This window comes from Stenella coeruleoalba, assembly GCF_951394435.1.
Source record: "Stenella coeruleoalba genome assembly, chromosome: 4".
In the NCBI taxonomy this organism is placed as follows: domain Eukaryota; kingdom Metazoa; phylum Chordata; class Mammalia; order Artiodactyla; family Delphinidae; genus Stenella; species Stenella coeruleoalba.
This window is the reverse complement of record NC_137149.1, coordinates 107,021,117-107,309,474: the sequence shown is the minus strand read 5'-3', so window position 1 is coordinate 107,309,474 and position 288,358 is coordinate 107,021,117. Positions and strand designations below refer to the sequence as shown.

The 288,358-nt window shown below is 36.8% G+C and overlaps 1 protein-coding gene across 3 annotated transcripts; it reads left to right on the top strand.

The window, feature by feature from the left end:
• Window positions 1-62,536: 62,536 nt before the first annotated feature.
• ANTXR2 (ANTXR cell adhesion molecule 2) lies at window positions 62,537-228,154 on the top strand. Of its 3 annotated transcripts, XR_013827924.1 has the most exons (18): window positions 62,537-63,328; window positions 63,982-64,053; window positions 66,085-66,156; window positions 80,639-80,720; window positions 81,212-81,319; window positions 81,453-81,521; window positions 82,309-82,389; window positions 99,113-99,173; window positions 101,014-101,112; window positions 103,141-103,210; window positions 118,805-118,883; window positions 136,189-136,284; window positions 157,180-157,224; window positions 158,063-158,155; window positions 163,492-163,659; window positions 163,976-164,056; window positions 224,128-226,827; window positions 226,889-228,154. XR_013827924.1 is itself a non-coding variant. In XM_079919182.1 (17 exons), exons 1-17 carry the CDS (start codon window positions 63,177-63,179, stop codon window positions 224,164-224,166), a joined length of 1,467 nt encoding a protein of 488 aa, XP_079775308.1. In that variant the 5' UTR covers window positions 62,537-63,176; the 3' UTR covers window positions 224,167-228,154. The 3 variants fall into 3 exon arrangements, 2 of the variants coding, with proteins under 2 accessions (XP_079775308.1, XP_079775307.1); XM_079919182.1 differs by having other exon boundaries at window positions 224,128-228,154; XM_079919181.1 differs by lacking the exons at window positions 224,128-226,827; window positions 226,889-228,154 and having other exon boundaries at window positions 163,976-164,272.
• Window positions 228,155-288,358: the final 60,204 nt, after the last annotated feature.

Below are 288,358 nucleotides of genomic sequence, written 5' to 3'. Positions count from 1 at the left end.
GAATTTTTTTAATTTCTTTTTTTCCCAACATGAGTGACTTTTAAAATTATTATTATTATTATTTTGCCTTGTTTCACTGACTAGGATTTTCAGGGAAATGTTAAATAAAAGTGCTGAGAGTGATCATCCTTGCCTTATTCCAAAATTACAGGTAAAGTAGCCAGTCATTCATCACTGAGTATTCTATTGGTGATAGAATTTTTTTTTTTTTGTGGGGGGGAGCGGTACGCGGGCCTCTCACTGTTGTGGCCTCTCCCGTTGCAGAGCACAGACTCCGGACGCGCAGGCTCAGTGGCCATGGCTCACGGGCCCAGCCACTCCGTGGCACATGGGATCTTCCCAGACCGGGGCACGACCCCGTGTCCCCTGCATCGGCAGGCAGACTCTCAACCACTGCACCACCAGGGAAGCCTGGTGATAGATTTTTTTATAGATTATCTTTTAGGTTGAAGAAATTCATTTCTATCTACAGTTTATGGAGAGTTCTATCTCAAGTGGATGTTGAATTTAATAAACCATTCTTTTTTGGCATTTATTGAATTGATCATTTCAGCAGTTTGATTATTATGTGCCTTTGCATGTTTTTCTTCAAGTTTCTCCTGCTTGGGATTCATTGAGTTAGATTTGCCAGTTTAGTACTTTAATCACATTTGGAAAATTTTCATCCATTATTTTTTCAAATATTGTGTTCTGTCACTACTTCATTCTCGCCTTTTGGGGTTCTAATCATGTAAGTTTGACTAGATTACTGATGCTCTGCCCACTTATTTTTCCATATTTTTTTCCCTTTTGTCTTTCACTTTGGAAAGTTAATATTTTTATGTCTTCAAATTCACTGATATTTTCTTCTCTAATGTCTAATTTGCTGTTGACCCCATTCCATGTCTTTTTTTTTTCTTTTCAGATATAGTATTTTACATCTCTATATGTACAATTTTTTATATAGCTCCATTTATTTCCTTATCATGATCATGTTTTCTGTTACCTTCTTAAATATAGAGAGCTTATTTATATTAACTGTTTTAATATTCCTGTCTGCTAGTTTCATCATTTATGTAATGATGTTTCTGTTTCTCTATACTTTGAATTTTATTCTCGTTATGAGTCATATTTTCTTGTTTATGTGCATGTCTTGCAATTTGTCATCGGGTACCTGGCATTGTGAATTTATGTTGTTGGTTGATAGATTTTGATTATTCTTTTAAGTAATGTTAGATTTTGTTCAGGTCTATAGTTAATCAATTGTACTTTTTCAAGGGTTAATCTTTATCAGTATAGAGAACACTTTAGTCTGAGACTAATTTAACTCCATTACTAAGACAATGCCCTTCTATGAATTCCATCTGAGGACCATGTATTATGATATCTTCCCACTCTGATAGGAAGAGAAACCATTTCAAGCCTTGTGTGAGCTCCAGAATTGTTGTCTATTCCTCTTTGGTATTTTCCCCCTGACCCTGCATATTTTTTTCTTGACTATGTGCAGACCAATACTCAGCTAAAGGCTCAGTGGGATCCCTCTGCAGAGCTACAGAGCTCTTTCTATATAGAGCTCCCTCTTTTTCACTACTTTGAATGCTATCTCTGTCTTCTCAACTAGGCAATACTGATGATCTTTGTTTGAGTTCTTCCTTCCTGTTCCGTGGACTGGAAACTGTCTCCAAGCAGTAAGCTGGTGAAACTGTAGGGCTCAACTTGTTTGTTTCTGATCTCTCAGGGATCACAGTCCTATGCTTCTTGTTGTCCCATGTCTGAAAATTGTTTCTTCATATATTTATCCATGTTTTTAGTTGTTAAAATTGGGAAAGTAAATCTGGTCTCTGTTATTTCATCTTGTAAGAATTTGAAGTCTACAATATTATATTTAATGTATACATAGTATTCCATTTGATGGATACCATAATTTAACTAGTTGCCTGTTGTTGGATATTTACATTTTTCCAATCATAAAAATCTTATGCATAAACATTAGAAAAGTATTATGCATATATATTTCTACATTTGTTTAATTTATTTTAGTTGAAATTTCTGGGTCGAAGAATGTAAAAACCAAGACTTTTGGGATAAATTGTATGGCTCTCACTTATCCCATTTAAAATAAGTGCTGGGATTCTTTAGGAACTTACTAAATAGCAGTCTTCTTCAATATTCAATTTTCAAATAAACTGATATATAATATAAAGGAATGCAGTAGGCCACAATAGATCCTTGTTGCCCAGAGAAAGTAAGTTAAATCATGTGAAAGCTAAATGAGCCTGCTAACTGAGCCCAGGGTTAGTAGAATTGCACAGGTACAGATAATGCTGGACCTGGGGGCGGGGGTGGGGAGGCTTCACTATAGGACAGAGTCTGTCTCTGAATGAGTAATAGGTGGCATGTTCCCAGTAGAGGACCATTGGCAACAGGTTCCCAGGAAGAAGCAGGAAGGAGCTGAGCTAATGATGTTCCAGTTCATTCTTCCCAAATCTATCAAACCGATAAGTCATTCCACTTCCTGGGGCAGTTAAAGTTGTGTAAAAAACACCAGCAGTTACACTAATTAAGGTCTCTCAGTATAGAAGAAAATATCAGGAGGTAGTAAGGCATGTTTCTCTGCTAATAAGTCAGTAGTTATCAGTAACTTACTATACACCAAGTAACATGTATTGTCTCATTAAATCCTTACCTTAACCCTACAAAGTAGGTACCATATTACAAGAGAGGCTGAAGATCTGTATGGAGGAGGACCTAGACTTACTCAGTAGAGTTCACAGTATTTCTGTGATTTGCAGCCCACCTGAATCAGAAGAACTTAGGTAGCTTTTTAAACTGCAGGAGTACAATTTTCAAAATATGTGGAAAAGTTTAACTTTTATAAGATTTTCATATAACTGAATCTAATTTCTGCCTAGAGCCAATGTTTCCAATGATGACAGAAACATTAATCTACTGACCTTCAGTTAAACCCAGGAATTCATTGATTATTCTGTCACTGTAAGTTTAAATTTATTCAAATTCAGAGTTCGGCTCTACCCCCTTTTCCTGAGATTGTATCTAAGTTCCATAGTTAGTTTTTAATGGTTTCGTGGCATCAGAGGTTTGGTCTAAATTGTCCTTCAAGCTCCTTGATCTTTGCTGACCAGGAATTTCATGTTCACACCTAATTCTATTCTCTGTCTTCAGGGTTCCTTTTCCTCTAGTTGGGTAAGCTCCATCTTTTCTTGGGCTCAGGGTGGGTGGGAAAATGGGGTGTTATCTGACTCTTCCCCATATCCATTGTCTATGGTATGATCCTTGAATTTTGCCATTCACCATAAACCTTTTTTCCCCCTTTCAAAGTCTTAGGCTCTGTGGAATTAAAATTTCTTTTGAAAAATAGTAATTAGATTCTTGTTTTTATTATTTTTTTGTCCTGAGGTAATGCTGCTTCTGACTGAATAGGAGAAGAGCAACAAGAAAATTTAGTAATGGGGTGAAAAATGGGGAGAGAAACCTCAGCTGTTATCTCAAAATATTAGCCTCTTTTGTGAAAATGCAGAAGAATATTTTGAATCAAAACCTCTGGGTCTGGGGCCTTGGAATCATCATTTTAACAGGTTCCCCAGTCTGACACTGAACTCAGATGGATTCCAGAGGATTTCGAGGAGACTGGAGATGATCTAGTAGGTGTCATAATGACATGAAAACTTGGCTGCTCACACTAGACATAAAAATTTTAATTTATTATAACGCCTGTGCTAGAAAATCAAGGAGCCTTCCATAAAGTATTATGTTTTTCCCTCTTATTTCTGCACTTTTCTCTGGAACTTTGCTTTCTTCCTCTGTATATTCAGTCTCATTTACCCAAGACTCCACTCCTTCCCTGTCCTAGATGTGGGGAGTGGGTGTGAATGGGTGGGAAGAGTAATAGTTATTGGGCATCTATGATGTTCTTGAAACCTTATATGATCTCAGTTAATCTGCACAACATTCAGTTAATTCTCAGAAAGGTTAAATAAGTTGCTCAAGATTGCACAGGTAGCAGGTGGCAGATCTGGGATTAAAATCCAAGCCCATCTGTTATCAAAACTGGGCTTTAATTACTTCACTTTGCTGCTTTCCTTGATTAGAGGCGTTAGTGATGCCCCCGATTCCCTCATCATCAACATCTCTCCTACTTCCCAGCCATATGGAAGGCCTAATCCTCACTTTTTCTTTTTCCCATATTAATTATCAGACTGAGTCTGTAAAAGAAATTTTATATGTTGTATTGCCTTTTCTGTTTTAGATTTCCAATGATAGTACTCTTGTTTATATGGCAATTTACAAAGTGCACTATAAAGTCATGATTTAAGGCATCTTGATTAATCCTGATGTGGATTTGAAGCTCAGGCTAACACTTGTGTGGACAGGTTAACCTCAGAAATCCCTACAGTTCTCTTTTTTTCAATTTCTGTGTTAGGATCCATTTCACAGAGTTTAAAAAAACAGCACAATATTTCTTCATCTGAATGAACTTCTTCAGGTCTAAGGTGTCTAAAGCTTCCCTTTGTGTGAGGTTATCTTTCTTAATGGCATTTTGGTTCAGAGTGGTTGAATTGCAAATTGTTAAGAGAAGACGTAGGACAGGGACATGAGAAGTGAGGGGAGAAATTTCCAGAGGGAAGAACGGATGGGAACAGTTGTTAATTGCCTTTTGGCCCGTTGGCTCTTTCAGATGCCCCAAGGCCCAGCATCCTTTAATACACAGCCTCACCTCTTTCTTGGTCTCAGGTGGATGTGACTGGCTACATACAAGGACTCTCCTCTTTGTGCAGCCTGCTGTGCTGATGCACTTGCCTTTCTGTCTTTTTACATCTCTGGAAAGTGTTAAGTGTATTCATATACTTCTTGATGTGCTCCAGGGTATTATATTATTATAATATATTTAAAACATATATATCAAAAGCATTTTCTCCTTAATAAATGAAGGAAAGTGTGAATTCAGTTATTCTTTGAAGACATTAAATCTATATACCGGGGGTGCCATTAGCATAAAAATCGTCCTCTTGAGCCCATCTTAGCTGGATAGTGTGGACTGTGCCATGGCAGCATTTAAACTTGTCAGTTAAAACGATCTCAGTCTCTTGGTTTTAAACAGCCCCATGTTATATAACTCTTCAGACAGTCCCAAGTTCAGCTTTCTATGACTCCTCCTCTCCTATCCTACTTGAAAGATATCTGGATTCAAGAGGACTTATGTGTCCTTATGGTTGTGTTCTCCCGGGGTTCCGGGCAACACCCCTTGTCCCTCTTCATCGTAGGGACTCTTATGGAATCACTTGCAGAAGTTTGAGGCTAGTGAAACTTGTTGTCTAGACTCTTGGTGTGGCCAAGGCACTGTGATCTTCCACTTATAGAAATGCCTCCACCTGAACTCTTGGTGGCGTTGGTGGTCCTCAGCAGCCTCAACAATTATGTCACCTCATTTCTCATCTCACCCTAGTAGGTCTTCTGGGTCTCAACTCAGTTATATCACATCAGAATTTCTAAATGTCTGACAAGCTTCACAGAGGAAGACTCAAAAGGTACTATTTCTTGCCCCTTTTTTGTGCCTAAGTGTCACATCAGTTTCTAATCTCTACCAGACATCCTGTGTTGATGATGGGCAACTTAAGTGATGATGCCCCAGAATTCCAAATGAAAAAGGGAAGAAACTTTTTTTTAATAAATTTTTTAAAAAATTTATTTGTTTATTTAGGCTGTGCCAGGTCTTAGTTGCGTCATGCAGTATCTTCAAGGAGGCATGTGGGCTTCTTAGTTGCAACATGTGAACTCTTATTTGCGGCATGCATGCGGGATCTAGTTTCCCGACCAAGGATCGAACTCGGGCCCCCTGCATTGGGAGTGCAGAGTCTTACCCGCTGGACCACCAGGGAAGCCCCGGGAAGAAACTTTTTACTTCCCGCTCTGTTTACTAGTATATCTTAATATGCATTCCTCCCCAGAAGCAGCACTAGAAACAAATATTTGAGTGCACATATTTGGGAGAGGATCTATGGAGATGCTGGTAGGGGATTAAGGAAGTGAGACCAGGAAGGGAATAAAACCAATAAAGAGTGCATTATTAAGCAACTTAAGATGTGATTTGAGACAGAGTAGAACATAAGCCTCAGAGTTATCTGTTCCAAGGTAGCAGGGAGTTGGAAGACTTATATACCACGTCCACCAGTCATTAATTGAGGGTTGATCTTATGGGGTATTCGTTTTCAAGATCTCTGTCTGCTGTGTGTGGAGGCAGAGCAGGCTTTGATGGCCAGAGAAAGCCATCAGGCAAAGAGATGAAGGTGCTGTAGTTGGAAGTCAGGCTGGCGTGCACAGATGGTAAGGGCTGAGGGGATATGGCTGGGGCATCAACAGCATCTGCTTCAGTCTACTCCTGACACCGCTTAGATACACTCATGACCCATGATGAGTTTACTTGCTTCTCTCACTGATTCTTCAAATTTGTGGCTGGTCACAGCTTAAAAAACCCCCACAAAACAATACTAAAACCCCCAATAGTAAAAGTTGCTATACTACCTGATTATCATTATCAATCACTATACTGGTTGATATCAAATAGAGAGAAGAATACCTGGAATTCTCTGAAGCACCTCTTCATGCCTGATGGCAACCACAAATGGAGACAGTAGAAAATTACAGCAACTACAGCAGACAAAGGCATAGTAACTACGGGCTCTGGCTGCTCGGGGTTGAAGGTTTGGGATACTTGAGTGAGCAACGAGCAGAAGTGCTGTCCGTGGGTGGGGAGAGTCTACAGTATATAATAGAGGAAGGAAATAAATGAATTCCAGTTACAATCACAGTGTTCACTACAGAGCAGGGTCTGTAATTTGTCCCACTAATCCTGTTATGTTTTCTTCCTCTATTATACACTGTAGATTCTTCCCACCCACGGACAGCACTTCTGCTCGTTGCTCACTCAAGTATCCCAAACCTTCAACCCCGAGCAGCCAGAGCCCGTAGTTACTATGCCTTTGTCTGCTGTAGTTGCTGTAATTTTCTACTGTCTCCATTTGTGGTTGCCATCAGGCATGAAGAGGTGCTTCAGAGAATTCCCTGAATTCCAGGTATTCTTCTCTCTATTTGATATCAACCAGTATAGTGATTGATAATGATAGTCAGGTAGTATAGTAACTTTTCTCTGTCTGAAACAACATAGGTGGCAGCTGCAGCTTTAAGTTTATAGGAAAACTTAACCATGTCTCCTGGTAGAAGGATTCGCCCTCCACTCCCCCACCCAGGATATAAGGCGTCTCGTTCTATAGAGTTTAAAAGTGTGGAATGGGCAGCACAACTTCCCTCAAATGAGTCACTAGGAATAATGGTGTGAGAGGCCATTCCTACTTCACTTTTTGGTAGTGAATTCAGCACCATTTAATGGCCATCGTTTCAAAGTATATAGCCCATCCTGAAGGACAGCACCTAGTGTTGCAGGGTGTCAACCCTAGTTAGCAACTGGCTTTACCTTTAAGAGGTCATTCCGATGGTCTGTCAGGCTTGCAGCTTTCTGGCTGATGCTGTATAGGATAGGATAGGGGATCCAGTGATCACGTATTTACTTCTTTCATTATAAAATGTTTACATTGTACTAGTATTATCTCAGTCTTTGTATCCAACAGCCATGCAAATATTTGGGTATTCTACTTTTTACGTGTAAAATTTCTCGTAAGTTGTTATAGGTCACTCTGGGGAAGTGTAAAGGGGATCACTATTGTATATACTTGTGTGAAGGTCCTTCCTCAAGGAGATTGAATTCCCTTTTGATCAATGGCCTCTGGGTCTGAGAACTGGCCAAGATCTTAGAACTGGATGAAGAATCTTGACATTTAACTGTAGTAACTGACACCAATCTTCTGCTTTCTTGCTCTTGATCTTTTTCCGTTATACAGGTGAAGCAATACCCTGTCAAGTTTGTCTCTTGGAATTCCAAGGTCTACTAGCTGTTGCCATATGGTCTCCGTGGGAAAGGTCCCCTCACTGTCATGCCATCTTTGCTGCCTATGTCCATCTTACTTCAGGAAGTTAAGTGCTACCACCTGGCCTCTCCTATTTTGGAATTCTGTCTTCCCCATTGAAAGTAGAGAACCCAGTGACTAAAAGAGGATAGCCATTCTACTCTATGACACTGGTGACTTCCTCATTGCATTAACAACGGGAGTATCCTTTGGGTCCTCCTGAGGAACAGAGCTGATGATCTCTGGTCATACATAAAAAAATCCATTGTAACATGTTCATTTCTCTGAGCCTTTTGCCTCCATCATAAATACTTTGCCAAGGCAATTCTGTTTCATTTACTACAGGCCACCATCATCTCCACATTTCAAAGAGCTATCCCAGCAACATGCTAGGATTGGCTCAAAGCATCTTTGTTCCCAGTGTCCTGAGTCATGAGAGAGTGACTGTAGATCAAAACTCAAGACTCAAAGCTGCTTTATATCTGCTTTATATCCTATACTCTCAGATCCATTCTTGGGCATGTTTTCTTGGTTCCTATGGTAATGAATTATTCAGGTTCTGTGGCTTTTTTGGTAAATAACCTCTTTCTTTCCAGCAGAGACAGTACTTCCCTAATTTAAGCTGGACTGAAAGTTGTTCCTGATTATTGTTCTAAAATAGTGGTTCTGAGAGTGTGGTGTCCAGACCAGCAGCATTAGCATCACCTAGGAATTTGTTAGAAATACAAACTCCCAAGTCCCATTCCACACCTACTAAATCAGAAACTCTGGGGGGTGGTAACTCAATAATCTGTGATTTAACATGTACTCCAGGTGATACTGATGCATGTTGAAATTTGAGAACCACTCATCTAAAAGCAGTGAGCAGCAGTGGGGGCAGATCTTGAGGAATGTAGACATCATCTTGTGAGTCATCTGCCTTAGGTAAAGACTCTTCATAGTCTCCAGGCAAGGAGAGGCAGTGATCCTCTAACAAGGAGGAGAGAGTTGCTTTTGCTACCAAGTTTTAGAGAATTTAGTGGTTCAAAATTCTTATGTGTATAAACCCAGGTGTTCTTTTTCCAGATTTTAAGTCCCCTTCTTCCCCATCAGGGCAATACATTTAGCACAGGGACTTGCCAGCGGATTGTCAATTCAGCTTTTATTTGTAATGGCTACTGTCCTAATAAGATCCATAGCCTGATTTTCAGCACAGTCTGCCTTCTGGCTGCTTAAGAGGAGTCTCTCTCTCTCTCTCTCTCCCGTTTTTTAATATTTATTTATTTATTTGGCTGTGCTGGGTCTTAGTTGTGACCCATGGGATCTTTTAGTTGTGACATGGGGGATCTTTAGTTGAGGCATGTTGACTTCTGGTTGCGGCATGCGGGATCTAGTTCCCTGACCAGGGATCGAATCCGGGCTGCCTGCATTGGGAGCACGGAGTCTTAGCTACTGGACCACCAGGGAAGTCTGAGGAGAGTCTCTTTAAATACTGCCATAACAGACCAGTGGCTTTCACACTGTTTTGAGTTGAGAGCCCCCTGGTATGACTGTGATTTTCTTCCTCCATCACTTGGATGACACAGCAACACACAAGTCCACAGGTATTATCATTACCCCTGTCCCTTTACCTCTCAAAACCCAGAGATGTTGCATAAGCCAGTGCTCCTCTTCCACATGAATCCCATCCTAGTTCACCATCGCTATGACTCTAATTGTGTTGTTACAGTACTCTTGGAGTTACCACCATCTCATTGCTTAGGCTTAGTTTGAGTTCCTCCAGAAGAGAATTCTAAGACAAAGATTCAATTTCATGCAGATTTAACAACTCCCATCTCATTGCCCAGAATTGTGGCACATGGCCTAATTGTACTGATGACTATTCATTGAATGTTTGTTTTCCTACCCACTATAATGGGAAACAGTAAGAGAGAAAGGGAATAGAAGTGGATATTGACTCAGCCAAACAGCAATGTTTGCCCCAGAAAGTATATAAAAAACATTACATACAAACATGCACACTCATACATGTCTGAAAATGCATATGTATTTTGTTCTAGCTTCTGTTCATATAACAATGTACATCTTTTCTTTTTTTCTTTTCTTTTTTTTTTTTTTTTTTTTTTATGTGGGCCTCTCACTGTTGCGGTGGGCCTCTCACTGTTGCGGCCTCTCCCGTTGCGGAGCACAGGCTCCGGACACGCAGGCTCAGCGGCCATGGCTCATGGGCCCAGCCGCTCCGCGGCATGTGGGATCTTCCCGGACCAGGGCACGAACCGGTGTCTCTTGCATCGGCAGGCGGACTCTCAACCACTGCACCACCCGGGGAGCCCTCTAATGACTTTTAATGTTACACTTTCATTTCTTTGTAACCCAGATTCATATCTAAGGTAATTTCTGAATTATCTTTTAATGGTCATTATTGAAACTAGATAATATTAACTGTTGGTCAAAATCAAATATGAGTTTCTTGGATATTGGGTATATTATTGAACTGGTTATTGCTGGGTGCCTAAGGCCCAATCCTACTGGAGATCCTCTGCAGAATCATGTAAAATATACATAAACTTTTCTCTCCAAAATACAGGAAGCCAAGACTTTTATCCAATGACTGTCTGCATTTGGTTGAGGGTTAATCCTTGGGGATCCTTGCACTTCTGGCTGCCCAGGAGGTCTAATTCAAATGAAAGAACTCAGAATAACTCATTCTTGAGCTAATAGTGGCCTGTAATTACATTGTAATCTCCCACGTTATACTCAAATTCACTTTATCAAATAGTTTCTTTTTCTGACAGAAACAAGAAGTAGACAATGGCAAGGGTTGTAGGAGATTGTATGATATTTCAGAGTGACAGATCCAGAGAAACAGCTTCCCAATCTGTTGGGTGTGGATATTTTGCCTTCTCCCCATTCCTGAAGTCTCATTCTATGTGGAAGGTATTTAATTAGTGTGGCATTCATGCCTTCTGCCCGTGCCCTTACTCTTCCCTTAGAGAGGAAAGAGTGACTTATCTGATAGTTGAGTTTGGGAGGAGAAGCTAGGCAAACATCATTTACCTCTCAACCCTCTTTTCTCTTGGGATCCTGCTGTACAGAAACACACACACACACACACACACACACACACACACACACACACACACACACACACAAGCAGTTTAACTCCTCCTGGGGTAAGTTGTACAGGGCAGGCCTCTCCACTCAGGGATACCTGTGCTGGTGATTTCCCCTGTGGTTGAATGGGTGAACATAAGGAAAGCCCCTGGCCTGTAAACTGTGCTATTTTGACTTCTGGCTGCTTGATTCCCATTGGCTTTCGTCTTAATTAGCCCAAAATATGGTTATGGAAACAAGGGTATTATCTATTATTCCCACCCCAATATTGTCCTACCTTCAAATCAGAGACAGTTTGAAATTTCCTGACAGACTTTCCTTTTTGTACGGAGCAACTTACCTACGACAACAGATGTAATGTTCCGTAACTGCTTGCGGTGAATGTAGTTAGATTTGCATTTTTTTTCCTACGTCTACAGTTAGATTTGCATTTTTTTTATGAAATCAGGCATATATTTCACAACCTTGTTAGAACTGTGGTATACTTTTAGTCATTCTATGATTTCATTTCCTTACAAAATCCATTCTTTTGGACATTCTTAATGGACAAAAGTTATTTTTCTTTTGTTAGTAACATTCATGCTGCCCGTGGTTAACATTGCTAATTGTTACCATAATAAATTGCCTTTTTTTCCAGGTATTAAACTGGACTGCTCAATGACAAGTGTTTGATAAATCTGATATACAGATACTATGCTAATTTGGGTTCCCTTAAAGCAGAGACCGAGACAAGGATGCCGCTACTTTATTTGACTGGGGGTAGGGAGGGGATCTGGTTAGAAGTTAGGAGGATGAAGCAGGGAAGCGGGGAGAGTCTACAAAGGGTGTCAGTATTCAAGTTGCTTTCTGCTTTGTGTAACTAGAGCTCAGTCCTATTGGGGATCCTCTGAGGAACCAAGTAGAATGCACTCAGAATTGTTTCTCCAGAGAATGGGAGATCAAGAGGCCAGGTCATCTGTCTAGTGACTCTCCTTCTCAGCTGATTGAGGGTTGTCCTTGGGAGAATTAACTCCCCCCAACTTCTGGGCTGCCCCTTGTGCAGGCAGAATGAAGAAAGGTGGAGTGATACAGCAGGGACTTGAGGGGGCTGGGAAAATTGCGGCCGGCACAGGATCTGTCCAGCACAGTGTCATCTGACACCCAGGATGAACTGAAGGGATGTGGCACAGGGTTCTGCTTCAAGTATTACCCAGAAAATATCCAAAAGAGAGCAACCATTTGCTAAATTCATCCCATCAATCAGTACCTTAACTGTTGACCTGGTATGGCTAAATAACTCTTTGCTTTGAGTCCTTCCAAATTTCAGAGCAGTTGGAATTAAGTTGCTTTGAGTCCTTCCAAACTCCAGTCCTTCCAAATTCCAGTCAGATATATCTATATCTTTATCTATATCTATCTCTCCATTGATAGAGTCAAGATTTTCTTTATGTTGTACTGATTTTGAGTTAATGACATGTGTTACTGAAGTAATAATTGTGTATTGATATTAATTCTTAAATAACATAATTGACAGTTCATCAACTTCATCCTTGTAAGGAAATTGCTTCTCTTTACTCATGTATGTGTGTATCTCTGGTACAGAAGTTGGGATTGTCTTGTGATTTCAAGATGATGATTATCCTGTTGATTTACTTTACAAGAGTGAAGTCAGGGCTTCATAGGTCACAAAGTACATTCCCTCTTGAATGGTGCTATTGACAGGGAAAGAGAACTGAATTTGAAAGGGAATTGAATTTGAAAGCTTAGGTTATTGAGTGCTGGGTGCTGAAGAGAATATCTCTCAGGAAACCAGCCAGAATCTGGATAGGATGAGCAACTTAAGCACCAGAAAAAAAATTCAAAATTCATAGTCCAGGTTCTCTAGATTCAATTTCTTTCTGTGTATTTTTGTTGTTGCTGTTGCCCTCCAGCGTTAAATAAAATCTTGTCGAAATGTTTTAGTCCATTTTCTGTCATTCTCATGGATACTAAGTAAAAGATTTGGCGTTCACAACTGGCTCTTAATGTTAAGGGATAATAGCATCCATATCTTATGTCCTGGTGATGGTTTAGGAGTAAGCAATTATCCAGTTCACACTGGGCAGACCTTCTCTTCTTTGTCTTTTGTTAAAGAAGGTAGTAGTTTCCCACAGGGTCTGACTATGAATAGTTAAGGGTGTCCTTAACAATTGCTTCACCTTCTATAGAGTTGATTTAATTCATTTGTCTTCTGAATCACATAGATTCAAAACCATCTCTTGCACTGAAATAACAATTATAGGGTTTAATTCTTCTCCATATATTTAGTTTTAGTTTTGTGATCTATTCAACCACTTAAAGTTAGGGATTAGCTCAGAGGCCAGTCTTAGTAACATCTTTATAAACGATGTGGAAAAGGAAGTGTTCACGATGAAATTACCAAGCTTGCCAATAACCCTAAGCTCTTCTCATTAATAAAATTCCAAGCTGATGGGGATAAACTGCAGGAGGACCTCATGAAGCTGTCTTAGTGGACAGAAAATTGACATATGAATCTTAGAGAGCACAAGGATGAGATAATGAGCCAATGCGTTTAGGAAGAAAATAATCCAAACTATGCCTGCCGAGTGATGGGCTTGTGTCTATTCACTACAACTCAGGGATCATTGTAGACTCTTCTTGGAGGACAGTGACAAGTCCATTAGAGGCAGATAAAGTTCTGACAATCACCGGGAAGGGAAGGGAAACAAAATAAAACACAGTATCCTCCTCTTACAGAAAATCATGTTGCAGATGTGCCTGTCACTTAAAGGTCTGATCACTATATTCAAGAATATAATGAAAAAGGAAGCACTAAAGGGTAAGACTTCTGAAACAACGAAGAAGAATGGCAATGCTGCCACATAAATGCAGACTAAAAAGATACAAACTCCAACATAGAATGGCAAAGTTTGATAGAAAGTGGAGCCAAAATTTTCAAAATCCTGAAGGATTCTATTTTGTATATGAAAACTAGGTAACTCTCTTAAAGGAGGCAAAACAAAGACAAAAACCAAAGGACATATACACACTACTGTATATAAAATAGATAACTAATAAGGACCTACTGTATAGCACAGGGAACTCTACTCAATACTCTGTAATGGCCTGTATCAGAAAAGAATCTAAAAAAAGAGTGGTTATATGTGTATGTACAGCTGATTTACTTCACTGTACACCTGAAACTAACACAACATTGTAAATCAACTATACTCCAATAAAAATTTTTTTAAAAAAAGGAATTTTAAATTGATAGATTCAACAGAAAGTGAATTTATGAAACTCATTTCCTGTAGAGAAGTTCTTGATCAAAGTAGAATTTCCAAAAAGAATTTAATAAACTCTTGTGGTATACATTTAAGTTATTATTTAAGGGGGAAATAATGATTGTGGATTTATTTCTAGCTTTTTAAACTGAATATTCTTATTACTTATCCTTTGGTGTCCATCAGAGACCAAAAAAAGCAGGTTCTCAGGACCAATAGTTTCATGAGTTGAGAAGTTAAAAATGGAGATGTATAATACATAAGTTTTGCAAACATCTGTCACATCATATTGTTTAGTTACTATTGGGACAAGGCAGTGAGCATCTAACAGATTTCATCTTTGTAAAACAGAAACATTTTTCTTTCTTAAGCAAATCAATGAATTCTCATCTGGGGAAGATTAGCCAGTATTAGAAAAATCCCTGCTGAAACAACCTGGAAACACAAGAATATTTTATGATTTGAGTTTACGTGTCTAAAATAACTGGACCACAACCTTAATTATTTCAGTACTGTTGATTTTCAATAACTAAGAGTAGCCTGGGGTAGAATCAGTCAACTGTAGTGTGACTTGCCCTTGATGTTATTCAAAAACGACTTTAGAATGGTTAATTTGATAGCTGTGCATAGACACAGTCTACTTCTAAGGAAATTATACTTTGTTGGCTACAATCTATTCTCATTTATCTAAAGATTTTAAAGGATTGAACAGTAGTAAGAAAGCTAAGACGGAAGTCAACAAACATTTTTTGAAAAGGTCCAGATAATAAACATTTTAGGCTTTCTGGACCACATGGTCCCTGCTGCAATTATTCAACTCTGCCATTGTAGCACAAAGACAGCCCTAGACAATATACAAATAGGTGAGGCTATTTCTTCCAATAAAACTTTGTTTCCAAAGACAGAAACCAGGCCTGATTTGACTTGTAGGTCAGCTAACATCTAAAATAAAGGTGAGCTGAAGTTAATGAAACATAATTCATGCAAGTAGAGGCATTAAATTAAAGCATATATTTTATAGAAATCCTCTATAAAGTTTAACTTGTGTATAGAGTAGGCCTTTACTTTTAAGATCTGTGCTGCTCTTCCCAAGGTTTTCTGTTGAAAAAGAGTATGGGATTTGCAGACAGAGGGCCTGGGCTCAGGTCCTGCTCTTCCACTTTCTACCTGTGTGACCTTGAGCAAGGGGCTTTAAGTCGTGGTTCTTTCTTTATAAAATGAAAATTTCTTTATAACAATATTTATTCTGGCTCTCTTTTTTTTTTTTGCGGTACACGGGCCTCTCACTGCTGTGGCCTCTCCCATTGCAGAGCACAGGCTCCGGACGCGCAGGCTCAGCGGTCATGGCTCACGGGCCTGGCCGCTCTGCGGCATGTGGGATCTTCCCAGACCGGGACATAAACCCGTGTCCCCTGCATCAGCAGGCGGACTCTCAACCACTGCGCCACCAGGGAAGCCCTATAACAATATTTAGTTGTGAGAATTAAATGAGATAATGAGAAGAATTTTGTAAAATATCACCTACCAATACTTAAATTTATAAGCATCACTTACCCTGGGCTGTTGGTTAACAAGAGCCATTTTCCTCTCTGTGAGTAGTTTTACAGGCTAATTAGCTTCATTTACTTCCCCTAAATGAGAAGTAGGTTAATCCAAGGAGAATCTGGCAATATAATTTACTTCACTAAAATAATTAAATTACCCATTAATCTTTAGATTTTAAGAAATGTACATTTATAGAGAAAAAGAAACCTTAGAGTTTGTAAAAAGAAAAATTAAGAAAAGTTGTAGTAGCTGATATAAATGATAATACGAATTTAAGAAGAAAAAATGTAAGGGGGCAAGAAATTAGAGAAAATAAAATAAGTAGGAGATGGAACATAAACCAAGGGGCAAACCAAAATAGGACCAACAATGGTAGTTTTGGGGGGAAAAGCATTAAAAAAGCAAAGTTAATAAAAGTAGGTCTAGTTCAAGGTAAGTATCAGAGTGTGCTGGCAAAGCACTGAATAGGGAGTTTGCAGCTCTGGGTTCTGTCCCTATGACCAGTGTGACCATTTTGCCTTCTTTACTTTGTTTTAGTTTCTACACTTGAGACCTTCCCATGTGTATCTGTGTTTCCTGCAGGCATCCAAAAACAAAGACCAGGGAAGCATTTCAAATAATAGACCACAGTTCTATTGGTTCTGCATTTCTAATCAGGGAAAGCTTCCTTGAGAAAAATGACGCCCATGTGCCCTGACTACAAAATGAGTTAAGATAAATGAAGATTAAATAACAGACTTGTTAATCAGAATTTGGGGTAGACTTAAATTTTCACAGTCCATTTTCTCGCTTTCACTTTCTCGCGCTCTCAAGCCTGTACTCCTGCTTATACATTCTCACAACACACATCCACACCCACGCACGCCTGTCATACTTTCTCTACCCAGATGGATAAAATGGACTGAAGTTGGGTGCACCAATGTGTCTTTTATAATCAGTATTCACTGTGTCAGAGTCAGACAAATGAGGAGAAAATAAAAAGCATACTTCTTTTTGAAAGCATAGGGAAATGACATTCCTGTTTTTCTTCATGTTATGGCTTAATCCAACCTATCTAGGTACTGCGTTCATATTAAGTGGATATTCAGTTCCACCATCTGGCAAACAGAAGGTTAAAAGTAAGACTGTTTAAAGAAAAACACACAATTCAAGAGGGTTTTATTTTCATCTCAGTAAAGAAGTATTTGAAATATGTCTCCTCATTCCCAAACATAGTTATTTCAGTCATTGGATTATATGTAGTCTTGGCTATACCAGCAAAAAGATGTAAAAACTCTGAAGCATTGTATCTTTTGTTATCTTGGAGTTGTGAAGATTTGGAATTTTGGGCTTAATGGCAAAGGGGGAACAATTAAATGTTGGGAACAAGGAGAATGGGAGTGGTTTGATATGCAGGAGAAAGGAATTCATTGCTTTGAGGAGAGACACTGAAAATTCTGTGAAACATTATCGAGGGTTCCCAAAGATGAAAATCCTCTTAGAAAAAAAAATGTAAGGTCAAAATATTAATGACATTTCCATATTTTTTTCTGAGTTTAAGAGCGAAGGAGAATGTATTTTGGATACTTTCTAAATATCCAGTGGGAAAATACAAGTTCTGGCAGTAGGACCACCTCTCTCTGTTTCCTTTTCCGTGATGTAGGTAGCATTCTATAATGAAAAGCAGAATTTAATAGGGCTTTCCTCCAGGCCCCAAACCCCCCATATTAATAAGATAAATCATTCTATATTCTTCTTTTACAGAACTTCTTTTTTTCCTGATTGCAAACTTACTTAGTCCCCTTTCAGCCAAAGGAAAAAGATTCCTAGGACTATGCTTTCAGTATATGTTCTTCCAAAAGGATTGAAATAGTCCATCTAAATTCTTTTATTTTTAACCCAGTTGACAGAGAAAGCCAGGAGACATAAGCATTACAGGTTTCCCCCAGAACTCTCCTCACTCCAGGTCAGTTATGGCTGCTACCACCAAGTAGAAGTAGATAGCACATGTATATGCTCTGAGTTTTAAATTCTATTTTTTAAATATGTTCTCATCTTATCTCTATCACCCCAACTCACTCCTAGGACAGTAGTTTCCAAACATAACAAAGCCATTATTTTAGTCAGTAACTAAAGCCATGAAGACTTGAAGGAAGGACCTGAATTGGGTTGAAACTTATTTCTAGATTGCTTTTAGGTAGTTATAGATACCTGAAGTAATCAAAAGCATGCACTTAAGTAAGCTTTGCAGAGCAGCTTGTCAAAGTCTGTTTGCTTAAGAATACCCTGTTTTTGCTCTTTTTTTTTTAATGCATTACAGAAGAAACACTCCACTATGGTAACATGATGAAAGTGACACTGATTTGGAATGTAAATATACGCAGGGTGTTTTAAACCGACAGCATTTCGTATGTAAAAATACTTTAAAAATATATATACTATATTTGAAACAATTGTCAGAGAATAAAACAATCATTGTATTCTAATTTTTAAAGTGTGCATTGGAAGAGGATATTCACTCAGGGTATAATTTTTACTTTGGAAGAAAACAGACAATATCTTAGTTATTTTTTAATACTTGGCTATGAAATGGAACGGGTTGAAAAATTAGCTTTTCATTAGGTTGAATCATATGAAATTGCTGATATTCAAAAATTTTTAACCAACGCAGAGGGTAATTTCACATGGTTCAACCTAAAATATAGGGCTAAAATAAAATATAGAGCCTCCTCAAAGAAAATATCTTTTCCAAAAAAGGGATACTTTTTAAAACAGCAACTCTTTGTTATACTTTGAATAACATCCTAAGTTTTATAATTATACTACTTGTAATTTATCAGGTAAATATTTGTTCATACAGTTTCCCAGTACTATTTTCTGGAAATCAGGTGGAAACATTTAGAGGCCACATTAATTTGGGGCTCTAGTGTACAGCCCCAAAAAATGTTCCTCACATTTTTAAAGTCTTGAATAATAGCCATTGGTTTGTCAGCATCAATTTGATGAATTATGGTACATTTTCACACCCATGTATCCACCACAACAATCAAAATGTAAAACATTTTCTTCACCCCACATTATGCTCCTATACAGGCAATGCCCCCATATCCCTAAGCGACCATGATCTGATTTCTATCACTATAGATTAATTTTCCTTTCATAAAACTTATAAAAGAAGAACTGTATAGTATGTACATTTTGTTCCTAGCTTCAGCCTGCATAATGTTTTAGAGATTCATGCATGTTGCTGTGAGTATTGGTATTCATTTCCATTTATTGCTGGGTTGTGGAATTCCATTATATGACTATATCGTAATTTTGCCTATCCATTCACCTGTTGATGGACATATGGCCATTATCAGTTTTTGGCTACTATGAATAAAGATGCATACTAGTGTATAAGACTCTACATTTTCATTTCTTTTGGACAAGTACCTAAGAATGGAATTGCTGGGCCATAGAGTAAATATACGTTTAACTTTATAAGAAATTGCCAAGTTGTTTTTCAAAGTGGTAATACCTTGATTTTTGTTTCATAGCCTTTGTGTTAATTTTCTTGTCCCTGCTGTAATAAATTACCATAAATTTAGTGACTTAAAACAACACATATTTATGATTTTACAGTCTTGGAGGTCAGAAGTACAAAATGAGTCTTCAGGGTAAAGTGAAGGTGTTGGTGGGGCTGATTTCTTATGGAGGCTCTGAGAGGAGAATCCATTTCCTTGCCTTTTTCAGCTTCACATGGTTGCCTACATGCCTTGACTCACGATCATTGTCTTGCTTCTGCCTTTACATCTCCTACTGTCTCTTTGATCTCCTGCCTCCTTCTTATAAGGACTCCTATGATTACACCAGATTTACCTGGATAATCCATGATACTGTCTCATCTCCAGATTCTTAATTTAATCAACCTGTGTAAAGTCGCTTTCGACATGTAAGGTACAGACTCTGGGAATTAGGACCTAGACATCTTGGTGGGCCATTATTCAGTCTACCACATCCTCTAGCCTTATAATCAAGTAATTTCAAATAAAATTACTCATTTACCCAAAACTTTAAGGTGCACGCACATTTTTTTGCATACCTTCCCCAGACTCAGTAACCACTAGTATTTGGTGGTTACCATTTGCCAAATACTGCAGCATTGAGTTGACAAAAATGTAGCATGATGTAGGATTATGGTCTTTTTTTGTCACTTAAAGGACAAAAAAAGGCAAAAGAAAGTTCAGTCAAGTGTGTGGGGATCTCAGAGCAGATGGGACCATTGTGTTGCTCCACAGGGTATAGCCACCAGACTGCAAAGTATGGAGAAGCCCACAGTCCAACATCGTGCCTGAGTGGTAGATTCACCATGGCTGAAGACGTCTGATTGGTGAGTCCAAGGACAGCCTCTCAGAGACCCGTGCACCCTAGTGGGAGAGGCAAGAGCTATGTGTAGACCAGGAATCCCTAAGGGAAATAGGGGTTTATTCACTGATGACTAGAGGCTATGATAGGACAGACTTGGCTTCCAAGTTAGGACAGGCATCAAGTGACAAAGCAGTACTCAAAGACAGAATGAACAAAACACTCAGCATTGGCTAGTGAGGATGGAGGATAGCATACTTTGTAGGCATTCCTGGCCTGATACTGGAAACATAATATGAGCTTCATAGAACTTAGATTATCTGGGGGGAGAGGTAAAAAGAAAAAGCATGAAATAATAGATTTTAAACCCAAAGAGATTGAGGCATGTCTGGAAGTCACTGAGCCAACTTGAATTAGGAAAATTAGTTTCACATTAGAGTGAACTTGAGAGCTAAGTGAAAATCATCTATAGAAAAATTAAAAAGTATACTTCAGCAAACCTGACTGTTGTCACCTGAGAGCTTCACGCTCCCTATATAGAAGAAGGTATATAAAAATACTATAACAAAGGTCATGCAAGTAGGCTTGCTGAAGACTACTTGGCCATAAATATTTGTTCCTCAAGATTTCAGATTTTTTGTTCTTAGGCTTATCAGGAGTATCAGCCCTAGAAATTTTCTTACAGATTAATCTTAGAGGTTAACTTTGCTTACAATCATTGAGAAGATTATAAGAGGTGTGTGAAAAGTTAAGGGAAAGTCCTACCAACATGTGAAAGAACATAGTTTTCATTTTTTAAACGACAGAACCATGGTCTGTGGCAAAACCGAGGTCTCTTAACTGCAGTTCATTTCCTTTTCTATAATATCATATACATTGTCTTCCATTTCATGAATTCTTTCCTGCCCCAACTACTCTAAGATGATGGTATCAGATGATGGTGAAAAGGAAGGCACTCAGGTTAGTCAATCTTCAAGTCACACAAAGCAAGGCAATATTAGCTGTCTGTTGCTAATTAAAGCTTGAAAATGTGTCACTGGGCTGTGAATATTTTCTAAAGTTCATCATTTTGGCAACTTAATGTGAGATATTTTATAGGAGAGGGTTGAGTAGGAGAAAAAGCTGATCTAACTGTGTTTCCTGCTGGTTGTAATCATGTTTGTCACTCACCTGCTTGAACTGCTAAAACCCTTCAGGAGTCTGATTGTAGAAGCCTCCTGTTAGTGGAGAAAAGTCTTCCCTGCCTCTTAGCAAATCATGGTAAACATGTCAACACATTATGGGATGTGGTAAACTTTTGAATATGTGAACATCTGATGAGGAGAACTTTTTGATCGGAACTTTTATGTTGGTTCAATAGGCAGGACTAGTTATCTGATTTGTTTACTTTCAGGTATCTGAGACAGTTATACACACATGCTGGGATTTGGGGTCAGCTCTCTGTGAAATGAATGGAAACACATTTAACGCATGGGCTTTTGAGTCTCTCCCACCCCTCCTAGTATTTTTAAATGGGAGGTCCTGCCTTTAGGATAGCGCCTAGATTTTCTAAAATAGATACACTAAATCCAGTACAAAATGTGGTTAGTTTTTTTTTTTTCCGCGTGTTTGCAGCACATTTGTACAAGTTGTGAAAAGACTTGTTTTGCTGAATTTTCATTAGCACATTCTTAGTGAGATAGTAACATTCAATATCACTGACAAATGTATTGGGCATCTCTAGTAAGAGTTTTTCTAATTATCGGATTTGTAGATATTCAGATGTTGGCAGACATTCTAAATACTGAAAATTTAAAGACTCTATTACTGTGATGACCCTAATATTCCAACTAATAATAACTAACGCTACACTTTTTTAGCACTTCTTATGTTCCAGGAATTGTCCACAGTGCTTTCCATATGTTACCTTATTAATCACAACAACCCTATGAGATAGGTACTACTATTATCCCCATTTAAAAGATGAGAAACTGAGAGGTTCACTACTTTTCTCTATGTTACATAGCTTGTGAGTGGTAAAGCTGGAATGTGAATGGAGTCAGTCAAGCTCTATAGCCAATATTCTTAATCTCCATGTTAACTGTATCCCACTTTCTTTAGTCTTTATTTCTTAATTTTATTTTTTATTAAGACTTTATTTTTTAGAGCAGTTTTAGGTTCACAGCAAAATTGACAGGCAAGTGCAGAGATTTTCCATATACCTCTGCCCCCACATGTGCACAGCCTTCCCCTTTATCAATATCCTTCACCAGATGGCACATTTGTTATAATTGATGAGCCTATATTGATACATCATAATCACCCAAAGTCCATAGTTTACATTAGGGTTCACTCTTGCTGTTTTACATTTTATGGGTTTGGATAAATGTATAATAACATGCATCCATCATAATCGTATCATTCAGAGTTATCTTCACTGTGCTAAAAATCCTCTGTACTCCACCTATTCATCCCTTTACCCCCAACTCCTAGCCACTGATTACTTTTATTGTCTTCATAGTGTTGCCTTTTCGAGAATGTCATATAGTTGTCATATAGTTGGAATTATACAGTATGTAGCCTTTCCAGATTGTCTTCTTTCACTTGGTAATATGCATTTAAAGTTTCCCCATGTCTTTTCATGGCTTGATAGCTCATTTCCTTTTTAGCACTGAATAACAGTCCATTGTCTGGATGTACGACAGTTTATTTACCCATTTATCTACTGAAAGACAACTTAGTTGCTTCCAAGTTTTAGCAGTTATGAATAGAGCTTCTGTAAACATACATGTTCAGGTTTTGTGTGAACACAGTTTCAGCTCTTGGGTAAATACCAAGAGGCACTATTAGCTTTGTGAGAAATCACAAAACTGTCTTCTAAAGTGTCTCTACCATTTTGCATTTCCATCAGTGATGAGTTCCTTTTGCTCCACATCGTTGTCAGCATTTGGTGTTGTCTGTTTTCCAGATTTTGGCCATTCTAATAAGTGCGTACTGTTATCTCATTTTCATTTGTATTTCCTTGATAACATGTATGTGGAGCATGTTTTTATATGCTTATTTGCCATTTGTATATCTTCTTTGGTGCGGTGTCTGTTAAGATCTTTGGCCCATTTTTAAAAATTGGGTTGTTTGTTTTCTTATTGTTGAATTTTAAGAGTTCTTTGTATATTTTTGGATGACAGTCTCACTGTGTGGCTTGTCTTCTCTTTCCCTTGACACTGTCTTTTGCAGAGCAGAAGTTTTTAATTATAATGTAGTCCAGCTTATCAATTATTTCTTTTATGTATCATGCCTTTGGTGTTGAATTTAAAAAGTCATAACCCTACCTAGGGTCATCTAGGTTTTCTCCTATGTTATCTTCTAGGATTTTTATAGTTTTGCTTTTTACATTTAGGTCTGTGATCCCCTTTGACTTTGTGAAGGGTGTAAGCTGTGTCTAGATTCCTTTTTTTTTTCATGTGGATGGCCAATTATTTCAGCACCATTTGTTGAAGAGACTATCTTTGCTCCATTATACTGCCTTTTCTCTTGTGTCAAAGATCAGTTGACTCTATTAATATGGGTCTATTTCTGGGCTCTCTAATCTGTTCCATTGATCTGTTTGTCTGTTGTTTCACAAATACCACAGTCTTGATTAGTGTAGCCTTGTGCTAAGTCTTTTTTTCTCAGTGCTATGTGAAAGGGGGAAATTTGAACCTGATAAAAGTTAGAATGTGAAGCTAATATGACCCTCCCTTTTTTTCCTGCAATATTTCTAAGTCTTCTGCTTGAATGGACTTCAGAACACTGTGGATGTCTAATGAGAAAACTGTCCTGAGGTTTTCCTACTAAAACTTACAGTTTTTACAAACTACCCTGCCAAATTGTTCCCAACCCTTTGAAAGTAGTTTTTTCACCAATATCTTCCCATCAGTGGGGTACTTAGGTTCTGAATCCCAGTCAGTGGCTGGGCCATTGATGCTCCCAGAGTTACAAAAGCCCTTTCTGCAAAGTTTTAACAGGGTTAAACATGGGGTTAAACTCCATCTGGTTTTCACCACCTCATATCAAATGAACATCTTGGTGATAATCTAGTCTTCGCCTGATGCTGAGAACTGATGCTATCTAGAACTTATATGTACTCAAATAGAAAAAAATCCTGAATTTTTCCTGTCTCAGCAGTTAACATACTGTTTTCTTGCTTAACTCTTCATCTAGATTATAAACTCTTTGTGGTTAGAAATAGTGTCTTCTTTACTATTGTATATCTAGTACCTAGTGGTATTCATTGCCTAAAATGAAGGCTTATATCAAGTAAGATTCCTTCAGTTGAAAACCCAACTCAAACAAGTTTAAGAAAAAACAAACCCAAAAAACTCATCACATTATTAGTTCATGTACCTGCAAAGTCCAAGCCTCAAGTAATGTTATCAGGAACTTGTTTTTTTCCACTTTTTACTTTCCTCTCTGCTGTATTTGGCTTCATGCTTAGACAGGACTTCTTTAGATGGAGGCCCTTGATACAGCAAATGCAGGTTTTTAGTTCTGATTGGGCCCAATTGAAGTCAGGTAGTGTTAGTCCTCCAGCTTTATTCTCCTCTTTCAGTATTGCATTGGCTGTTCTGGATCTTTATCTTCTCCAAATAAATTTTAGAAATTGTTTCTTGATATCCCCAAAATAACTTGTGGAGATTTTAAGATTGTATTGAATCTAGACTGGGAAGAGCTGAATATTGACTGTGTTGAGTCTTCCTATCGATGAACATGGACTATCTCTCCATTTCTTTAGTTCTTTGATTTCATTCATCAGAGTTTTTTTTTTTTTTAACATCTTTATTGGGGTATAATTGCTTTACAATGGTGTGTTAGTTTCTGCTTTATAACAAAGTGAATCAGTCATACATAAACATATGTTCCCATATGTCTTCCCTCTTGCATCTCCCTCCCTCCCACCCTCCCTATCCCACCCCTCCAGGCTGTCACAAAGCACCGAGCCAATATCCCTATGCCATGCGGCTGCTTCCCACTAGCTATCTACCTTACTACATTTGTTAGTGTGTATATGGCCATGACTCTCTCTCGCCCTGTCACAGCTCACCCTTCCCCCTCCCCATAACCTCAAGTCCGTTCTCTAGGAGGTCTGCATCTTTATTCCTGCTTTACCCCTAGGTTCTTCATGACATTTTTTTTCTTAAATTCCGTATATATGTGTTAGCATATGGTGTTTGTCTTTTTCTTTCTGACTTACTTCACTCTGTATGACAGACTCTAGGTCTATCCACCTCATTACAAATAGCTCAATTTCGTTTCTTTTTATGGCTGAGTAATATTCCATTGTATATATGTGCCACATCTTCTTTATCCATTCATCCGATGATGGGCACTTAGGTTGTTTCCATCTCCGGGCTATTGTAAATAGAGCTGCAATGAACATTTTGGTACATGACTTTTTTTGAATTTTGGTTTTCTCAGGGTATATGCCCAGTAGTGGGATTGCTGGGTCATATGGTAGTTCTATTTGTAGTTTTTTAAGGAACCTCCATACTGTTCTCCATAGTGACTGAACCAATTCACATTCCCACCAGCAGTGCAAGAGTGTTTCCTTTTCTCCACACCCTCTCCAGCATTTATTGTTTCTAGATTTTTTGATCATGGCCATTCTGACTGGTGTGAGATGATATCTCATTGTAGTTTTGATTTGCATTTCTCTAATGATTAATGATGTTGAGCATTCTTTCATGTGTTTGTTGGCAGTCTGTATATCTCCTTTGGAGAAATGTCTATTTAGGTCTTCTGCCCGTTTTTGGATTGGGTTGTTTGTTTTCTTGTTATTGAGCTGCATGAGCTGCTTGTAAATTTTGGAGATTAATCCTTTGTCGGTTGCTTCATTTGCAAATATTTTCTCCCATTCTGAGGGTTGTCTTTTGGTCTTGTTTATGGTTTCCTTTGCTGTGCAAAAGCTTTGAAGTTTCATTAGGTCCCATTTCCATCAGAGTTTTGTAGGTTTCTTCATATAGATCTTGTACATATTTTATAAGATTATACCTAAGTATTTCATGTTTTGGGGTGCTAATGTGAATGGTATTGTGTTTTTAACTTCAAATTCCACTTGTACCTTGCTGGTATATAGGAAAGCAATTGACTTTCACCTTGTATCCTGAAACCTTGCTATAATCACGTATTAGTTCCAATAGAGGTATCTTTTGTTGATCCTTTCAGATTTTCTACATAGACAATTATGTCATTTGTGGATGAAGACAGTTTTATGTCTTCCTTTCCAATCTGTATTCCTTTAATTTTCATTTCTTGTCTTGTCGCATTAACTAAAACTTCCAGTATGATGTTGAGAAAGAATGGTGAGAAGGAACATCCCTGTCTTGTATATGTTCTTAGTGAGAAATCTTCAAGTTCCTCACCAGTAAGTATGATGTTAGTTATGGGTTTTTATAGATGTTTTAAATTAATTTGAGGAAGTTTCCCTCTATTCCTATTTTACTGAGAAGTTCTATCATGAATTAATGCTGAGTTTTGTCAAATACATTTTCTGCATCTATTGATATGATCATGTGATTTTTATTTTTTATACTGTTGATATTATGTACATTAATTGATTTTAGAATATTGAACCAGACTTGCCTACCTGGGGTAAATCATACTTGGTTGTGGTGTATAATTCTTTTCATACATTGTTGTATTCAATTGGCTAATATTTTATTGAGAACTTTTGTATATGTGTTCATGAGAGATATGGTCTGTAGTTTTCTTTCCTTGTTGTGTTTTTGTCTAGTTTTGGTATTAGAGTAATGCCACCTCATAGAATGAATTAAGAAGTATTCCCTCTGTTTCTATTGTTTGGAAGTGATTATAGAGAAGTAGTATAATTTAAATGTTTGATAGAATTTACACATGAGCCCCCCTGGGCCTGGTGATTTATGTTTTGGAAGATTATTAATTATTGATTCAATTTCTTTAATTGATATAGGATTATTCATATTGTCTATTTCTTCTTCTGTGAGTTTTAGCAAATTGTGTCTTTCAAAGAATTAGTCTGTTTCACCTAGGTTATGAAATTTGTGTGCACAGAGTTGTTTATATTATTCATTTATTATCTTTCTAATGTCTATAGGGTCTGTAGTGATTTCCCTTATTTTATTCCTGATATTAGTAATTTATGTCCACTCTCTTTTTTCCTTAGCCCAGCTAGAGGCTTATCGATTTTATTTATATTTAAACAGAACCAGCTTTTGGTTTTGTTGATTTTCTCTATTGATTTCCTATTAACAATTTCATTGATTTATCTTCTACTTCTTATTTCTTTTCTTCTACTTACTTTAGATTTAATTTGTTCTTCTTTTTCTAGTTTCCTTGGTGGAAACTTAGAATATTGATTTTATATTTCACTTCTGTTCTAATATATCAATTCAATGCTATAAATTTCCATCTAAGCAATGCGTTTTTTGCATCCCACAAATTTTTATAAGTTCTATTTTTATTGTCCTTTAATTCAAAATATTTAGGTACTTAATCCATCTTTACTTTATTTTGTATATGGTGTGAGAAAATGTTATAATTTCATTCTCTTACATGTAGCTGTCCAGTTTTCCAAGCACCACTTATTGAAGAGACTGTCTTTTCCCCATTGTATATTTTTGCCTATTTTGTAGTAGATTAATTGACCATAAGTGCATGGTTTTATTTCTGGGTTAGTAATTCTTTTCCATTGATCTACGTGTCTGTTTTTGTGCCAGTACCATACTGTGTTGATACTGTAGTTTCACAGTATAGTCTTAAGTCAGAATGAATGATACCTCTAGATTTGTACTTTTTTATCAAAATTGCTTTGGCTATTCAGGGTATTTTGTGGTTCCATACAAATTTTAGGATTACTCTACTTTTGTGAAAAATTTCATGGGTATTTTGATAGGGATTGCATTGAATTTATAGATTGCTTTGGGTAGCATGGACATTTTTTAAAAATTGAAGTATACTTGATTTACAATATTGTGTTAGTTTCAGGTGTACAGCAAAATGACTCACATATATATATATATAAAATTTCAGATTATTTTCCATTATAGGTTATTACAAGACATTGAATATCATTCACTGTGCTATACAGTAAATCCTTTTTGCCTATCTATTTTATGTATAGTAGTTTGTATCTGTTAATCTCATACTCCTAATTTGTCCCCCTCTCCTGCCTTTCCCCTTTGGTAACCATAAATTTGTTTTCTATGTCTATGAGTCTATTTCTGTTTTGTATATAGATTCATTTGTATTATCTTTTTAGATATCACATATAAGTGATACCATATAATATTTGTCTTTGACTTAACTTCACTTAGTATGGTATTCTCCAGGTCCATCAATATTGCTGCAAATGGCAATATTTCATTCTTTTTATGTCTGAGTAATATTCCATTGTGTGTATATCGTAGTATAGTTTGAAATCAGGGATTGTGATACCTCCAGCTTTGTCCTTCTTTCTCAAGATTGTTTTGGCCATTTGGGGTCTTTTGTGGTTCCATACAAATTTTGGGATTATTTGTTCTAGTTCTGTGAAAAATGCCATGGGTATTTTGATAGGGATTGCATTGAAACTGTAGATTCCCTTGGGTGGTATGGATATTTTAATGTTTCAAATCCATGAGCATGGTATATCTTTCCATTGTTTGTGTCATTTTCAATTTCTTTCATCAGTGTCTTAGAGTTTTCTGAGTGCAGTTCTTTAACCTCCTTAGTTAGATTTATTCCTAGGTATTTTATTCTCTTTGATGCAACTGTAAATTGGATTGGTTTCTAAATTTCTCCTTCTGATAATACATTATTAGTGTATAGAAATTCAACAGATTTGTATACATTAATTTTATGTCTTGTAACTTTACTGAATTCGGTTATTACTTCTAATAGTTTTTTGGTGGTGTCTTTAGGATTTTCTGTATATAGTGTCATGTCATCTGCAAACAGTGACAGTTTTATTTCTTCCTTTTCAACCTGGGTTTCTTTTTTTTCTTTTTCTTGTCTGATTGATGTGGCTAAGTCTTCCAATACTATGTTGAATAAAAGTAGTGAGAGTGGGCTTGCTTGTCTTATTCCTGATTTTAGAAGAAATGCTTTCAGCTTTTCACCACTGAGTGTGATATTAGCAAGTTTGTCATATGTGACCTTTGTTATGTTGATGTAAGTTTACCTCTATACCCACTTTGTTGAGAGTTTTTTCTTACTATCATAAATGCATTTTGAATTTTGGAAAAAGGTTTTCTACATCTATTGAGATAATGATATAATTTTTATTCATAAATTTGTTAATGTGGTTTATCACATTGACCGATTTGTGAATATTGAATCACCCTTTCATCCCTGGATAATCCTACTTGATCATGGTGTATTATCCTTTTAATGTATCATTGAATTTGGGTTGCTAATTTTTCACTGAGGATTTTTGCATCTATGGTCATCAGTGACATTAGCTTGTAATTTTCTTTTTTTCTGATGTGCTTGTATGGATTTGGTTTCAACATGATGCCTTCTAGAATGAATTCAGAAGTGCTCCTTCCTCTTCAAATTTTGGAGTAGTTTGAGAAGGACAGGTATTAACTCTTACTTAAATGTTTGGTAGAATTTACCTGTGAAGCTGTCTGGTCCTGGGTTTTTGCTTATTGGAAGTTTATTATTATTATTACTTATTCAAGTTTATTCCTGGTAATCAGTCTGTTCATATTTCCTAGTTCCTCTTGTTTCAGTCTTGGGAGATTTCATGTTTCTGGGAATGTATCCATTTTTTTTCTAGATTGCCCATTTTACTGGTATATAATTGTTTGTAGTAATCTCTTATGATCTTTTGTATTTTTGTGGAGTCCATTGTAACTTCCCCTTTTTCATTTCTCATTTTATTTATTTGGGATCTCTCTCACTGTTTCTTGCTGAGTCTGGCAAAATGCTTATCAATTTAGTTCATCTTTTCAAAGAACCAGCTCTTTGTTTCATTGAACTTTTCTATTTATTTTTAGTCTCTATTCATTTATTTCTGCTCTGATCTTTGTTTTTACTTTCCTTCTACTAACTCTGGGTTTTGTTTGTTCTTCTTTTCCTACTTACTTTAGGTGTAAGGTTAAGTTGTTTATCTGGGATTTTTCTTGTTTCCTGAGGTTATCTTGTATAGCTATATACTTCCCTGTTAGAACTGCTTTGTTGCCTCCCACAGGTTTTGGATTGTTGTGTTTCCATCTTCATTTATCTCTAGGTATTTTTTGATTTTCTCTTTAATTTCTTCACGGGCTCATTGGTTGTTTAGTAGCATACTGTTTAGTTTCTACGTGTTTACATTTTTTGTAGTTGTTGTTGTTGTTGTTTTTTGTGGTACGTGGGCCTCTCACCACTGTGGCCTCTCCCACTGTGGAGCACAGGCTCCAGATGTGCAGGCTCAGTGGCCATGGCTTACGGGCCCAGCCGCTCCACGGCATGTGGGATCCTCCCAGACTGGGACACGAACTTGTGCCCCCTGCATCGGCAGGCAGACTCTCAACCACTGCACCACTAGGGAAGCCTGTTTCTTTTTCTTTCTTGTAGTTGATTTCTAGGCTCATGGCATTGTGATTTGAAAAGACGTTTGATATGATTTCAGTCTTCCTAAATTTATTGAAACCTGTTTTGTGGCATGTGATCAATCCTGTAGAATGTTCCATGTGCACTTGAAAAGAAAGTGTATTCTGCTGCTTTTGGATGGAATGCTATATAAATATATAGTCCCTCTGATCTCATGTGTCACTTAAGGCCAATCTTTCCTTATTGATTTTCTGTCTGGATGATCTGTCCATTGATGTAAGTGAGGTGTTAAAGCTCCCTTGTATTACTGTGATACTGTGAATTTCTCCTTTTATGTCTTTTAATATTTGCTTTGTGTATCTAGGTGTTCCTATGTTGGGTGCATATATATTTACAATTGTTGTATGTTCTTATTGGCCTGATCCCTTTATCATTATGTATTGTCTTTCTTTGTCTCTTGTCCCACTCTTTGTTTTAAATCTAGTTTGTCTGATATAAGTACTGCTACCCCAGATTTCTTTTCATTTCTATTTACATGGAACACCTTTTTCCATCTCCTCTCTTTCAGTCTATGTATGTCTTATCGCTGAAGTGAGTTTCTTGTAGGCCGCATATATATGAATCTGTGTTTTGTATCCAATCAGCTACTCTGTGTCTTTTGACTGGAGCATTTAGTCCATTTACATTTAAAGTAATTATTTATAGGTGTGTACTTATTGCCATTTTGTTAATTGGTTCTTGTTTTTATACTTCTTTTTTCCCCTTTTTTCTTCTTTTGCTCCTGGTGATTTGATGACTATCTTTAGTGTTATATTTGGATTTCTTTTTCTTTGTGTACCTATTATAGATTTTTGGTTTGTGGTTACCATGACATTTATATACAGCAATCTATATATATACAAGGTCTTTTTAAGTTGATGATTTCTTGAATTCAAACGCAATTTAACAACCGTTTGTTTTAACTCCCCCACCCAAAGTTTATTGTTTTTAACATCATATTTTACATCTTTCTGTTTTGTATATTCCTTAACTGCTTATTGTGGATATTGATGATTTTACTACTTTTTTTTTTTTTCCATTACACGGGCCTCTCACTGTTGTGGCCTCTCCCGTTGTGGAGCACAGGCTCCAGACGCACATGCTCAGCGGCCATGGCTTAAAGGCCCAGCCGCTCCGCAGCATGTGGGATCTTCCCGGACCAGGGCATGAACCCATGTGCCCTGCATCGGCAGGCGGACTCTCAACCACTGTGCCACCAGGGAAGCCCTGATTTTACTACTTTTATATTTTAACCTTCCTACTTTATAAGTAAGTGGTTCATCTACTACCTTTACTGTTTATTTTTACCAATGAGATTTTTCCTTTTGTAAATTTCAAATTTTTGTTGTGTTCTTTTCTTTTCCACTTAGAAAAGTCTCTTTAATATTTCTTATGAAGCTGGCTTAGTAGTGCTGAAATCTTTTTAGCTTTTGCTTGTCTGTAAAACTCTGTCTCCTTCAAATCTGAATGATAACCTTACCAGGTAGAATATTCTTGGTTGTAGGCTTTTTCCTTTCATCACTTCAAATATAACATGCCACTCCCTCCTGGCCTGCAGTGTTTCTGATGAAAAGTCACCTGGTCATCTTAAGATAGCTCTCTTGTACATAACTCGTTGCTTTTCCCTTGCTGTTTTTAAGATTCTCTTTTTATCTTTAATTTTTGCCATTTTAATTACCATGTATCCTAGTGTGGATCTTATTGGGTTCATCTTGTTTGGGACTCTGTGTGCTCCTGGACCTGGATACCTGTTCCTTTCCCACATTAGGAAGTTTTCAGTTATTAGTTATTCAAATAAGTTCTTTGTTCCTTTCTCTCTTTCTTTTCCTTCTGGATCTCCTATAATGGGAATGCTAGTATGCTTGATGTTATTCCAGAGGCCTGTTAAATTTTCCTCAGTTTTTAAAAGTCTTTTTTCTTTTTTCTGTTAGCTTAGGTGATTTCTACTACTCTGTTTTCCAGTTTACTGATCTGTTCCTCTGTATCATCTAATCCACTTTTGATTCATTCTGGTGTATAGTTTTTAAATTTCAATTATTGTATTCTTTAACTCTCATTTTTTTTTCTTTATATTTTCTAACTCTTTGTTAAAATTCTTCTCCCAAGGTTATTGAGCATCTTTATTATCTTTACCTTTAACTCTTTTTTTTTTTTTTTTTTGTGGTACGCGGGCCTCTCACTGCTGCGGTCCCTCCCACTGTGGAGCACAGGCTCTGGACGTGCAGGCCCAGCGGCCACAGCCCACGGGCCCAGCCACTCCACGGCATGTGGGATCCTCCCAGACCGGGGCACAAACCCACGTCCCCTGCGTCGGCAGGCAGATTCCCAACCACTGCGCCACCAGGGAAGCCCACCTTGAACTCTTTATCAGGTAGGTTGCCTATCACCTTTTCACTTAGTTCTTCTTCTGGGGTTTTAGCATATTTCTCCTTCACCTAATTTTGCTTAATTCTCTGCTTTTATTTCTATCTATTAGTTAGGTCTGTTACATTTCCTAATCTTGGAGAAGGGGCCTTATGTATGTGATTTTCAGTGGGGCCCAGCAGCACATCCCACTCTGGCCACCAGAACAGTATGCTCTTGGGGGTGCCCCTTACGTGGGCTGTTTGAGCCCTTCTGTTGTGGCAAGGCTGAGTATTGTGGGTACCCTGGTAGGTGTGGCTTGCCTATGGCCTGTTTGTCACCAGGTCTTGCCTCATGCAGAGGTTGCCAGCCCACTGATGGGTGGGGCTGAATCCCCACATGCCTGGCTGCTTGGCTTTGGGGGTTCTGGAAGTGGTACCAACCAGTTGGTGGGTGTGCAAGACCATGGTGCTAATAGGCTGAAGGGAGGACTCCAAAATTGTGTTTTGCTGGCACCAGTGTCCTCATGGTAGCACAGGCTCCCCAGAATAGCTGCTGCCAGCTTCTGTGCCCCTAGGAGGAGTTCCCATTGCTTCCTACCTCTCTGGAAGGCTCTCTAAGATCAACAAGTGGGTTTGATCCAGGGTCCTTTCAAATTACCACCTCTGTGTTGGGTCTCAGAGCATGTAAGATTTTGTGTGTGCCCTTTTCCTGTGTCTCTCCAGCTCTCCCATAAGCAAACCCTGTTGGCTTTCAATGACATTCATTCTGGGGCCTCACCTTCCTGGTGTAGGACCCCTGGGCTGGGGAGCCTGACATGGGGCTTGGACCCCTAACTCCTTGGGGAGAACCTCTGCACTTGATTGTCCTCTCATTTGTGGTTCACCTTCTGGGGCTGTAGGTCTTGAATATAGCCCACATCCTCCCCTCCTACCTATCTTGTTGTGGTTCCTTCTTTATATCTTTAGTTGTGGAAAATCTTCTCTGCTAGTCTTCAGTTGTTCTCATTGATAAATAGTAAATAGTTTTAATTATGGTGTCCCTGTGGGATGAGGTTAGCTCAAAGTCTTCCTATTCAGCTATCTTGGTGCCTCCCCCTTTGCTTTTTATTTCCGGTGATTCTATTGATATATCCTCTAGACCAGAGATTCTTTACTCAGCCATGTCAAATCTACTAATAAGCTAATCAAAAGCATTCTTCATCAAAGCCTTCTTCAAAGGCTACAGTGTTTTTTATCTCTAGAATTTTTTTTTTAGGATTTCATCTCCTCTCTGTTTACATTGCTCATCTGTTCTTGCATGCTGTCTACTTTATATATTAGAGTCTTTAGCATGATAATCATAGTTGTTTTAAATTCTTGATCTGATAATTCCAATATCCCTGTCATGTCTGGTTCTGATGGTTGGTCTGTCTTCTCAGATTGTGTTTCTTGCCTTTTTATATGCCTTGTCATTTTTTCTTGATAACTAGACGTTTTGTACTGGGTAAAATAACTGCTGTAAGTAAGACTTGAGTAATGAGTGAGGAGTTGGTTGAGGGGAAGTGTTCTATAGTTTTATGATTAGGTCTCAGTCTTTTAGTGAGCCTACGCCTCTGGACTGTGAACTTCACAAGTGTTTCTCAGTTTTTCTTCCCTCCTTAGTTGGGACAAAGTGGCCAGAGTGGGCTGGATTTGGGTATTTCCCTTCCACCAGGCCAATTAGGCTCTGATTATACCCCAGCAGGTTACGCTCTAGTTAACTAGTTTCTCCTGAAGGAACAGAGTGCTCCGGCATATTTCAAAATGGTTCCTTTTTCCCTCCCTTTGTCAGAAGCACAAGAAGATTTTTCTCTGATATTTACTATGGGAACCTGGTCACCTTCTGTAGATAACTGTCACAATATTTTGGGGCCTCTCCCTGTGACTGGGTCCCTCTGGAGTTTTAGCTGCCCTCACTGAGACTCCAGCAACTCATCAATTACAGCTCAATCTTTCCTACTCCAGCACGGGTTCTCATGGTGGTTTCTACTTGTGAGTCTCTGCTCTGGTTAAGCCATGAGTCCTTGTGTTCACCTGTCTCTCCAGTCTTGGGAGAAGTAGTTTTCCCTGTATCCTCCTCTCTCTTAGGGATCCAAGAAGAGTTGTTGATTTTTCAGTCTTTAACATTTTACTTGTTGTTAGAACAGAGTGGTGACTTCCAAGCTCCTTATACATGGAAACAGACACCAGAAGTCTAGTCTTCATTTTTTGTTTTCCATTTTCCACTAATCTTCCCTAATTTTCTTTCTTATTCTACTTCTCTTTTACTATACCCTCATCATCCCCTTTTTTCCTTTTTACTGGCTTCCCTTTCTTCTCATCCTCCCCTTGTTTCCCTTCCTTTATTTTCTTCACCCCACTTCTTCTGTTTAAGGTTACTCTTCCAAACTATTCTCAATGTAGGCAGTGTATCACTAAACAAACATAAGTGTTTGAACAGGTTTTAATTAGAGACTTTAAAGAAGAGTATAGGTTAGAACTGTGAGATGTAACATTGGGAGAAGTAGGGAAGGAGCTATTTTACCATTTGGGTTGAGACTCCATTCATTTAAGGCATTGAATTTCCATGGGTGTCCAATTTTATGGTCCTAAATGGCTTTTTTCTTCCCTGTTTTTTTTTTCCTCTGGGGAATTATGAGGGGAAAAAAGTAAACGATAAGGCAGGATATAGAGGTGATTCATTAACCGTAGGGTGGTTTAACATATGAACAAGACTGGGAGTGGTAAATGACTCAGTGAGAAGCAACCCAGGGAAAATCTCCCATGAGAGAAAGCAAAAAATTACTTGAAAGCTAGGTGTCCTTTGGGAAAGTTGTTAAATAAGATCTTTAACAGACAGAATACCTGGGAGGTTTGAAGAATTGCTCTCTTGTTCATGTCTGAAGTTTTTTTTATAAGTAATTCTCTTCCCTATTTTAAGATACAAAAAGAAACTATAAGAAATAAACAGGTAATAGGTAATATTCATCCAGAATATCTTACTTTGACTTATCTTCAAGTTCATTAATCCTCTCTTTACCTTATCTAAGATGCTCATAAACCCCTATATTAAGTTCCTAATTTTGGTTATTGCATTTTTCTTTTCTAAAATGTGTTTTGTTTAAAACTAAATTTTAGTTCTCTGTCAAAATTCTTTTATTTCCTTTCACATATCAAGCATAGTTATTTTAAAGTTATTGCTGATATCTCTGTGGCTCTCTTTTTATTTTCTCATGTTTTTCTTTTTTTTTTTTAAATCAGATTCTTATTTATTCTTCTCTTATTCTCCTTTAATTTGGATTGCATGTCTGACCTTGTATATGAAACATTGTTGAGATAATTTGAGGCCGAAGAGATGGTATGTTTCTCCAAGAGATTTTATATTGGCTTCTTTGATTTAAGGCCACTCTTCTATGGCTTTAGTTCATACAGGGGTTAGGATAATTTGAAGCTGAGCTACAAAAAGACCTGTTTTTTCTTCAGCCATCACTGACATTGTTCTAGTATTCTGAAAATAATACTTCAATCCTTGTCCCATCCCCTGCCCCAAATTTTCTGGCTATCTATTGTCTAGAGCTTAAAATTTCAAACTGCAGTGTTGGTATTCACAGTTCTCTTAACTACGACCCCTATTTTCCTTTCCTATCTTACCTTCCATTATTCTTCAAAATGTAGTTCCATTTTATGGAATAATTTATCTAGCACTCCAGCGATATACTCTTCCACTTTCTCATTTTTGTGCCAGCATTCTGTCTGGAAAGCTTTTCTCTGTTTTCCAAATCCTCATCCTTTTCACCTTCTAGGCCTTCTCCAAATTTCATCTTGTTTATGAAGCACCTTTTCACACCCAAGCTCATGTCACTGTCTGCCTTTTATAGGTTTTGTCCTCACCTTTTATTTAGCAAGTATAATGTACTTACTGCCATGCTAATTAAGACAACAGTGATTTATTTTTCCAGCTAGGCACTAGTTTCTTTATAGCAGTGCTTTGACTCCCTCTCTTCATTATTTCTGCAGCACGCAAAATTTTATATATAATAGTTTAGTATACAGTAGTTGCTTGAACAATACAAATCTATTTTAACTCACTGAGATTTTTATAAAGTCTTATCGAGCCATTGCTCCTGGGTACACATTACAGCCCGAGTCAACCTTTCTCAGATTTAAGTAATGTGGGGCTTCCTTCTAAAAGGGCCCTGATGGGCTCTGAGAGATGAATTAAACAGGAAAGGGTGGAGAAAAGATATATTAAACATCATGTTTTCAGTAAAAAAAAAAAGAAATTTCTTATAGTGGTTCTTAAGTAATTAAAACAAAAGTTTGGGGAATAAATTCTCTATACTTATTGTCCTTATATTAATAAAAGCACATTTACCAATCAAATAACAAAATCAGAAAGCCAATAACATTAATTTAATGTAACAAGTGACATTGTTTTGCTAAGACTGAATCACTCTTTGGTACAGATTTCTGTGGAGCAGGTTTTTTGTAGTTGAGAATGCTTATACTACACTATATTTGTGATGACTCAATTTTCTATCACTTTTTTCTGCTCAAATGCCACAAACACTTTTTAGAGTATGCCATAACATAACATGACTTTCATTTGTCAGAAATATTAAGGTTCTCAATTTTTTTTACTTGTTAACTTAATACTTGTCATTCAAATAGAATTTGAATTTTTAAATTTTAAATATGAAAGACAATTCTATGTTTTGGGCATCTCTATCATAAGGTGGTCATCAAGATGATCCAGAATGCATTTACTATATATATATAACATATATGTATATTATATATGTATGTATATAATATATATATATTCTTCAATCTGTGAATCCCCCAAATCATATATGTGTGTATTATATATATAGTACATGTACATATATATATGTGTGTGTATATATATATATACACACATATATATACATGTGTGTATATATATTCTTCAACCCATGAATCACCCCAAATCATGTCATCAGACTTTGTCTGATTCAGCTAAAACTTACTTAATCTAAGTCTACAGATTCAGCTCAAGAAACACTTGCTTGTTCCTTTTGTATCAAAATGTCACAGATTCTCAATCCTTTATAAAAAGCTATACCTGATTGCATTCCCACAAATTACTATTTTAGATTCAAAAACTTAATTATTCCTAAATTCCTATTTCAAGCCTTCAGGTGGAAGTTAATTTAACAATATACTGTGGGTTTCTCTTTTCTATTTGAGCATATGGTTCAAGAATCTTATCATTCAGCTTGTGGCATCTCTGTATTTGAACTCATGTTCAGGTGTCTTTTGACTTTGTTGCATAACTGAAAGAAGTTGCAGTGCTTGAGACATTTGATTCTTTCAGTCAACAGAAGATGATCTCTTTCCTAAATTTCCAAAATTCCAAAATTTCTTCTAGTTTTAGAAATTAGAAGAACAAACATCACGAGCGTCTCTTTCCTTTCTTTTGTGTTGGTGGGGCAGATGCTTTGGCTGTTTCACATCCTCTCTGCCCACATCTAATTTTAGCTGCTGCTGTCATGTTCTGTTTCCTGTAAACTGAGATTCACCTCATGCTGATAGCATCCACTATCTTGTATCTTTCTACTTTCTTGCTCAATGCCTACTCCAAAGCTGTGTGAACCTACTTGTGTTTTTTGGAAGTGTAGGGATATTAACACTCCCAGGGTGGCCCTCTATCAACAGAGCCCACAGATAAATGCTCCAGTACTATCCTGTTTCTCAGGTGGACAGTTCTGTGAGCATTCTAGGGAAGTTGAGCTCCTATCACCTAGAAAGCAAACTTGATTATTAAACCTTATATTGGTTCTTCTCCCCTAATTTATTCCTCCTACTCCTTCATGCCTGTTCCAGAGATCATCTTCCATATAAATGACCTCAGATTAAGTTCTTGTCTGATGTTCTGCTTTTGGGGAACCCAAATTAAGACAGATTGTTCCTTTATGAGTTTAAGGATGGACTACAACTATAATCATTTAACAGATATTTACTGAGGCCTACAGTGTTTCAGGCACCACTCAATATTCTGCTGGAAATGCAGAATGAAGAAAACGGACTAAGAATCCTCCTTTTTTTGGAAGATTACACTGTAGGGCAAATCAGTTAAGGCTCAAAGTTTTTCCATAGTGAGTGAATTTAGATTAGGATTGTAAAGAGGCAGATTGGGTGGGATTTGAGAAAAGATTGGACAGAAAGATCCAGAATCTATGGTAGTGGAGCCTAAGTCTGTTCTTCATACAGAGAGAGACAGGAAGCCACTAGTTTCCTGGAGGGAGAGAGAGACAGTTACAATTTGTTAAAAGTTTGAGATGGGCAGGGGCCAAACTCAAGCTTTGCCTCTGTCACTATTTTTCATAAGGATTAAGTCTAGTTAATAAATAGGTACTTAATAAATAATTTTTGATTTACATACAAGTTGGCATTTAAGTCCTTGTTCTACAACTTACTTTGAACATATAATTTAACTTCTCTGTACTTATTTCTACATCTACAAATAAGGATAATGACATTGACCTCATAGGATTGTTGTGCAGTGTAGATAAAGGATTATAAGTGAAAAGCACATTTTAAACTGTAAAGCAAATATGAAAATCAGTTGTGGGGTCAAAGTGTAAAAGACTGTACCTGCTAAAGTCCAGGCTAGCAAATACTCCTTTAGGTGTGCCGGAGAAGTTCAAGGCCTCGTATGGAAGGCTCTGTGACTATTGAATTGGTCATATCTTGCTCTTTCCCCTACAACTATCAATGCAACTAAGCACCTCAATGGGTCAAGCTCTTTGTTAATTTTGACTTGGTACTATCAGGTGTTATCAGCTTGCTATGACTTATAATCCATGCCTAATCATAAGTGGTGCTGAGGTTTTTGTTGACTGGAAATGTAAACACAAAGCAAGAAAATTGCCCTTACAAGAAAAACGATATAAGGGTATTCTTTTCATTTGTAGACCGTGGCAGAAAAGTCTCATTGATGTCAAACAGCATGGCTCTACCATGATGCATATTTTCTTTCTTTTTTCCCCTGCGTGCTTGAGAATGCCAAATTAAAAAAGAAAACAGCATCCTTGTGAGCCATTGTCCTCAGAACTATTAGGCAAACGAATGAGTATTTCATAGACTTAACGTGACAATGAATTACACGTCCAAAGCAGGTTGTGTGTGTGGTTTAGCAAAACAAAATTAACAGTCATTCTAGGGAAGGACATTGCCACAGCTTTGGCATAATTAGGAATCATCATAATCAAATATAGGAAATTGGCACATCTGCTTTTCAGGCTGTTGATCCAACTGTGAGGCTGCCTGTGCGCACTGGCACAAGTGGTTCTGATGCAGCTTGATGTGTTCTGCAAAGCTGTATTTGCATAAATATTTACATAATTTTCTCCAAACACCACTATAAGCAGTTGTTTTTTTATCACTTTTTCTCCCTTGGGTTATTATTTCTTCCCATCCCTACTCCTGATGAAAGAGTGATCACTTGTTATTCTGAAGATTTCTCTTTCTTCAGGGGAATTTTAGAGAAAAACCTTGGAACCTGAGAATTTTATAAAATAACCGTGAGATGGAGCAGTACCTTTTACTTGGTATATTTTTCTAAGAACACAAAAAGAAAAACTACACTTCACCCAGCTGTGGGAGCACAAAGCAGAGGGTAGTTGGGGAGAGAATCCGCTCGGGGTTTGAGATTGATCAAAAACAGAAAGTCAGATGAGGTGAAGTGGAATAGCATGGCCTTAAAGAAGTCATGTCTCCACCCTACCCTCTATTTCCTTCAGTTATTAAAGGTTAAAAACGTCTCCTACAGAAGCATTGGTTGAGCTCTTTAACTTTTAGTTACTTAATAATTTTGATAGTTTCCTTTTCCTTCAAAAGAGCTAAAAGATCTCTCGTCTCCTCCAGTTTTGATTTTCTATTCTGCATTTTTGAAACTACAATGTATTTTAAAACAAAACATCTTTAATCCTTTAAAAACATCCAGTTTAAAAAAATCTACCATCTTCTTTATTTTCCAAGCATTGTTTTGCTTACCGATAGGCACAAGTGTCCTATTTTTATTAATAACATCTAAATTGCAACAGTGAAAATACTTTATAACGTTCTAAATATTTATAAAAATATTCCTCCAATGTGTAAGGCCTGTTTTTTCTATTTTAATATGAACCCTTTTCTTTTGATGCAGACTTTTGCTGACATATCCCAGTGAGTGTGGGATTTGTACATTGGAGGGTGGTGTAGGATATATTTTTATATCAAAATAATTGGGAGGTTTACACAGGGAAATATATGTTCATTTTTCTTTACAAAATCATTAGACAGAGGCTACTTTTCAACAATTTGCAAATAGGAAAAGACAAAAAATCCTAAGTAGGAACAGGCAAGAAAATTCCCTCAATCATATCCCCAAATACAACTTACATTGATATATAAATTATGAGATATTGGTAATTATCAGTTGTGTGGTTAGTTATGTGTATATATGAATGCTAGATTGTGAATGGGGTGCTTGTGTTAGGTGCTTATTTTAAACTTTTTACTGAGCTTTACATAGTTTAATTACAGAGTATAAATCACTTCTTTTCAATGAATCATTCTGTTATATTAAACCATATTGAATCATAAAAACCTTTTCAAGTAATATTAAAAGGCATTTTAGGGCTTCCCTGGTGGCACAGTGGTTGAGAGTCCGCCTGCCGATGCAGGGGACACGGGTTCGTGCCCTGGTCCGGGAAAATCCCGCATGCCGCGGAGCGGCTGGCCCGTGAGCCGTGGTCACTGGGCCTGCGTGTCCGGAGCCTGTGCTCCGCAGCGGGAGAGGCCACAACAGTGAGAGGCCTGCGTACCGCAAAAAAAAAAAAAAAAAAAAAAAGGGCATTTTCCCCTTCTCCTCTGTCATTCTTAGAGCATTGTTTTTTATTCCCATGCTTGTTTCCCCATGGACCCCAGGTAACTGCTGCAGCATCAAAAAACACAAGGAAGACAAAGGGTGAGACCTGGGCTGTTGGATATCCTCCCTCCCCTGCCACTGAGAACCCATTTCTTCTCTTTTACTCTCTTTTCTCCTAGTATCGTCTTACCCTTATCTTGTCACTCCTCACCCCATACTTTTTCTCCCTTAAGTTTTCCAGATGAGCTGACAAATCCATGTCAATAAATGGGACCACTGGTTGCTTTCATTTTGCCTGTGGAGGATTCTAGAAGTTTAAGTACTCGAAATGATCCAATGAGTCAAAGTCAGATTTAGGAATAAAATCAAGTGTCTACCATTTGATTCATAGTTGTCTTGTACTAATAACTCATTAACTTTTTTATTACTTTATAATTTAAGTAGAATGTTTTTCTGTGATGCACATATACACCTCTGGATATTTTAAAACCTTAAAAAACCTGACATATGAATGGTGGTGGCGGTGGTGTGTGTGGACAAATCATTCTTGTCCATCTATTAACAAGATATTAAGAGTTTTAAACTTTCTCTTTCCTTCTAAATCTGATAACTCTGGATTTTTCCTTGTTTAGTCCTGGGATTAAATACCTATGTTATGTCTTTAGTTAGTCATGGTTGTGGTCTGCTTTAACAGCTGAGGAATTGTCAACAACTTCTTTGATCATATCTAATCTCACTATCAGCTAGCAATTTAAAATTTATTTCTGCTTGCATTTACCTATGACAAGACTTTTTTAAACTCCACGTATGTCTTATAATATTTGTGTTTTATAATATAGTTATTATCATTCCTATCTCTACTTAAAGTTACTCTGAAAATATATAATACATACTTCAAAGTTTGAGTGTTCATGTCCAGGAGTTCCAGTTTCTTATCTGTAAAGTGAGGAAATTGGACTAGAGAAAATTTTAGTCGGCATTTATTGAGCACCTATCATGTGCCAGCAACTGTTGTAGGTGCTGGTGAGAAAAAGAGATTCTCAGTTCAAGCTTACTATACTGTTTGGAGAAGAATCAATTCAAAATATCATAAAAAGTCTCTATCAGGAAATGCATAGAGTACTAAGGAACACACAGGGTGCATTTATCTTCCTCCAGAGGGAGTCAGGGAGAACTTCTTGGTGTAAATTCTGTTTAAGATGAGAACAGAGGGGAGGGATAAATTGGGAGATTGGGACTGACATATATGCACTACTATGTATGAAATAGATAACTAATAAGGAACTACTGTGTAAACAAGGAACTCTACTTAATACTCTGTAAAGGCCTATATGGGAAAAGAATCTAAAAAAGAGTGGAGATATACTTATGTATAACTGATTCACTTTGCTGTACACCTGAAACTAACACAACATTGTAAATCAACTATACTCCAATAAAAATTTTAAAAAAATAAAAAAGATGAGAACAGAGAATAATAAGTAGCAGTAAGACAAAGAGAAGTATTTAAGATAGAAGTCCCCAGTGGTAAAAATGCTATTTTGGGGTAATTTCAACTGCATTTATATAATAGTTGAGAGGACAGAATTATTTACCTTGTAGAAATATGGAACTTCGGGCTTGATCTGTAATGAGAGATCCTTAATTATTTTTAATTTCCTGTTATATTTTTCTTCTTTAAGACCTCCCTCTGGGCCTGCTAGTTCAGAAGAGAAATATTTGTAACATGAGCTACATAACTGATATAATAGGATGTTCAATCTGGAAATAATCTGCAAGTTTAATCAGCCCAGACCCCTTACTCTGCAGAATGTGTCTTTAAGGCAAAAAGATTAAGCAACACATCTACTAAATTTTCATAGCTGATGAGTGGTTGAGTTTGCATTAAATGTAGTCTCTTTCCTGGTTTAGTGGTGGTTCTCCTATCTCAGGCTGTCTTTTCATAACATGATGATAAATAAATGGACATTTCCATAGTATTTTATATTCAGGTACCAGTAGAAGAAAATTATAAAAAGGAAAAGAGGTGGAAATGGAATGATACATTTTCTGTTTGTTTGGTTTTGTTTTGGTTCTCTGGTTAGTGGTTTCACTATTGTGATAGTTACAAATGTGTCTCTAAAGTTTAAAAAATGGACCTATCCACTCTTGTTTTCTTCAGGACACATTTTATTGTTAATTATATATCTATATATCTGTGCTAGTATTTTAATTGAGAAATAAATATTTTAACCTAGAACAGTTAATATAAGTCTAAATTTCTCTTTTCATAATGCTGCCTGATTTTCTGGTACTATCTGTATCTGTAGTTACAGATTACTTATAAATTCTTACGTCAATTTGGTTGGTCAAATATGACAGTGGTTAAGAGTTTGGGTTCTGATAAAATTATTCATTAATTCTGGACTGAGTATTTATATTAGATGACTTTAGGCAAGTAGTGTAACTATTCTCTATGATTCTATTTCTTTATCTGTAAAATGGAGATGAGATTGTGATGAGGATTTAGTGAGATAGTTTGTGTAAAACATTTAGCCTAAGCTTAGAACTGTTACGTCGGTTGCTATTATTGTTGTTTTCATAAAAGTCAAGGTCTCAGTATAAATCACGGTTGGAGGTGGTCTCCAGAAACACTGCTTACAGAAGTACTTGACAAAGCATATAAAAAACAAAGTTTTACATTTGTGGAATGGATCAAACTAATTTTGATATTGATGTTACCACTACTGTTGCTGGAAACCAGATTTAGTTTATGGGTCTTGGCTGCCAGATGAATGAAGCAGAGAGCCAATTTTGTATAAGTGGGCCCCACATGACTCCTGGGAGTGTCCCTAATGTGAAGAAGGCATAGTGTGTTACAGCTGCCAGGAGTGACATTATCCAGATAGCTTGGCTCGACCTGGTCATCCCACCCTATTGGCAGCAGGACAACTGTGAGACACAAACAGCCTGGGCCAGGCGAAATAAGCCACTGGGGAATGTGGGAAGGGGATGCAGAGAGCTTGTGGAAGGACAAGAACAAGGAAGAAGTTTGGGCAATGATGTGATAAAGTAAAAACTAAAGTAGATCAACCCCATGGGATTCCAACTGGGAAAGGTAGAATAATATTTTTGAGATAGTAATCAAGTTTTTGTTGGCATTTCCCATTCCCACTGTCCTTCCTCTTAAGCTCATCTTCCACCCTCTTCCTCTTTGCAGACTGAAGCTGGTTGGCACATGCCCTGTGGACATGACACTGAGGACCAGATTCTATCTGCCCATCCTCCACTCTTTCTGCTTGTATAAATACCTTGGTACTGAAGAAATCCCTCTGATTGTAGATGCATCTTGAAAAAGGGAGTGGGTAGTCACAAGGATTGACTGAAATTGTTTACTTTTTACCCCAGTAGAAATTTAGTAGTTAGAACAACAGAAATAATATTAAATTCTTGAACATCTTGATTTTGAGCATGAGATTCAAATGTGAAACATATACATTATATATAGTTTTCCTCTTAAATTTCCAGTTTCTATCCAAAGTAGGCATTAGGTAAAATATCTTAAGAAAGATTCATATTTTTGCAATACTTGTGAATAAGGAAGTACAAGGAAGTTTCTCATGAGGATTTCACTGCTGTTCTTTTTTTTTTTTTTTTTAAAGAAGATGTTGGGGGTAGGAGTTTTTAGTAATTAATTTATTTATTTTTACTGTGTTAGGTCTTCGTTTCTGTGCGAGGGCTTTCTGTAGTTGTGGCAAGTGGGGGCCACTCTTCATCACAGTGCGCGGGCCTCTCACTATCGCGGCCTCTCTTGTTGCGGAGCACAGGCTCCAGACGCGCAGGCTCAGTAGTTGTGGCTAACGGGCCTAGTTGCTCCGCGGCATGTGGGATCCTCCCAGACCCGGGCTCGAACCCGTGTCCCCTGCATTAGCAGGCAGATTCTCAACCACTGCGCCACCAGGGAAGCCCTCACTGCTGTTCTGTGTAATCATGAAGCCAATATTGATGCGATATAATTCCATTTGAAAATAACAACGACAATAAGACCTGAAACTTTCTTGCTGAACTGAACTAAACCTCTGTCTGAGGGATAGGTCTTTGTGTTCATTCTTTCAACAAACATTTACTGAGCACCAGTTTTCGATCAGGCACATGCTTGGTACTGGGGATTTACTGACAAGAAGCATAGATTTACAGAGAAGCTAAGAGTCTACGTGAAATCGTGATGGGAGTATGTTCTTACAAGCAATTTTCACATAAGGTTATTTAATCATAGACTTAAGTGGAAATTGGATAATCTATAATTTCCTCTCTTAATCAACATTCTCATTCCCTAAATAGATTTGGAGAAGGCCAGGATACTGAGAACACTGTGGGCAAGTGTGTTCTCATTGGTTCATCTGGATTGCTAATTCAAAGTGTAAGACCTCACCTCTCAATTACTCACTTAACATTCCAGTACATTTTTGGAACAACGGATAATTTTGGAGGCTGCCAAGCAGATGGATAAGTGGTAACTGACTTAGCAGATCTAGGAAAGCTGAAACCTAAGCTTACCAATAGGCTAATTAAAACTGCTGAACCCTGGAATTGCTCCTGAATTGAAACCACAGGCGCTTCTGAAGGTGAGAATGCAGGGTGGGGCTGAAAGCAAGAGAATAGTTGACAGTGTTGTGTTATAAGGAGGAGCTCCCATTCCCCCTATTCTATCTCCTCCCCAAGCAGAAGCCTGCAGGTTAACTGGTTGAACCAAAGATGTTTTGCTCATAGAGATTCCAGATACAGTTAAGAGTGGAGAGGAGATACCATAATAAAGTGGTATGTGAAAATGTGAAAGTCTGCATTATGAAAAATGAGACTCTCAGAACCCTTTTCCATGGGGTTCTTAACATACAGAATACTGGAGGCCAAATTTATATTCTTCAGGCAGGAGATTGTAGGATTCTTCTCTGGGAAAACACAGCCCATGGGGAAAAAAGAAAAAAAAAAAAAAACCCTATAGATATTACAGCTCTTTTGGAAAAATAAGGGGAGAGAAATATCTACATACAAGGCAGTGATATAAGGGAGTTAAATCTCTCTCTTATAGCATGTTTTCATTAGTGAAAAATCAGGGTATATCACAATAAGCATGTTATTTGTTATTACATAGTATTAGAAATATAAAGATAACACCAGAAGATGCTGTTAAAGTATTTGAAAGTGGATTTAACTATTTTCCTCTTCTTATCAAGGATTAGGAGTGGGGTAAGAAAATGAGAAAGAAACAGTGCTAATTCTAGTTAGGAAGAAGAGAAATATCTTTCCTAACTAATCTTTTGTTGACTTAACTCCTTTGTGGAACAAGGTGGCATATAAATAATTCCAAATTATTTGCTAAGTACCTACAAGGTGCAAGGTACTAATTTCAATTATAAAATTACATAGTTGTTATATTTAATAAAAGTACTTTAACTTATATTCTTTCACTTTATTTTCACAATTACCCTGTAGAATAGGTAGGACAACACTTTACAGCTGGTTTTGTTAGGAGGTAAGAAATAGGGTGGTAAAAAAAAAAGGAAACTAAAGGAGTTGCTTAAACACTAGCATAGCTATGGAAGCAAGATAGAGACGATAGGGCTTCCCTGGTGGCACAGTGGTTGAGAGTCTGCCTGCCGATGCAGGGGACATGGGTTCGTGCCCCGGTCCAGGAAGATCCCACATGCTGCGGAGTGGCTGGGCCCGTGAGCCGTGGCCACTGAGCCTGCGCGTCTGGAGCCTGTGCTCTGCAACGGGAGAGGCCACAACAGTGAGAGGCCCGCGTACCACAAAAAAAAAAAAAAAAAGGGACAATAATTTTGTTATAGGTACCTCAGTGTGACCATTTATTAATTTTCAGTGAAAAGTACAACTGCCAAATGAGTTTTAAAATACTGATATCACCTGGTATGCACATCCTCTCCCCTGTAAAAAAATGTTTCCATGGAAATTCAAATTGGTTGGTAGAAATGCAATCAGAGCATAGCTATGGGATGATTTTCATGGCTGATATCATCAAATTTTGACATGTGATGTCCCTCAACACATGGTCAGGCGATATTTGCCAAGCAACTGGAAAGTCCATGTCAGATGGCCAAGTCACCTTCATCTCTGGGTGGTGCTGAAACTACACTGACAGAACTGTGTTATTTGACTTCATGCAGACCATCTGGTGACACTTATTCTTCAGTGATCTTTCAGTACAGTTGTTTAGGTTAAAGCCTTCCCTTATATCAAGCCACATTCCAGTCATGCCTTCTTAATGAGTATCACATATTTTAAATAATTGTAAAACTCAGTTTGTGCAGAGATTTAGAATGAGTAATGTGTCCAGAAGGTTTTCTGATATACTTATAAGTGCATTACAAGAAAACCCAATAATTAATGAGAATGAACTTGAGTTCATTTTGATAAGATGAAGCTAAAGATGATTACTGGATTAAACAAATATAGTGTTAGAATCATAGGTGCTAGTGTCAGAATATAGAATGCACAATCTGTGCTGTTCTTTATATTATGTGTACACTTAAGATGCTATCAAACTCTTTTAATCACTACCCTATGTTAGAAGCTTTGTTTGTCTTAGCTAGTGAAATGTCACTTCAACAAAACCAAAAGAATTTAAAAAAATACCCACATGCTTGGAAAGCAGAAAATAGCAAAATGTGGGAAAAAAGTCATCTTTGTAAGGAAAGGTCGGCAGAAACATATGGATCCCAAGTGAAATTAAAATAAGGTTTCTGTACAGGCTAGATACTCTGGCAGATAACGGTGCCATAGGCCAGACAGAAGGTTCCCAAGGCCCCAGGCTGCTTTCTTACTTCTGCTCCACTGAAGACTTTATCCAACATTATTTTGGTGATAACACTTGTTATACATCCTCTGGATCCTCAGATGCTAAATCATCCTATAATAGACTTTATCCAGGAAACCTAAAGGCCAGCCATATTTCATCATTTTTAAAGTTTCAGTGATTATAAAACAGCCATCTGTACATGTCTGGAAGCATATTTTTATTTGGGTTATTATTTGATAAGGTACAGACAACCCAATCTTCAATCCTCTCTGATGTGTCTATTTTTTTTCAAGTCCATAGGAAATTTTGTTATATATTTTTAATTTATATTTTATTTAGTTGAAATGCACAAGACTTCTTAAAGTCTTTTAACACTTTAAATATTTCCTATTTAAATATTAAATAGGAAAAGAATAAGTAATTACACAAAATAACAAAGAATACGTTCACTGAAAACTATTTGACAGTATTATTTCATTGAAAAAAAATTTTTTGATTAAGCAAACTGCCCATATGATTAGAATTGGAGACGATACATAATCGTCCTATACAGAAAGCCCTCCTGGAACTTTCCATCTAAAGCACAGTCTTTTACTCTTGTTTAATATTAATGTATTACTAATTAATTTTTATCTATTAGATGCTTTTATCACCAACCAGATTCAACATAGGGAGAGAGTGAGTTAGATGCTACAAAAGTAGCTTTGAAACTCAGCCCTAGCCAATAATCCCTCCCCTGAACCATAGACCTTTGAGCCTACGTAGTTAAAAAGATCTGACCCTAAGCCATCTGCAACAGATGGCTGGCATTCTGCCGTTAGATATTTATTCTTTGAGATTAATGCAAATATGCAAATATCATTGGTCAGCTTGGAGATGCGTAGAAGGAAAGTTAACGCATTAAATATTTATTAGTGTTGCATATATTAGTGTGAATTTTTTCATCAGATTGTTTTGTCTTTATGAGGAACACTTGAAGAACTTGTTTGTTTTGAACAAGAATTGCAGGAATGGGTACTTTAATGGGAGCAAGTGAGAGAGTAGTTGAGATGGACCTGGTAGAAATGGGAGGGGGGATGGAAGTTAGGAGAGCTGCTTAGGGGTGAGCCATACTAATCACGTTCCCAGCAGGAAACAGATGAAAAACATTCAAACTGGATCATCTAATGGAGAGGTGATTTATAAAGGATGAGGTAGGAATAAGTCAGGAGCTGTGCAGAGAAATTTGCCTGACAGAAGCTGTGCCCTTTGTTGGGGAGACCCTGCAGAACAAGGGCAAGGCATCATGGAAAGAAAACTACACAGGGCATCCATCAAAAGACTTGCCCTTAAGTCTCTGTTCTTCAGTGTACCAGCTAAGTCTTGACTCTCTATGCATCAGTATTCTCAACCAGAAGATATAGTACCTTTTCCAGAAATTCATTGTCAGATGGTATCATTTATATAAAAGCTCCAAATACAGAGCCCTACAGAGAAGGAAGGTTGGAAGAAATGAATGTTTAATCTCAAGGATGTAGACATTAAAGGCACAGGTAAAAGGAAAGGAAGACCTTCTTTAACTGAGGCAGGTTTTAAGGCTAATATATGGAAGGTGATTAATCTATATATATGTGCTCACAGACAAATGTTTCAGAGATTTCTTTGTATAAATACGGATCAATAAGTCAGCCAGTTAGAAATAGTTAGAAATAAATTAGAAAGAGGTGGGTGGACAAATAGGGAAAGGGAAAATACCAAAAGAAGTCCAGAACTTTTTCCTGAATCATTAGGATCAAGAATATTAAATACGTATTTTGCTAGTAGAGGTCTTACTAAAGAGAGAGCCAATAATGCAGACACAATCACAAGGTTCATCCCCACGTGCACTGGAAACGGAATAACCCATAGCTTTTAGCAAAAGGGTGATTGCAAACGTTTTGTCATATTTCTTCAGAAATTTATTTTACACTCAGATACACACTTTTAGCCTGCACTGTTAACTCTCTTAGTAAGCCACAGCAAGGAGACTTAGAAATGTTTTTTTTTTCTTGTTTCCCTGTGGAACTAGCTTTCAGTTTTAAATCCCTGCATAAAGTAATATATGAAGAATGTCAATGCACTTTACCTCTTACAAGATACTCTTGTAAGAAAAATGACTAGTTAAAAGGGATGATACAGTTCTTAAGTCAACATCAGGGAAAAGAGAAATTTTTTGTTTGATCCCATGAGTTTGGTATTGTGTTGTGTTACCATATAACACGAATGCAGTTTAAAATTCTTTGTGAAGTCTCTCCGTTTTGACTGTCAATTCAGGGTGGAAAACCGTTTTGTTAGAAGTGTCAAGGATATGATGAATGGTGAAGATATCAACTTTGTTAGCATATTTTTTTGACTGCCACATGATTCTTCTTGTACTATATCATGTATGAACAAAAGAGCATTAATGCAAAGACTAGAAATTCAATGAGTTTTAAACTAATCACCTCAAGGTGCAATGAATTTATCTGCGATATCCTTTACATATTGATGTTTGTGCCTACTCGGGCTCCCTTGGTTTATATTCAGTATTTGTGCCACAGAAGGGAAATCATTAATGAGTGTCTTTAAAATGCAAATTTGTCAAGGTCAGAGTTTCAAAAACAGAAGCTTGTTGGTTGAACCATGCACTGAATTTTACTTCTTTTTAGTAGTTGGTTAGATTATCAATCAAAATGTTGACTGTAATTGTTTAAAAATTAATTTATAAAAGTCATTTTCAGCCTTTTCTTTGTCTAGTTGAGCTTCATGTGAGAGAAAAATCTTTTAGACAGAAAAGAGATGATCGGTATAAACAATACACATATTGTACTCTGTGGAACTGACGTCTCCCAAAGAATTTTGCTGTGAGCAGAATTTTTGTAAAGTGAATCTTGCTCCCTCCATGAATCTCCTTATAAAAGAGAGGCTACTCTTCTTGTGGGGGACACCTTCTAAGGTATCTTCCTGGTATGCCATCTCTAGGAAATGTCCTCTCACCACCAGGGTGAGGCCCTGTCTGTCGTGTGTCGGTTACATGTTCCTGCCTCTGAACTTGAGTTTCAGTCAAGGATGGACATCTGATCCAAACTAGACCAATACAACAAAACCTTCTTTTTTGGAAATTAGAAATTGGAGCCTGCATCTTCCAGATTAGACTCTAATCCCATCTATAAGTGCCATTACACTCTGCTCTGGAGTTTCTATGGGACACTTTGTAGCTTAATGCTATTTCCTTTTGTCTTTCCTTAGTTCACCTTGGGATCTGTTACTATAACCAAACTTACTTCTTCCTTGGGGTGAACCCTATGAATGGAATTGAAGACTTTGGTTTAGAAATGTCAGGCTTGGGATTTCCCTGGTGGTCCAGTGGTAAAGAATCCACCTTACAATGCAGGGAACGCGGGTTCAATCCCTGATCAGCGAAGTAAGATCCCACATGCAGCGGGGCCACTAAGCCCGCGCACCACAACTGCTGAGCTTGCACACCACAACTAGAGCCCACGTGCCGAACTACAGAGCCCACGTGCTCTGGAGCCCGTGCTACAACTAGAGAGAGAAAACCGGCACGCCACAACTAGGGAGAAGACTGCGTGCCGCAATGAAAGATCCCGCGTGCTGCAACGAAGACCCAATGCAGCCAAAAATAAATTAAATAAATAAATTAAAAAAAATAAATCTTAAAAAAAGAAAGAAAGAAATGGCAGGCTTACTACCTACTTTCAAGACCTTCTGGGACCCTATTCCACCAATGAGATTTCCCATGTGCTGTTTCCTCCAAGCCTTCTCACCCAGTCTTCTGCACAGCTGCCAGTCTCCAGCTTTTTTCCCAGGCAGAACTTTGTTCTCGACTACATGTGTTGACTATTTCTCTGAGGCAAAGAAATTCCTTTCCCTTCCCATTCCTAAAAGTGTCATTCTTCTAATATTACTGTTAACTTTGCAGTTTTGAATCAACCTAGGCTTTAGTATTTCATTAAACACAAGATAAAAAGCAAGAAAAGAATACCAAATTTTATCTATTTTGAAAATAGTTTTAAGTGTTCTCAGCTCCCCAGTGTCTTTCTTCTCTAATTTGTCTCACTAAAGCAACCTGGTTATCCTTCTTAAAGCAAAGCTCTGTTTGAACTCCTCTGGTGTTTAAAATTTATTATTGTCTCCACAAAAATGTCCATAACATGAAAAGGTTTTTATTGAAGGCCTAGGTTGGCTAACTTTTTCATTAAAGTTCAGATAGTAAATATTTTAGGCTTGTGGGACATATGGTTTCTGTCTCAGCTACTCAGCTCTGCTGCTGTTGTAGCACAAAAGTAGCCACAGATAATGTGTAAGCCAATGGGCATGACTGTGTCCAGTAAAACTTTATTTACCAAAACAGGTGGTGGGCAGTATTGACCTAAAGCCTTCTATGTATTGGATCTTATCCAGCTGGATTAGTTTTACTTTCTACTCTCTCCCTTCACACACTCAGGGCCCCAGTGACATTAAGTTTTTTCCGTGCCTATTAGGTACTCTGTACATTCACTGCTCTGTGCTTCGGTTCCCTTGGATGGAGGCTGGAGTGGAGCTCAGGGAGACTGTTGTTTCTCCAAGCACATTTTCCGTAAGAGGTGACTTAACATTAACTTTACGGTATCATGTAGTCATACTACTTGTTAAGAGTATGACGACAATACTCTAGAGAAAGCATAATAAAATACATGATTAAAACACAATACTAATCCTATGAAACAGGTAAAGAATGTAATCACAGGGTTGTGCCCTTAAAAAACATATGCTTGCTCTTCTACACATCTTAATTGATGATGCCATCTTTTCACCATCCCCCATCTTCAGACAGAAGCTGTTTATGCCTTTTCTTTCTGCAGACTTTTCTTCCCTTCATCTGGGCTAATCTTAAAAGCACTACCCATCTTTCAAAATGCAGACTAAACGCTCTGCCCTCCATTGATCCGGATCTTTCCAGCTATGAGTAATTTCTCACTCTTCGGAATTCCTGTTATACTCCATCACATCATTTTAATCTTGGTATTATAGTTATTTAATTATCTTAGTTCAATAACTAGAATATCTCACTAGAGTATCTCTTAATAGACTGTCTTCCAAAGAGCACAGATCAGTGTTTTGCAAAGAGTGGGCATTACCTATTTGTTTGATTAATAAATTTAAAAAATTTGTAAAAATGAATTTCTTCAAACTGAGACTCCCTTTATCTGATGAACAAGTGTTAACTCTGTAAAAAGATCAGGGTCAAAAGCAAACCTCTGGTTTACTAAACTTTTAAAAATATCCTCAGGCACTTGTGGTCCAGTGTTGGTGAACTTAAGCTGGTATTTTTGCTAGCCAGATTTGCTACATATGAAACCCATTGGCCATTTGGGGATTGACAACTTTCCTACTGCTCCTTTCAAAGAACCTCCCAAGAAAACTGGGATAGATAATCTAGGTGCCATATGTGCTGTTAAAATAAAGTTGGATATGCACTAATCAAGCGGTTTCCATGAGAAACGCAAGGACTCCAAAATATGAAAAATCTTTTAAATTGTAGTACTTATGGTAGGCACTCCAAATAGAAAAATTACATTTCAAACTTTTTTTTATCTTAAAAAATAGTTTATACCACAGCTTAAATATCTTGGAGCAGAAACAATGTGGCTGTTTAAAATGTTATATAAACAAGTTTGGAAGAAGCAAAAAAAAAAAAAGTTTCTTTTTCATGTTGCCTACAAAGTCTTTAAATATAGTGCTTAGCTTAAAAGAGAGATTTTTTTTTTTCACTTTTTGAAAATGGTGGAGACATAGGTATGGGGAGCCCTTCTCACACAACGGATTGCAGGCAAGGGAACAAGGATAGCCAAAATTGAATTGCCTCAGCTGAATGGATGGGCTAAGAACATCTTCATTTAGGTATCATCCCCAGGATAATTGTCTTTTTTATTTGTTTGTTTCTTTTGAGGAAGGTGTCATTCTTAGCTAAAACTTGTTTTGTCTCCCTTCCGAGTTGTCTGTTTCTATCTATAGCCACTTCCATTCTTTGAACTTTGTTATTTAAAATTCTTACTTCTGTGTTCTTAGGAAAACTAAAAAGATTTGTGTTTGTCTTACAATATCCTCCAAGAAGTCGATTGGATCTTCTTATTTTTTTAAAAAAAATTCCGTTATGTAAAAATCTATTGATTTGCTTACTGTGAAGGTCACTTTTTTAGTTGAATGATTCTTTAAATTCTGTTGTGCTTTACAATTTTCAATTTTATGCTAAGTGAAATAAGTCAGACAGAGAAAGACAAACACTGTATGATATCGTTTATATGTGGAATCTAAAAAATACAACAAGCTAGTGAATAAAACAGAAAAGAAGCAGACTCACAGATATAGAGAACAAACTAGTGGCTACCATTGGGGAGAAGGAAGGTGGGAGGGGCAATATAGGGGTAGGGGATTTTAAAAAAAGGATTATTGTGGGATTATATGAAATCATGTGTGTGAAACTTTTGAAAACTGTAAAGCACTTTTGAAAACTTTTTTTTTCAAGTCTAATTTCCCTTTTTCCTTCAGAATATCTGAGTTTACCAAGGAGAAGAATAATATCAAATGAGTGCAATGGATAATTTAAAGATTCACAATTTCTTCTCTTTTTTTCCGTTTATAACCTTTTATCATAATTATAAATGTCAGCAAAATGACTAATGTAAAGTTCACAGGGATTATAGAATATTAGGACTTAAAGTACTTGAGAACAGAATTTGGTCTAGCTAATCTAAATGAAAGGGATTTATTAAGAAGTATAAATAGCTCACAGAGTCATCCGGGTTGTTGAAGAAGGAGAGGGAAGCCTGGGCATTCATGAACAATTCCCCAAATACACTCCAGCACTGGGCTGGAAAGGAGCTGCTCACCCTGCTGAGATTAGGGAGGTGAACCCTGAAGCCACTGAATGAGCCTCACATGCTCCCTTCTGCACACAGCCTCTGTCATGACCTGCATGCGCTGCCTGTCTCCTCAGGGAACTTGGTTCTGACCCAAAGTCTGGCATGAGCATATATGGGTGGATTCTAAACCATGAGGAAAACCTGTAAGGGAGTTTAGGAAATGTCCATTTTTTAAACTCTTTCTAACAGGCAGAAAGACATGCTAGAGGGGAGCTGGATCAGTGTTGAGTGAGCTTATTCAGTGTCCGCTATTTCAGGCAACTTTTCTCTTTTCTTTGATTCCCACCACTTCCCCAGCTGGGATGCTGATAAACGGCAAAATGACTAGAATTTGAAAACTGGCTTATGACTCAAGTTGTGTCAAGATGCATCATAGACCTACGAGAAGAATAACTATTTTCTCATTTCCTTATGTGTAACTTCCTTTTCTAGTGGTGAAAAGTGTGTTATTTATGTTTACTTAATTTATCTATCCCTCTGTATGTAACCACCTTCTCATCACCACTGTTACCCTCCCCCAATACTGATACCCTCATGCTTTAGGAGTTCTGACACTGTCACCACCTGTCACCCCCACTCAGACACTGACACTCTGTACTGGTTGCCACCCTGCCCTGGGGTGGCACTTTCTATAACCCATCTGGTCTCTGATACCCTATGCAGGTGACCCCTGATAAAAAGCCCTCCATGTGTTACATGGGTTTCAATATCCCCTGCCACGTGTTCCCCATTCTGAAACTTTCCTTGCCCTGCTTGGGTCCAGTCCCATCCCAGGCTGATTCCCTTGTGCAAAATGTCTTTTCACACTGCTCAGGCTCTTATACCCGGCACTGTGCTGCCCCACCCTCGACTCATCCCCTTCATGCTCCAATATTCTGGACAGCTTGTCTTCCAGTGTAGACTCTCTTCTTGCTCTGTTCATGCTCTGACACCCTGCACTGGGGTGACCTCCCTACGTGGAAGTCTGTGCTCAGGCTCCAGCTACTCCACAGTGGACTTCCTCCCCTGTACAGAAGTCTTCCTCCCCTCATTTAGGCTCAGAAACCTCACACTGGGCAACACCTGCTCTACACACACACATGCACAGGTAACCTCCTCACCTGGCTGGTTCTTTGACTCTTCATGCTGGGCCACTGCCCTCCCACGTGGATATCCCCCTCACCCTTTTTTGGCGCAATATTCCATGGCAGGCTGCCCTTCCCCGCAACAGGGGAACACTCCTCACTCCGGTTGGCCTCTGACACCCTGCCCTCAACTACTATAGCTTCTCTCCACTAGAAGGCCATTTGCTTGGCATTTCAATGGCTTTTGACCTGAACTGTTCAGTAACAGAATGCAAGGGAAGAGAAAGAGGAGATAGAATCTGGCACCTGGAACATGGTGTCAGGGAAATGTGGTACAAAATGAGGCAAGTCCGAAAGGTATAATTGTGTATATGGGGGGCCCAGTGACTATCATGGTTTCTCTGGAGCATAGAGTACATTAGGGGGCTTAACTTGTTATAGGGGAAGATACAGAGCTAATTTGTAATGCTATCGTGGAGGGCCTTAAATGGTTAGGAGATGGTATCTCATTGGCGGCTATTAGTTAGGCGATGAGTATGATTGGTTTTGCACTTCAGAAAAATAAATCACAGCAAAGTGTGTAGGAGGCGTGGGACGACAGAATATTATTAGAATAATTTCACTAAGAATTGAGAAACTGACCTGGACCAGGTCTGCTCTAGAGGGCATGAGAGGAAGAGATGCCCTCACAGGACTTTATCATTCCAGGATGCCAGTCTGAGCCTGCACTGGTTTGTGAAGGTCTGAGGTTGCACGTGAGATAAGACGTTCAGCAAACAAGCTGCCAGGTGTTTGACTTTTTGTGGATGTTCTGGTTGCTGGAATTTGACTGCTGGCAGCTCACTGCTGAGTCCCTCCTTATAATTGTCCTAAGCCAGAGGAAGCTGCCTTGCCCAATGTTATACTTTCTCTAAAGGGCAGCCCCATTTAATGACTGGTCCACGAGGAGATACAAAACTCTGGCCCCATTGCCCCATTCGATTCAGGACAACTGTGAAAGGCCATTACGGGGGTTGGCTGAGGCTTCCTTTGCAACTGTTTCATGTTTCAACTTTCTCTCTGACCATTTCTGCTTCCCTCACCCCTCACGGGTTTTCTCCTGAGAGCATGACCCGATATACCTCCTGCAGGCAAATCCCGGAGTCTCAGGTCTGTTTCTGGGAAACTGGATTTAAAATACACCCAATCTGGGCTTCCCTGTTGGAGCAGTGGTTGAGAGTCCGCCTGCCGATGCAGGGGACACGGGTTCGTGCCCCGGTCCGGGAGGATCCCGCATGCCGCGGAGTGGCTGGGCCCGTGAGCCATGGCCGCTGAGCCTGCGCGTCCGGAGCCTGTGCTCTGCAAAGGGAGAGGCCACAACAGTGAGAGGACCACATACTGCAAAAAAAAAAAAAAAAAAAAAAAAAAAAATACACCCAATCCCAAATGCAGATGTTAGTAACCATTCTCTGTCGTTGGCTACATTCCCTGTTGGTCATACATAGAGATATTAACTTAGAAGTAATTGCCCCTTCCTAGAGCATTTTGTTGACTCTCAGGAACTAGTTCAGACATTGGGGAAATCTAATTCTTTAATGACTATACTGACAGAGTTTAAAGAAGCTTTGTCATCTATAGGTAGATTTATTATCTTCCTGTGAATCACGGTAGTTATCATATAATGAATCACTCTACACATAACGTGAATATGAATCACTTCCAGTGTGGTACTGTACTTCCAGGAGAGTCATGGATGGAGAGCCATGGAGTCACTGTGGGTGTCATACAAAGTTATCTACTTGTAAATAATATAGATTATATGATTTTTTACACATAAAGAATACGTTTATTTTTATTTTCCTATGTCTATTATTGTTGCTTATTTGCCTCTTTTGTTTGTTCATTGTTGGGGTCAGGGGAGATAGAAATAAATTAATGACAGGTTATTGGAAAGATGAACCCCTGAAAACAGGGGTATAAATTTTATTCTTAGAATATTACCAGATACATAGTAGATATCAATAAATACTTGTTAAATAAAAATCAGTAAATAAATAACTAAATAAAATTTAACATGAAATCCATAGGAGCTTTGTGCGTACAAGAGATGGGCAATGATAGAGGGCCTAGTGGACACTTTTAATCATCAGGTTAATGATGATTAATGATTAATCAATGTCAAGCTATTTTAACTGCATTAAACTGAGTTTAAAGTGTTTTTGAATTTATTAGCATATTTTATGTAGTAAGGTGATAAATTCTAATGTTGAACTAGAAGTTTGGTTTGATACAAAGAATAACTTTCAAAGAGTAGGGGCTTGCACAGATTATGAAGCAAAATACTTCAGCAGAAGTGCAGATAATTTGATAAAATACAAATATTTTAGGTTTATTTATCTAAATAATTCAGTGTAACCATCCTCCTCTGTTTAAAAATCGGCATTCCCTATCCCATCCTATCTTGATTTAAAATAGAAAGTTAAACAGTGTTCCAGCATGTCTGTAATGGTACAAAAGTCAGTTGGAAGGCTTACCTGGCCGGTGTCCAGCTGACACAATGCCCGAGTCCTCTCACCTGAGAGAGGGGAAGAGAAAGTGTTGTTGTTGTGACTGCTCCTTCTTCATGGCTTGTGGAGATTCCTAAGTCTGCCCTTGCTTTCACCTTCCCTCATTATTGCTTAGAAATAGTGTGGCCAAAAGCGTCCTTCAGGACAGGGGTCCCCAACTCCGGGGCCATGGACTGGTACCGGTCTGTGGCCTGTTAGGAACCGGGTCGGACAGCAGGAGGTGAGCGGCGGGCATATGAGGGAAGCTTCATCTGCCGCTCCCTGTCGCTCTCCATCACTTGCATTACCTCCTGAACCTCTCCCCCTGTCCCCCCAACCCCGTCCCGCCACCCGTGGAAAAATCGTCTTCCAGGAAACTGGTCCCTGGTGCCAAAAAAGGTTGAGGACCGCTGCTTTAGGGACCATCCCAGGGACTGCCCCAGTTTTAGCGCTGAAAGTCCCATGTCACTGGACACCCCTCAGTCTGGAACAAATTGGGACAGTTTGTTGCCCAAGTAATTAATGACCTTCCCACTAATTTATATTAGATGAAAGTGATTTGATTAATTATTGGTCCATGCTAGGTGAGGCCACATCCCTGCTTTGCTGTAGATCTTATATGAGCAAATGAGTGAAATGATAGAAGTTCCAGAACTGGGCAGAATTAATTACCCAAACAAACAAACAAAAGAAAGGTAATACACTTTGGTATGCCAATCACCTCTGCTGGCCTGGGTCAGGAAAGAAGAACTGAATGAGAGGAGTCTAGGAGGGCCTAGGGATTATGAGAAAGAACAAGTTTTAAGTCCAAAGTATTTTGTTTTAGTTTGGGCCTAGCACAAGATAGATCCTTAGACTAGTGTGTGGAGTCCCAGAAGCTGAGCAGAAAATGAGTCAGGAAGCTGGGGGAAGAGGAAGCCAACGTGAGTTTAAAATACTTCCTCCTGAGGATAGAGTACATGGTTAGCATTGTGTCTCATATTTCTTTACCTTCTATCCCCTCTTAACTTGAAACCATTTGTCATTACTCTTTGGCAGATTTTTCCCCCTAGATTTTATTCAGTCAGGTACTGATATGATATTAATTGGTAAAAGTATATGCTATCTTGGATTCTGTCTTCATTAAAACTAAAGCTGAAAATGAAGACCAGTTTTAACCAACAGTAAATAATAAAAACCTTGAAAAAAAAAAACTTTAACAGCTGTTAACACAAGTTTCCTGAAAATGTCAGCCTGTTCCAGTTTTGCTGTGGGAAGTCAAAGAAATTAATGTATCTACAGTTGGCCCTAAATTTGAAATGAGAGGTGGCACCATATCCCTGGAGGCCTGATGGCTGCAGAAGAATCAGAGTTTCAGAACCTTAAGAAGATATGAGACCAAGGAGCACAGAATTAGGATGCTTATAATACAGCCATCCCTCTCATTGGACTTTATTTCTGGAGCTCAGTTACTTGAAAACAATGGAGGATTTGCATTTCTTTTTAACAAAAGTGTAAGTTATCTTCCACTCAATCAGCCACTTGCCCCATCAGAACCCTCCCTACCCCCCTATCAGGTAAAAAGTGGTGGATCCAGTAGATGATAGTGGAGTTTCCATCCCTAAGTGGCAGACATTTCCAAACTGGGGATCTACCTGTATTTATTGAAGCTCTCATCCATTCATATCTCTCAGTTCAGCCACTATAGGGGTGATGGTCCAAGGTACCATTTTATTGTGTCCTGATCCTGCAGTAGCCTCCTGACCGGTTTTCCTGCTTTCATTCTTGCTGTCTCCAAATTCAGTGTGTCATATCAGCTAGAATGATCTTTGAAAAACATAGATCATATCACTTTATCCTATTCTCCACCCCTGGAACGCCTTTAATGGGCTCCAGTCTCACAATAGAAAATATCTGAATTCTTTACAACAGTTTACAAAGCACATATACTAGTCCCTGCCTAGTTCTCTTACTTCCTCTTTCACACAGAACTCTAGCCATACTGTTTTTCTTTCTGTTTCTTGAATGTTCTAAGCTAATACTTATGGAAAGTTGGAGCAGCTGGGAATGTTTCCCCCTCTAGTTCTTGGAATGGCTACCTTCTTTGTGTTAGTCATCTAGCTGGTCATTCTCTATCATATTACCATATATTAAATCTCTGCAAACTACCTTCTAATACAGACATTTACTTACGTATTTTTGTCTGTTTTTCCTCCTCAACCAGACTGCAAGTTTCATGGAAACTGGGGCTTGTCATCTTTTTTGGAGCCTTAACTCTAGGTCCTAGAACAGTGCCTAGCACATAGTAGGTACTTAATAAATCTTTGTTAAAGTGGCAGGTTTCTATCCTCAGAGAGCTTGCAAATCTGGTTGTATGTCAAAGATTATGTAAATGAAAAGTTAAATACTCAAGACAACCAATAGAATTGCTAAGACAGTATGTGATTAGGTAGTATATGAACTTTTGATCGTAAAGCCTTGATTTAATTCAAATGAAAAGGAGGAGGTGACACTTCACATTACTGTCAGTTATTGGTGTTTATACCAGTGAGATTGGTAGCTTCTAAAAGCCAGTTTCTGTCAGGGGAAGGCAGGTGTCACAGGTGTGGTGGGGGAGGAGGGAGGGAATGCAAAATGAGTAAGCAGAGAATCCGAACGCCTGCAAACTTTTGCTCCTGCACAGTTTGGCAAGGGTGGCCTAGCTTGCTGCAAGATGCAACGCTTAATATCTGGAGCTTGAGATAAATGACAGTGGGATGAAATATTTTGAGGTACAACTGTCCACTGCTGAAGAGTTCAGTTCCCACCCCCGACCCCACCCCCATTCCCACCACCATGCTGGTTTCTAGGCTTGGTGAGATGAAACAACCAAGTAGGTTTATAGAAAAAGAGGAAATTGCCTTTCTTAGGTAGCGGTGCAGCAAGTGTGCTTGTGGTCATAGGGGTGGGGCAGAGTGCAGGTGGGGGGGCATCGCCTCTCTTGGGATGGCTGGACTTCAGTTTCCCAAACCATGGCGAGGGCTGCTCTGCACAGCTGCTGAAATAGGCCGAGGCTGCAGGATACATGGAGATGTTTAGTTTCTAGAGGACATCTGTTTTTCTAAACTACTTATCCCCTTTCCAAAAACTGACAAGCGTTAGTCATCTTCAGCTCGGCACGAACCCACAAGCGTGCGTGTGTGTGGCTCGGCGGCCTTCGGATCAGGCCCCGCCCTCGGGCGCACACTGACACTGCGGGCACCCGGCCAGATCGCGCTTTTGGCCTGCTGTGAGTGGCTTCTCCGGAGCCACCAGTCCCGGGGCCAGTTCAGCCTCCTCCCCTAAAGGGGACCGCCCGGCTGCGCTGTGCCGGAGTGGAGTACGAGGAAGAAAGTTTGGAGTGCAGAGCGGAGTTGGGCCGCCGGAGGAAGGGAACCAGAAGAGGGGTTTCCAGTCCAAGTTTGCGCGGCGGCGGCCGCGTCCCGGGGGTGCCTGTCCCGCTTCGCGCTGCAGCAGCCGGAATCGAGCCCTCCCGGCGGACTGGAACTCTCGGTCCGGGTTCCAGACGGGCGCTAGAGGCTCGACCAGAGGCCGGGGAGGAACTTCTCTTGCAAGCTGTCGCCGAGGGCCCTTATTGTCTGCAGGAACTCTCCGGAATCGGGAGGGGGAGGACTGGATCGCTCTTCCACTGGGATTCGTCAAGAGTTCCGGCGGCAGCTGCGGCGGTTGCGGAGTCTCCCTTTGTCCTCCTAGGACCTCCCTCCTTCCCGGTCTCCCTCCTTCTGTCAGTTAGTAGGTCCTGCTGACCCAGGCGCCGGCGCCCTAGCTGCTCGCAACCCCCCACCCCAGGGTGCGTCCCTGGTAACTCCTACCACCCTAGCGTCGCCACCGAGTCGAGCAGAGGGGCCTGTGAGCAGGAGGGAGTCGCAGACCCCTGGCCGCAGGATGGTGGCGGGGCTCTCCCCGGCGCGCAGTCCCGGGAGCTGGCTGGTCCCCGGGCTGTGGCTGTTAGCTCTCAGCGGTCCTGGGGGGCTGGTGAGCGCCCAGGAGCAGCCCTCCTGCCGTGGAGCCTTTGATCTCTACTTCGTCCTGGACAAGTGAGTGCGGGAGGGAGATGCAGGGTCTTCTGGTGAGAGTGGCACTGGGTAGTGAGCTGTGGCTGGGGAGGCTGAGATGTATGTGCGACCTGGGGAGGGGTGTGGGTAACCCGGTGATGGGTGCCCTGTTGCTATCTCTGTCCGAAAAGCTAGCGCTTTCGGATCTTTGCGGGCTGCGGGGTGATAGGAGGATCCCTGAGCTGCTAGGCTCGCTGGGAGATGGGTAGTCACTGCTGGCCAGTTGTGGAGTTTCTTGGGAAATGGGAGTGCGGCCACTTGGGATAGCCTTCTGCGACCCTGTAACCCAGACAAGACTCTTTCTCGGCCCCTCTGTCCTCAGCGCCTCACGCTGGCTAGAGTTTGCCTGGTTTTATCCTGATCGCAGCGCTTTCATTGTAGCTAGGCAAAGTCTAAGGTTAACATACCCAGTGTGGTTTACGTTTCCTTCTAAGGAAAGCTGTGTTTATTTTGAAGAGCTGGGATCCTACTCCAAACAATTAGCAGGCAGGTGGTCCCTGAAGATGGGTTGACTTCCTAGATTCTCGTAGCACCTAAGTTTCAGATGCTGACGCTGTTACTTTGCTTGAAGAAGAGATCAGATTAGGCCCCAGTAAATGTGTTGCTTTTATGATCAGTTCAATTTCCTTTTTCAGGTCTGGGAGTGTGGCAAATAACTGGATTGAAATTTACAATTTTGTCCAGCAACTCACAGAGAGATTTGTGAGGTATTTCTCCCACTTTCCATTTCTAAGCAGGGGAGTTTAATGTGGAGGGAAGTTGGAAACCATTTGCAGGGAAAGCCTTTACTGAAATGTTGATTTTTAAGTGCCTCAAGGTCTTATCACACACATGCTGTTATTAGGACAGCCCTTCAGTTGTTGAGGGCTTTTTTCATCTGGATCCCAGAAACTTGGCTCAGGCTCTGGGGAAGTATCTTCAGATACAATTACAAATGTCTTTTCCTTTCTGAATTTTCATCTGTTCTGAATTTCAGTTATGCTTTCTCATAATTTACCACATTAAAAATTTTATGCTAATAGTATCCATAACATAGTTTCCTTTCCATACAATTCTTAGCATTGTTGAGGTCCTCATTAAAAAAATAATAAGTGTTGGTAAACTTCAAATGAACACATGTTAATAACTCACTACCAGGAAAGACACTTGTGTGTGTTTAAAGAAACGACTTGTGTTTACGCAATATGTGGGCGTGTGGCTGGTTTAAAATTTAACTGTTCTATATATGCAATAAGCCTTACTAGGAAAGATTGGTTTCTCTCCTATAAAAAGCATAACTGCTATGAAATCCAGCTTACTCTCTTATTTAGAGGTAACCAGGAATTAGTGGCATCCCTATTTAAAAATAACCTTAGGACACTAGTCTTTTGAGGCTTTTTTTTTTTCTCCTTTTTTTTTTTTCAGAAGAAAAAATGCAATGAGCAAATGCAAGTTTATCAAGATAATGGAAAGGACATGAAAAGGAGCTGTATCATTAAATATTGCTTCTTTCAGTCTTGTTAGCCCAAATGTTTTCTGTAAAACAGGCTTGGATGATCAAAACATTTTGAAAGTCATGTTGCAAGTAACTTCAAACAATCTGTAGAGGCCTAGGCAATCCTTGCTTTTAGTTATTGGCAGCAGTAAGTTTATCCCTATAAAAATGTATGCTTGTCCATGTTTAATCATCAGTCTCCTGCTTAAGAAGCCAAGTATAACACTCATTTCTGGACAAGGTCTGAGGTAAACTTGTCTAGGAGAGAAAAATAAACAAGGCCCTATATCCTTAAATGTCAAAGGCAGAAGAAAGAGTTGTTTATAAATTTTCTGATTTAATCCAAGAGTGTGCAGAGTCCCATAAATTTTGATCAAAAGCAGTGGGTCATTTCAGTATATTTCCAAGAAGTGGGGCTCTTATTTGGTCTGGTTTACAAATTGGAATTCTATAATACACAGTTCTCTGGTTCAAGTTTAGTTGCTCAGTTACTAACCAACAGTGCATTGTAGAAAGTAAATAAAGGGTGACTGCTGAAGAGAATGACTTTTCAAATATGTATAACCTTTTGATACCATTCTGCTCTTCAGTTTGTAGGTCTTACTTTCACATCTTCAGTTTCAGATCTTAGTAAGAGTTGCACAGAGTGTCTTCGAAACTAGAACCATTCTGTGAGCTCAAGGCTTAAAGCTTAGAAGGTGTAGCTAACCAGGGCAGTTGTTGCCAACTGGAGTGTGATATTTGAGACTTGGAAAATTGAAAATGTGATTTGTTCTTCTGTTCCACATTGCCCATGACACTCTTTAAGTAATCTTACTTCAGGATAACTTCTGTATGAACTCCTTTTCATAGCTGTGGTAATTAAATCAAACAGACTGCTCTCCAGCCCTAAAATTGCTAATGATAATCACTCTGAAGGGATTGGCCTCCTAGAAGGAGATGAGATAGAACATCAAAGGAAGAAGCACTTTCTACCAAAAAATTTTCCATTGGCCTACAATTCATCTTTCTAGTTAGCCTCTACCTAAACAGTCCTATGGGTCAGGGAGGAGTGCTTGAGTGCTGAGAAGCACTGACTAAATCCAAAATGACCTATGCAGTAATGTTGAGCAGAGTTAAGTGTATCTGCTTAGGGAGTTCCATTTAAAAGAAGCCTGAACCATTCAGTGAGACTGATTTTAAATGAGACTCCCTAGCTATACATCTGTATTATATCAATATTTCTTTTAAAAATGTTTTAACTGCCTCTTTTCTTATTTTGCAGCCCTCAAATGAGATTATCTTTCATTGTGTTTTCTTCTCAAGCAACCATTATTTTGCCATTAACTGGAGACAGGTTAGTGCATTATCGTTTCACTGCAGGCTTTTAGTAGAGACTAATCTTAAAGGAATGATTGATATTTCCAAGTGGTGATTCAGGCCTCTCAGTGGAATCAAGCAAGTGCACAGACAATTTCGTTCTCTTCACTAATAGAGGGAAAAGGAAGTATGAATAATATAAAAGAGCAGGTAATCTGAAAATCGATATCATTCATATTGGCTGTGGAATGTACAATGAAACCCATATCTCTGCCTTAGTTGTGTATTTACTACCTCCCACTTTCCCCCTCTCTGTTCCCCTCTCTGTTCTACATCTTTCATGTTTAGATGTAATATATTAATCAACCAGGAATTGGAAGAATTTTAGAGAGGAGAAAGATATGGATCCATTTGGATAATCTACTAGATTGAGCAGACGTCCTGAATCTCCAGTCTTACTCTGAGGTCCACTGATGCTGAATATGTTTACCTTTATAAAGGAACTTGCTTTCATTTTTGTGTGTGTGTGTGTGTGTGTGTATGTATTTTTTTTCCCAAACCAATATCATAGTATTTTATATGACCATTTCTGTGTCATTTGGACCCATCACTGTGGCAAGTTAGAAATAGTCTTTGACATATTTTAAAGAGTGGTTCTTTCCATAGTGGGAAGGGAGATTTTCTACTTCATTTTTATATCTACTTCATTTAACACAAAGTATGCAAGATAGTTCTTGCTCAATTCTTGTTGAATAAATGAATGGGTTAGTGTTATTTTGAAATCAAATTTCTCCAAACTGTAGTTTTAGCAAGGGAGGCTGTTGTATCTTTTTTCACATATGTGGATTTCTGAAAAGTTTTGTCTTTAAAGTTTTTTTTTTTTTTTTTTCCTTTAAAAATGTCAAGAGGGCTTCCCTGGTGGTGCAGTGGTTGAGAGTCTGCCTACCGATGCAGGGGACACGGGTTCGTGAGCCGGTCCGGGAAGATCCCACATGCCGCGGAGCGGCTGGGCCCGTGAGCCATGGCCGCTGAGCCTGCGCGTCCGGAGCCTGTGCTCTGCAACGGGAGAGGCCACAACAGTGAGAGGCCTGCATACCGCAAAAAAAAAGAAGTGTCGAGAAAGCATAATATTTAAAGGAACTCAGGGAGATAACATTTAAAATTCACATAATTGATTTGGAAAATCAATCAAACTTCTAATTTCTTTGTGCTTTAAGTTTTACTTTTCCTGGAGAGGAAATCTCTCTGTAGGTGGGGAGTCCATCTTATGACCTCAGTCTCCTCATTTATATTTCCTCTCATACATTTTTATGTGCATCTGGGTCTCATCAAGGGCCAGAGCAACAGTAGTCCCTAACAACCCATATACAACAGCTTTTTATACCATTGATATAACAGTCCTTGCCTTCATGAAAAGTTTTCTCTATTGCCCAGCTTAATTTCCAAAGAAACAACTTTTGATTCAGCCTATCCATTAGGACAAAAAAAGAAACAAGTTAACATTTATGGAGTATGTATAGAGAAAAGGATTTAGAATAATGCCAGACACACAGTAGACTCTCAGTAATTGTCAGCTGCATACATTGTGCCAGGTTCTCTGTTAGGTACTTTACATGTGAATCCTTCAGCACTTTGATAAAGTACAGTCACAGGTCGGCAAGATTGGTATTGCATAAACATGCATGGAAAGGGCTTAAATCATGTTCATCTCAACTAGAGATTCTTCCCTTATCATTGGTTGAATCTGATAGGGGAGAGGTTAGAATGGGATAAAGAAGCTTCTATTTCAAAAGGCAGCGTAATGTTGCACCTAAAATTTGCTGAACCCATTTACTTGCCAAATGGTCATGGACAAGTTACTTAACCTCTTTATGCCTCAGTTTTTTCCATTTATATAATGATGATGATGGTGGTGGTGATAATAATAATACCTACTTCATAAGATTGCTGTAAGAATTAAAGTCAATGAATGTGGAGAATGTAGGACAGAGTCTGGCATATGTGTATTCAAGAGATGAGGGCTTTTATGTTGCTATTATTATTATCTGCAGCTAGGGAGTATGTAGTATTTTAATGATCAGGAGGAATTATGCTTATATTAAGGGATTATTATCCTGCTTGAAAGGATTTATAATAAAATTCCAGGAGGAATTTTAATAATGCTACTTGCACTTTTTTTTTTTCCCCAATATAGTTGGCTCCTCTGGTTCTTTTTAAATAGAAATAAGTTCAGTTTTAACAAATTGCACGATTTGGCACGTTGCATTACTTTGGGGTGGCAGGATGTACACTGAGAAGGCCTGGGTTAGAGCTCCAGTTTTGCTACTTACTGATTAGAGACTTGGGGTAAATCATCTACTCAATGTGTCAGTTTTTATGTTTATAAACTGCAGACATAATCTACCATGTTTTCTTAAGAGATTTGTGAGGATCAAAAATAAGACAATGCATAGAAAAGTTTTTTGTATATCACAGAACAGTCTGCCCTAAAGGATTATTTTCTAAACCTAGTTTTTCTTTTACTAATTTTATTTAATTAAATCAATGACTTTTCAAATTTCTATGGTCCTCTATATTTGGATATAATGTCACTTTTCGTCCATTATACAATTTTAAGTGTGTAGAAACCATTCACATATTTAGATGCAAGATCACTGAACAGATGTTTCCACAACTATTGGGGATCCTTGTTTCAAGAGCCTAGAAAGGGGAATTCTATGTATAAACTTTCTCGATGTCACACTAAGAGATCTGAGTGCATGGAAAATGCAAAGGTCAAATATAGCAGGTTTCACAATTTTGGTTCTATTACTTATAATTCGTCAGTACCTTGGTAAATATGAGAAGTACCTCTTTCATGTTTCTCAGAGTGTTGCTAAATATTTTCAGTAGAGATGAAGCAAGATTGGAAGACAGTAAGTCCTTACAGTAGGGCTGTGTCTTCTGTTAGGGTTTCAGCATGAATTCGGTACTATGTAAATGCATGAATAGAATAATACACATGGCAGGAAATGATCAGTTATGCATTTTATATACTCATGATTTAAAAATATTATTATTTTGAATAATTCAATTTGAAGCACTCTCTTTTTTTCTTTTGCCCCCATGATTTTTATCTTCCATATATCTGTTAGTCCATCCACCTACCTACCTACCTACCTGCTTTGCCTGCCCTATCTGTATATGATGTATTGAGCATTGTAGACTCTGGAGGTAACACAAGGATGAATAATCTATGTGACAGTAGGGGGCTGTTTGTGTACACAAACACATACACAAACACATATAGCTCAGGGCTGTATTATAGGATCAGGTAAGAGGAAAGTGCTGACTGTTGATTCAATATGGAAATATCCAACCTCTCAATATTAGAGAATTTGAATCAGGACTAATTTTAAAGGATATTCTTAGCTATTGTGTTGGGGGTAGTGAATTATGCTTAGTTCTGCTTAATGTAATCTTAATGATGTAAAAGTGAGTTAATCAAAAACATTTAGTGAACAATTATTATGTGCTAGATATTGTGCAAAATGCTTTCCATTAACCCTTATATCAACTCCATGTAACAGATACTGTTATCTCAACTTTATAAATGAGGAAACTGAAGCTGAGAAAGGTAATGTAACTTGTCCAAAACACACAATTAATCAGTGGTGGGCAGTATATTAGCCAGAATGGTCCCTTAAAGCGTAAAGTAGATCATGCCCCTCTTGTGCTTAAGACAATCTAACGGCTTAGAATAGAAAGCACACATTTCCCAATGGCCTAAAAGCCCTACCTGCTTGCTCACCCAAACCTTTCCTACAACATTGTATGCCATAGCTTTGTATACTGGCCCTCTTTCCATTCCCTGAACAGACCAACCTTCTCTCTGCACTAGCAGCTTTGCTCTTTGTCTGCCCCAGATCATCCCCTGACCAGCTCATGCTTGTTATTGAGGCCTCATCCCACGCATCACCTCCTTTGAGAAGCCTTGCCTCACCATCAGGTGTAAAGAAATCCTGCCTCACCTCCCTGGTAACGTCTCACAATACTCTATTTAGTTATCACTTTTTGAAATTGTTCTGTTAATCAAATTATTTTATCTCCATAACCCTAATGTAAACTGCATGAGAGCAGAGGGGTCCTCTTTGTCTTGTTTACCTTCACCCATATATCTAACACCTAGAACAGGGCTTGGCCCATAGTAGATGCTTGTAAGTATTTGTTGAATGAATGATTGAGTTGGTCTGACTCTAGAACCTGAGTTATTAACTGCTATCATATATTTTCTCTCCTTGAGAGGTGATAAATGATGACTTATATTTGCTAATTTTCTCATTTTTGTTATAGATCAGTTACAAACATTTCCAACTCTCTTTTTGATATAATTGTCCCCAAATTGAAAAAGTCATATAATTGTTTGACCTGAGAATAATAATCAATTACTTAGGAAAAAATATTCCTTAGGCAAACTTGTGGGAAATTAAAGAGAAGTCGTTTGATTAAATTTATATGAAAATTTAAATAATATACACATTTCTATTATTTGAAAGGATTTCTTCTAATTCCTTTAAATCTGAATTAAAAATTTACTTGTGATAAAATAGTCTTTTATAAGAGTTGGTAATTTATAAATTGGTTCATTCATTTTGCAGTGAAATTTGTCAGTATCTGTAAAAGTTTAGAAGTCTGTTATCAGCAATTCTACTTTTTAGGACTATACCCTACTGAAATACTAACACCAGTGTGCAAAGATAGGTATGTGCAAAATTAAATACTGCAGCATTGTTCATTATAGTGAAAATTGTAGTAAATCTAAATGCTCGTCAATTGATGATACTATAATAAATTTAGACATAGAATGGGATACGATACAGTCATTCAAAGAATTGGAAAATCCATATATATCACCATGAAAATATATCTAAGATATACTAATTGAGAAAAGCAAGGTGCAGAATACTCTGTTAAAGATGATAAATCAAAACAACCCAAAAATTTACCTGTTTTTATGGTGTGTGTGTGTGTATAATAATGAATGCATGGAAAAAAGTCTGGAAGTTGAGCAACAAGTTGCTAACAACAATATTGTCTTAGCAGTGAGATTCAGGGTGGGGAGAGCCTTCATGTTTTTAATTTCCATACATCTAGGTTATTCAATTTTATTTCAATGACAATGTAATACTATTATTAAACAAATATTTAAATTAAAAATAAATGTTATTGACTTCTGTAGCCAGAGACAGCTATTTTGGAATCAAAATGGAACTCAAGGGTTGGAAAGAGTAAGCATTAGGAATAGAGCATATTCAGCTGTTAACTTGGAGGATCCTGAAGGCTCCTTGTTAAAATGAAAACACCAGCATTGGACTTTGGGTCAGAAAGACATAGGAGCTGTATACTAGCTGTGTGACTTTGGACAAGTTATTTCACCTCTTGCTGCCCAATTCGCTTGTCTGCTAAAAGGAGCTAATCATTCCTACCATATAGAAATGTTGGGGTGATAAAATGCATGCAATGCATGAGAAGGCCTAATTGATGACTGGTTGGAAAGGAGACTGAGGTTGAAATGGGATTTGGAGGTTATCATCGTACCGCACCATCACCATCATGTGCCAGGATTCTGGCAGAAGTTTGGAGAAGTCAAGTGACTGCTCAAAGTGACACAGCTAGGGAGTCAGAGCCAGAATTTACACCTGGGTGTGGCTCGTGAGCGTGACTACCTAACCACTGCACTGCCTCAGACTCTCTCTGTTCCCCCCTTCTCCAGTTTTCACAATTAGTCAGAATTGTCATAATTCAAAGACATATTCATCCTCTAGGTGTATTCTGTTCTCTTACAAACCAGTGACTCAGTGAGAGGAAGTGACTCTATTGTTTTTGTTTTGATTCTATTGGGGAACTAATTATTCCTGTTTAGAAAAGTCAGTTTGGGCCACACGTTTGGTAATCCTGAGAGGTCTGGGCATGGCAGCATCTTGGATTCTGGTTGTGCATATGTGAACAGTTACTTTCAGTGAAGTCCCATATCTGCTTAATGAGTGTGTTCTAGAAAATTAAATACATTGTTGCTTGTGCCTGGAAGACAGACCTGGCACACTGAGGTGGTAAAATGCAGAGGTTGGTTTCTCATGGCCCAGCAAGGCATTGAATGGGGACATGGAGTGTAAGCATTCAAGATACAGCAGATGTGAACTTTAGATGTGATCTGTGTACCACACTTTGGTAAGCGTAGACTAAATTGGAGAAAAAAATTTCACGAACCCAGATTGTGTGGGGCATTTTTTAAGCAGATATTTTTGAATCTAGGACTTTACCTTGGATTCATCGGTCTGGAATCTGGACCACAGAGACCTTGGCATATATTGGCTTTAGAGTGACATGTTAAATAAAGAATAAGCAAGTTTTTATATAAAGTACAAGTTACTAAGATGTAACTTGGGATGTATTAGAAATGTTTGTGTCTGGAAAAATCATCTTTTACTCTTTTGAAAACTTTAAAAAATTTTTAAGTTGAGGAGCTAGTAGGGAATAATTTTTTTTTTTTTTTTGGCAATTTGTCCTTCCTACATACGTTGTATAGCAGTATATAATGACACAGTTAAATAGATAGCTAGGATGGGTATAGTATTTGAATGAATGAACAAATTTTCCCACATGTAATTTTTCTAATTTTGTCAGACTGATTAATATTGTGGTTTATTAATGGAAGGAGACAAAAGTAGTAGATAAATTTCATTGAGCACTTACTATGTATCAGACATTTTGCTAAATGCTTTATACGTAATAGCTCAGGTAAAGTACAATGCTAAGCAGATTCTAAATCATTTCTATAGACATGAATAACATCTTGAGAACATTGTTATGTTTCATATTTTACTCAATCAACTAAGTTTTGCCTTCCAAGAGAAATTTAATTATGTTATGTAACTGACTAATTATAAAATTCTTGTGTATGCCTACATTTTGTTTGCAGTTTTGTTCATTTCAAGGACTAATATCTCTGGCTAATATTCTCTTGAGGATAAAGAACAGAATTGACCTATGATATAAATACCTATAGCATTTATGATTATGCAGTTATCTAAATTGGCATTTGATAGCGTAGCCGCATGAAGCTTTTAGCTTTTGTGATAGATTGCTCTTCTGTGACCTCCAATGAAACACAGAATACATACAACATATATGCATACATGTGTATACATGATTATATATGTAATATGTATAATATATATAATATATGTGTATGTAAGTATTTTTTATTTAAATATTTAATTTAAAAAATCTGGGTTGGGCCTATGGCTTACTAAATTTAACCAATGGAATGCAGCAGACATGAACATGAAACTGAGCCTCCAATAACAATTTGCTCACTGCTCTTCCAGTCTTTACTGTCAGTCTTCTCAAGGTCATTTATCTTTTACCTTAGTCACAATTTCTATTTTGGTTATCTATTACTGCATAATAAACTACCCTAAAATTAGTGGTATAAATACAATTTATTGTTTCTCATGATATTGTGCATTGAATGTGCAGTTCTCATGCTTCACATGTTGTCAGCTGTGAAGCTGGAATGGCTAGAAGAGTTGAAATGACCTCACCCAGGTGGCTCGCAAGTTGGTGCTGGTGCTGGCTGTTGTCTAGGAGCTCAGCTAGGACTGTGGACTGGAGTCTTCATTCTCCTCCATGTGGCTTCTGCACATGGCTAGGTTGGGTTTCTTCCTCTGCATGGTGGTCTCAGGATAGTTAAAGTTTTTATATGGCAGCTAACTACCAAGGGTACAAAAAGGAAACTCCCATGCCTTATTAAGGCTTAGGCCTGGAGTTGGCACAGTAATCATAGAAAAGCACCCCAAAACTTAGTGGCTTAAACAACAATTTTGTTATCTCTCACAATTCTGTGAGTTGATGGCTCAAATGGAAGGTTTCTCTGTCCCATATGATGTTATCTGGTGTGCTATAGTCATAGAGGGTGGTTGTTGATTCTGAAGCACACCTAGAGCTGGAATAATTTGGTTCTCCTCCATGTGACCTCTGCATGTGGCATGGACTTCTCACAGCATGATAACTGGGTTCTGAAAGAGCATTCCAAGAGCAAGTATTATAAGATGAAGGAAGCAAAGTCTCTAGTTCTCTTAAGGGTTGGACTCAGCTGTCTAAGAATATCATTGTTCTATTGCCAAGCAGTAACAGGGCTGGGCCAGATTCAAAGGGATGGGGTATAAATTCCATCTCTTGATGGGAGAGTGGGCACATATAGAATGGGAAGGAATTGATGGAGGTCATATTTGGAGATTATCTACCATAGTTTATCAGGAAAGTAATAATGAAATTCCAAAGATGAATCTCTTTCAGAAATAAACAAGCCAGCTTGGAGAAAAATAAAATAAACCTTGTGTGTAACCAAAATAACAAAGTAGATTGGTAATTTTGGCACTGGTCTTTAGATTTTGGTGTAACCCATAACCTATGTCAGCAAATTTTGACTGACAGATTTTATTTACTTTTATTATTTATTATTAGCCTCTCACTCTCATTTCTCTTATTCTTTTATATAAATTAAAACTGTTTATTAGTAACATTAATACTTTCTCTTTTGTTTTTATTATTTTACTATTAACATTATTTCCTTCTTGAGTTAGTTTAGAATAGATGGGCACGTTTCCTTTTACCTTTGTGATTTTGAATAGTATTATTAAATTCAAACTCTCAAAGTCTTAAGAATTAATATGTAAAAATGTGAGAATTGAAGTTTTATTCATTAGAAATGACAATTTTCCTAAAATATTTTAAAATTATGCTATAAAAGGAATACATTTTAGGATTGTTGGTACTCAACTGTTCAAGAGCAATACTGAATACTTATGCATATGATTTGGAGTTTGTATAACTTAATATGAAGTAAAAATTCTATGTGTTTTATGAGGGACTAGTGAAGGGAAGTTCTCAAATGAGGCTCCCAACTGTGACAAGCAAAGCCGATAATTCCTACTTACATTCCCTTCTATGGGTAAGAGACAGGGGTACCGTGAATTGATATAGACAGTTGGTATTGATTATTGAACACCTAGGTGCCATTCAGTGTACCAACTATTTACATGTAATAGTCTCTTTAATTTTTATAACAACTCCACTACATAAGTACTATCAATATCCCCATTTTCAGATGGGAGAAATGCACTCCCAGAGAAGGTACTTAACTTACCAAAGTCACAAAGTTACTAAGGCTAGTAAGTGTTAGAGCTGGGAATTAAGGTGGCCAAGGCCCCATGCTTGACCTGTGGGTTGTGTTCATGGTTTGATATGTAATGAAAGAACTGAGGGTGAGCTGGCAGATGACCTTGCTCAGTCCCTGACATGTTATGTGTTAAAAGAACAATAACTAATATCTATGTGACACTCACTTTGTACCAGACACTTTATATGCATTAACTCCTTTGATTTTCACAGTAGCCCTGTGGAGTTAGTGTTGGTGTTACCTTTGCTTAACATGAAACAACTGAAGGATGCAAAGGTTAGATAATTGGCTGGAGCTCTCTGGCTCCAGAGCCTGGAGTCTTATCTATTGTGCCATCTGTTACCTCAAATCCAGCCTGCCACCATTTATAGGTTTTCTAGAAGAGCAACATAGCAGTGCAGAGGACAAACTGTAATGAAGAGGGTTTGTTTTGGGTACTATTCACTTCCTTTCTCCTGTCTATCTCCTCTAACAGCCCTTCTGTACAGGTGCCCACTACCTTCTGAATGCTCAAAGCTGCCAAATAACATTATATTATAAACATGATAGTAGGCATCTAATAAATCTCTATGGAATGAGTGAATGAAAACTCCATTGGGACAGCCATTCTTATTTACATTTTATGGCTATGGAAAGTGAACTCCAGGAAGTTAAATAAGTGCAGATGGTTACATGGTTTGTTTGTTGCAGAACCAAAGTTTCAGTTCATCTCTGATTTACTCCAATCCCTGAGTCTTCCCACCTCATTCTGTAGCTTTCCATGTAATTCCTTTCTAAGACCTTCTCCTTATTAAAACTTCAGTATAACACTTTCTTCCCTCTTTTCTCTTTTCCTTTCCCCTCCTCCTTTCTGGATCTATATCAAATATTTTCAACCCTCAGTTTACTGAGCTTGCTCGCCTTGGAATCAAGAAGAAAGTAAACTGAGTGAACAAAATCCTACTAACAGGGGAGTGATGAATATCAACGATAACCACCATAGTAGCTGCAGCTAACTCAGTACTTATTATGTGCTGTTTAATCATCACAATGACCCCATGGCGTGGGTATTTTCATCCTTATCTTATAGATGAGGAAATGAGATTAGGCTTGGAAATAATCCATGTTCTCTTTGGCTATAAACCATATCATTCCAGAAACTGTATTTTACAGTTTAAAAGATTATCCTAGTTACCCCAAAACTCCTTTGATTGAAGAACTGACTGGAAAAATAGGTAAGGAAAAGAGAATTCCAACAAAATGGAAAGGTTTTAAAATTAGATTAGATCAGAGGTTCCTAATTCTGGCTGCACATTAGAATACTATGGGGAATTTCCAAAAAATACCCTGACCCCAGCACACACCAAGTGGATTAGAATTTCTTCCATTAGAGTCCAGAAGAGATTTTTTTTAAAAGCCCTTCAGATGATCCCTGCATCCAGCTCGAGGGAGAACGACACTACATCTGTAGAGATGGGTGTAAAGGTAGCTGTGGACTAAGCATGAGTCATTCTCATATCACCGTGTAGGATCACAGCATTCACATGTGGTAGGTGCTCAGCAAATGTGTGTAGACTGATTGACTGAAACCTGGAAAGAGCTTTAAAATCTGGAAAGTTAAGATGATGCTCATTGAAAAGTTCAAGTTAAATATACAGATATATTTATAAATGTATATCTTTAGTCACAAGTAGAAGGTACTTAAAATTATGCCTTAATTGTGCTAGTTGGGCAAGTCATTGGGCAAGTCAGAATTTTCTGCCAACCATTTTATTATGCCACTATTTATAAAATACATCTTTATTTTAGTTATGACATCATGCACACCTTCCGCAGTCCCAAGGGTTCTATGGATCGAGAAAAGCCCTTGATGTGGCACAGTGCATGGCAGTTGTGGTTTCCTTCCCTTCCCTTCTCTTGTCTTCTTGTCCTGCCTCTTCCCTTTTATCTCTTCTTTTCCCTACTCAGCAGAGAAACTTGAGAGACACTAACAGAGCTGAAAGTGTTAATTTTATAGATTAAAAAAATGAGTCACTGTGTTTTTGTCTCCACCTCCCACCCCCTGCCTCATTCTCTCTTTTCAATCAACATAGTTATAAAGTCAAGAAGAGAGTTGATTAGTCCCCTGATGTTCAGCAACAACAAACAACAACTGCAAAACAGTAGTTTCATATCCTATTTTATTTGTTTAAATTCTGCCTCTTTCCAAAAAGTATTTGAAGCTACACAGAATATAATAACATTGCAGAAAATTAATAACATATAAAAAGAAAATTTAAGATCTTGGAAAAGAGGGTGTAGCAATATGATAACCATATGAACTTAGCAGAATTTTCTGAATGAGTAAGAAATTTATCATGGGGTTCCTGATAGGGCAAGAAACAGTTTACATAGCTGTAGTTAGCAGAAAGGAGGAAGTATATAGTGATCACTCAGGGGTGGCAAAGAAACTTCTGCTGTGTGACCTCATCGGGGACTTTGTGTGTCTTGAGCAGCACCCTTAACGACAGCTTCACAACAAACACCAAAGTAGTTTCGATATTGCTCTTCCTCGTAGCTGAAGACATAACCCTGAAGCCATAAGACTCAGTGAAGCTGATCTTCTAAGATGATGTTGGATTGGAGCTGATCTCCTTAACATACCCATTTTTTTTCTTCTTTTATTTTTTATCATTTTCTCCCTTGCTTTCCCTTAGAGTTTTCTTTAAGTCACAGTATAGATGGATGAGTTGTGTTTTTCACCTGCTACATAATTTTGTTTCCCCCTTAGTTTACCATTTACTAATAGAGAAATTTAGAACTTATTTTTAGTTTCTTGGGATCCTTCAAAGACCCTATCTTGTTTTGGTTTCCATTTCCCATTTGGTGACACTTGTTGATGGAGGAGAGGCTGACAGATTATGTAGTTACTCTGGAAAGTGACAGACCAGGACTCAATGTATGTTGATGTTATTGGCTATGGGCAAGGAACACTTTTCCTCTTATGACTCTGCAGCTGTAAAAGTAATGATGCAATTCAGAGCAGCTTAGAATATTATGGTGGCAGGTATGGGTACACATAGAAAAGCAAGAGGTGCTCTGCTTCCTCCGGTGAAATGAGCCAGCAGAGACCTACCTTCCCAAACACTCTGAATCCCACATTTGTCAAGTTCTTTCAGCTTAGAGTCTTCTGCTGGTGTTGTCTGGTCCTCAGAAGTAATGATGAGCTGAATCTGAACTGAATGGAGAAGGTGATTTTCACCATGCAAAATTTGTTTGCGTAAACTTGGATTTCAGTTGTCTTTTTCATTTCTCTTTTGGCAGCAAACGTTAATGCTTGAGGACATGCTGCCACTCAGTTTTGTGAAGTACCAAATATTTGGTTTTTATCTGCATTCAGACAGAATCAGTTTCAAGTTGTTTCTGTAGATATTAAAACATAAATATTTAGATAAAACAAGTTTATAAATTATGTAATTTACTCCATCATCTGTGGAATTATGAATTTTTTTCCTATGGTAGATTGAAAAATTTATTGAACACTTACTTTGTAAAAGGCATCATAATAAGTAGTTAGCGCAGAGTTAGGGGATACATTAAAAATAATAGACATGGTGATAGTCCACTGTAAACTTCCAGTCTAGTTAAGAAGTAAAAAAATTAAATTAAATTCATTAAATTATTTTTAAGTAGAATGTTTTTAAGAAACAGAATTATTCAATGTAGTAAAAGTTGAACGTGAATATGTTTGCGGCACCTTAGAAAAAAGAGTACATTGAAGTTAGAGATAGGTTCAGAGTAGGTAGATTTTAAACCAAGGATTAAGAGACAATCAACATGGGTTGGTAGAGACGACTGAATTAGGAAGGAGGAAGATTAGGATTATACTTTGAAAGTTGTCTTGTGTTATCTGGAAACTTCTTGAGATGGAGAACTTGTCTGATAATAATTTTCATTACAATATTAAAATAGAATCAATAAGTTACTTTAAAAATGTGAATGTGGCTCTGGTGAATGACTCATTTATTTCAAGTATTGGAAACACAACATTGCAGATGACAGAATAATTTTTTTTTACTATTTTTGACATTTGTTTTAATAGTGTATGATGTATACATATCATACACATATGTGTATGATATACTTATGTATGTATATACACACACAAATATATATATGTATATAAAATTTTGTATGTGACCCCAGTAAGTTCCTTGATGTTCAGATAATATACTTTTTACAGTTAATTTTTTAATCTATCATCCTCAGGAGTGTGGATGCTCTTCATGTTTTATTTAAAGCATTATACTTCAGTTTACCATATCATGACTTTTTTATTTAGAAAGATATTTTTTTTGCTTCTATTTAAAGGCTAAAATTCTGAAAATAATATCTTTCAGATCTCTCCAGATCTTTTAATTTTAAAAAGAAAATTTGACTTTGTTTTGGATTGTTTTTGCAACACTTGTATTTGTGTCTTAAGATTCTTGTGATTTATTTTCAAAGGGGTGTCTGGAATCTATATTTAAAAAACCTGAAAAATGAGTCTTTTACTTATACACACAAAATAGCTGTTAATATTGTAGTCATACTTTGTTTATACATACTCCATTGAGACAGCTAATTAGTCATGATGAGAAAGATTATTCTATGATTTTTCCTCTTTTTCATTTATATTGTCTCTGTCAAGAACCATTATCATCCATCCATTCATCCATCCAATCATTTATTCTTTCATTTGTTCATCGAATATGTATTAAGTACCTACAATATTCAAGAGAATGAGCTGGTGTCTGGATGGGTGAGAAGAAGCCACAGAAGTGACTAGATCATGAGACTTTGGGAGACAAATATAGGAAATGTTAATTTCCATAAGTAAGGGTTAAGTAACGTGCCTTAGGAATTTGCAGATAACACAAGAAGATTTCTGACTTGTAGGGGGGTGGGGTGAGTGCTGCAGAAATACTTTTTCACTTAAGTTGACCTACTCCATCCTTGTTTTTTTTGAATGCAGGAAAATGTTTACTCCTCAGCATTTAGTAAAACAAATGTGATAGAAGGTATCTGTTCTCAGCTCAAAATGCCTAGAATATGCCTGGCTTTTTCAAGACATTTCCCATTGTTAGTACTTTTATTTTTTATGGTTACAATACAGATATTGTTAAATACTCATTAAAATGACAAAAAGTATGAGGAGCTATCTGCCCTCAAAGCCCATGTTCTTTCCTTTCCTTCTTACTAAAGAAACTTTAGTTGCAAAACTGCCGTGCTTTTTGAGAGGTGCTTATGATGGTCTTTCTTCATTTTTCTTTTGTTTAATTTGATATTATATTATTTTCAGAGGCAAAATCAGTGAAGGCTTGGACAATTTAAAACGTGTTAGTCCCGTAGGAGAGACATACATCCATGAAGGACTAAAGCTAGTAAGTTCTTTTACATTTATGAGTATGGGAGAGAATGTTTTCTTACTCTGTAATGAAATAAATTATAACTCTCTAGTAAAATTGAAAGACCCCATTACATGTTTACCTTAAAATTAAAAAAAAAATGCTTTTAGTTGTTCTAGGGATAAGACAGATAGAAAACATTTACCATGGTGATAAGAAAAGTTTGGTTGGCATTTTGCCTTTTATGGAATTTTCCATTTTCTCTATGGCTATATTCAGAGAACCACATTTTCTTTGTGGTTATAGTCAGCCAAGGCTAAAATCTTTATCATTTAAACCCTATACTAACTACTCTATAATGTGAATATATGTATATTTCAAATTAAAATAGTTAACACAAAATACCCTGTTTTAAAAGCCAGTTCATAATATTTTGATTTTGTCAGACTTAAAATTCAGCTTGATGGAACATGCTGGTTAAAAGTTAAGATTAACTTATGAGTTGGACAATTATTCTTCATTTTCAGGCAAATGAACAAATTGAGAAAGCAGGAGGCTTAAAAACCTCCAGTATCATAATTGCTCTGACAGATGGGAAGTTGGATGGTCTGGTGCCATCATATGCAGAGAAAGAGGTGAGTATTGAACTGAAACTGTTCTTTACACCCCAGTGTACTTTGCTGTATGTCTCTGCATGTATTAGCCTGACATTTGAATAATTCACCTCTCTGTCTTCCTCTCTCTGTCCCTCTCTCATTCTCTCAACAGGCAAAAATATCCAGGTCCCTTGGGGCTAGAGTTTATTGTGTTGGTGTCCTTGACTTTGAACAAGCTCAAGTAAGTCCAGCAGATCTGCAGCCTTTAATCTAAATCACATAACTGTCTTAAGGAGAGTTTATCAGATTTTTCTCACTGATGACTTATTATGACTCAAATCAGTCATTAAAGATTTTCTATAAAAATGGCCCCATGTCTTGAGCTCTGGGTTAATAATGTCTGAATTTGACAGGCTTCATTACCTAAGCAAGCTGAAGACAAAGCTCTAATTTTCTTGAACATTTATTCCATTTGAAGGAACTAATATTGGAAAAGCTGTCGGGTTAAAACAATATGCATACTCCTCTTCTTTAACTCAACTGACAAGATTATCATGACAAGTCTTGTTCAAATGTTTTAGTTTGAAAACTCAACTCAGGAGTTCAGGGATTTGGGAAGTCTGTGTAGGAGAAATCTTTAATAATTTTCCCTAAAGAACCAATTTTTTTTCATGAATCTTTGAGGGTTTATGTATTAAATTTATTTCCCACTCACAAAATGATTTTACATTTAAATATTTGGTTGAGTGTGACTGAGGCTCCTGTGTCTCATGACATTTACAGCTAGTAAAACTCTGAGCTGTTTGGAAATTGAAACTTGATGCCAGTGTAAAGGGGCTGTGCCTGATCTCAGTTTATTTTTTTGTGATGCATTTAGAGTAACACTAGTCCCATCACCTTCAGTTCCTGACAGTGAATTAATCCTCTGGTGTAATTTTTCAGGTGAATGTAATTGACATGTAATGAAGTGTATAAAATGTTGTATGTCTCAACCACCTCTCAATTAAAATGTCCTCCTTTTTCTAAAGCTCGAAAGAATTGCTGATTCTAAGGAACAAGTTTTCCCTGTCAAAGGTGGATTTCAAGCTCTTAAAGGAATAATTAATTCTGTGAGTATTTCTCTGGGGTCAGGAAAGGCTCGTAATTTTAGATATATTTTAAACTATAGGAAGTAATCTTGATATACAGTTCAGTGGGTCATTATCTTGAAGAAAGAAGTTAAGAAGGAAGTTTGTTGGGTATTGCAAATGCAGGGAAATTGTAAAAGATCTGGATTTTGTTTGTTAAGTGAGATTTGGTATTAATTCTTGCAAATTGAGCTCTGTGAGCCTGGGTTTGTGATTTCAAGTTTAAGATTTTCATAAGCAGTCTCAGAGCACGCTTTGAGCATGGAGTTCCTCACTGTCTTGATATCTTGAAAGTTTTATGGGCTTTATAGAAGAGTAAAATAAAAATTTGGATTGGAATGTGTGATTGCTTCCTCCTCCAAATATGGTATTTCTTAGCTATCAGTCAGGCAACTCGAACGGGTGGCAGAGTATTTGACTGCGATTGTTGTTCTTTCCATTTTAATGATTAATAGTTTCACTGGAGCTCATAATATTTCTGTCTGGAATTCAGTTGAGCTGCCTCTGGTGATCATTAGAATCCGGGCCATCCTAAACAGGGTATGGGGAAGTGGAGTGATGAAATGCAAAGCAAAACTCTTGGGCTTTCACAGCTGAGGTTTATGTTTCGTTTTACTGCCTTTTGCTAGAAGCACCAGGAGCAGTTGCTATTAAATATTTATGATATTTTGGTAAACAACATCCTAAAATAGAAGTATTAGAATTATTAGAATTAAAAACCTAGAATTAGAATATATTCTCTAAGCCAAAGCTTTTTCTTTAATCTTTGGGTATTTCTTGAAGGAAAAAAAATCTCAGGTTTTTTCTGACATTTGGTTCTGGAATTTAAAATTTGTTTTTAAAAATCATGTTTTTCAGAAACTGAGATTTATTGAATTTGCTTTTGGTAGTATGTAGGCTTTTTTCCTCTTAATAAGTGGATCTTTTCAGGAAAAATATACAATTTGATTCTAAAACATATCAGTACGACTAGTGGACAGGCCAAATATAAGTGCAGAATGGAACAGAGATTCAATTATTTTAGGAGTTTACGTATGTGTTTAGTTTCAGGAAAAAAATTCAATGTAAAAAAGTAATAAATACTTTTGTAGGTAGATTCAAGGTACATACTCTACAACTGTGATTTGTTTTACAATATAGGAAAATGTATTGACAATGCAAAAGGGAGGATAATTTGACCCTGTAAAAAACAAATCAGTGTATTGTATTTTAAATAGAATTTTATTGTACTTGGGAATTTGTAATTATTTTTATATTTATACTGGGAAGGAGAAAAGACCTCTGTAGGTTTTCCCCTTTGCAATTTTTTTTTCTCTATATAAAAGGATTAATTCAAAATTCTCCAGGTGACTAACTGGCTTTTGAAAACTCTGTTTTTGTGGGTTATGACTACAAATATCTCCTTCAAAGAATTAGTAGTTGACTACTGGAGGAGATAAAGTTGTTATTGTTTTATTATATTTATTTGTTCAATTTCACTTTTTAAATTTGTATAAGAAAAATTTAGAATGGAATTTCGAACTACAGTGTTTCTCGCCTGAAGTTCTTGATGGACTTTAGCTCAAGTATGTTATGTCGAAAGATTTAGCATGAACTTAGACAAATTTGCGTTATTTTAGCTACACATTATGAACAAAGCCTCTTGAATTTCATCTGGAGGGGGCTGATGGGTATAGCTATCATCTCATTATAGTTAAACTGCAGCTATTTTGTCACAAAAGGAGTTGTAAGTGATCCTGAGCGAAGCCAGACTCTGGGGAAACCCTAGCAGTAACTTGGGAGAGTAGGCAGGTAGACAAATGGAGCATTACAATCAAAGTTGATCTCACTAATGGTTGAGATTTCTATCAACATGATAATAGCTTGGGATTTCTGCCCACTTTGTAGAAATTTAAGGCACTAAATCAAGCACTTTATCTCTCTTCAAGGCAGAGATTGTACCACCTCTGGTAATAGACAAAAGCTGTACTTCTGCCTCAAATTTGAATTACCCTTTATATTTACAAAGTACCATCATATCTTTAAAAATTATATATGGTATTTAAACACATATAGTGTATTTCAGGGTAAGAGCTGAGAGAAGAGAATCTCTCTCTGTTCTTTATGGTTTACCAAACTAATGGGTAACATGGTACTGTGGAATGTATTTACACAAAGCTAAGCAAATGGAAGAAATCAGAAAATTTAAATCTTTCAGATGTTTGGTACTCTGAAGGCAAAATATTTGCTAAATTGATTGATAATTTATTTTTCCTGCTAGAAGTTATTTAAATACATCTGGCCTTATTGTCAGTGCATTAATTTCCCTGAAGTTAATCTTTAATTGAGAAAAAGTGATAAATGGTTTTCTTGTTTTCTTTGTCCTCCCTTCCCCTGCCCACTAAAATCCAGTGACCTAGATGGTCTGGTCCCCTTATTGTAAAAGACATCATATTTTGTTAAGGCATAGTTTGTTTAGAATCAACTTTTTAATCAGCAAGGATAAGAGTTTAATTTTGGAGCCTTTCTTCATTATAGTTTTTTGGAAAAAGAAGAAACACTATAGTAGTTCTAACTTTTATAACTTCAAAACAAGGGACTGTAAAAGGCCTTTGTTATGAACATATTAACAACTTAATACCTTTTCTAAAATTTATTTGATTCGGAAAATCATTTTAATGCTCTATTTTAATTTGGAGGGAAATGTATCATTTCAAAATTTTTAGATTTCTATCCCAGCAAACATGATACGTACATAACATTTTTTGTACTGTTGGTTTAACCTCTACTCTTAATTAGCATATATGAGGGTTTAGAATTCATTATCTCAAGGAGGTACTGGTGAAAACCTTTTCCTCTTTTTTACCCTCCTTTTCCTGTTGTATAATGTATTCTTTCATTTCCTCATTTATTGAGCTCTTACTATGTTAGGGCATGGTATTAAGCTTGGAAGAGGGGACACAAACTTATATAAGACAAATTCTTTATTCTAAAGAGGCTGGAAAATGACGATTCGAGGTTTGGAATATGGTGGCGCCCTGCGAGAATTACAAAGTGTGGGAATTTGGAAAAGGGAAATTTCAGTGAGTCACCCTATGTGATAAAAAGGAATCCTGTCATGCAGTTTGTGTTAAAATACCAATATGGCTAGAGTAACGTTGGCAGAGAGGTGGAATGAGTTTGGTTATATGAAGTCATGGGAGGCTTTTTGTGGTGGGATCTGAACTGTGCTCTGACAATTGGAGTAGATTTAATTAGAAACAAGGAACACAGAACTTCAGAAACAGCCTGGGCTGAATGGCTAAGGCACAGGAGGGTTTGGCTTGGATGGTGGAATGATGTGGGGGATAAACATTGGTAGGTAGGTTGGATCCAGATTATGGAGACCCTCAAATGTTTGAGTGGTGAAATGGCTCTTTTTGCATAAGTAGTCGAGGAACCATGGAAGATTAATTTAGAGCATGAAATTTATAACAGTGAAAGTTTAGGTGGAATATGCTTATGGTAATGTATGGGATGATTTGAAAGATGAAAAGCTGTGTTATGTCTCTTTCAATAGTGCTTGTGAAACATGGTGAAAGGAAACCTAACATAGTGAAGACGATATGAGATGGGAAAATACGAAGACCTGAGTGTGGGTTCCAACTCTGCCACTGCCTAGCCATGTGACCTTGTGTACCTCCTATAGTGTAATCTCTCTGAGTTTTACAATTCTCATCAGTCAAATGAGGATAATGATATCTATATCAGTGAATCGTTTTGTGAATTAAATTAAATAATGATTAAGAGTGATCTAACTCAGAGGGGCTGACTTTAAAACATGTGGTAGGAAACTAGGAATGGCTGGAAGCTAGGACCATGTAGGATGGGATTATTGATCCTTCTGTAGGGTAGTCCACTGAGAGAGATGGCCAACATTCTACATGATCAATGACTTAGATCTAAAGAGGGGTGGTATTGATATGTGCAAGGATCAGATCTAGCAAATGGGTCGTAACAACAAGGATTTCTAGATGGTGTAGCTGCGCAAAGTCAAGTATCTGGCTGTGCCCTAGTTCCGAATTCTCAGGGCATAGGTCTAGGACCCAGCCAACAACTGGAAAAGAAGATTCAGAATTCCCATGGCAAAAGCTATGTAGAATTTCAGAATCCTCCATTCAGAAAAAAGAGCCACAATTCTTGTGGGGGAACTTGTGGTGCTAATTAGTGATTCAAAGTAGAAATGTTACTTTGTTAAGGGGAAACCACAGGCCCAATGGACTATAGTTCCTTAGGGCTAATCTCAGGCACTGGGATTCTGGGTCTTTCACAATAAAACTAGGTCAAGGACTGCAAGGGAAGCAATTAATAAATTCTCTGCTCTGGTCAGAATTATGTCAGGAACAGGGTGGGGCTGAACCTCTAGGTATGAAACTGTTTGATCTTTCTGAGCCAGGCTCTGAAGCGTCTGGCAAATATTAGCTGGCAAATGCTAGTTGTTGTTGTTAAAATTGTGATGGCTGTGAAAACTGGAAATAAAAAGGTAAATGTGGGAAGCTTTAAAAAATTAATAGAACCTGGGAGCTCACTGGATATAGGATGAAAAGGACAGAGAGGGCAGTCAAGTGTAACCTGGGCCTTCCAACCCTGATAATATGAGTATCTAGAAGCATTGAAAGTGAACGCTGTTTTCACAGAGGGGTCAGAGTGTTAGAGGACAAAGTGGAATTGGGCAGGAGGGCAGGGAGAGAAGGTGAATTGGGCCTGGGAAGAAATCCCGGTGGGCGATGTCACTGAGGGAAGTGGAGATCCAGGGAAATGTTCAAATCAGAAAACTGCAGAATTGAGTCATTCTTCCTCCTCTTGTTCTTTCTCCTCTCCCTTGCCCACCAACACAAGGATATAATTCTGTTTTCCACAGATCTTAGAATTGTTAAACAATTATATTTGGTTTCTTGGAAAGGTGATTGTAGAACTTTTATTAGAAAATAAAATTGTATTCAAACTAGGATAGGTCAGACTAACCTGTGAGTACCATGTGGTTTGTAGTGCAGTGTTTCATAAGGCAGTGCTGTGTAAGAGAACATTAAAAATAAAACAAAACCACGATTAGTGAGTAACAGGGAAAGAATAAAAATCAAAGTGATGTGGAAAAGCCCCTCCTTTTTTTCTAAAAACAAGACCATGAGATGTTTTACTCTTTCCAATTATTTCCATAATTTGTTTTTGATAGCACACCTCAAAAATATTAAGCATAAGAGATAAATCAGTTGTGAAGCTGTTTTTATAAATAACCCTGATCCAAAAGAATTAAGAACACTGCATCCTAGGGGATGGCAGCAAAGTTCCTAAGTGCCTAATGGGGAAGTAAAGGAGCCTAAATAGGAAAGGAATGACTCACACGTGTAGGAAATTTAAATAAAACTGTAATAGATTGTTTACTTTTTTACTGAAAAAAGTAAAATATACATTTAAAAAAGTAACTTCATTCATAGTGCTGGAAATATAAGCTTCATTTGATCTTTGGAGCCAAGTTGTTTTTCTCAGTAATACCTATTGTCGTTATTATTATTTTTAAAAAGTATCTAAGAAAGGTGTCTATGTTTTAATGGAATGAGAAGACATTGCAAAATCATTTTCTCTACAGGAAAATCATTTTCATAGAAGAGGGTACCTAATAAACATTCTGACAAGACTTTAGCTTAAATGCTTTTAGCAGGTTCTGCTATGAATGTCGACTGCTTAGTTGTGGAAATGTCTATTTATAAAATTATGGTTTAATGGAAAACCTAAAGTCTGAGCTAACTATAAAGATATATTCACAGGAAAAAAAAAGTCAAACTGGTACAACTTACTCAAAATTGGAAATCAGTTTCTAGGACTCCTTTTAAAAAGGACTGGCTGTAGCATGAGGCTCACTGTGCATCAGATTCTTCCGGGCTTCCATTTATCCAAGGATCTTTAGTACTGAATATAGATAAGGTGTCTCCTTATAACATCTTTCACATTAATGGTTAGGAAGGTTGGGACCATATTTCCCACCTCCTCCTTTTTTTGCCTAATACAGTGTTGGGTTAGTAGTTATTGCCTAATTCATGTTTATCAATGAATGAATAAATAAAATCCATGCTTCTTGAAAATATTTTTATATTTTTAAAATATAATTATGGTGTGTTTAAGCATTAAAAAAATCAACTCCTTTTTTCTGCCAGAAAATACTTTATTTTGAATTGACTTCTGATTCCATATTATTTTGACTTTATCCTCTTATTTATATTCCACTGTATTAAGACTTCTGGTTACAAGTGACAAAAAGCAAGTTCATACTAGCTTAAGGGAAAAAAAAAAAAAAAAGAGAGAGGTATGGGCTTATCTAACTAACTGGGTGGTCCAGAGGAGGAAATTGCCTCAGGTACAGTTAGATCCAGGGAACCAATCCATGTTCTTAAGGTCTCCCTTTGTAAGTTTTGCCTGTGATTCTATTTGCCTCATTCTCTCCTTGTTCCCATGAGTGGCTGTTGAAAGTAATTGCCAAGTGTTTCAGCTTACATGGGCCTCAATTAGCAAGCCCATTGGAAAGAGAGAGCTGTTGTCTCTGGGCATCAGTATATTCTGTCCCAGTTAAGGACTCTGATTGACTCAGTTGAGTCAAGTGCTTATTCCTGTAACAATTACATAGTCAACAAACATATTTGGACCAGCCTGAGTAACATGCCCACCCCTGTGATGAAAGATTGGGAGCAAGGTGGAGAGGGCTAATGATTGACAGCCTCACCAGGACCACATGGAGTAGAGACCAGTTTTCCCAATAGAAAGGGAACACTTCATAGATGTGTAAGGATGAAAAAATGTTCTGGGTAGGGAAGAAAAATCAATAGTATTACAGTCCACTGTATTAAAATACATTTAAAATATTTTTGACATATTCTAATAAGGCACTCCATTCCTTCTAAATTCCAATTAACTAAAAAATACAAATAGAAAATTTGCTTTAAAATAGTCATTTAATTTACTGAAATTTTATAATCTTGACATCCTTTGTCCAATGGTCTATTTGCATTTGCATGATAATTTTACTTAATAATAACATTATTCTTTCCTTCTTTCTTTAGTTGGGATTGTAGTGTAAGGAAATCAAATCCATTTTGGAAAAATAATTACAGTTTTTTGTGATATTTTGTGAGAAAACTAAAGTGGTGGCATTAGGTTACATAGCGAAAATTAAGTGCCAAATGTTTGCTTCTTAACATTAATCTGTTGGGCTACAAAAGAAGATGACCTTTAGAGCCTCACTTGTTTTTGAAAGCAAATTCAGTTGAGTCGAAGGACATTAAAAAGGGGGATAAAATGGTTAAGATTTATGATTAAATGTACCATCAGTGTAAATTATGATGCGTAAATGCGTAATTTCTCAGTTATATCTCATTTTCCCTCCTGAAATAATAATTCCTAATTTATTTGGAAGCATATTTTTGAACTTACTGTGTTCAAGACACTTTTCTGATGTTGGGTTACAGAGATGGATGTGGTACCCATGACTTTTCTGAGCTTACAAGTTTTAGGGATATGTGTTTGTAAAGTCAATAGAACTGATAAAGCTTTTTTTTTTTTTTTTCTATGCTTGTTGCATAGGGAAATAGTTTATTTGCCACTCTGGATTTCTGAAAAATCAAATAGAACAAGTATAGATTTATCATGCTTGTCAGGTCTATTTCATGTTTTATTTAATGAAACAAGGGAGTGGGTAAAGAGGACTAATATGAAATAATATATGCATCAAAATGAAAAACATGTTGGGACTCAATTTCTTTAGATTCTGAACAAATAGTACATTTATTATTACTTTACTCCATAATTTCAGTGCACTTTTTATGGAAAGTCTATTTATCCTTTAGGAAAGCATTAAATGATTATTCTGAGTTTGTGCTGAACAAAAGAAAGGAAAAAAATCAGAGACATATAAACTTTTGTTTCATATCACAATCCACTTTGGGGCGTATTTCTATGGTATAGTGAGAAAGGAAGACCTGCTATTATGATTTGTTATGAAAACGCAACTTAAGAACTTAAGAACTTAAATGTCGTTTCACTATTTTCTTTCACAATTTGTGATATGGGCGTAATTTCACCAACAGTATAATCAGAACTACTCATCTGTTATGTTTGGAACAGAGAGGAGTAAAAGGCAATGATTATAACTTACATTCTTCCCTAGATTTATTAGAGTAAAAGTTTGTTTAGAATTTGTCACTTGTGCTTACACTACTCACTTACTTGCAAAGGGAGAGAAAATCCATATTTAGAAATGGGTCAGTGCAGAACATGCTGTATTGAGCAACTGGCATTTTGGAGCTCCAAGCATTTAAAAAAAACAAACACAACCAAAACACATAACTACAAATTGCAATTGTTTTTCATTGACGTATTACCTCTTAGAGAAAAATATATTTGGTAGGAATGTTTCACACCTAGAGAGAAAATAAAATCATATCTGAATGTTGAAAGGTAAAAAAGCAAACAAGAAAAGATTGTGAGAAACATCTTTCCAGTTGTTTTAGCTGCTTATTTTATGCACATGTGTGGCTAATTACTAAAGCTTCATTTTAGGGAGATCTTTTTTGGGGAACTAATGCTGTGCAGTGATTTTTCCTTATGAGATTTAAACTTGGAATGCTTCATATTTGGGATGAACTCCTGTAGTGCTTAAGCTTCTCAGTGAGTCAGAAAAAAAGTAGCTTGTGTTTTTAGACCTTATTATTATTATTACTGATATTTTCTGACATGCTGTATGTCATGGAAATTAGCAGTTTCTATTTGTTAGGATACACTGAAGGTATTTGTAAATTATCTGTAACGTTCTGTTGTACATTATGTTGTATACTCAAAGTCAGTGTTAGAAAATTATTGCCAGAATGAATATTTTGAATTTTGAATAAGGTTAAAAATGTTGGAGATGTTTGGGTAGCATATTGAATTTAAGTGTGAAGAAATAATCTGTTTTTTGGGGAAAATTTTTTTTATTTAGAATTGACCTTAAAAAAGAAGGTCACATTCATTCAATGGGACTTAATATCCTTTTGCTCTTTCACATATACTATCCAGAATCAGCCCTCTTTTTAAAAGAAGATGCATATCTTAAATTTGTTTCTTTTCATGTTGTTTTTATTGTTTCTTTTTCTGTTTGTTAAAAAAAATTTATTTTTGCATTTGGCTCAATGCCTTATGAGCGCCGTTGATTACCAAAATTTGAACTATACAAATAAGTTTTCCTTTCATTGTGTGTGACCAAAGATGTGATTTGATTGACTCAAGTAGCCCCTCATTAAGCTCTGTAATTTTAAATATACTTAACTGTTCATTGTTACATACCCCATTTATTTGTCTTATAGCCAAAATGCTTGTGCTTTTTATTAGAAAGTTTTGCATTTACTCTTCTATTAATTCAATAAATATTAATTGAGAAGCTGCTGTTTATAACATTGTGTTATATACCTTTTATATTAGATTGGTTTTAAATATGAAGTATTATTATTCATTATAAAAGTTTTTACATAGTTTCTTCTGGAATGGGCTCTATTTTCCAAATACAGTATCTTTACCATCACCATTTAGAAATTGCAAAAAATATAGATTTTTAAAATCTGTCTTTGTTTATACTAGTTGTAGGAAGTGGGTTTTTGTTTGTTTGTTTCATTTAAACTGGATGCTTGATCTTCAAATCATAAGACCTAGATATTGCTCCCAAATTCAACATGAACTTCCAAGACACTGTAGGTCCTAAGTAATATTTTACTTCATCCCCCCCATCTTAACTAATTCCATGCTAAATTTTATCTTGGATATAGCCCAACTATAATTCTCCACTAATTAATCCCATTTTATCTTCAATGCCAGAAGAAAAAGGCCACAGCTATATTCATTGTATGCATTTTTTAGGGCCATGATATGGCTTTTACTACTCCCTACATGTTCCATATTTGTCATTATAGCATGTCCCTTATGTAAACATGTTCAGGAACTTACAAGATCTCAATATGGTTTCATATGTATCTTACAAGATACTCAAAATATCGTTGTTTCATATGTATCTTAAAATATCTAAGAAAGAAGAAATCAAGTCTGATGCTATATGGTTGTTTCTGCTATAGATGTTTCTGTGATTAACACTGTCACTTCACCTGGTTATTATTCAGTCCTTATAAAGATCTGATCCTAACCCTATAGTCAAGCAGGATAAGAAATTGCTTCGTGGCCACTGGGATTCTTGGAAGAGTTGTGTCTCTGACTTAGCAGCGGTTCTCACACGGCCACAAATCTTGCCAGATCTGGCTCCAAAGTGCATATCTGCCCCTTGTTGCTCTGTATGCAAATTGGGCCTTTAGTGAAATCCTGCAGCCTGACCACATGCACTAGACGCAGACTCAATCCAAATTAATTTGGAATATGCCTGGAATATCCAGGGTGAAACACCGTTCTGATACTCCAAGTCGAACTTCTGGAAAGGGACAGCACAATGGAATCTACTTTCATCTCCTGCCAAACATCTGTATCTCAGAGAGGCCAGCAGGCAGAGCTGACTCCTAAGGCTGCATCTAGTCTTTCCACTAACCAAAATTAACCCGGAGGGGGCCATTACCAACCTTATCTTATCCTACCCCACTCCCTTGACAAGTAGAGAAATTCATGTTTACGGAGTTCACCAAACTATTGAGAGTATTCTGATGATCTAAATTATACAGAGAACGTATCGAAATTGTATACAAGTTAGAAACAACAGAAAATAAATAGCTATAATTTGTAAGGATGAATGCTATTGTTCCGCCTGCAGTTTTATCCCAAACAACTCAGAAGAGGGGAAATACTTGGATTTTCACTTTCTTATGACATGTATTCAAGACAAATACATTTTAAATAGGATAGAAAGTTTTGATAATGAGAAACGACAGTGACTGTTATAGGGATTAAATATATAAAACCATCTTTAGGCATTTAATTCACAGTTTGGGACAACAAGCTGGAATGTAGACATTTTACACAAAGTAACAGAATTTAGAATTCTATATATTTCAGCCTCTTTTCTATTATAGATTTTTATTGGTTTATGAACACAGGTCTTGCAGATGGTCTTGTGTATACCATCAGCTGCTCTGCCTAGACCTCTCCCTCCTGGAAGTTCACACTTTTATCTCCTACCCAACCTGTGCCCTGTGGGTGTAACTGTAGGCTGAAAACGTTTAAAGACCCTGTGGTTCACAAATACTGGAGGGAAAGAGACTAAGAAAAAGAGTAACAGAGGGACAGACATGTAGGCAGACCTTGTTTTCCAATGTTGGCATCCCATTTTAGAAAATGTTTTCCCTCATGCTGCTTGCGTTTCTTGCTTTTCTAATGTTTATGTTGCCTGCATTTCCATGTATAGGGATTTTCATGGCTTAACAAAATATCCTCCTGAGGCTATAATCCTGTGCAGGTTGTTCGAAGGGTCATGCATTCACATGTTGACATTCATATATTAGTATGAATGCGTTCATGACATGAGAACAGCTATGTTGAAGTAGAATATTTGGGGAGATAGGGCAAACGTGGATAATGATTGTGATTAGAAAAAGAGTGCCTCTGTGTGTCTAGCAACCCGGGTGAGACAATGAGAGGGGAGGGACAAAGACTCATTTAGTCTGTATCAAAAATTTGCTGCTCCACATCAAGAAAAAATAGAGAAAAACCAAACCAAACCAAACAAAATCACCAAACTTCTGCCTTCTGGCTCTGAATGTGCCTTTCTGTTTCCAGGACTCAGGCAAATTCTAGAGTTTTAGAACTATAAAACCTAAATACCACTGACATCATTACTTTTATGGAAAAAAAAATCTGTCCTGGGCTTTCCTGGTGGCGCAGTGGTTGAGAGTCCGCCTGCCGATGCAGGGGACACGGGTACGCGCCCCGGTCAGGGAGGATCCCACATGCCGCGGAGCGGCTGGGCCTGTGAGCCATGGCCGCTGAGCCTGCGCTTCCGGAGCCTGTGCTCCGCAACGGGAGAGGCCACGACAGTGAGATGACACATATAAAAAGTAATTTCAAACGGATTATACAGATTTGTATATAAGAGCTAAAATCAGAAATGTCTAAAAGAAAACTTAGGGAAAAATCTGTCCTAAGATCAAATAACAAATTAATTTTTCTAAGCACTGTTTGATTTTAGTTTCCAAGTGCTTGTTGTGTTCTTATACCAGTATTAGGACCTCTGGTATAGCTTGTTGTTCTTGTAGCCTGGCTTGTCTTTTAGCTTCTGGATGATGCTGAGAAGTAAAAAGTACAAGTGTTTTATCTGTACAAAACCAAATTTGAGAAAGAAAGCAGTAATAAAGTAAGACAATAGAGAAAAATAAATACATAAAAACAGAGAGGCCCCTAACCATTTGGGTATCCCATATATTACTAACTCATAGGATGATCTACAATTTGAATTTATTCACAGTCAGTGGTGTTGGGAACTTTAAAACAAACCTGTAAAACCCCCATAAATAAAGGTGAAAGCTTAGTGACATAATTTTGAAGATAAGAAATAAGTCCGATTTTAGATTGTTTTTGATAGTATAAAGGGTGTCCAGGCAAAACAAGCAGGTGAATTTCACTAGTTTGTTGGATATTAGGTTTTGTAATGGGTAGACCATTTATCACAAGTCTGGAGGGTGGCAGAGGGCACTGGTTAGAGGAATGGGCTTTGGACTCAATCAAACCTGGGGAGATTTGGCTCTGCTATTTAAAAGCTAATTGTTCTAGGACAATTTTTAAAAATCTCTCTTAAGTTCCAATTTTCTCATCTGTAAAATGGGGATAAAAATAGTATGCATTCTTAAGACTTGGAAGGATTAATTGAAGAAATTTATATAAAGTGCTTAGCACAGTTCCTAGAACATAATAAGCACCCAATAAATGGTAATTATTATTATTGTTAGAAATTCTTTTGAATTTTTGACTGCTGCTAGTTGTACTGAATTTACAAAGTTTGACTTTTTTCATCCGTATTAACATTTGAGGATTTAAAAGTAGGAATTAGGTAATAATGTACATATTTTTTTCATTTATAAATATTCCTTAATACTAATATTATTTTTTAAGTGAACAGATGCTTCAGTAGTATACTTTTTTCATGGTGATCATCAAGTTCTTTGCCAATTTATATATATATATATAATATATAAATGGACTCCAAAGTCTCAAATGATGCAATTTTGCATCTAGTATGTTGATGACTTAGAGAACCCTGGTTTTATTAATAGCATTTGGTTTGCCTTTAAATTCGTTCTATGGTGCTATTAGCTCTCTTGATGTCAACTAAGGCCGAACTTTATTGGAAACTATTTTCTGTTTCTGTTGAGACTTAATGAAGGCAGATGGCAACACATATTTGAAGAAACATCCTTACAAGGTCCTCTGTTGTACAGGTGATGAAAGTGCAGAGTATGAAAAATAATGCATCAATTATCATAGATGGGACACCTGATCTAATGTTCAACCTATCAATAACAGTATTTAAGTTGGTAAAAATTAACTAGTGTTTAAAAATAGTTGTCCCATCTGTCAGTTGTCATTTAGTGATGACAATTTTAATGTAATAGGTCCAGTTTGAGCTCTTGAGCATTTGAACTTGTGCAATTACTTGGCGAGACTAGATTATGAAGTGCTTTGTATTTATGGAAGTGCTTGTTTAAAAATTTAATGTAAACTATTTGCATATGAATATTAAATCACAGCAACTTCTAGTTGTTCTTTTCCTAAAATAGCAACATGGTAAACTCTAGATAGAAAAACCAAATTTAGAGCAAATTTTATTTTCTAAAATGCATACAATTTCTTCTTTCATTTCTTTCCCCACCACATTTTCTTGCTCTCTATTTATCATGTGAAGATGGTTTTGGTGAACTTAGTTTCAAATTACGGGTCTTTGGATTTCCAACCTTTACAATTTTTTGAAAGGCTAGATGATTTTCACATAAATTAACTTTATTTGCTTTATCTTGGTCTTTTTATGATTGTTGATTTGCTTTCTAGATAGACATATTTAATATTCTCATTAATTCGTGCATTCAATCTGTATTCTCTAAGCATTTTTGTTGTTGTACTGTGTGTACAAAGCAATGTGCTAGTCTTGGAAGGTTAGCACAGTATAATATGATCCCATTTCTATGCTCAGAGTTTGTCTTCTAATAGAGGAGGTGATTCAACACTCAATAAAAAAAATCAAAATAAACTTTAGAGAAAGGTAGTAGTGTTCTGAGGGGGATTCATCTAGATTTTGTCAGATGGTGATGCCAGTTTAATGACTCATGGTCTAAACTGCTTGTCTTTCAATGAATATGTTACCTGAATCACTTTTTCATTCAATAATATCATTTCTATAGAACTCATTTTGTTAAAATGATTAAGTATGGATATTAAACTAATGTAAGTGTATTCTTATATATAAATGTATATTATACAAGTTACTGCAAGATGTAACCAACGTTTAGTTATTCTTAATCTCTGCTTAATGTAATTTAATTTAATTAATCTCAGACTTGAATAGAACATAAATTTCTAAATTATCCTGAACTTATTCTTGAAAATCAAAATACTTTATAGGGGATAAACAGGGTCTGACTTCAGAACAGTAGACCATCAATGGACCTTGAAGGTGTTTATTCTCCAGCCTTAAGGAGAGATCCATTAGAATTGATCATTTGATCTTGCTATTAGAACTACCATTTTAGAAATGTTATGATGAAATACATCAAATCGAAAGAGGAAGTCAACACAAACATTTTCTTAACAGTTTGAGATCTGATTTAATTATGGCCAATATTTTTAGGAGAAAGAAAACCAACATAATTTCAGAAATTCACACAGGTCATTCTGGGTTGCATAGTCTTTGACACAGCTTTTGGAAAATCTCTTTATAATTTCTTGATTTACCTTATTCTAAGGAATTTTTTAAAAAAATGATTTCTAATTCCAATAGATGCAATCTTTAAGCCTCTCTCATAATTTTCTTGATGTCCAAAACATTTTTCTGTAATGCTGATAGAGGTGTGCCTAAAATAACTAGTAAAAAGATTGTAAGCTGTAAGATCAGTCCGTTTCCTTAACAGGATTTATTTTAAAATAAATTCTTTCAAGAATTGTCACCAGATAAAATAGATTTGGGGGGCTTTATGTTTTCTTTTGACCGTCCATTTTCGAGGCTCAGTTCTCATTTTTATTTCAAATTGGTCAAAACTAAAGCAATGATACCCCAATTTTGCTAGTTAGGGTATTATTAGCTTCATATTCCTTTGGCAAAACCTTTTTAGCTTCATATTCCTTTGGCAAATCTTTTGTATTCTGTTCCTTTCAGAGTCTTGTTATCTGAATTATGTCAAAATATTTAAAGATGATAGTGATTTGAGATACTTCCCTTCCAAGAGGATACATTAACCTTTGACAATGGTCCTCAATTCTTAAATGAAAAAAGGTACTCACTCGTCAAAGGAGTGTTGATTATCGAAGATAAAATAGCAGACCACAAGGTGTTTGGGCCGTGACAGTCTTTGGGTGACTCTGGAATCTCTTTGGTTATTTATGAGTTTAAATAGACCTCACTTGGAATTTCTCAGATATAATATTTTATTCTATTTGTTTCCTAATTACTAAAGCCTCAATCACTCAGTGAAAAGTGGATTCCCTGGCAAATGACCTTAAAAAGTGCAAATGTTTCCTCTTTCAGAGAGGCATATTCAGCAACAAAAATTCCGTGATTTGACCCAGCTGTATTTTAGAGTCTGACAATTTATATTTCCATTGTTATTAAAGAAAGCACAGAAAGCATTTCTATATCCTGCTACAGTCCTTCCTTCCTGTTTTAGTTATGAACAGGAGATGCTAGAAACTACTGTACATCATCTGTCTTTAATGTCTGTCAAGAAAAAAATGTTGTTCAAAGATCATCTGGAACTTGTCTGCCTTTGCTAATGTAGTGCAGAGCAGTTCTAAAAATAAAGGCAGGATTGTTGAGTCCATTAGGAGCAGCTTATTTCATCATTGTTGTTTTTCGCTTGTAGCCTTGTGCCTTGTATGGTGGTTTCTGTTTCTCAGAACAAGCTAAGAAGAGCCATTCTGTTCCTGTGCTCTGGGAATGCTGGAGTAGAGAGTCTGTCTTTTTGAGAATAATATTTGGCTCATACAAGGGGCCTGTGTTCTGCAAGTGTAATGTTTGATGCATGTAAGGAGGATTAGCGTCCATGGGAATTGAGGCAGAGAAATTGAATAGAAATGCCAGAGTCAAATAAAGAAGTGTTTATTTATTGATATTATGTTGACTCTTTTAATAGAAAACATTAAATTAGCATAATTAAATAGGAGGTCTGATTTTGCTATCTTGTTTTTGCCTGATGGGAAATTCAGCATTGATTTTATGGCTATCAGGAAATTTTAGTTATCTTTTCATGTCTAAGGTTCCCAGACTTTGAGGCAACAACCCACTTTATCTGTGCTTATCTGTATTTATTCTAATCAAATAAGGGTTCCTACAGAATACAATCTTAGAATATATGCTGAAAGACGACACAGAAATTTCCTAAGAGCTTGGTAGCTATATACAAGATGGTTAATAAAATTTTCTCTGCCATCTATTGAAGTTAAAGGGAAGACCACAGATTATTAGTAACCTTATAATTCACTTTACATGTTATGATTTAGTGCTACACCTTGGTCTTCTTTTTTTCCTTTTTAGATACTAGCTCAGTCGTGCACTGAAATCCTGGAATTACGGCCCTCAAGCGTCTGTGTGGGGGGTAAGTGGTTAGAATTTAAAAATACCTTGTAAGAAGTTGTACTTTTTTCCTAGTTAAAATATACAATTTGAAACTCATGTTGGAAAGAGAATAGCAAAATTAATTTTTTGGCATCTTTTTCTGTAAGAATTTTTAAATAATTCCTTGAAATATTTCTATTTTAAATTCAAATTTTTAAGATTGGAGTGTTATTTTAAATAATGAACATATTGTGCGACAGGCTTTTAAAATCTTCTGTATATTTAGTTCATGTTTGAGACCTTTCCTATGACAAGTAAAATAGAAAATTTTCTCTTTTATCTGATTATACAGTCAGGTATCTGTAGACTTTGAGCTCCGTGCCTTGATGACCTGACCAAAGTACAGTACATGCCAGCTCAGGGCCCCTAAAGAAGTGATTTATGGGTGGAGGGCAAGAAATAAGCAGGTGGCTTCATCAGCTGTTCTAAGAACAGACTAGGATTTTAGCACTTTCAAGCCATCCACCCCAAAAAGAGTGCGGTTCTCTCTGGCCTATACTATTTCTACTTCAGGTCTTACCTGGAGTTCATTTTAACCTGACTTTTCTTTCAAAAGGAAAAACATTGGGTCTGGTGGGGAAGGAAATGTGCTGTGCAATTTACTGCAGAACCTCCCACCTGCTGGACATGGGATGAAGTTCTACATCTTTTAGACTCCTCCATTAATGATTACTGAGACATTCAAGAGGAGCAGTGCATTTGAACATTCCAGAGCAGGATGGCGTTCTATGCATTTAGAATTTTACCTAATCCTCATAACAACACTATTCGACAGTTTTAGAATCCCGCGTTCACGGATGGGGAAACTGAGACAGAGACATGTTCAGTACTTGCTATTAGTAAATATCCTGTTAGACTCTTGTCTGTCTCACTCCTAAAGCTCATGTTCTTTTTCTGAGTCACATTTTAAGTTTCACTCGCACTTTATTTTAACTTATAAGAAAATTCCTTTCATAATACACTGAATGGAGAGTGGCATGGCAGTATTTTCTTCCACAGTTAATTACTCTATATGTGTTAGATTATTTCAGATAGGAGGTCTCCGAGAGGATTGAAAGTTGATCACTATTAAAATAGTTGACATACCACCTTGCAACTAAGCAGCAAACATTTAGTTGCCAATCAAAACATTGATTGGCAGCTAAAGTTTTCTTCTAGCATATTATTTCACTTTCTAACATTTAGTGACTGTTCCTCTTACACAGAATATGAGTTCAATCAACCTCTTTTACCTATTGGCCATAGACTTTTATTAGTCCAAAATGCATGACCCTTGATGAGTTATAAGTTTGTATGCAACAGAAAATAAAACTGGAATTAAGGATGTGAAGAAGCTGTTAAAGAAGAACTATGTACAGTGTCATAGATTAAAGAAAATATAATGCATGACTGTTCTAAGAACCAGATAATATGAGGCATTAACTTCTTTACATTCTCATACCTCAGTTCCTAGACAAGAGGAAAACAAAATTTTCTTTTCTGTGGATATTTTCTTCAGGATAGAATTTGGGCAAGTTTGTATCGTATTTGTCTGGGATGACTGTCATGCTCCAATTCTAAAATCTTGGTCACTATTGGAAAACACTTTGTTCAAAAAATAAAATAACGCATCTCTACGTGGCAGCGAAGAGTATCTTCACTGTACATACCTGTAGGGTCTAAGAAAGCAAGTAGGACCATGTCTTTGTTGTTATTACTTGGCTGACTAGTACTAAAAAATTCATTCTTTGTATCTTGATACTTTTGTTTCAAGTTACGCTTTTTGTTGTTGTTTTTTGTAAAGTAATGATTAAATTTTTTATTTTTCCTTTTACTTCTAGAGGAATTTCAAATAGTTTTGAATGGAAGAGGATTCAACTTGGGCAGTCGGGATGGCCGTGTTCTCTGTACTTACACTGTTAATGAAACATACACAAAGAGTAGGTCTCCATAATTTCAATATTGCTTTAATATCTCCATAGTATATCAGCATCAAGTGTTTTCCTCTTTTCCCCAACTGAAACCAACTATGCTATATTTTTTTTTATCAGAGGGGAAAGAAAGGAAGTCCAATGATAATACAAGTAGTAATAATAATTACTTAATAGTTATTTAATAATGGCAACGTTTGTTCATAAGTTAATAAATGCTGGACCCCATCCTAAGTAGCCTCATTATACAAATGATGCCCTTGTGGCTGAAAGAGTCAAATAACTTGCCTGTGGTGACACAAGTAATAATGGGCAGAGCTGAGAGTCGAACCCAGTTTTCCTGACTGTACTCCGTACGGACTTTATCCACCGCCTGATTTAATTGCCTCTTTCTCCAGATTTGTTTCTTGTCACTCTTGCCTGAAAATCTAACTGTCTTGGACTACTCTACTACTTATTGCCTTATTTTATTGCCACTTGTTATCTTTATCTAATTTCCCAATAATTTGTCAGCCAGTTTCCTGAAGACGGGCTTTTTGCCTTATAGATATATCTCCAATGCCCACCTGGCACAGTGTTTGTTGATAATTATCATATTTAGGGAATTAGGTTTTATTTTCCCTCACTTGGCTTTCAAAAAAGGAGAAGATGAGTGTAACATTTTTATCTTCATTTTGAGAAAAACTTCTGCTCTTTAAATAGATCTTAGTATGCTGAGCGTTTTGGGTCTCTATTAAGACATTTTCTCCTCATTGATGATTATATTGTCTTCTAAAATTTTATACAGTAAGACAGATGCTGCAACTCTGTGAACTCTGGTGGAACTATTTTTTGAGAGGTTCATCTACAATTTTGTTGTTTATCTGATGGTTCTAAACCCTCCAATTAGCACAGCTTTGGCTACATACACAGTCACTGCTCCATACTTTGTTGAATTAAAGTGGTGAGGATCTCAGCATGGTAAATGCCATCAGTAATTCCTCTCTTTCTTATTAAGATCATCATTTTGGTAAGGAAAGACAATAATATTAGTTAAAAACTTTCTTCCTAGTAGGTTCTACAACTGAAGAGGACAAAATAATTTTACCGTTTTTATTCAGTAGTCATCTGTATCTAAGCATTAGCTTTACCTTACTCCTTTTGATTACATATTTGAGTTGATTATAATATAAACATATTTTACACATAACTACATAGGATTGAATTTATTAAAGTAAATTTCAAATAAATTGAGTCAGATTGTATTTTCATCATTTGTATTCTAATATTATCCATCTAATTATGTAACTTTTCTGAGTATTTATAGTCTAGATCATTTTTCTCATATGCTATTAAAATTGCAAGGCAATTTAAGCATTCTATAAAATGTGTTTATATATTATAAACCCAATTATTTTGGGCTTCCCTGGTGGCGCAGTGGTTGAGAGCCCGCCTGCCGATGCCCGGGACACGGGCTCGTGCCCCGGTCCGGGAAGATCCCACATGCCGCGGAGCGGCTGCGCCCGTGAGCCATGGCCGCTAAGCCTGCGCGTCCGGAGCCTCGGCTCCGCAACGGGAGAGGCCACAACTGTGAGAGGCCCACATACCGCAAAACCCCCCCCCAAAAGCCAATTACTTCATTAAACTCTTGAAAGAAATGTATTAGCCTTTGGACATTTGTCTTCTCTATCATTTTTAAATTCTGCTTTTAAAATATATATAATTTTTCCTTGAAAATCTAATATATTGGCAAAATTGAGGGAGAAAAGGTGATAATTTTATAGTATCTACAAGCTGTATGTGAACTTTATCTATATCAAAAAAACATAATTTATGATTTACCAGTACTATATGTCAATGAGGCATATAATCTCTTCCTGTTTTTCATTCTGTGTTCCTTCTCCTCTTTCTTTAGATGAGTATCTTTTTGTTTTTTTCATGCTAATGTATCTAATGTCCCACACTTGAACTCTGATTGCTGCGTCTCTTCATATTTTTAATAAAACTGTGTGAGATACATAAAACCCTTTATTGATTAAATGACATTTTATTTTATAGATGTAATGCCAGTGAGTGTGGAAAGTAATTCTATGCTTTGTCCTGCACCTACCCTGAATGAAGTTGGACAGTAAGTACTTTATGAAAAACATTTAAAAACTTTTTAGCTACAAATTATAAGGAAATGGTCACAAAATATACATTGGTTGTTTTATTTTATCTTTTCTTGATATACAGATTAAACAGGAAATAATAAATCCTAGACAAATCACTCTGGTTAGTACTTTAACTATACATATTCTTAGTAGGTTGAAAAGGGTAAAGTCTGTTTTATTTTGTTTCTTAAATATTGATTAAAAGGCTCTATAAATATTTATCTGGATAGATTTGAGAAATATTGTTAGAGCCTTTAAATAATAAAGCCATAGCCATTATTTTGAACTTTAGAGTATTGAATTTACACACACACACATACACACAAGAGTTTCAAAGTGGGATTTTGACTAATGACTGTAGTGTTTAAATATTAAGATTGAAGAGCAAAAGGAACATGGCTCAATAAGGCACAACTTAGACTAGGAAATATTTGTGCATTAATTTGTGTCCCAGTCCTGTTAAGGAGTATATTTTCATGTTCTTTGGTGTGGCAATAAACCATGATAGCTGGATAAAATAAGAGATATTTAGTTTGGAAGAAGGGCTTTTATTTTAATCACCTATATACAGATAACTTCACCATCAACTTAATATTTCCATGTGTGATTTTTTCCCCCTGCCCTCTCTATTATGCAGGAAATGATTGCAAATAGTTCAACTGTTCTCTTGTCCAACAGTAGTAGATGCAATATGCTTCGGATAATGGATAGGATACAGTTTTCAAGAATCACTATATACTGATCTCAAACCTTCCTCTGGATCAGAGGAAACTAAAATACATAAGGCCCCAATCCAAAGTCTGGATAAGTGTTCAGAGAGTGAAGATTATATTTTCCTTTGTGGAACCTAAGAAAATCATTTTAGTAGTTTGAAGTTCACTTGAGCACTTAACTTTTGTGGATGCTTAAGTATTCAAGATATCTGTTGGACATCACTTCTGGTCATCCAAGTAAATTGGGGCAGTATCAGTTTTCTATCTGAAATTGATTGAAAAGAGCTGCATGATATAACTTATAAAAGCAAGACTATCAGAATCTATTTTCTTTCTATAAAAAAGTATTCATTTTCTGAGTCATATAATAATCTGGTATTGGTAACATGCTTATGGCCAAATTAGACTGGCCTTGGAATTTAAGGCCCATCCATTTTGTGTGGAGCCATCTGTACCACAAGGGCACAGTGGGACTCGATGGCTTTCTGAGTAATAGTCTTGTATTAGCAAAGACAGATCTGTTGACTTAGAAGTTTGGTCTTATTTTATTGAATCTATAAGTCCATATTGATTCTCCTGATTGTTCTCCCCAGTCTGCTTTCAGAGCTCTCTCCTCTCTCTTAGTCACTGGCAGCTCCATCCTTTTTGTTGTTCAGGTAAAAAACCTTTGACTCATTATTGATCTCTTTTATGCAGCCCATAAGCAAATCTCAGCTCTGATTTCAAAACATGTTCAGAATCCAGTCCTTCCCCACCACCTCCACTGATACCACCCTAGACCAAGCTACTGTCATTTCTTGCTTAGGTTATTAGCCTCTCAACCCATCTTTCTTCTTCTGTTCTTGGCAAAAGTGATCCTGTTAAAACAGATCAGTTTATGTCAGCCCTCCACTTAAAATCCTTGATATGTGTTCCTCATTACATTCAGAGTGCAAGTCTAATCACTGCAATGTTCTATAAGGTTCTACAAGATCTGGCCCTCACTGCATCTCCAACTTCATCCTCTTTTTGCCCCTTCTGTTATGGTCACACTGGCCTCTTTGTTGTTCTTTAACCACCTGAGCTTATTCCAGTGGCTTGAAAGGCTCCTTCCTTCTTGTCTCACTCTCTCAACTTCAAGTTTTGTTCAATATATCACCTTCTCAGTAAGCCCTTGCCAGTCACCCTATTTAATCATACAATCTTCCCCCTCCCATGAGTTTAACAGTCTCTATTCTCTTTTCACGGTTCACTTTTTCTCCAAAGCATTTAGTTGTTTGTTATTGTGTCTCCCTCCTGCTGGGATGAATTTGGTTTATTTTGTTTCTTTCTATATCTCTAGCACTGACACAATGCCTGACAGATAGTAGATTCACTAAATGTTTGTTGCATGAAAGAATGAATACATTTTTCTCAAATGTTTTGATTTACTATTTATATAAAGAGCTAAAAGAGTGCATTTGATTACTGGGTATATCAGGTAGGAGAACGATGATCAGAATTCTGTTTGGGGGATCATACCATTTAAGAGAGCAGGAAATTATCTTGACCTTTTCATAGTAATGACTAGTTAAGGAAGACAGCTTACTTTCTTCTCCAAAGTAGTTATAAAATGCAATATACCTGTTCTATCCAACACTGAATTTGTTTTCTCTAGAATTTGCCTTGGGGCACAGTCTCCTTTTTAAGAGACTGCCATAGATACTGCTGGTAATCTTTAGTGATTTGTAGATTGGCTAAATACTCAGAAGATGTGATTTCTAAAAATCGTATAAGACATAATAAATATCAAGCACGAGAAAAAATCATTTGTTTGCTTTTTGACATTAATATTTCACCTCCAAGCAAGCTGAGAATGTTTTGGAAAGCGATCTGTCTAAAATAATTACTTTTGCTTCTTTTTTGTCTATCAAGTACATGACACCACTGAGGCAAAATATGTGAATATTTTATTTATTAATGTATCGGACATTTGGCGACATCATTATTTGTTCTACTAAGTATGTTGCAAGTAATTTGGACCTTTCCTTTGCCTTGAATTTCCTTCAGATACTTTTGTAGGCGATGAGCTCTCTTATGAGATTGGATTAAAATCAACACAACTGAAACAGTTTAGCCTGGTAAGGTGACTGTGCTTAATATGTTTGTCTAATTAGCTTTTGGCTAAGGATTCAAAACCATTAAGTAGCTAGTTAGCCTATGTTTCAAATAAACACATCTTGCCCAACAATGAATGAAAGTTTTTCCTGTGTGAGGGTGACAGATGTGGTGATGGTTCCCCCTGTCCTCTCACTTAAATAATTAACAGCATTCTGGTGAAGTAACCCTAGACAGACAGCCTCAAAGCCAGATGCACAGTCTCAGAGCTGGAGCCATGGACATGTGTCTCGTCTCATTAGTGTGCTCTATCAGTTCCTTTCTCATCTTTATGTTACTTCCTGAATTACATTTTCTTTGAGGATTATTCCTTTAAAAATCCAGGGCTCGTGAATTTTGGTTTGAAAGAGGCTTAACATGAAGATGTTTTACTTGGAGATGGGAACTAAGAATGTAGCAGAGTAGCTAGGACATAGGTTTGCATTTGGAAATTGATGTCGTGGAGTAAACAAAAGTTAAAGCTATCTGGGCAAATCTTATCCAGGTTTATCATTGCTTAGCATTGTTGGAATGGGTCTTTGGAGTCCTTTCTTTGAGAGACATCTCTATGTATTAAATTTCTTTATCTGGTATAGAATTTTAGACTAAAATGAACATATTTTTAGTTTTTAAACAGAAAGAATGTAAAGGTGAGATTGTTCTTTCTGAGATTGTTCTTTCCTATTTTTTTTCATTGGACACAATTTAATTTAAAAATGTCATATGGTTAAACAAATTGTCTTACCTAGAAAAATCTGTAGATTGTTTGGGAGTTAATTTCTGCCAGTGGTTCATTTGATCCAAAATGTCTTAAGTTTGAGTAGGAAGGACTCTGTGAAGCTCTGCAGATCCTACCCTTTTGAGGGCAGTGGCCTCCTGGTGTAATGTGCAGGTGTCACCCGTTCTTGCAAAATGGGCTTATTCTCTGACCCTTGTTTAGGAAGACATCAACAATAGCACAGCTGCTCTGCAATAGTTGAGATCTCAGACCTGTAATTTGGCAAGAAGAACAGAGCAAATTGGGTAAATATACATAAACACATTGTGAAGAAAGAAAAACAGAACAGAATGAACCAGAGCCTGATCCTACAGCTTGTTTGATAGATTTAAGGAGGCATATGGTATAGTTAAATGTGCTTTCAAAAACATTGGCCAGAATCTTCTGGCAAATATGAAATAAATATCTAAATCAGATGAAACTGATAGTATTAGTTCCCTTAAAAGGCAGTGTGGAAAGACAGTTGACAGAGGGTTTAAGTAAGAAGTGGTGGGACATCAGTGTATGTGGAAATTTTTAAGCATCTGATACTGAAGGATCACTGAGATGCATGTGTGGCAGACTTGGGGTTAGAGCCTGACTTGGTAATGGAATCTTATTTTCCTCAATGTTGTGATTTTTTAAAATATAATTCATCTTGCCTGGAATAAATTAATTCCATTTCCCTTTCTTGGTTTGACAAATTCTGCCTTTAGCACAGCTTCTCACATGAACAGTTAAAAGAAATATACATATATATATATATACCTATATATGTATGGTTATGTGAATTTATTTTATCAATTTGTTTTTTTTGAGAGGGAGACATGACAAAATTTTTTTTTATTAGAAAAATTCTTTAAAAAACCAGAAAACTGAGGTGATGAATTGGTCGTCAGCAGATGACTTGGTGGATGAGGCTGCTTTGGCTGCACTGATCTCCCACTTCCTCCCTTGTTCAGGGTCCACGTCAAAGCAGCGCCATAGCTGCAGGGCCCCCATCTGGGCTCATGGTTGGACTGAGGACCTGAACTGTGTGACCTTTGAGCTCAGCCACCTTGGTTCGGTACTTACAAATAACAAGCTGGTTCTGGGCAAAGCCATGGCCTGAGATGAGCTTCTTGTAGTGAGGGGACCAGAGGATGGAGCACACTTGGAAGCATCCACAGCACTCAGGCCCCATAGTAGACATTCTAGATGTGAATGTGTCAATCACTGGGTCTCCTTCTAGTTGCCAGGACCTTGGTCTGTCAGGGACACCAAGCTACAGCCTTGATAGCCCCTTGACACTGGGTGAATGTCTTCAGGGGAACCCAGCCACCCATTCCAGGAGCACTAGGCCACATGATGACCAAATATTGTCCATCTGTACACCTACACAATCCCCAATTCCATTATCTTAGTAGCAGGTAATGCAACCATAACTTTATTCTTTCTTCTCTTCCTTATGAGGAATGAGACTGGATTGATTTATCTTTTAAATCATGGATACCAGGACGTTTGTTATATCTTTATTTTGAATATAAACATTAGAATCTTGGTGAGATTGGCTAAGGCTGAGGAGCCTCTCAGTTTTTATATTTCTCTGTACCCCTCCCCCAATGGTGGAACATTTATGTATTCATTCACACAGTGTATTGCTTTCTGATTATACCTATAAATGTGATAAGTTCACCTAATCTGCATTGCATCTCCATCCTAAATATTATATTCAGTTCTAGAAATTGTCTCTTAAGAGGAACAATAGTTAATTCGAGTACGTCTAGGGTTGCCAACAAAATCTTGCCAAGTGTGAAAATACTGAATTAAAATACTGAAAAAGACACGATTCAGGTGTGACACATCGGCTCTCCAAATGTCAGGTCTGTCATGTGAAAAGATAGATTTGACTTATTCTTTATTGCTCCAAGAACAAGAGAAAGAAAGAGTGGAAGGTAAAAGGAGGCACATTTCAGCTCAACATAAGAAAGATTTTTGTAAAAATTGGAATCATTTAGTGAGTGTTTTGGTAACTAAAGGTGTTCAAAGAGGGACAGCTATGTGATGATATGGAAGATATTCCTTAAATATGTATTTAAATCCTATTATATATCTGCTTTTAAATTTTATATTATTAAAGTTTTTACTATTACTAAAATATTTGACTTTTTTGGATGAAAGGCATTAAAAATTGAGTGATCATTTTGAAGCATCTTTTTAGTATTTAAAAAGATACACAATGCAGTTAAAATGGGGTTATTTTCAGTATAATACTGAAAATATTTACAATAAAGGTGTAGGTGTGATGTCCAGTACAATTCTGATATAGCTTTTTTTCCTTCTGAAATCTAGCAATCTTCCTGACTGCAGTGCTTGTTTTAGTTATATACATATATTGAGTATCTCAAAAAGAAATTATTTTATTCAATTATTTTATCCTTTTACCCCTTTGAAGAAAATATCCTTAAACAAAACATTAATTTTTATATATATATTCATAACTAGAAGTAGAGTCTTTATTCACAAATATGAAACCTTATTTTCACCTCATAATTTATTATGCATAAAGCTAACTTTTAAAAAGCTCTGCAGAGTATTAAATAGTAGCACTTGATTTCAAAATATCTTAAGTCACCATAATTTTAATAGCTTTTTGAGTAGTTGCCAGTTTAATTTTCAGTATGTGCAAATTGGAGGTAAATTATTTATTACTTCCAGCAAATGTCTTTCACAATTTTATTTAATTTTTTCATCTTTTTAAATGGATCATAAAATGGCAGTCTTTTATTGGACATCCATAAAGTCAGCAGCAAATAAATACTTTGCAAATAGGTTGCTATGATTGAAATGTCAACCATATTTTATGCAATATGAAATTTCCTCAGATCAGAGTAGCCCTAACATATGGCAATGAGCTGTTCTCCTGTTCTGGAATTGTCTTACATCTTTAAACATTAAATTAAAGCACTGTGACCGTTAGGACTTTGAATTTTATTTACTTATATATCAGAATACTATTTAATAATTTCTCAGGTGGAATGAATTTAGTACCCTTGAATTTAGTTTTATGACTATTTTTTTTTTTTTTTTTTTTTTTTTTTTTTGCCGTACGCGGGCCTCTCACTGTTGTGGCCTCTCCCGTTGCGGAGCAACAGGCTCTGGACGCGCAGGCTCAGCGGCCATGGCTCACGGGCCCAGCCACTCCGCGGCATGTGGGATCTTCCCGGACCGGGGCATGAACCCGTGTCCCCTGCATCGACAGGTGGACTCTCAACCACTGCGCCACCAGGGAAGCCCTAGTTTTATCACTATTAATTGAAGACCAATTGACATAAAAATGCACTTCAAGCAGTCTTTTTGTTAAGTTGTTCAGGTTTCTTCTATCCTTCTACTTAAATGGTCTGAGGATGGAGCAAAGAGCCGTTGAACATATTTGTAAGCAATTCTAAACAATGTAGAACCAACTTATAGAAAAGGAAGTTGAAGGAGTCCTCAGTTCTGAGCCTCGCCTTCCCTGACCACCCAGAATTATCTGTACTGTGGGCCAATCTTGTCTCAGAAGAAGGTCTTTCCTTGTCTTTCACGACTTCATAGTCTCACCTCCGGGACTGTTTCTTCTCCAGTGTTACCTCCGGCTCCTCTTCTTGCAGTTCCTAGTCAGTTTTCACCATGGCTGGATTCCTGACCCATAAACTCACCTTCTCTAAGCCTTCGTTTTCTTGCTATGAGTTCCAAATCTCCAGACAAGATCTTTCCCTTAGCTTGAAACCAACCAAGTGTCCACTATCCAAATGTCAGCTCATTAACTTGGATTTCCCTTAGGCAAATTAAACCTGAAATTCCCAAATTAAACTCATGTACTTCTGTTCAAACCTGTTCCTTTCATGTTTCCTGTGCAAGATTACCCACCTTCCTGTGCAAAACACAAACTTTGAAGCCATCTTTAACTACTCTTTCTTCCTCACCTCTTACATCCTATAAATGTCCAAGTCCTTTTTAATCTAACTGCTTAATACCTCTCAATTTTCATTTCAGATTACCCTCATTGACACTATTTGGTTCAGTTCTACTTTGGTCCTTATTTGAAATTCACTGAGAAATTCTTTAAAAAATTTTTTTTAATTGAGGTAACATTGGTTTATAACATTATATAAGTTTCATGTATACAAATATTAAGTTTTGACTTCTGTATACACTACAGTATGCTCACCACCAAAAGTCTAGTTTCCATCTGTCAGCATACAGTTAACCCCCTTTACCCATTTTGCCCTCCGGCTCTTCCCCTCTGGTAGCCATCAATTTGTTCTCTGTATCTAGGCGCTTGTTTTTGTTTTGTTTTGCTTCTTTGTTTTTATATTCCACATATGAATGAAATCGTACATATTTGTCTTTCTCCATCTGACTTATTTCACTTAGTACCCTCAAGGTCCATCCATGTTGTCACAAATGTCAAGATTCCATTTTTTTATGGTTGAGTAGTATTCCATTGTACATAGATACTACGTCTTCTTTAGCCGTTCATCCATCAGTGGGCACTTACGTTGCTGCTTCTATATCTTGGCAATTGTAAATAATGCTGCAGTGAACATCAGGGTGCATATATCTTTTTGAATTGGTGTTTTTGTATTCTTCAGATAACTACCCAGAAGTGGAATAACTGGATCATATGGTAGTTCCATTCTTAATTTTTGGGGGAACCTCCATCCTGTTTTTCATAGTAGGTGCACCAATTTCCATTCCTACCAACAGTGAAATACACTATGACATTGTTAACTGGTCCGCTACTGTAGAAATTTACTCTTCCAATCCATGCTCTACGATGCAACAAGTGATATTTGTAAAACACAATTCTGACCATATTTCTGCCTGGCTTAAAAACTCATAAGACTAATTCTAAATATCTAAATATGGCATCCTGGGTTCTTCATTATCCTTCTCCTACTCTCCTTTTCAGCCTCAAGCCATATATTCTCACTCTCACATTCTGTGTTGATGCTATATTGAATGGCTTTTATTCCTTGACTGTTCTGTGCCTTTCTTATCTTCCAGCTTGTCAAATAGTGCTCCATCTTCTTGGGTCCCTTTTTAATCTCTTTTCCTAACTAATTCTTGATCATCCTTTAGGATTCATCATAGAGGTGACTTCCTGCAGGAAATCTTTGTTGATGCCCCCGTGCAAGGCTCAGTCGGTTGTAACTCCCACATGATCCTCTAGTACCTTTGTGCTTACACCTATTTTAGTTAATATCACATTTTATTGTAATTGTTCATGTGGCTTCCTTTCAATTACATTGTAATGCTGTGTTTCATTTGTTATTGCAGCCCTATTACCAAGCACAGCCTAGGTTGGCCTATTGTAGGCAATTTATAAATATTGGAGTAATAGACTGAGTGATTGATTGAACTTACTGGCCAACATTCAGAAACCAATTTGGAGCACAGTTTTAAGTGTTAGGTTCAAGCACACAGCTCAGCATAGTTGCAGTGCTGGGTTTTATCAAGATAACATTTTGTAACAGGAAGGAAATAGCTTTGAGAATTTTCTTTACATGAACTTGCATGCATTATATGTTATACTAGGCATGTTTGGAACAATTTAGCTCTCTCTATTTTTATATGGAAGTAAGTAGAAGAGAAATTCTTCAAAGTAAACAAAAAAGTATTAGGCAATTATTTCTTTGCTGCAATACATTCTTCTATATTATCTGTGCTGTTTTTTAACTTGGATCTAAAATGTTTATATAAAAGTACCTTGATAACTGAAAAATTTTTTAGACAAATAGTCAGATGTTACAGTAATTTATAGAGTACCCACTGTGTTCCAGGCACTGTGTTGGACATTTTATGTACATTATTTTATCGAGCTCTCCTCCCCAAAGCAACTCTGAAATAGGTACAGTTATCCCCCTTTTACACATTGAAGAATGCAAGATTGAGAGGGTAGTGACTAGGGTTCAAACCTATAACTCCTGATTCCCCAACATGTGGGCTGAATCTATAATCCCCTTTTTCAATTTTATTTTATTCTTGGGACAGATAAAGATAAACTCTTTACTCACCTCTCCTTTATGGAATTATGTGAAAACAATATGGCTTTAATACATTTTTGCCCATAATAAAGTTTCTGTAACTGAGAGTATGAGTTCTACTGTCCTAAATATACTAACCAGCAATAAAAGTTATATAGCAATCAGAATGAGAAATCCATAGATACTAGCGCAAGTTACATAAAATATGACAAAACATGATATACGTATATTGGAGTCTTGGGGCAAAGAAAGGTCAAGGTATTGAGTCTGGGTTAGAGGGTGAGATGGGTTTTATCAATCTGTTTGCCAGCAGTGGAGTAGCAGAGCTTTGGACAAAAGTATCAGCTCATAGCAGTGCCAGTAGCATACCAATAATTTCAAAATTTTTTCTAAAGAAACAACAAAATTTAAAAGCAGAAATAACTTTTAGAGTGTGTTTTCATGTTTGCAACACTTCTGAAAAAATTTCCCAGCAAATATATATACACATAAAAATATACACATATGTTCACAAATAAATATCATATAGTAAATGCCATTATAACTATGAGAAATATGTGAATATAGTAAGAAATTGGAAGAGTGACACTGGAGAAGTGAGACAAAGCTCTCGCCAGTGAGTGAAATTTAGATGTAAGACCCTAAAGCACTTACTGAGGATTAAGGTGGTATGCAGTAGAAGTGAAAGCACTTTGACTACAGAGCCAGAGAAGTCCAATATTTGGGTAAGTTACCTTTTTAAGCTTCAGGTCCTTTATTTGGAAAATGGAGATAATGCTATAGCCTCCCTCAGTGGGTTGTTGTGAGAATTAAGTGAGAAGATGTGTTAATGTGTTTAGCTCATAGTAAGCAATCGGGGCTTCCCTGGTGGCACAGTGGTTGGGAATCCGCCTGCCGATGCAAGGAACACGGGTTCGTGCCCCGGTCCGGGAGGATCCCACATGCCGCGGAGCGGCTGGGCCCGTGAGCCATGGCCGCTGGGCCCGCGCGTCCGGAGCCTGTAACTCCGCTGTGGGAGAGGCCACAGCAATGAGAGGCCCGCGTACCGCAAAAAAAAAACAAAAACAAAACATAGTAAGGAATCGATAAACACTGTTATTATGAGTACTGTTGTTTCTGGTAGTGGTTTGATCGTGCTGCTACTGCTCTTAGGAAGGTGAATATTATATTGTTTCAGCTGAATCCATGTGTCAGAAGAATCATCCGGTGGCTTTCCATGTCTGTGGAGACTAACTCAGTTTGATCAGACACCAGCTACATTATACTAGACTGAGATTTTAAGAATAATGTGCAAATTGGTTTGGTTGCCTACAAGACCTCATCAGCATGCTATGGGAAACTATAGAAAAGAGTGAATTTTGTTATAAAATACATCTTCTGTTCTTATTCCATTTGGATAAGCATTAAATGTTTCCTTCATTAATTAGAGAACTGGTTCATTTCTGGTGAGTTCTACGTGCCAGATTATAAACAACTTTGGTCAATGTCTACTGATCCCTTTAAAGTTGAATCAATAAGATTACCTGCAACAATCATACATTATTATGAATCCAGTAAACTTCCCCCACAAACCAAAACCATGCTTTCTGTGTCATATGCTTTCTGGTACATGCTTTAAAGTGGAGGAATTAGGATCTAGGAAACATTATTTTTGGATTGAACTATGCTTAATCTTCCAAAAAAACAAAGCAAAACAAGGCACTGAGTTCTGCAGAAAAAGCAAGTAGGTTTAAGTTTTCTTTCTTAAATAAGCCACTTGGCATTCTGTGTTGGAATAGTTCAGAAGTTTAGTTAATTTGATATAAGTACCCCAAGTTCTTGTTCTTTTCTGGATTTAGCTAAACTTTTTTTTTTTTAACAAAATGTTTTAAAGGGAATATTTTACAAGGAATATTTTTAATAGGAGTAATCCTGAATTTTGAAGAAGAGTTCGCTAGAAGTTTGCTAGTCCTGTCTTTCCTGGGGGTTCTAGCCCTGTAAGAATCCAAACTAAATATCACACTGAGGGAACAATACACATTAAGAACTTTCATTTCTTCAAGCCTGTGTGGTATGATGGAAAGAATTCAGAATTTGTGAGAATCCTAGCTTTATCACTTTGGGCAAGGTAATTAACATTTTGGGGCCTATGTACCCCAGCTGTAAAACTGTGAAACTACTTACTTTAAGAGTTCTTTTAAGAATTAGATGAGATAATATCCATAAAATGTCCAGGATAGCATCTGGCCCATGGTAGGGACTGAATAATATTTCTCATCTCCTCTCCCTAGCATCATTACTGAAAATCTTAACCAGTGGCTTGAGATTGCTTCCGTTTTATCCTAACTCTCAATAGCTAATAGTATTTGGCACACAACTCAAGGCATAGAGAAGAAATCGTCTAAATTTAGAGTAATTAAGGCAAAGTTTCTGGCTTTTAATTCTTGGAATTTAGAATATTTTGTGAGCATTGGAGCATGGTGTTCTATAGAAGCTAGATTAACAAAATGCTGCCTACTGCTTCCACATTAATAAATGGATAGCTTTGTTTTGTTGGTATACTGATTATTCTGTGGTAATATACTTCATAAACTCTTTTGGAAAACAGCTATTTCCTCAATACTTTAAAAACTCCTTGTCATCTTTTTCTCTTTGATATCTTCTTAGAGCTATGAAAAAAAAATTACCTACTGATCCCAAATGATAAATTATTAGAATCTGAATCAATGAAATTGTAATTATTTTTAATTGTATTATTAGTTGAAATCATATTTTCAGAATGAGAGCTATATTTCTTAGTAATGGACAAAAATTATTCTCCTTTTGTTCTACCTTTGTCAGGATATTTTAAAATCCTGAACATTTACAACAAATGCCTACAAATATGTAAATTGCGTTCCTTTTTTTTTTTTTCGTTTAGTTTACTCTGTCTTTCATGATCACTTTCTCTATATTTTATCTTTCAATGGTTTGTTATTTCCATTTTTAAAAAAATTTTATTTTATTGAAGTATAGTTGATTTACAATATTGTATTAGTTTCTGGTGTATAGAAAAGTGATTCAGTTATACATATATACATTATTTTCCATATTCTTTTCCATTATGGTTTATCACAGGATATTGAATATAGTTCCCTGTGCTATACATTAAGACCTTATTGTTTATCCATTTTATATATAATAGTTTGCATCTTGTAATAACTATTTTTTTAATATCTTTATTGGAGTATAATTGCTTTACAATGTTGTGTTAGTTTCTGCTGTACAACAGAGTGAATCAGCTATATGTATACACATATCCCCATACCCCCTCCCTCTTGAGCCTCCCTCCCACCCTCCCTATCCCACCCCTTTAGGTCATCACAAAGCATTGAGATGATCTCCCTGTGCTGTGTAGCACCTTCCCACTAACCATGCATTTTACATTTGGTAGTGTATATATGTCAATGCTACTCTCTCGCTTTGTCCCAGCTTCCCCTTCCCCTCTCTGTATCCTCAACTCCTTTCTCTACATCTGTGTTTTTATTCCTGCCCTGCCACCAGGTTCATCAGTACCGTTTTTTTTAGATTCCATATATATGTGTTAGCATACTATATTTGTTTTTCTCTTTCTGACTTACTTCACTCTGTATGACAGACCCTAGGTCCATCCACCTCACTACAAATAACTCAATTTTGTTTCTTTTTATGGCTGAGTAATATTCCATTGTACATATGTGCCACATCTTCTTTCTCCATTCATCTGTTAATGGACACTTAGGTTGCTTCCATGTCCTGGCTATTGTAAATAAAGCTGCAATGAACATTGTGGTACCTGACTCTTTTTGAGTTATGGTTTTCTTAGGGTATATGCCTAGTAGTGGGATGCTGGGTCGTATGGTAGTCCTATTTTTAGTTTTTTAAGGAACCTCCATACTGTTCTCCATAGTGGCTGTATCAATTTACATTCCCACCAACAGTGCAAGAGCTTCCCTTTTCTCCATGCCTTCTCCAGCATTCATTGTTTGTAGATTTTTTGATGATGGCCATTCTGACTGGTGTGAGGTGATACCTCATTGTGGTTTTGATTTTCATTTCTCTAATGATTAGTGATGTTGAGCATCCTTTCATATGTTTGTGGGCAATCTGTATATCTTCTTTGGAGAAATCTCTGTTTAGGTCTTCTGCCCATTTTTGGATTGGGTTGTTTGTTTTTTTGGTATTGATCTGCATGAGCTGCTTGTATATTTTGGATATTCTTTGTCAGTTGCTTCATTTGCAAATATTTTCCCCCATTCTGAAAGTTGTCCTTTCATCTTGTTTATGGTTTCCTTTGCTGTGCTAAAGATTTTAAGTTTCATTATTTCCCATTTGTTTATTTTTGATTTTATTTCCATTTCTCTAAGAGGTGGATCAAAAAGGATCCTGCTTTGATTTGTCTCATAGAGTGTTCTGCCTATGTTTTCCTCTAAGAGTTTTATAGTTTCTGGCCTTACATTTAGGTCTTTAATTCCATTTTGAGCTTATTTTTGTGTATGGTGTTAGAGAGTGTTCTAATTTCATTCTTTTACATGTAGCTGTCCAGTTTTCCCAGCACCACTTATTGAAGAGGCTGTCTTTTCTCCAATGTATATTCTTGCCTCCTTTGTCAAAGATAAGGTGACCATATGTGCATGGGTTTATCTCTGGGTTTTCTATCCTGTTCCATTGATCTGTATTTCCCTTTTTGTGCCAGTACCATACTGTCTTGATTACCGTAGCTTTGTAGTATATTCTGAAGTCTGGAGCTTTGTAGTATAGTCTGAAGTCTGGGAACCTGATTCCTCCAGCTCCGTTTTTCTTTCTCAAGGTTGCTTTGGCTATTCAGGGTATCTTGTGTTTCCATACACATTGGAAAATTTTTTGCTCTAGTTCTGTGAAAAATGCCATTGGTAATTTGATAGGAATTGCACTGAATCTGTAGATTGCTTTGGGTAGTATAGTCATTTTCACAATGTTAATTCTTCTCATCCAAGAACATGGTATATCTGTCCATCTGTTTGTATCATCTTTGATTTCTTTCATCAGTGTCTTATAATTTTCTGTATACAGGTCTTTTGCCTTCTTAGGTAGATTTATTCCTAGGTATTTTATCCTTTTTGTTGCAGTGGCAAATCTGTTTCCTTAATTTGTCTTTCTGATTTTTCATCATTAGTGTATAGGAATCCAAGAGATTTCTGTGCATTAACTTTGTATTCTCCTACTTTACCAAATTCATTTATTAGTTCTAGTAGCTTTCTGGTGGCCTCTTTAGGATTCTCTATGTATAGTATCATGTCATCTGCAAACAGTGACTGTTTTAATCCTTTTCCAATTTGTATTCCTTTTATTTCTTTTTCTTCTCTGATTGCCATGGCTAAAACTTCCAAAACTATGTTGAATGATACTGGTAAGAGTGGGCACCCTTGTCTTGTTCCTGATCTTAGAGGAAATGCTTTCAGTTTTTCACCATTGAGAATGATGTTGGCTGTGGGTTTGTCATATATGCCTTTTATTATGTTGAGGTAACTTCCCTCTATGACCAGTTTCTGTCTATTTCCATTTTTATATTCTTAAACAATGATCTTGTGATCATGGTAATGTCTAGAGACAGGGAAAAGCTGAGTCGGATGGAAGTATTTTCCCCATTTTAGGTTTTTGTGAACCTGAAACAATCTCAGCATTTTTCTGGATTAAGGAATTTTTTAATTTAATTCTTTTCCTAAAAATGTATTACTTTAAACTAGAACAATGACAACAACAGGAATTTCTTCATGTTTCTATTGACATTAATGCTTCTTTTAGGAACAATTAGATCACTTAAGGAATTTGTCTCTGGCTACTAGAACTAAGAAAGAAAAACGCTAAGATAACCGATCAAATGCTTTGACTTTTAAAGTAGACTCTCTGGCTAATTCTGAATTATTTAAGGGAAAAAAATTTTCCACAAAACTCCAGTTTTTAATTACTCTTAATTATTGTTTCTGCATTTTCTTTCAGAACTCTTGATGTTTCAGTGAGCTTTAATGGAGGAAATTCTGTCATCTCAGGCTCACTAATAGTCACAGCCACAGAATGTGTAAGTCACTGTTCACATAAAGTTACTTTTTTAAAAATAACTCTCTCCAGAAATAATTTATGGACCTTCAATATTGTTGCTTCCTACAGTAAAGAAAGTACAAATAGTAACACTGGAGACCATTACAAGAAAATGGTTGTATAGAAGTTATTGTAGGTTGTTTTGTTTTTTCCTTTAGTCTCCTTTAAAGGGATTTTAAAGAGTATACATTATATTTTGATATTTATAAAATTGAAATCATATTTAAATATTAGAATAAGGTAGGAAAATGATTTCCAAATGAAACATTTTTTCTTAAAACATTAACTATGTAAAGGAAATAATGTCTTTCTGTTAATGAAGGTTGCATTATAGTATCTAAGACATTTATCATGTTTTTTAAATTATTAGTGCATCTTAATGAGTGAGCTTATTATTTTGTCCCTTTTAATGTTGGTGCTTTCTCAAGAGTAAGGAACTTGATTCTGAGAACTTTATAATATCTTGGTTTGAAACTACACTGAAACTATAATTTAGTTAATATGGTTGATTTGCATTACCTAAGATGCAATATTTGGATATATAAATTCCATTGATAAGAGAGTATTTTCCTTATAGTTAATTTTTTTGGTTTATCTTGACATTAGATTGTTGAACATGAAAACACAAAGCACTAAAAGGAACTGATCACATGGCTGATATTCTTATGAGTGCATTTTCTGTGTTAAAAATATATAAATCAATGCAAAAAAAAAAAAAACCTCCCCTTCAAAAGACCAAAATCCCAAACCTAAACATTTTCTCACATCTCATGATTTTTTTTAACATTTATTGGGGTATAAAGGCTTTACAATGGTATGTTAGTTTCTGCTATATAACAAAGTGAACCAGCTATACATATACATATATCCCCATATCTCCTCCCTCTTGCATCTCCCTCCCACCCTCCATATCCCACCTCTCTAGGTGGACACAAAGTACAGAGCTGATCTCCCTGTGCTATGCAGCTGCTACCCTCTAGCTATCTATTTTACATTTGTTAGTGTATATATGACCATGCCACTCTCTCACTTCATCCCAGCTTACCCTTTCCCACCCCGTGTCCTCAAGTACATTCTCTACCTCTGAGTCTTTATTCCTGTCCTGCCCCTAGGTTTGTCAGAACTATTTTTTTTTTTTAGATCCCATATATATGTGTTAGCATACAGTACTTATTTTTCTCTTTCTGACTTACTTCACTCTGTATGACAGTCTCTAAATCCATCCACCTCACTACAAATAACTCAAATTCGTTTCTTTTTATGGGTGAGTAATATTCCATTGTATATATGTGCCATATCTTCTTTATCCATTCATCTGTCAATGGACACTTAGGTTGCTTCCATGTCCTGGCTATTATAAATAGTGCTGCAATGAACATTGTGGTACATGACTCTTTTTGAATTATGGTTTCCTCAGGATATATGCCCAGTAGTGGGATTGATGGATCATATGGTAGTTCTATTTTTAGTTTTTTAAGGAACCTCCATATTGTTCTCCATAATGACTGTATCAATTTACATTCCCACCAACAATGCAAGCGGGTTCCCATTTCTCCACACCCTCTCCAGCATTTATTGTTTGTATAGTTTTTGATGTTGGCCATTCTGACCAGTGTGAGGTAAAACCTCATTGTAGATTTGATTTGCATTTCTCTAATGATTAGTGATGTTGAGCACCATTTCATGGGTTTGTTGGCAATCTTTGGAGAAATGTTGATTTAGATCTTCCACCCATTGTTGGATTGGGTTGTTTGCTTTTTTTGATATTGAGCTGCATGAACTGCTTGTATATTTTGGAGATTAATCCTTTGTCAGTTGCTTCATTTGCAAATATTTTCTCCCATTCTGAAGGTTGTCTTTTCGTCTTGTTTATGGTTTCCTTTGCTGTGCTAAAGATTTTAAGTTTCATTAGTTCCCATTTGTTTATTTTTGTTTTTATTTCCGTTTCTCTAGGAGGTGGGTCATAAAGGACCTTGCTGTGATTTATCTCATAGAATGTTCTGCCTAGGTTTCCCTCTAAGAGTTTTATAGTGCCTGGCCTTACATTTAGGTCTTTAATTGGTTTGGAGTTTATTTTTGTGTATGGTGTTAGAGAGTGTTCTAATTTCATTCTTTTACATGTAGCTGTCCAGTTTTCCCAGCACCACTTATTGAAGAGGCTGTCTTCTCTCCATTGTATATTCTTGTCTCCTTTGTCAAAGATAAGGTGACCATATGTGCATGGGTTTATCTCTGGGCTTTCTATCCTGTTCCATTGATCTATATTTCTGTTTTTGTGCCAGTACCGTACTGTCTTGATGATTGTAGCTTTATAGTATAGTCTGAAGTCAGGGAGCCTGAATCCTCCAGTTCCATTTTTCGTGCTCAAGAATGCTTTGGCTATTTGGGGTCTTTTATGTTTCCATACAAATTGTGAAAATTTTTATTGTAGTCCTATGAAAAACACCAGTGGTAGTTTGATAGGGATTGCATTGAATCTGTAGATTGCTTTGGGTAGTAGAGTCATTTTCACAATGTTGATTCTTCCAATCCAAGAACATGGTATATCACTCCATCTGTTTGTATCATCTTTAATTTCTTTCATCAGTGTCTTATAGTTTTCTGCATACAGGTCGTTTGTCTTCTTAGGTAGATATATTCCTAGGTATTTTATTCTTTTTGTTGCAGTGGTAAATGGGAGTGTTTCTTTAATTTCTCTTTCAGATTTTTCATCATTAGTGTATAGGAATGCAGGAGATTTCTGTGCATCAATTTTGTATCCTGCTTCTTTACCAAATTCATTGATTAGCTCTAGTAGTTTTCTGGTAGCATCTTTAGGATTCTCTATGTATAGTGTCATGTCATCTGCAAACAATGACAGTTTTACTTCTTCTTTTATGATTTGGATTCCTTTTATTTCTTTTCTTCTCTGATTGCTGTGGCTAAAGCTTCCAAAACTATGTTGAATAATAGTTGTGAGAGTGGGCAACCTTCTCTACTTCCTGGTCTTAGTGGAAAAGGTTTCAGTTTTTAACCATTGAGAATGATGTTGTCTGTGGGCTTGTCATATATGACCTTTATTATGTTGAGGTAAGTTCCCTCTATGTCTACTTTCTGGAGGGTTTTAAATCATAAATGGATGTTGAATTTTGTTGAAAGCTTTTTGTGAATCTCTTGAGATGATCATATGTTTTTTATCCTTCAATTTGTTAATATGGTGTATCACATTGATTGATTTGCATATATTGAAGAATCCTTGCATTCCTGGGATAAACCCCACTTGATCATGGTGTATGATCCTTTTAATGTGCTGTTGGATTCTGTTTGCTAGTATTTTGTTGAGGAGTTTTGCATCTGTGTTCATCAGTGATACTGGTCTGTAGTTTTCTTTCTTTGTGTCAACTTTGGTTTTGGTATCAGGGTGATGGTGGCCTCGTAGAATGAGTTTGGGAGTGTTCTGCTGTCTGCTATATTTTGGAAGAGTTTGAGAAGGATAGGTGTTAGCTCTTCTCTAAATGTTTAATAGAATTCGCTGTGAACTCATCTGGTCCTGGGCTTTTGTTTGTTGGAAGATTTTCAATAACAGTCTCAATTTCAGTGCTTGTGATTGGTCTGTTTATATTTTCTATTTCTTCCTGGTTCAGTCTTGGAAGGTTGTGCTTTTCTAAGAATTTGTCCATTTCTTCCAGTTTGTCCATGTTATTGGCATGTAGTTGGTTGTAGTAATCTCTTATGATCCTTTGTATTTCTGCAGTATCAGTTGTTACTTCTCCTTCATTTCTAATTCTATTGATTTGAGTCTTCTCCGTTTTTTTCTTGATGAGTCTGGCTAATGGTTTATCAATTTTGTTTATCTTCTTAAAAAAACAGCTTTTAGTTTTATTGATCTTTACTATCTTTTCTGTCATTTCATTTTCATTTATTTCTGCTCTGATCTTTATGATGTCTTTCCTTCTGCTATAGTTGGGGCTTTTTTGTTCTTCTTTCTCTAATTGCTTTAGGTGTAAGGTTAGTTTGTTTATTTGAGTTGTTTCTTGAGGTAAGATTGTATTGGTATAAACTTACCCTTTAGAACTGCTTTTGCTGCATCCCATAGGTTTTGGGTCATCTTGTTTTCATTGTCTTTTGTTTCTAGGTATTTTTTGATCCCCTCTTTGACTTCTTCAGTGATCTCTTGGATATTTGGTAGTGTATTGTTTAGGCTCCATGTGTTTGTATTTTTTATAGTTTTTTACCTGTAATTGATATCTTGTCTCGTAGTGTTGTGGTCGGAAAACATACTTGATATGATTTCAACTTTCTTAAATTTACAAAGGCTTGATTTGTGACCCAAGATATGATCTATACTGGAGAATATTCCATGAGCACTTGAGAAGAAAGTGTAATTTGCTATTTTCAAATGAAATGTCGTATAAATATCAATTAAATCTATCTGTTCTACTGTGTCATTTAAAGCTTGTGTTTTTGTATTAATTTTCAGTATGGATGATCTGTCCATCAGTGTAAGTGAGGTAATAAAGTCCCCCACTATTACTGTGTTACTGTTGATTTCCTCTTTTATATGTGTTAGCATTTCCCTTATGTATTGAGGTGCTCCTATGTTGGGTGCATATAGATTTATAATTGTTATATCTTCTTCTTGGATTGATCCCTTGATCATTATGTAGTGTCCTTCTTTGTCTCTTTATTTTAAAGTCTATTCTTTCTGATATGAGAATTGCTACTCCAACTTTCTTTTGATTTCGATTTGCATGGAATATCTTTTTCCATCCCCTCACTTTCAGTCTGTATGTGTCCCTAGGTCTGAAATGGGTCTCTTTTAAACAGCATATATATGGGTCTTGTTTTTGTATCCATTCAGCCAGTCTTTGTCTTTTGATTGGAGCAGTTAATCCATTTACATTTAAGGTAGTTATTGATATGTATGTTCCTATTATCATTTTCTTAACTGTTTTGGGTTTGTTTTTGCAGGTCTTTTCCTTCTCTTGTGTTTCCTGCCTAGAGAAGTTCCTTTAGCATTTGTTGTAAAGCTGGTTTGGTGGTGCTGAATTCTCTTAGCTTTTGCTTGTCTGTAAAGCTTTTAATTTCTCCATCAAATCTGAATGAGATCCTTGCTGGGTAGAGTAATCTTGATTGTAGGTTTTCCCTTTCATCACTTTAAATATGTCCTGCCACTCCCTTCTGGCTTGAAGAGTTTCTGCTGAAAGATCAGCTGTTAACATTATGGGGATTCCCTTATATGTTATTTGTTGCTTTTCCCTTGCTGCTTTTAATATTTTTTCTTTGTATTTAATGTCTAATAGTTTTATTAATACGTGTCTTGGTGTGTTTCTCCTTGGATTTATCCTGTATGGGACTCTCTGCACTTCCTGGACTTGATTGAATATTTCCTTTCCCATCTTAGGGAAGTTTTCAACTATAATCTTCAACTATTTTCTCAGTCCCTCTTTTTTCTCTTCTTCTTCTGGGACCCCTGTAATTTGAATGCTGGTGAGTTAACTGTTGTCCCAGAGGTCTCTGAGACTGTCCTCAATTCTTTTCATTCTTTTTCTTTATTTTGCTCTACTGTAATTATTTTCACTATTTTATCTTCCAGGTCACTTATCTGTTCTTCTGCCTCAGTTATTCTGCTAATGGTTCCTTCTAGAGAATTTTAAATTTCATTTTTTGTGTTGTTCATCCTTGTTTGTTTGCTCTTTAGTTCTTCTAGTTCCTTGGGAAATGTTTCTTGTATTTTCTCCATTCTATTTCCAAGATTTTGGATCATCTTTACTATCATTGCTCTGAATTCTTTTTCAGGTAGACAGCCTATTTCCTCTTCATTTGTTTGGTCTGGTGGGTTTTTACCTGCTTCTTCATTTGCTGTGTATTTATATGTCTTCTCGTTTTGCTTAACTTACTGTGTTTGGGGTCTCCTTTTTGCAGGCTGCAGGTTCGTAGTTCCTGTTGTTTATGTTGTCTGCTTCCCGTGGCTATGGCTGGTTCAGTGGGTTGTGTAGGCTTCCTGGTGGAGGGGACTGGTGCCTGTGTTCTGGTGGATGAGGCTGGATCTTGTCTTTCTGGTGGGCAGGACCACGTCCGGTGGTGTGTTTTGGGGTGTCTGTGACCTTAGTATGATTTTAAGCAGCCTCTCTGCTAATGGGTGTGGTTGTGTTCCTGTCTTTCTAACTGTTTGTCATGTGGTGTCCAGCATTGTAGCTTGCTGGTTGTTGAGTGGAGCTGGGTCTTAGCGTGGACATGGAGATCTCTGGGAGAGCTTTCGCTGTTTGGTATTATGTGGGGCCAGGAGGTCTCTAGTGGACCAATGTTCTGAACTTGGCTCTGTCACCTCAGAGGCTCAGGCCTGTCACCTAGCCAGAGCACCAAGATCCTGTTAGCCACACGGTTCAGAAGAAAAGGTAGAAGAACAAAGAAAGAGGGCTTCCCTGGTGGCACAGTGGTTGGGAGTCCGCCTGCCGACGCAGGGGACATGGGTTTGTGCCCCGGTCCAGGAAGATCCCACATGCCGTGGAGTGGCTGGCCCCGTGAGCCATGGCCACTGAGCCTGTGCGTCCGGAGCCTGTTTTCCGCAGCGGGAGAGGTCACAGCAGTGAGAGGCCCATGTACTGCAAAAAAAAAAGAAAAAAAAAGAAAGAAAAAATATAAAATAAAGTTATTGAAATAAAAAATTATTAAAAGTAAAAATAAAAAATAATTAAAAAAAGAAAGAAGAGAGCAACTAAACGAAAAAACAATTCCACCAATGATAACAAGCACTAAAAGCTATTCTAAAAAGTAAACAAAAAAACCCCTCAAAAAACGGACAGACAGAACCCTAAGATAAATGACAAAAGCAAATCTATACAGACAAAGAAGCATACATATACATACTCACAAAAATATAAAAAGGAAAAAATATATATAGATATTTAAAAAAAGAGAGCAATAAACAAATCTTCCAGTGATAATAATGTCTAAATAAAAAACTAAGATAAAGATAACACCAGAAACAAATTAGATGCAGAAAGCAAACCCCAAGTCTACAGTTGCTCCCAAAGTCCACCTTCTCAATTTGGGATGATTCGTTGTCTATTCAGGTATTCCACAGATGCAGGCTACATCTCGTTGATTGTGGAGATTTAATCCGCTGCTCCTGAGGCTGCTGGGAGAGATTTCCCTTTCTCTTCTTTGTTCTCACAGCTCCTGGGGTTCAGCTCGGGATTTGGACCCGCCTCTGCGTGTAGGTCACCTGAGGTCATCTGTTCTTCGCTCAGACAGGACGGGGTTAAAGTAGCAACTGATTCTGGGGCTCTGGCTCACTGAGGCTGGGGAGAGGGAGGGGTTCGGTTGCAGGGCGAGCTTTCGGTGGCAGAAGCCGGCGTGACGTTGCACCAGCCTGAGGCTCGTCGTGCGTTCTCCCGGGGAAGTTGTCCCTGGATCCCGGGACCCTGGCAGTGGCGGGCTGCACAGGCTCCTGGGAGGGGAGGTGTGGATAGTGACCTGTGCTTGCACACAGGCTTCTTGGTGGCTGCAGCAGCAGTCTTAGCGTTTCATGCCCATCTCTGGCATCCACGCTGATAGCTGTGGCTCGTGCTCTTCTCTGGAGCTCGTTTAGCTGGTGCTCTGAAGCCCCTCTCCTCGCGCACCCGAAAACAATGGTCTCTTGCCTCTTAGGCAGGCCCAGATTTTTTTCTGGACTCCGTCCTGTCTAGCTGTGGTGCACTAGCCCCCTTCAGGCAGTGTTCACGCAGCCAACCCCAGTCCTCTCCCTGGGATCTGACCTCTGAAGCCGAAGCCTCAGCTCCCAGCCCCCACCCATCCCGGCGGCTGAGCAGAGAAGCCTCTCGGGCTGGTGAGTGCTGGTCAGCACCTATCCTCTGTGCAGGAATCTCTCTGCTTTGCCCTCTGCACCCCTTTTGCTGCGCTCTCCTCCGTGGCTCCGAAGCTTCCCCCTTGCCACCCCCCGTCTCTGCCAGTGAAGGGGTTTCCTAGTGTGTGGAAACGTTTACTCCTTCACAGCTCCCTCCCAGAGTTACGGGTCCCGTCCCTATTTTTTTGTCTCTGTTTATTCTTTTTTCTTTTGCCCTACCCAGGTACATGGGGATTTTCATGCCTTTTGGGGAATCTGAGGTCTTCTGCCAGCATTCAGTAGGTGTTCTGTAGGAGTTGTTCCACATGTAGATGTATTTCTAATGTATTTGTGGGGAGGAAGGTGATCTCCGCGTCTTACTCTTCCACCATCTTGAAGGCTCCACCTCCATCTCATGATTTTATGGTTTTATATTTTAATTTGAGAGACATCCTTCCTCCAGCAAACAAAACAAGGCAACTCAATATTATCCGTAGAGAGATAGTTTGTTTCTTGTTGTAAGAAAACATTGCAGGGAAAACACGCATCGATATGGACTCTTGGGTCACTATTGAATTCCCTGGATAACTCTTTAACAATGCCTGTTCTTATTTTGAAAATAGCTAGTTGTTTTTTTCCCCCTTTTTATCTTCAATTCACGTTGCAATTTGTAGGTTTTGTGGATGTTGTAATGTGTAGGTTTCCTGGTCCTTCAGGATGTGGTTGAGATTACAGACATTTGTGGTATACAGTATCTCAGTGTTTTGCTCACTGAAATAGCGTTCTTTCTCCATCCCCCTTCCTATTCTGTACCTCCAGCTGTCTTTTTTCACCTCTCTTTCACAGAAGCAGAAAACAATTCTTTGTCTGCATCCTATAACCATGCACAGTTTCTGTGTGCAGGGATGCTGAAGCTTAATGACTCATTTGGAATGTACAGGTTGTTTGCTTCCTGGAAAGAGGAAGTCTTTCTAGGTCTTGCTAGTTCTAAGGGGAGCGTAACGTGACTCGAGGTGGTTTTAAGAGTAAGGTGATTTCAGAAAAAGGAACATCAGTTGTGTCAGAGATGGAGAGAAAGTTTGGCGGCACGTTGTTATATTAAATAAGGCATCTGAATATTTTCCCTTGAGAAGAGATTTAAGCAAAGCCTTGAGGAAGGTGAGGGAGTGAGCCCTGAAGACCATGCAAGGGAAGAGTGTTCTTGCGGAGGGAGCAGCTCGGACAGAGCCTAAGATGGGAGTGTATGTGGCTGGTTTAAAGAGGAGCAAGGCAGCCAGTGTGCAGAGTGGAGGTAGCTGGGGGAGGAGGCCTGAGATGAGTAGGAGAGCGTGGAGGGAGGGGAGAGATCATGGAGAGTTTTGTAAGTCATTGTAAGATTCTGAGTGTTTTTCTAAGTGAAACAGGAGCCACTGAAGGTGACACGGTGTGACTGTGTTTTAAAAGGATCATTCTGACTGCTGTGCAAAAATAGACTTTGCAGGTAGGGGCCAAAGTGGAGACCTGGAGACCAATTCTGTGGCTAGTTCAGTAATCTAGGAGAGGGGATGGTGGCTCCACTGGGCAGATAGCAAGGGAGATGGTGGGAAGTGGTTAGATTTGAATATATTTTAAAGGTGGAGTCTACCGGATACCTAGACAGATTAGATACGGGTGTGAGAGAAAGACAATAAGGACAGTTCCAGGCTTTTTCACCTGAGCAACTAGAAAGATGAGTTGTCATCAGGTAGAGACCTTTTTTGAAAAAGATGAGGAGGTCTGTTTTGGAAATGTTGAGTGAAAGATGTCCATTTTTCATCTCAGTGGGAGTGTCAGAAAGGCTGTTGAATACACAAGTCTGAAGTTCTAGAAAGAGGTCTGGATTGGAGGTGCACATTTGGGAGCTGTTATATGGAATGAAAAAGTCAACCAAATTCCACAGGATTTTTAATGAAAAAAAAAAAGAGCTTTTAGTAGGTAGAGCAAGAAGGGAAGGAAAGCTAGAGAAATGTTTTGTATTTATGGAGGAACCGAGATAAACTGGGTCTTGAAATGAGAGCAGGTCTTAGGCAAAGAGAGAGGAGGGGGGACCATTTTACAGATAAATAGCAAACAGAAATTGAAGGGAGGAGGGACAAATTAGGGATACAGGATTAACAGATATAAACCACTGTATACTGAATAGATAAGCAACAAGTATTTACTGTATAGCACAGGGAGCTATACCCATTATCTTATAAAACCTTTAAAGGAATATAATCTGCAAAAATACTGAATCACTATAGTGTACACTTGAACAGAATATTGTAAAGCAATTATACTTTAATAAAAACTGAATTAAAAAAATTGAAAGTAGATATATTTGGTTGGGGTAAAAATAGTGGAAGGAAAGCTTGGAAAGAGAAAATTTAGATCAGATTATCCATGGCCAAAAAAAAAAAAAAAAAAAAAGAGCTTAGAGTTCATCCTACAGGTCTGTGGTTCCTAAACTTCAGTACACAGTGTTAAAATGAATGAAGGGAAGAAAATCTTCCACTTTCATGAGAGACTGAACTCAACTCTGCTGAGACAAAGGGCTAGAGTTTTATTTTTCCTTCCAGTTTTATTGAGATATAATTGACATACAGCACTGTATAAGTTTAAGGTGTACAGTATAATTATTTGACTTACATAACCACGGGATAATTCTTTTTTTCTAATTGGATTTAGCCATTATATTGATTTAAATGCAAATATGTCTGGTGTGTGGTAGTAATATCACCGTTTTATAGAAGTAGAAAGTGAGAATGGAGCTGATGAGAAAGTACCTGCAGATGTGTGCATTACACCTCTATTCAGAATAGAAGAAGACAGTGGATAATATTATGATAAATACCGCCCTTGTATTTATGTGATACCTAGCCTTTCAGGCATATTTGGATGTGATAATTAGGAGAGATGAAGTTAGTAATCTTATTCATTCTTGGATGATACTTTTGGCTCTTCACAGGCATTTGAAAAGCCAAACAAAATGAAACACCATTATTTAGCAATTGATTAATCCTTGTGGAAATCTCACAAATAAGGAACCTCCTCTGTTCTCCAAGAGCATCCGGGCTCGTTCTTACTAAGGCACTTATGTCACTGGGTTGTCATTTCCTGTTTACTTCTCGGCCTCTCTCTGCAGTCTGTGCCTTGCTCATCGCCTCCCTCTCAGTGCCTGGTCCTTACACGAGGCAGGTGCTCCAAAATTATTTGTTAAAGGAATGAATGACAGTACCGGCATATTCAGTTTAAAAGTAGGGAAACTAAGGTTTGGACTTAAAAGATTTAAGACTAACTAGAATCTGAGGAGGGTTTAGACTTAGGCCGTCCATTCTTTTCGTCTGTCTCAGAAGATCTAAATGTGTCTCCGCTTTAAAACATTCAGTGAAAGATGTCTTTTTTCCCCCCTTGGAGCCACTGCTTTTCTGATTCTTTTAGAATAATAATACTAAGAACAAATTTTATAAGCACTAATTAAGTGCCAGACACTGTGCTAAGCCCTACACATGTGCTCAGCACTTCATGATTTCATTTAATTCTCACCACTCAAGAGGAGGCTATTACTATTACCTGAATTTTACAGATGAGAAAATTGAGGAACAGAGAGCCACCTCCAATCTTTAGTGCACATTGATGCAAACACATTAGAAGATGCTTCTGCTAGTAGGTGGATCCAACCCTCAGCATGCTACACAGCTTGATGAGCAGAATATTGGCTGATTTCAGCTTTTGCTGCCCCCGAGAAAGGGGAGACTTGGAGCCTGGAGGCCCTGGGGTTAAATTGCTTGCTCAGTTTCATAGTCGAGTAAATGCTAGAATTGGGAATTGAACCCAAGTTTGTCTTCCCCTGGCCTGAATACTTGCACAATCTTCCATTCATTACCAGGTCCTAATTTGATTTATATAAGACAGAGGTTGGCAATTTTTTTCTGTAAAGGGTCAGATAGTAATTATTTTAGGCTTTAGGGGTTATACAGTTACACTACTCAACTCTGCCATTGTAACCCAAAGGCGGCCATAGACATATAAACAAACGGGCATGGCTGTGTTCAACATACCATATACACTAGAATTTGAATTTCATGTGTTGATAATATATTTTTCTTTAAATTTTTTTCAGCTATGTAACAATGTAAAAAATTTGTTTTAGCTTGCCAGGCATCTTATGAAACAGATGATCTGATCTGGCCTTTCGGCCATAGTTTGCTAGTTCCTGTTATGGAATATTTCAAAAGAATCTAGTAAATGAAATCATCATCTATTTTATGACTATTTTTTCTTCCCCTAGCTCTAAATTCATGGAAGCAAAATTGTGGAGGTTTAGTTCCCCATTTCTGTGTCTGTTTTATTCTAATGTGGTTGCTGTGATTAATTATTTTCTAGATAGATTGCAACAGGCTATTCACACACGTTTGAAATTTTTGAGTGATTCCTCTTTTCCCATAGTTGTTTTGCAAGTACAGTAGTGACTCTGATTTGTTTCCATACATCTGTTATTCTGTTAGCTAGAATTTCAGTTCTATTTGGCGGAGTGAAGTTTTTCATTGTACATTATAACTTCCTTTTAATGAAGAAAAGGAAATTAGATGCAGATGAAGTTCAAAGACTGAATGTGTCCAGGATGACTAGAAAATATATTCCTTTTACCCTAAAATCAAGCTCAAGGTTCTGGTATGTCCCCAACTTAACACTTAAAAGAGTTTTGGCTTCAAAGCCTTGGCCAACATCTGGGTACTAAATCTCCAACTGGACTCCTCAGCTAACTGTCTTTGTAGACATCTGAAAATGCTACTTGTTCAGAACTATAGCTAGGAAGAATTGATCCAACAAATGGCTGATTGGAAGGTCATCTAACAAATGGATATTAACCCAACAATTGGCCAATTCTCTCTGTTATAAAGAGGATTACTGCTTTCCAGAAATTTGTGTTTCATTGTTTTCTTCAGCTGCTTCAGGTGCTACCAAGCCCTCTCAAATTCTATTTTTCAGACAAAGTTGTCTTTTCTTGTTCTTGCAATGAGCCACTCATTCGACCTCCTCTCCCTTCCTGGGCTTTCTTATACTTTCTCAGGAGGTCCTTTCAGAACCCCAGACCAGGCTAGTTCCTGCTTTGCCCTGTTTCTGTTGTACTCTCCTTCCATACTTCTCACATTTATGATTGTGTGTTCAAGGGTTGTCCCACCAACTAACCTGTGGGCTTCATGAAGACTTGTGCAACATTATAGCTTTGGCAGCTTTTTAACTGCCTAGTGTTTAAAGAGCAGCACACCTAAACAGAGGTGAGAGGCTTTTAGTTTCCACCTATGATACATAACTCTGCGTAACCAGATCTAGTTTCATCTGACTCTGCAGCATAGTATCTGCTCATAGGACTGAAATCTGTGTGTTTGACCTTTTCTTAATTTGTTTATAAAGTTATGTGAGCAATGAAATTATTTCCCTTTCATGGCTGAAGTCTTTCATGCTCTGATAACGGCTCTGGCAAATCAAAACAAAGGAACTGGGAAAGCCTAGATTTATATGCAGTGAACTGAGCTAATGTCTGGGACCAGGGCATCCAGGGCTGTGTTTATGGCAAGTTCGGGTTGCATTAAATTCTTTGCTTACTGTGACCTGTTTTCCATCATGCTTCTCTTAAATGTGATAAAGATTAAGTCTGTAGGTCTTCAGAAAGTGTGTATTTTCATAGTCAGTTTTCTTGTAGACTAATTTTCAGACTCAGTTGAGATAATAATATTATTATACTAAATGTATGTTTGCATCTGGATGTGCATAATGTTTTGTCAGTGTTCCTAACTGGGGCATTTTTGAAAGAAAATCCAAGAATTTTGACTGCCTATCATGGCCAGCCCATCTACTTTATATTCTGTCAGTATGATTTTCCGAATTTCCTGCTCATGACACATTTGTAAAAAGAAAAAACTAACCACTAAACTTTTAGCATATTCACACCCTCCAGTTTCACGTCCTTATTTCTGAACATAGGATTTGAATTCTAAGAAAAGGGAAAAACAAATGTTCATACAACCCTTTTGGAAGTGGTGTGCACAGCCACATGGTGAGCATTTCCATGGATGTCATGGCTCGATCCTCATGTGGGAAAGGTCTGGTGGGGAAGGCTGCATTCATTCCATACATGAATGGTCACAGGTCGGGGTTATCTTATGTAAGACTTCATATTTGAAGGTGGAATCATGAATTTATACATTTGACAACACTTCTCCCATAGGATATCATAGTTTTCTATGTATTTCTTTGACATTCTTTTCCCATTATATTCTTGTCTAGATTTCAGAGCTTAGTATAATCAAGCCTATGGAGAATTGTATGATTTGTTCGTGAACGTTTAGAATTCTGTGTAGAAAGTTGCACTTAGAGTGTTTTCATAAGTATCCTGATGTGTGCTCTGAATTACTTTCTTTGGTTTTGAGGCCAGAGAACTTAGATATTTGCCAGGAAATTTCCTATAAAGTATTTATCTCCTCTCTCTCTCTCTCTCTCTCTCACACACACACACACACATGCACACACACACACACATGCGTGCGCGCACACACACACACACACAGAACTTTCTGTGTGCAAGACACTGATTTAGATGTTTAGGTTACATCAGTGATCACATGTTGAGCTTACACTTTCATTCTACCAAATTGTACATCAAGAAGTTGCAAGATGACTGCATGTCTTCTCATTTCTTAAATTTTAAATTAATTTTTTTTTTTTTTTTTGCGGTACGTGGGCCTCTCACTGTTGTGGCCTGTCCCGTTGCGGAGCACAGGCTCCGGACGCACAGGCTCAGCAGCCATGGCTCACGGGCCCAGCCGCTCCACGGCATGTGGGATCTTCCCGGACCGGGACACGAACCTGTGTCCCCTGCATTGGCAGGCGGACTCTCAACCACTGCGCCACCAGGGAAGCCCTTAAATTAATTTTTTATGGTAAATATGTGGTAACATCTTGACGTGCCTTAAGAATGGTCTAATAGTAAATATTAGAGCTTCATGAAGATTGTATGTGTATGTGTCTGTGTGTGAAGTTTCTGTAGTTATTTTTGTTGTCTTCTGAAAAATAAATTAAATGACATACTCAAGGATTCTAGGTGATATTTTGGTGGTGTCTGTTTTGGTTCATTTGCAACCTAACATTAGTTACATAAATAGCTTGTATGGTTATTCCTTCTTGCATCCAGATGCAAAATTAGAAATCAAAGGATAGCTTTAATTGTTCATGTATACTTGATTCTTAATCTTTTTCTAAAAATAATTTCTGAAATTAATACATGTTTTATGGTCTATGCTGCTTTGAGAATTATTTTTAAAGTTATTTTTTTAATGGATTTACTAAAACGGAAGTGCTGTTAGTAATCAACATCTTTGAAAATTGATCTGTTTGGAGATAGTTTCCAAGTCAATATATGGTAATCGCTTTTTCTTTTTTTTCCATTGTGATACTAACAAATGATATAGGGAAACTGTGACACACATTTCAAGATTTTTGTGATTAGCTCTACCAAGTATATTTTGCTAGCACTCCCTAAAGTAATACTTTTGAAAAGTACCTTCTCTTCTCTTCAGTTATTTACAAATAACTGTTTACATAAAAATCATTATCTCTTTATGCATAGGTTATTATGTATTACAATTCAAATTCCATTATAAAATGTTCTAATTAAATGCTACCACCATTGTTGCTTCAACATCTGAAAGTCTCTTAGCTTTGATCAATCCTAACATTTCCCAAAATGGATTCTAGGAAATCCGCGTTCTATAGGATATTGATAATGTTATGAGAAAAAAAAATTGACCTGTGTTGATATAAGTTGGACTGTTCTTTTTTACTACAGAGCCATTCAGGGCTTTAAAAATATGCTAATGTGTGCAGTGCTTTTATAAGAGAGATAGCCTCGTTATAGCTTTGCCACAAAGAGTTTATGCTTTGGGAACAACTGACTTTCTTATTTTGTAGATTAGAAAATGGAGTCCCTGAGAAATTAAACAACTTGCTTAAAATTAGACCTCCAGACTAATATTTTTAAGACAATGCTATTCTAAGATGGAAGCTGATAGGTTCTTCCCACTCAGCCTTTCTCTCTGTCAGCTCTTGGGCTAAATGTGGCTGTTGCCTTGACTTCTGGGCTTGTACTACTTATTTGTTTGGAATGATAGGAAATGTATCCCTGAAAAGCTGCCTTATAAAGGCCCAAATTTCCAACCAGACAGTGTATTGATTTATTTACAGTTTTTTTTTCTTCTTCCTTGAAATCTTCCCCTCCCCCCGCAAAAAAAACCCCCCACAAACCAAACATGATTACTGGGGATCCTGGAGAGCAGTGGTTTGGAAGAGACAGCTCGTTCTCTTGGAAACTTTATCTCTGCACTAAAAATTCAGCAAACACTCTTCTTTGTTTTTGTGGCTTTTTCAGTCTTATTTATTTGGAGTTCATTCTCTTAGTAAATAGTTTTAAGTGCCAGACATGGAGTACACATTATTAAGTAGGTTGGGCATAGGTGCTGCCTTCCTAGAGCTCACAGTGAATATAGAAAAGACAAATTAAATAAAAAATTGTAGTTCATCATAAATAAATAAGCAAATAAATCAGTAAATATATTGTGATAAATGCTAAGATTAAAGTACAGAGAACTATGCCTTGTACAGTAAGGAGGGGCATTTTCTAGCCAGAAGGTACAAGGAAGTCTTCCTGAGGAAGTGGCTTAAGCTAAGCCTTATAGGATGTGGAGGTATTTGGTAGAAGAAGGGGGTCAGAGGCAGAGCCCAGAGCAGGGGTGTTAGACCTGGAGGAGATCGTCATTAGAAAGTGAAAAAGCACCAGTGTGGTTCTTGTGTGGGTAGTGCTTGAGCTGCCCTGAGGCGTCTTCTGATATATGAACGCATGAGGTTGCATTCTTTTCTGATGCATACAAGAACGATTGTTGTTGGTTTGCCACCTGATTGGTGATTTTTGATAATCATCTTGTCCTACCATTTAAATATATAAAGTAAATAATTTTCCATTATCAAAAAGTCTGGGAAAATTCTGCATAAATTCTGCCTAGAGGTAATCATGCTTGTAACCAGAATAATCCTTTCCCAGAGACAAAAGGTAGGGACCATACAGACCATTCGCACAAACCCAAATTGTGATTTTTCCTTTTTTTTTTTAAGGCATAATTTCAAACAGTTTGGAAGATGTTTATACTAATTACTGCCTATCTTAATATACATGAAATATAATATAAGGAAATTTAATACAAATAGATTATAATATACTTAATATATTATATAAATGTAATAAAGTAAAATATAATATAAATAGGGTATAAGGTAATTTATAGAATTTAAAGGAATATGAGAGAAATCTGGTTTAAGATTATGATGTTTTCTGTAACTTTTCCTGATGTTTCCTTAAAAAATATGTGTTTGGGATTTGACCCTAAACTTTGCTGACATCCTTGTTTTTGTTTTGTGCTTCCTCTAGTCTAGTGGGATTGCAGCCATCATTGCTATTTTGGTGTTACTGCTACTCTTGGGCATCGGTTTGATGTGGTGGTTTTGGCCCCTTTGCTGCAAAGTGGTGAGTGAGCATTTGAAATCCTACTCTTTTTTTTTTTTTAAACATCAAGGTGTAAAGTAAGGCTGAAATATGAATCAATATTCAACAACAGCAAAGTTTCAATTAGCAAATTGAATTTTAATAGTTTTTGTCATTATAATAAATTGTATTCATGCATGCCAATAAATGTTTATTATAAAACTTCATCAAAAAAAGGCTTCAAAATCAGATTTGGGGGAAGAAGGGGAAAAGAAGATAGGACAGGTTGTAGGAATAAAGGGTTTTCCATGCAAGTACAAAAGAATTTCAAGAAAATTGAATGATATGTTCTGCTGGATTCATTGAGAGAGGTTGATAATCTGTCAGTTTGTTTGGTTTTTTTTCAGTGCTTATTGAATGTTTCATTACTTCTTTGAAAGATCTACTATTTCAGGACCTTCTCTGTTTGCCTCTTAGAAAAACATTTTAGAAATAAGTCATGTGCAAATGTTAGGGTATCTGTTAAACAGTCACTTTTGAAGTTACAACAGCTGATTTCAGGTTGTGTCATCTTTCATGTTTGAGTCAAACCGCTGAAAGAATATGGGTAATAAGCTTTCTAGCGCTACTGTAACAAATTGCCACACATTTGGTATCAAATTTATTATCTAAGTTATGTAATCACAGATCCAACATGGGTCTCACTGAGCTAAACTGGGTTAAAAGGTATCCGCAGTGATACATTCCTCTCTTAATGCTCTAGAACAGAATCTGTTCCCTTGCGTTTTCCAGCCTCTAGAAGTCACCTCCATTCCTTGCCTTGTGAGCCCCTTCCTCCACCTTTAGAGCCAGCCACGTTGCATCTTTGTCACCATTATTCTGTAGTCACATGTTCCTCTGACTCTGAGCCCAGCTGGGAAAGGACCTCCAGTGTTAAGGAACCATGTGATTAGGTTTGACCCACCTGGATAATCCAGGATGATCTCCTATCTCAAGGTCCTTAACCTTAATCACATCTGCAAAGTCTCTTTGGCCCTGGAAGGCAATTTATTCACAATTCCAGGGAATTAGGATGGGGACATCTTTATAGAGCCATTATTTTTCCTGCCACAGGGCGGAACGTTGAGTAAAAAACATCAGCACGTTTCAAGCAATACAACTTGGACTGTTCAGGCTTCGTAGAAAAGGTTATTCTGAAGAAGTGCTCCTTCAAAGCATGCTACTACCTATTTTGATAATATTCCTTTCCTTATCAGCACTTTATACAGAACTTTATATTCTGTAGGTCAGAGTAGTGTTTTACATAATATTAGTAGACTGCCTTTTTCTCCCTCCCTGCTGCTGACTGATTTCCGCTTCCTTGCAACTTCAGGCAGTGCTTTGTTATTACTCCTGCGTTTATTATTCATTGTACTTCAGTCTGCTTTCATGAGACAACTTTACAATCCTTTATCTCAGAGCAGTTGGCCCATGGAGGAGGCACAGAATTAACTTAGACAACAGTAGAGACAAGAAACATCCTGTCTCTTTGCTGAACTAATCAGTTTCCTGCTATAGCAATTTATGCTCAAACGGTTTCCTGTAGTAATCTTGATTGTCTTAGATATGGTGATTTTAGGCTAGCTAGCACTCTTGAGTCTCAAATTAAAAAGCAAAAAGGTGCCTTAATGTGATGTGTGCTCCTTGTTTTTCTAATTTAAACTTCACAATGGTGAATTTCCTTATTTCATTACTTTGCAATTTCATATAATACTGACCAGAGGGCTCAAAAGTGTCAAAGTGGTATTTTATTTTATATTATTATTTTTTTTTTTTTTGCGGTATGCGGGCCTCTCACTGCTGTGGCCTCTCCCGTTGCGGAGCACAGGCTCCGGACGCGCAGGCTCAGCGGCCATGGCTCACGGGCCCAGCCGCTCCGCGGCATGTGGGATCTTCCCGGACCAGGGCACGAACCCGTGTCCCCTGCATCGGCAGGTGGACTCTCAACCACTGTGCCATCAGGGAAGCCCCAAAGTGGTATTTTAAAAGGACGCTTGTGAAGACTGAAATGGGCTTCTTCGGGAGGTTGCTAGATGTACTCAAATGAAGTCTCCACCATCAAATGGGGTATGATAGAGAAGATTCAATCATCAGGTGGTGAGAATAGATCCATTCCATCCCTGGGTCTCTGCAGACTGGGAATCATGCAGTATATTTCTTTATGCAAGGCACAGAGGGACACCATTAAGGCATGTTTTTACAATGTCAGGAGGGCTTCCTATTCTCAGAAGCATCATGAATGCTTACTAATTTCTGCAACTTACTTAATAGAGAGAAACATCTTTATTTTACATTTAGAAATACAGACTGTAGAGCAGCTAGCCCTGAATATGAGCTTGCATTTAGACCTAGGAATAAATGAATCAGAGCATAAAACTTAAACTAGGTTTAAACTAGGTTTAAAAGCAGGGAGAGAGAGAGATTGGTTCAAGATAGTGGAGTAGAAGGACATGCGCTCACTCCCTCTTGCGAGACCACTGGGATCACAGCTAACTGCTGAACAGTCATTAACAGGAAGATACTGGAACTCACCAAAAAAGATACCCCACATCCAAAGACAAAGGAGAAGCCACAATGAGACAGTAGGAGAGGCACAATCACAATAAAATCAAATCCTATAACCGCTGGGTGGGTGACTGACAAACTGGAGAACACTTATACCACAGAAGTCCACCCACTGGAGTGAAGGTTCTGAGCCCCATGTCAGGCTTCCCAACCTGGGGGTCAGGCAATGGGAGGAGGAGTTCCTAGGGAATCAGACTTTGAAGACTAGCAAGATTTGATTGCAGGACTTCGACAGGACTGGGGGAAACAGAGACTGTACTCTTAGAGGGCACACACAAAGTAGTGTGTGCGTCAGGACCCAGGGGGAGGAGCAGTGACCCCATAGGAGACTGAACCAGACCTATCTACTAGTATTGGAGGGCTCCTGCAGAGACGGGGATGGCTGTGTCTCACAACGGGTACAAGGACACTGGCAACAGAAGTTCTGAGAAATAATTCTTGGTGTGAGCCCTCCCAGAGTCCACCATTAGCCCCACCAAAGGGCCTGTAGGCTCCACTGCTGGCTCAACTAAGGCCAAACAACCAACAGGGAGGGAACTCAGCCCCACCCATCAGCAGACAAGTGGATTGAAGTTTTACTGAGCTCTGCCCACCAGAACAACACCCAGCTCTACCCACCACCAGTCCTTCCCATCAGGAAGCTTGCACAAGCCTCTTGGATAGCCTCATCCACCAGAGGGCAGACAGCAGAAGCAAGAACTACAATCCTGCAACCTGTGGAATGAAAACCACATTCACAGAAAGATAGACAAGATGAAAAGGCAGAGGACTATGTACCAGATGAAGGAACAAGATAAAACCCCAGAAAAACAACTAAATGAAGTGGAGATAGGCAACCTTCCAGAAAAAGAATTCAGAATAATGATAGTGAAGATGATCCAGGACCTCGGAAAAATAATGGAGGCAAAGATCGAGAAGATGCAAGAAATGTTTAACAAAGACCTAGAAGAATTAAAGAACAAACAAACAGAGATGAATAATACAATAACTGAAATGAAAAATACACTAGAAGGAACCAATAGCAGAATAACTGAGGCAGAAAAACGGGTAAGTGACCTGGAAGACAGAAGGGTGGAATTCACTGCTGTGGAACAGAATGAAGAAAAAATAATGAAAAGAAATGAAGACAGCCTAAAATACTTCTGGGACAACATTAAACACACCAACATTCACATTACAGGGATCCCAGAAGGAAAAGAGAGAAAGAAAGCACCCGAGAACATATTTGAATAGATTATAGTCGAAAACTTCCCTAACATGGGAAAGGAAATAGCCACCCAAGTCCAGGAAGCGCAAAGAGTCCCAGGCAGGATAAACCCAAGGAGAAACATGCTGAGACACACAGTAATCAAGTTGACAAAAATTAAAGACAAAGAAAAATTATTAAAAGCAACAAGGAAAAAACAACAAATAACATACAAGGGAACTCCCATAAGGTTAACAGCTGATTTCTCAGCAGAAACTCTACAAGCCAGAAGGGAGTGGCATGATATATTTAAAGTGATGAAAGGGAAGAACTTACAACCAAGATTGCTCTACCCAGCAAGGATCTCATTCAGATTCAAAGGGGAAATCAAAAGCTTTAAAGACAAGCAAAAGCTAAGAGAATTCAGCACCACCAAACCAGCTCTACAACAAATGCTAAAGGAACATCTCTAAGTGGGAAACACAAGAGAAGAAAAGGACCTACAAAAACAAACCCAAAACAATTAAGAAAATGTTGAAAGGAACATACATATCAATAATTTCCTTAAATGTGAATGGATTAAATGTTCCAACCAAAGGACACAGGCTCACTGAATGGAAACAAGAACAAGACCCATATATATGCTGTCTACTAGAGAGCAACTTCAGACCTAGGGGCACATACAGCCTGAAAGTGAGGGGATGGAAAAAGATATTCCATGTGAATAGAAATCCAAAGAAAGCTGGAGTAGCAATACTCATATCAGAAAAAATAGACTAAAAAAAAGTAAGAGACAAGGAAGATTAATACATAATGATCAATGGATCAATCCAAGAAGAAGATATAACAATTATAAATCTATATGCACCCAACATAGGAGCACCTCAATACATAAGGCAAATGCTAACACATATAAAAGAGGAAATCGACAGTAACACAGTAATAGTGGGGGACTTTATCACCTCACTTACACTGATGGACAGATCATACAGATTGAAAATTAATACGGAAACACAAGCTTTAAATGACACAATAGAACAGATAGATTTAATTGATATTTATAGGACATTCCATCTGAAAACAGCAAATTACACTTTCTTCTCAAGTGCTCATGGAACATTCTCCAGGATAGATCAAATCTTGAGTCACAAATCAAGCCTCGGTAAATTTAAGAAAATTAAAATCATATCAAGCATCTTTTTTGACCACAATGCTATGAGATGAGAAATCAATTACAGGAAACACAAACACATGGAGGCTAAACAATACATTACTAAATAACCAAGAGATCACCGAAGAAATCAAAGAGGAAATCAAAAAATACCTAGAAACAAATGACAACAAAAACACAATGATCCAAAACCTATGGGATGCAGCAAAAGCAGTTCTATGAGGGAAGTTTATAGCAATACAATCCTACCTCAAGAAACAAGAAACATCTCAAAAAAAATATAACCTTCCACCAAAAGGAACTAGAGAAAGAAGAACAAACGAAACCCAAAGTTAGTAGAAGGAAAGAAATCATAAAGATCAGAGCAGAAATAAATGAAATAGAAACAAAGAAAACAATAGGAAAGATCAATAAAACTAAAAGCTGGTTCTTTGAGAAGTTAAATAAAATTGATAAACCTTTAGCCAGACTCATCAAGAAAAAGAGGGAGAGGACGTGAATCAATAAAATTAGAAAGGAAAAAGGAGAAGTTACAACAGACACCGCAGACATACAAAGCATCCTAAGAGACTACTACAAGCAACTCTATGCCAATAAAATGGACAACCTGGAAGAAATGGACAAATTCTTAGAAAGGTGTAACCTTCCAAAACTGAACCAGGAAGAAATAGAAAATATGAACAGACCAATCAAAAGTTATGAAATTGAAACTGTGATTAAAAATCTTCCAACAAACAGAAGTCCAGGACCAGATGGCTTCACAGGTGAATTCTATCAAACATTTACAGAAGAGATAATACCCATCCTTCTCAAACTCTTCCAAAAAATTGCAGAGGAAGGAACACTCCCAAACTCATTCTACAAGGCCACCATCACCCTGGTACCAAAACCAGACAAAGACACTACAAAAAAAGAAAATTACAGAACAATATCACTGATGAATATAGATGCAAAAATCCTCAACAAACTACTAGCAAACAGAATCCAACAGCACATTAAAAGGGTCATACACCATGATCAAGTGGGATTTATCCTAGGGATGCAAGGATTCTTCAATATACACAAATCAATCAATGTGATATACCATATTAACAAACTGAAGAATGAAAAACATATGATCATCTCAGTAGATGCAGAAAAAGCTTTTGACAAAATTCAGAACCGATTTATGATAAAAACTCTCCAGAAAGTGGGCATAGAGGGAACCTAGCTCAACATAATAAAGGCCATATATGACAAACACAGAGCAAACTTCATTCTCAATGGTTTGAGAGCATTTCCTCTAAGATTACTGAAAGTGTTTCCTCTAAGATCAGGATGAAGATAAGGGTGTCCACTCTCACCACTATTATTCAACATAGTTTTGGAAGTCCTGGTGATGGCAATCAGAGAAGAAAAAGAAATAAAAGGAATACAAATTGGAAAAGAAGTAAAACTGTCACTGTTTGCAGATGACATAATACTATACATAGATAATCCTAAAAATGCCACCAGAAAGCTACTAGAGCTAATCAGTGAATTTGGTAAAGTTGCAGGAGACAAAATTAATGCACAGAAATCTCTTGCATTCCTATACATTAACAATGAAAGATCAGAAAGAGAAATTAAGGAAACAATCCCAGTCACCGTTGCAACAAAAAGAATAAAATACCTAGGAATAAACCTACCTAGGGAGACAAAAGACCTGTATGCAGAAAACTATAAGACACTGATAAAAGAAATTGAAGATGATACCAACAGATGGAGAGATATACCATGTTCTTGGATTGGAAGAATCAATATTGTGAAAATGGCTATACTACCCAAAGCAATCTACAGATTCAATGCAATCCCTATCAAATTACCAATAGCATTTTTTTGCAGAACTAGAGCAAAAAATCTTAAAATTTTTATGGAGACACAAAAGACCCCGAATAGCCAAGCAGTCTTGCGGGAAAAAAATGGAGCTGGTGGAATCTGACGCCCTGACTTCAGAATATATTACAAAGATACAGTAATCAAGACAGTATGGTACTGGCACAAAAACAGAAATATAGATCAATGGAACAGGATAGAAAGCCCAGAGATAAACCCATGCATCTATGGTCAGCTAATCTATGACAAGGGAGGTAAGGATATACATTGGAGAAAAGACAGTCTCTTCAATAAGTTGTGCTGGGAAAACTGGAAAGCCTCATGTAAAAGAATGAAATTAAAACACTCCTTATCACTGTACACAAAAATAAACTCAAAATGGATTAAAGACCTAAATGTAAGACCAGATACTATAAAACTCTTAGAGGAAAACACAGGAAGAACACTCTTTAACATAAATCACAGCAAGATCTTTTTTGACCCACCTCCTAGAGAAATGGAAATAAAATCAAAAATAAACAAATGGGGCCTAATGAAACTTAAAATCTTCAGCACAGCAAAGTAAACTATAACCAGGACGAACCCTCAGAAGGGGAGGAAATATTTGCAAATGACTCAATTTACAAAGGATTAATCTCTAAAATATACAAACAGCTCATACAGCTCAATATTAAAAAAACCAAACAAACCAATAAAAAAATGGGTAGAAGACCTAAATAGACATTTCTCCAAAGAATACATACAGATGACCAAGAGGCACATGAAAAGCTGCTGAACATCACTAATTATTAGAGAAGTGAAAATCAAAACTACAATGAGGTATCACCTCACACCAGTTAGAATTGTCATCATCAGAAAGTCTACAAACAACAAATGCTGGAGAGGGTGTGGAGAAAAGGCAACCCTCTTGCACTGTTGGTGGGAATGTAAATTGATACAGCCACTATGGAGAACAGTATGGATGTTCCTTAAAAAACAAAAAATAGAATTACCATATGATCCAGCAGTCCCATTACTGGGCATATACCCAGAGAAAACCATAATTCAAAAAGACACATGCACCCCAATGTTCATTGCAGCACTATTTACAATAGCCAGGTCATGGAAGCAGCCTAAATGCCCATCAACAGATAAATGGATAGGAAGAAGATGTGGTACATATATACAATGGAATATTACTCCGCCATAAAAAGGAACAAAATTGGGTCATTTGTAGAGACTGTCATACAGAGTGAAGTAAGTCAGAAAGAGGAAAACAGATATTGTATATTAATGCATATGTGTGGAATCTAGAACAATAGTACAGATGAACCAGTTTGCAAGCGGAAATAGAGACACAGATGTAGAGAACAAACGTATGGACACCAAGGGTGGAAAGGTGGGGAGAGGTGCGGTGGTGGTGGTGTGATGAATTGGGAGATTGAGACTGACATATATACACTAATATTTATAAGATACATAACTAATAAGAACCTGCGGTATAAAAAATAATTAAAATAAAATTCAAAAAAAAAAAAGCAAGGAGAAGGTAGAGGTAAATTCTGCATTCAGCCCTTTGCAATCTAGTATGTGCCAGTACTGGCTTGGAACTGGGGTCCAGAAATGACTATTATATGATATGGAAACTCACATTTTAATATGAAACACAGAAGAGTGGGCAAAGTGTGAATGGAGGGTTACGGGCACCCCAATAGCAACATGTGTAAAGAACACAAAGGAGGAGGGATTTGCCAGAGTTGAGGGATTGTTTCAGGGAAACCGGATGGAGCTACTGACTCCAAACTGAGTTTTAAATAATGAATAAGATGTTGGCAGTTGATGAGGGACTTTTCCCATGAAGTGTGTGTGGAATTACAAGTTATTTCGGCATGCTTTGGGAAGTCCTAGGCTGAGGCCAAGTGAGCCAGGGAAAGGGAGTGGTGAAAGATGGTTTAGGATCCAGGCGTGAATGCCATTAAGGAGGGCCTCCTATGTCTTTGAGGGAATTTGAACTCACCCTAGGGATGAGGAGAAGCCTCATTTGATCACTGTAATCCCCTGAAAGAAGCTTTGCTTCCTGTATGTGTTGCTGAGGTCTGGTCCTGGTGGGGATAAAGTCTTATCCATCTGAGTTCCATCAGCAATTGAAATGCAAAGCCCGTTACAGGTAGTGCACCTTAGATATGGCAGTGGGGAGGGGAGAGGAGCAATATAGGGGCTGGGGAGAGGCAGGTACAAACTACTGGGTGTAAGATAGGATACAAGGATGTATTATACAACACAAGGATTATAACCATTATTTTGTAATAACTTTAAATGGAGTGTAGCCTTTAAAATTTGTATGAAAAAAGAAATATGGCCTGAGCAAGTATCTCTAACAAAATGTAGAATGTTGGAGTATAAAAAGGAAGCTAAGTGAACTAGAGAAAAATGAGGAGGTGATGTGAAAAGAAGGGGAAAAGGAGACTATAACCTTGTGAAAACAAATCTCTTGAGTGTACCAGAAGGTGTTATGGTACAGTTGCAGGTTATTTATCTGATTATGTTAGAGAATATATTTCTGCAGTGTCGGTATTAGCATGTGGTTAGTTAAAAAATTTTGTTTTTAGTTGGGGTATAGTTGTTTTACAATGTTGTGTTAGTTTCTACTGTACAGCAAAGTGGAGGTCCCTGTGCTATACAGCAGGTTCTCATTAGTTATCTATTTTATACATATTAGTTAGTGTATATCTGTTAATCCCAATCTCCCAATTCATCCCACCCCACCTTTCCCACTTTGGTGTCCATATGTTTGTTCTCTATGTCTGTGTCTCTATTTATGCCTTGCAAACAGGTTCATCTGTACCATTTTTCTAGATTTCACATAAACACATTAATATATGATATTTGTTTTTCTTTTTCTGACTTACTTCACTCTGTATGACAGTCTCTAAGTCCATCCACGTCTTTACAAACAACCCAGTTTTGTTCCTTTTTATGCTTGAGTAATATTCCATTGTATATATGTACCACATCTTCTTCATCCATTCGTCTGTCTATGGACATCCAGATTGCTTCCGTGACCTGACTATTGTAAATAGTGCTGCAAAGAACATTGGGGTGCATGTGTCTTTTTGAATTATGGTTTTCTCTGGATATATGCCCAATAGTGGGATTGCTGGGTCATATGGTAATTCTATTTTTAGTTTTCTAAGGAACCTCCATACTGTTCTCCATAGTGGCTGTATCAATTTACATTCCCACCAGCAGTGCAAGAGGGTTCCCTTTTCTCCACACCCGCTCCAGCATTTGTTGTTGTAGATTTTTTTTTTTTCATATCAGCCTATTCAGATCACCTACTTCTTCCTGTGTGAGTTTTGGCACATTGCATCTGTCAAAGAATTGATCCATTTAATCTGTTATCAAATTTGTAGGCATAAAATTGTTTATAATATTCTTTTATTATAATGTTAATATCTGTGGAATCTGTATTGATGTCTCCTCTTTCATTTCTTTTTTTTTTTTCTTTTTTTTTGGTAGATTTTTTTATGATGGCCATACTGACCAATGTGAGGTGATACCTCATTGTAGTTTTGATTTGCATTTCTCTAACAACAGTGATGTCAAGCAGCTTTTCATGTGCCACTTGGCCATCTGTATGTCTTCTTTGGAGAAATGTCTATTTAGGTCTTCCACCCATTTTTGGATTGGGTTGTTTGCTTTTTTTAATATTGAGCTGTATGAGCTGTTTCTATATTTCGGAGATTAATCCTTTGTAAATTGAGTCATTTGCCATTATTTTCTCCCATTTTGAGGAGAAAGTGTTGAGGGTTGTCTTTCATCTTGTGTACAGTTTCCTTTGCTGTGCAGAAGCTTTTTTCATTAGGTCCCATTTGTTTATTTTTGTTTTTATTTCCATTACTCTAGGAGGTGGGTCAAAAAAGATCTTGCTGTGATTTTTGCCCAAGAGTGTTCTTCCTATGTTTTCCTCTAAGAGTTTTATAGTGTCTGGCCTTACATTTAAGTCTTTAATCCATTTTGAGTTTATTTTTGTGTATGGTGTTAGGGAGTGTTCTAATTATATTCTTTTACATGTAGCTGTCCAGTTTTCCCAGCACCACTTATTGAAGAGACTGTCTTTTCTTCATTGTATATTCTTTCCTCCTTTGTCATAGATTAGTTGACCATAGGTGCTTGGGTTTATCTCTGGGCTTTCTATCCTGTTCCATTGATCTATATTTCTGTAGCTTAACAATCTTTAAGCAGCATTAAATTATTAGGGATCATTTTGCACTTTATCATTATCAGTCATATTACTTTTTCATGGGAAATGAAATGTATTTATTTCAGCTTGGTGTTTTACAAATTTCTTTGGTTTGATTGTCTTTTAAGTACTAGGGCCAAATATTTAACCTTTCAACTAAAACATGATTAAACAGCTTATAATGTCTGTTTTCAGGTACATTTAGATTATGTCAGCAATCACCTCTTTGGGAATCATATGCTCAGGAGCTCTTATCAAGATAGAAATACTGGAAAAAAAAACCCTGAACGGAGGCACCAATATCTGTCACACATTCTTCATTCAATCATTTCATATTTTTAAAAAATATCTTATGAAATAATTTAACCATTCATTGTTCAGCGATTAAAAGTTCACAGATATTTAATTAACGACTCAGAGATGACAGTGTTACTTATAGCTTAAGCAGTGGTTCTCAGGTGTTTTTCTGTTCCTAATAACTGGAAGGCTCTCAGAGTAGTAGCTGTCAGATTTCCATTGGTAGTGCCTCTCTCTGAGGGGAAAGGGTGGTTGGGTGAGACATCTCCAGGGATCAGTATGGTTTAGGAAAGCCCCTCCATTAGGCTCAATAATGATCCCTAAATATATCCAGGTCTTAATTCCTGGAAACCGTGAATGTTATCTTACATGGCAAAAGGGACTTTGCAGTTATGATTAAATTAAGGATCTTGAAATAGGGAGATTATCTAGGATGACCTAGATGGCTCTAAATGCCATCACAAGTGCCGTTATAAGAGGGAGGCAGAGGAGATAAGACCACAGAAGGGGAACAGGCAGTGTGACCATGGAGGCAGAGATTCAAGTGATGCAGCTTCTAGGCAGGGAATGCTGAAAGTCACCAGAAGCTGGGAGGGGCAAGGAGCAGATACTCCCCTGTCTCTTGAAGAAACAATCAGCTCTTCTAACACCTGATTTTAGCTTTGTAAGACTCTGTTTGGACTCCTGGCATCCAGAACTGTAAGAAAATAAATTTCTGTTGTTTTAAACCACAAAGATGGTGGTAATTTGTTGTAGCTGCTTTAAGAAACTAATAGATTTCCTAAATGATTCTGATAATTGCCAGAGTTGAGAATCACTGCTCAGGGCTCTTGATTTGGGGAATTCACATGTAATATGTTTCTAGTTCAACTCATTACAAAAACTGTTTATGAAGTACAAGAGGTTTTAAGATGGTAGATGTTTCCACGACAATTAAAACCAATATGCATTCTTTAAAATTAGAATTACCATTCTGTTTTGTTTTCAGTAACTGTAAAGTAAATATGCAATGCTTTACATACTGAGTAGAATTTACTCACTGTTTCAGAGTGACCAGGGATTTGTCGAAGAAACAGGTTTCTAATTTTCAGAAGTATCCAACTTATATATGTTATTAGAACCTATTGACAGCAAAGCTCCATGGTCAGCTTTCTCAGGGTGCTTGTTATTTGATGTAAGAGGCCAGAACAATCCCATTCATATTCAGATACATATCACTACTTCAAGATTATGACAGACGAAGACAAATACCATATGTTTTCACTTATATGTGCAACCTAAAAACAAAGGAACAAATATAGCAAAACAGAAACGGACACAGATACAGAGAACAAACTAGTGGTTGCCAGAGGAGAGAGCAGGGATGATGGGTGAAATAGGAGAAGGGGATTAAGAGGTTCAAACTACAAGTTATAAAATAAATTAGTCATGGGGATGTAATATACAGCACAGATAAAATAGTCTATAATATTGTTATAAGTGTGTATGGTATAAAAATATTGAATCACTGTGCTGTACACCTGAAACTAATATACTATTTTAAGTCAATTATACTTCAAAAAATTATGATAGTTCCTAGACCTACTATTATATTTCATAATTTAATGAATTAATAAAGAAGCACATAGTATTTCTGTATCACAGATTTGGTTTCTTGCTTTTAAAAATAGATTTTTACAGTTATATTTCAATACAGTTGGATTCCTTTTAATCCTGTGTATTTTAATTTAGCTTATTTATTCTGGGAAGGGGTTCATAGGTTCACCAGATTGCCAAAGAGGGACATAGAATAAAAAAGGTTAGAGAAACCCCCCTGCAATAGAATATCTGGCCACCAACGATGCTTTTAATATGAGACTATTTTAAATTTTTCAATCTTTCAGTTCATTTTAATGAGTAATTTCAAGGATAAAGGAGAGAGATGATATCATTTTAAATGTTGCAGAATTGTGTCCTCTGTGTACCTAGGTTTTCCATGACAAATAGGATCTAAACCAGTGATATTTGGAGAACTTTATCTGATGATAATAATAATAGAACCCTTATGCAAAGCTGGAATTTTAGGTGCTACCATTAGTGAATTACAGAGTATGTTGAGTTTGCAAACTATTCCATAAGGGGGAAAGTTTTCATTTTTGTGTGAAGTTATTTCTCACCGTCTGTTTACGAGTCTGTATCCTGCTCATTGAGTATCCTCACATCCATCCTTTAACCGCTTCTCTATAACAAACATCAGCAGCACCCTTCCTTTTCTCTTAAATTAAAAAAGGGGGTAAGAACGGTTAAAAAAATCATGTACTGAATCATGAGTGAGATATCAGAAAATACAGCTCTTTTCATCATTGTTAGCTTAGAATGTATGTTGAGTTTATGGCAGATCTGTTTTACTATCAGGATGGCAGAACTGACAGTCCTATAGTTGCATCATTTGGAGTAACCAGACATTCTCCAGAATTACAGATGTAAGGCTAATGACGTGGGAAACAAAGGCTTTCTGGAGTGTTGTCAATTAGAGTATGTTATCCAGCTGCAAATAAATGTCTAAATATGCTGGAAATGATAAATGTTCACTTTGAGCTAGTGTCCTTGGCCAAAGTTCTCCATCTGCAAGGGAAAATTGCAAGCTCATTTTTCCTTAGTGCATTTAAGACATTACAGAAAGATCTCATAAATCTTAATTTTAAAAAAACATTTAAAAAGTTATCTTTTTAAAGCCCAATTTTCTTATAAGTAAGTTGAGCTTTCGTGATGAGGATATATCTGACTGGAGCTCTATGGAATCATTTTCTTAGCCAGCAACAGCTGTGCTGTTCCTTCCAAATAGTAATAATGCTTCTACATTGCACTTGTTTTTTATTGTTGAGGAGGGCTGTTGGTGCCTTTATCGAGTTACTTTGAGAGCAGCCTGATTTTTTTTTAGAATGCACAATAAAACAGAAGTAATTTAAATTTTTAATATGCCTTCCTTACACCATTAATTAAAATGATTTATGTTTGGTTGCCTCCTTGAAATAGAGTGTGTTGTTAGTACTTATTGCTTCCATGGTGATGTTTTCCAACAGAGCATCATTTACAAAACAAGGTATCAAACCCTTGCTGGTCTTAGTTTATTTGCTTTGACAGCAGCACTTTACTTAACTCACACTGTTCTCCCTAGTCCTCATTTGACCTTTAAAATTATATTTATTGTCCAGACTTCCAAGTAGCTATTTATTTGTTCAAAGCAGACTCTTTGAACATTGATGAGTCTGTCAAGGAGGAAAGGAAAGGGAGGTGAGATAACCTCGACTATATCTTGGTCTGGATGTTGAAAGCACCTAACTTTGTGGGATTCAGAAAAGGGCTTCCCAAATATTTATGTCAGAGAATTTTGTATTCATGAGAGGAAAAGCACTACACTTGCTCTCTGATTTTATCAAAAAGAAAGGGAAGGATGAAAGGAAATCCTACATATATTTTAAACAAGTTTTTGTAAACACTAAGAATGATTTGTCTAAGTCTGTGGGCTCTTAGGCGCTTAGATGACATTGCTGATAAATTGGGCATTTGTTTCTGTCACTGGCAAGAACTGGTTCTGAAATACTACTTGATCTACAGTCGTTATACAGTATCTTTTTTTTTTTTTTAATCCAAGGCAGTTCACTGTTGACAGTTCTTTTCACTCTTTTCTGAATATTGGAACATATGATTGCATCAAGCTGGCTGCAGGCTCCTGTACTGACATTTTCTAGCTCAAAGAATGCCCACATCACTCGAACATTTGAAAAGTGTTAATGAGCAGATCAAAAGGACTGTTGCCTGAAGCAGCTAACTTTTTTTTTATTTAAGAAATCGGCTCTCCTCCAAACTGAAATCTTCATTCTAACAGCTAAGTAGATGAGATGTAATCCTCCCTGATGATGATAATAACAAACGAAAAAAAAACTTGGAGAAGAATCAAAGTCTGCATATGGTTCACAAAGTGGTGAAAGTGTTTTCCAGAATCTTCAATACCGAGCTGAAGGATGCTAAGTGGAAAAAATCCTGGCAACTAGGCAATATTATGCCTTTTAAAATCTGCAAATTCTCATAAAATATGGTGCTTATGAATACATCCTTTTCAAAGATGAATGTGTTCTTGCACTATTTAATACAAGAATGGGATTCTCATGACTGTTATTTTTAATGTATTTGGACCAACAGTCAGGTTTCCTTTTCTCCTGCACTAATTTTACTGAAATGTAGAAATATCAGTGGACACAGACTTTTGCCATTTTTGGCTTTGGGGCTGAATTGTTTCAAATTATTTTCACTCTCCTTTGTTACTTATGAAGCTGTGTGGTAGAATGGAGAGAGGGAGCATTTTGAAACATCACACACACACACAAAACTTATTTCCTTTTCCAACATTTCTAGGGCAATGATGGTGGGCATATGAATGAATATGTTATGTTCCTATAAAATGGAGATGATAACATCTATCTCACACAGTTACCATAAATATTGATCTATATCTGTCTATCTGTATCCATCTATCCATCTATCTATCTGTCTATCCATCCATCTATTTAACCATCCATCCATGCATGCATCCCAGCAAGTAATAAACTCTCAACACATCTTAAGCCTTTTCTCCTGCACCCTTTCCCTTTGCAATCCAAACCTTATTTTAAAAGGCTGTCATGTGGCAGAGGAAGTTGAACCCAGAGTTTCGAGGAAGATGGACCAGTTTAAATACTAACTCTAATGTTTTCCCTCTGTGTATCCTTGGACAAGTTACTGAATTCAGGCCTCCCTCTCCTTGTATTTAAAATAAGCATAGTAACTGCATAGGATTATTATGAAAATGAGAGAAATATAGAGTGCGTGGCATATGGCAGCACTAATAAATGTCGTTATTGTTGATAGTATTAACGGCACACAGATGAGCCTTTGCTCTGCTTCAGTTTCTGAAAGTGCTATTATTTGTTGTGGTGGTGGTGGTATCTCTTAATTTACTAGGTCAAAATTTGATTTATGTAGAGTATTAAGGGTTTTGTTTTCATTGTTAACAATGTAGAAAATATACTTGCCAGGATTTCAAAATCAATTTAAATTTATAATAAGCAATGCATTTAGTCATACATAAGATTAATTACACATTATTGGAAAAACAAACCCTAAAGTTCTTTTCTGGAATAAGGTGAATACAAATGTATGTAGACATATGGCCTACTTAATTATGTAAAGGCATAGAAAAAAAGACTTGGTGGAAATATTGTGATATGTATTTTGTTTTATCATTCTATTAGAGTTTTCATTTTGGAAAGGACCTACAGTGAATCAAATTTATTTCCCAGATGAAGAAACTTAACATGGTCTTACATTTTCCCATCTGTCTTTGAGTTCATTAGCTCTCTGACTTTACTGGTTGAAAGAGAAATTTGATACTTCATTTTCTTTGGAACTAGCAATATTTTAGTTTCATGGAAATCTTTCTCTATTGGTTATCATTTATATCTTTTTTTTCCCTCTGTATTTTTCTTATAAATTTAGAGGTTGGCTATGAGCCTTTGCGAACATTCTCAGCTAGTTTCTTCAGCTCACTTTCAATCATATTTTTAGTATCTGTTGTTTGCAGAGCACTTTATTAGGTGCTGTGATATTTTCAAAGAGGGAGAAATGATATTGCCCCTAAGAAATCTACAGTTTTGAGGGGTAATTGAAAAATTCCAAAATAAACATACAAACCCAAACTGATGAAGCATGAATTGTTCAACTGTGCAGCATGTGTCTTGTTTGAAGTTTTAAAGCTTCTAGATAAAGCGATAGAAAGTTGATAGACTACTCTGTAACGGCTGGATGGGACTTAATATGGAAATGGTCATTTTTTGGGGGGTAGCAAAGGGATCTTCAGTCAGCCTGGAGTTAGAGGTACACATGCAGGGATGTTTGTACATAGGGTGTTAGGGTCGAACTATACCGTGCTGAGGCATTTGACCAATGACAATTCAAGAGGTGGCTCATGTAGATGTACTGAAAAAGGAGTTTGCATTTTCCAGGTTGTGGCTTATGATAACAGATAAAGAGTCTCTGATAAAGAAGGCAAAGATGCCTCTCATTATCCTGCTGTGAGTTTGTCACCAGTGGTCATATGAGAATTTTAAATTGAGACTCAGTTTACCCATATTAATGCTAAAAATTGATGCTGTGCAGGATAATCAGCATGATAAATATGACATGAAAAAGGAAGTGTTATGGAGGGGGATTTCTGTAATTCTTAGGAGATATAACATAGAACAGGGTTAGGAATACTATTTAAGTCCTCAGAAATTTATATATCAGTACAAGATGTACACGTAATAAGTAGAGTAAATTTGAAATCCTCACAAGGAAATCAAAATGAGTTCGAGTACATTATACTCAGACTTAGTGGAATGAAGGATGTACCTTGGGCTTTTTCTAGTGAGAGAACTCTGGAGAGCACTTTATGTTAGTTTGTAAAACTGAGTGGTAAGCTTCTTCCCAAAATTCAGTAATTCCTCAAGTTCAGTTGTGGCCACTGGAACCTTTGATCCATTTTGACTAGAGAAACCATCAATTGAGCTTCTATTAGAAAAATAGTGACCTGGCTACATAGGTTAGAATGAAGGATGAGTTAGAGATAGAGGAACAAGCTAGAGGTCTAATTTAGCTACAAATAAAGCATGTAGACATTGATGTCAAAATAAAGCTATGGCAATTATAGACTATCAATCAATGTTATCAATATGTTATTAGTTAAAATGCATAGAATCAAAGTGAGGATTGCTCGGGTGCATCTGTTTTGCCTGAGCACCATGCATTTAATTATAATGGATCGGCCACACTTAAAATGTTATTTATCGGTTCTGGAAACCACATTTTGAGATATTGTTCAAGTGAATGTATACTAAAGAAACTGACCAAAATGACCCAATAACTCAGACCGTTACGCAAAAAACGGTTGTGATGTTTCGCTTCCAGATGTGTAAGTTCAATAGATATATGGTTATTATCCAAGTATTCAAAAATAGGAACTGCTCTTTTCTGGAATTAAAAATAGTTATGTGTATGCATGTGTTTCCACACTCTAGGATCAGGACTAAAGTGTGGAAACTACGGAGAAGGAGACTTTGGCTTCTTTGGGGGGAAAATTTTTCAAAAGATGTGAGTTCCTTGCCAATGGAATAAATTGCTTTGTGAAGTTGTGAATTTCTCTTTATTGCAGGAATTCAAACATAGTTGGACTACAGCTAGGTGGGAATTTTTCAGAAAAATGAAGTTTTGGTTGGATGTGTATTGGAGAAGTTGAAAAATATTGTACTAGATATTTTTAAGGTCCAGAGATCTTGAGTTCATGATTTTAGGTAGTGATAGTAGGAATGGAATGCAAAGAATCCTTCCTTCTTCCCGTGATCTTCCTTCCTTCCTCCTCCTTTCCCTTTAACCATTCCTCTACCTTTTTTTTCTCTTTTCCACTTTCTTCCCTTTTCTCTCTTCCTAACTTCCTTTCTTTGCTTCCTTTGTGCTAGACACTCTACTAAGTACTGGGAATACAGTGAGGAACAAAGCAGACATAAAATCCACCCTCTTAGAAGTTACAGTGTTTTGGAGTTAGAGAAAATTATCAATTGTGACCAGTGCTAGGGGAGAACAAATAGGCATCTGTACATATTAAGGTAACCTGATCTGCTTTGGGAGGATTGGGGGAATTCGTGGTGGGGAGGAAGAAAAGAGGAAAAGATAGAACAGGAAGAGGGAGAGAGAGAGAAGAATATTTCAAAGAATCTTTTGAACATGGTAAATGATTTGGTGAAGTCATTTAGAAGTGAGAATAAATTATAGATTATGAGAAAATTTTAAGGCTGCAACTTTAAGGAAAGAGTGATTTACTTGAAAGAAACAAGGAAGATAGGAAGAAGAGTTGGCTCTTAAATGAAGCTTATTAGGTTGGTTTTGACCCTGTTGACTGTGAAATATTGATAGATCTGGTTTTCATTGATTGATATTGGACGTGCAGGTTGATAATATGAGTGCTTCCTTTTTATAAAGGAAATGCACCTGTAGCTTGATAACCTTTATTTTATTTTCCCACAGTATTATTTTAAATCTTTATCCTCTCCTGGCATTTGTTTCTGGGCTAAATGTAAAACTTCACAGATTTCTATCCTTCAATATTAGTAAAAAGAACTGGGATTTTATGTTTATTGATAAGACAAAATTGAATTAAACAGAAGGGTTAAATAGAAATAACAGCATTTCTTGTAGCATTCAAAAGTGTGAATGCTACGATGAGCTAGTTCAAGATTCATTCAGATTAAATTACTGTCCAGTTATATCTATGTAATTGTAGTTACTGTTTGCATTTTTTCCTGAGATTTAGATCTAAACTAAAATTTGAGGATGAAAGTAATATATATGAAGAAAATTATGAGTCAATTCACTAAACATTATCAGTAACAACAACAAAAAACTTTCATTATGAAAAATTTCAAACATATAAAAAAAGAAAGAGTGAAATAATGAATCTCCCATGTCTACTTAGTTTCAATGATTCTCAATTTATGGCTAAATTTATTTCATATATAACCTCTTTACTTCCCCACCCCAAATTATTTTGATGAAAATATCAGAATTATATCATTTAATCTGGAAATGTTTCAGTATATATCTTTAAAATATATGCAGTCTTTAAAAAACATATTCATGATAATAGGAATATACCTGAACAGTAGTAATAATTCTTTGATGATATTCATTTTCAGAGCTACTATTGTTTTAAAATTTTAAAACTTTAATGAGATAATTGAAACATTTGACTTTAGATGAAGTGAGGCAGTTATATTTTCAAACAGTTTTTCTTCTTAGTATAGAGACTTGGATGTGTACTCGAATTATCAGACACTACTGGCCCTTGGTCAGTAATTTTCTATCATGATGGTATGAAAGTCCAGATACCCCAGTACCAGTAAAGGTCATTTAAATTTGATCTCAGTCTGTATTCCTCTCACATAAAGAATTAACCACATCAAATTTCATGAAATAATATATTGAGTAACGATTCACAGGAAAGGACTCTTGGCTAAGAGGTTGATTTGTTTCTAGGTTAAAAGGTGGGGAAAGAGAGTATGTTAATTTCTCTAGTATCTCATCCAAAGCAAGCTAACTTTGTATTGTCAATTTGTGAAAAAGTCAGTGAATCATAGCAGGAAGACTGTAAATTCCTACTCCATTTGAGTGGACATACTGTAATCTAGTGAAAAATGTTTGCATTAGAAGAGCCACTTAGTGCAAGGTATTTGACAATTTTTGCTCTTGTTATTTACCTGAAAACTGAAGCTATATCTGTATCATAAAGATAAAATGAATGAATGTGCTAGTTAGCTAGCTAGTTAGTCAAAGAAAACCTAGTAGTTGCTAGTTAGTCCAAAGCTAGTTACAAACAAGCCCAGGTTCAAAAGGGAGGCATATGTTTTGGGAGGCTAGCTTCATCTGGGACATCTTTGGTGCCACCACAGTATTTTACTAATCTAATTATTTTTATACATCCTTTCTGTCTCCTCCTCGTGCCACTGAAGTTTCTGCATTTGATTGTTTTTTTTGGTTTTATTTTTTTTGGTACAGGTTATCAAGGATCCTCCTCCACCACCACCCTCTGCACCAAAAGAGGTAAATGAGTGCCTAATAAGTGATGTGGGTGTATTTAGATATTATCCCTAATTTGATCAATTACATTGTTATTAGATAACTGTGATACCTATGTATTGACTTTTGAAATTATGAAAATCAACTATATTTTGTCTTCTCATGATTTCTTTCATGTGCTAGAGGAACGGGGCTTTCACACATTGATAAACGTAGACTAGCCATCAGGATAAATAGTACATAGAGATTTAATTTACTTTTTATAGCAATATATCAATAGTTCTGCTGTCACTTGTCTTATTTACAAAAAGTTGGAAGATCCAAGCTGGCAGCTTAAAGATAGTATTACTTTCTTCAAAATGATTATTACTTTTACATTACTCTGTTAGCCAAAATTGTGTTAGCAACAGAAAATATAGTGTGCATTTTCAAAGCTTCTTAACTACCTATCTTTTCAGGACAAATTTCGCAGAGTTTAAATTTACACATACATTGAGGCTTTAAATTATCATTGAAATGCGGTCCTAATTTTAATGTTTTATCTTCTTAACTATGAAGTGATGAATAAATCTGGAAAAACCAAATGATGCTCATAGTTAAGGAGCAACTTCTGGTAGCCTAGTGAAATAAGGTAGATTCCTCAAATTGTGGAATGGAAGGAGTCCTCATATTCTGTAGAGCCTCACTTGAAATTTATGCACATAAGCATAAGTACATCCACATGTGCTATATGTAATTTTTACTATATTTTGTCCATATCAGTGTCATTATTCAGAAAAATATTTAAATGTGAGTTGGTTCTGACTAAGCAATATTTTAAGAAATTAATTAAACTCAGTTTTAAAAACTTGTATCCACATAGGAGGAAGAAGAACCTCTGCCTACCAAGAAATGGCCAACCGTGGATGCTTCTTATTATGGTGGTCGAGGGGTTGGAGGAATTAAAAGAATGGAGGTTGGTATCTTGAAAAAAAATTAGAAGCTGCTAATGTGGAATATGTAGTTTTAGAACTATCAAGCTGTGGAAACTGTACTTTTCACAACTCAGTATCCTAATATCATCCATTTTTACTTAACACTAGGTCTTTTTTGGACAAATTTTTTTTCTATGGAATAATCCTAGCCATTTCAAAACTATTCAAGAAGAGCTGACTTCATTAGTCAAAGAACTACATTGATAAGATTTCTGAATTCTAAAGGGCAAAACAAAATTAGGGTTTTTTTTTTTACTATTTTGGAAAAAATTCCTACGGAGAACATGAACTTTGAAGAAGCCAGATACTTAAAGTTGCAACAATGCTTGTCTTTGAAAAGATCCAATAGTTAAGTACTGTTTGAGGAGAAAAATATTAAAATATTCAATATCATGGATAAGACCCTATCACAAATGCAGAGGAAGTACATTTAAGGCTTTTTTTTTACAGGTTTTAGTTACCACTTATGAATAATCATAATTAATATTAAATATCATTTATAGACTATTAAATTTTTAGACTGGCAAAACATGTGGACTAAAATTGAACTTAAATATTATATCTTGAAGATGAAATGAGGTCTTCTTATCACCACAGAAGTATTTTTCAAAGTGATGGATTAATTAATAACAAGCAGGCACTGTCAGCACTGAGCCCTTAACAACAGTATAGATAGGCCAACATCCCACCCGAAGGAGAAATTGGAAGAATTTTCTCATTGATATGGTGACATTATTATTAAACACAGATCCTGGCATTTCTTTCTTATTAGTTATTCTTTAATTTTATTTCTCAATAAGAAAGAATTTTTAAGTGTTTTGCAATCATTGCACGTCTCCTACTGTCATATCTGCTTTGTCCCATTACTGCCAGCAAAAATCAATAAGCTAATTAACAACCTCACAACTGTTGCAATTTTCTTTTCTTTCTTTTTTTTTTTTTTAATTTTTTTGTTGTGCCACGTGGCATGCAGGATCTTAGTTCCCCGGCCAGGGATCAAACCCGTGCCCCCTGCAGTGGAAGCGTGGAGTCTTAACCTCTGGACCACCAGGGAAGTCCCACAATTTTCTCTTTTTATACATTTAAATAAAATTCAGATTCCCAAGGAGAATTTCCCATTTTCAACATAAATTTCAGTACTCTTCAAAAGAAGCCCAGACTTACTTAAATGACTGTCATTACTAAAGTGGTTATCTGATAGTGATTCTCATTTTCTTGACCACATTAGATCTTAAAATAATGCACATTTTCCTAAGAGCTTGCCACTTTATTGCTGATATCTTCTGAGACAGGTACCTCATTGCCAATGAGCCATGAAAAAGGCAGGTGCTAGAACTTACTACATTTGTCTTTTGGAGAAAATATTGCTTCTGTGTTTGCAGGTGGGTAATTGGGAATATCAAGCAGTACAAGAGAACATGGTGAGGCTAGCTCTTGACATGGAAGGAAGGTCATTTTCCTTTCATTTGCCTTTGTTGTGTCATTCTAGGATTGGAGAGGTTGGGGAGAGTGTGGACTGGATGTCCCTATGTATTAAAAAATACAATTGTAAATAAAATCATTACATATGAATATCCAAATATGATCTGTCATAGCTTATTTTTAGTTTATTTAGTCTCGTTCCAAAATGTGTGTATAAAAAGATGTATGCAGGGGGAAAAGGGTTTGACAGGAAATAGCACAACATGTTAGTAGCTTTCTCTGAATGGAGTGATTTTCAATTTGTGTTATATATTTCCCTGTTTGTTCCCAACTTATTTGACAGTGAGCATGTACTAATTTATATTCAGAATAATAAACTTAATTCCATTTTGAAATCCACACATATAAAATACCACATGACAATGAGATTCAGATATATTAGTTCTTGCTAAAAACACGAGGAATTGTGGCAGGTTTTTGTTACTCCAATATTCCATGTTCCAAAGATTAAGATCTCTTTCTACAGAAAAGAAAAGTTTATGCATGAGCTACTGAATGGGTTCTGAGTTAAAAGGCATATTATTGGAATATGGTCAAGAAAGCCAAGGGCCCATGGACATTCTTGAGTAACTCACATTTCATGTTTTAAGAGTTATTGACTCTTTTACTTAAAATGTAAAATTTAATTTAATTTAATTCAAATTTAATTGAAATTTATTTATTTGTGTTTTACTTATTGACTGTTAATTAATGTGAAGTTATATTGCCCTAGCTTTTTAGCTGAAGAAAATTTATGAGAAGGACTCACTCACTTTTAATAAATCAGAGTTCATTTTAGCCATGGATAATTTTGGCTATGTTTTATGTAGTACTCCATCAACGAAATGGAAATGAGAATGAAGAAAAAAATGAGGAAGTAAATGTGGGCTTCACAAAGGGGAAACACAGTATGTAAACATACACAATAAAAAATAAACTGAGGGACTTCCCTGGCAGTACAGTGATTAAGACTTCATGTTTCCACCACAAGGGGCACAGGTTCAATCCCTGGTTGGGGAACTAGGATCCCATATGCCACACAGTGAGGCCAAAAACAACAAAGAAAAAATAAACTAAGAATTTAGTGCCTTTAGACTTTTTCAAACATCAACTAATTTAAACTTGGAAAGGAAAAATAGAAAACATAACTTGTTTTAAAACAATGCCTATTCAAACCTGAAAAGTATTTTCCTTAAAAAAATTCCCCAGTTTAAACTGGGGAAAATGAAAGGAATTATAGAAATTATGAGCACATCTGAATTAAAGAATAAATCTTCATAACTCAATGTTATTTTAAGCCAGTATAGGGATTTTACCTAGAAATTTTTTCTTCCTCCTAAATATTTAAACACTATTATAATCGCAGTTTGCAGAAAGCTGGAACTGAGCTGATGTTAATAACAGCTGTTAGCACAACTGATCCACAATACCTAATGGCTTCAAATGTGTGTTTCTGCCAGTTCCGCGTGAAACTGTTTTTGTTTCTTTTCTCAATTCTGAAATTGCTCCTTTATGATACAACCTCCAAATATGCTGTGGAAATTATGGAATTTCATTGTTTATCATGAAAGCCAAGTAGAATAGGAAGAATTTAGCTATCAAGCTTGCACTTTTTTTTAAATAGTAAAAAGTCAGATATATTAATTCTGTTAAGGCTGCCTTTAGCAATCCATTCTTGTTATTCTTTTATCCTTTTTGACTATCTCAATGTGGTCAAACTAAAATATTAAAATTTATACATATAAGTGTATATATATATTTATTTGCTTTTAAGAGTTTTAGGAAAACTCTATATAAAGTGTTTCCTAGTTTGAGTGAAATTGAGTGAGAATTGATTGTTGTATTATCTGTGGTGATGGTGATAATAATGATAAAACAGCTACTTCATGAACTAACACAATGGATTTATTTAATGCATTTCCTTTATACCTCAGCAACTATGTATCATATGTTTAGAAATGCAATGTTGGGTCAGAACTCTAGTTCAACTGTCTTCGTGTTCTTTATCTGAGAATGGTACAATGATACTTGGAGGAAGAATATGAGTACCATTACCTCTAGAATATCAACTGTGAAGGCTGGGTTAGTTAAAATCTAAGTTAAAAATCCATCATTTCTGAATGGATCTAAATTTTACCTACTTATGTTTCTACTCTGAATTACTTCTCTCTGTTACGATACTCATATGTTTATTTGACTATGTATCTTCATTTGTTTTTTATTTTTTCCCTTAAAATTGAGACTTTACAACTGCAGGAGATGTGTCCTGGTTTTAGAGTTTCTTAGTTCAATTTAGATATATCTAAAGATTTTTAAAGTTTTACCTTATCTAGGTGAAGACACTGTGATTTGAAAGAGAAGGTCATTTCTCTGGAAAAAAAGCCAACTATCTAGTTCTAAAGGTTTAATGATATTTAAAACAATTTTAACGACCTCATAAAGAACATTCTAGTACCACTGATAACACTGAAATATACAGATACATTTTAATGACTCAACAGAGTCCACTTGAAATTGAAAACCTACTCTAAAATTGTAGTAAAAAAAAAAGGTAAAAACATCTAAGTAAGCCTTATCAAAAAGCTATGAATAGATCTTTCTATGAACAGTAATCATCTGTATTCCTACCCACTAATTCAGGTCATTAAAATGCTTTTAAAAAGCATTTAATCATTTTTTCTTTGTAGAAATTATTCAACTCTGGTGAGCCACTGTGTGCCCTGGACAGGCCTTCCTGATTCTTTTTAGAGCTTCACTTATCTTTGTCTTCTTTGGTAACAGTCTTGGTTTTTAGACTTCTCTACTGTTCCTCGTTGGACAAAGCCTTTCTCCAGGGGCCACAACTTCTTCACATGCCCACACATGAAAAAATTTGGCTAAAATGTAGCCAATTTTCATTGAAAAGTAAAGAAAACATCATTTGACCTTTTTGTTTTCAATGTCTAGGTTTTTCAGAGAAAGGAATCCTCCCAAATTTGTGGAACTCCCTGGTGTCCCTGAATTTTTCTCTTCAAAGCAGAGTCTTTTCAGATTTGTCTTCCTCAATGAAAAACTGATATGTCAAATAACCATACCCATATGAATAGAAGAAATAAAGACTGAGAGCTACTTTACAAGAAGTTGAGAAAAATATATATAATTATTTTATTTCCAAAGGCTAAAATTTAAATCATACTTTTTGCCTTAGTCAAACTTGATGGAAAGTTTGGAAGGAAAAATTAACTCCTTTGTATAAAATATATTTGTAAAATTCAAACCTATTTGAAACTTACTGCACCCTTCAGACTACATATGTTCAAATCCCTGTCCTGCTGCTTACTAGCTGTGTGGCTTTGGGCTCATCACTTAACCTCTCTGTGTCTCGGTTTCCTCATCTGGAAGCAAAAACATAGTATCTATCTCATTGCATTTTTGTATGGATTAAATGCAGCTTGGCACATAATAATCATTCAATAAATGCTAATTATCATCATCATTATCATCTATTTCACCCAGTGCCATCAGTATATACAGGTATGTCTTTAGCTAGAAGGAGAACATACCTAATTAGAGAATAGAATTACACACTGTCATGCATTTCGTATGTAAAACACAAATTAACTCCTTATTTGAAACAATGGAGAAATGGCTGCATCAAATTTAATAGATGCCAGATTTTTATAAAGGATCTTTATTTCTAGAATCTTAATATTAAATACATGAGAAACCTATTAAATCTCAGAAGAGTAGGAATTTGGAGCTAGGATACCTACTCATCTTTGGACTCTGAGGTGGTGAATCAAAGAACCAACTAAACAAGAGCCTGTGCCTCCAGGCCACTATATGTCTGATATCAGTATTTCTCTTTGTTTTAAAGGTTCGTTGGGGCGATAAAGGATCTACGGAGGAAGGTGCAAGGCTAGAGAAAGCCAAAAATGCTGTGGTGACCATTCCTGAAGAACCAGAGGAGCCCCTTAGGCCCAGACCACCTCGACCCAAACCTACACTCCAGCCTCCTCAGACAAAGTGGTACACACCAATTAAGGTGACTGTTCAAACTTTGTGGGATTTAACGGCAACTTCCTAGAGAAAGTGTAACCCTTTTAGTCTCCCTGCCTGCCCCCGCAACCATCTGCAGGAGGACCAAGGTATATCAAATAACAGACATTCAATTTACCTTATAACAACTGAATATTTCTCAGTAACAAGAAACTCCATTTTTGTTATTTATTTATTCGTTAAATTTATGAAAGAAATGATAGGAGAAAATAAGGCTTTACCTTCTTCATTTTAGCTCATTTATTTAACAAGCAGAGGCCGAGTACATTCCCCAGGTATTTACAGATCACGTTTCCCTTTAGGGTCGGCTGGATGCGCTCTGGGCTTTGTTGCGGAGGCAGTATGACCGGGTGTCCTTGATGCGACCTCAGGAAGGAGATGAGGTTTGTATGTGGGGATGTGTTAGGAAAATAGTGACCGCTCAGGTGTGTATAAGGAAGGGAGGGAAATAATAATCAAAAAGAACCTAAAGTCCTCATTACAGCTGAAGAAGGAATTATTATTGTCTCATGCAAATTCCTATTACGTAGGGTGCTTAATAAATGATTATCTATTGTTAGAATATGTCTTCAAGCCACAGTTTAACACGAGGCCCTTTTCAAGTAACATAAAAATTAAGGTCCACTGTACACATACTTTAATAAGCACACTCAATGCTTCAGCCTTTGACTTGGACGGCGTCACATTCTGTTCTGAGGTTTTTTACCCAGCGGGGAGGACAGAGTGGGGATTAGTAAGTCTTGCTAACATTTACTAGCATTGAGGCCTGGGGTACATGCCTCAGATCCTCTGTTGCTTTAGGTATAAATAAGTATTTTCCTGCCTTCAAAGTTGATTTAATCTAATTTCTTGAAAATGTGAAAGTGCTTTGAAAGTTATAAAGCGTTATGGACATCTGCAATGGTGAGATACACACACACACTTATGTATAAAAATACATACATAAATACATACACACATATATGTGTATGCATTTTCCCTATCAAGGAAGCCTTTTTTAAAAAAATATTTATTTAGTTAGTTGTGCCAGGTCTTAGGTGCGGCTCGCAGGCTCCTTAGTTGAGGCACATGAGCTCCTTAGTTGTGGCATGTGAACTCATAGTTGCAGCATGCATGTGGGATCTAGTTCCCTGACCAGGATTGAACCTGGGACACCTGTACTGAGAGCACAGAGTCTTAACCACTATGCTACCAAGGAAGTCCCAAGGAAGCCTTTTTGAGGCTTTTTTATTATTGGAAATTTGGCTAGAATTACTCCAGCTTTATAATTTCTTTAATATATAAGCACTATTTCCTGTTGTATCGATATAAGAAAAATAGTTTAAAACCTTTTCATATGCAACAATGAGCAGGTTTGGTTCAGAGACACAATACTGTTAGTAATAATAACAGAATATTTTCATTGTGTGTCAACGTGATCATCATTCTGTTTTAACAAGTGCATGAACTTCATTGATTTCAGCTTCAGAGGACATTAGGTTATTCAGGTCTGATGGGCTTTTTTTTTTTAAGGATGAAATAACTGATGAGATTAATATTTATTTTTCAGTGCCAAGCTATATTTAGTGTTATATGATTCTAGCTAGGTGTTTAAAATACCAAAACATCTAAATTTTTAGATCTTACTTCTATGAGATGGAGGTAGTTTTATAAACATCTGAGTTCAGCCATTTGGAGAAGCAATTTAAGAAAATATTCCTGGAATATTCCCAACAGATCATTTACCCTTTGCTTGGACCATAAGTAGAGAGAACCAGGTGGTTTATGAAGCAGCCTCTTTCATTACCAAACCACTGTGGTTAATAGAAAATTCTTATATTTAATGAAATTTGTGCCTCTGTTTAAATTAATGCATGATCTGGAGTTCTGCTTCTGGAACAACATATAACAATACTATTCTTCAATATTCTAGACTTCTACTTTGCAGGTTTTTAAATTGTTTTCATGTATTATCTTAGTTTTCTGTCCCCCAAGTTAGACATTAGTTCATTTGTTCAATAATTTTCATCTTTTTGAGTGTTGGGTATAGTGCTAGCACTAAAGATGTATTAGCAAAAACAGAGAGTGGTTCCAGCACTCTTGTCAGTACTTTCTGTATTCTTTTAACTCTCATGATTAAAATTTAGTTTTTTGGCCTTTTTTCACTTGTACTAATTTTGACTTAATTCAATAATTTCTGAATTATAAATATGCACAAGTAATGGCATTAGGTGATACTGGGGAGTGGGTACAAACTATAACCTTTGCCCTTAAGAAACTAAAATTTGTTTGGGAAACAAGATACATACAAAAATAAAATTTATTCCAGAATGTGCTCTGGGCCATTTATAGGTAGGTGTCAAGTACTCTTGAGTGTATAGAGGAAGAGAGATTAACTCTTCCTGGAGGAATTTGGGAATGCTTCTTCAAAAATACAGGCCTTCTATCTTTGAAAATGAGTAGGGATTCATCAGGTGAAGTTAGGTGGAATGAGTATTTCCACAGATGAAGCATCATGAATAAAATCTCTGAGGCAGCCAAGAACAGTGGTTTGTGGATAGTCTGGGGCAAATATGACCTTCAAAGTCCAGGGGAAGAGAAATTTTTGACAATACTCTGTGATAAGTGTCTTTTGGTGTCCATTTGATCAATCTTGATGTTGTGGTTTATACTTTGTGTCCTATTTAATTAATCTTTCCCTACTCTGATGTCATAAAGATGTTCTTTTGTATTGTCTTCAGAAAGTTTTAAAAAATTTTACCTTTAGTCCATCTGGAATTTATGTCTGTAAATAAGGTAAAGCAAGGAACTAATTTTATTATTTTCTTGTGTGTGTTAATAGTAAGCTGTCCCAGGACGATTTATTATTTTTATTTATTTATTTTTCCATGTGTTTGTGTTTTTTACGTTTTTGTTTTCCCTGTAATTGATTTCTAATCTCATAGTGTTGTGGTCAGAAAAGATTCTTGATATGATTTCAATTTTCTTAAATTTACTGAGGCTTGATTTGTGACCCAAGATGTGATCTATCCTGAAGAATATCCCATGAACACTTGAGAAGAAAGTGTAATCCGCTGTTTTTGGATGGAATGTCCTATAAATATCAATTAAATCGATCTGGTCTATTGTGTATTGTCTCTATTTAAAGCTGTGTTTCCTTATTAATTTTCTGTTTGGATGATCTGTCCATTGGTGTAAGTGAGGTGTTAAAGTCCCCCACTATTATTGTGTTACTGTCAATTTCCTCTTTTAGAGCTGTTACCAGTTGCCTTCTGTATTGAGGTGCTCCTACGTTGGATGCATATATATTTATAATTGTTATATCTTCTTCTTGGATTGATCCCTTTATCATTACGTAGTGTCCTTCCTTGTCTCTTGTAACACTCTTTATTTTAAAGTCTATTTTATCTGATATGAATATTGCTACTCCAGCTTTCTTTTGATTTCCATTTGCATGGAATATCTTTTTCCATCCCCTCACTTTCAGTCTGTATGTGTCCCTAGGTCTGAAGTGGGTCTCTTGTAGACAGCATATATGTGGGTCTTGTTTTTGATCCATTCAGCAAGCCTGTGCCTTTTGATTGGAGCATTTAATCCATTCACATTGGAGTTTGTTTTTGTAGGTCCTTTTGTCTCTTGTGTTTCCCACTTAGAGATGTTCCTTTAGCATTTGTTGTAGAGCTGGTTTGGTGGTGCTGAATTCTCTTAGCTTTTGCTTGTCTGTAAAGCTTTTGATTTCTCCTTCGAATCTGAATGAGATCCTTGCTGGGTAGAGTAATCTTGGTTGTAGGTTCTTCCCTTTCATCACTTTAAATATATCATGCCACTCCCTTCTGGCTTGTAGAGTTTCTGCTGAGAAATCAGCTGTTAACCTTATGGGAGTTCCTTTGTATGTTATTTGTCATTTTTCCCTTGCTGCTTTCAATAATTTTTCTTTGTCTTTAATTTTTGCCAATTTGATTACTGTGTGTCTCAGTGTATTTCTCCTTGGGTTTATCCTGCCTGGGACTCTCTGCACTTCCTGGACTTGGGTGGCTATTTCCTTTCCCATGTTAGGGAAGTTTTTGACTATAATCTGTTCAAATATTTTCTCGGGTCCTTTCTCTCTCTCTTCACCTTCTGGGACCCCTATAATGTGAATATTGTTGCATTTAATGTTGTCCCAGAGGGCTCTTAGGCTGTCTTCATTTCTTTTCATTCTTTTTCCTTTATTGTGTTCTGCAGCAGTGAATTCCACCATTCTGTCTTCCAGGTCACTTATCCGTTCTTCTGCCTCAGTTATTCTGCTATTGATTCCTTCTAGTGTATTTTTCATTTCAGTTATTGTATTGTTCATCTCTGTTTGTTTGTTCTTTAATTCTTCCAGATCTTTGTTAAACATTTCTTGCATCTTCTCGATCTTTGCCTCCATTATTTTTCCGAGGTCCTGGATCATCTTCACTATCATTATTCTGAATTCTTTTTCTGGAAGGTTGCCTATCTCCATTTCATTTAGTTGTTTTTCTGGGGTTTTATCTTGTTCCTTCATCTGATACATAGCCCTCTGCCTTTTCATCTTGTCTATCTTTCTGTGAATGTGGTTTTTGTTCCACAGGCTGCAGGATTGTAGTTCTTCTTGCTTCTGCTGTCTGCCCTCTGGTGGATGAGGCTATCTCCCAGGACCATTTATTAAAGGTTCTTTTTAAAGAAAAAAAAAAAAAAAAAAAAGATAGTCTGGAAGTTGGGGATTAAAACCAGAATGGAAGGTTGGGAATAGACGATAAGAAGTCTTTGAGTTTGGATAAATTGATATATTTGTGCTTTTGAATGATGCATTGTACTCATTCTTTCATTCATTCAACAAATATTTATCTAGTGTCGAACGTGTACCAAGCACTTTGTTAGATACCAAGTAAATCTAACATTCTTCTTAGATTATAGTGCTAGAATATTTTACATGTTGCCCCAGCAGGTTAAGTCATCATTCATTTTTCCATAATTGAAGAATGTTGCTTCCTTTATTTTGACCAAAGTTTCCTTTGTTTTTTAGTAATTTGGTCACACTTCTGTCTTATATAATCCTAAAACCTTTTATTCTAACTCTTGGGGTTAAATTGTTTCAAAATTCAGAATTTTTCAGATTTTAGGAATCTGATACAGTCCATATATCATATTTCATGTAAAGCATCATCTCCTCAGCTCATTACTGAGACATTCTGCTACAGAAATATTAATTGTTACAAGTGGATAAATAAAGACCATAAATACTCTCAAGTTAGTTCAGGTCAGGTTTTGGTGACAAACTTAACATAAAACTTTCAGTTTTCAAAGATTTTGTATTTCAAAAATATAGACAAAAGATAGTAAACTTTTATTGTGTTATTAACTAAAATTCCAATATTTTCACTCTTCACCTATAAACATGATTTATGGTTTTTTAATTTCTTTTTATTTAAATGCAGGACTTTAAGCTTAGTAAATATCAATTGTTAGTGCAATCAGTTGATTTGCTTTTCCATCAAATATATGATTCTATATGTGCCTGACACAGTCTGACTTAATCATTTTTCATAGTACTTATTCTTGATGGCTTTGCTGCTTCCAGAATTTTTGTCACTTAGTTCAAGCCACTGTTCAGACCTCAGTGGGGTACTCCATGAGAGCCTTGGTTGTCTAGGTTGACACTCTACACAGTTAATTGACATGAATACGGTAAAGCTAGGAGCCCACCAATACTATAAACTCAGTTTACCATCTTACTCCAAGCATATTTAATAAATTTTGTTAAATAGTTTGCTGAATTTAATTTGTTTAATAGTTTGCTGAACGTATATTTATGTATTCCCCCATCCAACCAAACCAGTGATCCAAAATTATTTGATCATGGAAATTAGGTAAGTGTGACATGATTAGATCTTTTGCTTCTGATTCTTGCTATGATCCTTTATAATATTTATTATTTTTTTAAACTGGGGTTTGATGTCAACTCTATAGTTACCAGCATATAACTTTTTTCCTTTAGACAACCTGAGAGATCTTTGCCATCCCCTTTTTTTTTCTCATCTCCCCATTTTTCATGTTTCACAAAGATTATTAAGAATATCTGAGTTTCTTTCAACTCCACATCATCTGTCAAATCCTCTTTATTTGATGGAATTAATGCCAATGTAAAATTCCCGTCCCCAATACATACATGACTATAACCTGTATTTTTTCAGAGACTAAATTATAGAATTACACAGCAAGAATCATTCTAATACTGTGGCAGAATTAGTTGTTCTGTATGTTATTAGTACAACTGAAGAGTCCCTGCATTTGTTATATATTTACATTATGTTTTAGGAAGTCAGCATAATGTTTCGGTTGTATGATCTCTAGAATGCTTTCCTTCCCCCACTCCTTCCTTCCTTCCTCCCTCCCTCCTTACCTCCCACCCTCCCTCCCTCCCTGCTTTCCCTCCCTCCCTCCCTCCCTTCCTTCCTTTCATTCATCCATCTAATCTGTTTCTTCTCAAACACATTTATCTTCACTATGCTTTCACTTAACACAGTTGCTAATTTCTTATACCAGTTTATGCATTTCTTATACACTGTGCTGATTTTCTTTTTGGCTTCTTCTTCTGAATGAAGTATTTCAATTGCTCTATTCTTTTCCTTATGAACACAGTAAGTATTGTTATTGGTAAGGCCAACCCATGTGACTCTGTGTACTTGTGCCCCAAAGAATCTGAACCAATCATAGGACACTTACTCATAGTAAATATTTGGTGGATTTTATTTAAAAGACTTTATAATAACTGGAATAATCAAATATTATTATCCAAAAAGTAATATTTAATTATTTGTCTAAATAAAATCATGTTTGCATGGTGCATGGCATAATCTGTATTATAGTAGACACTCCAGCATCCCACAAATTTTATTTTAAAAAAAGGACATATAATATTTTTAAAATTCCAGTACTTTTTTTGCTTTAAAGTAGCTTTCATTTGAGAAACTTTATTTACCTAGTAAGAAATTGAGGACCAGAGGCAGAAAGAGAATAAGGGATTTAGAGGATATTTGGCCCAGCTAATTTTGATGTATGATATAAAGCTGGGGTGATTTGCTTTATCTATGCATGAGAAAAAGACCATGGCTCACTGTTACCTTCTGTTGGTGGTAGAAGTCACCGTGGCTAGTTAGTTAAGCTCTCAAAAATTAAACTGCCTGAACTCTATGGTTTTTATCAATTTAGTTTATATAGACATGGTTTGTCTCATAGGATTACATGGGGTAGAGAAAAATTTAAATTTAGGTGACTAAGATGTCCAAGTAGCAGTGTCCTCTAGTTTTCTGGCCATTCTTTGCTTTGGATTTTCTGGGCAAGCCAGGGCATAATCGTTGAATGAGAAAGTGTCTTGGAGTTTTTTCTGATAGCTTTAGATAACTAGACTTACCTATGATTAGGTTCCATCAACATAAGGAAGGGTAAAATTCTGTCTTCAAAGTTACTCCCCTGAAACCAATCAGTACTTGATTAAACTAAGTTAAAATATTGATCTCAAATTACTCAGACTACTCATGAAAGATTTCATAAATACTATATATACGGTATGTGTACTATATATACGGTATATGTAGGTATATATATGTATTGATATTGATTCCACTAAAAAGGTTTGTCTCTGCATATCAAATAGTTCATTGGAACAAATGTTATTAGCTATTCAAGTCCAGTTCTTTTTAAGAGAAACTTTCTTATCAACATATCAATTGGTGAAAAAACTTTGCAAATAATTTTGTTATTTTCCTGTGCTTGTAAAGGCTTGTGTATGTTTACTTTTGATTATGCTTCTTATGAAATGTGTGTATGGTATAGGAGGGGTGTGGTGTGTGTGTGTGTGTGTGTTTAAAGCAATTTGTACATTGTAGAGATTAGGAGGACTTTTGGAAACATTTTCATATCATTAGACATGGATGCAGTTTGCTTCATATATCAAGAAACAAATGAGAATGCTTTCTCATTTCTGAATTTTAAAGATATAGTCACGCTTTTCTTGAAAAAAAAAAAAGACACAACAAACTACACTGCTGGAAAGACAGTAAAACACAATTGTTTTCAGGTTGTGGCTGATGGTTCCAAAATAACACAACCTCTGCCTAGTCAACGGCGTGTTTTCTACCTTGGAAACCAATCTTGTCATTTATTTATAAATTGTTTACTGCAGATTCTGCCTCTTGAGAGTTTAGTTTAATAAACAAATCAGCGTCCGTAGGACTAAACCGGGAGTTACGCACACTTACTGTGCAAGTCCCGTCACGCTGAATTTCAAGCCAAATACTCTCCTTTTATGGCTCAGAGGCCGCACCGGGCTCATTTGCAAGATTCACCGCTGAATTGAAGTCCTTGATCAAGTAATTGAAGTTCAGGCATCAAGAATCCAAGTGGCGCGAGAGATCTTTCGCTCTGCCCCTCACTCCCGCTACCTATGGACGCCGCCAGCCCCTGCCGAGGTGGCGGGGTCCGGCAGCCGGGCCTGGGCTTTGATTGTGGCTGCAATTCCTCGCAGTCATGAATGTTGCAGCGCGCCGCGCGCTTCCAGGTGTGAGCGAGCAGGTTGTCACCGACATCTGTTTGCAGCGGCGGCAGCGGCCGCCCCGGCCCGCAGCGAGCGGCCGGATTGTCAGCGGAGGTAGTTGAGAGCGGCAGGAACGTTTTGGTCTCACGCTCGCTGCCTGGAGGCTTGAAACACCAAAGGTAGGAGCGGGGGTGGACACAGCTGCGCTCCCTAACTTGCCTTAGGCACAAATAAAGAGATCTAATGCAGTTTGACTCCGTGGCGGCGGGGAGACGAGGACAGAAAGCCACTTCAGAGACAACTTAACGCTGCAACATCTGCCGCCAAGTTTCCAGGGAGTGACGGGGGACAGCAGGTACAGATCGAAGTCTCCACATAACCTCCATTAAGCCGTGGACTCTTTTGAAGGGCCTCCATCAAACATGCTGGAGTCCGCAGCAGGAGTTTTGTTTGGTTTTCAAAGCGGTGTTTTGTTTTTGCAATAACAAGGTAATTTATAAATGATGCATTACCATGCGTTCTCCTTTTTTATCTGAAAAGAGAGAGCCAGAGAAGCAGCAAAGCGAAGAAAGAAGAAAGCGCAGCACTAGTTTGGGAGTTGTTCCACAAACCAATTAAATCTCCAAGGAGCTTCCTGTCTGTAATCGAGGTTATGTTAACCTTCAGACCGCAGTCCCTCGTTCACCAGTAAGCAGACAAATTTAAATACGGCAATAAAAGAATCCTAGTGATAGTAACATCTGTGAAGTACGCCCACTATGTCTGTTTTTAAACTTAGGGCTTTTTATTACATGGAGATGAAATAGAATTAGATTTTTTCCAATGTATTTCATTTTTTAGTAAGACAGAATTTAGAAAATTGCATTGACTTTTTCCCCATTTATAAAGGTTTCGTACTGATAGTTGGATATTAAGACTCAAAAGTAAGAATCACACGTTAACAGAAGCATTTTTCTCTTTTGAGGAAGTTCCCCCTCTACCACCTAGATCCAGCTGGAAAAAAATTTAAGGATTTGTATAATTTTTGCTGGGAATATTGCAAAAACTCATAATTGTGCACACACACATCTATGGCATAACAGATTTGGTTAAAATACTAGTCTGGCAAGTAAAGCTCCAGGGTATGGTAAGGTAATAAAGATTCCATGGTCATGTAAACTTTTATCATTAATAATATTTAGGCTGCCTCACCTGAGGAAATAGCTGTGCCACCACTGAGATAAAGGAAAGGTGCTGACTTGAAGGTAGCCTTTGGAGTGGGTGCAGCTGGGGAGCCATGGCCTGGGGAGAAACGCGGGCATGTGGCAAAGTTTTCATCAGTCAGTGGTGAAATAAGCAACATAAATGCATAGTGAGTTTCCAGTTAACCTAAATTTATTACGTGGAGAGGACTTATGTTAATTGTGCAGATATTTTCATTTTTTTAAATGGTTGATGGTAGCTGCTTTTATAAAGAAAAATGTTCATTATAACAGAACTCAATGCCAGTCCTCTGATTTTTAAACAATCTGCAGGAAAAAAAAAAAAAAAACCCACAAAAACCCAACCTGAGACCATAGGTAGCACAGGTTCATTTAAAAGGCACCACAGAAGCCTGATAACCGCAGTGGCAGATGATTCAGGCTGGACCTCTGGCTTACCTTTCCAGTTCTAGATTTATGTTCACTCCTCTGTCAGTCCTGCTTCTGAATTCTCATGCTCAAAACAAATGGCCTCACCCTCTTCAATGGCGGCTTCGTCAAGGATTCTTACCCTCCCAAGGATCACTCTGAACTCTGTCATGCTTACAAATCACCCAGTGCTCTGTGCTATCAAACCACTTCATCTTCAGATTGAAGAAGCATCTGGAAGGCAGAGATTTTGTGCCACACTGCCTTTAAGTTCCCCATCACATTTGCAAAACGTAAACCAGTTGTGTGTGTTTCTGAGCAGTTTGAAACCTTCACTCAGATGATTTGATATGTCAGATGTTTTCAGTGCTTGGAATTACGATGCTAATGACTGCATTCTTTTTTTTAAATTTTTATTCGAGGATAGTTGCTTTACAATGTTGTGTTAGTTTCTACCGTACAGCAAAGTGAATCAGCTATGCGTATACATATATCCCTTCTTTTTTGGATTTCCTTCCCATTTAGGCAACACAGAGCATTGAGTAGAGTTCCCAGTAGGTTCTCATAGTTGTCTTTTTTTTTTTTTTTTTTTTCACGGTATGCAGGCCTCTCACTGTTGTGGCCTCTCCTGTTGCAGGGCGCGCAGGTTCAGCGGCCATAGTTCACGAGCCCAGCCGCTCTGCGGCATGTAGGATCTTCCCGGACCAGGGCACGAACCCATGTCCCCTGCATCGGCAGGCAGACTCTCAACCACTGCACCACCAGGGAAGCCCCGTAGTTGTCTATTTTATACATCGTATCAATAATGACTGAATTCTTAAACTTAGTTTTTCGATTCTATGAAAATATTTTTGTGTCCTATAGCCAAACTTTGTAATAGATTTTAGGCGCTGTAAGATAGCCCTTTATTTTAGCCTTATTGACTCCGTCCTATTGAACACAAAATGCCACAGTGCTTTCATACTTTTCCTTTTTTATACTTAAATGAAAGAAAAATATCAAAAATTTAAAAAATTGTAAAGTGATTGCTTACATTTTATTTCTATAAGTTCTGAAATTTTGTATGGTCCTGTAGGCCAATTACGTCGCAACATCACTGGGAAAAAGTACCACTAGACTTTTCTATCCCTTATGTTACTACCAGTATCTTTCATTCTTATTATCTCTTGTCATTATATTTCAGGGCATCCTTAAAATACCTTAACTATCCCGTTTAAATTAGTAGAAGGAATTAACTTTAGTTTATACATATTTGAAAGGCAAATTTTTACTAGAATAACTCACGTCATGAACACGCCATTGTTACAATTCCACTGTCTGATTTATGAGTGTGTGTGTATGTGTGTATATTTGTATGTGTGTGTAAAATGTTTAATATAAATATATGTGTATATATATTCCTATAGAACATATTTTCTCAGTGTGTATGTCATCAACTAATGTCTGTTTCGGTGGAAAATAACAAATTCATGAAATAGAGTGCTTTTTGATGCCATTTCATAATTTAACCAAAATCATCTCTTAATTATGCATATAAGCTGGCAAAAGTGTTGACTCAGTTTGGTTCCCTAAAGTGAAATACAGAATATGCAAATTTTAATCATTTAAATTACCAAAAAAGCTTTATTTTTTTCAGAGAAAGTATAAATAGAACTTAGATATTTAATTGGCTTTTTACCCCTCTGATCCAAAATAGCTTGTATTTAGTGGCATCATATACATGTTATGTATTAACTTATAAGTTTAGGTAGAGATATTTCTTGGTTAATATTGATCAACAACGCTTTGATAATCGAGACAAAAATTATTAAATTAGTTTAAATATCCTCAAATTAATGCACTGAGTTTAGAAATAAACCTTTTTTGTCAACAGTGAGCACACTAAAAGAATACTTTGAAAATATCAAGAGTTAGCATTGGTTGTCCAGGGCTAAGTATATTATTCTCTTAGGGTCAATATACAGCTTTGATGTTGAGCCCCTTGAGGACATCAGTTAAATCATCCAGTTGGGAGCAGAAATGTCAGCAAAGATAGAATTTTTTTTTTTTTTTTTTTGCGGTAAGCAGGCCTCTCACTGTGTGGCCTCTCCCGTCGCGGAGCACAGGCTCTGGACACGCAGGCTCAGCGGCCAATGGCTCAAGGGCCCAGCCACTCCACGGCATGTGGGATCTTCCCGGACCGGGGCACGAACCCGCGTCCCCTGCATTGGCAGGCGGACTCTCAACCACTGCGCCACCAGGGAAGCCCAAGATAGAATTTTTAACCTTTCTTTTCCTGTGACTGAGTACTTTTTGTGTAGCCTTTATTTAATTTTAATTACAGAAGATTAGATTTGTAATTATTTAAATAAATCATTTTAAAATTTCTAATAATTTACAAAAATCTATATTATTTTGTATATTTTAAATATTCAGTTTTAAATTTAGAGCTCAAAGGATATAGTCCAAGGAGGGGAAAAAGTACATTATTTTGTAGACAGTTTATTACTTTAACAGAGTGAATAATGATGGTGTCTTTATGTCTACCAGACCCCCATTTATAAGTTTAGTTTAAGGCAACCTGCATAATGCAGTTAAGAAAATCGGCCTGAGTAGAAAGCTTTTATTGCCCCCTTTTAAAAATGAATTTATATTAATACATTACATAAATATATACTTTTAAGGAGAAATAAATGACATTTTGGCTAAATAGCTTTCATTTCCTTTTCTTTTTCCAAATAAAATACTATAATTTTTATAATATACACTTAAAATCTAAGTAAATCATCTTTAAAATTGCTTCACATAAACATATATTCTCCACTAATTCTGCTCTAAATCAAATCACAGCCTCTAACATTTGAGAAATTTGAAACTGTTGTAAACTTTGAGGTATAAAAAAATGATTTACTGTTCAAACTTTGCAACAAATTATGTTTGAGTGCAGTGGACATTCACTTGTTTACCATTTTATTTATCTGACTTTGGATTAAAAATTAACTGTTTTTTTATTTCAAAGGGTTATAAGAAATTTCTTTTTTTTTCTCCTAATGCTTTTTTTTTTTTCAGTTAATGAAATTGGGATAGTTTGACAAACTCCCATTTCAAAATAATTTTATTCACTGATTATACCTCATATCACTCACTCTAGAGAGCTCTTTTCACTTAGAAAATATGTGAAAAAAAGATGGTTCTAATTTCCTAAACTTCAGAGTCCCATGATTCTTCTTCAAAAGCAGGTTAGTGTACTGAAAATAATACATATTATATATTGAATATTTTTTCATAATCCTGTCCAGTATCAAGCACATTTTGGTTTGCAATCACACACATATCATATTATATCATATCCTATCTTAACTGACAGAGTCAGTAAATCTGTAAAACATACTTCAATAAAAAATTAAAATAGCACATTTATATACATAGCATACAGATAAGAGGTCGAGAATAAAGAGCAATTACTCTCCAATTATCTTTAACACTTTCATTTCTCTCCTTTCTTCTATCTTCTAACATCAGTTGATTCCTACAGTTTAACCCTTGACCTTATGTTTTCTCTCATCCTACTTTCTCTAGAGACCATATAGAGTTTCACTGCTTTGCTATCATCACTATACACACCATTTTTAGACAATTCTATCCTCCCTCCTCCATTCTACTTGCATGTCTTTGAAAGCTTATATGAATTTTCATCTTGGATGTCTTATTGTCACCATATTCTCTGTGTTTAACTGGATTACTGTATTCCTTATGTATGGCTTTCACATTTTAACTTTACTGCCAGTTATTCTAATTACCCTTCACCTCATGCATCTAAGCTGAGGCCTGCAGACCCCATGGTTTCCACAATGCAGTGAGCAGCGTTAAGACCTTAACCTTCTAAATCTGGGTATGATGTCCTATGCCAAAAATTCTCAGTATTTCCCTATAATGTGCACAAGATGTTGATTCAGTGAACAGAATTGTGTGTACTAATGTCCCTTTTAGTTTTATTATAATTGATTAAAAGTAAAAATGAGCTATGAATGAATTTATGCGTAAACTCTACTGATTCTTAAGCGATACATCATTTTGACTTTGTAGAACATAAATGTTTTTTGTTATCAGGACTTATTATTGTATCTTCATGACTCCACCCTGAAACTAAGCTAAGACATCAGAGCAATTCTTAAATTAGACAAACTTAAATTATCTCTTATAAAGATATGGCTGAGGATGCTGATACATAAAAATGCAATTTCTGTGGAGCTAAGATTTATCACTTTGGGATGATGATTAATTTTTAATTTATAATTAAATCTATTGAACATTTTCTGAGTTATAAGAGCATGACACAATTATTTTCTCTTAGGTTGAATTCTGAATAGATGAAGGCTTATAATTTTTATTAGTTCTCTTTATCAGGATATGTTATTATTTTCTTGCTTGCAGTTGCCTTTTTCTCATTTTTTTAAAAACAGATTTAATCTTTGTTTCATATTTGGTCCAAGAGAAGTTTTCAGTGATTGAAATTCTTGTAAGATATATATTTATCCAGGTGAAACCGTACATTGCAATGTCAGTCTCTCGCATTGTCATCTTCTGTCCAGGCCTACATGTGGCTTATGCCAGCTCTGAGCGTCTCATTAGTCCAGTTTATAGAAACACTGGCTTCTCAACAGTGACAAGAAGGCTGGTGACTGAACTCAGTCCCTACTCTCCAGAAGAAGTGTGATGGCTTTATTTGTCCTCTGAATCCAGATTTATGAACTAGTCCTATGCTCTTAACTAGATTAGTTTCTTTTCCATTAACTGCTTAAAGTAGGGCAGCTGAGTTGTTGTGTGTAAATTTGCTAATGTCTACTTCGTTAATCTCAGATACAATAGGCAGCAGATAACAGGATCAAAGTTTCAGGACCTCAGGTTTTCATGCTGAAATAAGCATGGAAGGGTCAGTGGAGTGGGGAATTGAAGAGATGGGAGGAAGTGTTACATTGGGGAAAAGGGGCTGACTTCTGTCATTAATCTTAATTAATTGCCATGAGTTTTAAATCTGAGTTATTAATACTGAAGTTAAGCCCTTAATACACTGTTCATGCTTTGGCATCAGATGCTCTTTTATAAGATGAGAGGTTTAGGAGAGAGAGAGGAGTGTGTGTGTGTGTGTGTGTGTGTGTGTGTGTATCTTACATAAATATTTTCATTTACATCTTTCAAAGATTTCCCTGGGTTAATATTCAGGCCTTCACCTTTTGACAGTTACTATAGGGCAGTTAGGAATTATAGACAAGTAACAATAAATCCAAATAAAATTCCTAGGCATAGCAACAGCCGTAAATGTGAATAATGTTACTTTCATGTTTACCAGCATACAAAATACTTCACTGAAGAGGAAATGTCAGATTATGAAATAGAAGAAGGGAAGATTAGGAGCAGAAAGGGGAAAAGAAGCAAATAAAAAAGGAAAAAGGAATGAAGAATGGGGAAGAGGGCTTCCCTGGTGGCTCAGTGGTTGAGAATCCGCCTGGCGATGCAGGGGACATGGGTTCGTGCCCCGGTCCAGGAAGATCCCACATGCTGGGGAGCGGCTGGGCCCGTGAGCCATGGTCGCTGAGCCTGCATGTCCAGAGCCTGTGCTCCGCAATGGGAGAGGCCACAACAGTGAGAGGCCCGTGTACCACAAAAAAAAAAAAAAAAAAAAAAGAATGGGGAAGACATTATTCTTCTGAAAAACTTGCAGGCAATAGGAGAATTAAATGTTTATTTAAGTAATAAACTACAAATTGTATGTTTGTATGGTTCCATATTCCACTGTTGCAAACCTAATCATTGGGAATTAAACAGATTGAACCTTGAAATGACTAAGCAGCCTTTCCTTAAAATTCTTATTTTCTCCCCACTGTGGCTATTCCACTCATGTTTGTCAGGTTTATCTCCCTTTACTATTAAATCTATGTTATTATTCCGTGATACTTTTCAGTGTGAAACTACAACTAACTGTATTAATTGTGAGTATTTTGGCTAGGGAGGCTATGAAAAAATGGCTTGCAGTTCTTCCAGGGGAAATCTTCCAAAAGCAGATAAGGCTTAAAGCTTCAGAATTATGATTTCGGAATTATATTTCAAATTCTCCATGTATTTGGGCAAAATGAAAATATCTGTAATGAAAATATACAACACACTAAATTAATTTTTACAAGTATATCTTACTTCTGATGACTGTGAACTAAATTTCAGTAGCAAGTTATAGCCAGTGACTTAAATATTATTGTCTACAAATTTAAAATCACAAATTTGGTTTTGAGATATATTATGTTTACTCTTTTTTTTTTTTTTTTACAAAAGTTTATTCTTAAATGTACAATAGGTTCCAAGACAACACTTCATTCTAGCTATAGGTGGCAACAGATGTTATGGCAGGGAATCCAGATGTTTAATCCAGATGTTTAAACAGGAATGGAACTAAGGATTATCATTGCCTCAGGCACAAGGAACAGTTCGAGTTTCTTTTGCTCCTCCTTCTGTTTCTGCTTGAATGCCTTATCTCGTCCATCTCCTTGGCTTGCTTCTTGGGCTGCTTCAGGGGCTTCTTCTTGCCACCTCCGGGACTATGTTTACTCTTTACAGCAGTGCTTTCTTCCTTTTATGATTAGCTTTAAATATAAATAAGATAAAACATGAAAATGAAATAGCATTTCTTTATCCACCTATTTATTTTTGCACACTGGAATTATTGGAGAGACAATGCAAAAATCTGCATGTATCAAGAGTTTAAATTTTCATTTATAGGCAGTGGAGAACCAGTAAAGTTTTGGAGCTGGGTAGTAACATGACCAAATGAAATTTGGGATAGGAATGGAGATAATATGTGTTTTTCTGTACAATTTTACCTGGTATCAATGCTTTTATATTTATATCTAGTCTTTCATCATGAGTTGCAAAAAGAATCATATGAAAATGATGATATAGTAAGCCTGATGGATTGTCAAGTGGTTAAGTGGTTTCTTGGATAAAATAACACATTTTGCTATTAGAAATCCCATTTTTTTTGAATACCAACTTAGGTTTATTAGCTAAAAAAAATAGAGATTCATGGCTTCATGTTTTTTTCCTGATTTGTCAGGGGCCTAAGGATCTTCCTTGCTTCTTAGGAACATTTAGATAGGTAACTGAAGCTCAGACTGGCAGTACAGAGGTACGTGAATGCATGTATTTATTCACATGTGCATGCATGTGTCAGGGTTGTTTATGTGTCTGATGGGGTGAAAGCACGGCATTGTGCTTGTTGAGAGCACTCATAATTTCAGGAAAGAGGGGACACTTTCTCCTCATGGGAAAGACTTAGGACTCAAATCCAGCTAACAGTCATTGAGCACCTACTATGTCTTAGGTATGTTCAGTTAGGTGTGGTCAACTCTTAGTGCTAAGAGTTAGGTGTCATTTTATTCCCATTTTATAGGTGAAGAATACGAGACTCAGAGAAATTTAGTGCATTTGCCAAGGTTACACTGCTGAAAAATAACAGAGCCTAGATTCAAACCCAGGTTTTATTTATTTCCAGTCCAGTGAGTGCCCCATCGTGCTATGTCATCATTGTCCAGTGCGGCACTTTATTCTTCTCCCTGTTCAGTCAGTAACTGAGTGCATTAGGGCTTTTATACAAGTAGAGAAGTGCTTTCTAAATTTCCAGCTTTGAATCTGATTCTCTTGGGGCCCAAATGATCAATTTTTATCTCTGTCTGTATCCATAAATTGTTTTAGCATGTACAGTTGAAATTCATTCCACAGCTGGTTGAATCTGCAGATATAGAAATCGTGGGTAGGGAGGACCAACTGCTTTGCCATTTCATATAAAGGACTTGAACATCAGTGGATTGTGGTGTCCTCATGGATCTTGGAACCAATCCCCTGTGGATACTGAGGGCAGAGGGACAACTGTATTCAGAATGCATGCATATTACCCTATTATTTATATATATATATATATATACACATACTTTTAAAAATAATTTAACTTCGTATGCATCTATAAATAAAAGATAATATTTAGAAGTGGCAGTAAATTCCACAGAAAATTCATGAGCTGTGTGGAATAAGGAACTTCTGCATCATAAAGGACCTCAGAAGTTATGTAATGTAATGCCTTCTTATACTGCAACTTACACCGCCACCTCAATTCTGGGCTCCGAAAGGAAGAGCATGGTCAAAGGCACAGATGGATGAAATAGTTTGTATGTTCCATGAATTGCAAGTAGTTTTCTAGGAGGTAAGTTATGGGATGAAGGCAGAATTACAGCAGTTCCTAAAGCCCTTGCTGGCATATTAGAAAGATCACTACATTAAGAGTCAGATGTGTGATCTCTATACTGTCATTGATTAGCTTGAAACCTGGCACAAATTTCCTCATCTCTCTGGTCCTCAGTTTTCTCATTTGTATTTAGAGAAATAAGTGATCACAAAGATACCTTTGAATTCTTGTCTTTTTATGTAATTCCAATCAAGGCAGCTCCATGAAGATGGGACTTTTCCTGTCATGCTCACTAGGATAACCCCAGGACCTTGTGCACTGGCTCTCAGACAGTAGGCTATAATAATCTTTGAGGAATGAAACAATTTTATGTAGGTTGAATGTTTTGGTCCATTGTTTACAAATCTGTTTAAATTAATTCATACTTTTTTAGTAATTAGACATTTCATGAGGCCATCAATAATTAATAAATACATATAAACATTTTACAAGTTACTGTAAGAATTAAAAATGGCATATATCCCTCAATATTCTGAAATATGCTTGAATAACTATAACAACACTATGATTCTAGATCCATAATGGATATTTTACTACTATTATGCTTTAAATAAATTGAAAATAACTGCATATGGAAGAAAGTAAAGGGGATACGTATTTAAGAGAGTAGCATAATTAAATTTTATGCCAGTTTTCTGTCTATATATAAGACTTGTCTATTTCTTGCTGCTTCTTTCAGAAAAGAGAAGATATTAATATGTGATTTTGGATTAGCTCCATTGTCATTTTGATATGTTGCCTTGTTTGATATGCTGCCTTGTGTCACAACTGCAAAATAATTTAAACACAAAGTTTCTTTTATTTAATACTATTATAAGCATTGAAGTACTAATGTGTTCTTGTCATTAAATATATATAGCTACATGGAACTGCTCTCCCCGTGGGTCATTCGGAAATTGATTTTCTAACTTGGGCTAACGATAGTGGACAAATGTTAAATGAAAATCAATCACTTTGATTTAAATCAACTAAATATACTCCTTTTATTAAGTGATCTTTTTCCCTACAGCTAACTAGATGACAAATTACATTTGTGGTAACCTCTAGCCTTTGAATGCTTTTAACTTAAACCTCTAAGGACAATGGTTTGATTGTATATAGTTTTATTCTTTTTTAAAAATAAATTTATTTTTATTTATTTATTTTTGGCTGCGTTGGATTTTCGCTGCTGCATGCAGGCTTTCTCTAGTTGCGGTGAGCAGGGGCTACTCTTGTGGTACGCAGGCTTCTCATTGCTGTGGTTTCTCTTGTTGCGGAGCACGGGCTCTAGGCGTGCGGGCTTCAGTAGTTGTGGCATGTGGGCTCAGTAGTTGTGGCTCTCGGGCTCTAGAGCACAGGCTCAATAGTTGTGGCACACGGGCTTAGTTGCTCCACAGCATGTGGGATCCTCCCGGACCAGGGCTTGAACCTATGTCCCCTGCATTGGCCAGCGGACTCTCAACCACTGCACCAGGGAAGCCCCATAGTTTTATTCTTATATTAGAATTATCTTACTCTTGATTAGTTAGATAAAAGTATTTTTAGATATTATTTATAAATAGAAAAATTCTGTATTAATATTATTTAAACAATAAATTGTTAGACCTTTAATATTTCAAATCTATATCAGAAATATTTCATTACGAATACAATGTAAATAGAAATAGCAATATGTTATTGGGAAATACAAGAATCTAGCAAGACATGGAAACACAGTTATCTTTAACTTCATTTTTACAACTAGAAAAGATAAAAATCAGGAAAGACCCCAGTGTAACATATACCTTAGATAACTGCATTCATGTGACAGTGTCAGGATCCAGAACTGTGATGACCAGTGTAGAAAGTCAAAACTTGAAGAATATACTTAACTTAAAAATTAAAAATATAGTTCCATGGAAGTCAGTGTACACTGTCGTCATTGATAATATCATCATCAGTAATGAAAAACCAGCATAATCACTAAAGCAGCAGCTATGTGCCAGGCACTGTACTAATGACCTTACATGTGTTACTGTAATTCTCAAAACAACTCACTTTCCTTATCTCCATTTTATAGATAAGGAAACTGAGGATCAGAAAGGACAAGTAAGTTGCCAGCATCACACAGAGAGGTGGTGAGTGAGTGTTATTAACTTTGAACTTTAAATAGGTTATAGGAAAATTAGTGCACTATTTAATTATGCTTTATGTCTTAAAACTAATTTGCCAATTATACAGATAATGCACCGCAGTTCAGAATTGTGCTTTAGTTGTAGTTTATAGACCCTTGCACTGAACTGAGAAAGTTATAAGAATGAAATTAAATTGCAAAGTCAAACATAGAAATAGGAATTAATAGTCAACTATTTAAATAACATAGGAATCATTAATGACTATTTAAATACAAAATATCCAGAACATAAATGTTAAGTATTTTACTCACGTTTTTGTAAATATTGGGGTCAGAAAATTATCTGTAGATTTATTTGGGGGCACCTACAGACATTATGCAGGGGCCAAGGTTTAGGAACAATTATAAAACATATAGTTTCTTTTAAAAAAAGGAATAAAATATAATTAGTGGTAGAAAATATATTGACAGGTTATTCTTAATATAAAACTTTAAAAATTTGATTTTTATTTCTAATCTATAAAATCAAACTAAAAAGAAAAGTTCCATCCAGAGGCTAAGATTATGACACAATTCCAAGTTATGTTTTCCAAATGTGCTTCATATCAAAACTCATATTCACTATAGAAAGGTCATAATTTTTAGATTAGGATACTGTTGGCACAGTCAAATAATTTATTGTTTAGAATTCCTCTTAATATCTAGTTTTCAGACTATTTCATCATCATTTGCGACTTCAATTAAATTTATATTGAATTTACTGTTTATTTCCTCGATCATTCTCTCTTGCTCAAGCTCTCGTTTTGATCTACGAAGCAACTGATTCCACTTGTCAAATTTAGCCCTTGATCTAGCTGCAAATAGCGTGCCCCAAATCATCCCAAAAAAGCCCACTGAAATGGTTTTTAAAGTGTCTTCTCAGGTACATTAGTGAAAATTGAAGCAAACAGGCTTCCAGCCGTTACTTTTAAGACAAATCACTAGCGTGTAAGTAGAGGGAACTGAAGGTTGAACTTCTGTAGGTTGATGGCCCACAGTGTAAGTGGTCCTTATGTTCCTTTCACTTCACATGGGGAGGCCAGGGTTTCCTTATCATAAAGCTGCTTTGATCAGGCATCCTGAAAGACTTTCATTGTCATGACATGCTGACATTGTCATTATTACTGTTGCTGTTGTTATTTTGCCGAGAAAATACCTTTTTACCAAATTGCAAGAAATAATATTTCTCTTATTTCCAAGGTATCATTCTCTGTACTCCCTCTCATATAAAAATACTAATATCAAAATTAATAGTAATGATAAGACAAATTTATGTAACTGAAGGCATAAGAATAATATCCACATAAACTATGTTTCAAAGCTTAAGTTACTATATTTTTAGTAAACAGTTCTTCTAATTCTTTACAAACATTTACTGATTTGTTTTTGAAATCTTTTTAGGAATAAGAAATGGGGAAAACACGGAATAATGAATGGCATTAATGAAATTGTAATATATGGCCTATAAGATTGCAGGTGAATATCTCTTTGAATTTAAAAATTATTAATGCTAGAATTTTTCTTTTTGGTGTGTTGGAAAACATGCATTTAAACACATTTCTGACTTTTGTCTTTTCTGAATTTTTGGTTGAAATGTTTTTTAGTAAAATTAGACTGAAAGGAAAATGAAATATAATCTTGTTAATAGTCTCTTTTTATCTGAATTAAGAGAAACATTTTAAAAAATTTAATGATGACTAGATAGCCCCTAACCTTCTAGAAATTTATGATCTATTTGGGGCAGAGGATAAAGTAAAGCTTCAAACATTATAATTCAAAGCAGAGCAAGCAAATTTCAGCTAAAAAGAAAAAGTAAAGCCAATTGTACAATCTGGATGGATTCTAATTTCTAATCCAATTCCCTACCATTGTAAGGCCTTGAAATCTAAGGTAGTGCTGCTTTTGATAAATACCATATTTGAAGAATGAATATTTTTGCTTTATGTTAATTCTTAGTAATGCATACACAAAGGTATTACAGATAATATATACTATATATGAATACATCAAAGAATGGTATAAATATATATAATTGCATATGTACATATATATATATCCACAATTATAATTCCACTTCAAACAAATGGTAGTTTGAAAAAATGAGGTGAGGCATAAAAATAAAATTAATATTTTTTTCTTGAGAACCCTGTATTTTTAAGCAGTCTTTGAGACCCCAAAATAGTTAGTACATAGTCTTCCATAAATTTTTAATCTATTCAAAGGACCCAGAATACATATATAGAAAATAAAATAATGAAATATTTAAGTATCAACTCAAGGCAGTAACAAGAGATGGAGCAAATGTGTTGCCTAATTAATTTCCAAATGAACAGTCTAGACATTAATTGCTATTTGAGTTATCAGGGAAGAGCACTTCAGACAAGGGGGTAAGATGACAGTTTACAGAGGAAGAAAGATTTGAATTAACCTTGAAGGATTTGTATAGGTAGAGAAGGCAGAAAAGTTCACATTTGTTCCAGGACAGTGGCTCAACTATTTGTTTTAATCACTTCCAAGCTACAAGTGGGAAAATAATGGGGAATAAATCTACATCATATCCATTTCTGAGGGATCTAGTATTTTGGACTCACATTTAGCAATCAATATCCAGCAAATATTTCACTGTACTGTTTCTCAAGCTTTTAGGCTTTTGCCCCACCAGACAAATCATTTTATTGAATTTTGTTTTCTAGTCCTGTATTAGGACCTCATGAAAACATTTTTTTAAAGAGTATTAGCTTCATGACAGGCAGTATACACGGATAGATTGAAGGAAAGAACAGAAGGCTGAGCTAATGCAGGAACCACTGAGTGAGGGCACCAATCAGGGCAAGGAACAATGAGTTTCCATCGGAATGGGAAACAGTTGAAAAAGGGCCTCTAACCGGACTTGATTACTAAGGGGAGCTAGATGTGTGGCAGGGAGAATAAGTAGAAGAGAGAGCACCTGGGGATGGTGCCCTGGAATTGAGCTTGAAGAAAAAGTTGGAAATGCTCAGGAGAAAGTAAGAAATATTGGGTTTTGGGGAAAAAAAAAATCACACCTGGACATGAAAACTGGAGAGGCTCCTTAGATAATTGAAACTGTGTTTAAGAGACTGAGGATAAGTTTTCTCCTACTTTAGTACTGGGTATTTTTTCTTGTGGATCAAAATTAACATCTAATTTTAAAATTAGAATTAGCATCCCAACCTCTCATTGGCATATATTCTTATTTTCCAATTCTTTGTCATTTTTGATAATATGAAATATGCAGAAACTGAAGGACTGTTGGAATAATCTACGATGGAGGGTGGGTCAGCAGAGGGAATGAGAAAAAATGGAGAAGAAGAAATATTAGCTTTGGTTTGTAAAATTCTGAAGCTATTAACTTGCTCCAGCTATTTTCATCAGCTTAATTCTCTCAAGAGATGTAGTTTTTTTTTTCTCCTAAGGTAGTAGGATTTTCACAAGTCGACAGGGAATAACTGAGAGATGAGGGTCTGTGGTCTCTTGTGAACCATTGTATCTGGAAATAAAGTGTTAAAGAATAATGTGAATGATGATATTGGATGTTTTGAAAGGAATGGTTCAAATAGTAACTACTTAAGTCTTAAATAGACTAGGGAAAGAGTATAAGTAAAGATATGATACAGGAATTTTTGGCTATTTTCTACAGCTGTTACTAAGATTGATGATCCAACAGAGTCTTAGGATGACTGTTTAGTTTAGAAGAATGTGAACAGGTACTGAATAAAATAATGAATATTGAGTAATTTTTTTAAGAGTAGAAGTTTTCTAGTAGTTTTATAGACTTAGTTGGAATCATGCGTATTCAAAGAGGACAGCGGTGGTATGATAGCTGTTCTAGTCCTTTCCTAATCCTAAAATTTTGAATATAGTCATCAGTTATGTGCCTTATTTTTTAAATATCAGACCATAATTCATAAATTTTACTATTTGTAAATTGATGTATTTTCAGCAAATCTTTGTAGGAATGATACACATTCACTAACAGAAAGCATTTAGATTCGACCAACTCATTCAGTGGCTTAGGAAATAACCAAAACTTATCCCGTACCTTCAATGTATCAGCTATGTTGCATTCATTTTTCACTATAGTCCTCATAAAAAGTAAATTCTCCATTATGCACATAGGATGTTAAAAAAGGTTAAACAGCTGGCAAGCAGTAAAGTTTAAACTCAGTTTGATGATACCAAAGTTTTCATTTACATTACACTGGAGTTAGTGACTTGTAAAGATATAATCTACCAAGAAGTAAATTCTTGGGGCATTGAGGGCACTGAGAGTTTATGTGCATGTTTTTGTGTGTATATTATTTATATATTTTAACCTGCAGTATTGGCTTGTGCTTTCCCAGGAAGGACCTCCTTAGAGATAGGGATTATGGCAGGATGGTCACCCACCTGGGACGGTGACAGCTGCTGCAGCTGAATCCAGCCCTTGTCATCATTAATGACCTGCATTTGACACTTTATCCCAGCCATCCTTGTTTAGTGTACAATGTATTGCATTAGAATAATTACTACCTGTCATCCTCTATTTCACAGGCAGCTCTTAGTCATCTCAGACATGTCAGTGTCATGTGATAATATACCAAACCCTTCTTAGCTCCTGTGTTCTCATCCTGTTTCTGGATACCTGTGTCCTCTGTCTTTCCTTTTTTCTCATGATATTCAAAAATATTTTATATCTAAATTGAAACATTTTCATTCTGTCACTCATATGGAAAGGATTCATCTCCTTAGTTTTTAAATACTAGCCAGACATTTATTAAGGGATAATATCTTCTGAACATAAAGCATGGCCAACAGATTTAGAGTCTCTATTCGTCCTGCTAAAAATACCAGAGAGCTAGAATAGAAATCAGAGAAAAGGATAGTAGTGCTGACTCAAAGAAAGGGATGACCAAATCCAAAGGGTATAAATCATATACAGAAGGTATTATAATGCCTTTATTAAAAACATTTTTTAATTTAAAGATCTGAGTTACTTCCAAGGACAATTTCCTCTCTTCCTTCCTTCCTCCCTCCCTCTCTCCCTCTCTCCTTCCTTTCGTTTTTACATTTAAGTTTAAGAGAGACACAGGGGATTCACTAAATTACTGAAATGGAAAGGACCTCCATCATGATTTTAAGTCATCATAATATTATTACATATTTATTTGAATGGGTTTAGAAATTCCTTTGTTACAGAGATTGAAGACTGTGACTTTCTTTTTAAAACTTGTATTATCTTTGTTTTGCTTAAAACTCATAGACATCTGTTTTGGTTTATCTTACTTAGGAGAGTTAATCTAAAATGTGCTTCTGAATTTTTTTGTGTATCTTAATTTGACACTTCAAGAAAACAAAATGTCATGCCTGAAATTTGGAATAACACATGCCTTGTATTCATTATGTAATTTACCCCAGCTTTATTGTCAAAAGACCAGGTTCACTTATCAGCTTTTGAATTTACTGATTGGCCTCAAGCAAATTGTATAACCTCTCTGAATCTTTTTTTTAAACAGGATTTTTCAGCTGAGGCTTTTTATCTGAACCAGAGAACAGGAAAGGTAATTTAAGGAATTATTTTCTCATTCTCCCAAGGATGCTACACAACTAGCATGAAGCTTGGGTGAGAAGTTAGCTTATCATATACAATGGATGCCTCCAAAGGTCTTAAGGCACTCATAGAACCCCTGTTGAGAAAGGCTAATGAGGATTAATAAAATTCCACTATACATATTTTTGCCACTATTTTTCTCATTAACTGAGAAAAAGCTTTGGTTTTGTAAGCTAGAGGTGAATGCCATCAACTAGCAATTTATTTTCTTTAGTTCTCAGATTATCTCTCAATGAAGAGGAGATTTCTCTGAAGCTAAAATTAATTTATCAAATATGTACCTTCTGGATAAATTATAACTTTATAGCAATAATGAACAGAGAGGACACGACAGAAATCTGTTTTTAGATGGGCTTATTCACATATATACTTGTGATATTAAGTTTATGTATACATTATATTAAGTTTGGAAAGCAAACTTTTTTAGAGTTTTGTAATGTTGACTGACAAGATACTTAACAGTAGATAGTAATTATTGTGTGTGCCTATACATATTTGCCATAAGTTGTATCATCACTCAAAAGTGACCTTGTTAGGTGAGGGGGAGAGCAAGAGACATACAGTGCCTCTTGAGAGCAAGTGGAGTGATGCGTATCAGGAGAAGACACTAAAGATTTATTGTCGGTGGCAAAGGAAACACAGATCTCTGCTTGTGCAATAAGTATTTTTGACATCGCCCACAGTAAAAGGTGATTGGAAGCTGTAGGTTAGAAAATGTTCTGCTGGAGCAAAATAATAAACATTTTTATGTTGTTGTTTGTATTTTGAGCTTGTCTTGCTATTTAGTCCCTGTAGCACTTAAAACATGAATGATGGTCATGCCAAACAAATCCCTGTTGTAAATAGGACCTTGCTACCCACATAATCAGATTTACCTAATTGAACCAATATGCAAGAGCAGATTTGGTTATGAGAAGAGGTAGCAATGCAGAGCAACATAATTATTATTTCTTCTTCCAATTTCATATTTTGCTTATGAGCACTCTCTTCCCTATTTACATATGCTAGTTTAAAATAAGACAAATGTGGACAGCCACATGTAAAAGAAGGAAATTAGAAGATTCTCTAACGCCATGTGCAAGAAAATAAACTCAAAATGGATTAAAGACCTAAATGTAAGACCAGAAATTATAGAACTCCTAGAGGAAAACATAGAACACTCTTTGACATAAACCATAGCAGTATATTTTTGGATCTGTCTCCTAAAGCAAAGTAAATAAAAGCAAAATAAACAAATGGGCCTAATTATATTTAAAAGTTTTTGCACAGCAAAGGGAACCATCGACAAAATGAAAAAGCCTAGTGAATGGGAGAAAATATTTGCAAATGATATGACAAATAAGGGGTTAATATCCAACATATATAAGCAACTCATACAACTCAACATCAAAAAAAAAACCCAGACATTCCAATTTAAAAATGGGCAGAAGAACTGAATAGACATTTTTCCAAAGAGGAAATGCAGATGGCCAACAGGCACATGAAAAGATACTCAACATTGCTAATCATCAGGGAAATGCAAATCAAAACCACAATGAGATATCACTTCACACCTGTCAGAATGGCTATCATCAAAAAGTACACAAATAACAAATGTTGGTGAGAATGTAGAGAAAAGGGAACCCTTGTACACTGTTGGTGGGATGTAAATTAGTGCAGCCACTGTGAAGAACAGTATGGATGTTTCTCAAAAAACTGAAAATGGAACTACCATGTGACCCAGCAATTCCACTCCTGGGTATATATCTGAAAAAAACCAAAAACTAATTCAAAAAAGATACATGCACCCCTGTGTTCATAAAAGCATTGTTTACAATTGCCAAGGTGTGGAAGCAACCTAAGTGTCCATCAACAGATGAATGAATAAAGAAGATGTGGTATATATATACAATGGAATACTACACAGCCATAAGAAAGAATGAAATTTTGCCCTTTGCAGCAACATGGATGGACTTGGAGGGGTATTATGCTAAGTGAAATAAGTCAGACAGAGAAAGACATATCCTGTATGATATCACCTATATGTGGAATCTAAAAAATACAGCAAATTAGCTAATATAACAAAAAAGAAGCAGACTCACAGATATAAAGAACAAACTAGTGATTACAGTGGGGAGATGGAAGGGGCAATATAGGGGTAGGGGATTAAGAGGTACAAACTACTATGTATAAAATAAATAAGGTACAAGGATATATTGTACAACATGGGGAATATAGCCAACATTTTATAATAACTGTAAAGGGAGTATAACCTTTAAAAACTGTGAATCACTGTATTGTGCACACCTGTAACTTATATAATATTATACGTGGACTATACTTCAATAAAATTTTTAAAATAAAATTAAGAAAAATAAGACAAATGCGAATAATCCACTTAGCCTGAAATTTGGAGAGAGGAGAACAATTCTAATTGGAAGAACTGCTTAACCCTAGGGTAGCTGTTCTTAGTGGTCTTAAGACAGCCCCATCGGGCTGAGAAGTAGGGATTACAATTCAGTTGTTATAGTTGGTTCCCATTTGTTTCTGGCAGAAGAAGTAGGCATCTTACATATAGAAGAGGCTCATAGCAATTTGGAATATTATCTATGTGAGTATATAAATTTTCACTTTACTGAGAAAAGAGGTAAAGCATTGTGCCCTTTTTATTGTATATGATATCTAAATCCTAAGGTGTTAGGATAGGACTTTAGTTGATAGGACATAAACTATCTGGTATAGATCTTCAGGTAGCATTAATCATCCTAAAAAAGTACATGCCTTCAATTAATTAAAAAACAAAAACAGGGAGGGTTTTGTGCTTACTACCTATTGTCATTCTTCTTTTTTAAATTTTGGACAGTTCGTGAGAACTGTAGGAAAGCTGTATTTCCTCTGAAGTTTCCATGGGAACAGAATAGGGCAACCCACATTCGATGACTGACTGAATGTGGGCTTGACAACTTGAAGCTCCAGAAATCCCCATGGAGTTGGTTGAGGCCTCTGTTGAAACTGCAACACAAAACAAATTCACACTTTGCCCAGTCCTACTCTCTTCACAGAAATAGGGGTTGTTTCTGAAAGCACTCCTCAATAAACATTTTGCACACAAATATTCATCTTAGTCTGTTCACAGGGGCACATGACCTAACTGACTTATGATACCTGGGTTCCATTCCTGATTGTACTCTTTACTCTGTGCCCTTAAGCACATTCTTAGGCTCTCTAAAACTCATTTTCCTTTTTTTTTTTTCTTTTGCGGTACGCGGACCTCTCACTGTTGTGGCCTCTCCCGTTGCGGAGCACAGGCTTCGGACGCGCAGGCTCAGCGGCCATGGCTCACGGGCCCAGCCGCTCCGCGGCATGTGGGATCTTCCAGGACCGGGGCACGAACCCGTGTCCCCTGCATCGGCAGGCAGACTCTCAACCACTTCGCCACCAGTGAAACCCCCATTTTTTAATATTAAAAAAGAAAATTATTTTATAATACCACTTACCACACAGTGTAACTGAAGATTAAATGAGATAGTAAAGCACATAGCCCAGTAATTGAAACCCAGAAAGTTTTTAATAAATATTTGCTATCATATACTTATTATATTTCCAAAGTTAGCAATCTTTTCTTCTCAGTTTCCTCCTCACTCTACATTTTACCACTTTATATATTCTGCTCTAGGAGAGAATAAATTTAAATTAGGCTCTAGTTTGTGTAATTCAGATCTTTTATGACTGCATGGGGCTCCTTCATCCATTCTCCTTCTATCAGAAGTATGATGGCTAAACCTTTTGGAGAAGTGCCAAGTGAGCACCACAAAGCCCATCTGAATGGCCATAATGCAAATGGATCTAATGAAAACTGAATATGTTGGTTTCAACTTGTATTGAGGATCTCAAATCTGTGGAGGGTAGGTTTATTAAGACAAAACATAAAATTGCCTCTGTGGCATTATTTTATGTCATATAAATACCCTGCTTCATTTTTGTGAAGATTGTATGAGTTAATACATGAGCAAATGCTCGATAAATGTTAACAAATATTTGAGCCATTAATAACAGTACATGGGAAATCAGTGCATTAATTCCAAAGAAATGATGTAAGATGGATGATGATTGATTTAAAAATCTGGAAGCTGGAATTGTAATGGAAATTTTGAGGAATATGATTATTCCATCTTGAGGTTAACTACTACTATATAAAGAAACTTTGGGGTATATTCCTAAAAAAGGAATTTCCAGATTGGACTTTTGTACATATTACTTAATGTACTAAGTTGTCTTCTCAATCTCCACCTATTTGCCTTCTCACCTTTACCTTCCGTGGGTGATTCTCTGTAGGAGAAATGTGGCGGAGGGCTGAGGGAACATCACACTCATCATTGAAGTAGCCCTAGTGTGGACAAGTCTGTCTCCACCAAAGCCACTTGAAACTAAGCCCAGATTCATGAGTTAAATAATTCGGGTAATGTTTGAAAAAACAACAATGATCTGTTTGAAAAGCACTTATGCTTGATTTTACCAAGTTTAAGAATAGAAAATAGTGGTGTTACTAGGCAATTACAAAACAACTCTGTAATTTTAACTAAACTTCTTTACCTTCCTATTGGCAGGAATCACTCTACCGCAACCTCAAGCCCTAGGGAGAAAACACTCGGCTAAGAAGGAAGGAGAATCAAAGGGGCAGGAGACTCTGGCAGCAGGGGTGGACATGCTTAATGTATTTAAAAGATTAATAGACTATTGAAATTAAAATTGCCAACACAAAGCATGTTGTACTAAACTCAGGAATATATGTGTAACAACCGTGCAGGCTACAGCTTAGGCCAATGGCTAGCTTTTATATTGTGACAGACATAGCGTAGGGCTTTTTTAAAATTCTGAAGTCTGAAAGAAATACCTTTTATTTGTCACACAAATTAGAAATATACACTTAAGTACAAGAACTCATATTCACGTTTTTTTTTTCTCCTAAGTAGTACAGTACATCATTTTTTTGGCGTGGTGCCAGAATACAATACTGTAAAAATCTGAACCTTTTTTTCCTACTGCAGCAGTTTAAAATGGTCGTGTGATTTAGTGGTTTTAATGAGTATAAGAGTAGTAATGATTCCTATATATAATACAATATATTAACCACCATGGATAACAAAGTAGCAATACTTAAGGTAATGTACTTCTTTTTCAGCATTATTCAAATTTTTCTATAGGGACTGAATTGCATATAGAGAGCTTGGCATGAAACTGCAGAAGCATTTTGGATACACTTAATGGGCTTGAATCGTAGAGCTCTCTTCTCTTTCCTGCTTTTACGTTGCTGTTCTGCAGCTCACAAAGATATCCTCCGGAGTAAAATATTCTGTAATTTGTATGAGTAGCACTACTGGTGAGGTTAGGCTTTCCCAGCCTCTAGCAGGTTTTAATTAACTTGATTCAAACTCAGAAGTGAATGACACTCTGCCTTCAGACTTAGCAAGAGAACTTGCCATTTCGTTCAGTGTTCTTTCCTTCTGACCATCTCTGTCTAAATGGGCGGTAGTAATGTTTATAACCAACCTCATGAAAGCTTTGCAAAGAGTTGAAATAGCAAATTCCTAAAAAAGAAGGAATGGATAAGGTAGTCATTTATTAGTAAAAACTAGAATAAAATAGTAACCAGATGTCAAAATATCATTTCTTGTTTTCATTGAAAAGCAATGAAGTATTCAAAAATATTAGGGTGCTTCAGGGCTTCCCTGGTGGCGCAGTGGTTGAGAGTCCGCCTGCCGATGCAGGGGACGCGGGTTCGTGCCCCTGTCTGGGAAGATCCCATATGCTGTAGAGCGGCTGGGCCCTCAGCAGCCACAGGCTGCTGAGCCTGCGCGTCCAGAGCCTGTGCTCCGCCATGGGAGAGGCCACAACAGTGAGAGGCCCGCGTACCGCAAAAACAAAAACAAAAACAAAAATATTAGGGTGCTTTAAAGACACCAGCACAGTGCTAGGTAGCATGGTTGATGTTCAGTACAAATATTTGGCTCCATATTAATTGCTTAATTGCTCCACTTAATTGCTCAAGTTGTACTTTGTCAGTGACACAGCATTTGATGATCTCTTTATTTGTGGTTTAGATAATGAAACAGAAATCTGTTGTTTGAGAATGGCACAATCCAGGCAGTATCTCTATCAGGGTAGATATTAGTTGCAAATTAGAGTTGCAAAACAGTGGCCCAAGTGAGTGGCAGAAAAGTCACTTGCAGATAGACAATTTTCTGCAAATATACTATAGTAAGAATTTCAATAAACATACATCCAAAGGCATATAATCAGAAACTGGCTGCCCTAGCCTAAACTTTTATGGATATTGCAAACAATCTTCCAGAGAATTTCTTCTTCTTTTTTTTGTTTTTTTTTGTTTTTTTTGTTTTTTTTTGTTTTTTTTGTTTTTTTTTGTTTTTTTGTTTTTTTTGTTTTTTTGTTTTTTTTTGTTTGTTTGTTTTTGTTTTTTTTGTTTTTTTTTTTTTTTGCGGTACGTGGGCCTCTCACTGTTGTGGCCCCTCCCGTTGTGGAGCACAGGCTCCGGACGCGCAGGCTCAGCGACCATGGCTCACAGGCCCCGCGGCTCCGCAGTATGTGGGATCCTCCCAGACCGGGGCACGAACCCGTGTCCCCTGCATCGGCAGGCGGACTCTCAACCACTGCGCCACCGGGGAGGCCCTTCTGCCTTGTTTTGTGCTATTTTAGATGGTTATATGAGATTGGTTTTCAAGGAGTTTTTGAGCCAAATCTGAATCTTTTGAGGTTTTCCTGTTACTGGTGATTGCCTCATTAAGAAACTGAAATGGGCACTTAGTTTTCTTAATGCTACTGTTGAGGCTATAGTGAGTGATTCCCATTCTTTATAACTGAATTAAAAGATTAATTAAATGTATGGGTGTTTTTAAGCTGTATAAAATTAGGGCTCATTCATTTATTAATCTCTTAAGAATAAAGCAAAAATAATTATCACTAATACATTTTTCCTTCTTTCTAACAAAGATTAAAATGAGAAATGCCTCCAAGTGACTGAATGAATGCAAAGTGAAATTATTCCTTACTTGCTGACTTTGTGTCTAGAGTTGTGCAAGAAATAGAAAAATAGAAAATATAAAAATAGTTCTTATTCTTGTGTAGTACTAGGTAGGAATGATTATAAGTGCAAAAGTCATTATAATCCAGAGTGTAATAAATGGCCGGAGCTTAAAGTGAATTATTTTAAATATTGTGCAATAATTTTTAAATTAATTGCTTTCTGATTGTTTCATGTGTTAGTTTTTTTCTCCTTCAATATCTTTTAGGTTTAATAAGAGATTTTTATTTCTTTTGCATCATTCCCCAATCCCTGAGACCAACTTGAATACTGTTGAAATATTTCACTATTTCCTTCCATCAGCAATTATGCCTGAACTTTTATGAGGAAATAAATTATCTTAAAAGGAAAAGAAACTTTGATAGAATTAAAAAAATGTGAGAACATTTTGGCTGTTCGTTTAGGTTTTAGATGTGTGATTAAGGGGAAAACTTCTTGTGTGGGAATCCTCTAAGCAGGATTTTAAAGTACATTTATCCCTTGGTATCTGTTATCCACAGAGGACTGGTTCCAGAACACACCCGCACCCTGCCTGCAGATACCAAAATCTGCAGATGCTCAAGTCCCTTATGTAAAATGGTAGTAGTATTTGCATATAGCCTACACACATCTTCCTGCATATTTTAAATCATCTTTAGATTCCTTATTATACCTAATACAATGTAAATGTGCTTTCTGGAACTTCCTGGAATTTTTTCCGAGTATTTTCAATCTGAGGTTGGTTGAATTTGCCAATGCAGAACCCACAGATACGGAATTGTGGATAGGGAGGGTTGAATGCAATGCTTCCAATTACAGTGCTGATTTAGGAAAGAGAATGGTAAGAGTTTTGAAAGAGAATAGCCAAGGTTTGATGACAGAAGATCTGAAAATAGCAGTTAAATAGCATTGTGTCATTTAAAAATGTATCTGAATAGAGATTGATTAAAAATCCAGTGAAAAAGAATGCACCTACGACTAAATAACTAGGTCATTTGTAGTACTTTTTTTTTTTTTTTTTTTTTTTGCGGTACGCGGGCCTCTCACTGTTGTGGCCTCTCCCGTTGCGGAGCACAGGCTCCGGACGCGCAGGCTCAGCGGCCATGGCTCACGGGCCCAGCCGCTCCGCGGCATATGGGATCTTTCCGTACCAGGGCACAAACCCGTGTCCCCTGCATTGGCAGGCGGACTCTCAACCACTGCGCCACCAGGGAAGCCCTGTAGTACTTTTTTAAGAGCTATGATTGAAACAACTGAACTCCTGGGACTTCCCTGGCGGTCCAGTGGTTAAGACTCCATGCTCCCAATGCAGGGGGCACGGGTTCGATCCTTGGTTGGGGAACTAAGATCCCGCATGTAGCAGGACTCAGCCAAAAAAAGAAAGAAAGAAAGAAAAAAAGAAAAAAAGGAAGGAAGGAAAGAAGAAAGAAAGAAAGAAAGAAAAGGAAAGAAAGAAAGAAAGACAACTGAACTCCTTTAAACAGAAGCATCATAGTGATACTGGCAATGATGTGGTCACTCCCTACATTTAGGACTATGAATAGCATCTTAATATTAGAATGTGTGACCTGTAATCAGGTTGTACATATGTCAAATCCTGATAAATCCTGTTTTCTTACAACTTTAGAATGGGATCAGAGTTTTTGGTGCTTATTTCTCAGAACAGGAATTTATCATTTAAGAAGATAGATCCTACTGGAAGCTAAGTCATCTCCTGAGAGTACATTAACTCAAATGTCACTCTTCAACATGGCTCTACAATAGCTAGACAGCAATAGAAATGCACTACATATTAATGCAGTGAACGTGAAATAGTAAATGCTCCTTCCAAAAACAAGTAGCCAGTGTACACACAGTTGGGCACAGCATTCTCATTCTAAGTCACCTTAGATTCCTGTCCTTTGATTGAATTGTAAACATCTTAAACTTTCTTCACATCACATTACATTTTGCAGCCAGGAGAAATAAGACTTTCTTCCCACTTGATGTCACATACCTTAGGCACCTAAGCATACATGTCAATGTGCTGTCTTGCTCTTTGGTTTCTACTTTGCTTCCTCATATTCGTGTTTGACCCAGCTTTCACCCAAGTTGCTGCTCCTTCTGGCATTTCCCCCAGTTTTAGGTTCCCTTTTTTCCAGTCCAGCTGGCCTTTGAGCTTCTCCTTTCGTGTTCAGTATTTCTCCCTAGACAATGTGCCCCCCAACTCCTTGTCACTACTTCATTTTTACATTTGTGGTCCGTGATGTGCCACCACAGGTTATGTATAATTTCAGGACTGCTGTTCCTAGTTGAGTAAATTATGTTCTGCATAAAGGTGGAAACCGAGGGACTAATGGGGGCAGTCCCTGAAATCCAGCCCACTTTGTGCTGCCAAGCTGAGTCTTGAGGAAAGGGTGCTTGTTTTGATTGACAAATGCAGGGCCTTTTTTTTTTTTTTAAAAAAAAAAGGACATACAGTTTTTAATCTCTCCACGTTGGTGGAGGGCATGCATTTTAATTTTAGGAGCATGTTACAAACCTGTCATTCTTAGCAATGGCCAGCACTATTTCGTTGTTTTCTAAATAGAATGTCCGGGGTCAATCCTCTGAAAGCACACAAGATCTCACTCTGATGACTATGTCTCTTTCATGAAAGAACCACTGAATAGATAGATATTTCTTTGGTTTGGAACTTGACTAATGGAGGCTTTTTTTTTTTTTTTTTTTGGCTCCAATATCTGCTCTGAAGTTTTATTTAAAACAATCCTATACACCAGACTATTTGCCAGTTCATGTGTGTTAGACAGAAACAGTGGTAGGAACACATGGCACTTATTAGTGTCCATGATGTGTGAGGCATTGGACTTCCTGGGCATGTTCATGGTCCTCCCACTGACTCCGTGAAGCTGTGACGTTGTCCACAATTTATAAATGGGAAAATAAAGTGGAAAAGATACATTGCTCCAAGTCAAATGACTCAAATGGTAGATTTGGTTTTCAAAGTTGGAAAGAGACTACATGCTCCTTTCATCTTATTCAAAAGCATTGACAGTCATTTACTGATACTATTTGTCACAGAAATTCTGTTTTACTGTTTTTTCATAACACACTTTTCATGTGCCACAGTTCATATCTGAGAGAAAACTCAATATTAACAGCTATTTAGTTTCTTTAGGTAATTTGATTCAATGGTAAGATTACAATTTAGAAAAAGTTAACTTTAATTTGTGGATGTGTGTGTGTGTGTGTGTGTGTGTGTGTGTGTGTGGAATACGGTGGGATAAAATATGTAAATAACTAAGGCCGTAAAGTTTTCTTTTAACTCTTTGTTATAAAACAAACATACTTATTAAACAAAAATTGTAAAAGTTTCAGGACAGAGAAGAAAAAAGTATCTTCTTATATGTATCACACAAACCAAAGCTATTGAAGAAAGTATTGGGTTGGCCAAAAAGTTCATCTGGGTTTTCACAAGATAGTGTGGAAAAAACCCAAACGAACTTTTTGGCCAACCCAATATTACCTCAAATTTTTCTGAACTTGTTTTTTTTAAATATAGATGAACTCACACTATATAAATACTAATTTCTGCCCTGCTTTAAAATTGTATCATTATTGTTTTTTATATTGTTACATAGTTTATATGCTAACATTCACATAACATTTTACTAAACATTTTACTAAGCATTTTACTGTGGTCAGTGTAGGAATCCCTGTGTTTGGATATTTAATAATTTTTCATGGTGGGAAGGGTAGCATTATAACTAATGCAGCAATGATTACTTTTATTCCAAGCTGGGTATTTTTGAGGAGAAAATAAATAGGTTTATAATGAAGAACTAGGAAGGAATATCTTTTGCCAAGGAAAATGCACCACTCTTTTATTAAGAATTGTTGTGAGCCATTAAATAATTATACGAAGAAATTCTTTCTGCACTGCTGTTGCGACCCTCCTGGAATGCCTCCTTCACTAATCTTCCTGCTTCCTCTAGGCTGAAGACCTTCTTCTCTTCTTGGTGGCACTTTTCATGAAACAAACTTAACTCTAGGGGCTTCCCTGGTGGCGCAGTGGTTGAGAGTCCGCCTGCCGATGCAGGGGACACGGGCTCGTGCCCCGGTCCGGGAAGATCCCACATGCTGCGGAACGGCTGGGCCCGTGAGCCATGGCCGCCGAGCCTGCGCGTCTGGAGCCTGTGCTCCGCCACGGGAGAGGCCACAACAGTGAGAGGCCCGCGTACCGCAAAAACAAAAACAAAAAAATCACTTAACTCTAGGGTAAGGCATAGGTGTGATTACTAAACACAGTTAATTTTATTAATGTTTTGCTCATATTTAAAATTTACCCAAGTATGAATATTGAAGGCCTTAGTTAATTACCAAATAATGGATATTTTGTGAGCATTTTAAATTTACAGTATGGTGATATGATTTGGTCTTAAAAAAAAAAAAGAGATAAACTATGGTCAAAGTAACATTATACCAGCAGTTTACAAAAAGTTTGAATGGATATTGGAATACTGTTATTTAATGTGTAACCACACGTTACACATGAGTGCCTTTATTCACTCCTTTCTTCTTTGATATTCATTCGGTCAACAGTTTACTACTTTGCACTGAGACAAGTGAACGAGATAGGTCAAGTCTCTCTTCTGGTGGAGTTTAGCTCAGGAGACAGAAAACAAATATTTAAAATAACTATGAAATGTGAAGTTCTTTGAAGAGTGGTATGAATGAGAGTAAATAGGGGAGGCATATTTTTGTATGTTAATAGGCACACGATAATTTCAGGTAGCAAGAGCTATAAAGAAGACAAAATGATGTAAGGAAATAGAGAATGGCTGGAAAGAGGCTACAGATACTCAGATGCACGTGAATTGTGAATGCATTCAGACAGTTGCAGGAATTAGATTATCCTCATTTAGTGTTATTTCTAAAGATATATCACTTATCTAAATACCATCTAAATTAATACATTTGTGGCAAATAAAACAAATTAAATATGCTCGTTTGTTCAAGAATATCTAATGTTGATCTGGGAACAAATAGTAAGCTCTTACAGTTGCAGCTTTAACCTTGCCAATCACAGACTTCCTGTAAGTGCACTGCAGTTATTTGGAACCTTTTCTGGGTTGGCGTTGGCATTCTTTTGCTAGATTACATTTATGCATTAGTACCATCTGCGCCTGCTGTACCTTCTGTGAGTGAGCCCTGGCCAAATGACTGGCATTTATCTGAAAGTGGAGAGAGAGAGAGAGAGAGAGAGAGAGCGAGTAAAAGTGAAAGAAAGAGAGGGAGAATGAGAGAGATCCTAGAGGATTTATTCTACTCACTGTTGGCACAAGTGCAATTTAGGAAAGGATAAAATATTCGCAGCTGGTGTCCCTGACTTCAACCCTTATAAAGTTAAGTCTACTCATTTGCTTTCTCTTAAAAATATATATATATATATATATATATATATAAAAGCTATTTACTTTCAGCCTGTGATATGCAAACAAGGTTAAAACCAAGTATTTAAATAAGAAAATACAAAAAAGCACATTTGCAAAATTTTCAAGTTGAGAAAAATTATGTACAATTTGAATATATGAGCACTTCTTCTATGACAGAGAATATACATAATGTAAGTTTGGTTTTGTTGATTAGATTTGGTAGACTGCTTGAATTGAACTCTATTTTGGTAAATGTGTTGAAATCGAGACTTAAGAATATTACAGTGATATGTAGGAAAAGTATGGAACATATAATCAGTGTACTGAATTTATTCTGTAGAATCTTTCTGAGAGTATATCATTTTAAACTATATGGTACTGCAAAATAGATCAGCAACTTTCATGCCTAAAACACACTTTAGAGCTGTAAATGGAAATAAATAGATAAAAATAATTCTCTGATTAGTAAAAATAGATGTGGAAGAGTCCCAGCTCATTTACACTATTATCTGTTTTTACCTTATACCTACTTTCAGTGGACTTGGTTATCTGGTTTCCATACTTGTGGCAAATTAGAAGCAGTACAGTAGAATTGGGGGCAGGGGCTGTGAAAGGTGGATATATCACAGTAATGAGAGGAAGGAGTTGCAAGGAAGAGAATGAGAAAACTGATGGACACAAGACACAAACACTGCAATCGGAGTTGTTTAATGTAAGAAAAAGCAGCTTCACATTCCCCAAAATGCCCTAAGGACATTGCTGGACTACATTCTGGTATAATCATCGATATTCATCATTACGAAGCTTTGTCTTGGATATGAGAACATGGGCAGATAACTCAGTGTAGGAAGATAGAAATGTGAGTATGTTATTGAAAAGAGTTCCATCCTAAACGGAAAGTAGGTAAAGCTTTAGGATTTAATGTAGTTGATCCACACCTATCCTTACATACTAGTTTGTATTGTGCAGGTGCTAAAGATCTGAGTTCATTTTCTATGGTCATAAATATGTAAGGTCTCTCTCATATAAGTTCCTTTTGAAAATTTTATAATTCTTTTCATAACGTTCTTCAGATTTAATTTATAAGGTATTTAATTTCTGAATTCTCACTGGATTTAAGTTTCATAAATGTAGGCATTTTCCCTATATTCCCATCCAGTAATATTTCATCATCTCTAATGTAATTTTAAAAGATCTATACATATATACAAAATACAGAATTTTATTAGTGCTTTAGTGGTGATGATTATGGGTGTTAGAGGTTGACTCTCCTGGGTCTGGAGCTGCTGTTTACTTGCAATGAACTTTAAAGTAAAGGATTTGCCTTCTCCAAGCATCAGTTTCCTCATCTATAAATTCAGGATATTAATACCTGCCGCATCGGAGAGATGATTAAATAACCCCAGTGCTTACAAAGTCCTTAGAAAAGCACTTGGTAAATAAGGACTAAATTGTATAATGGTTAGTCATAATTCTCATTGCTGTTGTTGTCAGAAAACTATTGGTTATATTCATGTGGAATATAGTTGGTTATGGTTCAAATTATACTTTTAAAAGTGACTGTAACTGGTTTCTCTGCTTTACTATTTTATGTATATTGAACCATGTATCAGTTTGGAATGGTCTTCAGAATCACAGTGGTATTGCAAAGTTAGCACTAGGAGAAAGAAATGCCATAGTAGTTGCTCCGGTCCTAGGCACTGGGTCCTGTTTCATTTGGAGAAACTAGTGGTGGCAGCAACGTGAAGGACAACTAACGAAAACTTTTATTCTTTCATTAACAGTTAGAATCTTTACATTTTTGTCTTTGATGGCTGAGTCTGTGAGCCCAATGGTTGTCACCTATGTCCACCAGATGGTAGGCAAATAGGGGAGAAGGGCCAACTTGAATGGCTGAGGGAACAGAACAGAGGCTGGGGGAAAACCAGCAGCACCTTTTTCTCCCAGTCTCAATTACCAGGATAATTGTTCCACTCTGAATTACTTATTCCCAACTATTGCATATAGTCAAGACTTTGTTAGCACTCTACAGGGATTCAGATAGTAATATATATAAAATTCAATTTGAGTTAGCTTTTTTTTTTTTTTTTGTGGTACGCGGGCCTCTCACTGTTGTGGCCTCTCCCGTTGCGGAGCGCAGGCTCTGGACGCGCAGGCTCAGCGGCATGGCTCCGCGGCATGTGGGATCTTCCTGGACCGGGACACGAACCAGTGCCCCCTGCATTGGCAGGCGGACTCTCAACCGCTGCGCCACCAGGGAAGCCCTGAGTTAACTTTTGAAATGTCAGCTATTTTCTTGGCTATATGTCTTGCAAAAATACTAAGCAATAATTATTTTTTTCATGCTATCATTAAAATGAATTGACTATCATGACAGATAAAATAATTATGATAAATATATACATAGATAACCACATATTAGTAATGTATAATAAAAGTCTGTTATATCTTAAAGTAAATTAATAAATATTTTTATTTAAACATATCTTCCATAATATTCCTAACAATTATTACTGGTCTATGAGAACTTTTTGATTTTTTTTATATCTTGAATTCATCTATCACTATAATCTATAAATTATGGTAATAATTCAGTTGATTTTTAAATCTTGTAAATAATAATTATTTATTGTGATAAATATGTATAACATAAGATTTACAGTTTTAACCATTTTTAGGTGTAAAATTCAGTACCATGAAGTACATTGACACTGTTGTGTAGCCATCACCACCTTTCATCTCCAGAACTTATTCAACACTCCAAACTGAAACTGTGTACCTATTAAACAATAATTCCCCATTCTCCCTTCCCTCTAGCCTCTGGTAACCATTACTTCTTCTTCTGTCTCTATGAATTTGACTATTTTAGGTACCACATAAAAGTGGAATCATACAATACTTGTCCTTTTTTGTCAGTCTTATTTCACTTAGCAAAGTGTTTTTAAGGTTCATGCATATTGTAGCTTGTATCAAAATATCATTCTTTTTCAGCCTGAGTAATATTCCACTGTATGTATATACCATATTTGTTTATTCATTTGTCTGTGGATGGACATTTGGGTTGTTTCTACCTTTTGGCTATTGTGAATAGTGCTGCTGTCAACATGGGTGTACAAATATCTCTTTGACTCTCTACCATCAATTCTTTTGGGTATATATGCAGTGGATCCATATGATAATTCTATCTTTAATTTTTAAAGGAACTGCCATACTATCTTCCACAGTGCACCATTTTACATATCCCTCAGCAATGCATGAGGATTCCAATTTCTCTACCTCCTTGCCAACACTTGCTATTTTCTGTTTGTTTGATAATAGCTATCCTAAGAGGTGTGAAGTGGGATAATGACAGTTTTGTTTTTTAGCTTCTACTTTTCCACTTATTTTTTTCCTGTTTGTAAACAGGTGGTATGTACTTCCAACTCAGGCATTTTGCTTAGCATAAGAATACAAAGACAAAAGACTTATAAGTTATGGTAACCTCATAGCAGCTTTTCCATATAAGAAACACAGTTGGACTTCTTAGTTCATTTAAAAATATCTACAGACATGTTATGTTTAGCTGTCTCCACATTTGCTGAAATTGAAATATTTTAAAAATAAAATTGTTACTTTCACATGCAAGTCTTTACAGATCTTTAAAAATTCTCATTTTCCTTTCTAAGCTTAAAATCAAATCTCTTTTTGCTTTAGTATGGCAACAGTCTCACTCATCTTTGCAGCCACATAAGCTAAAACTTCTAGATGGAAGTTGACATGTGGTTTGTAAAATGGTAAGGTTGTAACTACAACCTTCGGACATCAAGTTAGACACACTCCTAGCTCATTGATGACATGGTTTAATAAACTTTTTTTTAATAGACATGATTGGGATTGCTATGTTTTGGTAACAAATATTCTGGTTAACTAAATCCCCTCAAAAACGTGCACAAGAAAATATGAATGATAAATAGTTATTAATTCTTAAATAAATTGTATCCAAATTCTCATTTCAAAATATTGGTTGATTTATTCAACACATATCAATCATTGTTAATTCAGCAGACCTTTGTCCATCTTGAAAGTTTTCCAAAACCATAATTTTGAATCAATTTTAAGTCTGCAGTTCTCCCAAGGTAAAGAACATAGGACATTGAAGTGATTGTTTAAGAACACACTGATTGGTGGTAAATTGTAAGATCATTTTGTTAGGTAAAATTTGTCTTTTTCTCATAAAAGTGAAAAGCAACCAAAGAAAAATGCTTTAAAATTTCTTGTCTAGATAACAGCTAAAGGATGTTAAATTTTTCTTTGCTCAGTACTGACTTGTTCATGGACATCACCTCCGTAATAATGCAGTTAAGTGGATAGATGGAAGTTGTTAACACTGGTAGTACTCACTGGTTGCTGCTAATTAATTTATTCAGTGGCTGATTTGTAAAGATGTTATTTTTAATATTGCTCAATAAGAAAATGACCCCAAGTCACACAAAGGGAAGGATTCTCTTGATCTAATCCTTTTAAAATCTGGGATGAATTTTGTAGAACCTGAACAATGAGCTATCAACTGTGTAAATTCTAAGTCTTGAAGGTTAGTATGATTATAGCAGAGAGATTATATTTTTGTTGATTCTGAGTCTCAATAACTGGTATGATTTGAAATTACTATAAAGTAAAATTTGTGCCTGGATTTCGGATTTGCTTTTTTCTTATTTCCATATGCTCTGTCTTAAACATATGTTAAGTTGTATATTTAAAGCTAGAAGTACCAAAAACCCACATAAAAATATGTTTTCTTCATTATCAAAGGCTTCAATGCCATCATCATTTAGAAAAAAAGAGAAACAGTGAATATAATTTAAGTCTGTAAAACAGACTTTTAATAGCACCATATAGGAGGAACATCTGGCTTTCTTTTTGCAAGGTACATTGATGTTGTCAGTAGAGACTGAATAAAAATGCTGATATGATTGTCCAGGTTTGGGGTTTGCCAATACAAGCATATTTCATTCAGTCCGTCTTCTCTAAGTTCTAAAGATAGGTGTTGACTTTGAAGAAAAAATACAATGATATATATTTAGAATGACCCATCTTCCTCATTTAAATCTAAAAATGTGCTGGTGCAGTTGGATTTTTCTCAGGGATGCCATTCAAACCACACATTACATTGTCATCTCACATAGGCTTTCTATCTGTGACGGTGGGATGGTAGGTTAGAGTATGACAGCTCAGCACAGCTTTCATTGTGCTGTTGTAAGGATGCATGACTACCAGCGCCTCTCTTTTGTTTCAGTTAAAGAGACATTTTCCAGTGGCAAGGTTTTGGCATTGAATTTTCATTGTCATATTTTAAAAGTGTGACAGAGACTGAACTTAAAGAAAGCAAGCTTTATGAACACTAGATTTTTTGCAGTTGCAAAAGGCAGTTTCTTGCCTTTTCCTTTCACGTTCCTGACTCTGAAGAATGTTCTGTTTACCCGTCCTGCCATAGAATGAATACTTTTCTAATAATCTCTTACCAACAGAAGAACAACTCCAATAATGCATTGTAGATTAAAGACTTTCTCATTAATTTTAAATAAGTAGTAACTGAAATTGATTTATCAAGTCATATTTTATTCTTTTAAAGAATGTTTTCATTCTTTTCAAGCCCAAATCTCTACTTGTTGATAAAGAGTTCAGTATCCACTAAATATTAATCTTTCACATTTGTCAGCAAGTGTCATCAATTTTAAGAGGGTTTTAAAAATATGTGTTTTGGGAAATCTGCATGAATTGTGCTGTATTGTTTTCAAATCTAATAATGTTAGTAATCAGAAAATATAGAATAATTCCTCCTGATACATAACTTGGTCTCTGGAATTTTTATTGACATACGTAGAGATAGTAAGTGGTATGCCACTTGTGTGAAGAAACACCATGTTTCTTCAAATACTGATTTCTTTGACAGGGAATAACAGAGTCATAAAGGAAAATAAACACCCACAAAATCAATTAATTAATTGGGCACGATTTAATATTTCAGTACTTCATGACATGTTTACGTGTGGTTAGGTTACTCGTAATGACCACTTCTTGCTTGTCAAACGTGTTGTATTTAGATCTAAGAATAATAATGGACTCAGAATACATACTTTTATCTTCTCTGCCTGTTGGAGGTTTCAAGCCTGAAGCAGACCTCACTTCCTACCATCTGCTCTCTATTTAAAATTGATATCACGTTCAGTTCCTCCCTGATGCCTACTTGTTTTCCAGCTTAGAACACTTCTATCCTCCAGTTCAGCCATTTCCCTATTATGCCTAGCATTGGGCTGACATATAGGAAAGGAGACCTCTAGGACTGCTAGAATATCCATGTCACAAAATAAGCCAGGAAGACTTTTGCCCTGGAACAATTGCCACTATTGCTTAATTACAAGTCAGTTAGCAAAAACTGAAGTGTGGTTTTATAGTTTTGTGTTTATATGTGTAGGCAAGTGAACCACTGTCTTTTATTTTATAGCTTACTAATCATCGTGTAGTTAGATTGAACTATCTCAATATTCATATGAATATCTATTATCAATATCAATTACATGTTTTAGAGAGATGTTAGCTGCATAGATCAAATTTAGTATTTCAAACCCGGTAGTTATCATTAATTCAGAAAATATGTTTAAACACAAACTGTAGGGTGAACACTGTTCTAAGCATTTACAGAATGGTAATTAAAAAAACGATCATGGAACTAATAGTCTGGGAAAGAAGATAGAGTTTAAACAAATACTTAAGATTTTTTTTTGTTAAAAAAAATTAAAAGATTTGTTATACTGCTGAACAAATTTTGCTATCATCTGAATCTAATTATATTTTGTAGTAGGATATAAGGCTAATTATATTTTTAATTTAGAAAATCATTTTGTCTTTGAATATCAAAATTTGTTTTTCTGAGCTAACTGAAAATTTATTTCTATATTTACATCTGTCTATCTATATATCTTCCTATCTATTTATCTATTTGTCTATCAATATCTGTCTACCTATCTACATACCCATCCAACCGTAAATCATCTATTTGCCCTAACACAAGACCCAGTACCTGACTTGTAGATAGACCTAAACTCCAGTTTCTGGATCTGGGATTTATGTTGAATAATTACATGTAGACAATCAAATGGAAATTAAATAATCAAATCCAATCATTTTTAATTGTTTGACTCTTAAATGTACATGTCTTCAGCATTTTTGAGTTCTATGGCCAAAGAAGCAAACTGTCATTTGTATATAGAGGTAACTTATTACACATGAATAAGTAATTAGTATTCTGAAACACTATCACAATCATGTTTGTCTACTTATTTGAATGTATCTATATGTTTATCTGTGTATAAATGTTTAAACTTTGAAAGTTTATTCTTTCCATTTGAGGGAGATTATTTCTCTAGAGATGGTTTAATATTACCTCAATTATTTTAAGAGTCAGTCTTGTTAGTTGAGATGTTATTTAGGCTAGGAATGTCTGTATTGGTCAAGGGACAAAATTCATGTTTAGTTTCTTTTCAGAGTGTGAAAAGCAAGGGATTCCCGTTAAGTGCCATCGTATACTCATTGATAAGTGAAGTGACATCTGGGTCACAGTGGCATCTATCTTTGCAATATAAATCCCTGTGGCTATATGTGAAAGGCACGTTCAGACTTGCATGTGCACATAAAAGCAGAGATAGTCTTCATGCTGTTATTGGCCTAATTTTAGTATAAACGATTTAAGGTGCTACTTGAAGTTTTGTTCTCCTTGGTATAAATTTAGCAGTAAATGTAATCATTTGCCTGCTGCTCTAGCAGTTTAGAATGTAGAAGTGTAATGTGAAGAATTTTAATCCACATTACTTATGTGTTATAGAAAAGCATATATCATCTGATATCATACATCTAAATATTAGTCTGTAATAAATACTCAAAATGAAATCCTGACTTTGGGGATTTGTATGTCATTATTAAATATAAAAATGAGTTCAGCAATTGTTTAAAATTGGTTTTACCAAATGCAATAAAAATACCTAAAGCATAAATTTGTTGTGCAAAAGTTGAATACATACGTACGTCTTCCATTAGGACTGAATGCCTGTAATGAGTTCACTAAATACTTGCTGTGCTGAAAGAAAACAGCATCACAGTAACTAATTTTCCAGATAAAGCATTAGGTAGATTTTTAATAAAATTTTTTCATTTATAATCTAGAAAGTTATCTATAATTATCCTTCAAAATGAAGCTTTAAAAACTGTACATTTCTTTAAGGTATTTTTAATTGGTATTATCCATCCAGTATTAATTTTAAAACTTAAAGTGAAGTTTTTAATATTTGTTTTTCTTTGAAAGAGGCTGTTAAATGATTGGACTTAGTCTCAAATTAGCTGGGAATTTAGCTCTCTGACAAATGACCCAAAGAGCTGTGAATACTTTTAAGTAGAGATAGCTAATGAAATCATGTGCAGGCTGAATTCATCAACATGTTTTTAGGTATTAATTATTTTTTTAACTGGGACAACAAACACTGTTTTAGAGTCCCAAAAGTGAGGATTTAATTCTTAGAAACTAAACTTAGCTATAGAGAAATCATTGCATTCCTAGGATCGTATACATTAGCAAAATGTCTCAATAAATGTTTTTCAGTGATAGTGATGTATAAGCATTCAGGGTTTCTCTTTAAATGTGCCTAAAGCAGTTTGATAAGACAAATAAATATCTCAATGCCTAATTTCCTAGGAAAAAGACAAATGAATTGCATGTAAAAGTTTTGCTCTCTGATGTTAACAACTGAGGTTAAAATTTTAAGTCTAGAAATACTCAAGTGAAAATTAATATTTTCATGCATCATTCTTCCACACTGAGTCAATTAATTTATTCTATGTATGTCCCACCTGATTGAACAGTAGTGATATAATAAACCTTTCATTTGGATTTGTCTCACATTCATCTAAATACATAATTAAAATGTGGATTAATTAATAACTAAATAATTAATATGGATTAATTATTATCTAAGTCAGCCATTATTTGACATAATATTTGGAGTTTGGGTTTTTATTCTGATTGTCTGTTGAGTGTGTGGGGGAGAGATAGCTTGAGAGAAAGTTTGTGTGTGTGTGTGTGTGTGTGTGTGTATGTGTGTGTGTGTGTGTGTGTGTGTGTGTGTGTTGGCCTTAAGAACTTCGAAGAGTAAATCACTTAACATCTTATCTCAGTCTTCTGTGAAAGAGATGAGAAGGGATCCAGATGTTTACTTTTAGTAACTTGGCTTTTAAAAAAGAATTTATAACAGCTACTGCTACAAGGCTTTGCATCATAGGCTCTCTGCTTCCTGTCTGACTTTATCTTCCACTTTCTTCATTGCTCAGTCTGCTCCTGCCACACTATCTGGATTACTTGTCTACAGATATGCCAAAGATGCTTTCACCCCAGGGCCTTTGCACTTGTTGATTTCTCTACCAGAATTATTCTTCCCCAGATAGTCATAGTTTCATTGACCTCCTTATAATCTCTGCTCTATGTCACCTGAACATCTTTATAAAATTACAGCACCTCCAGCACTGGTCTGCCACACACATGATCATATATACTGACATCATATATACTGACTCTACCCCCTTGCTATGATTCAGAATCACCTTTTTCTTTTGGAATGGATTATTCATAAGTGGTGCTGTGCACTGGGTAACACATCACACCAGTTGTTCTACTATTTGTGATGCCAAGTTTGATCAGAGAAACCATATTGTAAAAGCCTGATTCATCATATTGATTATTATATATTTTTGACATGGTGCACATTAGTCTTTGATAAATTTCTTTAGTTTTGGCATAATATGTCTGAGACTCATCTTTTACATTTTCTGTTTCAAAAGTAGAATAAACCATTCAACTCCAAGGAGCATTAGATATTTTTAGTAGATAATGGCATTTAGAGAACATATTTGGATACTAAGGTTGCTAATTGTTATTGGGTTTTCATTGCTTCTAAGCATTTTCAGCAGGTAGAACTAGGAAATTCAATACTTTTGAAAAAATCATGAGTTTATGGTATACTTTTTTTTTTTTTTTTTTTTTTTTTTTTTTTGCGGTACGCGCGCCTCGCACTGTTGTGGCCTCTCCCCTTGCGGAGCACAGGCTCTGGACGTGCAGGCTCAGCGGCCATGGCTTATGGGCCTTGCCGCTCCGCGACATGTGGGATCTTCCCGGACAGGGGCAAGAACCCATGTCCTCTGCATCGGCAGGCAGACTCTCAACCACTGCGCCACCAGGGAAGCCCTATGGTATACTTTTAATTCTGATTTAGCATTAAAGGATCTTAATGCTGAATGTTTTTGAATTTATACTTGTACCCCTTTTCTCTTACATGAAAAATCTTGTCCTTACCAATATTAAAATACTTATTTGCTCTATCCTATAATATATATAGGTACAAATGAATAATAAAACAGTCTTAGTAAAATTAAGACTAATGAATGAAATAAAACATTTTTTGCTGGTCTATTTATCCTTAAATTATATTCTGTAGTTGGTATACAAACACAATACTGTGTTAAGTCACTTGAAGTAGTTCTTTTGTCAATGTGGTTATGTATCCAGTTCATTTGTTTCAATTTATTTCCAGTTCTTTTGTCTACTGTATTTTATTTCTATCTGTCCTACCCATTCTTTGTTCTTCTGTTTCTCCTTTTCTGCTCTCTTTTGGATTAATATAGTATTTTTTTTTGTAATCTATTCCATCCTCTCTATTATCTTTTTAAGCTATACCTCTGTGCTGTTTTTCAGTGGTTGCTCTAGAGATAACAATATGCTTCTTTAACTTTTCACAGTCTACAATAGTATACTAGTTTAAAATAATATATAAATATTACCATGGCCTAACTTCCATTTACCCCTCTATTTCTATGTGCTCTTATTATCATATGTTGTAGTCTACATAAGATATAAATTCAATAATATATTTTTCCAAATTTTGATATTATTGTTTTTGTAATCAATAGTTTCATAAGGAAATTTTCTTTTATATATTTGTATTTCATGTTTATGCACATATTTACTTCTGTTTCTCTGTATTTCTTCCTGCACATCTAGGCTTCCATCTATTGTCTTTTCCTTCAGTTTCAAGATCTTCATTTAGCACTTGTGGTTGTTGAAGCCTGTTGTAGATAAATTATGTCAGGTTTTGCTTGTCTTAAAATGTCTTTATTTTGCTTACCTTCTTGAGTGGTATTTTCTCTGGATATGGAAGTTTAGGTTGACTTTTTTCCTCCCCATTTAGCATTTGAGAGAGTTCCACTGTCTTGTGTTTTCCACTGTTTCTGATAAAAAGTTGGCTGTCATGCTTACTGTTGTCTTCTCTGTACAGAATATCTTCAGCTGGGGGATGATGAGGGACAGAGAGGTATACTCTTAGGATTTTCTTTGGCTTTCATAAGTTTTATTATATGTTCCCTGATAAGGTTTTCTGTGTATTTATTCTGCTTAAGGTCATTACGTTTCTTTGATCTGTATGTTTATGCCTTTCATCAATTCTAGGAAATTCTTAGCCATTATTTTTTTCAAAATTTTCTTCCCTATTCTTTCTTCTCTCTTCTGGGACACCAATTACTCATGTGACAGACCATTAGATATTATCCCACTGGTCTCAGATTCTCTTTAGTTATTTGTTGTTTTTCAATTTGAACAATTTCTATTCTCCTACCTTCAAGTTCAGTGAGTTTTTCTTCTGCTATGTTCAGTATATTTTTACATGAATCAAAAACATTCTTTATATCTGGTATTGCATTTTTGTCTCTAGTTTTTCCATTTTGTTCTTATTCAAAGTTTCCATATTTCTGTGGAAATTCACTATATTTTTATGCATGCTGTCCACCTTTCTCATTAGAACTTTTAACATTTTTATCATAGTTATTTTAAAGTCCTTGTTTATTAATTGTAGATTTGCCTATATTAACTGTATTTTCCATTGATTATGGATCATATTCTCCTGCTTCTTTGTGTATACCATAATTTGTGATTTTATGCTGGACGCTGTCATAAAAAATAGAGACTAATCTAGATAATATTTACTTCTAGAAAGACGTATACCCTTCCTCTGTCATGTTGCTAATCTGTGGTTGACCTGGGTCTTGGTTTGTTGCCATCTTAGTCATTTTTAGTTCACTACTGGTTTCCAAAATTTTGAGAGTAAGATCAAGGACTTTCCTTTAGCAGAGCTCTCTTTCTTTTCCTTTTCCTGTCTCTGTCTCTGTCTCTCTCTCCTTTACAACCCACCTATGAGCTTCTTGGTTGCAGGGGAGTTCTCTTTGCTATTCAGCTATGAGGACCATACCTTCCCTATGCCCACCAACCACCACTTTCTGTACTTTGAGAGACCTGTTTCCATATTGATTTCCTGCCTATAGTCTTTGACTGGCCCTGTTCCTTGCACTCTCAGAAGGCCCCATGAGTCTTGGAGAGCTCTTTCTCAGTTCTCTTCCTCCCAGGTTTCAACAGGCTACTGACATGTGGTTCAAGAAGGCCCTGTGTCTCTCAGGGCTATTTTTCTCATTCCTCTTGCCATTCCCCAAATCTTCAATAAGCTGCTTCCTTTCCCTTAGGGAAGGCCCATGTGTCTTTGAAAAGGTAATTATTTCACTGCCCTCCTGCTTTTCTCCCTAGCCTTCAGTTGACTACTTCTTCTATGTAGGGGTCTCTCTTAGCTTTCCTGCTATGTCTCCAACTTTTGGGAGGGTTCTACCTTGCACTTAGTGAAGGCAATTTTAGCCTTCATATCTTACTATTATGAAGTATGAGTTAGATGTTTCATTAAATGCCAACTATATGCCTGAATCTCAAAAAAATAAAGGTACATGACTATTTGAAAAATAAATATTAACAGTATGTATATAGTCACTAACATTTTGCAGATGCCATAAGAGAATGAAGAGGAAAAAAAATTTGAAGGTGAATTTATCAGGCAAACTCAGTACTTCCCTTCATGACATTAACTGAATATCCATATGGTGTGTTGTCTCCACTGTAAGGTGGAACATTTATAGGTTGAGCTTCCATTAGAAAAAAGTATATGGAACTTATATTTCAGCTCAAAATATTTCAGTTTTTTTTAAAAGCAGAGGATAACACAGATTCTTTTATATATTATATATGTGTATATATATATATGTATATATATCTTTCTCTTTGTGTGTGTATATGTATGTATATATGTATATGTTTGTATATATATTGCTGATAGTTGCACATAGTCCTATTATACTGTTAGTATTAAATACGTAAGGACTACTAACTTGTCCTTTTACTTAAAAAAATGAGGTAAACCTTTCAAGAATTTCTGACATTCAGAGAGAGAGAGAGAATAGTAGGTGCCTTCTCTTCACTCTGTACCTCCAGTTGCTGCAGGAAATCTTCACTCAAAGAGCCTATTGTGTTAAGTCAACATTCTTTCCTGATATTTGTGATTTCCTGGACCTCTTGAATTGTCTTGTGTTTGTTTCCTTGTGTATCTGTGCTTTGTATACAATTTTAAATTTGAATCACTGTTCACTGTTGCACAAAGCATGAAGATTTAGTAAACTCTTTTTTAAAGTGGAGATATAAATAAATCAGCTATCTGTGTTTGAAAAGTCTAAACCAAAGTGTAGTTGTATGCTTTAGCTTGTCAATGGATATTTATGAGGTGAGCATAATACTATTACAGTTATAGCAGTGAAATATATCCTGTGCAGATAGCTAGTAAAGGAGCTTGCAAATGTTAATGCCTGCAGAATTTTAATGCTCAAGAGATGGGAAATGTGGCACTTGCTCTGGCTAATACTACTCTGGTCACAGTGAAAATGAATTGGCAAAATCAGTTTTCAAATATTGCAACAGAGTTGGGGTCTATATACTTAACCAACAGCAAATATATTGGTTCCTACTGTTGTCTAGTTTTTATCTCTTGGTTTAGTTAACTGAAGAACAGTAACAGCATTGGACATTTTTATTTTGGGCACCAACTTTCCGCTCCTACTTATTATGAGACCTAAGAGAAGGTATTTCCAACAATGAAACGTCAATTAACTTCTTACTCTAATAGATACTTGGTGTTGCCTGAAAATCACTTAAGTGGAGTTAAAACTGACAGGTTCTAATTGTGAGTTTAGCCTTTGTTATGACCAGAGTTCTGTTTGTGATGTATCCTTGGTATATTCTGTTCCTTCTTATACTGATGGAAGGTGAGTAATGGAGTAAAGCCTCTGCACAGACCACTGCTCTAAGAGATGGATTGGGATAACAATAAATTTATAGTTTATAAAGAATCATATTGTGCTTATTTTTCCTAGCAGTCAAAGAAAATGAGGTTAAGCTCTCAGTCTTTAGACCTAGGGGTTTTATTCTTGCAGAATAATTTTTGGGATTTTATGGAATAGTATAGTTTCAGCCTGCTTTCATGTATAAGCTTCAAATTCATATTAATTATCTGTGTTAACTTAGTTAAGATTAAATTCAAATTAATTATCATTTGACATCAGCTATCTGAACAGTACCTCAGTAAGTCCTACCAGAATAAGAAAAGACAACAAAGAAGGGAATTAGACATATGATCTTTTGTATAAGGTAGAAGTTGAGGTAAAACATTTGTTGGAGGGTTTTAAAGGTTTAGATGAGTGTGGAGTCTTTGTGATTAAGAAAGTTGAGAATTAAGAAATATATATTAGTTTCCATTTACTTATACCTAATCTACCTGTAGAGAAATATTGAGAAAAAAATACAATAAAACTTAAGGATAAAAATAGAGAAATAATCATGGGCCAAAGTTAAGATAGCTATACCAGAAAATGTACACTAAGAGTAGCAATGCTTTTAGAACATGATGTAAGTCTGAGTTTTTTGAAAGTTAAGGCACAAAGAGAAAGGCTGAGTTACATAATTGGCATTATATAATAAAAGGGAAGCACATGAGCTTACCAGAAGTGACATGCTTTTTCCTAGCTAGCTCTGAACTCTCAGAATTGATCCCTTAATATCAACATCCTCAATAGCAATTTTCCAAAATACAAAATTCTCTGTATGTAACCAAAATTCATGTGAGTTCTAGATATGACCAAAAGTTGAAGGGATAATGCTGTAATGTTGTCATAGATTTATTTAGGAAGGTATTTCTAAAGGAAAGTAAAGAAACCAAGTCCAGTTATATTGACAGTTTACTGGTGATCTGGCTTCACATAAGTATGAATAGCTTGAATAATAGGTATCAAACCACATTTTTAGGGTCAACAAAAACAAAATATTATACTGAACTGCAATTTTAAAGGGTAGATGAGAGTGCATCTTCTTGGTTTGGATTAGGGGAGGCTTGCATGTGCCTGCTTGCTCCATTCTTGTGCACCATTCCAGCCATAGTGGTCCCCGATGCACCTTGTAGAACCCCCAGGACTTCATGGACTATAATATGAAAAACAAAAAAACCACTGACCTAGAGAAATCGATGGCTAGCATTTCACTTAGAACCTCACTTTCAAAGATAGTTTTGCCAACTGATCTGGAGAGAAAGGGTTCAAAAATTATTATTGATAAGTGCCTGAGGTATAAATATTCTATGTTGTTGATTGAGTGCAGATATATGTGTGTGTGTGTGTGTGTGTGTGTGTGTGTGTGTGTGTGTGTATATACCCTAGATACTGTGCATGTCATTAGAAAGTTTGATGTTGTATGAAAATTAAAGATTTACCTTATATTTTTATTTAAATATAGTCAACTCCAGTATGCACAGGGCTTGAGGTAGACCATGTGTGCACATGTACACACACATGCGTGCATGCATGCACACACACATACACTTTTTAAAATAAGATTGCTGATTGCAGCCTGGACAAATGCTTGAACAGGCATTTTATTGAAAACTCTTAGAATTGTGTACCATAAAAATGAAAATGCTGACTGTGGATTATAAAATTTATTAATCAGTGGCTTCTGCCATACTCACACACTCTTGAGTAGAACTGCATACACGTGGGTTCATCAGGATATTAACTGTAAAAGACAACCTAGAGACAAGTAAATGAGTTTACCTATGGGAACAATGAATGCTGAAGAACTTTGGTATAGTTGGTAGATGGTGGTGATTCCTGAGAGTAGTCAATTGGTTCCTGTAATGACTTTTAAAAACATAAATATAGATGTTTAGAAAAGGCTGCATTTTTGCTGATTGAATTTGGTCTTTGGAAACTTATTTTTAAGCTATCAAATATATAAATATACAGAAAAGATATAAGTAGAATGTAAGAAATAATATGCAATTCCACTACTCATAGCATGTTTGGTGTAGTCTCTTAGTCTTGTCTTTTACTCTTTCGATATACATTGCATAATTATAATTACGTATACATACAAGTTGGCATTTTTTCACTTATTTCCCTACATCTTTAAAATTTTTTTAATTTCTATTTTAATGGCTACATAACCATTAGATTAATCATAATTTAATTTCTCTGATTGTGAGACAGAAATAAATATAAATGTACTGATTATATTTTTCACATTATAAAAATCGCATGGTAAACATTTTGAAATCTTTGTCTAGATACTTTACTTTACAGATACTTTGCTGAATTCCCAACATGAAATTACTGAGTCAAAGAATATAAGCTTTTAAAGACTATTATTACATACGTTGCTTATATATAGTTTTTGCCAATTTATATTTTCCCTAGCAATGCATGAGAATTCTTTTTTTGCCACAGAAGCTCACTAATTAGGTAATGTTGCTCAATATAAGGTTGCATAAGATGGTTTACATTCAATGGGAGGCAGTTTTATTCCTTTTAAACCATAATTTTTATTAGGCAAATAAACTGTCATATCCAGATTACAATACAATGATGTCAATTATTAATATATAAATAATTATAATATTCTACAACTTATTTAAGTAAGTAAATATGCCAAGAGTAATCTTGTAATAGTAATAGTAATAGTAATTTGCCTGGTTGTTTAATATGTTGAGAAGGTAAATTATAACCTGGTCAGTCATTATCTGAATTATCACAATTTTTAAATTAATGTACTTTAAATGTACTTGGCTATAATCTAAAGTCAGTACTTAAATTCTATTTGTTCTACCTAGCTTTTTTAATATTTAAGGAATTTTACTCCTAATCTCTATGTCATACAAAATGAATAAATTTTACAATTATTTCATTGCATCCAAGGAATTCTATATTCCCAAGGCAAAAGAATGGAATACATACATAGTTCATTTTTAAACTAATGCAGTCCTAAGGACACTCATTTAATTCAATTTTACATTGACTATATGTTCTTATTGTTGAAATTTATGACCTAGTGACTTATGCGGCATGATACCAAATTCAAGTTGGTTGAAGTGATTGCCTAATTGAATAAATAATATGGGCATTACCTAAAGCATCACGACAACAGTATACTTTGATTTTACCCATAATTTAGATGCATGATTAGAGCATGATTTTAAGTCAAGAAAATTATTTTTTAAAATATTTAATTAAAAATTCGAAAATATAGAGAAAATTAATGTTATTTCTCCACATTAATAATTATGCTTTATATTACATGCTTTATTATTCCTTAAACACTTATGCCACCTGAATTCAAGTTTTTTGAATTATTTTGTAAAATATAAAGCAAACATAATGTTACACATTTGTTTTAACTCTTGCTAGCAGAAATCTTGTATTCATTTGTTTTAGCATATTACAAGTTTAGTGGTTTATTTTAGAGACTATATAGTCCTGTTACCTGATACCAGTATTAACCTCTATATAGGGAATAAAGTATTAAAATTATGTCTCTATGTATATTTCTGTATATTTAGGTTGCATTGAATGGTTTATTATTAACCTACTCAATTAATTTTTAAAAATGTTCAGAGCTTGTATTATTTGTAATTCAAGTGAAATAGTCTCAGAAAAATAAACACTATTACTACTAATATTTTCCATTCTGTACCAGCCAATGATGAGTTGTATGCTCAAGTTATTTTACATTGCTTTACTTGTTACCTTGATAACATACCTTTATTGTATAGGCATTGTAAGCACGAGGATATGGCAGACCTGTAAACCCTGTCATATCCCATTTCCTGTGAATAAAAATTGTTCTGCTGTGTTCTGGCCTAGACTGCTTGCCATGATATCAATGGCAGCCTAACATTCTTGACCTTAAACATAATTGGCATTATATTGATGGGTTTTGTAAGATAGTATTGAGCAGTATTCAAAGGGCCACAGACTCCTAGTCACAGCCACTTGCAACCAGGGTATGGTGCCTTGATTTTAGAATATTCTGGTAAGTGGATGGTAGCAGCTAGCATGAAATAATCCCCTGGGAGTAAGGTACCTGATGGAATACTAAATAAAAATTTCCTTTGGCCAATAGTTTCTTTTTTTCTTGATTATTCTTTATCTATCTTTTCTCTTTAGAACTACTCTTTTCTATTTTCTCCATATTATCTTCTCTCCTTTTCCACCGTTGTATTTTTCTCCTTTGTAATCTCTTTTTTCCTCTCTCAAATTCATACTTTTTCTATCTTCCCATTTTTAAGGTCTGGCTCCTCCCCCAGTAGAGGTCTAGTCATCACATATTCATTCTTTTATACATCATCCATCCATCCACTTGTTTCTAAGTGAGGATTTATAACAAGTCTGCTCTATGTTAGACACTGTGCAATGACATCGTAGAGGGAAGATGGATAATAACTATTTGCTTTTTAAATGCAAGTTTACTATGTGCCAGGTACTGTTCTAAGTGCTTTATAAATCTATATTAACAGACTTAATAACAGTCCTAAGAATAGGTCCAATTTTTTAAAATTGTGATTAGTCACTTATTTCTTATTTATTTGTTTGTTTGTTTGTTTGTTTTGGGTTGCATTGGGTTTTCATTGCTGCACGTGGGCTTTCTCTAGTTGTGGCGAGCAGGGGCTACTCTTTGTTGTGGTGCACGGGTTTCTCATTGCGGTGGCTTCTCTTGCTGCAGAGCATGGGCTCTAGGCATGCGGGCTTCAGTAGTTGTGGCACGTGGGCTCAGTAGTTGTGGCACACAGGCTCTAGAGAGCAGGCTCAGTAGTTGTGGTGCAACTACAACTTGGGCTTAGTTGCTCTGCGGCATGTAGGATCTTCCTGGACCAGGGCTCCAACCTATGTCCCCTGAAGTGGCAGGCAGATTCCTAACCACTGCGCCACCTGGGAAGTCATGAATAGGTCCAGTTCTTAATCCCCATTTTATTGATGAAGAAACCGTAAGTTGTTCATGGTCACACAGTTAATAGATAACAGAGCTGGGATACATATTCAGGCTTTGGAGCTCTCAGATTTAACTACTGTTACTTTTCCTTTTGATCTTGAAGCCAGCAATTATGGTGTAATGTAGTTTGGCTGTGGTAGAGATGCAATTTGGGGGAAGGAGCCCCATGACTGGGAGGGCTGGGAAAGGCTTAACAGAGGAAGTAACTTTTGAATAGAACTCCTCTAAGTTACCAACTTCTAAATTCCTGTAAAATAAAACATTATCAGGTCTTGATAAAAATGAAAAACACTGAGTCCATGATTGAGGGTGAGGAGATATTTGGTTGTTTTTGTCAATGTGTGTGCTAAAACATGGGGGTGTATATTGCATGTACCAGGGTTTTTGGGTACTTGAATCAACAGAAATGCGGCAGCTGATGATTAATACTTAATCCCAAGCTTTGGAAGAGCTGAAGTAAGGACCTCAGGGTCAAAATCAATAGGGCTTTCTTCATTTGAGTTGCTAGATCTTTAATTAAACTACACCAAATGAAATAGAAAATAATTTAAGTCTGGAATAATTTAGGTGTTGAAGTGATTTTGAGAATTCAGGTGAACTATGGATTTCACTTTTTAAACCCTCCAATTGCATAAAATAAATGAATCAGAGTCACCAGATTAATCTGGTGTGTGGAACAGAAATGGTCCGAAAAAGAGCCTTATATCTAAATCTAGTTAATTAGTGATAAAATGCAAATAAAAGTAGAAATTCATGGTAACTTCTTTTCAAAATTATGCAGAAGAGAAAAAACTTTTACTTTTTTGGTCCATAATAAATACACAAGAAAAGATGTCATTAATGCATATCTTTGTTGTCAAAATGTCACTCCTCGTATATTTGTTTGATTCTGGAAAATTGCCAGGAGATAATATTTTTAATATTCATCACTGTTTTAATATTCATAGTTAAAATCTATTTCTCATTGTATGTATAGTTATACTATCACACTATCATGGCTTAGAAGGACTGATTTGCCCAAATATTTATTAATTATGTCATTTTCCTCCCCTCTGAAAAAAATGTTTAGAAAAGGGATATATCATGAGAATAACATTTTTTAATGTTTCCTTGGCACATGATGCCAAATGTAGCTAATCTGGGGAAGAGCATCTTTTCACTTAATATTCATTCTAAAAATCTTCTTTGAAGGTTCTAGGTAATACAAAAATGCAGTCTGAGTACATGACCTATGACCATTGCATTACCAAGGAATTTTTAGCTCATTCTAAGGTAGTCTTCTCCATGCTTTTCTCCCACTTCCTTTTGCACAGATATTATTTGTAGACATTAGGCACAAAGTAAGTAATAAATTTGACAATTATAGTAATAATGTTACCTCCAAAATTATTAGAAGACAGATAATTTGATGAATATTTGCCTTTTAGGCAAGAGTAAATGTAAACTAGTTTGCTTTTATGCTTTTCTGTTTTTTCATTAATTTCTGAAATTTCCAAATTTGTTGAACAGTTGCTTTTGAGAGGAAAATAGACCAAAATCTTGTTTTTACATTCCAGGCTTTCTTCTCCAACAATATTTGTTGTTCCTTTTGAATGTACCATGTACACTGGGTGTACCAGATATTTGAAACAAATGTATTGTTCACATTTAGAGGGAAATAAAGAGAAGTTCTAAAATATGAAGTTAGAGAGCAGATATTATGAGAAATAGGAAAATCTCAATAGGGTGATGATCTGGACCCTAAATTAGAAAGCAATATGCTACCTTTTGGCTTATTAAGGAATCTAGACATGATTTATATAGTACAAGACATCAGCAATGTCACACCAAGGAGAGGGAAGAAGGGGATCTTTTATTACTAATTGGAAACTTTATTTTCAACTAATTCTTAGATTATTTATAATTACATATGAAACAATGTGTTTCCACACGCTTCATTGAACTGCTAAGGAATTGGAAGGGCAAACTCTCTTTGGAAATGTGGAATGCAAATAAAGTCACCATATATAGAGACCACATAATGGTGGTGTGCTGTTGTGAGAAATGATCAACAGTGGACAAGATTGCTAGTAAATCTCTTGCAAAATCCTATTATAAAATGGAATCACAAAGAGATGGCATCTCTTCCCTTTCTCCCTGACTTCTTATCCTCAATCTCTTCCGACTTCTTAAATACACTTCTCATGCATACATTTTAGAAGCACCAGTTTTATATCAGTTTTAAAAGCACCAGATTGTATAAATGGGACACTTCCATTTTAATACATTGTAGAAACATACAGGGTTGTGGCTTTGATATTTTTATTGCTCGGATAGTAATGCTATTCTTTAAATAGCAATAACAAAGTTCTGTTTTCCGTAGTGTTTTTTTCACTCTAATTTTACCATACCATCGTGTAGGTGAACTTGCTGTGGAAAAGATCTGAATGAACCATCATGCTTTGACCCAAAGAAAAAAATTATGACTTCATGTTTCATCCTAACATTGACCTTACCTTGGGTAATCGTTTGTTATATCATAGTAGAAAAACTAGGTGTTCTCATGCTTTTTTAAAATAATTACCTCTGTATTTCAATAAGGATTTGTTTCTTTCCTAGGGTCGGTGCATAAACTTCTCTCGAGTTCCCTCTCAGTAAAAGGAAAGCAGGAAGACCAAGAGGTATGAAGATGGTACATCTTCACGATGCAGATTTCCAACCAAAAGAAAACAAAGTGCATTTCAGAAGTTTTTGGAAGAGCAGCTTTATTCCTCTCAGTCAGGAAATGTTTTCTCTGCCTTCTGCTTTGCTTGCATCAAACATTTTCAAACCCTTGTTCTGCCATCTACATGGGAATTGATGAAACTCAATGGTAACACATGATTCAGGACATTAAAAATAAAAAGGATCTTTAATGTACATGCTGTGGTTTATACAAGAAAGTTGTTTTGAATGTGTAAAAGAGGAAGAAACAAAAGCATGAAGATGATATCAAAATAGGGAGCACAAAACAATTGGCCCTGGTGAATCTTTAATGGAGAAAGGAGCATTTTACATGGAAACATGGCACTTGTGTGTTTACATGGCAAGATTCTTAGCCAAAGGCAGAGTATGAAATCTCCCACCAGGCTAAGCAAATAAAGGAGTCTATTGCCTTATAGCTGTGTCAGATCACAAAATCCTTCCAAGTCCACTACCACGATGTGCCTTCCGGGAAGCTTCTGACTGGAAAATCTTGTCATTCTAACACTGAAAAGTGCACACGTATGACAAAATGTAGACAGGATGCCTCAAGGTATCAGTAGCAAGCAAGATTTTGCCCTTTAGTTTTTGAAGGCACCTTTCTTTCATTATGCACTTGGGAAAAGAAGAAAATTAATAGAGCATTATTCCACAGGAAGACGGCCTCTAACTAGAGATCTTCAGTGGAGCTTAATGGACTCATGATTTGAGAACTTGTCCCTGGGATTGGTAGATTTACCCCTCTTTCTATGTTTAGGGCTTAGTAGTACATAAAGCAGTAATATCTGTAAACATACCTAGGAGTTTGTTTTGCTTTTAATTTAAAGGAAGCAGTAACCACAAAGCTTCCGCTCAGGGTATTTTCTTCCTCCAAGTCTCCAAGGGCTCTTCAGCGTCACAAGCCAGCAACTCTCTTTGCATAAAAATTTCAAAATTTAATTAATATAATTAAAGGCAACAGCAAGCAGCAGCCTGTGAAGATTTTGCTCATCCTTTTTATGCCTTTTGACATTGAATGACCTATTACTGTATGCGCATTACTTGGATTTTGAGGGGCACTCTACCTTGGTTGTGATTCAGTAGAGAGAAAAAAAAGGCCTCCTCTCATCAAGTTATAAATTAAATTTTAGGAGGGTCTACCACCACAAAACATCGAAAATGTATGTATTATAATTTTTTTAGAAAAACCACGGTGTCACGTCAACGATGCCAAATTATGTTAGCGTGAGTGGAAGCACTGTGGGGGAGGAAGAAGGCAGCAGCTGATGAAAAAAGCTCAAATGATCTAGTCACTTTCGATACTGTACTTCAGATGCGAAATGGATATTCGACTGGAAACCTGACAAAGCGCGCCTGCTTTGATGTGAACTGGTATAGACAATGACCAGTGGCTGGGTCAGTGGGATGTCTCTCTGCGAGCACAAAGGCTTATCAAATGACACTAAAAATAAGTTCAACAACCATCACATTGGAAGGGAGAAGGCGAACATTTCATGTTTGGCGGGCATGTGAGTGCACAAGATGGAAACAGTGATTCGGAGCATCCCAGTATAATTACCCCCATTGCGCGCTTAATGGAAATTTCAAAGGATGGGAGTGATTCTGATGGTTGGTGTCCAGATTTGTTGCACTGCTCCAATAAGCCTTGCTCACACACACAAATTTTTATACATAGATATGTGTATACATATATATCCTCTAGCTTGAATCTTTTGCTCAAGTTTATTTATGTCACTGGCTGGCTGGATCCAAAGTCATGTGTCTACATATTCATAAATAAAATTTTACCCGTGCCTCAGCTACCATTTTTCTTTAAGCCCACATGAACTCAAGCCTTGTTTGGTTGAATATTTAATTGTCTTGATTAGTTTCAGGGACAGAATTGTATCCAGTTCCAAAATGTCCATTATGTTCACAAATGGTAGTGTTGGTACTAATTATCCACGTTTGCAAGTGTGACTTGGAAACCAGATATATACCCATTGAGTTCTTGTAGGCCATTGTTCTACATTTGCATCTGGGGCAGGGCCTACTGCAATTTTCTTAAATTGGCACTTCATTTCTAACCAGTGCACACCCCGAATTTAAGAGCCTCAAGGGTACTACAGAAGCTAAGGCTGCTTCTTTGGTAGTTCCTTTGAATTTGTCTAGTATCATGGCAATTGTATGATACTTTTATTTTGTACATGAGCAGTATAAGTAGACCTTTGCCCTTAAATGGCAAAATAGCTTTCAGTAGATTGTAATGAAAATGGATTTCCAGTTCTAATACCACTATGAAGAACTCTCAGTGAAGAGGGACAGGCAATGGTCTATGTAGAGACTAAAAAATATCATTCATAAAGTTCAAAGACAGATGGAATTTTATTGCACTTAAATATATGAACAAGATCTAGGTTATGATTTTCTCTGATTATGCTAACTAGCAAATTGAGAAGAATTTGCTTTAAAGAGTACTGTATTCTCACCAAAGGACTAAATTGAACACCCCTACACTTTTCAACCAGGAAAATGAAAGTTTAAAATAAAGCCATTTCTATAAGTTTAGTAACATTTTATATTTTATATAGAGAAACAGTTCCTGTTTAATTTTTTGGACATAATGTCAGTCAAGATCTACTTTCTGTGAGTAAATTAGTTAAGTCTTTATCCATAATCCATTTGTGTTGCATAAGGTTGCAAAAACAATTAAGTGGGAAATGACTCCTAACTTATGTGTCTACTCTGCCTGGAAAGAAAGTTTTGAAGGCATCTATATATATTTCATAACAATGTCTGTTCTTTATGGATTTGATCCATAAATATTTATCTATCTGAAAACTTTGATACTTGGAATGTTTTCCTTAAAGCATTTGGTGCTCCAAGAAAAAACATTTGGTGCTAAGAGTTGCAGCACTGATGCCTTTCCCCAAGTTAATTCTATTTTAAATTTTTATATTTCCTTCCCAATGAGATGCAGAGTAAAATTTGAGACCCTCCATTAAGTAGGGAGCAGCATCTGTCATCCATGGATAATTACTCTTTTGGCAAAAATATATAAGGTTTAAACCTCCTACATTTTAAATTGTTAGAAAAAAATGATTTGCTTATATTTTTCCTGAATTTTATTCTAACCACTTTAAATCATAAGTTATTCAGTATTTGTTTTTCTAATAAATCCTTACTGGATACAAGATCTGGGTGTCTCTGTGAACTTAACTTTATTATATAAATATCACTGACCATTGTTTACTGCTCAGAGGCAATTTATTAGGTTATTTTAAAAATTAAAACAGCCTATATTATGACCAAGAAGGTGTCTAAAATATTTTTTTGATTGATCTGCTTACATATATTGTTTTTCAATCTTAAGAGGGCAAAATATAAACGGGTAACATTTATGAATATTGTAAACATTGTAACTTCCTCTTCTATCACAAAGCCTTGTGGTTACTAGATTTTGTACAGTATCACACTTTAGGAAGTTCATTAGTATTTTATTGCTACTGGAAAATTTCGGTGGGTATATGTGCACAGGAGAGAAATATATACATTATTTTAATATGAAAGGAAATGTATATTCTAGAAGCAGAAAATAACTCTGGTACATCTGTTGTATGTTTAAGGGAAGAAACAAGCAGGTGAGGCTGAAGAATGTTGTCTATCTGCAGGTGATGAAGTGGGTGCAGCCATGTACTCTAGTCTCAGAGTTAAATTAATATTTCACTTAGTGAATTTCTATGGCTTATTTCTGAGAACACTTCAATTTGGGTATATTTCTACACTTATTTGTATCTAATTCAGTCAACTTGATAAAAGAAAGAAAAACTTGTTTTCTTTCTCATAATGTAGCAATCCCTGTGCTGGATCTTTTATGCACTTTAATTTTGGGCTCTTCTGCCAAAAGAAAATGCTGATAAGTACACCATGCAAATTTATATTAAAATGTGCTTGTTCAGATTGCTTTGCAGGAACTATATTAAGGTAAAGTGTGTGTGTGTGTGTGTGTGTGTGTGTGTGTGTGTGTGTGTGTATGTGTGTGTGTGTGTGTGTGAGAGTGTGAGAAAGAGAAAGAGAGAGACATGGAGAGATTGAGATAGACATGGAGATTGACTCAGAGTAATGTGCTACCAATTCTCTTGGCTGAAGAATCAGATGATGGAGGGACTAGACCTAGACCTAGCCACAGCTAGCTTGATTATTAAAAGAAACACCAGGAAATTAAAAGTAGCTTGTACTCTATTTGCTTAGGTACTTGAGTAACTGGAAAAATAAACTGCCTTTCTACTCCTACTCTTTGTAGTGAACTACAGAGCATGACAGCCTTTGTCTAAGAATGTAACTCGACCAGGAAGGGTCTTGCAAGTCATACATTCAAAGCTTCAGCTGAGTTCCTCCAGGGAAGTGAATCTCAGATCTGAGTTTTGCCATAGAGGCTGGACAAAACTGAATTTCTCTGCATAAAACAAATCTTGGAGGGATTCTCCACTCACCCCACCCACCCGAAATTGAAGGCAAATAAAATGGAGAAAAAAGACCAGAGAGAGGAGGGCTGAGCAACATTATAGGAGGTAAGAGCATCAATTTAGAAAATGACAGAGGAAGTTCTGTGTCTTTAAGAATGGAGATGCCTGCTATTCCATTTTAAATGGCATTGCATTCCTGCAATGTACACCCTTCCATCTCACAACTTCAGTTGCCTGCTAACTCACATTTTCTGTGAGTTAAGGAAGTTGGCTGAATTCAAAAAGAGCAAGATGATCCCTCAAATTAATATAAAAAATAACCCTCTGAAAATTTGCAGATATTGAAGATTGGTTGTTCCAAAACTGATGAACGGATTCGAGGTAATAGTATATAGATCTTAAAGAGCAAGCTTTCCTCATCTGTTCACTGTTTTTTTCACAGAATAAAAAATATTTTGAAAGAAAAGAAAGTGATTTTAACATCAATAAAACTAACATCTAGGGCTTCCCTGGGGGCGCAGTGGTTGAGAGTCTGCCTGCCGATGCAGGGCACATGGGTTCGTGCCCCGGTCCGGGAAGATCCCACATGCCGCGGAGCGGCTGGGCCCGCGAGCCATGGCCACTGAGCCTGCACATCCAGAGCCTGTGCTCCTCAACGGGAGAGGCCACAACAGTGAGAGGCCTGCGTACCGAAAAAAAACAAAAACAAACGAAAAACAAAAACAAAAAAAAAAAACTAACATCTACTTCAAATATTGTTCAAGTAGTAACCTTGAACGAGACATCAATAAAACAGATAAACTCTAAAATGTTAGAAATAAAAGGGATCAGATTCTCTAGCTAGATTTCCCCTCAAATACAACATCATGTACCAATAGGTCTTGAGTTTTTAGGAAAAATTATGAAATTCTATACATTATCTAGGAATTGTGTTCATGTTGCTCATATTTTTTGTTACTTTATGTATCTATGTCCATACACGCACACACACACAATCCTTTCTAGGGAAAAATGCTAAAAGTGACTCACAATATGGACTTTTATGTGCTTCACAATCCTAAAGATATCCTTGATTATTCATGTGACACAATATGACATCTGAAAATGATTTCTCAGCATGTTTATAGATAACCAGGCAAATTACCTGAAAATATTAATAACTTGCACTTATATATCATTTTATAATTTTCCAAAGTACTTCAACACGTGTTATTCATTGTTTTTATTTAATAAACAGATACTGGCTGCATGCTATATATTCAGCTCTAATTTGGCCAAAACCTAGGCAAATTTAAGTGTGAAATTGAGGTGTAAGGGAATGGATGGAAGACAGAAGAGATGGCCTTCTCAGGATGCTCAGTAAAAAAAAAGTCTTACAGCATGAATCCTGAGTGGCCCATTGGAAAATAAACCCTGATCACATAAAATGAGATTTAATGCTAAATGAGGCCTGTTTCATATGGGCAACCCTAGATAAACTCTGTACCACCGAGAGTATCTCATTTTGCTACCACACTATTTCCCGTGTATGTTTAACGGCCTTCTTGAGGGAACAGAATACTTTTAAATCATTCTATTTGTTGCAAAACACTACTTTAGTCTAATCACAGATAAGTTAAGCCACATAAAAATGTAATATCCTCTAAGTGTAAACAAAACAAAACAAAATAACAAAAATGATGAGGTTAAGATTGAGATGTTTCCTAGGAAAAAAAAAGGAGGTTTCTGTAGGAAATTGTTTTCAGGGCCAGCTGAAGGACATTATGATAGAGATCATTGCTTTAACATAATTTCAGAGGCAGTTAATGTTAAACAAGAAAGGAAAGAAAACCCAAGATAGTGAAAGGATAATTAATTCAGTCTTAGTTTTAATTTCCAAGGATAAAGTGACCCTTAACAGTGGACAACTGAACGACTAGGTTTATATTTTGCTTTTCTACTTTGTGATAATGAAACTGTTCCAGGTGTTTATTCTATTTTGACATCTGTGTTTCCTCCCCATTTTACCCACTGACCTACACAAAGCAGGTGAAGAACGGTACTGTTTAGGGTAAAGGCAGGCCCCGCAAACCTTCAACCACACCCAGTACCCAGATTTTCTGAAAGCCCCTGGAGGACAGCAGAAATGACATGTCTGGGGTGGAGTCCTGGGGGTGGAGGAAGTTAGTTGTGCTCAGTAGTCAGAAATGTAAAGACTCCCCCCTCCCAAACCCTTGCCAGATGAGTGCAAACCATGCCTAAGCTTAGAGAGTTCGTTCTGTTGCCAAGAGAAAGGAGCCAAGAACCGACCAAGAAAGTCAGAACTCCTGCAGCAGTTGTACCAGGGATGAAAAACAATGGTAAGAACAAAGCCAGAGAAAGGAAATTGCACATTCATTAGCTTAATTAATGAAGATTGGCAGGTGCCTACCTTGTGCCGTTCTCTGTACTGGGCAATAGGATACTGCAGCAGGAAGGACAAGTTGGTCTCAGCAATCTTACTGGCAAGTGGAGCCAGACCCTGAACAAGAAGATGCGAGACGAGGAGTCGCGTAAAGGAGAAACACAAAGTGCTGTAAGAGCTTGTAATGGGAAGGGACTAACCTAGGCTGAATCATTAGGGAAAGCAGTGAAGTTTTTGCTGAGACTGGGAGGATGAGTAGTGTTTCCTTCCTTCCTTCCTTCCTTCCTTCCTTCCTTCCTTCCTTCCTTCCTTCCTTCCTCCTTCAGTCCTAATCACTTAGCAACATAAGTAGAACATAAAATGGCAGAGTTTCTGGCACATAATAGGCCCTCAGTGATTATTTGTTAATGAGTTAAAAAAATGATTATTCGGACTTCTAGCTCCTCCAAGACTGAGTAATCCCATTTCTCCCATGTCCTCCTTATTACAACTAAAAATCCCTGTACCTAACAAATGGCAAAAAACATAGGAAGTCTCTGCAAAGTGGAAAGGAGAAGGCAGACTGCTTAGAACTTGAGGAAAAACCTGCAGGTGAGTCTCCTGGCTGCCTGTATTGCCTTACCCCAAAGAGGGTACTTCAGGGAGAGACCCACCGGTCATGGGGGACTGACACCCCAATTGAGGTTGATCTTTCTCTCTCTCTTCTCTAAGAGTTGTTCCATCCAGTGCTTGACTGCATTGTGTTTTCCTTGGCATCTCCAATACCAAAATGCAATGGGCAGAAAGAAGTGTTTAGAGTCCTCCTGTGGGACTGGTAACAGGTACTCTGCTCCACAGCTATTTTCAACTTTTTTATTGTGGTAAAATACACGTAAGATAAAATTTACCACCTTAAGCATTTTTAAGTGTATTATTCACTGGTGTTAAATACATTCATAGTGTTGTGCTGCCATCACCACCATCCATCTCCTAAATCACACAATTAAGCATTTTTGGACTTGCTGCAATATTCAAGCGGTTTGGCTACTTTCATCATTTTTACAAATTGACTGATGTGCCATTTCCTTCTTTTTTTCTGATTGTAGCATAAGCTTTAAGCTTTCCTCTGCAAAAAAGTATAATTAACATATTTGGGTGTGTGTGCGTGAGCATTCTTTTGAACTACTTCAACTTGTTCATTCAGGTTCAACATTAAAAGTCCTCAAGGCCACAGTTACAATGAGATTCCCATTTTGGAGGCTACATTAGTATAGTAATGCATTTCATGCTGTTGTTCCATAATTTGCCTAATCAAATAAAATGAGATCAAGCATTACATTGGAAGGGTCCGAACTCCCCATTCATACAGTTATATTTAGCTAGTTACATAAGAAATTACTTTTTCCCTAAGGTTTTGTTTGCATTTTTTTAAGCTAGTTAGAAGTCAGAATTTAATCAGTATACTTTATTCCTCTCCTAAAATCTAGTGAGACGATTTCCCCTACTGAGTAATGCCAAAATATATGAGAACAAGGTATGCGGCTTAATTAATTAATGTATAGATATTTACTGATTACTGGCTACACACCAGGCACTTTGTTGGCCACTTATTCACAGCAGTGAAAAAGGCAGAGACATGATCCTCACCTTTCATGAAGCTTCTTATCTCCAATTTTAATAGTTTTCTATTGCTGCTGTAACAAATTATCATAACTCTCTTGTCTTAAAGCAACACAAATTTATTCTCTTAATGTTTTGGGGAGTCAGAGGTCTGACTGCATTCTTTATGGAGGCTAGAGAATCTGTTTCTTTGAGGTTATAGGACTGAAGTGTCTGTTTATTGCTGGCTGTCAGCTGACTGGCATTCCCAGTTACTACCGGCGCCCATCCTTGGCTCGTGGCTCCTTTCCTCCATCTTCAAAGCTAGCAACGGCAAGTCAGATTTTTCTCACTTTGCATCTCTTAACCTACTTTTTGCCTTTCTCTTCCACTTTTTTAAAAAATTTATTTATTATTTATTTTTGTCTGCGTTGGGGCTTCGTTACTGCGCACGTGTTTTCTCTAGTTGCGGAGGGCGGGGGGCTACTCCCAGTTTCCGTGCGCGGGCTTCTCATTGCTGTGGCTTCTCTTGCTGCGAAACACGGGCTCTAGGTGCATGGGCTTCACTAGTTGTGGCACGTGGGATCAGTAGTTGTGGCACAGGGGCTTAGTTGCTCCGTGGCATGTAGGATGTTCCCAGACCAGGGATCAAACCCGTGTCCCCTGCATTGGCAGGCAGATTCATAACCACTGCGCCACGAGGGAAGCCCCTCTCTTCCACTTTCAATGAATGATTAGGCTGGGCCACCTAGATAATCCAAAATAATCTCATTTCAAGGGCCTAAACCTTAAATAATATCTGCAAAAAATTTTTGACAAGGCACCATATTCACAGGTCCCAGATATCTGTGGGTGAGGAGAGCATTATTCTGCCTCCCTCAGTAATGTGGAGAATGAATTTAAGAATTAGGCCTGTGAAAATATCTTCTTGAAATAATTTTATTTCGACTAACAGTTTAAATTCATATCAAATGCTTTGAGAATGGAACTAAATTAAAAATTACACTAATTCTCATAATGACAGTTAAAAATTTCTGTTAGTTTTAATTTCAGACAAATCCAATTTATTGAAATCCATGTGGAAGAATTCTGTTTTTCCTCATCCCAACTGAGATCTCTTTTCTAACAATTTTGAATATTTATTTATTTTGGCTGCGCTGGGTCTTAATTGTGGCATGTGGGACCTTAGTTGCAGCATGTTTAGTTGGGGCATGCAGGATCTTTAGCTGCAGCATGTGGACTCTTAGTTATGGCATGCGGGCTTCTTAGTTGTGGCATGCATGTGGGATCTAGTTCCCCCACCAAGGATCAAACCTGGGCCCCCTGCATTGGGAGTGTGGAGTCTTACCCACTGAACCACCAGGGAAGTCCCATCTTTTCTAAAAATTTTGAAAAGCTCAACATTCTCAGATTCTTTGTCTATAGTCAACTGGCCACACCTACCATACTAATTCCTAGTTCTAAATTATAGCTTTCAATTTTCCCATTGCAAGTCTAAAGGACACTGATGGAGGATATATATATATATATATATATATATATATATATATATATGCACATATCTATGCACAAGTTTCCAGTATCATATATAGCTCTACTGCAATTGAGAATAAATGACTCTTCAAGAAGGCAATTTTGATATCTGACATAAAATCCTTAACATGAGCACTCTCTAGACTCAAATAGGTTTGCTTTATGTTTCCTAAAAAAAAAAAAACCAGTCAGAGGTATGAACAAATATATAGCCATATGATTGAATACCATAGAACTACCAATAATAATAAAATATTGGAACCTGACTAAATAACAATAATAGGGTATTGGTAAAATAAATTCTGGTACATATGATATATTGAAGAATACTTGATCAAATGGGAAATGTACATGCCAACAAATATATATATATATATATATATATATATACTTGTTGAAAAACACTAGGTTATAAAATGTAGGTACACTATGATTTTCATCATAAAAACAATTAAAATCACAAAATATAAATAAATGCAGATAAAAACTTAGAAATATAAAATTTAGACATTGAAATAGATGTACACAAAAAGGTTGAGTTCAACATGCAAATTCTTGGGTCCCGCTCCTGACCTGAAACAGAAATAGAAATTCTGAAGGTGGGACCCAGCAATCTGTATTTTAACAAGCCCTCCCAGAGATTTTGGATATATGCAGAATTTGAGAATCAGTACCTTGTTTTGGGTGGTAGTTACACAGGTGCAATAAATTATCAATAAAACTAATGTTTAGAAACTTTTATTTTATTAACTTATACTCATTTTTTTTAAAAAAAAGCCAAAAGATTCACTGTCACTCCCCCCAAATACAATTACTTAAATTTGGGCATGAAAATAAAAATAACAAAAATAAAACCCACCAATCAATATAAATGCCACAAGAACATAAAAATTACCAAAGAATATATAAAGTTTTGCAAGGAAATCACAAGTCATAACAGAAGAGTAGATTTCCAGGAAGCACCTGAAGTTAAAATAATGTGATGCACTATGACTGGTTTAAATACTCAAACTTGAAGAAAAGTTAAATGGTTAAATATTTTGGAAATATTTATTGGTTAGTCTGTGATATGAGGTTAATATATAAAAGAAAAAATGCAAGTCAGTTTTAATTAATTGGACAGAATTCTGTATAATATTTAATGCTCTTGAGAGAATGAGATATCAAAGACCTCTTAAAACAGAGGTTTCTTCAATATCCTGCTCAAGGCTTTAGCTTTAAAGCCAGGATTAGTTGTATGGAACAGGGAACATCTTTATATTCAGATAATCTAACTAGTCAATTACTGGACAAGTGCTAACAGCTGTACTGCATTATAGACAAAATATGAACTCTAATGTAATCCATCATACTTAATATATATTTGTACAAGTCCCTGAATGCCTATTTGCAGGATAAAGTGCAGTAGTCCTGAATGTATTGAAACATTTAAGGAACAGTGTTGTTAAAGTGGAGGTCAGTGTCATACCATTCTAGGAGGAAATTTTAAAATCCTTTGAAGTCTTTATGGGCAATGTTTTGTTTTTTTTTTTGCGGTGCGCGGGCCTCTCACTGCTGTGGCCTCTCCCGCCATGGAGCAGAGGCTCCGGACGCGCAGGCTCAGTAGCCATGGCTCACGGGCCTAGCCGCTGTGAGGCATGTGGGCTCTCCCCAGACCGGGGCACGAACCCGTGCTGAATCGGCAGGCGGACTCTCAACCACTGCGCCACCAGGGAAGCCCTATGGGCAATGTTTTAAAAATTCAAATCCTTGGTAAATTTTTATACATCTCCCTGTATCACTATCATTCTGATTTTTTTCTTAATGGTAAATTTAATCCACAGGTGGGAAAAACTCACTTTTGAACGGGGTAAAAAAAAATCAATGGAAACCAATGGATTTTCACAAAACTCATTTATTCTAAATATAGGGTAGCATAAAGAAAATAAGAATCCAACATTATTTGGAGTGGTTCTCTAAACTAAATAGTTGTAGAAACAGGGAAATTTATGGAGACATATCTCCTGGTATAAAAGCAAGGTATGGAACAGAGTTTTTGATATTAACTGTGGGCAGTGACTTAGGAAATATCCACTAGGATGTACCACTGTCATCTCACAGTCAGCAACAACAAAAACAATTAATAATCTCTCATCTTGACGCCTACATAGCTTGGCATTTCCTACATCCATCAATTCATCAATCAATCATGACATCTAGAAATCATAATCAATTTCCTCCTCTCCTTATTCTCCTATTTCTTACTAGTACTAGTTTTTCCTTTCTCGTCTTTGCTACTCCTAGTCCTGCCAATTAAATCTTAGGCAGTACTGTTCAACAGAACTCTCTGTGATAATGAAAAACGTCTATGAATCTGCACTGTCCAATGTGGTAGCCACTAGCCACGCGTGGCTATTGAGCACTTGAAAGATAGCTAGAAAGAGTGAGAAAATAAATTTTCAATTTTATTTATTTTAATTTAATGTAAATCTAATTTATCTACATGCTATGACTAGTGTCTACTGTATTGGATAAAACAGATTGAAGGCTTCATAAACTCACCTCATCCATACACACATTTAGTCATTTAAAAATACCTTTTAGGGAAAACCTCCTGTGTACCCAGGCATAGTGAAAATTCAAATTCCCAAAGGGTCTAATGGCAAAGAAAAGAAAATGATAGAGGTATGTGCACCGGGTGCTGTGAGAGAATGGACAAATGCCAACTAGTTGCTGAGAAAAGGCTTCTTGAGGAAGGTGGTGCTTGAAATGAGATTTAATGCGTAACGAATACAGAGGAAGGAAGAGCAGATAGAGAGGCATGTAAAATGTTAATGAGGTAAAAGAGAGTATGGTCCATTTGGGGGGAAATTATAGAAGTTCAGAGTCGATGAAACCTGAAGTAAGGAAAATGTCATGAGATGAGATTAGAAAGTTAATCAAAGGCCCAAATGTCATGTCTAACCTTTTTTTTTTTTCTATTTTAAGGTTCTTAGAACATATTTATTATGTAATGGACTAATTGAGGTTATTTTGCTTTTTATTTGTTTATTTTTAAGCAAAAGAGAGATATAATTAGATATGCATGTTAAAAAGGTTATAAAATGCAAGACGGAGAATGGATTGGAGGGTGCAAAATTTGTAGGGATGTCAGCTGGGAGATTGTTGCCATGATCTTAGCCTGTAATGGCAGTAGACAGAGAAAGTAAAATGTACTGGAAAAAATATATTGCAGATTTAGAATCAACAAAATTTGGTGATTGATTACCTGTATGATGCGAAGATAGGGAATCAAGACATCCTATACTCTGACTCTGGCAAAGTTGGCTCACAAGAGACTGGTGATGTCATTCATTAATGTAGGAAGCTTTGACCTGGGCTAAAAGTCATTTCTAAGATAACTCACATTGTTGGCAGAAGACCTCAGTTCTTTGACAGAGGAACCTCTTGTTAGAGCTCCTTGAGTGTCTCCGTGGCATAGAAGGTTTTTCTTTTTTTTTTTTAACATCTTTATTGGAGTATAATTGCTTTACAATGGTGTGTTAGTTTCTGCTTTATAACAAAGTGAGTTATACATATACATATGTTCCCATATCTCTTCCCTCTTGCGTCTCCCTCCCTCCCACCCTCCCTAGCAATGAGAGAGAGAGAGAGAGAGAATGCTTTCTATGACCCAGTCTTGGAAGTTGTACACTATCACTTCCACCATATCCTACTTGTTAGAAGGGAGCCACTAAGTCCAGCTCATGCTCAATATGAGGGTATTTGGCTGCACCTTTAGAAGGAAGGATGTCAAAGAATTTGTGGACATATTTTAAAACTACCTACACTACTATAAGGGGAAATATGAGCTTATCTATTATAATAGTTAACTTTGCTCTAAATAGGGAAACAATGAGTTTAGTTCTGGTCTCACAAGTTTACCTTTGTGAAATATATACATGACAATTTTCAGTAGAGTTTCAGATGTATGGTTTTATATCTGAGGAGAGAGATTGATTGAAGCCATGGGAATGGATGAAAATAACTCAAAGAAAGTTTGGAGAGTATAAACAGAAGAGGGCCAAAGACAGAACCTCTTCTAGAGAATCTTTTGTAGGGAATACCTACAGTAGGAAGATACTGATGGAAGTGGAGCCCAAAAATGATTCTAAAAACTAACAGTCAAACTGTGTGAGGAGAATGAAGAAAGAGTGATAGTATTTTGAAAAGGAAGGGTTGGCTATGATGCACATCACTTTAGGTTATATGCTACTCTGGGAGACGAAGATTCAGGGAAAGGATGGTGATTTTTAGTTATCTCTTATATTTTATTTATATTTTCAATAAGACAGAGTTCAAGAAAACATGGCAAAATGTCTACATCTGTTTAATTTGAATGGTAAGCAATGAATGTCTCATATTGTTATATGTACTTTTACAATTGAAACACTTGTATATTTGAAATACTTATATTAATAAAATTCAAAAGAACCGATTAACTTTGCCAAATCCTGCAGAAGGTCAAGAAGGGCAAGCACTGGAAAATGCCCATTGGATTTAGTAATAAAGTGGTTAATAGGATTTAGTAATAATGTAGTTAATAGGGTCCTTGATAAAAATAATTTCAGTGAACTAGTGGTGGTAGAAGCCAGATTCCAGTGGGATAAGAAGTTAATATAGAGAGGTTGGCTCAAAAGGTCAGAAATACATCTTTGCAGGATCAAAATTATAGAAGTTATTATACTTTTGTTACTGCTCCCTTTTAAAGCAAGGTAACAAATTTATGTAGAGACTAAGGGGAAAAAGCAAAGAGGGAAGACTTGTAACACCAGACCAAAACCCCTAAAGAGCAGAACAAGATCCAGAATGCAGACAGGAGCCTTGCCATAAAAGGACGTGGGTCTTTCTCTTTTTTGTGTGTGGTGGGGAAAAGAAAAGTGAGTGGGTAAAAATAGTGGTTCCTGTCACAGTAGGAAAGTGAGGGAGCCACTGAGACAGAGACAGATGAGAATGGATAGCTTGATGAGAGTGATGAAAGTCTGGTAACTGTTTCAGGAATCAGAAACTGACTTGTCACCAAACTGTTCCTAGTGCCTGGGAGTAACTGCGTGAGTTACACAGGCTGGTTTCTCAGAAGCAGATGGTGAGATGGAGCTTGGGATGTGAATGTTTATTGAGGATCACTACCTATGAAGGACTGGAAATCATCGAATGATTTTTTGCAGGCCACTGGGTGAATAAGCTGTAGATCATTCATATAGTTAAAATAAGTGTATCGATATAAATCAATTGCAAGAATTTAACACTGAGTGAAAGAAAAAAGCAGCCAAATTTATCTACGATACGATAAAATTTTTCAATTTAAAAAAGAGAACAATAATGTATTTTATGTTGTGGATAAATATAGAGAGTAAAAGTATGAGAACATTCCTGGGAATTATGCAAATTAACTTGGTTACCTCTGGTAGCTGATGAAATGTGAAGGAATGGGAGGCTCTGTGAGGCAAATAAGTTAAGCCTTGTGCTTGACACATAGTAAACACTATAGGTGCTAGCTAATATCATAATAAAACATGTTAACGTATGTTTATTCTTACTGGTGTACATGCAGGCGTCTGTTATATTGCCTCTTTGTTTGTTGTATGTTTGAAAACTGCCATACTAAATGATGAAAAACCCCAGCACCATCAGGGACCCTTTCCTAATTATACAAGGCCAATAATACTAATTTCCAACATAACACGTGACTTCAATCTCAACTATCTGAGGGTCAAACCTCTTTGAATTGGTGAACGAGTGAAAAAGTCAAGTCAGACATATTCTTTGGCTGGACACACACATGCACACGCATATTCACACGCACGAGCATCCTCTTGGTGTAACATAAACACCAATAACCTCATTTAAAGGCTAAGGCCAAGTGCATTTGTCTTTTCTCTTTACCTGATGAATTCTTCAAGGGCAGGACAGTGTCCCTTGATGCTCAGCCAGCCCTCCCTGGCGTACTGTGAGTACTCAATAAATAATAATTAATTCAGTAATAATTAATCCATTAATAAATAAGCATGCATTTACTCAATAAATAATAATTAATGACAGAATGACTGAAAAGAATGGCAAAACTTGAATAAAATGTTATAAATGAACTAAAACTGTTTAAATCTAACTAAATGTAATTTTTGCGGAAGATGTACTTAGAACTTGAGTCCTATGAATTTGATATAGATATTTATGTCTTAGATTTTAGGACACTCTTGTTCTTTTAGTTCATAGTGCCATCAATGTCTCAGCTGTATTCACATCATTTATACAAACCCATATTATGCATGTGTGCATATATATATATGTATATATACATATCCCTACATATATACACATATATTTATATATTTGTACATGCATAAACACATTTTTTTCCATCTCAGTCTATATACAACAGACCCTTGGCAAATCTGTGAAGCATTGCATTTAATCTTTGTGGGTGTGTATACAGGAATAAGCCACTCCATCTTGTAACCCTGCTGACCCTGTGATGGCCTCCTTGTGCCCCAGATCTTCTATGCCCTATGTCCTCAACTATCATAGGTGTTAGCTAATATTATTACTGTCAGATTACTATTTAGTTAATCTCATAAACTAATTTGTCATGAGGCATTAGTAGCTCAATGTATTACTTTCTTTCCTTAATAAGGACTGTTGATACTTTCCTCTGAAAAAGTGGTTGCATGAATTCCAGAAATACCTCTGTTGGAATTACAATTAAACAGGGATTCTTTTGATGCTACTCAAATTATGGCATATTTACATACTCTTGCTACTGAGTTCAGATGGCAAGTGAAATATAAATTCACCATGTCATCTGTTTTCAGACATCTAGCTTTTTCATCGAATAGATAAAACTGTTGGAAATATTGATTTTGCATTATTTTACGTTACTTTTAGGTTGTACAGACACAGTCTTATTAAAAGTTAAAACAAATTTCAAGAGACCATTTGGTAAACAGAGCAGCACTTGAAAAATCATGGGATATGTTGTAAATCAAGCTAAGTTGATATGACCACAATCATCTACCAGATTTCCAGTTTGTTTTTTTTTTTTTTTTTAGCGGTACGCGGGCCTCTCACTGTTGTGGCCTCTCCCGTTGTGGAGCACAGGCTCCGGACGTGCAGGCTCAGCGGCCATGGCTCACGGGCCCAGCCGCTCCGCGGCATGTGGGATCTTCCCAAACCGGGGCACGAGCCCGTGTCCCCTGCATCGGCAGGCGGATTCTCAACCACTGCGCCACCAGGGATGGATATTTTATCTAAGACTCATTCATTTACTCCTTTCCCCTCAATAACTGCAATTGAAATGAATACTGTTCATCTCATTCAGGATCCACTACGTGCCTCTTAGAAAAACAAATAAATGTCTGTCCTTTCTGAGTTCATTCCATAAAGTAACTACCAAGAGTGAGTACCACATTCGAAGAAACATGTAATTCAGACAAGGCTTTTACTGATAAGAACAATTATGCTAAGCCTGAAACCTTTTTTAAAAGAGGATAAAGTAAGAATTAGATGTAATAAAAGGAATGAGACCTTTAGATGACAATGGGGTGATAATACGAACTTGATGCTGTGCTTATGAGTTATTATGTTATTTTAGTCTAATGGCCCCAAAGGTCCTTTAAAAATCATCTAGGTGAATGGATATATATCATGCGGAGACAATAGCGTACATGGTTGTTTCCATTTGGCTTTAAAATAAACTTCAAAGTCAGAGAACTTTCTGTATTATGTTGGGCTGTCAAATTATGTACTTTTGAAAGGCATGGTTTTCATATGCATATTTCATATGCAAAATATCTTCCCAACATGTGCCTATTTTAAAAGAATTCTTTTACTTGAAATGTAAAAACACAAAAATAAATACCTTAATTTAACCAGGGAAATTGGTTGAGTCCTCTAAGGGAGTAACGAGTCAATTCTGCCCCTTTAAAACTCACCTTTGTCTCTAATGCCTGAGCCAACACTGAAGATTAAAGACAGGATTCAAAGAGGGCTATTCTTCATATTTTACCTGCTCATTAAACGCCAAGATAGTTTTTTACTCAATTATACATCTGCCAATGAAAATAGTGAGCAAAGACAACCTCAAGGCCATGTTTTCATTTCGATCATTGTTCCCTAGTGAATTACAAGGTTGCGAGCTCTCCTAAGACAATTTATATTGATCCAGGCTTCATAAATCTGGTACAGTAGACTGAGTTGCTGAGCTGTATGTTGTGATCACGTCTTTATACCAACAACATTAATCACTTGCTCAAGAGGAAGTAGCAGTTCAAGAGTGTTCAGTCTCACGGTTTCATCAGAAAGGACATCTTAACAGAAGCCTTTAATGTTGCCCTTTCTCCCCAGCGGTTTCAGTACTCACTCCTCTCTATAGGTTTCCAAGCTCTAATCTATCTTGTCCTGCTTCTTAGGCAATGTAAAATGAGCAAAATATTTACAAAGACTTATATACCCATGAGAAAAATATTTCTTTTGTAAGCTACAATTTCTAAAGATGGAGATACAATTAAAAGGATACTAGATGCACTTGCCTATGGAAAAATTTAATCCTCCATGTCTACAGTCAGTCAAAGTTGAAAATGCATCTGAGAAAAAATGATTTTTATTTAATTTTCTCCTTCAGGAAATATTAAACTTAACCGGAAACCAGCCAACGCATCTGTCTCTGAAATGTTCCAGGGCAGAGATACAAACAATGGTTCCAATAGATTATGCATCTGGCCACCAATATTTTAAGTGGAGAAGAGGAGGCCTGTGACTAATACACAGGAAATTATGTTATTTGACACGATATTATATTAGAGAACAAACCCCCCCCAAAATTCGGCTAGTATGAATGAGATGAAATAAATGAGATTGTTTTAGGTATCACATACTGTAATCATACCATTTCTTCCCATTGTTTTAGTGGATAAACAGAAGGAAGTGTCACTTTATGTTTTTTACTAAAGAATCAATAAAACTAAATGCATTACATGCCCTTTTACAAACTGATTTTTCATTTGCCCTCTTGTAACTGTTATTAGGTAACTCTTATGGGAGACTGAATTTCTTTTATTTGTAAAGTAATTTATAATCACGTAGTCAATTATTTTAAAAAGTAAGATACATTTTGTTGAATACTATTCTCCCTGACACTACTGGCTAGTCCATAGAACATTTCTTTCTTTCCTTTACAGTAGTCTCTTAAAAAAGGAAAAAAAAAATCTTCCATGAAGTACAAAGTATGTAGGGAACACTTAGTTTTAATTCTTAAGGCAAATATGATGGCATTTTATTGGGGAGAAACAGAAGAGTTCTCAACATTTTTTTTTCTTACCAGTGTGGAACACGTGTCACACTTTAAGAAAATGTTGCTCCTGTCCTTTGTTCCATCATTTGTGATAATTTTAGAAAACCACTTAAATAAGAGTTTAATTGTATACAATTTATCAGACTGATTTCTTTCATATTGCTGGCAGTTTTAATTACTGTTGATAATATTGATTTGCCAATTATACTGAGTCTGGAAATAGGAAGGTCAATTGAATTGACTTTTTAAAAAATATAAAATGGTAATAATTTTCCCCAGCTTTTTGTACAAAAGACTAAAGTTTTAATCTCATTTCTGCCACTAACTGGCAGCTTTTAAAGCCATGGATTCTCTCAGCTTTATCTGTATGATAAAGACCATTTTTAATGCTACAATCTAATATAGAACCAGATTGCTGAAAGATTTGTTCACTGCTTATTAAGTTCTTTTTAAACCATCTGTACCTGAGCTGCATTTTGCTTACAATAAAATTAAAATGAGTCTGTAGGTAATAAAGACATTTAGAAGAATGTTGGATAATACAATTCAAAGCACTAAAAACAATACCAGCACTGATATTATTTTGTACAAATACAATGCAATATGATAGCAAAACCATTGTAGCAATAAAATTTTTATGCTGTAGAATAAGTTTACAAACAGTCTAATAACTACCAGGAGATTCTGACCTAAAGAAGAAGGTAGATTGAGATTTATGATGAGATATGAATCCTCCCATTAGTAGAATCCATCAGCTTTGTCAGATCCTGAGTTTGAACTCTGCTGGAAGGCTGGAGAATCTTCCATTTTGGAGCTTGTTTCTGTTGTTTTTCTGTTGCAGCCTGAAAGATGCTAACTTCCAGGGCACAGGGCAAGCCTCATCTGTTTAGCCTCATTATTAAGGGAAGGGCGTTTCAGCTTTAGTCTCTCTGGGAAGGGTGGGGATGTAAATGGTTTATGCTCTTACTTGTTAATTTTAAGTACATGCAGAAAGCCAGTGGTTGAATACTAGCTTTAAGACCAAAATCAAAATGAGACAAGTGAAAATTAACAAGTTCAAGACATCAGACTAAAAGATTTATGGTTTTTCTAGAGAGATGCAGGAAAATAAAGATTAACTGCACAGACCTGGATAAATATTTGAATCAGCACTTTCTTCTTGATACCCATTTACATTCCTTTTAAAGGCCCTTTTACGTCTTCCAGTTTCCCTGACATCTTTCCGCTTCACCTACCACCTCTGGAAATACACTTGCTGTATTTCTCCTGCTAAAAGCTCAATTTATTGAGCCCCAATACTAGCATATTACCTCTATGATAACATTAAATCTATATAATAACTTATGATGTATGTACTATTAATAGTCCTTATTTACAGATGAAAAGACAAAGACACAGAGAAGGTAAGTGCCTTGCCCCAAATTACACAGCCTCTAAGAGTCAAGATTTTAACTCAGACAACCTGATAGAGAAGGGATGCTTAACCATCCAGCTAAGCTATTGTCATCTCTTCCTTGCTCTTTGCTCCCTCTTCCTCAAGTATAACTTTGTGCCTTTACATATCTAATATCTACTATCTAATTTAATCTTTGCAAATGACTTTGAAAGGTAGGACTTAAAATCTTCACAGATTAAAAAAACAAAAAAAACCCAAAACATTAAAGTTCAAAAGGTTGATTAACTTGCCCAAGTTTGCAGGGCTAGAAGGTGTTGCTGACACCTGAATTTGAACCCGTATCTAGCTACCTCCAGACTTGTGAGTCTTTCTACCTTAGAGACAAAATTTTAAAAACAGAATTTCTTCCCAGGCCTATTTGTGTTTAGATAAATTGCTAGTCCACAAACTGTGACGATTCAGGCATCTGAGGAAGTTATTTGGGAAGACGGCGTAGGATGAAGGCTCCTTAAGTGACACTTCCTAGAGGTCACTTGTTCCCCTTCTTGTAAGGCTGGTGCTGAGCTGCGGTGTGGAGCATATGCAATGGAGACTTGTGGGCCACTTCTGTCTTCACCCACGTGCACTGCCAGGTAGTCAAGGTCTGCTTGGCATACAGGGATTGCTATCTAAACTTGTCATTTGACATTTGTTTGGCCACTGGATAACATTACCACTCCATCCGTTTGGAATCTTCTAAATTTGGCTCTTCTTTCCATCTAACCTGGACAGTTCAAACAAGGTGGCTCGTTGTGATCAGGCTTCAGCAAGTGCTGTAGAGAAGGGATTTTTAATGGATCTTTGGAATCCATTTCTGTATATGATTTACCTAATTAGGTTTTACTTAAGCTAATTTTAAAATAGTTTGCATTCTTTGGGAAAATATATATGAAAGGAACCCAGAAGTGAGTTGGAGGTCAAGAGAGAACCAGGCAGTATGAATGTAATCAAAATAGTGTGGCATCCACACAAATTGTATATGTACTTTTCAGAATCTTGAAACCTCGGTACTGTTCTAGTCAACTGATATGTTAAATTTCCCTAGGTCTTATTTTCCTTATCTTTAAAGGCAAGACATTGAACCTGTAGCGTTTTAAGATCTTTTCCTAAAAAACATTTATCTTTTCTATACTATAATTAGCTGTACTCATATATTTTTACTTTTTAAAATATATATGTTATCATTTCATGTATTCATCACTATTTCATGTATTCATCACTATTTCATATATTCATCTTTTTGTCATCTCCCCAAATTTATTGAGAGCCTACTAAGTGCCAGGCACTGTGTTGACTGGGGTGCAATACAGATAAATAAGACATAGCCCCTGCCCTCAAAGAGATCTCTGCAAAGAATAGGATAAAACTATACAGACGGCTAATGAAATTCTCACGAGTGACAAACTTGCCAGAGATGACAGAAGACAACTGCTTTTCTTTTCATCACAAAAACATAAAAAAGGTCCATTTACTTCATAAGCCAGCAGGCACAAGCCATTCTAGCCACAGTCCTACCTTCTGTGCAACTTCCTCAGAACCAGAAGTTTTTTCTTTTTTGCTTTTTTTTGGTACATAAATGAATAATACAAGAGACAACTAATAGCCAGTTTATACTCCCTGCTGTCCTTCCAAAGCTTCATAGCTCAAAATAAAGGTGCTGCGGAGGTGGAGAACCCAATTTCCATTCTAAGTTTCACACAGTGGGTTTCAGTCAATTAAAATTTCTGTTCCTAAGATACAGTTGCTTATGGAGGCAAGCAGCACCCACATTTTTTTGGAAACAATGGTCTTGGTCTGGAGGAACTATCTTCCCCCAGTCCTTGCTGAGACCCCAGTCAAGGGAGTCTAGTCAGTTGCTGTGAGGATGTCATAAAGCCAATTTCATTTCCTTTCCCAGGTGTCAACTTCTTATTACCTCGGGTTTTGACTCCTCTCAGTGACATGATGAACATCTTGGGAGTGGGGGAACAACGTGTTTGTCGTTCTTTTTATCCTCACTAATGCATTGGAACTAGGCCATCTGGCTGCCTTTTGGGTAAATCCATTTTATAACAAGATTTGTGTGTGTGTGATTCAGTAATTAAGCCCCTTTGGATAGAGTTCAAGATGGACCTGCCTTATGCTGAATTTTGCTTTATAGCAAACTGTTAGCCACAGGTGCCAGTGATTTATAAATCAGGATGAGAAATCTCTTACAGATTTCAGAAAATTAGTCATCGCTCCAAGTTTCCTTTGACCTTAGTTTCACTCTTCTTCAGAGGTGAGCGAAGTAAGAACATGCTTAGAGTTACCCCTGGTCTAGCATTGCTAAGATTGTTATCTGCCAACTTTATCCTAAATCTAACCAACTAGTGCTAAAATGTTGAGATTAAGACAGGAGACTCTTGATGTTGTTACTCATTGCTAATGTATTAACATCATAATAGACTTAACTATTCACTCATTCATTTAAAAATCATTGCTAGACACTAGGCTGAAGATTCAGAAATAACTAGAGAAACTCATGAGTTCAGCTTCATTATAACATGATTCATTAGACACCAAATGGCCCTTTCTTGTCATCGTTACATGGGGGCTTCAAACATCAAAATGTGACATGACATGATATCATCTTTGTAATATTTTCTGAGAATAATTTATTTTGAGCAAATTACCTTGCCATGTCTTAAACTCAAAAAGTGTAAATATTACAAAAATGTGGTTAAAAGTCAAGTGATCAGTCATGGTTATTTCTGATATCTTGTGGGGAAAATTTCAACTTGGCTAGTTGTGTTCCCAGTTTCTTTGGCCATGGGTAGTGGAAAGTTATAGTCAGTTTGAGAATTTTCTTCTGGACACTGATTCATATGAAAATCCCTTTGCAAAACATGATTAATTTGATTGGACTCTACTTCGTTGGTTTTCTTTTTGCTGTCTCCTTTTACCCACTTTCTGGTTGATGAGATGAGCCATCTCTCAACAGGTCTGCGTGTTTTCTTAGCTACGATGTGGTTATAATGTCATTCATATCAGCAACACTGAGAGCTTCTTTGACAAGGAAAGCAACCCTTTGTGACAGTTAATTGGGTAACAATTCACTTTTTTTTTTCAATTCACTTTTATATCGAGCTAACTTGTTGGAATCTTTTAAAAAGATAATGAACTTGGAACCTTTTCTCAGGCATAAGAAAAGCTTGCCTTGGGAGAAGTAGGCTATTTGAGTTCTGGCATTTTCCCCGCTTGGACATAGATTTGCTTTCCTTTTTAAGACCCTATGAATGGTTGCTGTGGTCTAGCCTCCTTGAGTAGAGACAGAATGATCCTGGAAATTCACCAGATGGTAACAGACTTCAGAAAACAAGGTGACTTTTACCTCCTTGTACTTCTGTGTTGGCCGACATAAACCATACCCTCACGAATGGTTAGCTGATGTTTGTAATTAGAGAAGAATGTGCTATATGGCTTATGTGTTGACTCTGCAAGGACTAATAGGGTTACTTAATGAGTTTGGGGTCCTAGACCCATTACTGGAATTACATTTGGGGTCACATTTGGAAAGGTTTTCATCTTGCTTTCACTGAGGTTCTTAAAAGCTGCTTATACGGTTGTAATTCACTTTGAAACTTCCTGAAAACAAACTTCGTCGAGAGATTTTTTAGGGCATATTTAGTTCTAGTTGGGTCTCAACTAAAATTATCTAAATTATCTAAGTAGATGCCAAGACACACTGCCATCTAGACATGTTCACAAAAAGGCAAATTACTGCAGGTGCAAAACCCTCTCAAGAGCTCACGGAGTTAGATAAAATTAAACACAGTTCATTGCAATATTGTGAAATGTATTTTTGTCACACTTTCTTGTGAGTACTATGGCATGATCATTTCAAAGGATTATCAAACTGATCTTGTAATCACAGTATTTTTGTGTGGTAGTGGTTTTTGACTTGTGGGCTTTATTCTTCTTGACCACAGTTGAATGCTGTCGGGATAATGATAACTGGATGACTATTGGAAGGGATTAAAAAGTATACTGATGAATTTTACAGCTTGTTAGCTGGAAGCCCTCCTTATTAGTGAGGGGATAAACTCCAAAGATTCTCCTGATGAGAGTAAATTCCTACAGACCTGTGCTTCCTCTGGCCAGTGTAAGGCAGTGTTTGCAGACTACAGCACCTAGGCTTAATTCAGTGACTCTGAGCTAACGAAGCCTCAAGTGAACAGGGGTAGGAGGCAGAGTGAATATTTGGAACTGCAAACAGAAAATGTACATCAAGAGGACTGCCTGTGCTGGTCAAATTAGTGACCAAGGCAATGGAGTGTGTCACTGTATAAACAAATGACTTGTTTTTATTTTTTTTAGGAGTCAAACCTGAGATTAAGAACCAGCAGGAGGTGGGTCAAAAAGGATCGTGCTGTGATTTATGTCATAGAGAGTTCTGCCTATGTTTTCCTCTAAGAGTTTTACAGTGTCTGGCCTTACATTTAGGTCTTTAATCCATTTTGAGTTTATTTTTGTGTATGGTGTTAGGGAGTGTTCTAATTTCATTCTTTTACATGTAGCTGTCCAGTGTTCCCAGCACCACTTATTGAAGAGGCTGTCTTTGCTCCATTGTATATTCCTGCCTCCTTTATCAAAAATAAGGTGACCATATGTGCGTGGGTTTATCTCTGGGCTTTCTATCCTGCTCCATTGATCTATATTTCTGGTTTTGCTCCAGTACCATACTGTCTTCATTACTGTAGCTTTGTAGTATAGTCTGAAGCTTGACCACCCCCCCCTTCTAGAGAAATGGAAATAAAAGCAAAAATAAACAAATGGGACCTAATGAAACTTAAAACCTTTTGCACAGCAAAGGAAAAAATAAATAATACGAAAAGACAACCCTCAGAATGGGAGAAAATATTTGCAAATGAAGCAATTGACAAAGGGTTAACCTCCAAAATTTACAAGCAGCTCATGAAGTTCAATATCAAAAAAAAAACCAAACAACCCAATCCAAAAATGGGCAGAAGACCTAAATAGACATCTCTCCAAAGAAGATATACAGATTTCCAACAAACACATAAAAGGATGCTCAATATCACTAATCATTAGAGAAATGCAAATCAAAACTACAATGAGGTATCACTTCACACCAGTCAGAATGGCCATCATCAAAAAATCTACCAACAATAAATGCTGGAGAGGGTGTGGAGTAAAGGGAACCCTCTCGCCCTGTTGGTGGGAATGTAAATTGATACAGCCAGTGTGGAAGTTCCTTAAAAAACTACAAATAGAACTACCATATGACCCAGCAATCCCACTACTGGGCATATGCCCTAAGAAAACCATAATGAAAAAAGAGTCATGCACCACAATATTCATTGGAGCTCTATTTACAATAGCCAGGACATGGAAGCAACCTAAGTGTCCATCAACAGATAAATGGATAAAGAAGATGTGGCATGCATATACAATGGAATATTAGCCATAAAATGAAGCAAAATTGAGTTATTGGTAGTGAGGTGGATGGACCTAGAGTCTGTCAGACAGAGTGAAGTAAGTCAGAAAGAGAAAAACAATTACCATATGCTAACACATATATATGGAATCTAAAAAAAAAAAAAAGGTTCTGAAGAACCTAGGGGCAGGATAGGAATAAAGACACAGACGTAGAGAATGGACTTGAGGGCATGGGGAGGGGGAAGGGTAAGCTGTGACAAAGTGAGAGAGTGGCATGGACATATATATGCCACCAAATGTAAAATAGATATCTAGTTATCAAATGTTCTATCCAATGTTCTATCAAATCTCTTTCTTTGATGCTTGTTCAGACCATTCTTAGTAACTGACCATTTCATACTTTCCAATTGGGGTGACACAGCTAAATCAGGAAGCTTTTCTTTTTCCCATTTGAATCATAGATCCCTACTAAATTTCTCTTTTACTGTTTTGCTTTTAAACAAAATTTAATATAGTTTATTTCACAAACAGGCTAAGAAAAAGAGAAATTATTCCTCATTCTTTGAGTGTAAAAGAAGAGTAATAATCTGATACTGAATGTCTTTACAATAGTGTCTAGCTTTAAAGTATTTCAGAAACACAAGTGTTAGAAGAGAGAGAAACATATGTCTCAGCAAGCAGGTGGCTGTACAAAAAAAGGATCTCTATAATGACTTGTCTGCATTTCTGGAACCTTGAAATACTGTACAAGCACAGCCTTAATATAACCATAACAGACAGAATAGTGTGACTTAATGATCAAATAATAAATAGCAAAGAAAAAAAATTAATCTACAGGTGTTACATGGTGAAGCATGAAATGGAAACCCTGAACCATGGGGCAGAACTCAACCAAGTAATTTTAGCACTTCTGCAGGATTTAAAGATCTCTGGATTGAACTAAAATCCTTTTAAGAAAATAAATATTATGTCTTTATAAAAAATGTTTTATTCATATGTACTCTGTCTATTATGGTAGAAATTATTTCTAATTGGCTGATACTCATTCATTCAGTCATTTACTTAACAAACCTTAACTGAGTGCCTATTCTGTACCAGACCTCATGTGAGGCACAATAGAGGCAAAGACATCTCACAGTTCATAGTCTAGCAGTAGAGATGAATAGCAACTGTACAATTACACTACAGGATGATGAGTTCTGTGATGAAGGAAGCAAAGGATGCTGTGTAAGGAGGGCCACCTAACCCTGCCTAGAAGACTCTCAGAGGGAGCTGATATTGAGCCAAGTGAGACTAACGTAGAAGAATGGTTAGGAGGGTCCTTCTAGGGAGAGGAAGAAGCAGGTACAGAAGCATGAGAGACTTGGGTCAAATCAGTCATTTGGAATTGAGTACACTGGTATACAGGGTGCAAGGACTGGGCAGGTAAACTTAGATAAGTGCCATTGTAGGATTTAGAAAGATCAAACTGGTGGCAGTGTGGCTTGTAGGTTAAAGGGATTACAAGTGAAGGTGGAAAGACAAAAGGCTATTATAGTAAACAGAGTGAGAACTAATAAGGTTCTAAACCAAGGTAACGGCAGTTGATATATGTAGATGTCAAGATCTAAGGAATAATTTAAAAAGTAGAATCACCTGAAAATCATGAGAAATTTGATATGAGATAAAGGAATAAAAGAAGGTGTTGGGTCAAAGATGATGTTCAGGTCTCTGATCTGAACCATGGGTATGGGTCTGACCATTCACCTAGATAGGGTAGTCTGGGAAAAGAAGCTGATATGGAGGGAAACTGATGGGTTCAGTTTGGGTTGGGTTCTGTTTACAGTGTCTTTTTAGGCATCCAAGTGGAAATTCCCATAGGTGGTTGTTTATGAAAGCCTAGAGTTCAGGAAGGAGATATGGGCTTAAAGATGTATATTGGGAGTTATTGTATAATAAGAATGGTTGATGCCATTATTATGAATATATTATCCAGGAGGATTGGCCAAGGGGTAAACCTAGAGAAATACTGATTCTTAAGGAGCAGATAGAGAAAGAGGAGATTATAAAAGAGACTGAAAAGCAATAACTGATGAAGTCCAAGTGTAACCATGTGAGAGTTGTCTCCTGGAGTCAAAGGGCTTCAAAGAAAAACCCTGGGTTCCAGAGGCAACTACTTCAGCACAATCACGTGAGTTAGGGTTACAAAGTGGAAAGAGTGACGGTATAAATTATCATTCAATATAGAATATAATTGAGAATTAAAGGGATTGTGATGGTTGATTATATGACTGGTGCCCAGTGTTTTGGTTAAACATCCTGGATATGTCCATGAGGGTATTTCTAGATGAAATTAGCATTTGACTCAGTAAACTGAGTAAGGGAGATTGCTCTCACCAGTGGGAGTGGACATCATCCAGTCAGCTGAAGGCCTGAATACAACAAAAATGCAGAGGAAGGGAGAATTTGCTCTTTCTCTGCCTGACTACTTGAGCTGCAACATTGGTTTCTCTGGCTGTCAGACTGGGATTTATACACCATTGGCATTCCTGGGTCTCAGGCCTTCAGACTTGGATTGAAATTTACACTGTCAGTTCTCCTGGTTCTCAGGCCTTTGGACTTGGACTGAAACTACACCACCAGTTTCCCTGGGTTTTCAACTTACAGAGTTCTTCTCAGCCTCTATAATCATAAGAGCAAAATCCTTATAATAAATCTCTTTCTATATCTCTAATTATATCATCTATCTCTCTACCTCTCTCTCTCTATCTATCATCTATCTAAATAATCTGTTGGTTCTGTTCTTTTGGGAAAACCTGACTAATACAAAGATTGTTATTAACAATTATGACAGGACAACAAGTGTAAAATAGATGTTTTGCAGGACAGCCAGGATGCATGGTCATCCTACATTTGGAAGAATTATTTCAATGATGTGGTAAAAGTGAAGCCTGTGGATGGCGAGAGTTAAGGAGTGAGGTGAATGATAAGAATTAAAGTACTTGTGTACAGACTTTTTTTTTTTTGCAATAGCTTGTATTTAAAGGGGAGAGACTAGATGGGAGTTAGTAGGAGATACAGGGTTAAAGGAGAGTGTTTTGCATGGTAGAGGCTTGAGCAATTTTGTATGCAAGAGAGAAAATGTCAATGGAGAGAGAGAAGTCAGAGGACTTACGATAAAAGAGAATAAATGACTGAACAACTTCTGTATGGAAGCTGGAGGGGATGGCAGGATTAGCTTCAGAAAAGAGGATAGAATATTTTGTCTAGAGAAACAGGAGAAAAAAATAGAGCACAAATGTAACATATGTGAAGGTGGGTGAATATGAAGTTGGATAAGTTTTCACCTGATTGTGTTTTCTCTGTAAAATTGGAGAGGAGGTCTTGTGCTGAGAGTTAAGGATGAAATTATGGGATAGGGAGCTTGTGAAAAGTAGGTAAGCTTGGAATGGTTATCCTGGATAGCGAGAGACCAGCTGATTAGAAACATACTACAGAATTTTCAGGCAATATTAAGGGCCAACTGGACACCATTAACTTACAGTGACACAGAGCTACACAGTTTTATGGTTTATTCCCACATCCCAATCCATTTTAAGTAGTGGGGATTGTGGCCTTGACCAGATTGAGGTTATGGCAGGCAGATGCAGCAGAAGGGAGCAAAGAATCGAGACACAAAGAAGTGCCTCAAATGCTGGATTATGGCCCACATGGGAAATGGGGACAGGAGGAGGCTGATAGATGGGCAAGAATGGAACAGTCAATAAATTTCAAGTCTAGTTAAGGATTAGAAACGAAGATGTTAATAGTACAAATAAGAAAGCTAGAAGAATAGGAAACTGTGCTTCAAGAGTGGACATAGAACTTCAAGATTTCAGAGGTGCATCAGCTCTGGTGGGGTCTGGTGCTTATGGTGAGTGTCTGCAGCAAAGAGGAGGTGCTGTCTGATTGGTGTTTCCACATGCATGTGCGAATCCCTAATTATTATGATAAAACTTAGAGCAAAGAGGAGAACTTTAAACCAAATACAAAATTAGATAACCGAAGTGGACAAAAATATGGAGAAGATGGGAGTGATATAGCCAGACATATTTTTACAAGTATTTAGAGAAACAAAGATTTGGTGTCGCCAAGTGGAGTTGAAGCTACAAATGCTGCCTTTCAGCCTAACTCCCAAGAAGGCTCCAAGAGGTATGATATCATCAGAGTCACATTTTCACAAAGACATTGAAATCAAGGGACCATTCTGTGATGAGGAGAGTGGAAGGGTTGACAAGGGTAAGAGGACTGGTTAAGAGAAAAGAAAAGAAGACCAGCTTGGACATAAGCATATGGAAGAAAAAAGTGTAACTGAGAGGTCTGTCTGCATTTTGGGAGGTGGGCAGAGATGATGAGGAGTTTGTCTAACTTTCTACCATGTTCTCTTCTTCATTTCTGGTGAACTTAATAGCACCTGATATATATGTGCAGAACGTGAGACCTAAGCTCCAAGAAAGCAGGAACTTGTAGTATTCTGTTTGCTGCTGTATCCAAAGCACTCCATAGCACACGGTCAGTGTGTCACAAGTATTTGTGGGAGAGAGGAATAAATGATTCCTGAGAGGTGGACAATATAAAAGAATAATTAAGACCCTGAGCTCTCAAATCAGAGAGCCCTGAGTTAGGATCCCAGCTGGGCCATCTTGGGTAAGTTGTTTATTTTCTTTAGGTTTCAACTTCCTCATCTATAAATTATAAGTTATATTAGTAACTATGCTTCAGAGTTTCCAGAAGCACCTGGCACCTAGTTAGCACTCAATAAATGGCAACTATTGCCACCACTATTGCTTTTAACTGCTTTATTTGGTGGGAAGAAATATAGTGTGACAATAGTTTGAAGCTAGCGCTCTGATTAAAAATTAGGTTTCTAAGCAGAATATTGGTAAGAAATCCTAGAAGGGGTGTGCCAGGTTCAAGATTAGTAAAACTGTTAGAAAGAGAGAATGCCTTCCTTGTGCTTTAATAACCACTACAAAATTTCTACTCAGTTACTCTGAACAAGTGCTTTTGGGGATACCAACTTCCTGGGTAAAACTTGGATCCTCTGGGCAGAATGACAAGGATGCTTTTTTAATTCAGTGAATAGTGCAGTTATTTCTCCTGTTTCAAATCTACACTTACCTTTGAAGGAGGGTGTGACTGTGGTTTCTAGTTAGTCTGTGCCTTTCCTGGATTTTCTTTGATTTTGTAAACTCTTGTGTTCCAGTGATAATCACTGTCTAAAGTATTCATTTTTCCCAGAAATCCTGAGTCATGAATAAGAAATCTTCACACAAAATAATTTAAGTCATTTAATTCATAGGAATATTATACTGTATCAAATGGGCATGTGGAGAATTTGGCTGTGATCTCTATCAGCAAACCCATTTATCTTAAGCAAGTATGACATTTTATTCTTTTCCTGGGTTCGCCTTGAGATCTTGTACCTTAGTTGCATCTTGGCCTTCTTGACTCTATACTTGGCTCTAATTCATTCTCTATCAGCCCTGGAAACATCTTTGCTGGGGATAAGTAACTCCTTCCTTCTCCAAAACTCACTCTAATAACCTTAGAATGCACATGACTCATGGGGAAGCTATGAAAATCACTTCCAACCCTTTTACACTGATTCTGGTGCAGCCTACCGTTTCTTCATGCTGGGATCCTTTTGCTTTCTTGCTTTAAAAATCCACAGACTGCAAAATAGCCCTTACCCATCTAAGCAACTTTCCATGCAAGTCATCAAAATTCACCCTGATTTTCCCAAATAGTGGAGGTAATTTGATTCCTTTCAATGTTGAAACCACTTTGGTGTCACTAGATCTCTCATTCCCCCTCCAATCCATCAGTGAACTTAGGAGCCTTCTCAAGATTTTGATCCAATGCTAAGGATGGAGTCCAACCTTCCTGTGACACTTCCTTGATTTACGGTTGTGGTGTTTTTCAAATAATGTAAGTATTGGGCATGAATATTTTAAAATGAAACTTGAGATTTTGTTTTTCAACAGAGCCAAAGCCATGAATCGCTCATGTCTGCTCTTCTATCTAGTTTGTGCTGCTGGCTACAAAGCCCTCCTAAAAGCCCTGACAGTTCAGGGGTCTTGAAATGATGAGGTGACTCTGTTGCTATGGTGATTCTGTAGCTGGCTAAGGGGTCACAGGTTGGTTTACCCCGCAGGAGTTTTTGCAAAAATAACTTTGATGAGAGTAAAATAAAACTCCTATTTTTGTCTCCCTTGGAGGCTATAGTAAAGATGAATCAATAAATATATTTTCCTTAATTAACCCTGAAGAGAAAATGGGAGAGAAGTTCAGAAGGCCTTTGGTAAAAGAAGTTGCTGGAACTCTACTGAAGCAAGTGCTGATATTGTTTTTAAGGTCAAAGTCTAGAAGACTGGAGTTTAACTTGACTTGTTTCTCCTGTGATACGTGCTGAGAACAGAGGTTCAGGGAAGTTGAACCCCTTTTATACAGAGATTGAATTATGTGGTCATGAATTTCTGTAGGACTAATTAGCTTTAATCCAATGAGAAATAACTTGATAGAATAAGCATATAATGCCCAGAACAACCAGAGGACCTGACAATTTTTTCATGCTATGCTGTGGCTCTAAAGAGCATTACAATATTAAGCGGAATGAGACAAACATTTTACTTATTTTCTTTCTGCTGCTCAATTTGTTACTTAGCATCCTGACAGTTGTAAGTGCAAAATAATCTGTGAGGGAATTAGAATCTAAATCAGGCTTATATAACTGTGTTTGTAACTGCTAAACTTATTTGGAGATAGATGCAATCTAGCCTGAAGGATTCTTAAAAAATGTGTTTTACTGATTAAAAGATAAACTCATACACACACATACATATGTTCATAAATTGATCATTAGATAAGTATTAGTATGTAGTTATTAGGTTGTTGTGTATGAGCAAATAAATGGAGAAATTTATGGCACTGAAGCAGGCTCAATGGAAGCATAATATCTTATGTATATTACCTCTTCAAAACTGTCTGATGAATGAAGGAAAAGATGAATGAAAAAGCATACTCCTCTTAGGGTATTGGGGCACCGTTTTACCTGAAAACCTCATGTGAATTTGTATTTTACTATGTATTCATATCTGTCTTAGAATTATAAGTGTAACATCTCGTAATAACTTTTAAAGAGGAACAAAAATAGTGAAATTTTTGAGTAAGATGGATTTTTCAGAAAGATGTGTTCAGTCTTTATCCTACACTTTTGTGTACCACTGGGCACCTTGTAGTGTTGCCCAATTCAATGCTTGTTGCTCTAATTCAATTGCTGTAGAAACACTAGGGTACCTTTTTGAAAATGCCATTGCCTGGGCCTCACTGAAGTCTAGTTAAATCTGAATCTCTGGGAAAGATTTTTCTACTCTCCCCAGATGAATCTAGTGTGTACCCAGGGACAAGAGCCACCTCTCTACCTAAAGACTTAGCCAGTTTGCAAAACATGGATAAGGTTATATTAGACACCATCTACCTGTCTCCACATCACACCTCTCTTTGAAGTTGTTTCCTTCATCCCTGGAACCTTAGGACAGCTGTAACTACAATGGGGAACTGATTGTAGGGAAGTGGAAACCTGGTCCTCATGGAAACCCAGGCCTTGTGTGTAGCCCCCTTTAGATCCTGACGAACAGTATCCAAGCTACTGATTCAACAGCAAATAAACAGAGCTACTACTTCTTAACGCTTGGGTCACTGATTTTTCTTTTTTGAAGTAACTTCCTATATCTTAAGAAAATTTTAATTTGACAAAATCCAAATTGTTGATTCCTGGAAATCTTTAATAATTATAATTTTATCAGTTTTAAAACCCCACAAAACTCTCCTACAATATTTTCAGTATTTGCTGAAGGATAACATCCCCCTTGCCTTAATCATGTGCCAGATTACTCGTAAACCTGGACCATATGCCACTGCAATTTGCTGATGGGCCCAAGCTGCTTTGGTAGATAAAAAAATCCAAGGGGATTAGAATGGCTCAGTCCTCACTGTGAATAGAGCAACGACAGTAGGCCAGATCCATGCTCTCCTGTCTTTCCTTCTCTGTCCATTACCTATAGTCTCTGCCCTTAGGTCATTAGTAACTCAAAACCCAAGGGTCACATCAGTGCCTGCAAAAATGTATTTCACCCTAATAAGGTCTTTCTTTAGACACTTAGACAGAAACCAAGTTTCAGATAAACACAGAGCATGCAAGGGATGAAATAGAGATGGTTATGTGCAAAAGTACGAAATATTTCCCCAATTTTGGCTTTAGGATGATCCTGGGGGGAAAAACACTCTAAAATTGATGAGGGACATAAATTGCATCTTTCTCCTTTACTTGGCTCCTGTGTCCTGTCTAGCACAGTTAATGATGTTATTCTCTGCCATCAACGTTTGAATGACTACAAGTTTTTCTATTTGTAATAAAATGGACATCTATGACTCTTGACTTGAAATCAGAATCAGGTAGTTGATTAAATTATTAAAATTTAAAATGACCTTTGGGAAAATTTAATTTTCTGAAAGACACTTTCCCACACTTCCATTTTTCTTTTCTATTGCAAGTGAAATTTGCTTCAAATAAGGAGGTCATTGTGATTTATCTCTTGTATTTTGAGATCTGTTTTCTTGATAGCAGCCACTTGTTTTAAACATCTGACATGGTGTCTCTAAAGATAAAGCAATAAAGTATATTGATTTGAAGTATACTAGTTATTCATACAACTAAGAGTGCTTTATACAAATATAAAACAGTAGGAAAATGCTAGTTATTCAGATATCTGTGTTACTATTAAATAATTTGCATACTGAACAGTCATGTGTGGATTTTAGAGGGTAGGATACTTAAAGTTTAGAGTTGGAAGCACTGTAGAACTCATCCAAACCAACGCAGGAATGATCTGCATTTTGTTCTACTCAATTCAAGAGTCTTCTCTAAATATCCCTGAAAAATATTATTTGAACACTCCTAATGATGAAGAATGCAAGAGAATCATTCTTTTTATTGAATTTGAATCTTACACCCTATAGCTATTATTTATAGTTCTGCCTTTTAGAGCTCAGCAGAATAACTTTAATTTTGTTTTTCTCCATGACCACCCTTCACATACTTGTCTGAGAGACACAACTCTATTCTCAGGAATGTGACAGTCACAATGGCAAACTTTGTAAAAGCATTTGCCTTTCACTAGCAATCCCACTTCCTATATACAGGGAACAATGTTCCAACAGCATTATCCAATGTTACAATCAGCCAATACCAATATATGTGTTCAAAATGAATCACACACATATTGACTGAGTGTCTTTTCTTGGCAGTCAGAAAGGGATCATGCTCTCCTGGGAATCCTCCTTACTTTCTTTTTTTGTGTAACATTAAAGTACAGCTTAATTAGAAGATCATGAATCATACTAAAAAGCAATCAGATCCCTTTCTTATTCCCTGTGGTGGGGAGTTCTTTCTTAATCACATGTAAATTTATTAATAAATTAATTCATGAACTTCTTACATTGTCTCTTAATCAAGTTTCTTTTAGTTGACAGTGATACAAACATAACTCCAACTCCCATTAGAAGCAAAGGGATTATTACTAAACATTATTGTTATTATTGCACAAGCAAGATTCAGGTAAAAGATTGCAATGTAACCAAGACTTCCTTTCTCTTGATCTCTTGACATGTGGGGGAAAATGCACTGTTTTTCTTTACTCTCACGTGACCCTCACACTAAAAACATTTCTGACACCACATGTGTAGGTTTATTTCCTCAATGATCACTTCTCCAACACCAGCTGGGTGTCTTACAATTCAGCTCAGTTCTGACACTACTTACCTGGAATTAGCATCAGATCACACAAGTTAAGGGTTCAGTGCCATAAGACTGTCCCCACTTCAGGTGCCAATCACAAGCCCCAGGTTGTCTGACTAACCAGCTATCAAACAGCCTTTCCACAACCATCTCCTTGGGTTGGATAATTTGCTACAAAACTCACAGAACTCAAGAAGTCATTTATTTACAGTTACAGGCTTACTATATAATAAAGGATATGATCGAAAGGATAAAGATGAACAGCCAGATGAAGAGATACAGAGGGTGAGGGCCAGAAGGGCCCCAAGCACAGAAACTTCTATCCCCACGGAGCTGGGATGCACTGCCCTCCTGGAACGTGGATGTGTTCACCAATCATACTTTAGAAAATTCTACAGCGGCTTTACCATGTACACATGATTAATTATTAACTGATTTTCCAGCCCCCTCCTTCTCTGGAGAATGGGGGGATGGGGCTGAAATTTCCAAACTTCTAATTATGGCTTGGTCTTTCTGGTGACCATCCTGCAACCAGAAGCCCACCAAGAGTCACCTCATTAAAACAAGAGATGCTCTTATGACTCAGGAAATTACAGGGGTTTTAGGAGTTCTGTGCGAGGAACCAAGGTCAAAGACCATATATTAGCAGGAACAAGAGGCAGAGACCAAAATATGTATCTTCACACAGAGGGAGAGCGTGAAGATGGCACCTGCCTTCCAAAGTCTCTGTACAGTGAGCATTTAGATGTGTGTTTAATCAGAAGCCTGCCCCTTGGGCTGCAGCTGTGAAGATAAGCAAACAGACCTCTTTCACAGGAAGACTGGGTGTTTCAGTCGGCTTCTTCTGCACTTGGCTCGGGGGTGTAGCTGTGGTGAGTCCTCACTAGCCATTTAAGAACTGGTTCTCAGTTCACTATAGCCTTGTGGGTCTTGTGGACACAAGCCCCATGGACTTTCAAAGCTAGATGTTTTGGGTGTCATCTCTCAGGTGCCTGGTCTTAAAAGTGTAGCTGCCATATTTGAGGTTGAAACCATTCGCTCCTCAGGAGAAGTTTGGGGTTGTAAGTTACTACCTGATTGTGTGGGTTGCTGTGCTGGGGGTGAGGTTTATGATGAGATAGTGTCTCAGCCTCTCCTACCCATTTTGATGTGGGTTTTTCTTGTTCATCCAATGTGTGGGAGTTGCTTAGCTAGTTTTGGGGTTTCTCTCTTAGGTGGCTGTAGAGTTGGTATGTCCATGGAAGGAGGTGAGTGCAGGATCCTTATACATTGCCCTCTTGAACCTGATCCTCTCTGGTTGTCACATATCTATGTGCAGGTTGGTCCCTGGATCCCCAGCGTGTCCAACTTGGGCTGTAATTCAGTTTGTATGGGTTGGAGGGAATTCAGGTTTCTCACTCTTCCAGATTATCACTTGATCTGTTATTGTCCCATTTTCTCCAGCTATAGCACAGGCTATAGTATAGAGAGGGAAGCAAAGTGTCTAGAAGAGAACTATAGATTCCCCTTGTTTTCCACTTGTTTTTGTAGGTCTCATTCTGTCCTACTCTAGATAGGTGTTCTCCATATGGCAGGTCACATGTTTACATAGCCTTGAATTCATAACATCCCAATTCAGTGGGCCTTATAGGAATGAAAAAGTTCTTGTAAGCCTCTGCATCAAAAATTCTAGGGTTGCTGGGGCAACATATATACAGCTGAACTGGTGACCATGACCACTGGATTGACATCATGATTGGTCAGGCCAGAGTCACATGCCCCACTTTATACCCAGGTTCCAGTACCTGCATTCTTACCTGGTCTCTCCATCTCCTTTCTATATTGATATAGAAGGCAAGGTGGTGTGGTTTAATGTGAACACCATGAACTTAGGACTTGAAATTCCTAGTGATTTTTGGTATTTTGAAAGCTGAAAAATATTTTTTTTAATTACTATGATTTTACTCTACTGAACTCCATCCATGAAATAGGCTAAAAAAGTGAATACAGGGCTTCCCTGGTGGCGCAGTGGTTGAGAGTCCACCTGCCGATGTAGGGGACACGGGTTCGTGCCCCAGTCCGGGAAGATCCCAGATGCCGCGGAGCGGCTGGGCCCGTGAGCCATGGCCGCTGAGCCTGCACATCCGGAGCCTGTGCTCCGCAACGGGAGAGGCCACAACAGTGAGAGGCCCGCGAAACGCGGGAAAAAAAAAAAAAAAAGTGAATACATTTCTGAAAATAGTTTTGTTTTTGTTCTAAGATTAATTATATCATCAAACACACACAAAACATCTGCCATGAAGAAAAGATATAAGGTGGATTTCTTTACAGTGATTAGAAAACAAAACAACAGAATTTATAATTAGGGCTCTGAGTTATGAGAAATGTCTTTAAGTTATTAACTTAAAAGGATTTCAAAGTCCCATTTTGTCCAATGAAAGCTTAGCAATACCAAACTGTATAAAGATGTATTTATTTAGTTTTGATAGTTAAATAACCATTAAAAACTCTTAAAATCTTCAAACATCTTAAGCAATTCTTATAAACAGAGTACAAGATGTGGGACGTGTGAAATCAAAAATGTTTTCACTCATTAGAGATGACCTTATATAGTTTCACCACTGATGAGTTATCAGGACATCTGTAACTTGTGAAAATGATTTTCCTGTCTTATTCCCAAATATTATATATTTTCCTTTATTTTTGAAAACATGTATATATGCAAACACACATATTGAGGGATATATTTTTCACATTTACTTAGTTATACCAAGTTGTCAAAATAGGAGTTAAAAAATCCATTTGTTAAGACATCCCAACAAAGACATAACTAAATATACCACCAAAATTATGCATGGCCTGGCTCCTTCACAGCAAAGGTCACCTTTACCAAGGCATAACAAACTGGTGCATTGGAAGTTAGAGAAACATCAGTAAAGGCAAGTACATTTTTCACATGTGTACTGAACGTACAGGAAAGTGAGCATAAATTTTAAAAAGTTTTAAAAAGAGAAAAATGGGGAATGGAAGATCAATGAGCTGGACGAAAGCGTTAAGCAGATAAAGAAATGGAAATCTGTTTCAAATCTGTTTCCACACAATCACTTCAAGAAGAAGAGAGAGGCAGTGTTTTAAACAGACAGATTGGAAAATTCAGGCTGACTTTTGGGTATAATTATGCCATTTGGCATCTGTATTGGGTGCATCACATGCACTGCCTCACACCTTCTTGGGCCACTTTTTACTCCAGCCATTGCTGCAGCAAACAGTGGTGTGCAGCCCTAACAGGACAGGACTTGGCCTCAGCTTCACAGCCATATCTGCGTCTCCATGGAGTAGGATGAGGCAGAAATGATGCCCACTGGTGCCACCTGCTATGGGGAAAAGTAGAACACGATAGCAGAAAAGGGTGTCAGCATATGGCACGGGGCGGGTTGCAATTTTTAGTAAGGTGGTCAGTGAAGGCCTCACTGGGAAGGTAATATCACAACAAAGACCTGAAGGGAGTGAGAGAGTGAGACACTCTGGGACAAGGGCCCTGTGGACACAGGAAACAGAGTGCAGCAGCTCTGAGGCTGCAGCATGGCTGGAAGGTTCACAAGGAACCCAGGAAACCAGTATTCCTGGAACAGAGGGAGCCATAGAGGCAGAGAAGCAGGATCTGAGGGAGGAGGTGATGGTACCAGGATATCAAGAGCCTCATAGGCCTCTCTAAAGATGACGTCTTGGACTCTGATGGGATGGGAACTCAATGGACGGTTTTGAGAGAGGAACGAACATGTCATGACTGGTGTTGAGATTAGACTGGAGAGCATGGGTCCAAGTGTGGAAGCAGAGACATCTGTTAGGAAACTATTGCAATCATTTGGTAGAGAGATCATAGCAGCGTTGCAAAAGTTGGGAGCAATAAATGCAGGAAGGTGAGGTGAGATTCTGGATTATTTAGAAGGTAGAACTTGTAGAATTTGATAACAGGAAGATGTGAAACCTGAGGAGAGGAGTGAAAAATAATTTCAAGGTTTTAATTGAGATACAGGAGGAAGAAATTGCTATTAACTGAAACTGGGAAGACTTTGACTTGGTTGTTGTGTTTGGGATTAAGTTTTGGATACAATAAGATTGAGATACCAATTAGACATCAGAATGGAAATATAAATTAAGCAGTATGCTTAATTTGTTATGTGTATGTGTCTGGAATTCAGAAGAGTGCCTGGAATGAGTTGTAAATTGGGGAGTCATCATCATCTAGATGGTATTTAGAGTCACAAAACTGGATGAATCGCTGAGGTAGTGTGTGCAGGGAGAAAAGAGGTATGTGGACTGAGCTGTGGGTCACTCCAATGTGTAGAGGTTGGTGAGCTAAGGAGAAGCCTGCAAAGGACCAGAGAAGGAGTGGACATTGAGGTAGAGGTAGCAAACAACTTCTAAAGGGAAGACCAGAATGAAATTATGGCTGAAGGGGATCTGTGAGGGCAAGAGAAGGATTCTTTGGTTAATTTTGGAGAGATAATAGCACGCGTAGAAGCTATTGGTAGACAGGGAAAATTTGTGATGCAAAAGAAAAGAAACAATTGTGGAGCTATGGCCTTGAGTAAGCAAGAGGCCATGTGACTTCATATGCAAAGGACCTTTAATAGGAGCACAGGTTGTACAAAATGACAGGATAACAGGAAGCAAGCTAGGAAGGATACGTGGCACAGATGCTGAGAGGAGGTTAGATGTGGTGATTCAAGCTTTCAAGCTTTTGAGAGTTGTTTTTTCATGGTTGCTATTTCCCTGTTAAACAGGAAGCAAGGTCAACGGATGAAGTGATGATTGGGAGGAGGTGTTGGGTGCATGAGGACAGAGGAGGTCTGAAATGGTCCTCTGGAAGTGTGGGAGAGCTAATGGATTAGGGAAACATACATTGTCGCTGAGCTACATTAGGGACCTGTTTGACAGTGGGGCACATGCATTTAAAGTTGTGTGCTTTTCTCAGCCATGTTCAGCTGCGGGGAGGAGCAGAGTCATCAGAGTCGAATTTAACCAAGATTGGGGTTTTGCCAGTTTAATACGGTAAAATGAGAGAGAGCAGGGGACTGAGCGTGTACACAAGGAAGGAATTTCACAATAGCAATGGTTATATACTGCATCTTCATGTTTTCTTTCGAGTAAATTCCCTCATCTGACTTTAGCCTTTCTACTAAGGGTATCACCTCTTATTCATCCAACTTTGGAATCCCAGAATCATTGTTGTGTCTTCTTTCCTCTCACTCTCCAAATATACCTAATCAACAAGCAGCAGCTGTCACATCATTCCCACCCTCACCAGGGTCACTGTCACAGAAGGCAAGTGTAGGAGCTGCTGATGCATGGAACAGAGAGAACAGGGTGAGGGGGACACAGCAGTCTAGTGTCAGAAAATGGAGGGTCTAGAAATCTGAGTTAAAGGATACTACGCTTAATTAAATTCTCCATCCCAGGAGAACCAGGAAGAAGTTGCACGGTTCTTTCTGACCTAACCTTAGAAATCTGAATTAAAGAGTAATCTGTTTTCGTAAATGACTTTCATTGGAACGCAGCCACATCCATTTCTTTACATGTTGTCTATGGCTGTTTTGGCACTTCAACAGCAGTGTTGAATGATTGCAGCAGAAACTGCATGGCCTGCAAAGCCTAAAATAGTTACTATCTGGCCCTTTATGAGGAAAAGTTTGCTAACCTCTAATCTGAAACACAAAGGAGTGTCCTAAGTGGAAGCTTTCAAACTGAGCAGCCTTGATCTTTGTTGTATACTGACCCTCATAACATGTAATGGAAACCTACAGTACTTATAGAGCAGTATCTACCCAAAGATCAAATTCCTCAGTGATATTAAAGGGCCATCACTACCCCTCATTTCCTATCTCCAGAGATGTTCCCTAAGACAAGACAAAACACACATACTGCACCCAGATTTAAACATTAATTTTGGGATGTTTGCCAGACCAGATGTTTAGAAAAGCTAAATACCATTGATTTATTTCTTACCCTTTATGAGGCAACATTAGAGACAATGGACCTTATCAGAACAAATGAGAATAAACAACAGAATGCAGATCAGAGGAGAATTAGGAAGAAATTCTATTGGACTTTATGATGCTATAATTAATTTTGTATGTAGAAAATCACTAATTATTAGCAAATTGTAACCTGCACCAACCGAATTTTATCTCATGGCAGCTGTGCAAGGATGGACTTTTCTGTTTCATGACTGTCACTCTTCCTTGTACAGTACTGTGAGCATAATTTCCAGTACCCTGAGAATGCTCTCCTGCAAAGGCAATTAATCACCCATCAAATGCCTTTTGAGCACTTAGTACACAGTAGAGGCTGGGAAAACAGAGATTAATAAGCCCTGATTGCCACCAACAATATTGCAGTACAGTGGCGATTTGCACCCAGAACTGCAACTATTGTTCTTAAGTTGTTTTGGATCATAGACCCTTACGAGATTGTGATCAAACATACAAATCCTATTTTTAGAAAAAAAAAAATATGCCAAGGCACATATAAACATAATTTTACATACAATTTCAACAGATGTTTTATTTACTGAAGGTAATTTATGAAAGCCCATATGGGAGTTTACCCCGTTTTTAGAGTCCTTGAGGTATGTAGCATGGGCACAAATGAAGAAGTGAGCTGGGGTGTGTGTGTGTGTTTGTGTGCATGTGCAAGTGCCTTATTTTCTTCAGGAGATTAAGATGGGAAAATATAATATTTTCTAGGTGGGAGGAATGGTTTATGCAAAAGTAATGAGACATGATACAGAAGGGGAATCCAGAAAGTCAAGGCAGTTTGGTCTGACACATTCCTAGGTTTTGTATATTGTATGGGTAGACTTGTCACTTTTCCTGAAGAACTGTATGTCCCTCAGGGGGACACACACTATGAGACATACTGTTTATCACATAACACTTAAGGACACATATTTGTTTGCCTTTGGCTGGTCGTTTATTGCTGATTTTCTTGATTTTTTTTTGCTTGCTTTCTTTTTTAAAAAAATTAAAGTATCAATTTATGCTACAAAACAAGGATCTTTATACATACTATAACATAGAATTTAATCAAACTTCATAGCAATCTCGCTAGGTAAATTTTATATCACCTCTAAGAAAACTGAGATCCAGAGAGGTAACGAATGTGATCAAGCCCACACAGCTAAACATGGCAGAGCTGGTAACAGGACACCCTTTTTTTCTGACCCTAGGTTCTATTCTCTTTCCTCCGGGCTTAAGACACTGCTCCAAGTAAATTTTGTATTGCAGGATAACTGATCATTTCTGGCTAATGTAGAATACTCCCTAGAGTAAGTCAGGATATTAATGAAAACCATACTTTTAATTTAGTATTTTACATAGCAATTTAGTTTGGGCCAAGAATTTTGGAGGGAATAGGACTTATTTCTAGTTTTCTGTGATCTTTCACTCTTACCTACCCTGACTCTGGTTTTTATTTTGGTAAAGAGGAAGCTGGAGGAAGGCTTATAGCTGGGATTGAACTGAACAAGTAGGACAGACTGGTGAAGGCTTGGAAGGGCTAACACCTGGATTACAAAGCCCTGGGAATTCCTCCAAAACACAAATGCCAAGCAGTAGACAAAATGACTCAACATCATAAAGAGAATTACACGTTAAGAAGTTTCTAATACATGTTTTTAGCCTTCTTCAGGGGTAGCGAAAACTTATAATGACATAACCACAAAGCAGAGAGGGCAATGATGGCCAAAGGCCAGGAGAAAGTCCACATATTCATTCACACAGAGAGTCCTCTCTCATCACCAAATGTGGCTTGAATCCTGTTAGCTTTGTTTTTTGACATAATAGATTATTTCTACAAGGTCTTTACAAAATTTAAACACAGTTAACAAATGAACTCATATTGACATTTACATGCCAATTAAAGACTACAGGTTCTGAGGTGATAGAATAAGAAGGAAGTGACAGCACCCAAGTCCATCTTGGCTGTGATAAGATTCAGGGAGACCAGACTTAAGAGTGGTACTCTGACATCATATGAGGGCAGTTTTGGGATGTCTAAAATCCAACAGAAAAAGAAAAGTGATTGAAGATGTCAAAGGGAGGAGGCTTCAGTAGATTCATCTGTCTTGCTTCATAAGTTATGCTGAGGGCCTGCTCTGAATGCAGTACGAGAAGATCTATCGCTTAGTGAAATAATTTATAATGAGACATTGGATCATAGTCATAAGAAAGGGAAAGAAAATGTCAAAGGCACCTCCCAGTGTTGCATAAGTGACAGGGAAGCAGATCTGGAACAGAAAGTGTTGAGCACTGTTTGTCTGTCCCCAGTTGAAGAACAACCTCTAACCCCATTAACCCAGAGCCAGTCAGGTCACAGCTCTGTTTATGTGAAAGTTTCTGTGACCTTTCCGGCAGCATTTCCCCTCAGCTGGATCCCAAGCACAGTCCCGTTTCACAGCCTTGCATCATCTCCTTGGAACCAGGCCAGGTGGAGAGGGAACAGCTGGGAAAGGATGATTGTAAAAAGCCCCTACGATTCTACAGAGGGTCCAGAAATCCCCTTCACTAAGTGAACTTAAGGAGCCCGAGGGCACTTTCATCAAACACAATGGCAGTGTGAGGAGAGACACAAAATGCAAGTTGATTGGTGTGACCACAGTGCAGGGCAAAAGACATTTGTGATGAAGCTAAAAGTTTTATATATTTCTTAGCATTTGGTAATATGACCACAGACATGTTCACTAAAGCCTAGGAACAGATGCTCTTGATTCAACAGTAGGGCATAAAGTCCCACAGCAAATACAAAAAGTCCCACTGTATTTTCATAATTGAAATATACAGTTTAAAGACACTTTCAATTGTTCAATGTCACTGCACACATTATGACTCATTTAAAAAAGAATCTCAGTTTCTAAAGTGACTTTTTAGTGGGTTTTCAGTAGATCCATAACATGAACTGAAATTATTTTGAGTATCAGTTGGTATCATTTAATCTTATCTCATTGCTCTAAATTGAAAGCCACTGTTACTCAAGCATATCTTGGAGAGATATGATGCCATTTTCCCCCTCTAATATGGTTATTTGAATACATTTCATTGCTGTTTCATGATTTACAAGCTGGGTATTACGGTGGAACTTTTAATTCTCTCTGAGCCTGTGTAATTGCAGCTACAAGATGGAGATGCCATCAGAATCTACCTGATACAGTTGTTTGAGAATTAAGTGGGATAATATATGTAGTGCTTAGCAAAATGTTGGGACATAGAAAGTGCTCCGTAAGGGCTGGCAATAATAATCTTTATCATCACCATCATTATTCATCTAAATTCAGGTTAGTCAGAGGATACATTAATTTTAAAATGATAAATTTTACATTTGAAGATAGCTTATAACTTCTGATTATTAACTTAATGCAATTAACAATACTGTCTAATTTGAAAATGTACACAAATTTCAGCAGCCTCCAAATTTGCTTGGTAAGGGAGTCATATGTACAGAGGGAGAGGTGCTTTTTTTAATTATTTAAAAATTTTTAAATATCCAGGTTTAATTTTCAGGCATGATAATGTTTCATATTTGGGACCAATCTAAAAATCTCAATGATTAAAATTTGTTGATAATCATATTTGCATTAAACATTTAATCTAATCTTTAAATCTAATATACCAACATAGAGTCTTTGATGTTTTAAAATTTGTTTATTCAGAGAAAACATGGAAACATTTGTATACCAAAGTGGAATGCTTTAAAAAATGTGCCACTCAGAGGAAGTTGGGAACAATGTTTGACCTCAAACCCATCTTGTTGGCTCTATTTTAGGGCAGCAGATTCTCAAGCCTTATTGAGAAATGTTCAGAGATGAGTAGAAAGTGTTTTGAAATCAGAAAAAGAAGATGTGTGTCAGTGCTTATCTGCCACAGCAAGGAGACCTCCTTTGTTTAAAGGCCAGCCAAGTATTGTCTTTGTATCTTCATGTACGCATCCCAGTGACATAAATGGGAGTGTCAGGTTGAAATCCTTCCAGACTTGGAGACCTCATATTCTGGATTTTTTAGACCTTGATGTGAGAATAGTTTCCAGGCTTAGAATCAGATGTAATGAGAATGAAATAGTTTTCTAAAAGCTTCAAATCTAATTTAATCAGGGTAAGTCCTGACATAAACTTTCCTAGGCCCCTGTGTAGAAATATAATGCCTCAAAGTGGTTCACACTTTCATGTTTCAGAAACTTTTCATTCTGGCTTACCATGGCCTTGGCTTCCCTAATAGTAATGTTTCTTAGACATTCTCTGAAGGCAGATTCTAAGACAAAGGTTTCTGTATAGGTAGTTAATTCATGTATGGATGTAAAATGAGAAGCAAGTGATTGCAGAAAGCAAGAAGAAATGGTGGAGGGTTGAACAGGAAGAAGGAAAAGCCAATGCAGGGACTGAGTTGGCCACACTCAGTTCTGTGGTTCCTTCTGAAGAGCTTTCTCGTATGTGTTTCAGAATTGATCAACTGGGTATCAAAAGGAATATCTATCCTTAGCTTCTGCCCCTCATTTGTCAAGGGAAACTTCACTGATCCTCCCTTGCAGTTTTGAAAGATGTATAAGTATTTAAAGACTTCCCATGCAGGTGCATCAAACCCAAAACCAAACATAAAGCAAAAAACCCAGACAGGAATTGAGAGATATTAACACAGGCCTGAGTCAAGTGCTGTCAGGTTGCACCTGTGGGAAGCTGGTTGAAGCCTTTGAAGAACTGGTCACCACCGTTGTTCTGGAGTAAGATGTAGAGAGGATTTGAGGTAGAGCCCAAGAGGTATCTGCTACTCTTCATCCCTTCCACCCCTCGGTTTCTTTCATTCCCTTTACAGTGTCCCTTTCAAGGTAGTGGCCAAACTTGCAAGGACTTAAGAAAAGAGGGTTAGTTGAATGAGCTGTAGCCCTCACTGCTGTAACTAATCCTAAAGCCATAATCAGTATCTCCTGTTCTCCACGGTCCATTCTGAATTTCCCTTAAATGTGGCAAGACAGTCTAGTTGTGTGCCCGGTGGAGTGACCCTAGATCCTTATCCTCAGGGTTCAGAATAAAAAACATATTTTGGAGGTCTACGTGCCATCCTCACAAGATGCCGTATCTGACTGGTGCCTTTGCCAGGCAGTCCTATTCTATTCTATCGTTATCTATTCTACTCAGGCAAAGTGCTTCTGAGTGATGAGGTGCATTCTGTGAATAGGTACCCATTCTTATGTCTCTTTTGCTGTAAAACTGGTCTGTAAAGAATTCTTCTTTTCAAGATGAAGCAGACAGAAGAGGGCAAGTATATGATAAATGCACGTGCAGCTTTCTTTGTAATCTAAATAATGATTTTGGGAGGGATGAAACCCACAAGGGTAACAAGATTCCTTTTGCAAATCATTCTGTAAATTCAAACTGCTATGCAAATGTTATGATGGTTAATAGTTATCACAGGATAGGGATTTTTGGTAAGAGAGCCATCCACACTGGTGAGGAGCTATTTTTTTGGTTACAGAAAGAGCTAGACTGATGCCCCGAAGTATGTGGAAATCCCTTGATGTTTGCTACCGATTCCTCCCCTTTCTTCTTCCTGTAGAACAGCTGTTCTTAGCTTCCTTAGTTGTTCTTAGCTGTTCCTTAGCTTCAGGAACCTCAAGTAGTCTAGGTAATTTAGAAAAAGAAAATGCAGTTTGAAATTCTGCATTTGCAAAGTCCAAGAATAATTTATAGTCATGGGTTCAAAAACCAAATTTTTATTGCCTTCTCACCAGCTTCAAAGTGTTTTGTACCAGAAAAAAATTGCAATAGTGCAGTATGGTACATTTTTCAACTTTGAATAAAGACTGCTTGAATTTAGACAGAGCACAAGACACAGAGAGAGAGAGAGGCCTCGGGGTAGGCACCTCACAGCAAGTCTAGGAGGCAAATGAAGTGGGTCTGTGCTGCCGCTGGAGCTCAGACAGTGAGCACTGTAGTTACTCACCAAGAATCCAAAGCACCAACTGGGCTACAAGGGCCATGAAGTAGCTGGAATAAAGTGAGAACCTGTGTTTAAAGACAGTAGCTTCAGGAGGCTGAAAGCAGGTGTATTAGCTCGCCCTTTCTGTCCGATCCTCGTGGAGTTTATTGTAAGGGTGTCTTGGATTTTGAGCAGTTCTCCATGGTGAAAAGAGTCTCCCTGGACCCTACAGATGACACTTTCTACACTCAATTTATTACAGGGTGTGGACACATTCCCCTGCAGAATGAGATGATGAAATCTGAATGTTTCAATGACATCACTGAAAGTGAAAATGAGGAAAATATGGCATTAGAGCTAGAAGAGAAAACATGCCACCCAGCTCCCGGACCAAAGAGAATTTTCTTCTGGAGACTCCTCAGAAGACGGGGCTACCTCATCAGTGGCCCTAGGGAGGAGGAAGGACCGCTCCCAGCGCTGCACCCGCTCTCTTCTCAGAACCAGATCTCGATGCCAAGGGGCACATGCTCAGTGTTTTGTCCTATCTGAGTTGTAATAGGGCACATCTTAAAATGTAAAAAACAAGAACCAGTCTGTTAGCGTGAGGCAATGCTGTATGTGATACCATGTCGATAAGCAGGCATTAGGTAAATCCTCTAACAGTCATGCTGGAGGAGACTCTGTAGCTATAAAAGGAAAACCCAGGTGTCAAGTCTGGTAAAGACTGTACAAGGTGGAAGAGGCCCAAAGTAAGGACGTTGGCATCAGATGGTTGGCTAGTCTCCTCAGGGGTGGTTGCTTCTGGTGGAGGGCACTCCGTAGTGGCAGTAGCTAGACCATTCTTGAAGAAAGAAAACTCATGCTAGGTAGTCCGTGTATAGCCTCTGTCCCTAACACGATGGCCACATCATTGACAACTCACTGCATCAACCACACTGGGCTGAGTAAATAAGGTGATTGACACCAGTAGGATGGATCATCTTGTCCAGTTGGTTGTTGAGTGCATCTTTTGTGATGAATGCATGTCAGGGGGCATTCATGCGAGACATAAGTATTTGCATACTCTATGGCCACTTCCAGAGTTCCATCTACCTGCTTCTTCGCCAGACTTCCTTGCTTCTGATCATTGATCGTTTTTCCTTCAGGCACAGGCGTCAGTGTGTATTCATAACTCAAACCACTATCCCCACCACACATGGTAAACACTAAACTGTACTGCTCACAATTTTGAACACAGACAATCTCATTCACCTCAGGCTTTTGAGGACACCTCTGTGGAAGGCTGCAGTGTGGCAGCAGTACATTTCCTGCTAGTCCTGATGTATTACATCTTCCCATCCATGGACCAGACCTGAGTTTTTCCTCCTCTGTCAGTTGATCATAATTGTTTCAGGTTGGGTCTCCCAGGATGCACACTCTGTTAAAGGCATTTAACATGCCGGGGGGTTATTAGAGTGTGCTCTTGAGGACAGTATCTGTGGAAGGAGAAGGGGTGAGGCACAACTGGGCAGAGAAGGGAGCTGTGATGCAGTATCTCTGGAGTGCCTCTGCCAGCCCTGCAGAGAAGACTGAAGACCAGGAGACTCCTGAGAGCTGTCCTGAGCTGGGACAAGAGAACCAGATATTTATATGCCTCTGCCAGTGGTCACTGAATGTCGGCTGCTGAAGGAGGGGAGTGATCTTAGGAAAGGAAGCTTTGTCCAGCTAAGGCAATCCCCAAAAGGGCTGACAGCTGAGAGCTGGACATTACAGTGTGTGGGATAATGAGTCCTTTGTTCCTGAAGGGAGATCTGAGTGGTGAATCTCAGCATACGCCAGAGCAGTCAACATCTAGAAGGTATGATCTGAGTGAAAGGCATTGGTACAGCAGAGATGGTTTTCAGGGGAGTCTCTTCACGTAATTTGCTTGTTCTTTCTGAACCTGCTCAAGTCTGAAACCAAATAAAACTTTGTTCCCTTTCATACACAGGATTGTTGCTGTGCCCACTGGACTTTATGGCCTGGCTGATTTTATAATACCCAGCTCACGATGGGCAGCTCTGGCCCCATAGTCATCTGGTATCGCAGGTAAGGCTCCAGATCTGAATACTCATATTTTGAATTTATGGGAGACAAGCAAGCTAGATTACCATCTAGAAATTTATCACATTCGTGAAGGAAACATGTAGCTTCGCTTTCAATCTCTGTGGTTTATTGATGACTCTAGCAATTCCATGGAGAATTAGGGTGTTAGAACACGAGGGTACAAATCAAGTTGAAAATTAACATACGGTGGAACAAAAAAGAACATACATGATATAAGGTAGGAATCCTTACAAGGTATCTTCAGCTTGCTCTTTTGGAAAGCAATATCTGAAAGTCACAGTTGAAGTTTCTTTTTTTATAATGTTTTCTTCTCAGAATGTAGTTTCATAGAACGCTTAGATTACTACAGATCTTAGCATCTTAACATCCAGAGATCTTAACATCTTCTAGTTAGTGCCTTTGTCTATAATTAAACGCCTATGTTTAAAAAATCAATCCTCTGGAAGATATACCAATCTTTTAATAATCTATTTTAATACTTGATACCTGTAAGTGAATACTTCTAATATCTATACCTGACCAATAGATGTAGATATTAGGAGAATTTATGTATAAATTATTTATAAAGGTATATAATAAGTAAAGTATATAAATACATACATATATACCTCCAATATATTATATACTCCTGGTATATAAATAGGAAAACTTGAGAGAAAATTAACCTAAATTTCATGGCCTATGCATATCTCAGATCTGCAGTATTATATGGTGATTTTAAGAGCAATTATTTGAACTTTGCCCCATCAAGATTTGGAGTCTAAAGTTCCCTCCCTTTGAACCTGGGCCAGCTTTAGTGACTCTCTTATAATTAACAGAGTTTAGTAGATGTGAGCTCTCTAACTTCAGGGCCAGTCAGAAAAGACCATGAAGCTGGCTACCTGGCTCTCTTGGAAAGCTCACTCTGAGAGAAGTCAGAAACCATGTAGTAAGTCTGATTATACTGATACCACAATGCTACAAAAGTAGACACTCTGGTCAACAGCTAAGCCTCCAGCCTGTAATCAACTCCAAGTGTAGCATTTGAGAGCCGTCTTTGACAGTCTACCCATTCAGACTTTCGTCTGACTGTGTCCCAACCAACATCTGAGTGCAGCCTTATCAGAGACCCTTAGGGCGAATGGCCCAGCCAAGCATTCCTCAAATTTAAATCTGTAACATGAGAAGCAAAGTGAAATGTTTGTTTCTATAGTTTTGAAATGTTTGTTTCTATAGTTTATGCAGTGTAAGTGTTATTTCATTTTAGAGATGAGGTGATGAAAGTGGTCATCGAGAAGATGTGACTGCCGGTTGACCCCCGAGCTGCACCTGGGCAATCAGACGTTCCCCATCCCCTCCCCTGTCCTCAGAATGTATGTTCTGCCCATCATTCCCACAGCAGGAGCCAGTTTCAAGGATGGACCCTTGAGAGATCAATGTGTTGTTAAGACCATCTGGACAGTATGTGACTGAATCCTATTAAGACCTCTATATGTTTTTAAGATTCTAGCAGGTGGGTGTGGAAATTTACTCTTCTTGTGGCCGTGCAAGACAAGTCTTCATGTAAGTTCCCTTTCTTCTTAAACCTACCACCTACCAATATAGAGTGGTCTGCCTCTTTCTTCAGTCTCTCCTTGCCCTCCATGGATGGGGGCCAGTTTCAAATTTCATCTGGGAAACTCCGGGGGTCACAAACCAAGATGATGAAAGTGAGTTTCAAAGAGGTTAACACTCTCCTAATGGCATGCAGCTAAAAAGAGGCAGAGTTGAAACTCAAACCCAAGTCTTGCTAACTATAACCTGAAAAATAGGATCTAAAGAATCTTATATTTGTAGAGTAAGGTCCACTCCTTAAGCAGGCAACATATCTGATATTGATTGAATTAGAAGTAACCATATTTAAATAAAATAATTAAAACACTTTCTAGAGTTCAGCATGTGCAGGCTGGAAATGAAAACTTTGGATGAGAGGGCCCTAGTGAAAAACAAATTTAACTATTACCATATGAACACTGTTGCCTGAATAGTGATGATGCCAAATGGCTGAGCAAAAGGTATTGGAAATAATCTGTAACAATTTTTGTAAAGATGTTTTGGCATAAAAATGAAGAGCAATTTTATTTTGAAATACTGAGAAGCATGAGTGAAAATATAATTAGTACCTGTAAAAAGTGAATAATTCCAGCGCTTTCCTTTAAATGACTTTTGATTAAATTCTAGTTCTTCCATATGCCATTACCCACTTAACCTAACATAAAAAAGGAGAAATCAGTTGTGTTTTTTTGCCTTTCATCTCCTTTATACATCTACTGTCAAAACAGAAATATCAAACTTAAACTACCGTATCATATGCCAAGACTGATTGAGGGACTATAATTATCCTTGTTCACACATTAAATGTATTTTTTATTTGTTCTGATTATGTATGTGGTTTGTAGTGTATTTATACCAAATAAAAGCTCTTTTCCATTTCTATATTCTACTTCACTTATGTAGTCTTTTACATATTAACTCTGAACACTGGCAAAGAAACTTTTTATCAGTAATTACCCCTTTACCTCTCTGATTGCTCTTTTATCTCCTTCTGAGGCTTTTTACGTTATCACTGTATGATATTTAACATTTGGGGAATAGGTTGGATGTTTAGGGTACATTTATTAGGATTTGGTTTGTTTGCTCCATGGTTCTTGAGTATTCATACGTGTAAGAATCACCTGGGGAGTACATGATTAAAACTGTAGATTCCTGGGCCGTATTGCCAGAGATTCTGATCTGAAGGGTGCAGGGTGGGGCTTAGAGATTTATATTTGTAAGGAGGATTTTAGGACTTTCTCTTGCAGATTGTCTGAGTATCATATTTGGATAAACTGTCTTAACTATAATGCCAGTAATTTCAGTAACTGCTATCAGATTGCATGATGCCATTTACTATAAGTTGCTAAGCGTGTAGACCTCATCCATATAAAGGTATAAAGTTTCTTAAAAATAAAAATCTTTAAAAAAACCTTTCATACTTTAAAAACATTCCTCAGAATAAACGCTGAAAGTAAAACCAAATATATTTATTATAGCTATTTGAATTATTAATTAAAATATAATTTTAGCAAAATTTACAGTATGCAATAACCTTAGCACAGAATGTATGCTTTATAATACTGATCATAATTATATATTATTATATGTTTTATTACATAAAATAGATTATGGATAATATATATATTATATGTCATAATTATCTAGAAAACATAACAGTTATAATTATACATTAATTAAAATAATCATTGTTTAATGATTATTGTTTTATTGTTTAATTCATGACAGTTTGCAAATAATAAAAGGTAGTCAAGGTTTAAGCAGTTACGTAGTGCTCGCAAGCTTGTTGCTTATTTATTCACGTGCTTACTATTGTTTTGAAATATCAGAGGTTGCTATAAAACCTATGAATGCTCTTAATGACTTAATTGCTCTTAGAATTGGGCTCCGGACGCGCAGGCTCAGCGGCATGGCTCACGGGCGCAGCCGCTCCGTGGCATGTGGGATCTTCCCGGACCAGGGCACGAACCCGTTTCCCCTGCATCGGCAGGCGGACTCTCAACCACTGCACCACCAGGGAAGCCCTAGAATTGATTTTTTACCTGTATACTCTTGTCTTTCAGATTATTTACCTCCAGTGTTTCTACCTAAAATTTCTCCTCATAATCTACAAACTTGTCATATCTTATCTTAAAATGATCATCAAGTGAAATTAAAAATGGAAAGGGCAAAGCCAGTAAAATTTCCCTCACCACAATTCATTTTTGTATTAATTCAGCAACAAACCTATTAAGTAATCTCTATTACCAGATAGTCCCTCAGTACTCAGAATATAAAATAACACAAAGCAACTGCTCACTAAGATGTTTAATATAATAGGTCTCTGTACTTCAAAATCTGTTTTCCTGAAGTAATCATTTCTCTTCTATATCCCGTCTTTGCTATTAAATTAGTTAATGTAATATATTAAGAGAAGGAGCTTTGAAGTCTGCATTTGTAAGGACTCGATTCAAATCCTCTCTCATCAATGAACTGTGATGTGGAATAAGAATAATTTCTTTATCTATAAAATAAGGACAATAATATTTAATTCACAGAGGTTTTATTTTCAAAGTATTTCAAAGTTTTCAAAAATAAAATAAGGCAATGTGGAGGGCTCTACCTCCAGTATGACAGTGTGGAGAGCTCCGCGAACCTGCTTCCCAGCGAAACCAATAAAAAATGTTAAAAAAAAAAAAAAAAACCCAGCCATTTAAAGCCTCTGGAAATGGATCTAAGGGGATACAGTAAATGCAAAAGTATTCATTCAAGAAAATCTACTAAAACTTGGCAAGAGCAGCAAGAGTCAATGGTATCTGAACCAAGATCCACTCCCTTCTTTTCTCTCGAATCTTAGCAAGATAGAAATTCCACTCCAGACTTATATAACCAAGAACGCAAGACTCCCTCTCATTCTAGCTCCAAGTCAGAGGGTTATTTTCCTAGAAGGGGCAGAACAACAGCATTTCCCACCCTGCTCCTGGTTGTCTCTTGCTGAACCTAAGTTCTGAGCAAGTGTGACTGACAGGTGGGAGCTCCTTTCTTCTACTCAGCCCCCACTCATGGGACAGAGACTACCTCGGGTATAGCACCACTGAGAATACAGAAGCCTGTCCTTTTCCTTGCATGTAAGGTGGAGGTTCCACGATGAGAGAGGCAAGCTGAGAAAACCTGAGGCTACAGTTTGCACTCAGCACTCTGCTCCAAAGCTGTATGTCTTACCATTGTCCTCACACCTAGTACCAGAACCCTGGCTAATATATTTTGCCTGAAAGGAGAATCAGGCTCTATGTTAGAAAGCTCTGAATCTTTTCCCAAAAGAATGACTTCATTTGCAACGGAGTGTGGAAAAATTTGAACCTTGGGGAGTTCTCAAAACCAGCAGGGGTTGTGGGAACAAACATTTGATAAGAGATTGGTAGATTCATCGGGAATATACGCAGAAGTGTTGGCTAGCTCTTTGCCAGGGAGAGCCAGGGAAAGAGACAGTTGGGAAGAGCACTCCTTGAGTCAGAGCAAATCTCAAACACTGATCTTAGGAGCTGCCCCTTCAAAGCAGCCTAAATTTCACTGGATTGGTCTGTTAAACAATTCATGCCCAAGACATTTTTGAAAACAATAAAGCAATTAGCTGGAAATTATTGCAGTTTAACAGGTAGGTGTAGGCAGGGAAAGAGACAAAGAATGTCCTGCCAGATCACTGTCATCTGAGGGTGATGTGGGCTATCCAAGGCTGTGTGTTTTGATGAACAGCATCAGAGACTTCATGGAGTTGTGGGTGGCAGTGAGATGGGTGATATACTTCACAAAAATAGTACAGTCAATAACAATAACAAGCCCTGGAGGGGAGGGAACAGTACTAGAATTGCTTCAATGTATTATCTATAATGTCATTTCCAGCAAAAAAATTATGCAAAGCAGCAAGAACATAGGATCCATACATTGGGAAAAAAACAGACTGTAAGTGACCAGATGTCAGATTTAATAGATAAATACTTCAAAGTAGCATTATAAATATGTTTAAGAAACTAAAAGGAAACTATGATTAAAGACATAGTGGAAGGTATAATGACAATGTTGCAACAAGTGGAGAGAATCAATAAGGAGCTATAAATGATAAAAGGAACTAAGTGGAAATTCTGGAGTTGAAAGTTTCAATAACTGAAATGAAAAATTCATTGGAGGGGATCAGCAGTAGACTTGAACAAGCAGAAAAAATAATTAGCAAAATTTAAAATAGATTGATAGAGATTGTACAATCTGAAGAGCAGAGAGAAAAAAAGAATGAAGAAAAATAAACACTCAGAGAAATATGAGACAGTATAAGTACACCAACACACACGCAATATGAATACCAAGAAAGGAGACAGAGACAAGAGCAAAAAAATGTGTTTGAAGAAATAACTTGCCAAATATATTGGAAGACATTACACATCAAGGAAGCTCAACAAACTCATAGGATAAATGCAAAGAGATCCACAAATAGACAAGTCATAGTAAAAATGGTGAAAGCCAAAGGCATGGAGTAAATCTTGAAAGCAGAAAGAGGAAAATGACTCATTGCTTATAGGGAATCCCAAGAAAATAAACAGTAAATTCTCATCAGAAATAATGGAGGTCAGACAGCAGTAGGATAACATTTCCAATGTGCTCAAAGTCAAAACTGTCAACCAAGAATCCTACATGCAGCAAAGCTATTGTCCAAAAATGAAAGTAGAAAAAAGACATTAAAAGGTAAACCAAAAGTGAAAGAAGGTATTATTCACAGACCCATCTTTGAAAAATACTGCAGGTAGTTTTTCAGGCTAAAAGCAAATGATCTCATTTTTTCAAATCCACACAAGAAAACAAAGAACACTGTAAAGGAAATTATGTAATTGTGAAAGAGAAGATAAATGTATATTTCTTATCTTTTCTTCTCTTAACTAATTTAAAAATCAATTATATAAGACAAAACAATATGTATATAGTGGATTGCTGAGCCTATGACTCATAGAAAAGTAATATACTTTCCATTAACAGCACAAAGGAGGTAGGTGGGAACACAGCTTAGCTGGGCTAAGGAAACGAATCCAGATGCTAACTTGAATCCACAGAAACAAATCAATACATCCAGAAATGGTAAATGATGAATATTCTTGGCGTTTCCCATAATTCCTCTTTGCTGAATGTGATACTGACTTTACATGCTCTGTTTCTTACCCTTTCCTGAAATCTCAAGTAGTTGCTGCACTGGTGTGCTTTTGCGATGCAAGAGGGAAAGGAAAGAGAGACAAGATCAAGAGGCAGGAGCCAAGGATCAACAAGGGGCCCCTCGCCGCATTTCTCAGGGGAGCTGAAGATGGGGAGTTAGGAGAAGTATGTGAGGAAAGAGGACTTAAAGAAGGATAGTTGTGGAATCCCATCAGGATGTTCAATCAATTTGTGTAAAAAAAAGGGAACCTATTTTGAAATTAACTTTTATTTGCTCATCTGCTCTTTTGATAGAAAGCTCTCCAAACTACACTAGGTCTTAGGAAAATAGTACCCACTACATTCTCTACTAGCTTCTGCTTCAAGTGTTTCATTAGTGATTTTTTTCATCTTATATCTTAGACATTTTGCCACTTGGCTTGAGTGATAGTTTGTATTTTTTACATCAATAATGTTAATTAATAATCATTTCATTATTTTATAAATAATATTAATCATTAACATTAATTATTAACATTTCCTAGACAAATAAGAAGCAGTTTGGGTAGTATAGTCATTTTCACAATGTTGATTCTTCCAATCCAAGAACATGGTATATCTCTCCATCTGTTTGTATCATCTTTAATTTCTTTCATCAGTGTCTTAAGTTTTCTGGACACAGGTGTTTTGTCTTCTTAGGTAGGTTTATACCTAGATATTTTATTCTTTTTGTTGCAATGGTAAATGGGAGTGTTTCCTTAATTTCTCTTTCAGATTTTTCATCATAAGTGTATAGGAATGCAAGAGATTTCTGTGCATTAATTTTGTATCCTGCTACTTTACCAAATTCATTGATTAGCTCTAGTAGTTTTCTGGTAGCATCTTTAGGATCCTCTGCATATAGTACCACGTCACCTGCAAACAGTGACAGTTTTACTTCTTTTCCAATTTGGATTCCTTTTATTTCTTTTTTGTCTCTGATAGCTGTGGCTAAAACTTCCAAAACTATGTTGAATAATAGTAGTGAGAGTGCTATACTACCCAAAGTAATCTAAAGATTCAATGCAATCCCTATCAAACTGCCAATGGAATTTTTCACAGAACTAGAACAAAAAATTTCACAATTTGTATGGAAACAAAAAAGACCCCAAATAACCAAAGCAAACTTGAGAAAGAAAAATGGAGCTGGAGGAATCAGGCTCCCTGACTTCAGACTATCCTACAAAGCTACAATAATCAAGACAGTATGGTACTGGCACAAAAACAGAAATATAGATCAATGGAACAGGATAGAAAGCCCAGAGATAAACCCAGGCACATATGGTCACCTTATCTTTGACAAAGGAGACAAGAATATACAATGGAGAAAAGACAGCCTCTTCAATAAGTGGTGCTGGGAAAACTGGACAACTACATGTAAAAGAATGAAATTAGAACACTTCCTAATACCATACACAAAAATAAACTCAAAATGGATTAGAGACCTAAATGTAAGACCAGACACTATAACTCTTAGAGGAAAACATAGGAAGAACACTCTTTGACATAAATCACAGCAAGACCCTTTTTGACCCACCTCCTAGAGAAATGGAAATAAAAACAAAAATAAACAAATGGGACCTAATGAAACTTAAAACCTTTTGCACAGCAACAGAAAACATTAATAAGATGAAAAGACAACTCTCAGAATGGGAGAAAATATTTGCAAACAAAGCAATGGACAAAGGATTAATCTCCAAAATATACAAGCAGGTCAATATCAAAAAAACAAACAACCCAATCCAAAAATTGGCAGAAGATCTAAATAGACATTTCTCCAAAGCAGACATACAGATTGCCAACAAACACATGAGAGGATGCTCAACATCACTAATCATTAGAGAAATGCAAATCAAAACTACAATGAGGTATCACCTCACACCAGTCAGAATGGCCATCATCAAAAAATCTACCAACAATAAATGCTGGAGAGGGTGTGGAGAAAAGGGAACCTTCTTGCACTATTGGTGGGAATGTAAGTTGATACAGCCACTACGGAGAACAATATGGAGGTTCCTTAAAAAACTAAAAATAGAGCTACCATACGACCCAGAAATCCCACTACTGGGCATATATCCTGAGAAAACCATAATTCAAAAAGAGACATGTACCACAATGTTCATTGCAACACTATTTCCAATAGCCAGAACCATTGCAACACTATTTCCAATAGCCAGGACATGGAAGCAACCTAACTGTCTATTGACAGATGAATGGATAAAGAAGATGTGGCACATATATGCAATGGAATATTTCTCAGCCATAAAACGAAACGAAATTGAATTATTTGTAGTGAGGTGGATGGACCTAGAGTCTGTCATACACAGTGAAGTAAGTCAGAAAGAGAAAAATAAATACCGTATGCTAACACATATGTATGGAATCTAAAAAAAAAAAAAATGGTTCTTATGAACCTAAGGGTAGGACAGGAATTAAGACACAGACTTAGAGAATGGACTCGAGGACACAGGGTGGGGGAAGTGTAAGCTGGGACGAAGTAAGAGGGTAGCATTGACATATATACACTACCAAATGTAAAATAGATAGCTAGTGGGAAGCAGCTGAATGGCACAGGGAGATCAGCTCGGTGCTTTGTGACCACCTAGAGGGGTGGGATAGGGTGGGTGGGAGGGAGACGCAAGAGGGAGGGGATATGGGGATACATGTATACATATAGCTGATTCACTTTGTTATACAGTAGAAACTAACACACCATTGTAAAGCACTTATACACCAATAAAGATGTTAAAAAAAAAAGACAATGACAAACTTGATTCAGGATTTAAGAAGAAGTCAAAGTTGATAAATTTAAGATGGAGGCCAGAATAATAGTGATGTCGTTAATAAAGAAAGAGATGTTGGGAAAAGAATCAAATTTAGAGGGAGACAATCAGTTTTGATCACATAATCTTAAAGATGATGTCCATTAGAAAAGCGATGCACCTAATTCTCCTGATGTGAGAGAATCATTTATAAATAATTAATAAAGAGAATTGCAGTGTGGGGATGGTCAGGGTATGTTCATAGAAATTTGGAGTTTTGTAGTACCATGCTTTTAAGGCCATGACAGGCAGAGTATAAAATGGGATTGTTCTGATCCAACATGATAATTCATAGACATTTTTAAAATTTTATAGCCACTGAAGTCTGAGAACTGTGTTATATATCTTAGATTCTCAGAGATTGTTCCTGGAACACAGTAGGTACTCATACTGTCTGATGATGATTAGATTATTAGAATTATGCAGATCTCTGAAGAGGCAAAGATACGTTTCAGGGTCATTTGAACGCTGATTCTGCTTTCTTCCTCTGGGTGGTATGTAGCCTTGCAGATGCTGGATTTGATACAAAAACAAGGAAAAGTCTAATTTATGTCAGCATTCACTTAAGTGGAAATGTATTGATTTTTTTTTAAAAAACCCTCTATAGCTGCCACGGCTAGCACTCTACCCACATCTCCTCGGCTCTCTACCATTTCATATACACAAGGCTGCAGTCAGCTTTTATTTCTAACAGCCAGCACCTGTGTCTCTTGGTAGACGGATGCTCTCAGACCTTCAGATTCCCCTTTCTTACCTGCACAGAGATCTCCAATGCCTGGGCGCTACTCCTCTTGCCTCACCACCATGGGCAATGTGTAAGCAATGTCTGGTCAGAGAGGAACTAATAACTCAGTCCTGTTGCCATCTGATCCAGGATGATGTTGAGAAATGACCCACATTGTCTCCAGAGCTCCCTTGTAGAATTGAGCCAAAGTCTTTCCTGGGACTTAGCTTGCTATGGTTTCCTTGCGTGGCCTCCTTTCCTTCCTGATTCCTCTTTCCTACTCCCGGAAACAATTTTTCCTGGGAACACTTCCTAATAAAACATTTTACATAAGTCCTCATTTCGGAGTCTAAAACCAACTTAACTGAGGTGTATTCGTTTTCCATTTGCTGCTGTAATAAATGACCACAAATTTGGTGGCTTACGATAACACGAATTTATTATCCTATGGTTCTGTAGGTTAGAGGTCCAACAGGAGTTAAAGCCAAGTCACTGTTAAAACTAATGCCTGGACTAAAACCAAAGTGTTACAGGGCTGCATTCCTTTTTCAAGGTTTAAGGGGGGAATGTGTTCCCTTGCCTTTTCCAGGTTTGAAAGGCCACCTATATTCTTTGGCTGATGACCCCCTCTCTCCATCTTTAAAGCCAGCAAAGGCAAATCGATTTCTTCTCACGTCACTCCAACTTCCTCTTCTGCTCCCTCTTCTGCTTTAAAGGACACTTGGGATTATGCTGGGCTCACTTGGATGACCCACCATAATCTCATGTTAACTTCAGCTGATTAGCTAACTTAATTACATTTGTGATCTTCATTCCCATTTTTCCAGGAAACTTAGCACAGTCTCAGGTTCTGGATGTGGGGGGCTTCATTATTCCACCTATACAGTTGTTAAACCCCGAGTATAAAAAAGGCTTGTGGTGAGAAAAATCAGACTGTTTTCTCAGATCAGGCATTATTCTACTCTGTTCAAAGTGTTATCAGTTTCTGCCTTTTTTGGGGGAACTGGAGGCCCAGGAAAAGTCACATCAAGATAAATTACGTCTGTTTCTAACTTGTTTGGTCCATCTTGCTTCTGTTAATTATTTGTGTCCTTGGCTAATTAAGTATGGAGTTTAATCTGTGTGTATCTGGGGAGGGTAGAGGCGTCTATTCTTGCTAATCCGCAACTAACACAAAAGACTGTAAGTTCAGCAATGATGATTGTAATGCAGTATTTTTTTCAGCTTGGACATAAAGAATAAAAAGTGTGAGCAATACTCCTTTGCAAGCAAATTCTCTTTCTATCTCAGTGTTCTAAAAGAGATTGAGTAGCAACTGCTGGAGGATAATGTAATAAGAATTCAAAGTTTGACACTTCAAACTAATATAATATTGTATGTTAATTATAACAATGAAAAAGAATTCAAAGTACGATGGGGGTTACATAAGATTGTGTCTGAGATATCTTCTATCATATGTTTTATTATTGTAATGATAGCAACACAATAAAGTTAATAATGATTTGGGAGCTGTCTTTACTTTACAGGATAACTCAAGTTGCCATCAGCAAAGCAGAAAGGAGACCGTATCTGCAGCCAAAATTGCCCACATTCTGACCAATGAAGTCATGGAAAACAAACTGGGAAAGGACAGAATTCTGCATCATGTTACCAAGGAAGCTTTTAGGTTTCCAGGGAAGTTTGGAAAACTCTCCTTGGGATACTCTTTTAAGGGACACCGAGCCATGCATTAGGTGCTCATGTGAAAGAGGACTTTTTGAAGCCAGAAGAAGATAGATGTTTAAATATGCTTATGATATTTTATTTGAAGCCAAGGAAGGAGACACTAGGAGCGTTTGTCATATATTAACTGTTGCTGAGAAACTAAGAAAGGTATTTCCAAAGTAAGATGACAGCTAACTCTGGAAACCCCTGGAGCTGCTTGCCAAGACTGCAAACCCCATTTGTCACAGAGCCTGTGTAGAACAGAGCTGCTTCTAAATTTATCGTTTCCATTCGTTTTTGTCATAGAATTATAAACAACGTGAGGTTAGACACATGAAATTGCTATATGTGTTGCTTCTTTTAGCTCTGTCAGAAGCAGCTTTGTTTAATATCAACTGCACTGCTAAAGTCTATGAGGACTCAAATCCCACTAGATCCTAAAGTTTTAAAAGAATTAGGTATGGTTATCTTGTTCCTTTCTGTATGCTCTAAATTGCCCCAATGAATGAATGAAAGAAGAGAATGAATGAATTGTTGACTAAAAATCAGTGTCGAGGTGCTTCTTCAATGTTTTGTGAAATGTGATGTTGAGCAGATATGGTAAATAGAACCATGTGAAATTGTCTATATATTATTATTACTGATCGACACAAGTGGTGATTTCTTATGGTATCTGAGTAGATGACTAGTTAGCAGTCCACTTGTCTTTCCTCTCCCCAAAATATCTTATTCAGAATAAATCAGTTTATTAGGCCCCTATTAAGGTCCAGATATTCAGATAAATGTTTTTCCATGTTACCTTATTTAACCCTTAAAACAACCCAAGTAGGCAGAATTCTAAAACGGCCTCTGAGATCCCTACCCCGGTGTACATTTTTGTACATTATCTCTGGGACTGTGAATCTTGTAGATTTTACTTACATAATTACATTATGTTAAGTAGCACCACTGACTTTAAGAAAGAGAGATTATCTGGGTGAGCCAGACCTAATCACATGAACCCCTTAAATAACATGAGTCTAGAGATCAGACACAGAGGATTTGAAGCAAGAGAGGGATTTGATGTGAGGGAGATTCTTCTGTTGTTGGCTTTGCAGATGAAGGGAACATGTGGCAGGGAATGTGGCAGCTTCTAGGTATTAAGTGTGGTCCTACACCTACAGTAATAGGAAAACAAAAGACTCAGTTCAACAACAGCAAGGACATAAATTCTGCCAACAGCCCATGTGCTTTGAAGAGGAGCCTGAACCACAGATGAAAACCCATAGATATAGCTGACACCTGGGTTTTACTGGGTGAGACCCTGAACGGAGAACCCAGTCATGTGTGAGCTATAGAAAGGAAGAGATATTAACTTTATGTTGTGTTTAAGTTCCTAAGTTTGTAGTAGGTAACTGGTTACACAGCAGTAGAAAACGAATACAGATCCTTTACACCCTTTCATTTCATTTTATAAAAGAGGAATGGAAACCTAGTAGTAATGCCTAATTTTCTCAGAGGCAAACAGAAAATATTTTAACACAAAGATTTTTGACTATGTGGTTAATATTTGTTTTTCTAATATGCCCTTTGTAAAGAAAAGAGGTTTGGAAGAAGTGAGAAGTAAAGTTCTGTCAAGTCAATGGTAAATTCTCTGTAGATGAGAGGTCACAAAAAAGTCATAGGGGGACTTCCCTGTGGCGCAGTGGTTAAGAATCCGCCTGCCAATGCAGGTGACATGGGTTCAAGTCCTAGTTCTGGAAGATCCCACATGCCACAGAACAACTAAGTCCATGCGCCACAATTACTGAACCTGCTCTCTAGAGCCCATGAGCCACAACTACTGAGCCCATGTGCCACAACTTCTGAAGCCCTCACACCTAAAGCCCACGCTCCTCAACAAGAGAAGCCACCGCAATGGGAAGCACACGCACCACAGCGAAGAGTAGCCCCTGCTCGCTGCAACTAGAGAAAGCCCACACAAAGACCCAAAGCAGCCAAATAAATAAATAAATTTATTTATTTTTTTTAAAAAGTCATAGGGAAGATCCCTTACTTGTGGCTCCACTAGACCTTTTACATTTCTGTGTGTTTTAATCAGGACCACAAAGAGCCTCTGTGAACTCAATTTGAGTATGATCAAAAGTGTTTGGCAAGAAAGAATCACA

Excerpts from the sequence above, each read along its gene's own strand:
- ANTXR2 (XM_079919181.1), top strand. The coding sequence starts at position 63,177 with ATGGTGGCGGGGCTCTCCCCGGCGCGCAGTCCCGGGAGCTGGCTGGTC. Across the intron at positions 103,211-118,804 it reads ACCCTGAATGAAGTTGGACA|AACTCTTGATGTTTCAGTGA; the intron begins GTAAGTACTTTA and ends ATTTTCTTTCAG. Across the intron at positions 157,225-158,062 it reads CACCCTCTGCACCAAAAGAG|GAGGAAGAAGAACCTCTGCC; the intron begins GTAAATGAGTGC and ends GTATCCACATAG.